The sequence below is a fragment of the Felis catus genome, chromosome C2, assembly GCF_018350175.1.
Source record: "Felis catus isolate Fca126 chromosome C2, F.catus_Fca126_mat1.0, whole genome shotgun sequence".
NCBI lineage: Eukaryota > Metazoa > Chordata > Mammalia > Carnivora > Felidae > Felis > Felis catus.
The window spans coordinates 97,957,033-98,197,137 of NC_058376.1; the positions used below are offsets into that span (position 1 = coordinate 97,957,033).

The 240,105-nt window shown below is 38.3% G+C and overlaps 2 protein-coding genes, 1 non-coding gene and 1 pseudogene across 4 annotated transcripts; 2 read left to right on the top strand and 2 right to left on the bottom strand.

Moving 5' to 3' along the window:
• Positions 1 to 19,304: 19,304 nt before the first annotated feature.
• Positions 19,305 to 159,796, top strand: WDR49 (WD repeat domain 49). Of its 2 annotated transcripts, XM_019810469.3 has the most exons (18): positions 19,307 to 20,019; positions 40,781 to 41,221; positions 46,716 to 46,892; positions 47,716 to 47,890; positions 58,898 to 59,065; positions 61,838 to 61,986; positions 78,897 to 79,130; positions 99,486 to 99,650; positions 103,294 to 103,409; positions 114,605 to 114,735; positions 116,857 to 116,955; positions 118,813 to 118,977; positions 121,023 to 121,210; positions 122,015 to 122,212; positions 126,860 to 127,041; positions 136,049 to 136,158; positions 138,632 to 138,778; positions 158,678 to 159,796. In XM_019810469.3, the coding sequence occupies exons 1-18, from the start codon at positions 19,858 to 19,860 to the stop codon at positions 158,806 to 158,808; spliced, it is 3,138 nt and encodes a 1,045-aa protein (XP_019666028.3). In that variant the 5' UTR covers positions 19,307 to 19,857; the 3' UTR covers positions 158,809 to 159,796. The 2 variants fall into 2 exon arrangements, with proteins under 2 accessions (XP_044893239.1, XP_019666028.3); XM_045037304.1 differs by lacking the exons at positions 138,632 to 138,778; positions 158,678 to 159,796 and adding an exon at positions 137,990 to 138,169 and having other exon boundaries at positions 19,305 to 20,019.
• On the bottom strand, positions 150,716 to 150,822 carry LOC111556504. The gene has a single exon (XR_002735954.2). It is a non-coding gene; the product is annotated as a U6 spliceosomal RNA (small nuclear RNA).
• Positions 159,797 to 164,901: 5,105 nt separating the features above from the next.
• Positions 164,902 to 199,898, top strand: SERPINI2 (serpin family I member 2). Its single transcript, XM_003991936.4, has 9 exons — positions 164,902 to 164,992; positions 167,479 to 167,733; positions 172,983 to 173,213; positions 174,621 to 174,815; positions 174,894 to 175,086; positions 187,316 to 187,413; positions 191,279 to 191,365; positions 194,410 to 194,499; positions 199,636 to 199,898. The coding sequence occupies exons 2-9, from the start codon at positions 167,487 to 167,489 to the stop codon at positions 199,710 to 199,712; spliced, it is 1,218 nt and encodes a 405-aa protein (XP_003991985.1). The 5' UTR covers positions 164,902 to 164,992; positions 167,479 to 167,486; the 3' UTR covers positions 199,713 to 199,898.
• Positions 199,899 to 223,178: 23,280 nt separating this feature from the next.
• Positions 223,179 to 223,757, bottom strand: LOC101100078 (annotated as a pseudogene).
• Positions 223,758 to 240,105: the final 16,348 nt, after the last annotated feature.

Consider the following 240,105-nt stretch of genomic DNA (forward strand, 5'->3'; position numbering starts at 1 on the left):
TTTCAGTGGCTTATAATTCATTACTTACTTTGGTGCTTACATTGTCTTAAATTTGTTCAATGGGAGATCCTTCAGTCTGGCTCCTATGCCCTTGTGGCATCCGTTTTAACTTTTTTTTTTTTTTTTTTTAGCACATTTTCTTAAATAAAAGATGTTCTAGGATCTAGAATTAGCAGTTTCTTCAAGAAACTCCTGGGGAGTGATATTAGACACGTAGGTCTGGTTGCTAGGTGTCATCTCTTTCTAGGCCTGTTCAGACAGATTTAGGAAATGTGCCTATACATACATAAACGTAATATGAATGCACCATGTACATTTCACAGGTACTTCTATACACATCGTGTTTGATTTCAGAAATCATGAGTTCACACCGATAATTTCAGTTCCAGGCCATCCTCAGGGTTCTTTCTTGCTTTCTCCATTCCATATTTCTCTGTCTCTTTTTCTTCAGAATTTGGGCACTCCAAAAAGTTCATTTATTCACTCAGTCAATCCTGTAGTACATCTAAAATAGTACTGAGAATTGTTTTGCCCATGTCACTGTAAAAAACACTTAAAAGCTTGTTTGCAGTTCTCTCCCCACTTGTACTCTGCCCGATAATAAGGATCTATAATTACATTCTGTGTTCATAAATTACTTGGATTAATACTTTTTCCCCTCTCTTACTGTGATTATGTTATTTATTTGAAATAAATCGGATTCATTTGTTTCAGTTTTTTTCCAGGTTTAAGGTTCCCCCAAACACACGCACACGTACTTCATATCCTTGTTGATTTAGTTTTTAAAATATATGGGATATTAGCATGCTTCTAAAAGTTAGAACTATACCAAAGGTATACTGAGAAGTATTACGGTCTCATAGCCCTTCTGCCCCATTCTCCAGCCCCTTCATAGGTATCCAACTTCACTGTGTCCCCCCATGATTCTTTTTATGAAGAAAAGTAAGTATGTTTTCTTACCTCCCCCCACCCCCACCTTTTTTCTTACATTAAAGGTAGCCTGCATATAGAGAGACAAGCCCTTTGGCCCATGATGAACTTTCCTGGCACACAGGACTTGCAGTGCTAAAACTGGGAGGGCTGACAACTCTGTTTACTTGCTCTTTAAATTTTTTTTTGTTTAGTGTTTACTTTTGAGAGAGACAGAGACAGAATGCGAGTGGGTTAGGGGCAGAGTGAGGGAGACACAGAATCTGAAGCAGGCTCCAAGCTCCGAGCCGTCAGCACAAAGCCCGACGCGGGGCTCAAACTCACGAGCTGTGAGATCATAACCTTAGCCGAAGTCGGCTGCTCAACCGACTGAGCCACCCAGGCGCCCCGGTTTACTTGCTCTTTAAAAAACAAAACAAAACAAAAACCGTAGTGATGCATACTGTACATATTATAAAATCCACATATATATCTTGAAAGAATAACTTTGTTGAGGTATAATGTCACAAAATTAACTCATTTTAAAGAGTGGTGCAACCTGACCAAACTTCAGTTTTAGGGACATTTTCATCAGTCCAGTAAACTTTATCATGCCTGGTTACAGTTACTCTATGTTCCCACCACACCCTGCCTTCTCTCCTGTTCCAGGCTACCACTAGCTACTTTCTAGACTTACTAGACTTAACATTTCATATAAATAGAATCCTACACTATTCTCTTTTGAGTCCGGCTTTCTTTTAATTAGTAGAATATTTTTACGTTCAACCATATTGCATATGTCAGCATTTCTATCAGTATTCTTAATGCTAAATAGCATTCCATCCTATGGGCTCATATTTTGTTTATTCTTTTAATAGTTAGTGGACATTTGAGTTGCTTCCTTTTTGGCCCTCATGCACAAGTGCTGCCAAGATCGTTCATGTGCAAGTCTGTTTGTCTTTGGTTTTCATTTCTTTGGGGTAAATACCTGAGACTGGAATTGTTGGGTGTGCGATTAATTTATATTTAACTTTTTAAGAAACCATCATACTGTTTTCTAAGTGGCTATAGTGTTTTACATTCCCACCAGCAATGTATGAGGGTTCCTGTTTCTCCACATCCTTACCGACATTTGTTAATGACTAATTTTTATCACAGATGTCCTTGTAGATACAAAGTGTTATTTCATGTTTAAATTTGCATTTCGCTAATGACAAAGTTGAGCATCTTTTCATTTGCTTATTAGTTATTTCACATATATGCTCTTACAGACTTTGCTTTTTCACTTAGCATGGCCTGAAGTCACTCTATGTAAATTCATAAAGATTATCTTTCTCTTTCTCTCTCTCTCTCTCTTTATCTCTATCTTTCTCTTTGTTGTGGCCTTGCATTCCATTGTGTGAGAGGTACACAGTTTTATCCAATCAATCTGCAGTGCTTGGGCATTCAGGGAGTTGTCAATATTTTGCAAAATTACAGGTAATGTTACAGTGAGTGATCTTACATATTTGTTTTGTTTGAAATATACCTTCAGGGTAGATTCCTAAAAGTGGGATTACTGAGTCAAAGGACATACGCATATGTACTTTTATTACGTATTGCCAAATTCTTTTCATAAAGGTTGTGGTAATTCACATTCTACCAGGAATGTTTGAGACTTTGTTCCCCCAAAACTTCACTAACAATATATTGTCAAGCTTTTGCATTTTTGCCAATCTGATGGGTGAAAAATGGTATCTCATTGTAGCTTTAATTTGCATTTCTCTCACTATGAGTGAACTTAAATATCTTTCGTGTTTAAGCACCATTTTTATATCTTTGTGATTTTGAATTTGCTCATGCATTTTTTTATCATACATTTTTTTTATTATTATTATGTAGACAAATTTAACAATTCCTTCATGAAACCATCTGGGCTTGGTGCTTTTTTTGTGGAGTAATTCTTTGGCAATTTTATTTCTCATATGCAAATTGTTTTTGTAAGCTTTCTTTACAGGAGTCCGTTTGTTAAACCATATTTTTCTAAGAAAGTATTCTCTAGGTTTTCAGATGTATTTCATTTGAAGTAAGTGACATCTTTTATGTTTAATTTTTTTTCTCTGTATCAATAGCTATTTGTTGTTGTTTCTTATTCTGTATATTTGCACTTTCTCTCCTTTATTTTCTTTATTAAACTAGGAAATATTTTGTCTATGTTGTTTTTATTTTTCCAGAACTCTATGCATTAATTTTCTGTGCACTACCTCTTTAATTTTGATTTAAAAAAATTTTTAATTTCTGCTCGTGTATTTATTCCCCCCCACCCCCACCCCCGGGTTTGTTTTACTTTGTTGTTATTTCCCTAGCTCTTTCAGTTGGGAATGTAATTAATTTTTATTTTTTACTGATATAGGTATTTAGTGCTATGAAATTTTCTCTGATCACTGCTTAGAATGTATCCCACAGATTTATTTATTATCATTTTTCAGAAATTCTGTAATTTTTATTTCTATTCCCTATCTTGCCTAAGTTGTTTACTGCAATATCTTAATTTCTAAATGGAAGAGCCTTTTTGGTTGCATTTTTAATTTCTATTTTTATTGCACTGTGATCGGCAAGTATTGTTTGTAATAACTTTATAGTACCTGCTGATGTTTTCTTTGTGCCCTAATATATGATCAAATTTTTGCCTATCCATGTGAATGTTTCATGTATACTTGAGAAGATTGTATGTTCTCTATTATTAGGATGTACTATTCAATATATATACAAAAATTCACCTTATGTCGTTTAGTTCTTGTATATCCCTACTTTTTTTTATTCATTTGGCCTGTCTTGTACTGTGTGTTAAAGTCTCTATTAGTAGTGGTTTCTCTGTTTCTCCTTACATCCCTTGTAGTGTTTTTTTTATATAGGTGATTGCTGTGTTGTTTCACACATAGATATTCATACCTGTTGCATCTTAAATGTGAAATGTGGATTTTAACATTATAAAGTGTTCATTTTGTTTAGTGTAATGCCTTTTGAAATTGTCTTTTGGCCTTGAGTTAAACCCATTCACATTTATCGGTATGACTGTTATGTTTGAACTTACTCTGTCATATAACTTGTTACAATTTGTATGTGCATTATGGTATAATTCATATCTTTTCTACTTGGTGTACTCTCTTTGCTTTGGGAAAAAAAAACTTCCTTTTGGCATTTAGGAAGGTTTCTATTTTGATTCTAGTCATGCCTTTGTTAATATTTTGTAGGATTTGTAATCCCCTGGTTTTTTTTAAACTCTTACTATGTGGGCATCAATTTTGGATCCTATCCTTTAATTCTCACCTATTAGTAAATGGGAGTCATTGTTCTTTTTGTACATTCCCCTTTTTCTCTCCTTTTTAATTGCATTTTTCTACTTTATCAAAACATAGATGGTCTAAATTCTACGATTAAATAGGTGAAATGCTTCTGATGAGTCCTTTTGCCTAAGTATGCTCAACCACCTATTGGTTGCATGAAGCTCATCCTCTAGGTGCTTTGTTTTGTTTTTTATTACACAGTTATATAGTATTACACCATATACTACCATTGTAGTAGTATAGTAGTGTTACATTACACATTTATCTAGTATTCTCTGATTTTTTTGTATGTTCAACATTATTTTCCTTGTAGTGTTGATACTTAAAGGATATCTTGGTTGTGTAAAATATTCTTGGTCAACATTTTCTTTTCTTCAGTTTCTTGAAAATGTAGCTTCACTGTTGTCTTGCTTTATATGTTGCTGTTACACATTTTTTTTTTGTTTATGTTGAAAAGTCTGATATCAGTCTAATTCTCTTGTCTTAATATTATTTCACTTTTGTTTTTGTTTTTAGCCTGGAAACTCTGAGAATTTTCAGAGTCTATTAGTTTTATTAGGATATGTATCAGAGTTGACCATTCCAGGTCGATTTTCCTGGTACCTGATGTGCCCTTTCTGTGTAGATTGAGCTCTTCTTTTATTTCTGGAAAGTTTTCTTGGATTATAATTTTAAACATTAACCTTATTGCATTGTTTTTGTCCTTTGGGACATCAATTAAACATGTGGTGGACCCTCTTTGCCTGTCTTCCATTTCAACTACTTTCTCTGTGTTTTTTTTAAAACTTTCTTTCTTTAATTTTTATTTGCATTTTTCCCCTTGATTTTCTTTAAGATCCTTTATTAAATTTTTATCCAAGTCTGCTTTCTCTTGGGCACCTTGTAATATAATCTTTTGGTATGTATACATATATATTTTTTCTGTTTCTGCATTCAGTCAACTCACATTTCTTTCTCCTTATTTTTGTGCATTTCTGTTCTTAGTACTTGTACTTATGATTCAGTCTCCTTTTTTCATATACCATACATTTATCTGATGATATTTTATTTAGTTGGGGTGTATTGGTACAGTTTTCTTTAGCTTCTTGGTTTCCTCTTTGGAGGGAGTGGGGATTTTCAGTAGCAGAAATGAATTGTGTTGATGTTGGGGAAAGAGAAAACTAGTGCACCTTGTTTCTTTTTTATTATACAAGATACTTAATGTTCTCTTTGTATTTTGTTTCCTTCTCCTGTCTCATTCTTCTCTGGGTGCAATGCTTTACCAAAGCTTCCATTTCCATTCCTGCGTCTTCTGTGCAGCTAATGTTGGGAATCATCCATCATATGCCCACCTGGGTATACCCACCATATACCAAAATTCTGTGTTCAGAATTTTGTCATTTATGTTGTACTTTCTCTTTCTAGGGATGATTTTACTTTTGCTGTTCCTAACTCCTCTCTTTCTACTCCTTTCCACAGAATCTTTTAAACTTCCCCTTACTTGCCCTATTCATTCATAGGCATGCCATCAGCAAAAGAGAAGTGAGAGTCTGTTGGAATTGTTCTTCTCTACTTACAGGTCATTTGACGGTTGCAGTGTTCTCTGTCTGCTAGTAATACTGAAGGTATAAGTCACCTAAGGTCTAACTTACTCTCCTTGTTGAATTTACCATTTTATTTAGGAGGTTGTGGGGATATACAGAATCAGACAGGCACCATTATTCTCCAAACCTGAAGTTTCCTTTCCAGTTTTAAAAATAATTTTGCCAGTTTGTGAAATCCAAAATTCCTGAGACCTATAGATTAAAAGATTGGGTCTTAGAGATAAATCATTCACTCTGTTTTTCATTGGGGCAAATTCAGAAAGCGGTTGGTTCTTTCTTCTCAGTTTTCCCTGTCCCCTTTGCCCATAAGTAGCACTAATAGAAAATAAGCTCTGTTTTTCTCTTTTCCCTAGTCTCGGTATTCTTGCTGTTAACTTGCAGGTTAATTTGGGATACAAATTTCTGTTCTGAGAAAGTTCTAAGTGGCATACTCATGTTGCTAAAATGGAATCCTTGTGGACTTTGAATTATTAAATAATGTGACTAAATTATTAAATAATGTGACTAAATTCAATGATTTTCCAGTCATCCAGTGAACTATGCATACCAGTTGTGATAAAAGATATAATAGTATGCCTTTGGAGTAATACCTAGTGTTTTTAATGATGTCTAAGCCCACTGGCTGCCGCTGCCATAATACAGTACCATAAACTGCATGGTTTAAACAACAAAAATGTGTTTTCTCACATCTGGAGGCTGGAAATCTGAGATTAGGGTGCTGGCACGGTTAGGTTCTGGTGAGAACATTTTTTCTGGCTTGTTTCTTCTTGGCTGCCTTCTTACTGTGTTCTCACATGGCAGAGAGAGAGGAAGAGGGGAATGGGGAAAGGAAGAGGAAGCACCATCTGGTATCTTTTATAAGGGCACTGATCTCATCATGAAGGCCCTACCCTCATGACTTCATCTAAACCTAATTATGTCCTAAAGGTCCCATCTCCAAATACCATCATATTAGGGCTGCAACGTAGGAATTGTGGATGGCACAATTCAGTGTATAGCTTCATTCCAGATACTGCCTGCTTGGAGTATGGAATTCAAGATTTATGTGGCAAGCAAAGTCTGGTACCTACGGTTGAATAGAATAGCATTCTTGGAAACAACAAAACTAAGTTCTACTGTTGATATTATGTGATAAGATGGACACAAGTCCCACAAAGAATTGAGAAAGAAAGCACAGGAAATACCAGTCAAAAGAAATAGTGAATGCTCATTAATGAATTGCTATAAAACAGGGCAACACCACAGAGGAAAACAGTAAAAGATGAAGATGTAATACTAGTATACTAGTTATTCTGGAAAAGGTCCCATGAGGAAAAAAAAACAAACAAAAAACAACTGACTCAGATATAAGGATATAGAAAGTCCTTACTTCCAGGTTGTTACACTTTACTAGAAGACTATTGGTAAAGGGAAATTACATTGTAAGTTTTATTTTCATAAAACTTATGGGTGGAATAACTTCTTCTTACTGGCTGTGTAACCTTACATAAATTATAACTTCCTGAATTTAACTTTCCTCATCTATAAAATTTGGGACACAGATACCCCAAAATATAACCCCCCCCCCCCCCGGCCATTTCTTTTACTCTCTTTTAAGTTTACCTCCGTTGTATTTTGCCCTTGGCTCCCTCTCTGCTTTCTCTCCTCTAGAAGATGATGGTATGGAAGATGGGCAATAGGACTTTATATTAGTTAGATTTATTATAAGGAATTGCCTTATGTCATTATGGTGGCTGGCAAATCCCAAGATCTACAGGGTGAGTTGGCAGGCTAGAGACCCAGGAGAGTCAATGATTTAGTTCCAGGTCAAGTCTGAAGACCTGAGAAGTGGGAGAACTTTGGTGCAGTGCCAGTCTGAGGACAGGGAAAAAACAAAAAACACAAAAAACTGATAACTGAGTTTGAAAGTCATCAGGTAGGACAGAATTCTCTCTTACTTAGGGGACAGTCAGACTTTTTCTTCTGGTCAGGCCTTCAACTGATTTAATGAGGCCCACCCACACGACAGAAGCAATAAATTCTAGGCAATCTATGATTTAAATGTTAATCTCATCCAAAAATACTCACACAAAAGCACCCAAAATAATGTTTGATCAATTAGCTAGGCAATCCCTGATCTACTCAAGGTCACTCTGCAAGGAGGGAGGAAGTCCATGGAGGAAAATGAATTAGGACTACAGGGAAAATATCCTATAGGAGGAATCCAAATATTACCTTATAAATGTTCCAAAATCTTTTACTCAGCATGAATTAAGAGACTTGTTATTGTTTTGTAAAGATGCTAAATAAGAAAGCAAACAGTGCTTCAGAAAAGGCGTCCCTTCACCTGGGCACATTGCCTGGAAAGCTACAAATTAGCAGTAGGACATAATTCCAAAGGAACTTTGAAAAAGAAGAAATTACACAGATTGAATTCTAAACGGAATTGAGATTTCTGTGGTGGTGAAAACAGCTGAATACCGCTCTGCTTCTCCGACTTTCTTGATCGGCATTTGTATCTGACCCTTTTATGATGTTTATGCATTTCCCTTTCCTATTAAGCTTTTTCCAAAATTTGTTTGAGAGTTGTTATGATTTTGGACAGTTTGACATTTATATTCCAAGCAAAAGTGCTAAGCTTTTTCAAGCATGTATACTAAGGTCTTTGAGAAAATAAACCCAGTCATTTGCTACCACTGCAGGGAAAAAGCAGTCATCTTTCTAAATCAAATCGGCTATTCACAAACTTATTTAATACCTCATTGTACTCTAGTAATTATCCTACGGTGTCTGGTTTTGCAAGTATGAATAGGAAGTTATTCTCTGCATACCAGTCTACTCGCTAACATCTATTTTATCCTCTTTTTCCGGTGGTACTCACAAGTGCTAGATGAGGGACCTTGGTTTCCTCCAGATGCCTCTTCTGAAGGAAACTGCCCCACCATGGTCATTGCTGAAGGGAACGGATCTTGGCTATTTCTGTCACTCTTCCTAGCTGTACTGATTGGAACAGGGGCAGCAATTTTGTCCAAGGGCCAAAATTTCTGGTGATGGCCTTTGAGTAGCCAATCCATAGGTGGCTCTGTTCAAACACGATGAGCTGGATCACTTCAGATGTTGCTCCAAATTCTAAACTGTGTAATTCTAAAACTTGATTGGCAGTGGGAGGTTAAGCCAAAGGTATACAGTGAGGCGATAAAGCAAAAGGAACACACATGAGCCAACGTCAGGAGGAAGCAGAAACCATGGGTAAAGGTGAGGTGAAGCAAGTTGACCAGAGGGTAAGTTGTCAGTTTGTAGTGAACGAATGTAGAAATACAAAAAGAAACAGCCGTTGAGTTGCTCAAGTGACATTTAGGTGAACATTCAATTGATTGCTATTGAGATAAAATAATCCAATTCCCAGCCCTTGTTTGGTTCCTGAATGATCTTCATCAAACTTGGCAGTGCTGTAATTCCTTACTTCTGAGTGCCTAATATGTCTCTCTTAATCTGGCTCTCTCTCTCCCCATCCTTCCTCTATATAACAAATCCTCATCACTTGGCTACCTAAGTGAGCTTGTTTTTTATAACCAAAATAGCCTGATCTACATTGCCTCATGGGTAGCTGTATTCGTGGAGTACTGATTATTAAGCACTCATATTTATTTTCCTAATGCTAAAACACTAGATTTATTCTCGTATTTTCCCTATTTCCCCCAATATATGCCCCCCCCCCACTTTCTTTGCTGATAATTTACCACTAAAATGAAGGAAAGGGGAGAAAAAGGAAGTAGACAGTGTAATTAGGCATTCCTCTTCTTTCTGTTGGTCTGCACAGTTACCAGCTAGAAAGCTCCCCTGGCTAATCAGATTTTTCTTGTAATTTAGAAAAGAATGATCCCTAAAATTCTATCTATAACTAGGTAATTGAAAATAGCTAGATTTGTTTTCCATTTTTTCTTTCCTAAGAGGAAAAAGAAGAAGAAGAAGAAGAAGAAGAAGAAGAAGAAGAAGAAGAAAAAGATACTTCTCTGTTCCCAAGTAAAAGGAAAAAAAAAAAAAAAAGAAGAAATAACCTTTACCTATTCCTTTGCTGTCTTTGCGTTCAAAATACAAAAAGGCAGAGAAATCTGGGAAAATGATTTCACACCTAAGGAAACACACTCCAGCATTTATGGCCCGTTCTTGATCAGACATGTCACTTAGCTGGTTCTCAAAAACCTACGTCCAACAATTCCAAAAGCACACTTTAACCTTTTAACCTTGCACATGCACTAGTATTTCCAACAAGACAAATGTTATCTTCCTCATTGTTTATATCTGTTATAGGTTATTAGGTTATAGGTAACAAAACTCTAAGTAACGTTTAAATAAATAGTTGTGTTTTTTTTAACATAAGAAATCTTGAAAAAAAAAAACAGTTGCTGATGTTGGTTAAGGGGCTTAAGTATTAATTTTCTGACATTTTTGTTTTTTCCCTCTGCTATTCCAGTCATCCTGTCAGCATACAGGGCAGGATGAAGAGAAGAGGGAGTACCTTTCCTGTTTTATTTAAAGCAAAAGACTTTCCAAGGTCCCAACAGGCTTCCACGTATGGTTTCATTGTCCAGAACTGTGTCATTATGTCACACGGCCATTTCTGCCTGGAAGGGAATCTGGGAAGGCAAGCTGTCTTTCCTGGTGTTGGGCACAATGTTGTGTATGGAACGGGGTTCTACTAGCAAGGCAGACGCCAGAAGGGGATGTTGGATAGGAAACCCAAATTGCTGGCAAGATAGGAGGAAAATGTTAATGGGTCCTTTAGTAGCCTTTCTGAGCCTCAGAGATGCCTTGGTATTTGACCTTTTGCAAACTTGCTCTCTCCACATTAATTCCAGGAATTATAAGGAGAATCCAACTAAGGAAACTGTTCAATCACCTATGCTTCACTGTTGCAAATGTTTATACTCAATAGCCAATACTATGAGAAACAAGCAATATTATGAGATGCAGACTCCACTGGAGAATGGGCACTGTCATGGGTACCTGGGTGGCCAGGAGGGGTGCTGTGTGACTCCTGGATATAAAAGCTGAACTGACCCCAGAGCCAGTGGCTTCCATGAGGGAGGCTTGTCCTCATAAACTCAGCAGGACATCAGTGGTGCTTCACCTGCTTGAGCTCAAATTCTGAAATTTTCACTGTTAACTTTTAGCTAGAAAACATTTCAAAACTACATTAGCTGTAAGAATAGTGCAATGATATCTATGTATGTGTGTGTTGATAGCTGTTATATAAGATCATTATTATTGAGTATAGCACTGTAGGATAATCCTGTACTTATTTGTTTATCTCACCCTACTAGAGACAGGACCAATTTGGCTTTGTCACTTTATATCACCAGTGCTGAACGCTATGCTTGGCACATAGTATCAATGTACGAAAAGGAACGACTAAGCGAATAAAGAACTACATTTCAATTGTATTCTTTTCAAAGAATCCACTTGCCATTAAGTGTTAAAATCTCCACTGGCAATGTAAGAAGAGTTCCTGGTAGTTCAGGGTTCAGCATCGGTTAAAAAAAAAAAAAAAAAAAAAAAAAGTACTTACTGCCAGTATGAATGCAGTAATACCACCTAGAACATAGCATATTTTCTTTTGGGGGAGAGCCCCTATAGAGCATTCTTATACTTCCCCCTCTCCCCCTTTTTAAAACTAAGTACTGGAGGGGAATTTTACAGATCATGTGATTTAGTCTTCTAATTCTACTCATGAAGATTCTGAAACAAGAGAAGTTGAGTAACTTCCCCAAGTTCATGCAGCTGGTTATTGTCATAAATTTACATCATTTTTTTTTTTTCTCTTAGTTGAGACCTGACTCACTTCTCTAAATGTAGCATCCTGCTTGGTACATTTATCTGCCAGACCATTACCATCTTTGTATTTTCCCAAAAGGGGGCATGAACTCTTCCCTGAGCTAAGTGGCCTCCACCACACCACATGCACGCACACACACACACACACTCACACCTGAGGTGACCATGAACACACATAATCAGCACTCCTATCATCTGCTCAACACATGTGTAACTCCCTGCCTCATTCAAGAGTATATTTGTAAAGCTTGTCTTTAAAGGACCTCATGTTTTTCAGACATTGGCAAAAATGAATCTTGAAAATTACAAAATCAAAATATGTTGAGTAAATTAAGATCCATTTTCTCTGACAGTATTTGGTCTAGGCAATGATTGCAAAACTCCATCTGCATTTTGTAAGATGACTTCTCTGTGAGCACACTTGGAACAGCTTGATTTAGGAGTGTCCTTCCGGTATTAATTTGACTATCCCTGCTCCTGCCACAGAGAAATAGAGCCCCTTGGTCTTTAGGGCTCTTCATCAGAGCACCATGTTTGGGAGCACTGTGTTCTGCGGGAAATATTTATTGAGGCAGTGTTCTCTCTCAGGCTCACAGCTTTCAATCTTTTAAAGTACAGTTTGTCTCAGAACTTTGCTATAAGTTTTGAATTCCTTTTTATTGCCTTCTTCCCCTTTGCTTTCCTAGACAGAATTTCTTAGAGTAAACAAAGGTAAAATGGCAGCATTTTTCATAGTAGTTTGGATTTTTTTGTTTCTTTGTGTGTGTGATCAGTGGAAGATTGGCACAGGAAAAAAGAACATATGAAATATATAATATACACTATGAATATATATGATTCATAATATGAAATATATGATATATTATAATATACATAAAATAATATATATATTATATGACAATTCCTTTTTGTTTGAGCTCCTTTTAATTTATTAAACATTCATTTGGGGCACTGGGGTGGCTCATTCAGTTAAGCATCTGACTTTGGCTCAGGTCACGATCTCATGGTTCATGAGTTCAAGCCCCACATTGGGCTCTCTGCTGACAGCGTGGAGCCCACTTTGGATACTCTCTGCCCACCCCCCCCTGCCCTTCCCCTGCTTGCGTGCTCTCTCTCTCTCTCTCTCTCAAAATTAAATACACATTTAAAGAACACATTCGTTCAATAAATATTTATTTGATGCTTACTATGTGCCAAGCTAGCTAGCTGTGCTAGGTACCTAATAAATATATTATTATAATGATTATATTTACATTTTACATTAGTTTATACACAATATACATAATAAGCATGGTAACATAGGCTGTCTTGTATTTTCACACCTCATTTGAATGTCAAAGCAGGTGTTTGAAGTGGTCATGTAGGAATTATTATCTTCACTTATGACTGTAGAAACTGAAGCCCAAAGAAAATATATGTCCAGAGTTACATGGATATGGTGAAGACTGCATGAAAATCCAGCTTTCCTGACTCTGACCTTGGATCTCTTGTCCCATAGTATTTTATTCCTTTTGGAGGTACTTTTATCTCCACATTTTGCCTCTGCCACCCCAGTTAGTGATCAGTGCCCACCCAAAGCACTGTGGCTGCCCATGGTCCTCCCTTGAGGTAATTTATAGGAGAAGCTCGCAGTCTTACACCCTTACATGTCTCCTCTCTCAATCTCTGTTTCTGTCTCTGTTTTATATGTGTATGTATATGTATATGTACATGTACATGTATATGTATATGTGTATATAGTATCTTGCCTGACACTAAACCACTCAGGGCATTCAGATTGAATTAAAATGCACTTTGCTTCTAGAATAAAGTTTTTAATGGTTTATAAATAAAACATCTAGGGGCGCCTGGGTGGCGCAGTCGGTTAAGCATCCGACTTCAGCCAGGTCACGATCTCGCGGTCGGTGAGTTCGAGCCCCGCGTCCGGCTCTGGGCTGATGGCTCGGAGCCTGGAGCCTGTTTCCGATTCTGTGTCTCCCTCTCTCTCTGCCCCTCCCCCATTCATGCTCTGTCTCTCTCTGTCCCAAAAATAAATAAAAAAACATTGAAAAAAAATTTAAAACATCTAATGCTGGGGATTCAGGCATTCAAATAGTCTAAGAAGGTCATGTTATGACAGACAGTTGTTATACTGCTTTGGTTATGAGAAAAAGTTATTTCTGTTATTATTAAAAATAGATTCAGACAGTACCAGATAGACGAAGTCTTCTTAGAGAAAACTTTGATAGTTGCCACTAGCAATCCTAAGGCAGAAAATGTTTTTCAAAGTGATAACCACCCCCCCCTCCACACACACACAATAGTTACATTTAATAACTAATCTCGAAAAAATTGGTATGCCATTGTTCTCTCTGGGATTAATTTAGATGTAAGAACTTCCTAGAAGCAATGAAAATGATTATAGAATGTCAGCTTCAATACAAAATACCATACTGTGGATAATTTTCCTTCATTCTGTCTTCCAGTTACAATATTCCAATCCCTCCTACCTGGTCTCCCTGAATTTGCAGGGACTTTGCCTTCCTCTGACTATGTACCGATATTAGTGCTAATTCATGTGCAGAATTTATGATTTATATATAGTTTTGACCATATTATCTCATTTTAACCTTAAAACAATTCTGAGATAAACCATATTGCTATCTTTATTTTGAGTTATTACTCAGTTTGCTCAAGATCATAGGGTCTGAAAGTGAGAGAACCAAGACGTGACCCTGGTATTCTGACTCCAAATTCTAAACTCCTTTGACTTCATTACCTAGTATATGCTTTCCATCTCCTCACTTCTTATACCTCTCAGCTTTCAAACTGGATTTCAAATCACCCTGGTGTTTAACAGATTTCTCTGCACATGGCTTTATACTATTGGATACATAAAAGGATCTGGGTTTTCAATTCCAACGTCTCTACTTCTTTGCTGGGTGATCTTAGGTAAGTTATTTAATCCATCTAAGTCCCAGCTTATCCATCTATAAGATGATGACCATAATAGTGCCCATATCAAAGGATACCAAAGTAAATTAAATGAAATAATCGATGTGAAGTGTTAGCAGAGACCATATCATGGTATTATTACGTTATGCAATTTATAAGTTGTGTAAGGTTGGGCAAGATACTTAATCTTGTTCAGTTCCATCATTAAGAAAAAAAGAAATATTAAGTATCTTGCAGGCGTATAATGAGGTTTAAATAAAATAACATTTGTGAAAGTGCCTAACAGTCGTTGGAACTCAATAATTTTTCATTTTCAACCCACTTGCTTTCTGTCTTTCTTCAAAGAGAAAAGTCAATAAATGTTTACTGGATTTCCAGTCACTCCTTTCATGGCAATGATTTTATGACTATGTGTTAGTGGTTCTATACATGGATGCAAGTGTTCGATATCAAGGTGACTTTGATAAACTGCTCTAAAGCTCCTTGTAGAATAAAATGCAGTGTCCTTTGAGAGAGGTAACATAAAGGAATTTGGTAACCTAGTTCAGAGTAATTGCCCAGAAAGTGGCTCCCCAGTGAAAGCTGTGCAGACAGCCAGCCCACATGTACTTTGGGCATGGACGCATTTCAAGGAGAAGGGTTTGTTAAACCAAAGAGGTGCTCAAAAGCGATTAGCTGTTGGAAACACCCATTCAAAGTTGCATAAAAACATTGAACCTGAGAATATTTTTAAGCCGTGATTTTCAATATCCCTTTCATTGGATCCTATGTGTCTACTGAGACAAGAAAAGCACAGTGGTAGAATGCACCTTTTCAAGTGGTAGAAATACTTGTCAATAATTAGAATGTTCTTAATTTTACCTTTCACTTCCACATATTTTTTAATTTGGCTGCCACTGCCAAATTATAAATTTATAACATGCAATTTATTGCAAAATTATATATTTAGTTCTTTTAGGATATCATTATTTTGTGACTTCTCAGTGTTTAAATACTTGAACAGTCTGAGAAATGCTATTATGAAAATACGGTTTTGTTACTATGGACATTGTTCAGCAGATCAAGAGGCAAACATTACATTGCCTAAGATAGGATTAATTTAAAACCAACCTTTTACTATTATTTGTGTCTCTGAGCAACGGTGCGTGTGTCTCATTCATCGTTGCTTTTCTGGCACCTAGAGCAGTGTCTGGGATGGAATAGGGTTGCAACACATTTCCATCTTACACAGAAACTGTATGTATAAAAAATGCTTTGTTGCAAAAGCACTTAACTGGTTTATTCTAGGTGCTTTGAAGATTCAATCTTTTGTTTCCCTCACTCATTTTATTTTTCATGGAATTTTGCTTCTGTTTCTGATTCAGTGTCACCCATTCCCAGGATCCTTCCCTGACATCTCAGAGCTATGGGTGAAGTTCACTTTCTGCCCATCCCATTTTACAAATGAGCACACGTTGCTGTACTGCTGTGTGGCTTATGCGAAGCTCTGTGTTGGCAATGTAAGTCTCGAGCATTAGTGAGGTATCATCCTTGTTCTTAGAGAGTTAATGTAGTAGGAGACAGAGATACACAGGCAACTAATTATACTGCAAGGCAGAAAGAAAAAGTGCTGTGCTTAAAGTATAAACAAAATGCTGTGGTTGCAGAGTGGAAGGAGTAATTAATTCAAACGGGGAGGATCAGGAACAAGGAAGGAAAGAAGCTAATATTTATTGAGGACTTAAAAGTTGCAGAAGGCAAGCCTAGTGCTTTCCCTCAGGCTCTGGCAGGAGGTTGTATTTAAACTGAGCTGTGGGGTGTTTGGCCGCTGGGCCATGTTGGGAAGGCATGGGTTCAAGAAACAAGGATACCAGGAGAAGACACCCTTCTGTTGTTCCCGTGCAACGGGGACTGGGACAGCCTTCACGTGGGATAGTCTGGTGGAAAACTGGGTTGGTAAGGGAAAGCTGGTTTCTGTCAAAATGAGGAGGTGCAGGGAGAATTCTAGGCAAAGATGAAGAATGTCGGTAAGGATAGGCTTCAGTGTGAGGGGAGGGCAAACTAAGGAAGGGGGATTGGAGGAAAGGCAAGGCCCACATGTACACTGGTGGGTATAAATTACGGGCTGGACCGGGGAGTCATGTAAGCACACTTAGGAGAGCGTGTTCGGTGGGGAGAATGATTCAGCCCCAAGGTGCCAAAGGAAGCACAGGCCAGTGGACGCTTCCGCTGGCTCTACCCTTTCATGTGTGAGCGCTCCACGGGGCTGGCGAGTGTTGGCGGGTCCCTACAGGGAAGGGGAGCAGGTGTCCCCTAGCTCACCAGCCTTCTCTGCTGACTCAAACGTCCACTCCTTCTCTCCTGACTCAAACTGTCTTCATCACTGCGCGTTCGCCCACAGAGCCCGGTATTGGAGGCGGCCTGGGGCAGGTTTTCACACAATCATAATTGATTCCCGGCAAGCAAGAAGGTAAATTTCAGCGGAGTCAAGAGGCTAGTTACGGATTTTACAGTGCTGTGGAAGTTTAACCTGAAAATTAACCACACAGTTACAGAGAAGGTTAAAGCCATTTAAGACTTTACGATCAAGAATTATTTCCCACGCCGTAATTTTACCGAACCAAACTGTGTCGATTGATTAACTTCTGCGGTAATTTATTAGCTGCTCGTTATACTTTCCTGTTTTGACTAATGAAAACGTTTAGCGCTGCATCTTGATGGCAGCTAAGTAGGCCAGGCAGTTTGTCTAAGCATAATTAGAGAATTTTGCATTGTTAGCCAGTGGGGTACCTACCTCTCCCGGTGCAGCTTCAGAGAATGGTTTTTCTGTTTCCTCAGCCTTCCCTCATTAGTGTCTCTTCCTGGATAAAGCCCAACTCTCCAGAACATCACTATAAAATATTTTACAAACATTTATGAGACTGATCCAGCTGATCCAAACTATTATTAGTTTTCTAATTAGGATAGCAAAAAGAACTATTTTGTTCCTATTGAGACAGCTTAGGGGAATTTATAATATTAGGGCTTAAAAACATTTTCCTAGCTTAGGTGAAGGTCTAAATCAGGAAAGGCCAACCTGGGGTAAACACGCCCCCCCTTTGCCCTTCTGTGCCCGTGATACACATCTGTAATCTATAATGCCACTCCTTTCCTCTGAGCCTAGATATGACTTCAGAATCTTTCTCAACACAGCACCAGAAACAGCAAGAGGTTGGGATTGGCATGAAAGATGAACTAGCCAGGTAATTGCTCCTACAAGCCTATAAAACTCCCTCAGGTGCAGGGACCAGATCCATTTCAGGACACGACATACAGTAGGTTCTTAATAAATGGTCTTTGGAATGAACAGTGGACAGAGAGCTAGATGAATTAAATGGATGCATGAATGATATTTTTCCCCTCTAAAACTGGTGTAGGAATGCCTTTAGGATGCTTCCTTCTCTGTGTTCTTCAGAATGTACTGTGTATCACCATAGCCTTGTGAACACCAGCTCATAAAAATGATAGAGCTGGAAGAGACCTGAGAAAATACCGAGTGACGACTTTTCAGTTTTGCAAAGGTGAATGAAAGGTGCAGAGAGGACATCCATCTACGGCTCAGTCTCTGAAGCCTGGGAGCCACCCCCCGTATTTCATCCCTTATTATCTCTTGTGGCTTTTGGCATTTTCTTTTTCTCTTCACCTGTAAAGTGGGGAGAGTGATTTTGTCTATCTCGTCTGCTTTGCGGGGTTGTTGTAAAGCTAAGCAAGCAAAAGAATGCAAAATGCTTGGTGTAGTGCCTAGCATATGGTAAATACTCAAAATACTCAAAAATACTTCTTTTTTTCCCCTTTCTTTAATGGTAGCTGAACCAGTGATGATACTGTAAGTGGTTTTATTACAAAGCTTATCATGTGATGCTGTGGTTTCCCCCCTTCTGTTCAATGAATTGATGAACATCCCCATTTTAGATACATAAAACTAAGACAAAGAGAAGATAGGAATGGATTCTTATTAATTAAGAATAAAAGGTTTCCTATATGGAAAACATAAAATTCCAGAATGTCATTCTCTTTGCTTTGGCTAATCTTATTATTTCATAATATATAACATGCTTCATAGAAATATATATTTTTAAAACTTGCTTCTAAATAATAGAGCAGTGAAGTTTAATTAAAAAAGAGGGAGATGAGCAGTGCCTGGGTGGCTCAGTGGGTTAAGCTTCTGACTGCAGTTCAGGTCATGATCTCAAAGTCTGTGGGTTTGAGCCCCATGCTGGGCTCTGTACTGACAGCTCAGAGCCTGGAGCCTGCTTTGGATTCCTTGGTTCCCTCTCTCTCTGCCCCTCCCCCATTCATGCTCTGTCTCTCTTTCTCAAAAATGAATAAACATTAAAAAAATAAAATAAGGGGCGCCTGGGTGGCTCAGTCGGTTAAGCGGCCGACTTCGGCTCAGGTCACAATCTCGTGGTCCCTGAGTTCGAGCCCGGCGTGGGGCTCTGTGCTGGCAGCTCAGAGCCTGGAGCCTGTTTCGGGATTCTGTGTCTCCCTCTCTCTGCCCCTCCCCTGTTCATGCTCTGTCTCTCCCTGTCTCGAAAATTAAAAAAAAATTAAAAAAAAATAAAATAAAAAAGGCGGTAGCTGAATTGTCCTTTAAAAAAAAAAAAACATTTACATCACACATTGAAACCTTGAGGTCAGTAATTAGTTGTGTGGGCGGGGGTGGGGAGCGGGGAGGGTTAGGTAAAGTTGTAGTTGGCTTCACTTTGGTTGCCAGGAAACACACAAAGGCAAGCAGGAACAGATGAAACAAAGAATTGCACATTGCTGGTAAAGTGGCCTTCGGAGGCAAGCCCTCCGTTGGGACAGAAGTCTTGCAGGGGCAAGTCACACAAGAAAATGGAGTTTAAACCCCTGACATGCTAACGGAAGCAAGGTTAGCCAAAGAAGTTCTGAGAAGTTGCTTTTTTAATGCGTTTCAAAGGAGATTTACAAGCTGCGTTGTGTATTGGTTGGTATAAACATGGGGGAAGCTTTATCCATTTTTAATCAAGCCAGATTAAACAGAATATAAGGAGGGGTGTTTTAAAAGGATTCGATTGTAGATTTTGAAAGTAAACTGTGGAATTAAAGACATGTGGGGGTTGAGGGCTTTTACTCCCTACCTTGAACATTTTGGCTTGAACATTTTGTCTCCTAATTGTCTGCCTTGACATGTGCTTTCATTTTGGAATTCTGTTGCTAAATTGGGTTTGTTTTCCAAGGCACCTGTTGAATAATAAAAAAAAAAGTATAGAAATAGTTGAAGGCAGCTGAAAAGAGGTGAAGCCATTATGAGTTACCAGAATGCACTTGAGTTGAACAAGGGGCCACAGCTGGGGTCAAAGAGCCCCAGGGGAACAGGAAGTGTGGCCACAGATGAAGACCACCACCCTGCCCTGCTTGAAAACCAGCTCTGTGTGGGCGACTTTCTCAAAATACAGAGTGCTTTTGAGGTAAGCCTTAATCTTAATTACTGGAGGGTTTAAATTGTTCATGAAGACTAGGATGAAACAGATTTTTCCCTTAAAATTGTTTATGTATTTAATGGTTAAGACCTTCGATGGTTAAGTGTCTGACTTGGGCTCAGATCTAGTGGTTCATGAGTTGGAGCCCCTCGTCTGGCTCTGTGCTGACAGCCTGGAGCCTGCTTTGGAGTCTGTGTCTCCCTTTCTCTCTGCCCCTCCCCTGCTCACACTGTCTCTCTCTCTCAAAAGTAAATAAACATTAAAAACAAACAAACAGGGAATTGAAAAGAACTGATCAGGCTTGGATTTCACGCCAGAGTAACGTTAGTCCTCAGTTCTGTGGGCCAAAAAATATGATTTAGTTCAAAATTGCCGCTGTTGAATATCCTTGCCATCAAGGAAGGATTAATTCTTGGGCAAAATTTTTCTTAGAGATCACCATTGTTTTGGAAACCCAAAGGTTATGGTTGTGAGTGGGGACCAAGGTGACTCCCAGCACAACTGTCCTTAGGAAGTCTGGAAATGCAAATAAGCAGTTTGTAAACATTCTCCCCTGCTTCACTCCAAGTGACTCCATTTTGAGGGGGCACTTAATTGTCCCAGGATCCGTGTGAGCGACAGTCTCCCACTTTTTTGGTAATTATCGGAACAATGCCAATCGAAACAAAATGTAAAAGTTTTCATTTTAATTCTACATATGAAATAGACCTTATGAATTTTAACTATAAATAAATAAGTTCCTTCTCTCTATCTTAGCTAATTAATTTGGAATTCTGCAGCTGTGCATTGTAACCCGCATACATCAAAATGATTTTTAGTTTCTCATGTCAGTACGAAGAAGTGCTCTTTCGTGCTGTGGAATTTAGGTAGACATGAGCCCTCCTCCTTTCTACTTCATTATGTTTGCTAAAATATGTTCTTAGGACTCCAGAAGATCCTCTGAGGGTGCTTGGGAGTATCCACATTAATTTGAGACAGACATGCAATATTTTGGAATACCACCTTGAAATTAATAAAGCATGATGAAATGTAACAATTATATCAGCCTGTAATTGGCATAAATTTTAATCTTCAGCTTTCTCCCCCCAAAAGAGTTGCTAACTACTGGAAAAGTCTGCTGTACCCTGTTTTGCATAACCAGTTAGATTCTACCTATAATGATAAATTAATGTCCCAATTATATCAATCATTTCTTTATAATATAATCCATCATATTTAGTAGGAAAGACATGCTCTGCCCTACACTTTCCTCATTTTAATTGTCATATATTTGCTATTCTTCCAACCCTATTTGCCTGAAAAATTTCAGTGTTGCTCCTGTCCAATGCCCCAAATGGATCTGGCATATTTTGATAGACATAGCAAACATTTTGACAGCTTGAGAACATTCAGAAAAACGTAACTCCAGATCATGACAGCTTTGACTCCGCCATGAACAGAAATATGGTGGTTTGTTCTGCTAGGACACAAAGAATCTGAATTCTAGGGTCTGTTAGGAGAGTCGACATCCTGAAGTTGATGTGTTCAAGCGTGAAACTGCTGCCAAAGGGTGGGAGTGGGTGTTCTCTTCAACCACTGATCAGCCTGGAGTGAAGCCAATGAAACAGGATAATCAGTCTCAAGATTTTTTTTTTTTAACTTTAAATGTTTCAAAGATTGGATCACTTATCTTGAAATTACCAGTTGGAAAAGCAGGTATTACTGAGAGAGAAGAGATTGCAATTGGAGCTTGCATGAACATAGAAAATCTAATGACAGTTTAAAAAAAAAAAAGAAATTGAGCTTTGCATATACACTTTTCAGAGAAAATGAAGTCTGTCCATTTTTCACAGACTCAACAGACACAGAATGGAATAATCCAATGGCAAATGTGCAACAGGACTAAAAGTTAGGCCCTTGAGACCGTCTGATTTCTAAACACAGCATGGATACTGAGAGAAGGATGATACACTTGATAATTTCACTGGAGTTCGGTCCATCTGTCATGAACGTTAGGCCCACAGGCCACAGGTGTAGATTGCTGTAAAAGGACAAATTGCCCTAAGCGTCCTGCAACATGGAACTCTAAAGGTGGTGATTTGTAGTCCAACCATTAAAGACATGCTCTTGGAAATGCGAAGATTCTGTCACTAGGTCTCTTTATCTCCTCTTTTTTTTTGTACACAGATTGCTTATTTGGGGCTGAAGATTTGTCAGATATTAGATAAAGTCCATATCCTTAATTGAAAAATGGGGAGTTGGGTCTTTGAATTGCATACTGAATGTTTCACGTGTATTTCCAAATGAAATATACACACCGTATACATCTTAGTAGTAACATTTAGGAATGAAGCAAGTAATGCTTACATGTATTGTAAAGTGGTATAAATGACTCAGAGTCACTAACTGTAAGCTCTTTTATCAGATTTCTTGGATTTAAATCCCAGTTTTGCCTCTAACAGTATGTCTTTGTGCAAATTACTTAACCCTTTGGGCCTTGGTTTCCTTTATTTCTAACGTGGGGGACAACAGATTTGTGGTGAAGATTAGATAAGCTGTTATCTGAAAAATACTTGGAAGAGTGCTTGACACAGAGTAAGTGCTCAATTAACATGGGTATTATTCAGGGAGTAGACGTTGAATCACATGGCCTCTAACATTCTCCTGATTCTAACTCCTACATTTCCTAAAGGGATTTGAACTTTGAATGACACAACTATGCTTTTACATTCCTTTTAGTTGCTATAGGAAGTGGAAGCAGTGAGTTGCAAAGACAGATTCACATAGAAGTGCACAAAGGCATCATTCTTCACCTCTTATTTCACATTTTATTAGCATTCAAAAGATTTTAACTGATGTCTTGATCCTCATCTTTATTTTTTTAAATTTTATTGTATTTTATTTTAAATCGATCCCCATCTTTAGAACAAAGAAATTACCTGGATAGAAGTACTAGAAATTTCATTTTCTTTCAAGTGATGGTGTCCAAAAAGCCATATATCAACCTGAATGGAATGAAACTTGTATTCTTCAAAGAATTGTAAAATGGTTGTTACTCAAACTTCCCTGTAGCACTTGCAATGCTTAGAGAAATGACATGGTCTCTGGATATTCATATTATTTTGATGTCCACCATATTTTACATTTTCTTAGATACTTCAAAAGCTATAGCTATTATGTAGAAAAAGATGGCTGTGGTTTGATGATTTTAGAGGAATGCAGATAAGTGAAAATTATGGTCCAAGGGAAATGGAATTTTGGAAAAGCCCCACTGAGACCTGTTATATATTGAGGTTCTTCAGAGTCTGGCTATGTAAATTTCTGAGTATTTCTTCCCTTGAATTCTACATTGTTGACCTCTACATGCCAGGACTTTCTGTTCTTCGGTCCTGGATGCCCTGCTGCCTGTTTGGCCTGGGACTGTGGTTTGCCCACCCCTGCTGGACTCACTGGGTTGGGTCCCCACCTACCTCTGACAGCAGCTGTGTCTGTATATCATCTCCTGGAACTTCTGTTCTGGCCAAGGCTGTGGGCCCAGAATGAGGGACTGGCCCTATCCTGTCTATTCCATGCCGCTATTTGCCCCAGCCCTGCTAAATTTTTCGCTTAAATAGCTAGAAATGAAATCTAAACCACATGCAAAAGATGAGCTATTTATGCTCAAAGCATAAAACATTGAGAAAAGCATAGCAAAAATCCTAGTAGAATTTTTAACATCCCCAGAGATGTTCAGGGAGGTTCTCAGAACAAACCTGTCTTGGGGGTAAATGGAATGTGCACAGTACACTTGTGCTAACTTAGTCTCGAAACATCAGAGAAGTTCAGAAGGCAATTCCACAGTTCCTGAAAATTGTGCTTGAGATGTAATAAAACGATTAAATCCACAGAATTTATGTTATCCTTATTCTTGGTCGTCTTTATAAAATTCGCAAGAGTCTGCCTATAGACAGATTCTACAGCTGAGCCTATGAATGATGCTTCCTTGTTCCGACAGGACAAAGCTGAAGGCTCTGAGATCCTGCCAGGCAGTGTAGACTCTAAGGGAATATGGAAAGATGGGTTAGGTCTTTCCTACCTTTGCTTTATTTGTCCTTTTTTTTATTATTATTTTTTTCTTTGTCTTTTTTTTTTTTTTAACATTTATTCATTTTTGAGAGACAAAGAGAGACAGAGCACAAGCAGGGGTGGGGCAGAGAGAGAGGGAGACACAGAATCTGAAGCAGGCTCCAGGCCCTGAGCCGTCAGCACAGAGCCCAACGTGGGGCTCGAACTCACGAACCATGAGATCATGACCTGAGCTGAAGTCAAACACTTAACTGACCGAGCCATCCAGGCACCCCTATTTGTCCTTCTTTCTAATCCATCAAGATTTCTCCCTGTTCCATAAGGCCCCAGTCTTCTCTCAGCCTTTTCATTGCTCATTGTATCTTCACTATTAAGGTCCCCAAGTGGACAGGCCTTTTTGGACATATCTCATGTTCCAGAAGAATTCTTGTCTCTTGCTTCTTTCTTTTCCACTCCAGGCATTGCTATCCTAAACACAAATAAAATCCCCCATCTTTGTTTCATTCCCTTTCCTTACAACTATTAGATTTTGCTTATCTCTGACAAAATAGGAGACAGTTCAGGAAGATCATTAAAAAAAAATATTTAGGTAAAACTGATAGTTAAAAACTCTATATTATGTTATCCAGTAAAGTTCCACATTAGACAATTTATATTTTCATAGCGTGTGCACACTGTAAAATATATAATAGCTCATACACGTTAGAGGTTTATTTCTTGCTCATATAAATTAGAAAGTAGATATCTCTTTTTTTTTTTTTTCCAGCGTTTTTATTTATTTTTGGGACAGAGAGAGACAGAGCATGAACGGGGGAGGGGCAGAGAGAGAGGGAGACACAGAATCGGAAGCAGGCTCCAGGCTCTGAGCCATCAGCCCAGAGCCTGACACGGGGCTCGAACTCACGGACCGCGAGATCGTGACCTGGCTGAAGTCGGACGCTTAACCGACTGCGCCACCCAGGCGCCCCGAGAAAGTAGATATTTCTAATTGGTGGGCAGCTCCAGGTAAGGATTCAGGTGCCCGGGCTCCTTCCATCTCTCACCATTTGTGATTGCCACGCATCAAGCTAGTAGCAGGAGTGAGAGCAAGAAGGGTCACATGTGGAAGGTTTTCATGGATCCCGGACACATCCCAACTGCAAGGGCAGCTGGAACACAGGTTATGTACACAGGTTGTGCCCAGAAAATAGTCTCATCCCCAATCCTTAGAGTTTGATGGTAGAAAAAGTTCTGTCTCTCCTAATAAACCAACATGCTTCCTTTCATAGATTAAGGAGAGTTCATGTGCCTAGCAATGTTTTGTGTTTTGCCTTAATTGCCAGGTTTGAATTTAGTGTTCAATTAATACCACTCTTCTTAATGTAGATTTTTCTGGAACAGCTATCTGCTATTTTCATTATATGACCCCTGTTCTTTTATCTTTGCTTTAACGGTCTAACCACCTATGTACCTTCATTGTAACTGAACTAAAACTCTTTCTGGAAATCAGTGGAGGTGAAAATGATGAATAAAAATTTAATATCTTTCAAGTATGATAAGATTTTATAAAGCACTTCTATAGGCATCATGTTATTTGATCCTCTCACCAGCCTGGAATGTAGGCAGGGTAGACATTTTTATTTCCCATTTACACACAAGAAGAATGAAGCGCAAAAATATTTAACTGAATTACCTTGTGGGGCAGAGCCAGGACCCAGGGACAGATTGTCAACTTTCCAGCCCATTGTATGGCACGGCTCCCACTGGCCACAAGGCAACGCTGTGGGATGTTGTTGTAAGGAACAGGAATCCGATAGGATAAGGACTTGGTTAACAAACCAACCACGTTAAGTTAATAACACATAGGCGCTCAGCCCTCGTAACTTGGGATTAACGTACAATCAGCAAATAATCAATAATCAAATCAATGCAGAGAAAAGGTGGAAGAAAAAAAGGAAAAATAAGAATAATTTAGTACTTTATTATTATTTTTTTCCTTTCTAAAGACATCTTATGGGGCACCTAGGTGGCTCAGTCAGCTAAGCATCTGACTCGAGCCCAGGTCATGATCCCATGGTTCATAGGTTTGAGCCCCACGTTGGGCTCTGTGCTGACAGCTCAGAGCCTGGAGCCTGTTTTGGATTCTGTGTGTGTGTGTGTTTCTCTCTCTGCCCCTCGCCTGCTCACACTCTGTCTCTCTCTCTCTCTCAAAAATAAATAAAGATAAAATAAAATTTAAAAAAATAAATAAAATAAAGGCATCTCAATGGAGGCTTATGAGAAGGTAAACAGGTAAAGCTTAATCTAGAGCTCTGTTATATAGTACGTTGTGCATTCAGCAGCCTCAGTCAATTCATGACCTGCTAAACAAAGGCAGTAGGTCAGAGCATTTCTTACCTCAACTCTCTTAGTGGAATCAAAAACCCCATTTTTGTTGGCAGCAGGAAATCAGTGAAGCTCAGGGGGGGTCTCCCCTACCGCTCACCCAACAGTAAGGTAATAACACAAAGCAAATCCAACACCACTGCAGCTGGTACAATTGGAAATGACTGACATTCTTTGGAGGTTTTGTTTGACTTGCTAGAATTCGTGGTTGAGGCTAGCAAACAATGTCATCACCAAAACAAAAGCAAGTAAAGTTGTTTGTCAACACACATGGAAAAATCGGCCTTCTTAAACGCTGCTGACTTTGTGCCGAATTTTGTGATGAGTTCTAACAGCTTCATGCCCTTTCCCATTTCTCTGTGTGCTTTTGGAGCAGGTGCTTATAAAAATTGATCCGGGTCAGAGAGGGTGGTGAAGAATGCTTTAGGTGAACAAATATTTTAACCTTGAGCTTTGGCCAGGATTGGAGCAGAGAAGGCAACCAAGAAACTTGTTATAAAGGTGAGAGAAAGACAGTACAGTGCCTGTTGCTATTCATTTGTGGTGCATCAACTTAGCCAGACCTGTAGACCAAGGGCACGGCCTACTTTTTAAATTTTCTTGAGAATTAAAAAAGAAAAATAAAACAGGCAACCGAAGGACTATAACGTGTGCCATTACTGCACATTTGTCATTCATTACCAAGTATATTACACTCAGTGATAACACAACCTACCACCCCAGGAAGTCTCTGGATTGTCCCTTGGTGATTTCCAACTTTTTCCCAAGGCTCTGCTTCACACTTCCACAAGCACCTCAGGGTCTTTTCCTCCCTCATCGTGTCTTACCACCATCTCATGGATATATGACCCCCATTAAATCTGGACTCTCTGGGCACTGACCTTCTCTGCTGAGGACTACCAGGGGCACTGTTTTCCTCTACTCCTTCCCCTTCCACGTGTGCACATGTTCTTCTCTAATTCTCTCAACACTTCTGAGGCCAGGTTGCCACATTGCTCCAGACCTGCGTTGTCCAATATGGTGGCCATGAGCCCCAGGTGGTTATTTAAAGTAAAGTGAAAATTAAAAAAAGAAGAATTTAATAAAATGAAAGGTTCAGTTCTTCACAAGCACCAGCCATATTTAAAGTACTCAGTAGCCACAAGTGGTTAATAGCTATCATATTGGATAATTAAGTTTATACAATGTTTTTATCATTGCAGACAGTCCTATTGGGCAATGCTGTTTTGGACCCTTCTCATGGTATCCTACTAATTTGTTCCATTTCCTCGTTTCTGGTTACATTAATATGGCAAAGAGGTTACTCTTTCTGTAAACCTACCCGGAGGTTGAAGAAAATATTTTTCTTCAGAAACTAGAGCCTGGAGGCCAGAAAATAATTTCCTTCACTCTAGTCTCAGACCTATTTTTCTACATTCCTTCCCTGGGATGGTAAAGAATACGTAACATCTATTCCTTTCAGGGGAATCCTTATCTCCTCATCCGATCCCTTTCCACCTCCCCACAGGTAGTTAGTCTAGATTTATGGTTCCAACATATCAGTCACAAAATTATCTAGCACTGTAACATTACCCAAATTATTTAAGTCATGCTGGTCATATTTTAGTTACTTGAATGATTTAACAGTATTGCTATTTTAGGGCCTATCAAATGCTGGTGTCAGCTTGGAATATTCCTGCCCCCTCCCCCACAATTTCCCAGCAAGCTCATACTCATACTTCATATTTACATACTTCTCTCTCGAGAAAGTCTTCTCTCACCATCAAGCCTGGGTTATCACCTTCCGAGGTTTCTGTTCACCTCTTTTTGTAGGTTTCTGTATGTTCTTTTTGTTGTTTTAATTGCATATGCCCTGACTAAGTACAATGCTGTTATTTAAAACCAAGTAGAAGGATCAGGCAGGCAGAGAGAAGTCAGTGCGACATCAATAGATCCCAGAGGGTGGACACTATGGATGCAGATGAGATATCTGGAGAAGAGAGCAGAGTGTCTAAGACAGATCTTAGGGAAATTTTTCAAGGAGGTAGAGAAACTGGAGTGGATACAATAAACAAAGAAGCAAGGTTATTTCCTGGAAGTTGAAAGGAGAGAAGCAAACAGAAAAAGAGAGTATAGCCAGTGAAATACAATTTCATTCATTTTTATGATTCCTATTTAACAGTCCCTTTATTATTAAAACAAAGGTAGGAGGAGAACATTATTCTCATTGTAAAAAGTTGAGTCACACATGAAATTGTCCTCTTACCACGGCCCGCCCTCAGCCACTGCTCTGCCCCAAGTTAACTACTCTTGCGTTGCATCTTTCCAATGTATTTTTTATTCATTTCTGCCCACAAATGCACATCCCCATATCACATATAGTTCTATTCTTCATAACTATGCCTACATATTTTATGCATTCAAGGACAAAATGCCACACAAATAGCTCCTAATCATGTGAAAAGATATTCAAATTCATTAGGAATTTGATTTGAAATGCAAATAAAAAAAGAAGACATCTTTTTTCATTCATCAGCTTGGCAAAGATATATTCCCAATATATACTGTTGGCAAAGAATCAGGGAAATGGGTACTATTATTAAGACTGAATTGTCAAAGCTTTTTTGGTAGGCCGTTTTCCAGAACATATCAAATGTAAAATGTATCCAATGTGTACTTTTTGAATGAGCAATTCCAATTCTATCAGCTATCCTAAATGAATTATGACGTGCATAAAAAAAAAATCTATGTACAAGAATATTCATTGTGATTCATTTTAATATTGTCAGTAAGATGGACTATTTAAAATGGCCCAAATATTTGTCAATAAATGAATAGATAAGGAAATTACAATATACTCCTACCACTCAGCTATTAAAAAGAATAAGGCACGCATATGAAATTGTCAGGATTTACTGTTCAATGGAAAAAGGAAAATTGCAGAACCGTGCAAATCATATTCTAAAATGAAAAATGTGTGTGTTTCAATATGTATTGAGGTCTCAATCACGGAAAAATAGAATCTTACTTGTAACAGGACAAGCATAGCAGATGACTTGTGGGCACCTTATCTATATCGTAATTCAGAGCAAAGATAAATGTCATTAAAATGTCAGCATATCTAATAACCTAAAAATTCCATGGTACTCTCCTAAATATGTGCCTAACAACGCCGAATTTAAGCAATGCTGAATTTAAAAGTGACACCTTTTATAAATACTTCGAGCTTCTACTAAGTAATGTTTCTCCACCAGCTTCCTTTCGCTGAGTTTTAGCATTAAGAGACAGACTGTGGAGACCTATTTTATTGCCTTCATTTTACATGAGAGGAAACAAAAATCTAAAACAAAGGGATTTGTTTTTGTCCAGCTCCATTTGACTTGTGGGCAAAGCCAGAACATTGCTCAGTGTCTTCTGATACCCATTTCCGTCCCTTTTCTCATGGTGGACAACCCTAAACTTCGTTTAGAATTGTTTCGAATTTTCCAACATTATTTTGCATAGTATTTTCCTATAACTTGACCATTGTTTATTACTATGATCTCCTTCTGAAATTTGCTGTTACTGGTAAAACAGATGAGCATCTCTTCTGCAATATGGAAGAGAACGGTAAAAATATTTTCATCCATTATCTCATTCTTGCAACAGGTATTTATTGAATGTCTGCCCTGTGGGATTTGAAAAGCACTTAGACCCTGACCTTCCTTCACAGAAGGGTATATGCCAACAAGTAAACTTGCAGTTGCTCTGTAATCACTCCGTGCTCTGAGGAAAGAACAGAACTGGGAGAGCATATGGCTCACGTTGGGGAAGGGCCTCCTGGAAGGCTTCTTGGAGGAAGTAAAGTCAAAGCCACAATCTGAGGGAAGGGCATCACGCAGGCAGGTAAATGCAGGTTGGGAGGTTAGTTTTCTGGAAAGAGGATATGAAGTGCAGAGTTTGGTTGGGCAGAAGTAGTTGGTACTTTCAGGCATCCATTTACCTGTGTCTTTGTTAGTCACAAAATTTTAATTCTGTCCAGACTCGTGAGCCCTCGAATCATTGATATCATCCTGTAAATGAAAATTAAAACTAAAATTCATTGAAGCAAGCCAAAAAAAAAAAAAAAGGCAATATGAACCTTGGTTGGCAGACTAGTGTCTCCTGTTGTGCTGTTCAGTCTCTCATGAAAGTTGGTAGGTGAACATAGCAGACGATGATTTAAACTGATGCATCTGTTTTGAAATAGCATATCTAATCTTCTGCTCCAGAAGATGTTCACAAGGGTTGACAGCAAACGCTAATACATATTCATAACCAATAGGCTTCGTAACCAAGGGAAATTGAGGCAAGTGCAACAGAATGCAGCATGAGACAGCAGCATGTTAATTTTAAATTTAATTATAGAGATGGAGGAAAGAATGCATTTTGATAGTGTACACTCATTCAGCTGTCATGGAACATTACCCCCAAATCATGCCAAATATTTGACAAGAAGAAATAGTATTTTGGGTGAAATGCTTGATAAAACTAGCAGGTTCTGGAGAAAATGAGACTCTGAAACCGTATTAGAAACTATTTTTCATGTAGAGAAAAAAAAAAGCATTGCAGAATTTTAACGATAGGAAGTAAAAAAAAAAATAAAAAGCTTTCAAACTCAGGAAAGTTTTCTGGTCTATAGAATATTTTCAACATGCGTAAATGCTAAATTCAGTTTGAGGAGCATGCATCTTGTCTTGTTCAAAGCTGATACCGAATGCTTCAAATAGTATTTGGCATGGAGCAGTTGCTTGATAATTATCTGTTGAATATGAATATGAATGAATAAATAAACCTACCCCATGCTACTTTGTCTGATGTACAAGTTCAATATATATTTATTAATGAATAGATCAGTGGATGGATGGATGGATGGATGAATGGAAATATCTGCCTAAGCCAACTCACATTTTGTTTTTGTTTTTGCTTTTAATTTTTTTTAATGTTTATTTATTTTTGAGACAGAGAGAGACAGAGCATGAACAAGGGAGGGGCGGAGAGAGAGGGAGACACAGAATCTGAAGCAGGCTCCAGGCTCTGAGCTGTCAGCACAGAGCCCGACGCGGGGCTCGAACTCACGGACCGTGAGATCATGACCTGAGCCGAAGTAGGACACTTAACCGACCGAGCCACCCAGGCGCCCCATGCCAACTCACATTTTGGCATTAATTCACAGGATTCATTACTCACCAGTGAATGGTGGCAGTGAACTTTGGGTCAGTGACATGTTAACCCACTGCTAGCTTTGACATGGGAGAAAATACCTAGATTTCTGAGGAAATTGGATTGTCAGTCTCTCCATAGTTTTTAACTGGCACTTGTATTCTTACCTCGGGCAAATCCTTATTTACAGAGCAGGGAAAAAAGGGGAAAAAATTTATTTCCCTATTTCATTAAAAAATATTGCTACAGGAAAAAGTTAAGGAAAAAATAAATATAAATAGCATTTCTAAAAGTTGGCAGAATTTAAAAGAAGGAAGCGTCTGCTTTAAAAATGTATTGCTTTGGGGCGCCTGGGTGGCGCAGTCGGTTAAGCGTCCGACTTCAGCCAGGTCACGATCTCGCGGTCCGGGAGTTCGAGCCCCGCGTCAGGCTCTGGGCTGATGGCTCGGAGCCTGGAGCCTGTTTCCGATTCTGTGTCTCCCTCTCTCTCTGCCCCTCCCCCGTTCATGCTCTGTCTCTCTCTGTCCCAAAAATAAATGAAAAATGTTGAAAAAAAAATTAAAAATGTATTGCTTTGTTTTGCCAGCAAGTATGTGAACGTTTAGGCTTATTAGAACTTTTTTTTCAGCAGCCAATTGGTGAGTCTTAAGAGGAATGAGCTCAGTGGGGGTTTTGGGTATAGACAATCTCATACTTTACTGATGGAAATGTAAATTTGTTCAACTTTTTGGAGGAGGATTTGGCAAGATATATCAGATGCTTTAAGAATATTTAAATTCTGACCCAGCAATTATGTTTCCAGGAAATTTCCCTCAGGAAATAATTGGACAAATAAGCAAAGACATATGTGTTGGGATGTTTATTGCAGGACTGTTTATATAAAACAACAAAGCATTGGGAACAATTGAAATTTTTACTACTGTGGGGCCATAAATTGCATATCTTCTCCATAGAATATTGTGCAGCTGTTAAAAATGATGGTAAAGACCAACCTATGTTGCACAAGGCAACCTTCATGATATGCTGTAACGTGGAAAAGCAGCACACAGATACATATATCATGACACCATTTCAGAAATAATACACAGGTATTTCTATTTCTGCCCAGAAGAAAATCTGAGACGTTGATGGCATTATGGAGGATTTTAATTTTGATGTTATTTATATTTTCTATTTTCTATAGTACACATGAACTATTTTGTGCAAAAAAATGATTTTACAAATGTATTGGCACACTTACACGTTACTAATTGAAAGCACATGATCGCTTCTTAATTTAAAGAAAGGCTGTCAAGTTTCTTACAAAGGGTATATTTTTGGAGGTTTGCACTTAGGTTTTAGTGCTTAGTTTTGACATAAGTTATAGTGAAATCCAAATCTTACAAATCTCAAAGGCTGGAGGAAGTTTTACAGAGCTTCTTTTTTTTCGTGCTTCTTTTTTTTTCTTCTTCTTTTTTTTATAAGAATAGCTTATGAGAACTGAGTGTATCTGCAGAAAATGCTTTCTAGGCAAAAGGAAAGGATTTTTCGAATATTCTTTGAAAGGTTTTCAGGCAGACAGGAAGATTTTCTAAATGTCTAAAGTTGTGCCCACTGAGATAATCAAGCAGACATCCTGAGTATGTTAGCTTTTTTGCAAGAAAAGTTGGAAGCAATACTGGGTTGTTTTTGTTTTTGTTTTTGTTTTTGTTTTTTTATTGCTCAATAGTTACATAGACATAGCGAAATAAATTTACAAGCATTATCTTAGAAGAGCTGAATGAGAATATGTTTTCTAATAGAGCAGACATTTTTCACGTTTATTATAAGAGAAGTTTCAAAAATACGGGGGTATTAATTTTTTACCTCAAAAAGAACCAGACAGATGGGGTGCCTGGGTGGCTCAGTTGGTTAAACATCCAACTCTTGCTTTTGGCTCAGGTTATGATCTTGCAGTTGGTGAGATCGAGCCCCTTGTTGGGCTCTGTGCACTGACAGTGAGAGGCCTGCTTGGGATTCTCTTCTCTCCCTCTCTCATCTTCTCTCTGCTCTCCCCCACCCCAGAAAAAAATAGAAGTGAAAGGGTATACTTTCAAAATCTGTTAGGAGTTTTTGTTTGGAAAGTCTATATTCAAATTGGAACAAATGTCTACCAGAAGAAGGTTTTATTAAAGCCATACTTTTTACTAAAGCCAAATTAAATTTTCAACTGAAGGGACTGACAGTTAATTATTTTAGGCTGTATGTTTTATAATGAAATAAAATTTCCTAAATTCTTTATATTTCCCTAGCTATATTAAATATATGCTTGTGAACTTAGGTTGATGTGGATGTGTCTTCAACAATAATAACTTAAAGTTGTAATAAAATTATTTAATGTAAAGAAGGCCTATGTGCAGATTATCTTATTGGACCTTCATACAAACCCTGAGAGATGTTATGACTGACTTGTGGGCCCACAAATTTTAGGTAGTGAATTCAAGCATAATATTCAGATGTTAACTAAATTAGTATTAATTTAGATATATACGTATACTTAAACACATATACATGTATTTTTTTCCCCAAAATGACTCAAAGGTATGTTATTTTGCCACTGAGTACTGAATCTAATACAGATTGAGAGTTTATAGCAACCAAATCATGGTATATGGAAGCTCATTTTTAGATTGAAGGATTATTTTATCTTTCTTCCTGTGGAGTTACCTTCTGCCAAGAAGCCCAGGATAGGAACCTCTGGCTCACCTAAAGTTCATAAAGTAGCAGTTGAAATGGCTCATGACGAGGTACAGGCTACAGTGAGTCACAATGACAAGATGTTGGTCTTGTATGCATGAAATGGTCTTGGGCTCTGGAAACGGGTAGGTAAACTTTACTTTCACTGGGCTCACTTGGAACAGTTTTGTATTTGAGGAAGACCAACTGACACGGTGTATACAGTTGCTATTTCGTATTAAGCCCCAAACTAGCATCTGCTACCCCGATGGCAATGGTCACAGAAACTGAGAACTTCGCATAATCCTGTTAGTAGAGTCTCCTTCACATAATCTTCGGGCCGCTGAGAAGTCTCTTAGAAGCTAATTAGCAACTAGCCCCTCCTGATAGATAGGATCAGTTTACTAAAATTAGTAATTATGTACACCTCCAAATCCTTACACACACACACACACACACACACACACACACACACACACACACACATCAACAAATGAATTTAGCTAAATCCTTAGAGAAGACTCATTGCTGGTGTGAAGTCCTTCTGTTCTTTAAACTATTTAGCAGGGAATTAACATTTCTTGGGTATAAATGTGTTGTACTCACATTAAATGATCCCATGTGGTCTGCATAAAATATCAGCTAAGCCTGGTAACAACCCTAACAGTTAGTTATTATTATCTCTATTTACTTTTCAATGTTTATTTATTTGAGAGCACATGTGTGTGCATGTGTATGAGTGGGGGGGAGGGGCAGAGAGAGAGAGAGAGAGAGAGAGAGAGAGAGAATCTCAAGCAGGCTCCACTCTGTCAGCACAGAGCCAGACACAGGCCTCATTCCCACACACCCATAAGATCATGGCCTGAGCTGAAATCAAGAGTCAGTCACTCAAATGACTGAGCCACCCAGGCACCCCTTATTGTCCCTATTTAGAGGTACAGTAACTGAAGCTAAGGCTTAGACCTCCAATTGCACACCTACACTCTCCCTACCACAGTGTGCGATGAGTATAATATAATGGAATGAGTGAATTAATTCTAGTACCAGAAGATAAGTGGGAACCACTGATAAAATGAGAATTAACTGTGAGGTTGAAGTTAATGCAAATGTGCCTTTAAGTTTATATAAAAGATCACATACTTTCTTGTACATTTAATTTATTAAAGCTGGCATATAATAGAATTAATAAACCACATACTGATCAAAGCATAATGCTTCTTGAAACAAGTTGGGAATTTTTAATAGCAAATTCGTTTTTTTCTTTTTTTTTAATTAAAAAAAATTTAATGTTTATTTTTGAGAGAGAGAGAGAGACAGAACACAAGTGGGAGAGGGACAGAGAGAGAGGAGACACAGAATCCAAAGCAGGCTCCAGGCTCTGAACTGTCAGCACAGAGCCCAACGTGGGGCTTGAACCCATGAACTGTGAGATTATGACCTGAGCCAAAGTCAGACACTTAACAGACTGAGACACCCAGGTGCCCCAATAAAAGCAAATTCCTAAATTTTAACCAAAGGTATGGCAAAAACTGGTTTTATTTTCAAACTTAAATCACTGAACAATAATAGAGCTTCAGGTATATTATATAGTTGCTCTTTTCTGTCAAACTTCATAAATTGGGAGTATTCCTCAAATCTCCCAGTGCAGAGTGACATTATCAATGTGTAGAAAATTATAAAGGTTATTGTGTATGTTACTTTGGGGAAGACAGTTTGTTGTCTTGTTTATGGTCTAGTTGTAATTCCATATTTTAGAATATAAAAAAGACTCATTTTGGTGTTTATCAATCAAAACAGTTTCCTGTTCTTAGAAATAAAAATAAATCACTAACTCATGGGAAGAAAATACTCTGAGATTCAGCTTTAAAATGTTTTAAATGTAACATAATATAATAACATAAATATGCAGCCGATTGATGTCATTATAGAACAGTTTAAAATAAAACTTTTGCTCAACATTGACTTAGCTTTCAGAAACAGTTTGCAGTCTTGGCTCAAGTGGAGTGGTTTTAGGATCAGATTTCTTTCTCCACACTTAAAATCTGGGTCACTGAAAATTTTCCATCTCTCTAAATGTTTGGGGCTAAAAATAATTTAACAAACAAAAGAATGATGGACTTCTGAGTAGTTCAAAGGGATGTATACCAATTATTTCTCAGAAAGTTAATTTAATTAAGTTAAAAGCCTAGACCAAATTCTTGACTTGGTCAAGCCTAGACCAATTCTTGACTACTTAGTTTTTGCTCACATGATACCTCACTTGATTTTTTTTTAAGATGTCATATTTTTAGAGTAGTTTTAGGCTAACAACAAAATTAAGGGGAGGGTACAGAGATTACCTATATACTCCCTACCCTGAAACATGCATAGCCTCCCCCATTATCAACATCCCCAACCAGAGTGGTACATTTGTGACAGTTGATGAACCTACATTGACCTATCAAAATCATCCAAAGTCCATAGTTTACATTAGGATTCACTCTCGGTGTTGTATATTCTGTGGGGTTTGGACAAATGCATAATGATGTATATCCACCATTATGGTATCATTCAGAGTAGTTTCACTGCCCTGAAAATCCTCTATGTTCTGCCCATTCTTCCCTCCCCCACTCCTCCAACCCCTGGCAACCGCTGATTTTTTTACTGTCTCTACAGTTTTGTTTTTTCCAGAATTTGTTGGATTTGGAATCATACAATATGTAACCTTTTTCAGAGTGGCTTTTCTCATTTAGTACTATACATTTCCAGGTCTTTTCATGACGTGATAGCTCGTCTCTTTTTAGCGCTGAATAATATTCTATTCTCCAGACATGCCTCAGTTTATTTATCCATTCACCCATTGAAGGACATCAACTGGGTTGCTTCCAAATATTGGCAATTATGAATAAAGCTACTATAAACATCTGTGCAGTTTTTTGTGTGTGGACATAATTTTCAGTTCATTTGGGTTAAGACCAAGGAGTGTGATTGCTGGATCATATAATAAGAATGTGTTCAGCTTGGTAAGAAACCACCGAACTATCTTCCAAAGTGTCTGTCTGAGTTACATTCCCATCAGAAATGTATGAGAGTTCCTGTTCTAGATCCTTGCCAGCATTTGCTGCTTCAGTGTTCCAGATTTTGGCCATTCGAATAGGGTGTGTAGTGATACCTTGCTGTTTTAATTTTCATTTCCCTGATGACATATGATGTTCTTTTCATATGCTTATTTGCCATCTGTATCTGTATATCTTCTTTTGTGAAGAATTCAGTAAGGTCTTTGGCCCATTTTTAAGTTGGGTTGTTTTCTTATTAAATTTTAAGAATTTTTAAGACATATTTTGGATGAGTTCTCTATCAGATATATCTTTTGAAAATATCTTCTCCAAGTCTATGGCTTTTCTTCTCATTCTTTTCACATTGTATTTCACAGAGCAGAAGTTTTCAATTTTAATGAAGTCTATGAATTCTTTCTTTTATGGATTATGCCTTTGGTGTTGCATCTAAAAAGTCATCTCCAAACTGAAGGTCATATAACTTTATTTCTATGTTATCTTCTAGAGTTTTATAGTTTTGTGTCTTACATTTAGGTCTGCAATCCGTTTTGAGTTAATTTTTCTGAAGGGTGTAAGGTCTGTGTCTAGATTCGTTTTTAATCATGTGGATGTCTGTTTATTCCAGCACCACTTGTTATAAGTATTATCTTTTCTCTATTGTATTGCCTTGGACCTTTTTCAAAGATCTATTGACTATATTTATATGGGTCTATTTCTGAGCTCTCTGTTCCATTGATCTTTTTATCTGTTCTTATGCCAATAACGCACTATTTTGGTACTTACTGTAGCTTTATAGTAAGTCTTGAAGTCAGGTAGAGTTAGTCCTCCAACTTTGTTCTTGTCCTTTAATATTGTGTTAGCTCATCTGGGTATTTGGCTTCTCCATATAAACTTTAGAATCAGGTGGTTGATATCCACAAATAATTTTCTGGGATTTTGATTGGAATTGCAAAGAATCTATAGATTATTTATGGAATAATTGAGATCATAACAATATTGAATCTTCCTATCTTGGATCTTGGAATATCTCCATTTATTTATTTCTTCTTGATTTCATTGATTGGAGATTTGTAGTTTACCTTGTTTAGGTCTTATACATATTTTGTTAGATTTATATTCATTTCATTTTTCTGGTTACTGATATAAATGGTATTGTGTTTTTAATTTCAAATTCCACTTATTTGTTGTTGGTATATAGCAAAGCAATTGACTTTTATATATTTTCCTTGTATCCTGCAGTCTTGCTGTAATGGCTTATTAGTTCTAGGAGTTTATTTGTTGGTTCTTTCAGGTTTTCTACATAGATGATTATGTCATCTGTGAACAAAGATAATTTTATTGATTCTTTTCTAATCTTTAAACCTTTTATTTTCTTTTCTTGTCTTATTGCCTTAGCTAGAACTTTCATTATGATGTTAAAAAGCAATTGTGAGATATCTTGTACCAGATCTTAGTAGGAAAGCTTCCAGTTTCTCACCATTGAGTGTGATGTCAGATGTCCATTTTTTTTTTTTGCAGATATTCTTTAGTAAGTTGAGGAAGTTCCCCTCTATTCTTTGTTTACCTAGAGTTTTTATCATGAATGGCCATTGAATTTTGTCAAATGCTTTTTCTACATGTATTGATATATCAATTAATTTTAAAAACAATTTTATTGTAACTGATATTGCCATATCCACTTTACAGATGGGGAGAGTAAGCCTCAGCACTGAAGTAACTTTCCAGAAGTTCCTACAATTACTGGTGGAATTAGGGTTAAATCTGCAATTACTTGACTTGCTCTGCAATATGCTTCCTCCCAGAGCTTACTATCAATCCTGACTCTTTGACTCTAAGGTAGTAGGAAAAGTAGATTTCTCATCATGAATCTCACCAAACTAAACAACCTATTAAATAGTAAAATATATACTTATTTGAAATATTATTACTTCAAATAATAATAATAATGATATAGTATTATTCTCTTTATTCACAGATTTTGTATTTGTGAGTTTGCCTACTTACTAAAATTTATTTGTAACCCCAAAAATGAATCCTGAAAACACTTTCATGGTCATTCACAGACATGTACAGAGTGGCAAAAGGTTTCTGCCTCCAATGTTCATATTCCAGGATGAGGTCAAACAACATAACACTCTACCTTTTTATTCTAGCACTCACACTGCAAACAAGCGTCCTACTTGAGGTCTACTAATACCAAGTTCATTTTGCATTTTTTGTTTTTGTTGGTTATTTCACTGTTTAAAATGGTCCCCAAGTGTGGTGGTAAGGTTCTGATTAGTGTTCCTAAGTACAAGAAGGCTATGATGTGGGGTCACCTGGGTGGCTCAGTCTGTTAAGCATCTGACTTTGGCTCAGGTCGTAATCTTGCAGTTTGTGGGTTTGAGCCCCGTGTCGGGCTCTGTGCAGACAGCTGAGCCTGGAGCCTGCTTTGGATTCTATGTCTCCCTCTCTCTCTCTCTCTCTCTACCCCTCTCAGCTCATGTTCTCTCTATCAAAAATAAACATTAAGAAGGCTGTGATGTGCCGTATGGAGAAAATACAGGTGTTAGATAAACTTTGTTCTATTGGTCATGAATTAAATATTAGTAAGTTAACTTAATATGCTAAGTTAAGTGTCTTTCAACAGAAACACACAAAACAAATTATGAATTGATCAAGTGATGAAAATATTGTGACCAAAGGGTCATAGAAACATAACTCTGTATTTCGTCTCTGAACTATGGTTCAGTAGCTGCTAATTTAGTATTTGCAAAGACTTTATAGAGCATAAGTGCCACTCATCACAAAAATCAAACATATGTGCTTTTACTGTAATGGTGTACTTGTAATTTCACTGTAATGGTGTATTTACCAAAGTGGACTGCTTGCTTATGGATTAAAGTTTCACTGTGGTATAATTTCACTGGCTGTGCTAAACTCTGTTCATCTATCTTCTGTCAACCACTATACTAGTTTCCTACTGATGTTATAACAAATTAGCACAGACATAGTGGCTCAAGCCACAAGTTTATTATCTTACTTTGGAGGTCAGAAGTCCAAAGTGGGTTCGACAGGGCTAAAATCAGGATGTGTCAGAATTGTCTTCCTTCTGGAGTCTCTAATGGAAACTCTGTTTCACCTTTTCCTGCTGCTGGAGGTGTTTGCCTTCCTTGGAACATAGCCCCACGTTACTCTGACTGCTGCTTCCATCATGATATCAAATCATTGACTCTCCTGCCTCCCTTTTCCAGTTATAAGGACATTGGTTATTGAGAATGTCAGCTTGTAGCCCTGTCAGTTATTTGCTCCCCAGCCCAAATTAACTTAAGTATAGTTATAAAGTAAAAGACAATTTTTTTTTTTAAGCTGGGAAGACTTGCTGATTAGGTCCACATTTGGGTGTGGTATGGTACAATGCCCTAGTACTTACGATGCTTTCACTATCATCTTGTTTTCATTCCTATTTCTAGCCCTCAGAACCATGTCAAACTATTTGCATGTCCAGAGAAGAGTTTATGCAAAGAATGACAGAGATTGTTGGTTGGGGCACAAAGGAAGAATATGGGGAGTTCTTTGACAAAGTGGATGTGGCCCAAGATGGCTTCATTAACTGGGACAAGTTGACTTCATTTATGCTGTTAGCACTTCATGAGAACGATGAACGAGCAAAGGCAACTGTGGTTCCCCAGTGGAAAGACTTTGAACTCCTTCCAACGAAACACAAGGACATCATTCAAAAAGTAATTTTCTTAAAAAGTTCAAGTCGTTATCTGACCATCAGTAAAGAAGGTTTATTAGGAGTCTGGGGAGAGAATTTAAAGCTCCAAGAAACATTTCCCATCACTTCAGATGCCACCAAGCTTAAACACCTGTGGGTGACAAGTATGGTTTCTCTGGAAAATATAAACAAGGTACCAAGTCTTTATAAATAAATTATTGCCTGTAAAAGGGGAAAAATGATAGGATGGGGCTCCTGATCAATATCAAGTATAACACCAGCAGGGACTGAGAGCTTCAGTCCCACTTTGTGCCTCTCATCTGATCTGGAGGGAATGCGAGTAGAGCCAGTGAGCTTCTCAATTTCCCAAACTGTTTTCTTCAGCTCCTTTAAAGGACACAGCTGACAGTGACTCAGATTCTTGGCTCTGTCCCAAATGTGGCCATGCTACATTACTGGCTGGTAAGACGTTTCTGACTCCACAGTTTATGGTAGAATCATGGGTCTATATGAGGCGCTGAGAGGTTATTACAATGCATGGCACAACTCAGTGCAATCACAGGGAACTGCTTATCTGATTTTAACCACTGTTCAATTTCTTAATTCTGATGGGTAGGGCCCACTCAGTACAAATATCCTTATGCAACAGCCTATGAGCAAGATAATGTATTGAAAGGAAAATCAGTGTGTGAGGGAAGGATGAAGATAACTTAAAGAATCCATATTCTTAGTATTTTATATTAAGCAGATGATAAAATTCACTGTGAAAATTTAAAAAAAAATCTTTTAACATTTATTCAGTTTTGAGAGAGAGAGACAGAGCATGAGCAGGGGAGGGGCAGAGAGAGAGGAAGACACAGTATCTGAAGCAGGCTCCAGGCTCTGAGCTGTCAGCACAGAGCCCGACGCAGGGCATGAACCCATGGACTGTGAAATCATGACCTGAGCCGAAGTCGGATGCTTAACCAACTGAGCTACCCAGGTGCCTCTACTATGAAAACTTTTAAATGCACATACAAGCAGAGATAACAGTATTTTTTAAAATTTTTTTTTTTTTAATTTTTTTAAATTTACCTCCAAATTAGTTAGCATATAGTGCAACAATGATTTCAGGAGTAGATGCCTTAGTGCCTCTTATTCATTTATCCCATTCCTCCTCCCCCAACCCCTCCCGTAACCCTCAGTTTGTTCTCCATATTTATGAGTCTCTTCTGTTTTGTCCCCCCTCCCTGTTTTTATGTTATTTTTGTTTCCCTTCCCTTAAGTTCATCTGTTTTGTCTCTTAAAGTCCTCATATGAGTGAAGTCATATGATTTTTGTCTTTCTCTGACTAATTTCACTTAGCATAATACCCTCCAGTTCCATCCACGTAGTTGCAAATGGCAAGATTTCATTCTTTTTGATTGCCGAGTAATACTCCATTGTATATATACCACATCTTTATCCAGTCATCCACCAATGGACATTTGGGCTCTTTTCCATAGTTTGGCTATTGTTGATAGTGCTGCTATAAACATGGGGGTGCATGTGTACCTTTGAAACAGTGTACCTGTATCCCTTGGATAAATGCCTAGTAGTGCAATTGCTGGGTCGTAGGTAGTTCTATTTTTAGTTTTTTGAGGAACCTCCATACTGTTTACCAGAGTGGCTGCACCAGCTTGCATTCCCAGAGATAACAGTATTAAGAACCAATATCTACCCTTGGCCATTTCCAATTCACAGCCAGTCTAGTTAGATCTATATCTCCCCTCTTTGAAATCCAAAACATGCAATTGCTTAATCTGTAAATATTTCATAAAAAATCTCCTTTTTTTTTTTAGCATAACCATGATACCACGATCACATTTAATAACAATTACAATAATTCCTTATTCTCAAATATCCAGTCAAATACACATTTTCTTTTCTTGTAATTTTTTAATAGTTTGTTAATTCCTCATTTGATAGTTTATTTGAATCACGATCTAAATAAGATCCAAACCATTGTGAATTATTGATATGTCTCTTTTGATCTATGTGTTTTTCTCCACCTCTTCTTTATTATTGCATTGTTTTGTTATTGCTATTCTGTTTTTGTAAGAGAAACCGGTGTTTGTTCTTTAAAGTGTCTCAGTCTGGATTTTGCAGACTGTGTTTAGAGGGGGTTGTTTTACATGTCTCCTTGTTCCCCATATTTCCAGTAAATTGGTAGTCAAATCTAAAGCCTTGATCGGTTTCAAGATGGTTTGTTCTGGAATAGGTGTTCCTCAGTCAGGAGGCACAAAATGCCTGGTCTCTCTCTTCTTGGGATGTTGACAGTCATTGCTGATTATTCCTTGATCTATCAATTTATTAGGGGTTGCAAGAGGATGGCATTCTAATTCCATCATTTCTACTTTCTTTATAAGCTGGAATACCTCTATAAAAAGAAATTCCACCTGTCAATTATTTAGTTATAATGTAGTACAAATCATAGAACAAAGGCAGGATGAATGGCTAATTCTTTACTTCTATTTGCCAGTATTCAAAATCCTCTGAAGACGAAAAATGAGCAAAACTATCATTATTGTTATCAATATCATCACAAACTCATGAGTTTAAGCAATTTTATTTGCTTCAGTCCACCGAGTTGCTAACTCATCCTTAAAATTGTACCATCTTTATACACTGGAATGAATACAAGTCAGCTTCTGAGTCTTTTCTGCTATAACTGTGTTAGTCTTTGAAAGCTTCTTTGTTTTCTGGTGTGACAAGCTGTTCCAGGATCATCTTGCATATTTATTATGCCAGAGCCAGAATCCTCCATGTTTCCAAAAACCCAGGGTTTTTGTAAGTGGGAAATAGTAGGCTCTACTGCCTTGAACGTAAAGAAACATCATCATCATTAACTTCCAACGTGATGCACCCTGCTCTATTAATCTTCTCGAGATCACCATGAAGTGGACATTGCTCCTACTTGAAGAATGAGAGACTAGGCAAGGAGAGGTTGTGGAATTTGCCCCAGGTCACACAGAATGCATGTTGTAAGATTTGTATACAGAGGCAGCTTGATTTCAGAACCTGTGTTTCAGAGTCTTTGCTGCCTCTAGAGTGGTAGCTGGACATCATCACATCCAGTCTCTTCTTGCTAAGGATCTGGTGTTAATGTTAACTATATGGGTCACAAGATGGTTCAAGCCCAGATTTTCTTTTATATCTGTGTGCAGCATTCTGTTATTATCATGCAATGTTTATGTTGTTATGTTGTGTAATGATTATGTTGCATTGTTTCTTCTTTCCAGGACTGATAACTAAATCTTAGCCTTTCCTTTGCACTTTTGCAACATAGAAGTTTAAAGAGGGTTGCTTTTTTCTTCTTTCCTCAAAGAGCTTTATTGAGATGTAATTATACAAAATGCACCGCACATACTAAAAATACCCAAGTTGACAGATTTTAATACATTTGTCTACTGTGAAAAATCAACAGTACAATGAAGATAATGAACATAATCATCACGCTCAAAAATGCCCTTGTGCCCTTTTGTAATCTGTCCAACCTCTCCCATCTCCCCTTGTCAGGTAGCCACTGATATGCTGTCACCATACAATAGTTAGCATTTTCTAGATTTGTATATAATTTACATCATATAATGTTTACTCGTTTTGGTCTGACTTCTTGAACTTGGCACGTCATTGGATATATCAGTTTATCTTTTTATTGTTGTATAATATTCCACCATGTGGATATAACATATCCTTACCAACATTTGGTATGATCAGGGTTTTCTTACCCACTTAATTTTGGCCATTTTAATAGGTTTGTATTTGATCTTATTGTGGTTTTAATTCACATTTCCCTAATGACTAATAATATTGAGCTTCTTTTCATATACTGATTTGCTACCTGTATATCCTCTTTGGTGAAATGTCTGTTCAAATCTTTTGCCCATTTTGTTGTTGGTTTTATTTCACTGAGTTTTGAGAGTTCTTTATATATTCTGGATATATACATTTATCAGATGGATGATTTACAAATACTGTCTTACAGCACATGTTTTGTCTTTGTATTTTCCTAACACTGCTTTTGGTAGTATCATTTTCAGATTGTTCATTACTAGGGTATAGAAAAAATAGATTTTTAAAAATGATCTTATATCCTGCAACTACACTGAACTCATTTACTGGTTTTGATCATTTTTTGTTGCTGTTATTCTTTAGGATTTTCTGTGTTTACGATTATGTCATCTACTAACAAAGATAGTCTAACTTCTTCCTTTCCAAACTGGATGCTTTTATTTCTTTTTCTTGCCTAATTTCCCTTTCTGGAAATTGCAGTGTGGTATTGAATAGTAGTGGTGAGAGTGAACATCCTCATCATGTTCCTGATCTTAGGGAGAATACATTCAGTTTTCCACCATTAAGTATGATATCAGTTGTTGGTTCTTTGTATCAAGTTGAAGACGTTTTCTTCTATTCCTGGTTTGTTGAGCATTTTTATCATGAAAATGTGTTAGAATTGGTCAAATGCTTTTTTTGGATATATTGAGAGAATCATATAGATTTTGTCCTTTATTTTATTAATAGAGTGTGTTACGTTGATTGATATTTGTATGTTAAAGTAGGCTTGCTTTCTGGTATAAATATCAGTTGGTCATGGTATGTAATGGTTTTTATATGTTGTTGGATTCTCTTTGCTATTGTTTAGTTGACAATTTTTGCATCTATGTTCATTAGGGTTCTTGATATGTAGTTTTCTTGTATGTTTTTGTGTAGTTTGGTGTTAAGATGGTATTGGCTTCATAAAATGATTTTGGAAAAGTTGCCTCCACTTTATTTATTTATTAATTTTTTTGTTTTTTGAAGAGTTTGAGAAACATTGTTGCTAATTCTTTAAATGTTTGGTTGCATTTATTAGTGAAGCCATCTGGGCCTGGGATTTCTTTGTGACAATGTTTTTGATTACAATTCAATTTTGTTGTTTTACTGATATATTTGCTGAGATTTTCTATTTGGTCTTGAGTTAGTTTAGGTGCTATTTTTGTTTTCAGAAATTTGGAATTTCATCTAGGTCGTCTACTTTGTTGGCATGCCATTGTTTATGATATTGTCTTATAATCTCCTTTTATTTTTAACAGGTCGATAGCAGAATACACTTTTATTTCTGACTTCAGTAATGTGTATTTTCACTCTTTTTTATCTTGGGTTAGTTTAGCTGAAGTTTGGTCAATTTTATTGACAAATGTATTTACACTTTTAAAAATAGTTTTGGGATTTTATCTAACTTGTGAAGGCTACTTACAGAGTTTTTATCAACTGATTTTTGTGAAAGACTCTGCTTGCTTTATAAAGCATAATTTGTAAAGCTTCTGGTATGACTGTGTGATGCTCTAGACCTCTGTTTTTGTCTTTCCTTTGTGATTAATCATCTCGTCTCCCATGGATGGATGAGGTTGGCAGGTGTGTGAAGTGGAGATACAGAGGAAAATATGTTCAAATGCCTTTAACGGGAAGAACTTTTTCTTGGCTAGAGTCCAAAGTTAGAATAAAGTCCACTTGTGCCGCCATGCTGTGCCTCTTTAATACTGTTAGTGACCTGAAGGGAACAGTGTCTGATTTGGGGCTAAGAGTCGCATGTCTCCTTTGTATACTGATTTCACTAAATTCATCAGAAAAAATACTTTCTGTATTTCTGTATTTCTTGAACAAATATTTTCTATATGTTACTTTAGATAGCAGTGGCTTTTACGAGTAAAGAGATTTGTTTCTATGATCTGCTGTCCAAAGGAGAATTTCCTTGTCAATATAAACTCCAAGGCCTGAAGGGAACACCGATTTGTATGGAATATTGGTATGACGTCCTTGATGCCAATGAATCGATTCTTTCTTTTGGGGACATAACTGGAAAGGTAAGCGAGGGAAGGAAAAGTTGAACACTATGGATTTAATCAGCAAACTGTAGCTCAATATAGAAATAGAATACAACGAGTGTGACCTCCTAATTGAGCTACACTACAAATTATAAAGCCACACCTGCTGGGAGTGGAAAAGAAGGATTAGGTCACAGTTCCCTTTCTTGCTTATGAAAAACAGTCTTCATGTGGTTTTCTTGTCTATGTATAGTCTCATTTTCCTTATTTAGAAAGAAAGTGTAATTTTTTTTCACCAAACGATGCTTGATCTCTTAGGTCCCAGTTTTAATAAACATCAAATTTTAAATGCCCAAAATTATCTCTTACAACTCTTTCAAATTAATTATCCTGATTTTCATTTAAAAGCCTCCTCTGTACCAGCTCCCTGGGCAGCTCCTGCATCACTTATCAAAGGGATAGATGCATTAGAGAGGGCAGCACAAAAACCCGGACTTTGGATGCAATAACTCCTCTATCACATTCCACCTATCCGCTAAAAAATTATTATTTGTTGAATGCCCATGAACTCTGAAGTGGTCTAATTTAAACAATTTCATTTCCTAATTGTGAAAGCTTTTCACTCTTTGTGTTTTTAATCACAAGTGTATCATAAAAGCAAATAATGAACTGCCCTTGGTAATTGCTTTACCAACATTATAGTTGTTTTGTCTTTTAGTATGACTGCCTGCATCCTTTAAATAATATTGAGGAAATTCCCATTAATTCAATACCTATTCCTTATTAATCTTAAAGAACATAGATTTTTTTTTCCAACAATGATCCTGCCCATTTTTGTTTTCCTTTCAATATCTCTCTCAAGGTTCAAGCAATTGTTTTCACGATGGCCTTGATTTCCCTGTTTGAGCGTCCTGCTAATGCACATGAAGACGAAGAAGCCACTGTGACTATTAACTGGGCAGAGCTGCTCTCTGGATATCACAAATGTTGCTATATATTACAGCATAATCTTCATCATGGAGATTGGGTCAGGCAAGGTACTGAATTTGAACAGTAATGAAAGAAATGGTCACCTTTGACGTCTACATTTACATTTTTTGTTGAAAATGTTTCCCATAAAATGTTAGTCTCACAACCAATAATTGGTTCTCTGGAAGTTTGGGCCTGGATTGTCAGCTATCTCCTGCACACTAACAGTCCTTTCTTTCCTTCTAAAATTTCATGCAATTAGTTCAGGTGAACTGTGCATTGAAGACATCTCAAGAGAAGGGAAAAAATTATCATAGAATCCATTTAACTTCAACCCAACTCTGATCCTAAAAGTCTCATCTAGGGGCACCGGGGTGGCTCTGTCGGTTAAGCGTCCAACTTCGGCTCAGGTCATGATCTCACGGTTCGTGGGTTCGAGCTCCTCATCCCGCTCTGTGCTGACAGCTCGGAGCCTGGAGCCTGCTTCAGATTCTGTGACTCCCTCTCTCTCTCTCTCTCTCTGCCCCTCCCCTGCTCACACTCTGTCTCTGTCTCTCTCAAAAATAAATAAAAAGTTAAAAAAAATTTTTTTTCTAAGTCTCATCTAGCCACATCCATGGCTGCTTAGTGAAAGAATGTAACAAGTGCCCTCAAAACCACTCCTTTGTTTTCTTCATGTTTCATGAAAGTATATTCTTTTGATTGTCTTCAAAAAGGATCTTCTTTTTTTCCTGTTTGTTGATAGAGTGACTGGGTTCCTCTGACTACAGTACTTGAGTAGTATTTCTCTGTGTGACAGATTATGTCATAAAATAGCATCTATAGAAAGCCAGAAAATTCCTAATACCTTGTCATCAATGAGTTTATTAGTTTCACAGTATATATAACTTATACAAAGTTTGCCTCTGGTCCAGGATCTACATGTGCAATATCTGTTCTGATATCTCTTGGGTCCTAGTATCTACTAGACTATGGTAACTTTCTCACTTTTAAATTGCAACATTAAATTATGCCCATTGAAAGGAATGGAAACTAACAGTCTCTTTGACTATTATCTTATAGGTCTATTCCTAATATACTTTGAAGGAGAGATAGTCAAAATGGACCCAGCTCTTGGCCCTTTTAGTATTTTTACCCTCTTTGGAGTTTAGAAGGTTGCAACTAATTCTTTAATTCATGGTCCACAATAGTAATATCCCACAAGATGGGAACTATAGGTTCTATATTTTTTTCTTCACTATAAATCGTATCACATCTTTGATACCTTCTGCCCATCCTTTAATGCTGGCATGATATTGAATGTGGGAAAGACAGAAGATGATATTTTTTGGTTATCTCCTCTGTGTTGCAGGCACAAAATTGTGTGTTATGTTTGTATAACATGGATATAAGAATCACAGTACTAGAAACTGCAGGGAGCTATTGCAGCTGCTTCCAAACAAGCATGGTAATTGAAATATACTAGACATGCAATGTTACATTAGGTTCAAGTGTACAACATAGTGATTCCACAACTCTGTACCTTACACTGTGTTCACCACAAGCGTAGCTATTATCTGTCACCATACAACCTATTACAATATCACTATATTCCCCACACTGTACCTTTTATTCCTGTGATTTATTCATTCCATAACTGGAATCCTGTGTATCCCACTCCTCTTCATCAGTGTTGCCCATACCTCATCCCCAGCAACCATCAGTTTGCTTTCTGTCTTTATGGATGTTTCTGCTTTTTGTTTATTCATTCATTTTGTTTTCTAGATTCCACATAAAAGTGAAATTATAGGGTATTTGTCTTTCCCTATCTGATTTATTCCACTTATTATAATACCCTCTAGGTCCATCCATGTTGTTGCAAATTGGAAGCTCTCATTGTTTTTTATGGCTGAGTAGTATTCCATTGTGTGTGTGTATGAGTGTGTGTGTGTATATATGTATATGTATACCCGTGTGTGTATGTGTGTGTATGTATATATATATATATATATATATATATATATATATATATGTCACCTCTTTATTTTCCATATCTGGGCTATTCTAAATAATGTTACCATAAACATAGAAGTGCATCTATTTTTTTGAATTAGTGTTTTTGGGTTTGGGGGGTAAATACCTAGTAGTAGAATTACCTGATCATGGTATTTCTATTTTAATTTTTTGAGGAAACTCCATCCTGTTTACCAATTTGTATTCCCACTAACAGTGCATGACGGTTCCTTTTTCTCCACGTCCTCACCAATACTTGTTGTTTCTGGTCTTTTTAATTCTAGCCATTTGATAGGTGTAAGGTGATATCTCATTGTGGTTTTGATTTGTATTTCCCTGATGATTAGTAATGTCAAGCATCGTTTCATGTGTCTGTTTGCATTCTGTGTGTCTTCTTTGGGAAAAAATGTCTATTCATGTCTTCTGCCCATTTTTTAACTGGATTATTTTTGGGGTTTTTTCCTGTATTGAGTTGTATTAGTTCTTTATATATTTTGGATGCTAATCCCTTGTTGGATATATCATTTGAAAATACCTTTTTCCAGTCAGTAGGTTGCCTTTTCATTTTGTTGATGGTTTCCTTTGCTGTGAAAAAGCTTTTTATTTTGGCGTAGGTCCAGTAGTTTATTTTTACAAGCATGTTATTTTAATACATAAAACAAACACCAGATAGACTATAGTAATAAAGTACTAGTTCTTAAAATCTGCTTGTAGTAGGCTTCCTCAAGATTAGTGTATTATTTGAGTTCCATGACCTTAAATTACTATGAATAAATACAGAGAAGTAGCTAAAAGAATTTTGTCATTGAAAAGATTGGGGATATAACAAGTAAAGTTTTCAATTTGATATTATATTTTCTGAATGTGAGTAGTATCTAAATACTCTCTTCACTTTCAGTGAGAGAATGAACAGTTTCCACTCTAGACCCTGTCATAGTTTCATTTAAACCTCTCTAAATTCAACTCTGCTGGTAACTGCTTATAAGCATTTGTCTGTTAAGTTGCAGGACAAGGAGTTTTCTGTAGGTTCAAGTGAAATCATTGCTCATCGTGTTTCCAAAATATCATTCTAATCTTTGGTTCCCTCATCTAGTGACAAAAGAACATGGAAACTTAGTTTAGTATCAACACTGTAATTCATGTTTATGAACTAAGCAATCCAACTTTGGAGTCTGGCCTCTGAATCACTGCAATTAGGAACTGGCTACAAAAACATTTTACATATGAAAGAAATATCAAGGATGTTTACTATCTTATTAGGATTACATATTTCTTAGCTCTGTGAATCAAAACTCATTGTAATTAAGTGATTAATTTTTGGAAAAATAGCCGAAAAAATATATTTACATTAGTCAGTTTGTTTAAATTGTGGACTCAATGTGTCAATCAATCAACAATTATTTATTTGTCTTTTATGTGCTCTAAACTGTTTTAGGCCTTGGAGACTGTAGAAGAAAGATTAATTATAACCCTCAAGAAACTTAGTATAGGAATAAGAATTAAAGACTCATGTAAAATAACTTATTAGAACATTGTACAATGGTACTGAAAATTAGCTACTAAACCACATAAATGAGATATTAACTCCCATAGTAATTCTTTTTTTTTTTTTTCCAACGTTTATTTATTTTGGGGACAGAGAGAGACAGAGCATGAACGGGGGAGGGGCAGAGAGAGAGGGAGACACAGAATCGGAAGCAGGCTCCAGGCTCTGAGCCATCAGCCCAGAGCCCGACGCAGGGCTCAAACTCACGGACCGCGAGATCGTGACCTGGCTGAAGTCGGACGCTTAACCGACTGCGCCACCCAGGCACCCCAACTCCCATAGTAATTCTTAAGCAGCAAACATTATGAGGAAAGCTTCAAGAGTAGTTGGTGGTACTCAAAGGATGGATAGGTGGAGGGAAAAAGAACCCAGAGAACATGAGTAAAGGGAGACAAGCAGACACAATGAAGGGAAGAGAAATGGGCATGAATAGATGAGAGGCTGAGTATTGAGGAAATACAAGTGAGTAGGTCTAATAGGGACATATGTTGGAAATCTTGGCAACTAGCCCTATTTACACTTGATAGAAAATGAAGCAGTGAAGCACTGAAGGTTTTTGAGGATACTTGGAAGACCTAACGCACACAACATTTAGGGATGGTTTCTTTGATAGTTCTGTTTGGCATAGGTTGGAGGACAAAGAAAGACACTGCAATCAGACTGGCTAATTATAAGGCTTTTGATGGTGAGAAAGTGGAAATGATAAAGCAAGCAAGGAAGGAGGGAAATAAGCAACCTTCTGAAACAGGAATCTTTAGGACTTGAGATCTGAAAATTTGAAATGATGAGCCATTTTAGAATGTCCCATAAAGACATCAGTTTCCAGGTAGGGAATGTTCTATTTGCAGATTGCAGATGCCCTGGTCCTACCCAGTGCTCATATTCTTCTCCATTCACGTTCTCAATGTGGACTACCTCTGAAGGATTCCCTTGTTCTGGGATATTCCAGATCCTGCCACCAAAGCAGAGTCTTACTTGCCAGTTTTGACCCCGAAACTTCCCTTACCTTTACCAAACTCCTTATTTTGCTGTTTCTTGTAATTCATATGGACTTTGCCTTACATGATTTTCAGGGTTCTCAATTTGAGATATGCTCCTGGCTTCTTAAAAATCCTGCTTTCAGGGACGCCTGGGTGCCTTGGTCAGTTAAGCGTCCGACTTCGGCTCAGGTCATGATCTCGCGGTCCGTGAGTTCGAGCCCCGCGTCGGGCTCTGGGCTGACAGCTCAGAGCCTGGAGCCTGTTTCAGATTCTGTGTCTCCCTCTCTCTGCCCCTCCCCTGTTCATGCTCTGTCTCTCTCTGTCTCAAAAATAAATAAATGTTAAAAAAAAAATTGAAAAAAAAATCTTGCTTTCAGATGCAGCTCAATCTGTGAAGGAATCCTAAAAATTTCTGTACCTACATCACAACTTTTGTCCTGCCTGTCATAACTCTTTCAAACCAGAGGAAATTTGGATGTATCACATGCAAATCACATGTATACATAAACTGAAAGCTAAACGATCTTCTTAGGGCGTATGATAGGTTTTTTATTCTCCATAGTGTCTACTGTAACACATGGTACCATGTTTTGCCCTATTTTCCCTTTCTCGCTGTTTTTAAGTAACTTACTTGTGATGTGCTTCAGTTTATTGGTGTGTGTGTGTGTGTGTGTGTGTGTGTGTGTGTGTGAGAGAGAGAGAGAGAGAGAGAGAGAGAGAGAGAGAGAGTGTTTACACTGCTTAGAATTCATTGAAATTCTTGGATATATGGGTCTATAGTTTTTATTAAATTTGGAAATTTTTCTATTGTTATTTTTCCCAAAATTGTCTGACCCCTTCCTTTTTTTTTTCTGGGGCTCCCATTATGTGTGTGAAGTATCTTAGATGTTTCATATTATCCTGAAATAAGCTTTTTTTTTTCTGGGGCTCCCATTATATGTGTGAAATATCTTAGATGTTTCATATTATCCTGCAATAAGCTTTATACATGTTTATTCAGTCTTTTTAAAATTTATTTTAAATCACTATGTTTTAGTTTAGTTAGATTTTCTTTCTATGCCTTTGAGTTTCTGTTTCTTTTCTTCTGAGATATTGCAGAAGGTTTCAGAGGATGGGGCTGCCTCTCTGGTTCACATGGGCCAGATCGTCCCAACCTAGCTCTGAAGGGATGATGGCTCTGCGGAGAGTCATGGTGTAGCCACACCCAGAGGAGCCAGCACAGCAGTGGGATCCCCTCAGAGAGCTGCAGCATAGGTGGACAGCAGCACCAAGCCATGGGAGTAGCATGGCCATTCCAGTGGATTTGGAAGGGAGAGCATCAAGCCAAAGAGAATTATTCTTGAGTGTTAAGGTTTCACAGAGTTTTCTTGGTTAGACTTTGTATTTACTTGGTATCTAGTACCCCTTTCTTCTTTCCTATTTCTCCCCTTTGGAATGGGAATGCTTACCATATGCCTGTTCCACCACTTTTTTGGAAGCGCACAACTTGTTTGATTTCTTGAGTTCACAGCTTGGAAAGAAATTTTCCCCAGGATGAATTGTATCCCAAGTTTTTGTGTCTGATTTAGATGAGACTTTGAACTTAGACTTTAGAGTTGATGCTGGAATGAGTTAAGACTTTTGAGACCATTGGGATGTAATTTGCTTTCAAGAAGGACATGGATAGGGGAGGGGCAGAATGTTAGAGACTAAATGTTTGTGTCCATTTCCAAATTCATATGTTGAAATCCTAAGCCCCATATGATGGTATTAGAAAGTAGTGCCTTTTGGGGTGCCTGGGTGACTCAATTGGTTGAGCAATCCACTTCAGCTCAGGTCACGATCTCACCATTCGTGAGTTCAAGCCCCACGTCGGGCTCTGTGCTGACAGCTCAGAGCCTGGAGCCTGCTTCAGATTCTGTGACTTCCTCTCTCTCTGCCCCTCCCCCACTCATGCTCTCTCTCTGTCAGAAATAAATAAACATTAAAAAAAATAAAAAAAAAAAAAAGAAGGTAGTGCCTTTCGGAGGTGGCTAGTATAGCTCTCATGAATAGAATTCATGCTCTTATAAGATACCTCAGAGAGTCTCTCACTTCTTTCCCATGTGAGGATGCAGCAAGAATTTGGCCACCTATGAACCAGGAAATGGGCCCTACCAGACACTGAATCTGTTAGCGCCTTGATCTTGGACTTCCCAGTCTCCAAACTGTGAAAAATAAATTTTTGTTGTTTAAGCTACCTGGTCTGTATATTTCATTATCGCAGCCTGAATAGATTAAGACACTGGATAAATACTACTGAAAAATATTTCAAAAGGAAAGAGAGATACCAAAAGAAATCTTTCTCATTATTAGATTTTTAAAAAATAGGGGGTTATTTATGGTTTAAAAAGTGATTGGGGTAAAAAAGATTGCAAATAGTATATAGTTTAATGCTATGTGAATCAATATTGAGGAAAATGGATAGGGGAGAAGGCAATTTAAAAAGTATATAGAGTCTAGAAAGGTGAAGAGTTTATAACATTTTCTCTTATTTCAAATTTAATATTTCTTAAAAATAATTTTTTTTAGCGTTTATTTATTATTGAGAGACAGAGAGAGACAGAGCATGAGCAGGGGAGGGGCAGAGGGAGACACAGAATCTGAAGCAGGTTCCAGGCTCTGAGCTGTCAGCACAGAGTCGGACACGGGGCTCGAACTCACAAACTGCGAGATCATGACCTGAGCCAAAGTTGGACGCTTAACCGACGGAGCCACCCAGGAGCCCCTCTTATTTCAAATTTTAGATTTGAAGCCCAAAGTACCTGTGAAAGAAGGACCTAATTCAGTCCTAACCAATGAATGAATGCCTGTTCCCAGATTTAGCAGTAGCTATTAGAAGCTTAAATACAACTTTTTTTGTTTATTTGCAGCTCAGTTATTTCAGTATGAGGAGAAGGAAAGAAATACTAAAATAATGAAGCAGGGAGAGGAGGGAAGGAAGGAATAAAAAATAGAACAGTGGGCCTAATAGTGATCCCTGGTCCACAAGACTTAACCTGCCAGGAGCAAGCAACCAACAGTTGCTTTCATTTGATATATAATTTTTTTTTTTTTTTACCCCAGCGACATGAATCGATACTGTTAGAACTCCTCAAGAAATATTTTTTGCTGATTTTATTCTTAGTGTGAGAAGAGAATATACAATTGGGGAAAGAAAGAAATAGATGAGCAAGTATGGTAATAATGTTTCATTGAAGCCAAGGATAAAATATTTATGAAACTGAAACGTCAAAGGAAAAACTTAGAGTCAGACATAAGAGTATTAACTTACTGCTTCAAGATAAGGTTCAGATTTCTATTTTAAAACTTTGAAGGAGAAATATTTTCATCTTGTCTGAGTGGTTCTGTGTCACATTTTAATAGAAAAATAATTACATTCTGAAAATGCTTGTAAAGTACAGAGATTTTATGCAATAGGGGCAAGACATAAATGTCTTAAATCTGAGAGAAGTTTTCCTTTTTTGGTCCCAAGTAATTGTCTCCTCTTATAGACAATATCATTGGAAACCTTGGAAACCATAGACTGGCAGTATAGCTTTTGAAAAAGTGAGCACTAAATTGCCAATAATAAAAAAAGCATTGATTTTTTTTTTTTTTATTACGTTGAAAGGTGTTTTGTCTCCTTTGTTTGGCCATGGCTGGGAGAAGGTACAAAACAGTTTGGACTGATAACAAAATCACTAATTGCTGCACTACTTAATAGAGGTGTGCCAGAGAATTGAGAATACAGCTACCAGGCTACATTTCCTTAGGAAGCCTTTATAATTGATAGAGATGAAGTTTGGAATAAGGGCTACATTTAGTCTCTTGTTGTGCTTTGTTCCACTGCTCTGCATCTAAATCAGTCCAGACAAAAAGAGGGTGCCTTCCTGAGTTAGCCAGAACACCGTGTCCTTCCTATCAGTTCTCTCACTGTGTTTAAAGCTGTCGAAATCAGCTTTGAGCTGGTAGCCTAGGTTTGAAGAGGTCTCTTCCTGCAGCCTGTTTAACAGCGTGATGGGCCTTAAGATCCATTTGTATCATGGGCATGGGTGTCCAATCAGCATTTTGAAAAGTCATTAAATTAATTGCATTATTATTTTTTAATGTGCCCAGCAGTACTGAGGTAGATGCATTTTGATTTTTAAAAACGAAATAAGGTGATTCTTTCTGTCCTTCTTACAATGGTAGCTGGTCAGAATATAGGCGGCCATGTGGTGGTCTCAGAGAAAGGGAGTCAAACTTCAAAATAAGAAATGCAACTGAAAACCAACTCTCGCAAGCAAGAGATCGTCAAAGAAAGTTCAAGATAGGGTGTTTTCCTAAAGCCGTATGATTCCTAAAGTAAAAAAGCTTGGAAAATGATAAGAGTTCTTAGAAATGGCCCCATTTTCTACTTTGCTACAGCTTGTACCTGTTGGCAGAGGATATCAGGTGGCCTCATTCTAGCTTATTTCAACTTCACCTAATGGCATTACTTACTTGGTTTTTAGGGATCACATTCCATTTTCAAATCACTTTCCTCACCTTAACTAATTGCCATTGCACAGGGTCATCCTGACAGCACACCCACGAGAACAGAACAGGGATCAATGGCAGTTCGCTTAAGGCCTTTTTTATGACTAAGTGGCAAAGAGCGGAAGCATGGAAAGTGAACATCTTAATGGACAGACATGATCAAGTTGTCTTTTTTTCCCCCTGAAAATAGTATCTAAAAGCAATTTAAAAAGTATTTTCCTCCACCAATCTTGAAACTCACTGAGAATATTAAAAACAAATCATTTATTTTATCAGCTCACCCCATTCCCTAGCTTGATATTTTAAAAACTTTTCCATCATAACCTATCATTTCCTTTGCTGTCTTCAAGAAGGGAGGAAAACATTCTTATTTATCAGATAATTTGATTTTAAGGAAATGGCTTTACCCTCACCTTTTACTCGGGCATTCTCAGGAGCTCTGGCATTCCACCGTCTAATCAGATACAAGTTATATCTTGGTCTAGAAATAAAGTGTGAATTGTTAAGCCTCCAATATGTAACACTACAGGCCCATAAATGTCACTTGGTAGCCTGCAGATTCAAATCTAAAAGCAGTCCTTCGAATACCAGAGCAGAACGTACTTTTTTATATGTTTTTTCTTTATAGCCTCAAAACTGAAGATGATAGTTCAATGTAATGTGGGAACACAAGACAAAGTAATCTTCTGCACAGAAATACTTTATTTTGATTGTACCATAATGACATCGTGAAATTTCCATGGATTTGAAGATACAGCGTTTGTTATATACTCTAGATCAGATAGTATTGCTTCACTGAGTCAAGTTACAGTAACCCTTAGCATTTTCTGTAAACAAAAGGAATATTTTCAGTGAGGTTGCTTCCTAATGAGAACAGATGTCATCAGACTTAGACTGTTGGTACTTCCTGTAAAGAAGCAGCAGTGGTATAGCGGGTGCTCAGGGACCTTTATTGTCCTGACATTAATTGCTCCCTAGTGAGGTTCACCTTTGTAGAAGCTGATCACTTCTTTTTTTTTAAATTTGTAACGCTTATTTATTTGAAGAGAGAAAGCCCATGCATGCACACGTGCGCACGTACACGCGTGCGCGCGCACACACACACACACACACACACACACACACGAGTGGGTGAGGGGCAGAAAGAGGGAGAGAGAGAATCCCAAGCAGTCTCCATGCTGTCAGCACAGAGCCTCAATGGCACTTGATCTCAGGAACCATGAAATCATGACCTGAGCTGAAATCCAGAGTCACATGCTTAACCGACAGAGCCACCCCAGGAACTGATCCCTTCTTAGGTTTGTTCTCCCTTCCTTCTTCTCTCTTTTCTTTCTCTCTCTTTTTTTCTTTTTTGAAGGAAAGACAGGTGAGAGAAAATGATGGAGAGGAAACAAGGAGGAGATAAGAATACTGTTCCTGGAGGAACAGGCTATTTGTTTTTTGGAGCCTGGGAGTCTGACAGGTCTTCCTGGCAAGAGGCAGCAAGATCCTTGCTTGGGGAATGGGATTTTGTTCCACGGTATCTGGTGCTGTGTCCCTGAGGACATAGGAACAGCCATTTTACCCAAGTCCCTGGCTGTGTTTGTGCCAGACGTTGAGCCCTGTCTAGGTCCAGTCATGACTTAAACGAACCATGGTTCCGGCCCGGTTTGGAGAGCAGCAGAGGGTGTCTAAGCTTCTGTTTGCCTGCTTCAGATCCAGGAGGAAGAACCCAGGAATCTGGCCAATCACTCATCTTAAGACTCCAGAATCCCATATGATTATTGTGATTATGTTGTTTCCTGCCATGTGTGCCAACTTAAAAAAAAATTTTCAAGGTATCTTTAGATTGGGTAAAAGGTCAGAATGCAGACTTTGCTGTAACTTCCCACTGTAAATTCTGTAGTGGAGCGGGGAGGCATTAATGAGGTATTTTCTATGTATTGGGTTGTGTCCTCATAACCTGGGTTTAATTTTTGACTTTAGGTATTAAAACCGTTGAATTTTGCTCATGTTTTATGAGAAACCAACTAAAGATCCATTTCTTTTTTTTTAATCAGTTACTTACAGTGCATCTTTAGATGCTATCATTTCCAGTACAACCAACAATACAAACACTGTGGTGCTGGCTTGGAGAGAGAAATCAAAAAAGCCTCTTAAAATGACATCCTTCAATGTTGCCGAGGGCATTCATGCTTTTGATTACCACTCTCGGCTCAATTTAATTGGTATGTAAAATAAATCATGGTAACTCTGAGGGCCTCATAAATAGTCTGGGATGTGTATTTGTATGCACGGGGCCTCTCCCCCTTCTTGCTTTATTGCCAGAGAGACCAAGTTGAACAGCTCACATTTTATTGCCTGAGAATGTCTGATAATGATGCATTATGATGTGCGGCATGTATGAACTACATTGGGGTGGAAATATGAGAAAGGGCCCCAATGCTTGAATTAGCGTTTTTATTAGAATTTTGGGGGGGATGTGAGATGATACAGAGAAAGAAGATGGTTTTGGTACTGTGTCTGCTATTCTGCCATCTTTCTAACACCACCAAATGCTCAACCTCCTGCTGCTGCTGTTGCGGCTGCTGCTACTACTACCACCACCACCACTGCTGCTACTACTACAGCTACCACTACTACTATTACTACTACCACCACAACTACTACCACCACCACTACTACTACCACTACTACAATTATTACTACCACCACCACACTACTACTACTACAACCACCACCACTACAACTACTACGGCCACTACTACCACCACCACCACCACCACCACTACTACTACTACCACACTACTACCACTACTACTACTACTACAACCACCACCACTACTACAACTACTACCACTACCACCACCACTGCTGCTACTACAGCTACCACTACTACTATTACTACTACCACCACCACTGCTACTACTAGTACTATCATCACTACTAAAACCACTACTACTACTACCGCTACCACTACTACTATTACTACTATCACCACTACTACTACCACCACCACTGCTACTACTACTACTACCACAACTACCACCACCACCACTACTACTACTACTACAACCACCACCACTACAACTACTATGGCCACTACTACCACCACCACCACCACACTACTACTGCTACTACCACACTACTACTATACTACTACTACAACCACCACCACTGCTACTACTACTACCACCACAACTACCACCACCACTACTACCACTACTACTACTACTACAACCACCACCACTACAACTACTACGGCCACTACTACTACTACTACCACCACCACAACTACTACTACCACTACTACTACTACTACTACTACTACAGCCACCACCACTACAACTACTATGGCCACTACTACCACCACCACCACCACCACACTACTATTACTACTACCACAACTACCACCACCACTACTACCACCACCACTACTACTACTACTACTACTACTACTACTACTACAACCACCACCACTACTATAACTACTACCACTACCACCACCACGCTACTAGTACTACAACCACCACCACTGCTACTAGTACCACTACCACTACTACAACCACCACCACCACCACTACTACTGCCACTACTCCAATTACTACTACTACCACTACTATGACTACGACTACTACTACTACTATGGCTGCTGCTGCTGCTTCTATAGCCACAACACACCTACACCAGAACTATGAAATATAGAAGGTTTTCACTGTTCAGAATGCAACCCCCACTGCTTTTTGAACATTTTCAGATTACCCTAGTTTTAGTTTAAAATGAGAGTTATTTTTTTGATATGAAAGAGTATATTTTAGCTGAGGAAATAAGCTATAAAGTTTTGGGCACTAACTATTTAAACTATGTGATGTTTTGAAAGCTGATGATTTCATATGGTATATACATTAGTTCAAACACTATGAGAAAGTGAGGCACTAAAACTTAATAGAGTAGTTGTAGAGAATGGCCATACATGGCCTTTGGAATGGGTCATATTAATAACCCTCATTTAACAATTATCACTCACATAAGAGTATTGGTATCAGCTAGGAGGCTGAGTCTCTAAAATCCCTAATAATCATGGCTGACAATCACAGTAAAAGATACCTTGAATAAAAAAAAAAAAAAAAAAGATACCTTGAATAGAAACTCAGGAATATGCCAATATTCACCTTTCAAAGAGAATTGTAGATCTATCTGATAAGGTTGGGTTAGCGAGTTGAGTTTGGAAGGATGCAAATATCAACTATTTCATTGATTCATCGATTGATTATTTCAACCCTACACACTGTCACTGCTTTGCACCTGGCATAGTGCTGGAAAGAGAACAGTGAATAAGTTCAGCTCTACAGTCGGCCCCAAAGAAGAGAAAAACAAAGAGTGCTCTACTGAGTTTTCACAGACCAGAAACACCACTGTTCCGCATGCTCTTGATGTGCTCCCTGAATAAAACCAATTCATGTTCAAAAATATCTTGTTCTCTCAATAGAGCAGGTCAAAAATATAATTCTGCTGTTTGTGTGCTTGTAAATATTCAATTGTTTATATGGCAGTGGAAATAATTTGTTTCTATATCTTTTTCATTAATTTGGAAACTTTAAATATTGGTTTAGTTCTTTCTTACTCCTGGGATAACTGACTGTAACTTGGTGTATATTCCTAGGCTGTGCTAGCAGTAGAAGGAAAGCATGAGGACTGAGAAGCAGGATTTTGTGGCCTCCTGGCTGGGCCATTGGCTGCCTCCTAAACGGGACTCTCTTGTCCTGTGGCCCCATGAATACTCCTTCCTCACGTCTCCTTCCATTTCCACCATTTCCGGTAATAGAACTCAGGCCCGTTAGTTTGCCATGATCTTCCTTTCTTCCAGGCAGGGTGCATTAGTGCTCAGAAAGCATTTAATAACCTGCAGATGTGCGACATGCACTCATTTCAAAAAGAAAATGTTATGGGTTATTCATGTACTAAAAGCACTTTTTTTTTTTCTTTCTAATTCTGGTTAGCAACTGCTGGCATCAACAATAAAGTTTGCCTTTGGAACCCCTATGTTGTCTCTAAACCGGTTGGTGTCCTCTGGGGTCACTCAGCCAGCGTAATAGCTGTCCAATTCTTTGCTGCAAGAAAACAACTTTTCAGCTTCTCCAAAGATAAAGTAAGCGATATCGTACATTGAGAGTATTTACTTCTGCCTCCTGGGTTCCTCCCTAAATCTATCCTTGGTCCTGAATTCCTCTGGGGGATGGTGTAGATTTTTAAAATATACTGGCTAACTACTATGTCTTTGGAAATCTAAATTAGGAAAAGATATTTATGGTAACTTAAGCATAGTCCTGGGCAACTAGACAAAGTATTTCCTTAAAAAACTTTTCTAAATGATATACTCGTGGATTTAATCTTTATAGCTGCACTCTCAGAAGCTCACATCTGGAGAGTTTCCAAATTTCTCACTAATGCAATAGAAAAAAAAAATAGCGATGGGGAAATGTTGCTTGGTAATTGTAAGATGTGGAATAGGCACAGCTAATTAGCTATTTTTTTTATATTGAAGAAATTCGGTAAATTAGAAATTTAAGTTAACCTGAAGACTATCAAGTTCATTAAGTACATTTCGATTGTGTAAATCAGTCCATTTCCATTTGGTGATGTTGATGGGATATTTTTTAAATGTCAGACAAAAACATGGTACCAGAACCAGGCATCCAGGTTGAATCCTGACCACATTATTTACTACCCATACTCCCCTTAGGAAAATTTCTTAATCTCTAATAATCTTGTCATTTGTTTCTCTGTCAAACTTTCATTTTACGTAATGCCTAATTTATAGATCCAGTTAACATGTGATAGATTTCAAGACACTTGGTTGTGAAGAGAAGGCCACAACCTGAGACTTTCAGCGAATCTGACTTTTTATTTTATTCTAAAGTGATACGTGTATATGTAAAATCTAAACAGAAACTCATCTTCAACTCCTTAGCCTCATCCCACTCACAGGTCCTGCCAAACTTGTATATTTTGCTATAATACCTATTGTGTCAATCTTCTCCCAATTCTGGTTGATTCTACCATCCAAATATGTTTATCAGCCTCTCCTCTCCCTCTCTGCTGCCACTGCTCTTAGTTCAAAATCTCATTTTCTTTTATCCAAAATGTAACAAAGATTTCCTAACATTTCTCCCTACATCCCAATGATCTGACTCCAGTCTACCCTTTATCCTGCTAATGAAGCGGTTTGTAAAAAAACGCTTTTTTAGCACTTCATCTAATCCTCCGTCTAAATATCAACTCCAGAATTCTTAAGCTTTCATACAAAGCCCTCTCCCAGTCTGTCAGCCCCACTTTATTGCCTGCTTTTCTCTTTCATTCATTTAAGGCTTCAGCCATATCCCAGTTGGCTGTTCCCACCCTGCTGCCTCAGGGCTCTGCAGTGTGCTCTTTCTTCTGCCTTTAGTTCCCTCTCCTTGATGATCAATTGACAAAACGTCTTTTCACCCTCAGTCTCAGACTTTCTGGAGTCTTTCGCACAGACTTCGGTGTTTGCTTCTCCACACTCCAGTCGCACCTGTGTGTCTCTTATTGGAAGATGTATCCTGTTGTTTCAAAATTAACTGTTAGTTTGCTTCCTTAAGCTGGGGGCGGTGTCTTTTTGGCTTGTATCCTTGGTATCCCTAGTGTCTGGGACCTTGTAGTGTTTGTTCTGTGGTTATTTGTTGACACCTTGAAGGGAAGACATGTTACTATGAATCTAGAGTACCAAAAAACTCAGACTGAAAACGTTATTGATGTCCTCATCACATTTAATTGTTTTATTTTTTGAGATCTTTGAGCACTTGGATATAACTTCCACTACTGAATTGAACGTAATGTGCTTTGTGTACTCAAAGGTTATACATGTATCTTTTCCTAGATTTTGAGTCCTTAAGAACAAAGGTTATTTGTTGAGTTCGTTTTTTTCTGTTTCCCAGGACATAGCACATATTAATGTACTTAAACACATGTTAAATGGGACATATAAAATAGTATAACTATCAATTAGCCAATGGGATTGATGAGGTTAAGGACTATTATATCTTTTTTGAATTGTGCCAAACACATAGTAACTCGTCCATGAGTTACTATGAATGAGTCTTTATCCATGAATACTCCATGAATCATACTCCATGAATGAGTCTTTATCAAACATAAATACGAAACAAATAACAAGTATTTTATCATTACAGAATTCCAAGAAAGTGTTGAGTGAAAGAAAAAAAAAAACCCATCTTAGAGTGGGTTAGTAAACACTTTATTTGTCTTATTGAAGATTCTACCCTGGGAGACAGGATTTCAGGTTGTTCTGAAGAACTGCTCCAAAGTTTGTCTGTCTGTTTGTTTGTTTATTTATTTATTTATTTATTTATTTATTTATTTATTTATTTTTAATTTTTTCTTAACGTTTATTTTTTTTTAAATTTTTTTTAACGTTTATTTATTTCAGAGACAGAGAGCATGAACGGGGGAGGGGCAGAAAGAGAGGGAGACACAGAATCTGAAGCAGGCTCCAGGCTCTGAGCCATCAGTCCAGAGCCCGACGCGGGGCTCGAACTCACGGACCACGAGATGGTGACCTGAACTGAAGTCGGATGCTTAACCGACTGAGCCACCCAGGTGCCCCAACATTTATTTATTTTTGAGACACAGAGAGACAGAGCATGAGTGGGGGAGGGTCAGAGAGAGAGGGAGACAGAGAATCTGAAACAGGCTTCAGGCTCTGAGCGGTCAGCACAGAGCCCGATGCAGGGCTCGAACCCCCAGACCGCGAGGTCATGACCTGAGCCAAAGTCTGAGGCTTAACCGACTCAGCCACCCAGGCGCCCCCAAAGTTTGTCAATTTATAGGGGATTGTATACAATACGAGGGGAAGGGTATACATGCTCACAAGCAGTTCTCCAAGGTATAATTGCGTGTCACTAGGCAGACTTTGGTTGTAAAAATTAAGGTTTACTGATTTCCACACAGATGTGTGAAAGACCCCTTAGGTCATCTTAATACATTGTGTTTCTATCATATATGATTGTTCAAAAATACTGCCTGCGTGCTTCTGCTTAACTGGTTTTCTGCTTCTTGTTTTTGGTTTCTCCTTGAGATCATTTGAGAGCCAGAGAATGCTGACATCAGTTACCCACTCCGGTTTTAATGCACAAAGGGTTTTATAACTTTAAAAGCGAGTGAAAAAAAAAAAAAGTCGTCAGAGACAATTGATTGTGTATAGGTATCATCAATGTTAAGACTACCTATCCTCTCCCAAAGCTGTTTTATCATTCTATTTTTGCTTTGACTTCTAAACCATTACGTTGTAATAAAGCTTGTCATGCTGTCTTTTACATTAGTCTAAATCCATTTCACTTTGATAAAGGCATAGTAATCTTAGTCTTTACGTCTTTATAACAAACAACAGGGCTTTCTACTACCAGGTTAAGCCTTTGCTTTATTGCTATACAATTCTTTTGGATGTTTTATGGGACTAGGGTAAAGGAACAGGGCAAATGAAAGACAACATCTTTTTTTTTCAAAGAGCCTTTGAATGAATCATATTTTTGTCAATGAGTTAGAGACTTTCAGATCAAAGTAATTTAGATCTAAATAATTTCTTCCAAAAATGATCTGAGACTTCAGGCAGTGGGTTTATTTTATTTTATTTTTTTTTTTGGAAGACTGCTGCAGTACCATTTTCCAGTGATGATTAAATAAATTTATCCCTATAGAATTTGGTAAATTTGGTACCATACTAAATAATAGTCCATTTGCATTTTGCTTTAGACTCCTAAACTTCACTAATGACAGCACCCTGCTGGGGGTCAGTAACTTGGGGATTTGGAGGAGGAATTACCATGGGGAGTAAAAGGATTTTCAAAGCCTAGCAGAGATCTCTCTGCTGGAGGCCAACATTGCAACCCGTGAGCCTGATTAGCCTCTTCTATTGCTCCTAACTCTTCTAGTCTCTTCACCTGATTTGCCCATCAGAATCATATCACTTTGGAACGTAATCCTTCATTTAAGGTTGTGATTTTTCTTGTTTTTTCTTCAAATTTTTATTTAAATTCTAGTTACATATAGTGTAATATTGGCTTCAGGAGTAGAATTTAGTGATTCATCACTTAAAACAGCCAGTGCATAACAGAACAAGTGCCCTCCTTAATACCCATCACCCATTTAGCCCATCCTCCACCCACCTCCCCTCTATCAACCCTCAGTTTGTTCTCAATAGCTAAGACTCTCTTATGGCTTGCTTTCATCTCCCCCCCCCCCCATGTTCATCTGTTTTGTTTTTCTAAATTCAACATATGAGTGAAATCATATGGTATTTGTCTTTCTCTGACTGACTTACTTTGCTTATCATAATACCCTCTAGTTCCATCCACATCACTGTAAATGGCAAGATTTCATTCTTTTTGATGGTTGAGTAATAGTCCATTGTATCTATATACCACATCTTCTTTATCCATTCATCGGTTGATGGGCACATTGGCTCTTTCCATAATTTGGCTATTCCTGATAATGCTGCTGTAAACATTAGGGTGCATGTGCCCCTTCAAATCAGTATTTTTGTATACTTTGGGTAAATACCTAGTATACTAATGCAATTGCTGGTTCATAGTATAGTTCTATTTTTAACTTTTTGAGGAAACTCATACTGTTTTTCACAGCGGCTGCACCAGTTTGCATTGCATTCCCAATAGTATAAGACGGTTCCCCTTTCTCCACATCCTCATCAACACTGGCTGTTTCTTGTGTTGTAAACTTTAGCCATTCTGACAGGTGTGAGGTGGTAGCTTATTGTAGTTTTGAATTGTCATTCCCTGATGGTGAGTGATGTTGAGTATCTTTTCATGTGTTTGTTAGCTATCTGTATGTCTTCTTTGGAAAAAATGTCTACTCATGTCTTCTGCCCATTTCTTCACTGGATTTTTTTGGAGGGGTGTTGAGTTTGATAAGTTCTTTACAGATCTTTGATTCCAACCCTTTATCAGAGATGTAATTTGCAAATATCTTCTCCCATTCCACAGGCTGCCTTTTAGTTTTGTTGATTGTTTCCTTTACTATTTCCTTTGTTCCTTATCTGGATGAAGTCCCAATAGCTCAGTTGTGCTTTTGTTTCCCTTGCCTCCAGAGATGTGTCTGGTAAGAAGTTGCTCAGGCCAACGTCAAAGAGGTTGCTGCCTGTGTTCTCTAGGCTATTGATGGTTTCCTGTGTCACATATTGGTCTTTCATCCATTTTGAATTTATTTTTGTGTATGGTATAAGAAAATTTCATTCTTCTGCATGTTGCTGTCCAGTTTTTCCAACACCATTTGTTGAAGAGAGTGTCTTTGTTAATGGATATTCTTTTCTGCTTTGTCAAAGATTAGTTGGCCATATAGTTGGCCAGAAGTTAGGTCCACTTCTGGATTTTCTGTTCCATTGATGTATGTGTCTGCTTTTGTGCCAGTACCATACCGTTTTCATGATTGCAACTTCATAACATAGCTTGACGTTTGGAATTGTGATGCCTCCAGCTTTCTTTTTCTTTTTCAAGACTGCTGTAATTATTCAGGGTCTTTTGTGATTCCATAAAAATTTTAGGAATGTTTGTTTAAGGTTCTTATTTTTTTCAGACGCTGATTTCTACATTGTAGACCCAAAGTTGATAAGAAAAATACAAAGTGAGACTTTGTGTTATGATTATATCTTACCTGCTTGTCTTCCTTTTCCTTCTGTGTACTCTTCCTCCTCAACTTCCCTCTGTTCATCCAGAAACAAAGCCATTTTCATTTTATTTAAACTACACAGGTAAAGGGGCGCCTGGGTGGCTCAGTCGGTTAAGCATCCGACTTCGGCTCAGGTCATGATCTCATGGTCCGTAAGTTCGAGCCTCACGTCGGGCTCTGTGCTGACAGCTCAGAGCCTGGAGCCTGCTTCAGATTCTGTGTCTCCCTCTCTCTCTGCCCCTCCCCCGTTCATGCTCTGTCTCTTTCTGTCTCAAAAATAAATAAACGTTAAAAAAAAATTAAAAAAAAAACTACACAGGTAAATAGGTTAATGCCCTTCCATAAAAATTATAAATGAGGAAAAATGTAGTGCAAAAATGGATATTCCGTTTGTTTATTTACCCTTCAAATCCATTTCTGTCCCAAGAAACAGCCATTATTAACCCTTGGTGTATATCTTCTCATAATTTTTGTTATACAGTTGGCCCTTAAATAGTGTGGGAGTTAGAGGCACTAACCCCACACATAGCCAAAACTTCATGTGTAACTTTTCACTCCTCAAATACTTAACTACCAGTAGCCTACTACTGTTGACTAGAAGTCTTACTGATAAGTACGTTAATCATAAGTAGTTGATTAACACATATTTTGTATATTTTATGTATTATAGACTGTATTCTTACCACAAAGTAAGGTGGAGAAAAGGCAATGCTAAGGAAACATAAGGAAGAGTAAATACATTTGCAGTACTATACTGAATTTATATTAAAAAAAAATATCACATATAAGTAGGCCTGCAGAGTTCAAGCCCATGTTGTTCAAGGGTTAACTGTATTATATATTATGTATATATAATAATATAATATATTTTATTATGTTATGCTATATTGTATTGTATTATAGTATTATATATACTATCCTGTGTATGAGTACAAATACAAAGTAGTATTTATTATTAGTTTTTATGTAAATGGTATCATACAAGACATATTTTTTCTGCAGCTTGGTTTTCCTTAAATAATAGCTCCTGGAGATCTTTCTGTGTGACTACACAGAGACCTGAATTTTTACTTGCTGCATAGTAATCCATAGTAATAGATAGTCATAACTTTATTATCAAGCACCTGTTGATTGTAAAAGATATTTCTAAGTTTTTACTGTTATAAACAATCTTTTTAAAATTTTTTTCTGTTTATTTTTGAGAGAGAAAGAGAGAGAGAGAGAGAGCATGTGCAAGCATGAGTGAGGGAGGGGCAGAGAAAGAAGGGGACAGAGGATCCAAACTGGGCTGTGTGCTGATAGCCTGATGGGGGGCTCAAACTCACAAACCGGGAGATCATAACCTGAGCCCTGAGATCATGACCTGAGCCAAAGTGAGAAGCTTAACCGACTGAACCACCCAGGTGCCCCAACCTTTATAAACCATCTTACACACACACACACACACACACACACACACACACACACACACACACTTTAAAACACTGTATGTTAATTTCTTTGTGATAAGTTACTAACATAAGTCCCTAGAATGAATGCTCTTGGGTCAACAGAGATGCATTCCTTAAATATTTTTTTTAAATATTGCTGATTTCGGGGTGCCTGGGTGGCTGTTGGTTAAGCATCTGACTTCTGCTCACATCATGATCTCACCAGTCAGAATTTGAGCCCCGCATTTGGCTCTGGGCTGATGGCTCAGAGCCTGGAGCCTGCTTCAGATTCTGTGTCTCCCTCTCTCTCTGCCCCTCCCCCACTCATTCTATTTCTCTCTCTCTCTCTCTCAAAACTAAACATTAAATTTTTTTAAATAATCCTGATTTAGATCTAGAAACATTGTACTTGTCGATATACTCATCAGACGTGTGTAAATATGCCCGTTTCTCCAATCGTGTCAATAATGGATGCTATTAATGTGTTCACTTTTTTGTGTGTGAATCTGATGGACAAAAATCTATGATGAGTTTCTTTTTCAGATTTCTTTTTACTTATTTATTTTCGGGGGGTGTATTACTTGCTCATGCCCTTCATCTTATTAGCTCTTGTCTTTTTCTTATTGATTTGTAGTAGTTTGAAAAATATTTTGATTTTCCTTTAGTATAGATAATGCAATATTTCACTTGCTTCAAGCATATAAGAAATGATTTTCTTTATGGCTCTAGATTTTGTATCTAGCTTAGGAATGTCTTCCACACTTCCTATTTATAAAATATGAAATATCTCCTTTATTTTCTACCAATAGTTTTTCTGTTGTTGAATATATTTTGCATTTACCTTTGCAGTTTATCTAAAGTTTTTTTTCCTACAAATGGATATCCGAATTATTTTTTGAATAATTTGTCTCTCACTAGTTTGAAATGCTATTGCTATCATCATTTGAATTACTGTATGTATATGAATTTGTTTCTGGATGCTTTATTCTTTCTATCAGTCTACTTGTCTTTTCCTACATAATACACTATCTATCCAGCATAACTATTGATACCTGGTAGGTCGTTTTCTACTTCTTCTTTCCCTCTTTCAGTTTTAACTGTCTTCTGCATTTTATCCCTCCAAGTACATTTTAGGATCAATATTCATGTTTCATGAAAAAAAAATACACTAGTATTTGGGTTGAAATGTGATTGAATATGATGATATTCGACATCTGTGAAGTACTGAGAAACCACAGCCTCTATTTCACCATTTATTCATTCTTTTAGCTGTCTTTCAGAAAAATTTCATGCCACGAATCTCTTTCCCATTCCTTGTTCAGGTTTTTTGTACGTATTTTAGCAAGTGTGACCACCTTTAGGAGGTGTGGCCCCTGTCTATATAACCCATTCATTGAGTTTTTTATTTTAATGTAGTTTTTTTCTTCTAAAACATTTTTGTTAACTGTCTGGTAATTTGGGATAGTCTCTTGGTGCTTGCTCATTTTGGGGATTTTGACTTCCAGCTCTTTCATTTCAACGTAATTATTATCTGTCCTTATGTAATAATTCCAGTATCTGGACTTTGAAAGATCTAAATCTGATATTGGCTATTCTGGTGATTCTTTCTCTTGGTGACTTGTTTCCTTTTTATGTTTTGTTATCTTTTATTGTCACCTCATTTGTCACTGTTGCTAAACTCCAGGCATTCTGAGGAACTAAACTGGAGATGCTTTCCTCCAGAAATTTCTATTTGTTTCTGAAGGTGGAAACGAGCAAGGATGCTGCCTGCGGCTACCACGTGCTCCCTTTCTCTTGTCCAGTTTAATTGAACAGTCTTGCCTCGGTGCCTGCACCTAGCGGATGGTCCAGGGCTTAAGCTCCTCGTTGTGGGAGCTTTTCCGTGTTAAGTTTGTTACTTTTTTCCTCTTTTTTCTTTTGGATCTGTGGAGATTGTTCCCACTCCTTGAACACTCAGCAAGGCAGCAGAAATGATGTTCTGTTCAGAACTGTGTTCCTTTGAAGCAGAAAGGCCCCCTACAAAAACCTAGACTGTAATGACACTTGAACCAGAGTTCTCTTGTTCCAGCTGGTTTTCATTTGTTTCCTTCAAAGCTGTGATTAGTATAGATCTCAAGAGAGAAGAAAGAAAGAGAGAGAGAGAGAGAGAGAGAGAGGAAGAAAGAAATTTGAAGTGTTTAAATTTACTTTGTAAAATAGGAATGGTGATCTTTGAAAAGCAAAATTAGAAAAAAATTTTTTTGAAGACTAAGAAAAATTCTGTTATGTGAGTAATGATAAGGGCAAAAAAATCAGTTTAATTGGGATTTTTTTTCAATATCCCAAGTAAACTTTTGTTCTGAAAAAGGGAATCACCTGAAATAAAATGTTGGTATTAGTTAACTGTATTAAACTTGAGTTTATTAAATTTAAATTTATTAAGGCTGAACTAGGACATCAATGAGATTTTTGCAGAATAATTCACAGTGTTAGTTAGAAAGGTTTTGACTTTTTCTAGTTCAGCAACAGAATATACAAACCAACACCTAACAGAAATTTAAGTCTTAGAGCTGTAGATCTTCTCTCATTTTCATTGAAAAGAATGAAAACAAAAAAACAAACAAACAAAAAAAAAACAGAGAAGATAATGGTTATGGTAACAATTTAAAGATGATTAGCTCAAGAGAAGATTTTAATTTCCAGCCAATATTTTGGGTTTGACTTCAGTCCTGGGGGGGAAAAACTGGTAAAAATATTCCTTAAAGGAAACTCTGTTCTATGACTTTATGATAAAACATTATCTGAGGTATTCAGTAGAATACTTTTGCTTGCATATATCATGTCAAACAAAATATCCTTTAAGTGTTCACTGGTGATGCTTTTGTGGATTATCCAGAGGCTTAAATTCTAAATAAATAAGCTTGTTAAAACATAAAGGACTATTCAGGAGACCCAATTCCATCAGGTCCTGTTATGCTATCGTCTGCAAGTAGGTTATCCATTTTTGTGGATTACCCCGGAGAGCTGAGCGGCTGTACTGCTGTCCTCAAAATCCCCTCGTGATACATACTCTCTTTCCCTTTTTCTTGTTTCATTTTATATCTATCCCCTACAGGACTGCAGGAGTTAGTAGCAAATGTTTGATGAAGCCAAACAGGTCTCACTTTGATAGTCACCTGAGTCTGTTTTCTACTTTTCTTTCCCTCACTTTTATATCATTATTGGGAAACTATAAACCTCTTTTGTCTCCTACTTTGAATTAAACTTGGAGGGGCGCCTGGGTGGCTCAGTCGGTTAAGCGTCCGACTCCAGCTCGGGTCATGATCTCACGGTTCCTGAGTTGAAGCTCTGTGTTGGGCTCTGTGCTGACAGCTCAGCCCGGAGCCTGCTTTTGATTCTGTTGTCTCCCTCTCTCTGCCCCTCCCACACTCACGCTTTTTCTCTGTCTCTCAAAAATGAATAAATGTTAAAAAAAAATTAAAAGAAAAACTTGGAGATGTTGCCAGTATATAAATAATGCTGATTTGGTTTTCGAAAGTGCACTAAAAACAGATTCTTTATCTATCTGTACATCTATTCATGCATCCACCCATCCATGAAGTTACCCATTTACAAATCTAATAGAGGACGAAATAACAGTTTTATTTATTTATTTTCATATCTGTTTAGTACAGTTTTACTATGTTTATGTGAAATGATGCTGTCTCTTGCAGGAAGCAGGGAAAAAAAATTCTTCAGCAAAATTAGACTGACAACATGGTGAGGTCCTACATTTCTTTGGTCCAGTCTTCAGAGTGCACCTTCTTAAATCTGTTTGAATTGTTGTTGTTTTGGAATGCACAGATAATAGGCTGAGCAACCTCGGTACATTCTAGACACAATTGAGAGAATTTCAGAGCTGGCAGGGTTCCCTTTAGGAGAAAGGTGAGGAAATGAAAAGGTAACGTTGCATACCTGAACTGCCAACTCGGAGTAGTATTAAAATGAGGGTCTAGGTGTCTGGTCTCAGCCCAGTGACTTCTTGTTCTAATGTATACAAATAACAAAATATTTGCTTTGATAATCCTGCATTATTAAATGGCCAACAGTTGAAACAAGGGGAAGTTTAGGCAGAAAAATATGTCCGCATCGTTACGTAAAAAGCTAAATGTTGTCATGCTATTGAATCATAAGCTCGGGTACTCATTCCTTTTAATATAAAAATGGAGATGAAATATAAAGCTCCCAAACATGCCATTTCAAGGACTAGACTTAGGAAGGCTGAGTGTGGACGGACATCACAAGCTCTCAGCTATCATGATGAAAGCCAGATGTGCAGTTTAAATGAAAATTTGTGGAAAATATAAAATAAAAAAGCATCGATTGTTCAATTGTAAGTTTTAAGCTTAGATGTTTGTCAGTCTATCTATTTTTCCTACTGAGAATGACGAAAACCTCTCTAGGAAATCTGGAATGAAAATTGGGATTAAATATATGTCTTTCTGCACTGTGGCCTAATTCTATCCCTGAAGTCAATTTCAACGTAACAGAGAAGAACCCGGGCTTCTCAAATACTAACTAGATATTTAAGTTACATTTTGTCAAAGAATGTGATTAATAAAACTGAATTAACGTGAGATATTTTTGTGATTAAAAGCATAAAGACTGATGAGGAAAGAAGGGGAATATAGTTATCTGGTTTAAAGCCAAGCCACATAATATTACTGACTAAGCTGAGAGAAAGATTTCTTGTTCAAGGATATTAGCACTGACCTTAAAACCATGTAGAGAAGCAGTCAAGGTAGAATGCAAAAGAAATGCTTGGGAAATTAAAAACGAACAAACAAAAACAAGAAAACAAAACACGAATGCCTGAGCCCCATCCTCAGAGATTCTGATTTAATAGACCTGGCAGAAGGGCCCAAATAGGTCATTTCTAAGGTACCATTGGTGTTTCTAACGTCAAGATTAAGAACCATTTGTATAGAATGTGGTAGCGTAGAAAAACTGGAAAACATGGTATGTGACATGATTTCTAAGAGAATACTAGAACACTGTTTTGTGCAATGATAGTAATACATCAATATTGTTGCTTTGATTCTCAACAGAGAGAAAAAGTAGAGAATTAAAGATGGGTGGGGCGCCTGGGTGGCGCAGTCGGTTAAGCGTCCGACTTCAGCCAGGTCACGATCTCACGGTCCGTGAGTTCGAGCCCCACGTCAGGCTCTGGGCTGATGGCTCAGAGCCTGGAGCCTGTTTCTGATTCTGTGTCTCCCTCTCTCTCTGCCCCTCGCCTGTTCATGCTCTGTCTCTCTCTGTCCCAAAAATAAATAAACGTTGAAAAAAAAATTAAAAAAAAAAAAAAGATGGGAGGGGACTTAAAGGGATCAAGGATCACTAATTAAGAGAGTTAAGGGATCTTCAGAGGAAGAAGAGAAATCAGAACAATAAAATTAATTTTAAGAACAAGTAATGAATATACACATTTTGATAAAAACATATTTCTAGTTTTGACTGCTAATAGCAAGAACTAACCTATCATAGACAAGAGGTTATCGTTCATCAATTTTTAATTTTTCATTTAATTTATGTAACTAAGTGTCAATAAAATATTAAAGGCAATATAAATTACTTGAACAACACAGTGGACAATGATTCTGTGAAAATTATAGTCCATTAATACTGTTGAGTTATTATTAATCTATATTCAACTATGCCCCAGATTATTATCCTGACATGAAGTTAGTTTCTATTTTTTAGAAGGGAGTCTATACTAAACAAGACAGGATTCTGAACAATGAGGGTATAACGATTATAAGCAGTACGAGTGTTTGAGAATGATGGAGATGCGTCTAATCTTGTGGCTTTAACATTCAAAATAAGTTTATCAATTCTGTTTTATTTAGAGCACATTGAAAAATATTTGCAAGTCTTTGTTATTATAGTATTTATATTTTTGAGGATAAATATATTCTGGAGTATTGCCAGAATAGTTTAAATAGAAATAATTTAATAATGTTTAAGAACCAGGATGGTTCTTTAATGAAAAATTCTTGCCACAGAACCAACTTACTTCATAAATATGTATTCTTGGGGTTAGAAGGATTGGTAATGCTGTTTATCTGGCAGGGGTTGACTAGGTCATTTTAAGTTTGTTATAATTGTTGGTAGATGGAGAGATTACCCTATACATGAAGCATAATTATTTCTATAAGATGTTTGAAAAAGTTTCATAAAATGTCATTGTGGATTTTATGAGATTTGCAATTGGGTAAATAACGATGCAGAAGTGAGGCAAGTTTTTATGGGGTTCTATATTCTTGGATTTTATCCTAGCTGATGAACTCCACCAATGAGCTGGATAAATAGTTATTAGCTGAGCCACAATGTTCAACAAATTAAAAAAAAATTACTGAACATCTATTATGTGTCATGGGATATGTGGTCAAATTAGGGAGGAATTGTCAATATAACTGAATTAGGATTCAAAACTATATTGTCATACTTGGAAACTTTTAACAAAAAGTAGGAAAATCCTAGTCTTAGCTTAAAGCATCAGATTTTTGAAGGCAGGATGGTAGACGTCTGGCTTGATTATTTGTTCGTGGGAGTAAGATTTAAGAGTTTTGCACAGAGCCTCAAGGTAAGCAAAATTCCTGATGGAGTGACTTAATCACGATGCAAAAATAAGTGACTTGAAAGCGGTCACAGCGCCTATAACAGTGTAGAACACACCTGAGAGACACTGTCTTAAATTGATAATGTGATAGTTATTGTGTAAGTATATTATTTTAAAGTATCACAACCAGTAGGGCCAGAAAAAAAAAGTTTAGATTGGGAGGAATGAGAAGGGAGAAAGAGCATGTAAGCAATGCCTTTTCATTCAAAGGAGAGGCATTTGATCAATATGTGATATTTGCACACACACACACACACACACACACACACACACACACACACTGCTATTATTTGGTGTCATGGAGAAATCCATGACTCAGGAAGAGTTAAAGAAGGCTGTCTCCAAATAATAAAAATTTAAAAGATAATTTTAAAAAGGCTGTCTCTGAGGAGTAGGGCTTGAGGTTTAGAGGGATGGGGGATGGGCTGCGAATAAAGCCCTCCAGTGCTATTGGATTTCACACCGTCAACATATTCAACTATGGTTTCAAAAGTTGAAAAAATCTGAATGATGATCCTCCCCTGGAGAAAGTGCAAAGACTGAGAGAATCAAGAGGCTGCTATGGATCAGTGAGTTCTGATGTTAAGACGGTTGAAGGAACTGGGATCATTTACCATGGACAAGAAGTGTTAAGAAGAGGCTTATGATAAGAGACTCTTAAAAACTGAGAGCAAACTGAGGGTTGATGGGCGGTGGGAGGGAGGGAAGGGTAGGTGATGGGCATTGAAGAGGGCATCTTTTGGGATGAGCACTGGGTGTTGTATGGAAACCAATTTGACAATAAATTTCATATATTAAAAAATAAAATAAAATAAAATAAAATAAAGTAAAATAAAAAGAAGAGGCTTATGTAGATGTAGGAAAAGAGGGTAGAACCAGAAGGTAGAAGAAGATATCTCTGGGTGAATGTACATAGTAGATACCACAGGGACTTTTAACCTGCAGATTCTGAGTCTATACATATGTTTGGGAGATGCGCATGTCTATACACTCAAAGAAATTATATGAAAGATTCTGTATATATATATGGGCATATGCATTTAGGAGGAGGGGATAGACCATCATTTTGAACAGATTTTATTTTCCCGAAAGATTATATGATTTAAAATAGGTTAAGGGACATCTGGGTGGCTCAGTCACTCAAACCTCTGACTCTCAAGCTCAGCTCAGGTCATGATCTACAGTTCGTGAGTTTGAGCCCCACATCAGGCTCTGTGCAGACGGCTCAGAGCCTGCTTGGGGTTCTGTCTTTCCTCTCTGCCCCTCACCTGTTTGTGCTCTCTCTCTCTCTCTCTCTCTAAAGATAAAATAATGTACTTTAAAAATAAATAAAATAAAATAGATTAAGAACTGGGGTGTCTGGGTGGCTCAGTCAGTTAAGCGTCCAACTCTTGATTTCAGCTCAGGTCATGATCTCATGATTTGTGAGTTCAAGCCCTGCACTGGGCTCTGCACTGACAGTGTAGAGCCTGCTTGGGATTCTCGCTCTCTCCCTCTTTCTCTGTTCTTCCCCCACTTGCGCTCTCTCTCTCTCAAAATAAATAAACTTAAAAAAATAAAAATAAGTTAAGAACTACAGGGTTGCCTGTAAACACTCATTTAAACAGAGACCGTTTTTTATCAATAATTTAGAAATCTTACATCGGATAACACAGACTAGTTTATTTGAAAGAACCCTTTCTGCTCTCAGGTTCCAATATTTACACGATGAAAAAAATAATAAAATACACTTAATAAAAGCATTTATTGAACACTTTTTACATGCTGGTTATCATACTAAATGCTTGACACGGGCTCTGGTTCAATCTTCAGAGCATTGGATGAGTTAGGTACTACCTCAAAACCTCAGACAGACAAATGAACTTGTTAGAGGTCACCGTAGAATAAGAGGCAGAACCAAGATGAGAACTCAAAAAGTCTAACTCTAGAGCTGGCCTGCTCGCATCTTTTGGAGGGACTTTTCACCGTCTTCACTGTGACTCTCCCTCACTGGCCTGCGTTAATGCTGTTCCATGAGTGAGAACAGCAGCGTGTATACCTGCAAAGCTGCTCTTCCTGTTTTCTCCCGTGTTTGTCTCATTCTGTCTGCATGTCATTTTTGTGCCTTGTTTGTCTGTGTTTGAATGAGAATCTGATGTCTGTGGTTTATGTGAACTTGAGTTCACTTAATACCGAGTCTTTTATTTCACACACATACACAATATATATGTATGTATATACTATGTAGGTAATATGCTATACTCTATAGCTATAGAAGAGGTTAATATGTACATATAATGTGTAACAACTATATAAAAAGTGTTGTATATAATATTGCATATAGGAGAGAGAGAGAGACTCTGTATTACTTTTCATTTGCTATTGTAACAAATAACCACAAACTCAGTGGCTTAAAACAACACAGATGCATTTGTGTTCTGTAGGTTAGAATCCCAGCATAGGTCTCACTGGGCTAAAATCAAGGTGTTGGCAGGACTCTTCCTTTTTGGAAGCTCTGGGGGGAATTAGTTTCCTTGCCTTTTCCGGCTTCTTTGGCTCATGGCCCCCTTCCTCCATCTTCAAAACCAGCAATACTGGATGGAGTCCTTCTCATACCCCATCACTCTGATCTCCCTTATGATTACACTGGATTCACCCATAGCATCCAGGGTAATCTCTCCATCTCAAAGCCCTTAATTTATTACACCTGGAAAATCCCTTTTGTCACGCAAAACAACATATTCACACACTCCAGGGATTAGGACATGGGCATTTGGGGGGACTATTATTTTTGCCTACTACAAGCACTTGCTAAATACAACATCCTTCCGGGGATTGAGACAAAACACAATTCTTCCATGCGGAAGATTACAAGTGAGGAGACATTTGGGGCTTTTGGGTGGCTCAGTTGGTGAAGTATCTAACTCTTGATTTTGGCTCAGGTCATGACCACACGGTTGTGAGATTGAGCCCCACATTGGGCTTTGCTCTGGGTGTCGAGTCTGCTTAAGATTCTCTCTCTCTCTCTCTCTCTCTCTCTCTCTCTCTCTCTCTCTCTTCCTGTCTTCCTCTCTTCCTCCCTCCCTCTCCCTCAGCCCCTCCCCCCACTTGAGTGTGCTCTCTCTCACTCTCTCTCATGTCATATGTGCCATATGTTACAGTATAAATAACTGTAACACTGTGGAGGAAACAACTATCTGCCCTGGGTTGAGAGTGAACTAGAAAAGATTTGGGCTAAAAGGCTACAATTATTCTTGACATGTTCATATGACTTTGTCACTTTTTAACCAGGTTTTGAGACTCTGGGATATTCAGCACCAGCTGTCCATCCAGAGGATAGCTTGTTCTTTCTCCAAAAGTCAGGACTTCAGATGTCTCTTCCACTTTGATGAAGCCCACGGACGACTTTTCATCTCATTTAATAACCAGCTCGGACGGTTGGCAATGAAAAGCGAGGCCGGCAAGAGGGTGAAGAGTCACAAGAAAGCAGTCACTTGTGTTCTTTACAATTCAGTCTTGAAGCAGGTAATGATGCTCCTCTGTCACTCTTCTGACACGTCCCCATGTCCAGAGGCTCATTTCCTTAATTCAGTGTAAGGCAACTGAGGACAAATAGAAAAAAAAAAATGTGGGGAAGAAATGATTTAACAGCCATGTGCTTTTCTGCAATAATGTGTGTTCAGGTGGAATTGAAGGGTGATTTCGTGTCCAGCCCGTGACCACAGCAGCACAGATAGAGTTGTAAGGAATTAGGATAGTCCGACTAAAACAAACACAACGTGTAATATAATTGAGCTTCTGTTCGTCGCTCGCTAGTTTGGGTCTTGGTGCCAAATGCCAGTGAACCTGGCTGTAAAGTTCTCTTTTATGAGCACCATCCTCCTGGATCTCCGCGGAAAGTTCTGAAATATGCATGAAATGTAATTAGCAGAGATCCATTTTGCCAGGCATATTTTACACCAGCGGCTCACAGTGGCAGCCCGGAATGTATTCATAATAAAATGATTCAGTTAAATGTGGCGCCACTTGGTATGCAGCGCCAGCGGCGTCTGTCTCCCCGCTACTTTAATGACACTTTGCAGCCTTTGCTTACGGGATCGCCACCTGCATGTCAATGAGGACGCCCTTGCTCCTCTGGAGCAAAGATGCCGCGCAGACCCCAGGCCTTCCGAGAGGACCAGCGTGCGGCGTCGTGGAGGGAGAGGCACCAGGGAAGTTTAGCCTGCTGCAGTGATCACCTCAGGCCTGATGGTAACTGCACAGCAGGAGCGGAGCAGAGAGCTGGTATCCAGCTTGCGGCCAATTAAACAATAACTCCAACCCGTCCTCCCTTCCCCTCCGTAGAAGCTTCTGCGCTCGTGCAGAAATGAGTGGTTCGGTTTTTGTGCAAGGGGTGGAAAGCCCTTTGTTGGTAATGAGTAGTGTGCCGTGTCAGTACTTTAAACACTCTGTTTTCTGGTTATTGTAGGAGATAAAAATCCTTTACAAAACAATCCATTTCGAATTCCATCTGCGGGGAACATTCTCCCGTAAATGTTTTACTGAAGTTTATGAAGGCAGCCAGTTAATTCGGCTCCCTGGTGGCCACTGAGAGATGTTATTTATTTCCAGGAGAACATTTTGCTAATTGAGATCTGCAAAATTAAAAAGCTAGGTCTGTACGTGGATGTGAAGATCTTATGTTGTCTCGCCATTAGATGAGCAATCTCCCAGGCGGAATTCAGGAAACGGGACACGAAGATGAGGAATCTCCCATTTGGGATGTGAAGATAAAGCCAAGATAGCGGAAATATAGGCGAATTGCAGGGAACAATAGAACATGCACATATGGGGTATGAAGCGGGAAGAATCACCGTACGGTTGAGTTGGGTGTTCACACCTCTACTTATTTTTACTGTTAGCAGTGTAAATAATTAAAAGCATTAATATGTATATAAAGCACATAGAACCGACCCTAGCATACGTGTTTCGTAACTATAGCGGCTAGGCTACAGAGAAACACTTTAATGTGGCATTACATTTATAATTATAAACATGTATTGCAGTTAGGAGCAAAGAAAACAAAGTCACCCACAGTCCCATCCCCCAGTGAGAATGTATCATTTCAGAGTAATTAGACCAAGCAAATAAAACAGTTTTGAACAAGTCCAGGTGCCAGGAATGAGGAGTCAGATTCCTACACTCCCGTCTCTTCCTTCCAGTAGCTCGGGGAGATTCAGGTCCAGACCATCTTGGTGTTCACTGCTAAGCAGGGGCCCAATTCAGGATTGAGGGATGGAAGAAGGGGAGGCAGACACATTACTAATTCACACCTTCAAGGTGGAATACGGTAAAACGCAGTAGAGATGAGAGCAAAGTGCTGTGTCCACAGCGGGTGGTCAGTTCTGCCTGGGGCTGGGCTGGGTGACAGAATAGAGCCCTGAAGTCTTAGAGTGGGACTCTCTAAAAGGGGAAGGAAGCAGTTCCAGACAGAAGACACAGCATGAGCTTTCAGAGAGCCTCCCGTACTCACAGGACATTTTTTTTTTTTTTCAACAGGGAGAGGATTTATTCTGGTGTTTGGAGGTACTTAGCAAATGTTGTGGGAGTTGAGGCAGTAAAGGGAGTTTACAGCCAGATTGTGAATGTCATTCACTGAATGTACCACAGCCTGGTCTTGGAAAAATAAAGCATGGACTTGAGTTTAAAACAGCAGTTTTCGGGGTGCCTGGGAGGCTCGGTTGGTCACATGTTCAGCTCTTGGTTTCAGCTCAGGTCATGATCCCAGGATGAGGGAATCGAGCCCTGCATCGGGCTCTGCGTTGAGCTCCATGCTGAGTATGGAGCCTGCTTGGGATTCTTTCTCTCCCCCTCTCTCTGCCCCTCCCTCCCTCCACTAAAATAAAAACGAAAAAATTAAAAAGAAAAACCCAGCAGTTTCACAGTGTGACCTCAGACCCCTGAGGGAGCTCAGATTCTTTCAGAGAATATGCAAGATCAAAACTCTTTGCATCATAGTAGTAGTCTTTCGCGTTTTTCATTATTGTCTCCTGAATGTACACTGGGGTTTTCTAGAGGCTGCGTGAGGGGTGATGACATCATTTCTCTAATGGCTAAAAGAATATAAGCTTTTGTATTCTTGTGTTTTCACAGTTTCTCAGTTTAAATTTCTAATATGGTAAATACATAGTATATTTATCTTTGTCTCTGTCTCCCACATAAACTAAACCTGTTTGGATTCTTCAGTAATTTTTAAGAGCCTTAAGGGATCCCAAGATCACTTTGAGAGAGAGAGAGAGAGAGAGAGAGAGAGAGAGCGCACGCATGGGAGGGGCAGAGAGAGAGAGAGGAGAGAGAGAGAATCCCAAGCAGGCTCCACAATGTCAGGGAAGAGTTAGACAAGGCGCTCGGACCCATGAACTGTAAGATCATGACGTGAACCGAAATCATGCATTGGACACTTAACCAACTGAGCCATCCAGGTGCCCCCAAGATCTAAAGTTTTTAGATCTGCTGAGTTAGATCAGAGTTCAGGGTCCAGCAGATAGCTTAACATGTCTAAGCTTCAGTTGATTGACTCTTAAAAATGTATGTGTCTTGTGGCAAGGGTGTTGGGTGATGGAGGTGCGGAGCATAGATGTGAAATTGGCAACAGCACATATCTTTGCAGCATTGCTTTGCTATAGCCTGCCTCTTAGAAACAGCCAGCTTTATCAAGGCTCCCCCTGCCCCCTATACCTCTCAGGCTAAATGCTGGTGATTTACGACACTACTATTCTTAAACTTCTTGCTATTCCTTAATCTTTGTTTTAACCATGTGCATGTGAAAGCAAGATGTTAGGAGGATTAGAATGGAGGAGGGGATCCTGAATTGGGCTTATCCGGGAACACCACTTTAGGAGAGGTAGTTGTTGATCCTGCCCCTTCTCTCCTCACTTCCTGCTCATAAACATTCATCCCCAGAGCTCCTCTTGGGCCTCTCCGCTCCCAGAATCTGCAGGGACACCCCACACTTACTTACCTCTCCCCTCTCTGAGTGTTGCTGACATTTCTAGTTGTTTCCAGTCAAACGCTTAACTAAACTCCCATTTTTCTCTCCTCCTTTGATTTTGATGTAAGGGGAGGAAGATCCTTCCATTCCACTTCTGTATCTCCCTACAACTCCTTAGACTCTCCCAAGCATCAAATACATCTCAATTGCTAGATTTGGTCACATATCACCCTTTCTCATTCCAGGTTCAAAAGGAATCCAGGCTTTTTCAGTCCACAGGAACTTGTTCTTTGGTTATCTGGTTTGGTGGGGTTTTTTGTTTTTTGTTTTGTTTTGTTTTGGTAGACTTTCTCTTTGTCTGAGTTTAATGAAAACCTCCCTTTCTGTTGTCATTTTAATATGTTGCCGAAGCTTTATTATTATTTCGTTCTCTTTGGACTTCGGCAGAGACCTGACATAATCCCTGTATTAAAGCAACTGGGCACAGCTCTGCGACTTTTCTTTATCCACCTGCCTTTTGGTATCCTTGTACCCTAATCTAAGAAAGTGATGTTATACCCTGCAAAATCTTTTAAAAGAAACCACATGCTTTACCTCACCCGGCAAAGCTTGCCCTCACAGCTCACAGCAGAACAAGTTGGGACAGGATGAAGGAGTCCCTGGAATGCTGAATTTTGAAAGAATCAAAGGAACTCAATATCCCCGAGGCAGTTCTAATGAACTGTCTTTGCACCGAGTTCTTAAATGGAGCTTTTATTAAAAACTCATGAGGTTAGGAAACTTAAAAGAAATGTATTTGTAGGACTCCTATAAACTGGAATAGATAAAATTTCTGAGTGATCACTCTGGCTCTCATCCTAATGATGTGGGTTTATGTTGTTTTTGTAAAATATGGTGATGTTTCAGTTTGTCTTGCATCTAGGACATATTTATAGTCAGACTAGATATTTAGGCATCATTGCATTTAGGCAGGGAACCATATTAACTATTTTTTATTATTTAAATAACTTAGCTTTGTAAAGCACTACATGCTTATTATAAGAAATTAAAACAATGCAGTAAGCTCAAATAAGGAACTAAGTATTGCTGAAATACCATCAATATGTTCTAAATATCTCTATGTGCATAGAATATTTTATATAAATATGGTTCCGTAAGCTTCTTTTTTATTCTATAATATATTGGAATATATTTCCTTGTACCTAAGTGTATGTAGATCTACTAAATCATTTTTAAAAAGCAGCACAGTATCCCTGTGTGTGTATCATAATTTACTGATCCATTTGCCTTGATGAGAATTTTGCTATTATGAACTTTTTTGTGCATAAATATATTCACACTCATGACTTTATTTCTCTAGGGTAAAATCTTAGGAATGAATTCTAGGTTAAAATATATGCATATTAGATAATTTGATACACAAATTGCCTCCCAGAATCTTACCATTTACCCAATCTCGAAGAGTAAGCATATTAATCACATGCATGGTTATGTAAAGAGACATGTCCGCGGCTGCCTGGCTGCCTCCAGCAGGACCCTCGAGATCATTGGTGGGGTTCCCACGTCTCAGCATGGGATGTTGACTTGGAAAATTTGAAGACTAGACCCTCTTCATATTAGCCAGAGTGGTGCTCTTTATCGAGGACCACCTCTTGTACTATCACAGCAAGGCATAATGCCAAATCATTCATTAAAAATGGGGCTGGAGCCTGGGTGGCTCAGTCGGTTAAGCATCCGACTTCAGCTCAGGTCATGATCTTGCGGTTCGTGGGTTTGAGCCCCACATCAGACTCTGTGCTGACAGCTTAGAGCCTGGAGCCTGCTTCTGATTCTGTGTCTCCCTGTTTTTCTGCCCCTCCTCCACTCGTGTTCTGTCTCTCTCTGTGTCTCAAAAATGAATAAACATTAAAAGTTTTTTCTTTTTTTAAATGGGGCTGGACTATAATATTTTTAGTGACAGTGTATCTCTTGTCCTCTCTTCTGCACACCATTTTTTGGGAATTGAGATATTTGAGAATCTAACCAATTCAATTGGTAGTTCCCTTGGTAATTGTAAATCTGAGCAAAGGGAAGTGGACAAGCTTGAGGGAAACTTATCTCCGCCTTACAAGACATTATACCTCTTTAGTGCTTGTATTCAGGTCAAAGCCAATGAGTTTCTCTTTTGGACATAGCTGGATGAACACTGATGAAAACTTTCTCCTTGCCTGCCTTATTTGCTGGACTCCAAGTGACCTTCCTTTTATTGACACGGCTCTTCTTAAGTGGTCAGCTTGAGGCTGTACTTGGTTACATGTCAATCCTGAGGCCATGGGCTCTGGTCACCTGTTGGAGACATGGGGAGTACCCTCATCTTAAGGTTACAACAAATCATATATATACACACATATGCACATATGCATATTTAAATGTCATTAACCTGGAAAGAATAACACATTTCAATGTTACAAAACTCAAAAGGATGTTGATGAAAATTTCAGTGAAAATTTCCTCTTCTCCATCTCTACGCACTCCGTTTCCTTCCCTCAAGGCAACCAGTTTTGACTTTCAGGAACTACCTTTAACCGCTATTCTATTCATACACAAGGAAACATATATACTCACTTTTAAATATGGATAGATTTAATTCTTAATATTTAAGAATTGATGTTATTTTGAATGCTGTTTACACAAACGATAGCATATTGTATGCACAGAAACACTGTTCTGTACATTGATTTTTCACCTAACAATACAGCCTAAAGATCATCTTATCTCATTACCTAGAGTAACGTCTTACTTTGTTACAGTTGCACAGTATTCCATTACATGGTTGTAACAAAGTTTTTTCGTCAGCTTTTACGGACATTTTTTGATTTCAGTATTTTTATATTACAAATAACGTAGTAGTTTTCAACCTTGAACACACAGATTTTAGCACTAGTGAGGAAATATCTGTGGAATAAATTCCTAGAGCTGAAATTATGGAGTCAGAGAGTATTTATGTCAGTGACCTTGATGGATATCGTCAAATAGTCTCCATAAAAGCCACCCTTTCCTCAGCCTCTCTCAACAGTCTCAGCCTTTTTTAAAAAAGAATTTGTTTTTTTGAACAACACTTTCAGGTTCACAGCAAAATTGAGTAGAAAGTACAAAGATACCCCCATATGCCCCCTGTCTTCCCACACTCATACCCTGCCCCACTATCCACACCCACCACTAGAGTGGTACATTTATTGCAAATGATGAACCTATACTGACACATCATTATCACCAAGTGTAACCACAGTTTACATTAGGGCCAATCTTGGTGTAGTACATTCTGAGAGTTTAGACAAATGTATAATCTCATGTATCCACCATTATAGCATACAGCCTTTTCAGATTGGCTTCTATCACTCAGTAATCTGCATTTATGTTTTCTCTATGTATTTCAATGGCTTGAGCGATCTTTTTTTTTTTTTTAATATTGAATGGTATTCCATTGTATAGATGTTCCACCGTTTATTTATCCATTCACTTACTGAAGGACATCTTTTTTTTTTAATTTTTTTTAATTTTTTTTTAACGTTTATTTATTTTTGAGACAGAGAGAGACAGAGCATGAACGGGGGAGGGGCAGAGAGAGAGAGGGAGACACAGAATCTGAAAACAGGCTTCAGGCTCTGAGCAGTCAGCACAGAGCCTGACGCGGGGCTCGAACTCATGGACAGTGAGATTGTGACCTGAGCCGAAGAAGTAGGATGCTTAACCGAATGAACCACCCAGGTGCCCCTTTTTAAATTTTTTTTAATGTTTATTTTTGAGAGAGAGAGAGGAGAGACAGAATGCAAGTGGGGGAGGGGCAGAGAGAGACAGAGACAGAATCTGAAATAGGCTCCAGGCTCTGAGTTGTCAGCACAGAGCCCAACGCAGGGCTCAAACTCACAAACCATGAGATCATGACCTGAGCCCAAGTTGGATGCTTAACTGAGCCACCCTGGCGCCCCTTACTGAAGGACATCTTGACTGCGTCCCTGTATTGGCTATTATGAATAAAGCTTCTGTAAACTTCCATGCATAGGCTTTTGTGTGGTCATAAGTTTTCAACTCCTTTGGGTAAATATCATGAAACATGATTGGGAGCTTGTATGGTAAGAATATGCTTAGTTTTGTGCCTCCCAACATGGCTGTACCAGTTTGCTTTCACACAGGCAATAAGAATGAATGATCTTACTGCTTTACAGCCTCATCAGCATTTGATACTGTCAGTGTTCCAGATTTAAGCCATTCTATTGGAACGTATAGTGTGTACAATAGATGTATAGTATCACATTATTATTTTACCTTGTATTTCCCCAATGCCCTATAATGTGGAACATCTTTTCATATGCTTATTTGCCATTTGTTTATATTGTTTGGTTAGGTGTCTGTTAAGATCTTTGGCCCATTTTTTAATTGGATTGTTTTCTTGTTGAATTTTAAGAGTTTTTGTATATTCTGGGTAACAGTACTTCAACACAAGTGTCTTTTGAAAATAATTTCTCCAAATCTGTGCCTTACCTTTTCATTCTCTTGACAGTGTCTTTTGCAGAGCAGAAATTTTTAAATTTAATGAAGTCCAGCTTATCCGTTTTTGTCTTTCATGGACCATACCTTCAACGTTTTATCTAAGAAGTCATTGCCAAACCCAAGGTCATTTAAATTTTCTCCAATGTGTCTTCTTGGCGTTTTACAGTTTTGTGTTTTATGTTTTTAGGTCTGTGATCCATCGTGTTGGTTTTTGTGAAGGGTGTGAGGTCTGCGTCTAGATTCATCTTCTTACATATGGATGTCCAGTTATTCCTGCACCATTTGTTGGAAAGACTATCCTGTCTCCGTTACACTGCCCTGGTTTCTTTGGCAAAGATCAGTTGACCGCATTTATGTGCATCTATTTTGGGGCTCTTTTTTCTGTTCCATTGATCTAGTTGTCCATTTTTATGCCAGTATTATACTGTGTTGATTATTGAAACTTCATGGTAAATCATGAAGTTGGCAGTGTCAGTCTTCCATTTTTGTTCTTTTCCTATAATATTGTGTTAGCTCACTTGGGTCTTTGGTGTCTTTATGCAAAGTTTAGAATCGGTTTGTCAATATCCACAAAATGACTTGCTGGGATTTTTATTTGCATCGCATGGAATATATTGGTTAAGTTGGGGAGAACTGAGATCTTCACAATATTGAGTTTTCCTATCCATAAAATATGGAATATCTCCATTTAGTTAGTTCTTTGATTTCATTTATCAGAGGTCTGTAGTTTATGTCATATAGATCTTGTTCATTTTTTAAATTATACCTAAGTATTTAATTTCAGTAACTACGAATGTAAATGGCATTGCAGTTTTATTTTCAAATTCTACTTGTCATTGCTGCTTTATAGGAAAATGATTGACTTTTATATATTAACCTTGTATCCTGCTATCTTGCTGTAATCACTTTGGTTCTAGGAGTTTTTTATTTATGCTTTCATATTTTCTACATAGAGGATCATGTCATCTGTTAACCAAGGCAATTTATTCCTTCTTTTCTAATCTTTATACCTTTTATTTCCTTTACTTGTCTTAATGAGTTAGGTAAAGTTTCTAGATGATGCTGAAAAGGAGTGATAAGAGGGGATATGCTTGCCTTGTACCTTAGTATGGAAGCTTCGTGTTTCTCACCCTTAAGTATGATATTAGTTCTATGTTTTTTGCAAGTACTCTATCAAGTGGAGGAAGTTTCCCTCTACTAGTAGTTTACAGATATATATATATATATATATATATATATATATATATATTTTTTTTTTTTTTTTTTTTTTTTTTTTTTTTTTTGATAGAGACAGAGAGAACGAGGGGGAGCAGGGGAAGGGCAGAGGGAGAGGGTGAGAGAGAATCCTAAGCAGGCTCCCCCATCACCATCACAGAGCCTGACAACTGTGAGACCTCAATCTGAGCTGAAATCAAGAGTCAGTCACTTAACCACCTGAGACACCCAAGTACCCCAAGTTTACTGATAAGTTTTATCATGAATAGGTATTGGATTTTGTCAGATGCTTTTTCTGCATCTATTAATATGATCACATGATGTTTCTTCCTATCAATGTGATGGTTTGCATTAATTGATTTTTAAATGCTGAAGCAGCCTTGCATACCTGGGATAAGTATCACTTGGTTATGCTATGTGACTTTTTTTATGCATTGTTGGATTTGATTTGCTATTATTTTGTTAAGTATTGGTGCATCTATGTTTAGACATATTTGTCTGTGGTTTTCTTTTCTGTAATGTCTTTGGTTTTGGTATTTTGTTTGGTTAGGGTGATGCTGGCTTCGTAGAATGAGTCAGGAAGTATTCCCTCTGCTTCTATCCTCTGAACAAGACTATAGTAATTTGGTATCATTTCTTCCTGAAATTTTCATAGAATTCATCAATGAACCCATTCAGCCTGTGCTTTCTGTTTTGGAACATTATGTGCTTTTAACTTTTTTTAAGTTTATTTATTTATTTTGAGAGAGAGAGGCAGGGAGGGGCAGAGAGAGAATCCCAAGCAGGCTCTGCACTAACAGAGCGGAGCCTGATGCAGGGCTAGAACTTCATGAACCATGAGATCATGACATGGTTATGAGTCAAGCGTGGTTAAGAGTCACGCTTAACCAACTGAGCCACCCAGGTGCTCCTGATTTAGAATATTATTAATTATACAGATTCATAGAGGTACATGCACCCCAATGTTCATAGCAACCTTGTCAACGATAGCCAAATGATAGAAAGATTCCAATTGTCCATCGACTGATAAGTGAATAAAGAAGATGTGGTACATATATACAATGGCATATTACTTGGCCATCAAAAATAATGAAATCTTGCCATTTGCAATGACATGGATGGAACTAGAGTGTATTACACTAAGAAATCAGAGAGAGACGAATAAATACCATGCGATTTCAGTCATGTGGAATTTAACAAAATAGATGAACATTTGGGAAGAGGGAAAAAGAGGGAAACAAATCATAAGAGACTCTTAACAATAGAGAACAAACTGAGGATTGATGAAGGGAGGTAGGTAGAGGATGGGCTAGATGGGGGATGGGCATTATTGAGGGCACATATGATGATGAGCACTGAGTGTTGTTTGTAATTGATGAATCACTGAATTCTACTGACACCAATATTGCACTGAGTGTTGACTAACTCGAATTTAAATAATTTTTTTAAAAAGGCACATTATTAACTATTGATTTAATTTTTTTCACTGATATAAGCCTATTTGGACTTCTCTTATGTCTATTTTTTTCTAATATGTCTATTTCTCGTGAGAATTTGGGAAGATTGTGTATTTAAGTTGGCCCATTTTGTCTAGGTTGTCAAATTTGTAGGCATAGAGTTTTTATAGTATGTATTCCTCTATTATCCTTTTAATGTCTATGGGATCTTTAGTGATGTCCCCTCTTTCATTTCTGGTATTTGTGATTTATGTCTTCTCTCTTCTTTTTTTTCTTACTTAGACTAGCTAAAGTCTTATCAGTTTTACTGATCTTTTCAATAAAGGCTTTGGTTTCACTGACTTTATTAATTTTTGGTTTTCAGTTTCATTGATTTCTGCTCTAATTTTAATTTTTTCTTTTCTTCTGCTTACTTTTAATTGCATTAACTTTTCCAATATATGCATAAATTTTCCTCTAAGCATTGCTTTCTCTGCATCCTAAAATTTTTATTTGTGTTTTAATTTAGTTAATATTTTAAAAATTCTCTTGAGAGTTTCTTTGACCTATGTGTTATTTAGAAATGTGCCATTTAATCTCCAAGTATTAAGGGATTTTTCTAGTTACCTTTCTGTTGTTGATTTCTAGTTTAATTTCACTGTGGTCGAAGACCAGACATTGTATGATTTTTATTCTTTTAAATTTGTTTAAGGTGTGTTTTATGTCCCAAAATATGGGGCATATTATTTTGGTGAAAGTTCCATACAAGCTTGAGAAGAATATGTATTTTGTCATTGTTGTATGAGGTAGTTTATTTTATATTTGTATCCACTGGATTGATGATATTGTTGAGTTCAACTATATCATTACTGATTTTCTGCCTGCTGGTTCTGTCCCTTTCTGAAAGAGGAGTGTTGAAATCTTCAACTATAAAAGCGGATTAATGTATTTCTCCTTACAGTTCTACCAGTTTCGCCTCCTGTGGTTTGATGCAGTTTGTTAGAGTCACACACATTAAGGAATGTTATGTGTTCTTGGAGACTTGACCCTTTATTATTATTCTCGTCTTCATCCCTAATAACCTTCTTGCTCTAAAGTCTGCTTTGTCTGAAATTACTATAGCTACTCCCACATCCTTTTCATTTGTGGTAGCATGGCATATCATTCTTTGTCCATTTTACTTTCAATCTGAATGTATTTTTACATTTAAATTGAGTTTCTTTTATACGACATATAGTTGGGTCTTGATTTTTTTTATCCAACCTGACAATCTGGCTTGATTTGTTCATTTAGTGCATTTAGATTCAAAGTGATTATTGATATAGTTGGATAAATAGCTTTCACTTTGTCACTGTTTTCTATTGGTTGCCCTCGTTCTTTGTTCCTGTTTTAATCTTCTGTTCTTTTTCTATGGTTTTAATTGATTCTATTTCCTCTCTTTTTTTTAGCATATCAGTTACATTTTGCTTTTAGCTTTTGAAAAATGGTTGCTCTAGAGTTTTCAATGTACGTTTATAACAGATCCAAGTCCACATTCACATAACACTATATTACTTTACAAGTAGTTTTCATGCCTTATAATAACAAAATAATCTAATTCCTCCCTCTTTCCCCCGTATCACTGTTGTCATTCATTTCCCTTATATATTAGCATATATCTCTATATAATCATGTATGTATACAGAAGCATACATAATTTAGTGCATTGTTGGTATTATTGTTTTGATTGTTAGATCAAATTAAGATCAATTAAGAACAAGAAAAATAAAAGTTTTTATTCTACCTTTACTTATTCTTTCTTTAATGTTTTTCCCTTTTGGTGTAGATCCAGTTTTCTGACTTTATTTTCTTTATCTTTAAAGATCTTCTTTTAACATAGTTTGAAGGTAGGCCTACTGGTAACAAATTCCTTTAGTTTTTGTTTGTTTGAGAAAGTCTACTTCTCCTTTATTTTCAAGGTTATTTTCACGAGATACAGAATTCTAGGTTGGGAGGTTTATTCTCTCAACACTTTAAATATTTCACTTGACTCCCTTCTGGATTGTGTTTTCTAAGGAGAAGTCAAATGTCATTCTTATCTTTATTGTTCCTTTGAAGATAAGTTGTCTTTCTTATCTGGCTTCTCTTAAGATGTTACCTTTGACTTCACTAGGCCTAGGTGTTGCTATTTATTTATTTATTTATTTATTTATTTATTTTTATTTTTCTAGCATTTATTCTGCTTGGTGTCACATGAGCTTCCTGAATCTGTGGCTTGGTACCTGTCATTAATTTGCCAAAATTTTCAGTCATTACTGTTTCAGGTATTTCTTTTGTTCCTTTTTTTTCTTCTCCTACTTGTATTCACATTGTGTGAATATTATACCTTGGGTAGTTGCCCCACAGTTCTTGAATACTGTATTTTGTTTTTGTTTTCAGTCTTTGTCCTCTGCCTTTTCAGTTTTCAAGGTTTCTACTGATATATCCGGAAGCTCAGAGACTCTTTCCTCAGCCACATTTAGTCTGTGAGTAAGCACATGAAAGGCATACTTCCCTCCTGATCTGTAGCACCTCTTTCTGGTTCTTTCTAAGAATTTCCATCTCTCTGCTCATGTTACCCATCTGTTCTCACATGCTACCTTTACCCATTAGAGCCTTTAGCACGTTAATCATAGTTGTTTTAAATTTCCGATCTGATAATTCCAACATCCCTGCTGCCATGTCTGGGTGTGATGCTTGCTCTCTTTCTTCAAACTATTTTTTTTGCCTTTTAGAATGTTTTCTAGTGTTGCAGGATCTTTCACCACAATACCCAGGATTCGTTGTCTCTCCGCTTTGAAGAATTAAGAGGTGGACATAAAATGAGCAGCAGGCAAAAGTTATTAGAGTATAAGATTACAAAGTTAGACTAGTTGGAAAGCTCTTTATAGATAGGGGATATTCAAAAGTGAATGCCCCCCCCCCCAAGACACAAGGGTCTTGTTTTATAAGGTTTTGGTTAGCCCTCCCCTACTCTCCCCTTCACTTCCTCCTTGTTCCTTCTCAGGTTCTACCCTTATTGACTGGATAACTCGAGGTGTTGAGTTGTCCATTCCTGATTGGCTAATTTCCATTGTATGAGGGGTGGCCTATAGCCATACCTAGGTCTTTCCTCCAATTCCTGACGGAAACCTGAGGGACAGTAGGTGGGGGTCTGTTAGTTCTTAAGAGGAACATTGCACCTGAGGGGATTTGCTGTGGTCAGACACTCCCAGCATTGTTCCAAAATATGTGTTTTTCCCCACCCAGGGACCTCAGGCCCTAATCTTTCCCTCTCTGCCTACTGAATCGATCTTCTCCTCTCATATTAATATTTTCTTGATAGTGGGAAATATGGTGAAAGGAACTGCTGTAAATAGGCCTTTAGAAGTGTGGTGGTGAGGTGTGGGGGCGGGGAAGGATTCTATATTCCTAGGATTAGGTGTCAGTCTTTTGTGAGCCTGTGCTTCTGGACATATGTGAGCTTCACATAGGGTTCCCAGTTGTTCCCCACCCTTATATCCCACAGGAAGGCTAGAGCCAGCTAGAATTTGGTATTTTCCTTCCTGAGGCCAGTTAAGTGCTGATAAACCCCCAGCAGGTGAGGCCCTGGTTAAGTAGTTTCCCTCGAGCGCAGACCTTGTTAAGAGGAACAGAATTACTCTAATGTATTTTGAAACCTTTTCTTTGCTTCTGCCCCTGCCAGAAGCAGGAGGGGGTTTTTCTCCAAAATTACAGTAAAAACCTGGTCGATAGCCTCAAAATAAAGCTCATAAAATTGTGGGGCCCCCCCATGACTGGCTCCCCCTGGAATTTTTAGCTCTCAGACTCCTCCACTTAGAGCCTCCAGCAATTCGTCAATTACGGTTCTTGTTTTTCTATCCCAGCACTGTTTCCCGTGGAGTTTCGGTTCACGAGTTCCTGCTCTGCTAAATTGTTATTTTGTCTATTTGCCTGTTGATATCTCCAGTTCTGGGGGATAGCAATTTGCCCTCATTTCTATTATTGATCCGGGAAGGGTTGTTGATTTTTGAATTTTGTTTGGCTTTTTACTTATTGTTAGGGTGGATGACTTCTGAGCAGGCAGAACTGGAACGTTGGAAGTCCAATCTCAACTACTTTTTGAAGTAGTGTTTTCTCAGCTATTTGTTTAGAATGAGGGAAGTGGTGAGGTTTTAGTCAGAGTTCCCAATACTTTGTATTGAGCAAGTGATTTTTAACTTCTTTAAACAAGAGTTTTCTTATCTATAAAATAGGGATTATAATACCTCCCTTGTAGATGTTCTGACAAAGAACAAGGGATATTCCATATAAACACACATGGAACAAAGCAGGAGTAAAAGCTAAGTAAATATTAGCCAAAAAAGAGAAAGTGGTATTTTTCTGTCGCCTAGTTCCTGGGGATGCCTGGTGATTTGGAGTGTTTTGAATGCCTACCTAACGTGGTCACAGCCTGCTGCCCCTCCCCTCACTCACACTGCCTAAGCCTACCTCCTTGCTAGTCCTTGAATGTGCCCAGGGCACTTTACCTCAGGGCCTTTGCATTGCTGTTTCCTTTGCCTGGAACTTTCTTCACTTAGGTATCTGTATGGCTTCCTCCTTTACCTCAGTCATGTCTTTCTTCAAATGATTCTTCAGGGAGGCTTTCTCTGAGCCCCCAGCTTTGCATTCACTCCCAGTGATTTCTTCCTCCTTCTCAGTTTTATTTTTCTCCATAATGCTTATCACCACTAGCCATATATTTTTATTTTATTTTGTTTTCTCATCTGGTTGCGTCTCTTCCTCCACTAAATGTAAGGGCAGGAATTGTTTACTGCTGAATCCCCAACACCTAAATCCCGGGTCTTCCATATTGTAGGGGTTCAGTAAACTCGAGGAATGAATTTGAAAGAGCAAATTACAAGTTACTCTACAAGAGGTAATAAATAAGATTTATAAATGGAGAATGGCTGCCTTAAAATATTTGAATCCTCTTCCGTACCAGGACTTAGATATTATCATTCCCCTCGCCTCACTACTTACAGAGACGTAACTTCTAAGAGATTTGATGCACAATAGAAATAAAGGAGGTAGCCTGCTTTATATTATGGGGCCTCAAACAGGACTGACTGAAAATAGAACTATAAACAGCAATTAAATCAAATGTCCTCATCCCTTGGTAGCCAGCGATATCTGCTGCTGTAATTTTTGATTTCCCTTCCTGCTTAGACCTAGGACTTGGAATGCATGGAGAGACAACTAAAATGCCTACTGCTGTTGGAATATAAGAAGACAATTAAGGGACATGGATACAACCTCGTATCTCCTAGAATTGCCTCATTGGCTGTGACAGCTTCAGATGAGAGAGACAAAAAGACCCATATATTCCTAAATGGTTATTAGCTTGGGTACATAAGGTGGAGAACAACGATTTGCTCCGAAACCCACTTGCGCTGGAGTGAAGTTCTTAGGGTAGTGTCATTTCTGCCCTGCATACTGCCGGGGCCCTGCTGCGTCCTCGTCGGTTGAGGTCTCATCTGATAAGAAGCAGCCAGGAATGAACCAAAAACTTCATGAGATTTGGTATCATCAAAATCCGGCCTGTAAATATGATGCCAATACTTATTCCTGGGCTTTATTACTGAGAAAATCAGCTTGCTAAAAATAAAGTCCTCACCGTCCCGTAGTCAAACACTTCCTTCACCTGCCAAGTGATGTTAAGTGCACTCCTCTCTCACCAAACTTTGAAAGTCTTTTCGCCTGCCTTGCTATTCTTGTATTCTGAGATTGTCATAGTGACAGGAGAGTCTGGTTAATCCTGGTAGGATGTTTGTGACACAGTCAGTCCTTGTTTTTCAGCACATTGTTTTCCTGGGGGTTGCAGACTGCCGTAAAATGAAATCCGACTGGCTGTATACTATTGCCATTATTGATTCTGATTTCATGAAAAATCATTAAATGAGCAGAGAAAGGTGCTGAAAACTGATGAATAGTGTTGGGGCTCAGCCAGGTGGGCAGCGGAGGGAGAGTTTTGCTGCAAGTAGCAAAGTGTGAAAGTTACTAATTCCTCACTGAATGTCTACAGCAGATAAAAGTGGTGTGGTTGCTGATTAGATGCTTTGTGGCGCGGCCGATGCCAGTCTCGGACAAGTAGGCAAGGCTTCTCCTTGAACGTGGTCACATTTTACTTTGCTTTTTTTGTTTTGTGTTGTTTTGTCCTTATCAGGGAATGCCTATCATTTAGTATGGAAATGCCTAACATGTAAGTGGTCAATAAATACTTTTTGAATAGAAATAATAAAACCCTTCATAACCTTTAACCTTTTCTTAAAACGCCATCAAAATTTTCACTCATGCTTGGAAAATTGTATGTTTTCATGGTTTTGTTTTTGATGAATGCAATTGAAATTCGTAGGTAATTACGTGAAAAATTCACAAATCTGATCTAATTTGAAATTTCAATGTACATCTATAATCTGGCTTCTAAAATTGTAATTGTCTGTATTTGCTGTCATGGTTGAAAGAAAGAAAGACATTAAATATTTTTGAACTAGTTTGGATATGAAAAGTGATATCACCTAAAATAGAGAGTCAGACAAATAAAGCTTAACTAGAATAGTAACACTAGTTAACTTTTACAGCTTATTTATCGTATGCCATGCACTATGCTAAATGCTTTATAAATATTACTTTAGTTAAGCCTTTTAAAAATGGTTTGAGGCAGTTACTATGATTCTCCCTGGTTTGTAAGTGAAGGAACTGAAGCTTAGAGAGGTTAAGTAATGAGCCCAAGGTCAAACAATTGACCTCCAAACTCAGGCATCCTAGGTTCAGACCTGGTGCTCTCGACCCCCATGCATATTGCACACAGCAAAGGAACAGAAACACAGTCAGTTAATATCCAGTGGTAATTGAAGAGGTAGGTCACATTGTTTCAAGATTCAGGCCATTTGTCCTAGAAACCATGCTGTTGTTTCAAAACGGTGATGAAATATTTAAGCTACTTTTGATTTCATGAGAGAAAATGTGTAGCATACATATAGTTTTACATCATTTAAGAAGTTGTTTGATTCAGAGTCGCAGTTTGTAATTTCAGGGGAAAAAGGCTGTAAGAGATCATGTGCTCACGATCAGTTCTTTGCTGAGCACAAATGTTGCTAAATGGTGGCCCTTTTTTTTTCCCTGTCTCTTTTCTCCTTTTTACCTCTGAACTGCTGTTTCAGGTGAACATCTCTTGCCTGGACTATGACAGAAGTCCCCAGATGGTCTTCCTACACCCCCAGCTTGTTCTCCACATCGTTGCCAGGAGTACCTTCACAAACCGACCAACAAAATATGCTGTATCACTCTCGCCCTCACCAAGAACAGTGATTGCTGCTGATTTTGACGCATACATTCCACTTGACAGTCTCTTGCAAGCTAAGGCCCCTACCTAGTCATTTATACACATGACTCATTATTCTCTAACATTGTTCTTTTCAAACATTTTAATTGCAGTTTAGCTGGCATACAGTGTCATGTTAGTTTCAGGTGTGCAGTCTAGGGTTTCAACGTTTCCACACATCACCTGGTGCTCATCACGGCAAGTGCACTCCTTAATCTCCATCACCTGTCTCACCCACCCTTCCACCGCTTTCCCCTCTGCTCACCATTGGGCTAGTCTCCCTGGTTAAGATCTCCAGCACAGCTCAGTAGGAATTTCAGTACCAGTCACCAGCTTGCTTCTTCACCTCGTATCCGTATCCCACTGTCTCTCTCCTCCTCTGCGCACTCTGGCTCCATCACACTTCGTATTGCTTCTCATGTGTAGAATACTGTCTAAGTTCTCTCTTCTAACCACACTCTTAGTTATCTGGAATACTATGCTACAATAGAGAAGGCCTGATGATGTGTCTGTCATAGATAGCCCATGATTCAAACCTCATTATGTAGGCTTGGGAATGGTGCTTAGCTGATTAGAATCTCAATTTCGTCCCTAGTAGAATGAGGGCACTAACATTATTTACAGAGTTTTTAGAAAGACTAAGTGAGATACGCAGCGTAAAGGGCTTGGCATCCAATAAATGCATGTTCCTATCTTCATTCCCACATTGACCATCCTCACCTTTTATTCCCCATCCCCCATCCCAGCGAGTGGATTTTGGGTTTTCCTCTCTGTGCCTCTGCAACAACCAGGGGAGAGACCTCTAAACCTGTAGTTTTGTTTGGCATTTGTCTGTGTCTTGTCTGTTCTGTCTACGCCAATAGTGCTCAACCCAGGGTGCACACTTCAGGAACCTGAGAAGCTCTTTAAAAAATGCCCCTTCCTTAGTTCAGTTACAGCAGAGTCTCTGATCTGGTACACAGGCATGGTTTGTAAAGTTCCTCGGGTGATTTTAGTGTTCAAGCCTAGGCTGTAGATTCCTTCAGAGCAGGGATTCATTAGTGATCCCTGCTGCTGTCACGGAGCTGGGCACAGAGTGGACATTCAATGCTTGCCACCAAAACGAATGAATGCATGCATGTGTGATGGCCAGCTCTAGAGGCCTTCTGAATATACATTTGATACATTTTAATAACCTATGTAATTATAAAAATGGGATACTCAAATTGACATATTATTGTCACACTTAACATTTATACCATGGTAATCGATACCTATGAAGACAAAAACATGCCAGAAGTTCTCTCAAAGTCTGCCTGTTACTTCAGGCCCCTTCCTATCTACCGATTTGTGTGTTCAGTGTTGTCCATTTGGTTTTCATTCTTTTGGGTCTCAAAATCATATGGGTGAGATGATTTTTTGAAATGTGTATTTATTTATTTTAGAGAGAGAGAGAGCATGAACACAAGTGGGGGAGGGGCAGAGAAAGAGAGAGAGAGAATCCCAAGCAGGCTCCACACTGTCAGTGCAGAGCCCTCCACAGGGCTCAGACCCATGACCTGTGAGATCATGACCTGAGCCAAAGTTGGACACATAACCTATTGAGCCACCCAGGCGCCCCTAGGTGAGGGGACTCTAACCTCTTAAAGGGTGCCTAAATACCTAGCGCTGAAATTAGCAGGTGGCTTGCCACTATAAAATTTCCCATTGTCAGGCTACTATACGTGGTCCCATCCCTTCTAGCATTTGCTTTGTTGCCTTCCTCTTGGGGTGTATATTGCAGATTTAGATTTAACCCTCCTGTGTTCTTTGTTTTTAGCAAGTCATGAATAATTGTGTTTCGCTGTAGACATATATGCAGCACCTTGAGAAAGAAAGAAAGGGACTAATGGCATTGAAAGTGATAGCTCTAGCATTTTGTTAAAATTAACTCCCCTCCCCCTGATAATGTTGGGTAGCACTTTCTTTTCTGAATGCTGAACAGAAGCTGGTGCATAGTAAAATGCTTCTTTTCATATAGTAAATAGTGTGGGAGCACCGTGACTTAAAATCAGCTTTGTCACTTAAATGCAGAAGATTTTAAAGTTTATTTTCAATAGGACTCGATTTCAGTATGGCCTCTAGACAGTAAGCTGAATGGTGGGTAAAAGAAGTAAAGTCCTATCTTTTCTGGTAAAGAGACTCATGACTGCATTACCTCAGTTCTAGCTCAAGAATTGAAATGTTATCAGCTTAACAAAGAGAAAGTAAGTATGTTACAAATGTGCCTCTAACGATGGCGGTGGGTGGATCTCAGTAGTGAAAATTCACAGATTAGATATTTTTATTGAAATGAAAATGGTGGCTTCTGGGACTATATTTAATTTCTTTACAATGTTATTCTCTCTTAGGTAATCAGCTGTGATGAGGGGTCTACTGTTGCCTTCTGGATGATAGACACTGGGCAGAAAATCAAACAGTTTACTGGTTGCCATGGCAATGCAGAAATCAGCACTATGGCCCTTGATGCAAATGAGACACGGCTTTTGACTGGCAGCACAGATGGGACCGTAAAGGTGAGAACACAGTGATGCTTTCTATCCACATATGAGGAGGCTAAAATACTATGTGAAGAGACACAGCTATAGCTATATTTGTTTCTGCCTTTTTGGCCATGCAAGAGGAAAGACAAGACAAGATTAGAAGAGTTAAATAACCCATACCATCTAATAACAAAGCTGTTAAGGGGGAAAAAAAAGCCTCAGTGGAAAAATGAATAAATGATTTCTCTGAATAAATTATTTAGAATAAAAACACAACTTGGCATACTTATTTCAGAAAGCCTTTCTCCGAGTTCTGGATAGAGGACTACTTTGGGGAATAAGAAGTCTGAATAATTTTCCTATGCTTCAGCTAATGTCCCTAGTTTTCTTCTTAGTTTGTAAAATGAGAAATCAGTGCAACCAAGAAAACTTGTTAAAATGGCACAGATGCAAATTTGGGGGCAAATGAATATTTCAAAATCAACCCATGTTATCATTTGCACGTTTATGTGAAGGCAAGTGAGACGGTGAAGACAGATAGTAGAAAGAACAATCACTATCTTATTTATTATCATCCTAAACCTACAGTATTTAATACTTCCACTTTTATTATTTTATAGCTATTACTAATTTCTCTTGGGAGATGAGAGCTATTATACTTTAAAAAATGATCAAATTTTCATGCAAAGCTTAGATATTTGCTATCTGCAATCATGCCTACCAGTGAATCTTCTCTGCACCCCTCAGCTCTGAGACTAATGACAATCTTTGATTGGAGATGGCTTGTGACACTTTGAGGCAACAGAAGGCAGTTTCCCAGAATAAGCTTTGAATAGTTCTCAACTTCTGTCATAACTGGAATGAGAAGGGTATTAATTAGGTGTATCTTCCATGGTGGGGTGTATGTTGCATGCTGGTAGCCTGCCAAGGGGTTAACGGAAGGTTATCTGGATATGTACGTGGAACATGATGGAAGTTGGGGTTCAGGGGATTCTAGGGTGGCACCTGTCAATGTGAAGGAGGTGCTATGGCAGGCTGCAATGAGAATTTCTGAAAATCAACAGAGCTGGGCCTCTGGGAAGGTTAACAGCATGAGGTTAGGGACTGAGAGCTTGGGCTTAAGTAATCTAGTTTATGGGACTACTGGAAAGGCGTTGGGAAGGTAATGGGACAATTCCAACCCCAATAGTCAAGGTGGAATAAACAAGAACAGCTGAAACTGGAGTATCAGACAGGCTTAGGTAAAAGGAACAAGTGAGTATCTCACTTATTAGTCCCAGGGTATGAGACTGAACTGAGAACTGAAATGAATAGATGAGGTTTCTTTCACCCCTGTCTTGGAATGTAACCAACTACACAGTCCAGAGTAGAGCAGACTTACAAACCTACGGGGTTGCTAAGAGCTTGCAGATAGTCCCAGCTAAAGGACTTAATAGGACTTGGGGACAGTCAGATCTTTGCGATACCTATGTGTGGGTGTTATTTTAGGTGGGCTTGCTAGGAGGCATGTTGAGAGGACAATGAAGTGACATGGGTGAAGAGCACCCTTCAACATTTCAGCTCAAGCCCTGCATCTTAGAAGGCTTAATGTGAATTTAGTAGTATAATCACAGCTTTTGAAAGTACATTTATCTTTATCATAATAACAGAATTCTGAAATTTGGCAACCTCTATGTAGGATGCATAAATCAGAGTTGAGCTGCTCTGGACATATTCTATGAAGAGACAGGAATCAATGGCATTTTCCAATCTCATTTATAATTTAGAATCCAAAACCAGTACCTATGTCATCAAAGATTTAAAAGTATTGCCCTACTTATCACGGTTTTGAAGTGTCTGATTTTTAATTAATTAGTGTTTTGAATAATTAATGTATGCATACAGTAAAACTTGAAATATCAAAGAGTTATACAGTGAAAAGAAAGTCTCTTTCTCACCTCCCTTGTAGCTACCACTGTTAATGGTTTCTCATGCATCCTTCTAGCCCAGGAGCACCATTTGTTTCTCAGTGGCAACCCAGTATATACAAAGTTCCACATTTTGCATATTATCTTGGACCTTGACATTGTTATTAACAATGTAGTTAACTTTTATTGCATACTTACTAACAGCCAGGCACTGTTGTAAGCACTTTATACATATACACCCCTTTACACATGCACACCCCTACACTCCCCACATCTATATATCTATATAGTTGGTATTATTATTATGCCACTTTTACATAGGAGGAAACTAAAGCCCAAGGAGATAAAGCAAATTGCTTAACGTTTCATAGCTGGTTTGGGCAGAGCTTAGAAATATGGAAATGACGTATTCGTCTTAATGGCTGCATTATATGCTACTGTATAGATATTCCATATTCTGATTGTTTAGCCCCTTATTTTTTGTTTTTTGTTTTTAAATTTTTTTTAATGTTTATTCATTTTTGAGAGACAGAGAGAGACAGAGCATGAGCGGGGAAGGGGCAGAGAGAGGGAGACACAGAATCTGAAACAGGCTCCAGGCTCTGAGCTGTCAGCACAGAGCCTGACGCGGGGCTCGAACTCACAGACCGCGAGATCATGACCTGAGCTGAAGTCGGACCCTCAACCGACTGAGCCACCCAGGCGCCTCTGTTTAGTCCCTTGTTAATGAGCAACTGGGTTGATTCAGGTCTTGAGCTTTTATAAACAGTGCCTCAAGAAGAGCCTTCAAGGCTGCCTGGGTGGCTCAGTCAGTTAAGCATCAGACTTCAGTTCAGGTCATGATCTCACGGTCCGTGAGTTTAAGCCCCACATCGGGCTCTCTGCTGTCAGCATGGAGCCTGCTTTGGATCCTCTGTCCCCCTCTCTCTCTGCCCCTCCTCTGCTCATTCTCTCTGTCTAAAAATAAATAAATGAACTTGAAAAAAAAAAATCTTAAAAAAAAAAAAAGAATAGCCTTTAAAACATGTCATTTCACACATCTAAGTGTCTCTGTGAGACAGTTTCCTAGAAGTTGAATTTTTAATTCAAAGGGTATATGCAATTTAATTTTCATACTGCCAGCTTGGTCTTTGTGTTTAGGCACCAGCAATGTTTCATAGCAGGGCTTAGTTTTAACTGCTGGTGATGTTCTGTTGTAAAGTGTCCCCATTGGGCCTGGGTCCTGACCCACTGCCTGAGGAAGTAAACTCAAGAGTTCTTCTCCTCTGTAGGACTGGGTCTGGCATCCACTAACAATAGGACATTTTACTGGGAGCAGATGGGAAACCTATACCTAAGGACTGTATTTCAGGCTCTGTATTAGATGCTTAATCCTCCAAATGTCCCAGAGGAGTAAGCTTCCTGTGTCATAAATGAGGAAACTGAAATTTAGAGCGATTTACTTAGAGAACCATGATCTCGACGCTCCAAAATGTAACTCTAAGTGATTTTGTAGCCTCCCCCTTAAAAATACATACTAACTAATAGCTTTTGAGTCAACCATTATTAGAATAGACGGGTAGGGTTACAAGTAGAATTATAAATATAATGGGTAAATTTAAATGGTGAGAGGATTTTCTTTAATTGTTGCATACCCTAAGTGAATCAACCCTAGTCCAGAATATAAACACAAAAGCTTAAACAAATCTGATTACCCTGTGTCGTTTTACTCACTGAAGAAGACATTTTCTTTTCTTGTCTCAAAGGTGATTTAAAATTTTCTCTTAAAGGTATGGGACTTCAATGGATACTGTCACCACACCCTAAATGTTGGGCAAGAGGGAGCTGTGGATATTTCACAGATTCTGGTTCTTAAGAAGACAATACTGGTTACAGGCTGGGAGAGGTATGAGACGCTTCATGCAAAACCGTGGGAAGGCAGAAGGAGAGTGTTTTTATTTGGATCAAAATCTACAAGATAAGACAACATAGAAACCTTGACTGATTCTGAGTCATTAACTTGCTGGTGACCTTGGTGAATGAAACTGTTTGGATTGACTGAGTGCTTAGGGCTAAAGCATCATAAGATCATGGCATTAGAAGGCTTTCTTCTGGGTTTTGGAATCTTTTTCTTTAACCATTCCAGACAAGGCCCTAATACCCCTTCCTGAGAATTAACTCCAAAAGTTTCCTAAATTTTATAGTCCATAAATTCCTAAAGTAGAAATTATATTCTTTCAACTATCAAGGAAACTCATTTCTTCTTCTCTCGTTACTGATTTTAAATTGCAGCAAGGAGGGAGATAGGCTGCTGAATTGTGTTAGCACTTCCTTCATATCAGGGCAGAGAGGGCTTTCACAGCCTGCTTACTGTTCTCAAAGAGCAATTCTTCCATTTCATTAGAAGGAAAATTACTTTTCTTTCCTTTTCTCCTGAGAGAACTAAGGGATCATAAACAGGACCTTTTCTGTGGCATTGTATAAGCACTAGGAAAATTAAAGTGTGATATTTTCTGAAAAAATATTGTCCATAAATTCAACAGTTCACAAAATATGGCTCTAATGGGTAATTTGGCCCACATTTTCACTATGGAATTTTGATCTTCATGATTTGAAGCCAGGATTAAAATCAGATTTTATACCTAGAAAACTAACGGTATATAGTTGGGGATTTTTATCAATCACATGAAAGGCTTTTTCTTCTAATACAAATGTGCATGTGCAGATGAGAAAACATAATGCCACTTACAGCTTAGTTTTCAGGGGTAGGCTGACTATAAGGAAAGAAAGTATAATCCACGTTACTCCACTCGATATTAAGAATTAATTCAATAATCTTCACCTTTGAAAGACAAGGCTTCTTCACATCTTGGGAACAGTCACGATCCATTAATGACTTATCTCTTAACAGACTTTTGCCTGATTATTCCTTTTGGGTTGTGGCAGTAAATAAGTTTAATTCTCAAATATTATGGTATGGTAGATGTAAAGTATATAGCTGATCCAACTTAAATTTTGAACATAACAAAAAAAATTTAAAATTTATTAAGTGTAAGTCAAAACTTTGGAGGTACTGTTTTCTTAATTATAATTTTTAGATATCCATAGTTAGAAATTTGTATCAAAAGTAAGGTTTCTTTGATTGCTTGTGCAGGTCAGTTTTAAAAGATTAAATGAGTAGAGTCCTCTAAGAGTGGCCTAAAAGAACACCTGGGGTGCCTGGCTGGCTCAGTCCATAGAGCATATGAGTCTTGATATCTGAGTTGTGAGTTCAAGCCCCACACTGGGCATTGAACTTACTTAAAAAAAAAAAAAAGTAGGCACCTGGGTGGCTCAGTCGGTCAAGTGTCTAACTCTTGATTTTGGCTCAGGTCATGATCTCACAGTTCCTGAGATTGAGCCCTATGTCACGCTCTATGCTGACAGTGTGGAGACTGCTTGGGATTCTCTCTCTCTCTCTCTCTCTCTCTCTCTCTCTCTCTCTCTCTCCCCCCTCCACTCTCTCTCTCACCCCCCCCCCCCCGGCCACCCTGCTTGCATGCTTGTGCGTGTGTGCTCTCTCTTACTCTCTCTCAAAAATAAATGAATAAACTTAAAAAAAAAAAAAGACAGAAAGAAAAAGGAACACTTGATGTTCTGATCTCTCTTGGTGGGTTACTTTTTTTTAATCTCAGAGAGGGAGATGTGGACAGACTGAGGTAGGAGGAACAGTTGCCACTCCCTCCATCTTTCCCCAGCTTTTTCATCTTCTGCAAGGTTGTCAAGACTTGGATCCCTTAGTTGGAACTGAAAGTTGAAGGACTGCATTCTCAATTGTGTTATTTCACTTTTATATTGGTAGATTTAAAAGTTTATTTCCTAAGTCAAAGGACTTAGGTTAGGATACATTTTACTGGACTTTGACAGGTTCCTTTATATCAGGAGGTATTTAACAAAGGAGGCAAGTGGACACGTCAACTGTTGGGTTATAGTGGGGGGAGGATGGTCCATTGAGCCAACTCCTTGACAGTTTAGTGATTAGAGAAGAAACAACTGGATGATTGACAGCTTATTAAGCTTTCTCTTTTTTTAACGCTTATTTATTTATTTTGAGAGAGAGAGAGAGAGAGCAAGCAAGTGGTAGAGAGGGGCAGAGGGAGAGAGAGAATCTCAAGCAGACTCCACACTCAGCACAGATCCCAACACAGGGCTCAATCCCATGACCCAGGGATCATGGCCTGAGCCAAAATCAAGACTCAGATGCTCAACCAACTGAGCCACCCAGGCGCCCCATTAAGCTTTCTTTAAACCTAGAGAGAGGCGGCTCGAATTAAGCTGTAGCTTTAATTTTAGGCTCTATCTAACTAAAGAGATTGGTTTATAATCTTGCCCAGGATAGGATAGATATTACCTTTACTGACTGAGGTACCTAAATATGCATCTGATTTATTTTGTTTATAGTGCTTTCTAGCATTAGGCCCTCTGCATGTATTATCTGCCTTAGTCCTGAGCTTCATTTGAAAGGTAGGCAATATTTTGTGTAGATGTCTCAATCTCTATCTTCAGGTTTTAGCTCTCTAAGCTCACTTACCCATTTGCTTTCTGGACACGTCTGACTGCAATCTCAAATTCAACATATTGTAAACTGAATTTATTATTTGTTCCCCTCCTCACAACCTGCTTTGCTCTCGTGGCTTCAGAGCTTTGGTGACCAGCCAGAGACCTGAACATCCACCTTGGTTCTTCCTTCTCACTCAGCTTCACAACCAAGTAGTCTTACCTGTTTTATATTCTAAACATTTCTCAAACCTGTCCCTATTTCAACTACAACTGTATAATTCAGAGCGTCATTTCTACCTGATGAATGTCACAGCCCTTTTCTCTAGTGATACCGCCTTGTTCTTAGGTTCTGCACATTTTAGCTATAATTATTTCTTTCTACAATGCATTCCATCGATGTCACTTCCTTGTTTAACACCTTTCAGAGTGTCTACAAAATAATTTGAAGCCCCCTCTAGCCTGGGCCTATTCTTAGTTTCATTCTTACCCATTCTCACCTCAAATAGGATTGTGCTATCAGGGCACTCCAGGTAAACCATACTTTCCCACACCTCCTTGCCTTTATTCTCTCCCCTTCTCTAGAAATCCTTCCCCAAACACTGTTCATAGGGCTGGCATTTATTCCTGCTTCAGGTCTTTGTTCATTTATCTTCTCCATCGGGACATCTCTTTTTACTCCCAGGGTGGAAATACGCCCCCTATTTGTCTGTGCTGTTTAGCTTCCTATACTTTATTTAACATCGGACTGGATTATAACATATAATGTGTGTGTGTGTGTGTGTGTGTGTGTGTGTGTGTGTGCGCGCACGCGCGTGCCTGCAGTGTCTGGCTCTTAGTAGATGCTCAATGATATGTGTTGAATGACTTAATTAATATTTATTAAGTAGACCGGGAATCTGAGAACTAGAGAGATTAATTATTCGTGGTCACACTCTGAATAAGAAGCAAGCAGGAGAGTTATTCAAATCTATTCTCTCTTCATGATAAACCAGGAATCTAAGTATTACCAGTCCTTTTGTACAAGGGAGAAAATGAGGCTTGAAGAGGTTGGGTAGCCTGGTCAACGTTACAAAGTAGTAGACAGCTGAATTGGAACTCCATGTCAAAGTCCATGCTCTTTCCACCATTCCTGAGTTACAAATGGAGTCATTAAATCCTAGAACAACTATATTCTCTTAAAGAATCTGATTGAATAGGTTGGTTATGTCAGTCAAAGCTAGTGAATCAGTTTTGTGTGTTTGAAGAAACACGTAAAAAACATGTATTATCAAATTAATACTTCAAACTTTTAGCTTACTCTTATTTTTCCTTTTTCCTTCCCACAAATATTTTTAAATGGCACCTTGGTCGAAAGTGCTGAGTTAGTAACTGTGGTGGACTGAATGTGAAGAAGCATGATTCTTGCTCTCAGGGGCATCACATTCTAACTGGGGAGTCAACTCACACAAGGCAGGATATGATAAATGCCATTGTGAAATGGTCCTAAGCAAAACCTGAATTGGAGAGCCTATGTTGGCTATCTAGAAATACATTTGTTAGGGGTGCCTGCCCTGCATGGCTCAGTTGGTTAAGCATCTGACTTCTGCTCAGGTCATGATCTCATGGCTTGTGAGTTTGAGCCCCATGTCGGCCTCTGTGCTGACAGGTCAGAACTTGAAGCCTACTTGAGATTCTCTCTCTGTCCCTTCCCTGCTCATGCTCTGTTTGTCTCTCTCTCTCAAAAATAAATACATATTAAAAAAATTTAGAAATACATTTGTTAATATCAAGAGAATATGTTAAATCTTTTAAAAAGAAGCCCCAAATTCAGAACTTCTAGAAAGTTTCTTACCATTTTAGGCAAAATATATTTAGAGACAAAGTTGTGAGTTGACATAGGGCCAATTAAATAATGCCCGGTTAAATATCCGGTCATATTTACATTGGTGAAATTATATGAATAGATGATCGATTAACTTTGCATTTGCATATAATATTTATAGTTCTGGCAAAATCAAATAATCATAATAGTTCAAGATTTTATCTTGCCCTAAAGTTCTATGATTCTATACTTTTTAAAAATAGACTAAAGCTTTTAGTTTCTCCCACTTTATTTCTTTCCTTCCTGTTAAAGGAAGAACCTCTTGTTTAAGAAGGTTTTATCTCTGTAAAATATCTAGACTCATACAAATATAAAAATAATCTTTTGTACAATTTCAAGTAGTTCTGAAAATATTATTGATAGCATCTTTCACAAAGCTCTGTAAAAGTAGGTGCTCAATAAATAGCTGTTGATATCATTTGATTTAGAAAAGTATTTTTAAGCAAAATTAGATTAGGGATTTGAAGTTCCTCAACAATAAAACTTATCTATCAGGAGATATTAAATTCTTAATAATTGCTTTACTTTGGTACTATACTTCTATGTGACTCAATTGGTTTCTATTATTAGGATGAGAATCAGAATGAAAATTTCCAAAGTTTAACTTGCTCTGAATAACCATGTTGGAAGTCAGGAGGGGGCAGGTATGTTGGACAATCACAAATAGCCCTCAAATCATATTTTGCGATGGTTTTAGTGTCCGAAATTTGACACCACAAATTTTAGGAAAAAGAATAAAAATGAACGGATTTATACCGAACACATTCTGAGATACTTCTTTTAAGCCTAAAAGGCAATGGACTGAACATGGATAGAGTCTTATAATGGGACTAACAACACATGAGCAATTAGCCTCTAGAACAGATAGTTGGTTGTGTTTTTTTGTTCTCTCCATGACAACTTCTACAGGATAAGTTTTGGTAGAAGTTATTTTCCCAGCTCATTCATCCTAAAAGAGGTTTTTGGTGTTTTTTTTTCCTCCAAATATTTTTTTTCTTTTTTGTATTTTTGTGTACTTGTCAGGTAAACTAATTTTGTTCTCACAGAATTGGTCATTATATCTACATTCTGAATGAGAGGTCTGATCGTCTTCACAGATGACACAGTGACTCAGGATCTCAGATGGGTATGGGATGAAACTAGTAAACTCCTTCAATGTCAAAAGAACAAATCTCTCAGACTCCTCAAATGCCTTAAAATTGGCTCATTCTGCACTTCAATTTAACTCCTGGCAAAAGTACAAACTTTAAAAAAAAGCTATCTTTGAAATGGACAAAGTAAGAAATGCAGTGTGGATTCTTAAGGTATTTTAAGGATAACTGTCACTTCAATGGAAAGATTCAGGTTAGGTTTTAAGGGAAAGGTGGCAGCTAATTAGTTTCTCAACATTTTGACACACAAGGTCAAATACCAGAAGGGATAGTTTTTACACCATCTTGGGAAAGGCATTTTGTGCCTTTGGGTTGTACAACCTAAATATATGTAGTTAATATGGGTATCTTGGCAAAAAGACATTTGACATTGACTTTTGACTGAGAGGTAATAGAAGAGATATAGGATTGACTTCTTCCCTCTCGCTCCCATTCTGCTCTCTCCATTCCCAAAAAGTAATCTCTTCAACCAAACTTATCAATAGGTAAAGAAAAAATTAAATATATATGCATGTAAAGCTCTTATGAGATTCACGGCAATTTCAGAACTACAGAGTACCTTATTTATATCTTACCTTGCTAAGCCTCATAGTAATATTATTAAAAGAATATTAGTATTAAAATTATTGATTTTTTTTAAATTTTTTTTTCAACGTTTATTTATTTTTGGGACAAAGAGAGACAGAGCATGAACGGGGGAGGGGCAGAGAGAGAGGGAGACACAGAATCGGAAACAGGCTCCAGGCTCTGAGCCATCTGCCCAGAGCCCGACGCGGGGCTCGAACTCACGGACCGCGAGATCGTGACCTGGCTGAAGTCGGACGCTTAACCGACTGAGCCACCCAGGCGCCCCTATTGATTTTTTTAAAGAAAGAATAATTCATACATCAATTCTGCAAATATTTATTAAATGCCTATTATGTGCTAGGTACTAGTCTAAGCACTGGTGATACAGGAAAGAAAAAAAACCAAAGTCCCCACTCCCCTAGAGCTTATTTCTGGTAGCAGAGACAGTAAGTAAACAGACAAATAAATATAGACCACAATATCACATGATGATAAAGAGAAATGACGTAGGGTGAGGGATGAAAGACTCAACGGAGAGTCTTCTTTATTTTATCTTTTAATTTAAATCAAGTTTTATTATGATTGGAAAACTCCAAGTAAGTAGTGCTACCCACTTCAAATTTTCTTTTATTTATTCAAGTATGTGTAGCATACAGTATTAGATTAGTTTCAGGTGCACAATACAGTGGTTCGACAATTCTATGCATTACTCTGTACTCATCATGGTAAGTATACTCTTGATCCCCTGTACATATTTTACCCATCTGCCCCACCAATTTCTCCTTTGGAAACCACTAGTTTGCTCTCTATATTTAATAGCTTTTTGGGGTTTGTGTCTTTTTTTCCTTGTTCATTTATTTTGTTTCTTAACTTCTACATAGGAATGAAATCATAGGGTATTTGTCTTTCTCTGACTGGCTTATTTCACCTAGCGTTATACCCTCCAGATCCATCCATGTTGTTGCAAATGATAAGATTTCGTTCTTTTTGTGGCTGAGCAATATTTCATTTTATATGTTTATATGTATACATTTTTTATACAGATCTTCTTTATCCATTTATTCATAGATGGACACTTGGATTGCTTCCATATTTTGGCTATTATAAATAATGCTGCAATAAAGATCGGGATGCATATATCTTTTTGAATTAGTGTTCATTTTATTGAGTAAATACCCAGGAGTGGAATTATTGGATCATATGGTAATTCCATTTTTAAGTTTTTGAGGAACTGTCTCCACAGTGGCTGTACCATTTTACATTCTTACCAACAGTGCATGGTGGGGGGAGGAGTCCTTTTTCTCTACATCCTCAGCAACACTGTTCTTTTACATGGTTTTAGCCATTCTGACAAGTGTGAAGTGATATATCATTGTGGTTTTGATGTGCATTTCCTTGATGATCAGTGACCTTTTCAGGTGTCTGTTGGCCATCCTTATGTCTTCTTGGGACAAAAGTCTATTCATATCCTCTGCCCATTTTAACTTGGAATTATTTGCCTTCTTCGTGTTGAGTTGTATAAGTTTTTTAAAATATATTTTGGATATTAACCCTCAAGGAAGAGTGTTTAGAGAGGGTAGTCACAAAAGACTTACTTAAGGAAGTGACATTTGGACAGAGAATTTTCCATTCATTTATTTGACAAATATCTATTGAACACTCAATATGAGTAGGTCACAATGCCTGCTATTGTGGTATTGTAGAGTAAGACAAGATTCCTTGTTTCTGAGAATTTGTAATCTAGCAGGGGAGTATAGCTATATAATATTCATCACATGTTAGAGGTAAAATGTGAACAGTGTAAGATGTGTAAGATGAGATGAGAAGAAGGAAATATTTCTTTCAACTCTAGTTATTAAGGAAGTCTACCAGAACAAGATGAGTCTTAGATAATGAGTATATGGATGGATAGATGTGGGACTGTATGTGAAAGGAAATCCATAGAGGGATGGATGAGCACACCATGAATGAAAACGAAGCAGCTAGAAATGTGAAGGGTGCTTAGAGAACAGTAAAGATATCATTTGTGTTGAACAAGAAAGTGTGCTTCAGGGGCACCTGGGTGGCTCAGTCAGTTAAGCGTCTGACTTCAGGTCAGGTCATGATCTCACGGTTCGTGGGTTTGAGCCTCACGCCGGACCCTATGCTGACAGCTCAGAGCCTAGAGCCTGCTTCGGATTCTGTGTCTCCCACTCTCTCTGCTCCTCCCTGACTTGTGCTCTTTCTCTGTCTCTCAAAAATAAATAAACATTTTTTTTCTTAAATAAGAAAGTGTGCTTCAGAAGCTTAGCCTTTGAATACCTCTAGTAGTTCAAACAGTTCCTGTAATCATGACATTTATTTGAAGCCTTGTATTCTACTTAAAAATTTTTTTTCAATGTTTTATTTATTTTTGAGAGAGAGAGAGAGAGAGAGAGAGAGAGAGAGAGAGAGACAGCACGAGCAGGGGAGGGATGGAGAGAGAGGGAGACACAGAATCTGAAGACAGGCTCCTCTGAGCTGTCAGCACAGAGCCTGACACGGGGCTTGAATCCAGGAATGATGAGATCATGACCTGACCTGAAGTCAGATGCTTAATGGACTGAGCCACCCGGGCGCCCTGGAGCCACCCAGACACCCCTCTACTTTTTAAATCCAGATTAATTTTGCATTCTATTACATAAATTCATTTATCCTTATTTTAAAATAAAAAATATTTCCCCAAACTCTTTTACATAAAATTAACACTTAGGAAGGTGAGCCATATTTATCCTATGGCTCCCAGTAGCTCTGTCAAATATTTAGCTGGACATTCACATTTGACTTTGAATATCAAGGATGCAGGAATAGAAAGAACTAATTCTAAAATTGTAGATTAGACCCAAAAAGTATTGGGCTTTGAATGTAGGCCCACACATTTAAAATTTGCCATGTAGAGAATGGAAAACTAGTAAATTTTTTTTAAAGGGGCATTAGACTTATATTTGACCAGACTGTTCCCTCTGTGTATAGTGCCCTCCTCTTCCAAATACCAGCCATCTGTTATGGTCCAGCTCAAATATGACCCCTCACTCAGTTTTCTGTGCTTTCTATATCTGGACTTCCACAGCAATTGATCAGTACTTCCTTGGCATTTGCCACATTTCACTTTTCATTTTAGTCATTTTTATGCTCATGGCTCTATCCCCTGCAGCACCTGACTATGGACTTCCAGGTGGAAACCAGAAATGCCTGTACAATGAATATATATTAAAAGTCCCCAAATGGAATGATTAATCCAGAAAGGGTAGACTAAAGGCAATGAAATTGGTCAAGTGCCTGTTACAATTATTCAACGATGAGGTTGTGACCACTGAACTAGGAAGCTGTCATTGGTTGTTTAAAATAAAAAGGAATGAGGGGCGCCTGGGTGGCTCAGTGGGTTGAGTGACCCACTTTGGCTCAGGTCATTATCTCACAGCTCGTGAGTTCGAGCCCCGCGTCGGGCTCTGTGCTGACAGCTCGGAGCTTGGAGCCTGCTTCGGATTCTGTGTCTCCCTCTCTCTGTGCCCCTAACCCCCTTGCATTCTGTCTCTGTCTCTCTCAAAAATAAATAAACATTAAAAATTTTTTTTTAAATAAAAAGGAATGAATATGGTGACATCTCACAGAGGTGGAATCTAAGCATTTGATGTGCCTAAGGAAGAGAAACACACAGGAAGCTGGAGTGCTGGTAACTGTTAACCAAAGTAGGGAATTTAGGATCCACACCTGGTGTGGAGGGAAGATGAAAAATTTGGATTTCTTGATATCTTGCTGATGGGAAATTATATGAAATTGTCAGCTGGCAAATGGAGCTTCTCAGCACTGGGAAAAGTTATGAATGTAGATAAATTTTAGAGCCATTTGTAGAGAAGCAAGATTGCAGCTTACAGCGGTATGTGGATTCCCTGCACAAGCCCACTTGGGTAGAGAGAGAGTAACAGAGAAGTGACAGTAAGGAGCATCCATAGTAAAAGAAGGGGAGAAAGAATGGAAGGGGGGATAGAGAATAGGGAATGAAAGATCAGGAAGTCAGGAAGAGAAGTGGGATGTACTAGAAAGAAAAGGATTCTCAGGAGGAGAAAGCCACATCCTTCAGAGTGAGGAGCTGCTGTGATAGAGCAATTGGGAGACCTTTGGAGCGGTAGGAATAGAAGCAGGATTTCGGGTAGGTGAAGAGAGAGTGCGGGTGGAGACCCCAAGCCTGTGTTTGTAAATGCTCATTTGAGATGTGTATGCCTCTAGAAGGAGAGAGACTTAGTACAATCTGGTAGCCAGAACTTAAATCATCAAGTGGAAACAAGGTGGCATTGATGCCTCCACAATTTAATTTTCATGCTCCTCCCTTCTTTACTAGGCACCAGGCATTTCATTTTCTGCCCATCCTGGCCTGTCAAATTCACAGCAGTGCCCCAAGATATTGGCTTTTTTAAAACTATTATTTCTGTTCAAAATGTACCTGTCCAGAGTCCTATTCCCTTGGAGTGACATTTTCTAAGTGGGTTTCACAAATGATAGCTCTTCGAAATGCTATATGAAAAAGGACTCTGTGGTCAGGTAAGTCTGGAAAATGCCACAGGGAATGTTAACATGTTAGCTCTTCTGGAATCTCTAATGAAAAGAAAGCTTACTGATTTTGTTCAAACTACCAAATATTATTTCTTCGCAGACTCATGTCATTTTTTATTGTTACTGTCAAATAAGTCTTTGTGGTTCCATGGTACCCATATGGGGAGATGTTGTTTAGAGTCTTGGTGGTGGATAATTGATCTGATAAATGCATACATGGTTAATGTTAATGACTGTGAAAAGGTAATTAACTTTCTGGTATTAAATATTCATAATATACCAGAGAATTCAAAGAGAAATAAAAAAAAAGTTTAGCATAGGAAGTTCAGGATTATGGATGACAAATGGATGTTGGCTACTCAATGTCTATATCACATTTGGTTTCACAGCTAACTTTTACTTCCTTTTTACTAGGGCTATTACTGTGTTCCGTCTACAAAACTTCAATCAATATTTCATCCAGCCTGAGAAATGGAAAGGTGGAATACAGCACTGTGATGATATCTTGTGTGCTGCATTTTTACCTCCACAAACTCTTGTTACAGGTTAATTGAACCTTCACTTGACAATCGGTGGTTGAAAGTTTGGTTTCTTTTGGCTCAGTCACTTTTAAAAAAGTCTTTTCAGAACTACAAAATGGACAAATTTCTTGAAGAATTGGCCTTTGCCCTTACAGCTACCCTTGGTCCTTATCTCTAGGGCAATATATTAGTGGCTACTAATTAGTGGCTTGAACATCGCTACCTGGCTTTTGATCCTGGTTCTAGCACATACCAATGCATCCTATCGAACATATTATTTAAACTGTAATCATAGCCTTCTCTGGCTAACAATAATCTATCAATATCTTGGTTTAAAGTGAAGACTGAGTAAGATAATCTGTGTAAAGGCTTAATACAGTGCGTGACACACAGTAAGCTTATCAGTAAATGGTTAGCTTTTATTTTTATTATCCTTTTCCCAGAAGCAGCATTAGGGATGATGGGAACGAATCACACTTCTCTGGCACTCAGATATTTCATAATGGGAACATACTAACCCTTTGACACAATGTAGCCTAAGTAATGTTGGTTAAATACCGACCTCACAAAATGTCTACAAATCCAAGCAAGCTCTTAAAAGGTTCCATGGGCATGCTTTGATGTGACAAATGAAAGAGGATCAGAAATCATTGTATCATTTCTGGCCAAAGAAAACAAGTTATAAAAATAGATTGCACCATGAAATTATAGAGTCCATATTTTGACAACCTAATTTTTTTTAATAGAACCCAAAATGTCATCAATTAAGAGGAATGAAAACTTATAATAAAAAAGCCAGGAAGTCTATGACGTGTTACAATATGAGGCTTACAGCTCTGTGTACACTTAAATTTCCACTGTCTTCAGGACTTACCTGATTACTTTCCAGTAGGGCCAACTCTGCAGTTGAATTTGCTTGATAGCTGCTGAAAGTCCATCTCTGCAGGGAGAATGACATAGTGAAATGTGATGGAGACAAATAAGCTATAAGGCTGCGTCTTTGTATTGTGAAAGTATCATAAGAGGCCCTTGTAATTGGTGGGTAGATGATTTCTCCATTCGTTACTGTCCCTTCAGTCCTATGTGAAAATGTTTGGTCAAGCACCTTACAACATAAGCCTTTCAAAATCATAGGAGAAGATGGATATTCCCCCACACAGCTAATCCATGCAAATCCATCATCCTTGGCCAATATTTGAGTTACACAGGTTACCCCTTCCAGAACAATACAGAGTTTAGTATGTATCACTCTCTTTCTCCAAATCCCAAGAAAGACACCATTTGTACATTGCACTCAAACTTGGCTCTTCTGTTCTCCTCTTCACTTGACGTTGACTCTCTGCTCAGTAGGGAGCGCTCCTCACTGAGCCACTAAGAGCAGCAGTCTGGCCATGTATTGCTTCTCCCCAGGACAAGTTTGGTCAGACTGAGTCTCACTATTTGGGCTTTTCTATATTGTCTGCGACGAGCAGTAGGGAAGGACTTTCTATAGGGAAAATTTTAGAATTGGAGAAAGCATTATTAAGAATATAGGAGGGAGGGAAGGAAAAGAAAACATGTGAGCGTGTACACACACACACACACACACACACAAGAAAAGGTGAATAGATGCAGGAAACAGAAACCTAGAATGATTTGATTTGCTTCCTTCACTCAATAAAAAAAGCATAATGATTATTAGGAATTGTACTTATAATATGCTAGGCACTATTCTAAGTACTTTCTGTTTTTCACAACAACCCTATGGAATAAATACAATTTTTAATCCAGTTTTATAGGTGAGGAAATTGTGGCATTAGGTAGAGTTAAATAACTTGCCCACATTTGCACAGCCAGCAGGTGGTAGAACGGGGAATCAAACTCAAGTTGTTTAATTACAAAGCCCTTATTCTGAATGACTGATTACTATAAAATAAAAAGATATGACGGTAATTTCTATCACAGTGAATACACAGGCGTGCTATGAGGAGGGTAAGTTCTAAAGTTTAATCAAAGTACCGGTTATTCACTCGTGTTTCCAAAAATACAGAGTACCTACTATGTGCCAGACTCTGCATAAGGTACTAATGATAATGACTTCTCATTGCGGTTGCTCATATTTTCCAACTTTCTGACAATCTACATTCGCCATCCTGGCTCATACAGGAAGCTATGATGGAGAAATTATTCTGTGGAACAACAACACAGAAGACGCTCACTACGTCCTTCACCCTGATTACCAGAGGCTGCTAAAATCAAAATGGGGTGAGTGCAAGTTTGAAACTAAAATGAGGTGGCTGAATCAAACCACAGTAGGCTTAGCTGTTTATGCATGTACCTGATACAGCTTGCTCCTAAATTATAGACGATTGGCTATAAGCACAAGGGATTAGTGATACCGTTGTCTTGTCAAAGTGACTAAAAAGAACCTTGAGATTTCCTTGGCTTAGCAAATTCTCCATGGCGTGCTGTTTCTTGCCTTTATGCCACATCAGCTTTTCTGAATTACTGACAGCAGGGAGCAGGCCTCTCATTTCCATCTAGTTTAGTTTTTGCCAATAAACCTCACCAAATTGCCTTTGAGTGAAATTTGGTACCCCTCAGTAGGAAAATAGGAACTCGTGTTCACTTGATAGGCTGCTCAGGCTCAGTCTAGAGCTTGTATTAAATATTATGCCACCTGGAAATCTTAAATTATTTCTTGCTTTAGAAACCTGTGAGGAGCATGAGACGGAAGTATATTGTATTTTATGGGAGTTTAGCAGAGCACATGAATATTTTATACTTAAGCAAAATGTCTTGACAATTGCCTTTCACATTTTATTTCAGTTTCCTTAGATACTGAAGATTTTTCCTTAGACTTATTTATTTAGGTAATGAATATGTCATTCCTCACAGCCCGGTGAGGTTCTATTGTCTCAATTGGATAAACTCACAGAGCTGAATGGGACCGTAGGAAAGGACAGGTCATCAGATAAAGCTTTTTGTGTGTGAAAACTGAGGGAGTAATTTGTTAAGAATAAGCCCTTAGGAGATTTAGGGCTTACTTACCTGCAGCCACAAGGCTCTGGCCTGTTTTATGTGCCAAGACCCAAGCACTAGGGTTCATTTGAATCCTCCACGGAGAGGGTGCAGTTCTGCTTTTTCCTCTGCCTGCAGGAGAATGACGTCTTGCTGTTACGGCAAACCTAATTGTGGCTACAATGAGAACCACAGAGAGATAAGAAAAATGGGTAATATCAGACTTCTAAAAGACAGAAGAGGCATTGCGATAGATGTCTTGCTTTGAAATTTTGAAGATATTCCTGTAGAGATTTTTCATAACTATGCACACACTGTTCATAGATTCCGAATATTCCCAGTTCTTAGTGTGGCCTGGAGATGATGTCACATGATAATTAAAGGGCCACTGGGAATGCCCTCTCCAGGTTAATTCCCTAGCAAACAATACTGCTAGGAATGATCATTTAAATATATATTTAAAAAAAAAATTTTTTTAACATTTATTTGTTTTTGAGACAGAGAGAGACAGAGCATGAACAGGGGAGGGGCAGAGAGAGAGGGAGACACAGAATCTGAAACGGGCTCCAGGCTCTGAGCCGTCAGCACAGAGCCCGACGCGGGGCTCGAACTCACTGATCGTGAGATCGTGACCTGAGCCGAAGTCGGCCGCTTAACCGACTGAGCCACCCAGGCGCCCCTCATGTAAATATATTTAAATAGTCATTATAGCTCATGTTCATTACGTTATTCGCAAGATTAATATTAATGATTGATAAGCTGAAAATGTTATGATATTAGAATCACATTTGTCTGGAACCCATCAGGATTTCTAAGATGTTAACAGTGACAACGAAATGAAGCCCCTATTAATTCATATCAAGGGAAAACACATTAAGTGTGTATGTAATATGCAAAACAGAATGGAATCAAATGAGCCTTTCAAGTTGGTGTTGAAGAAGTGCATAGCAGAAGGTTCAAAGGATGTTGACTGGAAGCCTTTTGTGAGACTTGATAGACTCACCAGAGACCGTGAGGGAGGCGGGCCTCTTGTTTTGCATAAGCATCTGTTTGAAGAGCAGATTGTCCTCGTGAAGACACCTAGCTTTGTATCCATCACAGATACAGAGCCTCAGAAGCTTCTCAGTGCTGGGAGGAGCCACTCTGCCTGCCCCAGTGCAAACCAGGCTACCCTGGGACCCTGCTCCTTTGAGACAAACACCACATACAATAATGCTGTTGTGAGGCTTTGCATCCTTGAAGCAAGAAAAAACACTGCAGAGACAGGTAAAATATATATTTCGAGTTTGATCGTACATGGATATATTTGTAAACCGTTGGAAAAGGGAGCAATGAAGACAGTTTATTCCTATCTAGGTCCTATAGAGCTTGACTTTGTGTAGCTAATAATCAGTGCTGGGTCATGGGAGGTCACAGGCCAGAGCAAACAAGGTCAGGGTTCAGGAGGAAGGATCCAGGAGCAGGAACCAGACTACACCCGACGTTTGATTTATACAGTGCTGTATAGGTCAGGAGCAGAGTGGGAAAACTCTGGCAAACAATTAGATATGGGTGGCGATCAGAATTACTGTTCTAGCCATGGCTTAAAGAAGTCTGGTAGGGTAGAGGGTACAGCAAGAAATAGGCTTCAAAGATATGAGCCAAGGCTCAGGTCTACATGTGCCAGAAGGATAGAGTCTGAGACTTTGCTGGCACCTAGTATCAAAATGGGCTCGGAGAAAATAGTAGGAATCTCGGAGATTAGGGCAATAGCAGAATTTGAAATAACTGCTGATCCTAGGTCAAGAGAGCTGCTTGCTTTTTTCTTAATTTTTTTTTTTTTTTTTTTTTTTTGGTAATGCTTTGGGTATCATTACCAGTTAGGCCTACTTTCCAGAATAAGTCAGAGTCCTGATTTTTAGGATAGATTCCAGAGTACTTAGGATAGAGCTGTTGCTGAGCTGTATGCTAAGACTGTTGCCACCATATCACTTACTGTAATTGTTGGATATTATGTAAATGAAATAACCCTTTGCTTAATTTCCACCTTGTTTTCAGTGGCTATGTTAGCATAGCGTTGACACAGCCTGCATCTTCCCCAAATAAAATTCTGCTTTTGAGAATAATGCGTCCTTTTTACCTTTTATCTAAAATTTATCTTTTTTCTTAATATTAGGCAAATACATTTAATAATGTGAGGTATCTAGACATATAGGTATTAGATGTTTGAAAAAAGGAACATATCTGGGCTGTGTTTTCCATATTTTTTTTAATTTATTTTTTTATTTTTTTGTGTGTTTTCCATATTTATTTTCCCATATTCAGTTTGCAACTAGAAAATCTGCATGATTTGCATCTAAAAATTTGCACCATTAAAAAAATCAATAAAGGTATATCCTTATAGAGTTTTAGAAACCTGGCGGAGTATTCAGGATAGACTTTGCAATGGTTAGATTCTAACACTCTCTATTTTCTCGAACTCACTTATAGTCCCAAAATGAACTATTATCCTGAAATTGCTCTCATTTCCTCAACACTAATTCTTCTTAATGTTATCAGTATTCCCAAATTGTTTCCACTGAAGCGGCTACATGCCATTATTTCTACCTTAAACAGATATGATTGTTAATCGGCAGTACATTTGTGAAGTAAATTGAAAGTCATCTACAGATTTATCAAATAATCATAGGAACTTTGCCACAGAAGAATAATTTAGGTAGAGTGCTTCTACAAGGCATATGAAAATAGAAAATGAAAAGGTTAGTTCTAGGCCTATGAACCAAAAGAGTATTCCATAAGGGGTTCTAATGAATTCTTGATGAAAAATGAAAAACAAGCTCATACATAGAATCCTAAGCATGATGCCACATAGAGTAATTAATAACTATGCTGCTCTAACTAAATATATGCATCCAGCTCTGTGCAGGAGGAATGTTCCTTGTTTGGTGTATGTGTCCACTGGGTTATTAAGAAAGATGAGTTTATGTAACTGGAGTATTATAACGTCTTTGTAAATTTATTTGGAGTAACAAATGAAGTCTATCTAGCTTTAAAAACCCAGTTTTATCGAAATAATGAATGGAGGAAAAGGAACTCAATGTAATGGATCATCTTGCCTTTCCTATCTCATTTAATACTCCACCCAAACCAGTAAGGGTACCATAGGATTATGTCCGTTTTATATTTGAGAGAGTGAAAGTGCTGGAAATTGGTATCAGGACTGCCTACCTCTCCAACATCCTTATGCTTCCCACAGGGTGAGCCACTGAAGATATTTTTTCTCTGGTGTTTGTTGTCACATTTTCCTAATTAGGTGTTCTCTTATATGTTAGGAGGAGCTAACCTGGTCTCATGTGGAGGTTCTGGCTATGTCAGGTTCTGGGACACATTTAAGAAGCAACTTCTGGCTGAATTTTTGGCTCATGGTGGAGTTGGATCCATTATTATGTGTACTGATAAGTCAAACCAATACCTTGCCACAGGAGATCTGGATGGACAGTTGAAAATCTGGAATATAGAGGTAAATTGAAAGAATTCTCATGTTTATTATTTTCGATTGCCTTTGACGGCAGACAACTATGAGTTCGGTTTTGTCTGTGTCCTGGGTAAGGGAAGACATGATCAGCCTGAGTATTTTAATGGAAACATTTACATGCTTTAAGCAGAGAAATTTCTTCCATGATGTTTGGGGAAAACTAGGTTTTTCTCAATATTGAAAATCTTCTGCTAATATGTAGTCAAGTCAGTCACCGAATTCAGAAACGCGGTATTGTCAGTTAGGTACTGCAGCATTGTTTGAGCATAAATAATTAGGACGTACCTTATTTGAAATGAGATTGTAAACCTCATTTAGAAAGAGTACTGGCCCTTCATCCAACATTATTGTCCTCTTGAATTGGTTTGGGATTTTTCTGTCACTGATAAACTGCTCAATTTTCTAATAACATTGTAAAATCGTACAATTGCATAAAATTGTACAATTGTACAATACACATCTATATACACATGATAAAGTTCATCTCTATCAAATAACAGACTTCCCTGTTCACTTTTTCTTCTTGTGATTCTTCCCCTCCCCTTCTTCCTTTCTTTCAACGTCTCGAGTTAGGCAAATCGGTTAGAAACTTTTTTTTTTTTGAAACTTAATACCATTTTTCTGAACTCTGTTATCATTAACTATTCTTTTGCATTTGGAGAATAGATTATTATTCCCAAATGTCCTTTTTTTTCATTTCCGTATCAGATGTTTTAAGAAAAAGTGTTATGTCACTGGAAGAATTTAATATTTGGACTTTTTAGAATGCTGGCATTTCTTTTTATTCAGGAGTACTGTCTTAATTCCAGTAAGAGCAAAATCACACAGGCCCCAACTCTGATAAGATCATTCCGACCTCATGAAGCCCGGATAAGTTCCTTAGAGATGTGTAAGCCGGGCGGCCGCCTACTGATTATCTCCTCCTCTGCGGACTGCAGCATTTGTGTGACTGACGTCTTCGGTGCTCCTGTCTGGATCTTTGGTCAGGTAGAAATATTGCTTCTTTGTTATTCTAGTATTTATGTGACATGTAGTATGAACTTGGGCTGATTTCTATTTGAATCTCATCGGCTGTTAATATTCATTAGCCATGAAAGAACTGACTTCCATTTCTAGAGCTGTAGCTCCAGGCGTCTCTTGTCCTGTTTACCAGTAACCATGACAGTTGCATCAAGTGGAAGACTCTGGAGACATGGAAAGATGGTGGCTGTGTACAGCTCAAAATGTTCCAGGATTGCTGAGAAAAGTTTCTCCTCTAAAATAAATGAAGTTCTTCCATTTCAATGCTTAGTAAAAATACAATGTAGAAAAAATGACCATGTTGTTCTTAAACAGATAGAAGACAATGTCAATTAATAATCAAGGTAATAATGAAATATGGAAAATTTTAGAAAAAAACAAACCTTCCTATTCTATGTCTGATTTACTCCTGTCAAAATAACAATAGCGAACATTTGCTGAGTTTTTCCTATGTGAGTGAGGTCTTGTTCTAGGTCTCCCATGAATTATCTCATGTAATTATAATTGCTCATCCAATGAGGGAGGAGCTCTCATGATTCCCATTTTACAAATGGGAAAGCAGGTACAGAGTTTCAATAAATCTCCTGAGCGCACAGAGGCTAATAAGTAGTAGAGTTTGGCTTTTAACTCAAGCTGGCTCATTTCAGAGCTCATGGTTTTAACCTCTTCCTCCTATAAAACTAAGCTCTCATGTATACCTGCCTACTAAGAGAAATGGAAGTTGGGGGGATGGTAGAAAGGAAATATTAATTGTCTCACATTTCTTTTATCTTTTCCATTTATTTTCATGGGAACTCTGTTCCTGTTTTCTTTGTGATTTGGGGTACAAAATTACAGACCTGTTTCTTTTTTTTTAATTTTTTTAAATGTTTATTTATTTTTGACAGAGAGAGAGAGAGAGAGAGAGAGAGAGAGAGAGAGAGACAGAGCATGAGTGGGGGAGGGGCAGAGAGAGAGACACACACACACAGACTCCGAAGCAGGCTCCAGGCTCTGAGCTGTCAGCACAGAGCCCAACGCGGGGCTTGAACTCACAGACCATGAGATCATGACCTGAGCTGAAGTTGGACGCTCAACCGACTGAGCCGCCCAGGCGCCCCAGACCTGTTTCAACCAGTACTATTTTTTTTTAATTTTTTTTTCCACGTTTTTTATTTATTTTTGGGACAGAGAGAGACAGAGCATGAACGGGGGAGGGGCAGAGAGAGAGGGAGACACAGAATCGGAAACAGGCTCCAGGCTCCGAGCCATCAGCCCAGAGCCTGACGCGGGGCTCGAACTCACAGACCGTGAGATCGTGACCTGGCTGAAGTCGGACGCTTAACCGACTGCGCCACCCAGGCGCCCCTTCAACCAGTACTATTGAAGCATGGTGACGTGAGGTCAGGCTGAAACCTTTATTTCTGTCTGGCTCATTGGCTGGGTTCTATCCTGCAGCCCCCATTGCCACTCATGCCGTGAGAACACAGCAACTATCTTCATTCTGGAAGACAAAATATGTTGTTGCTCTGTTTTTGAATCAGTTTGATGATGTCAACCTGTCCCAAAAGAATTTTATCCAACCCTATGGGACACAAAGGGTGATGGTAAATCAGAAAATAATCTGGGATGGTGGGCCCATATTTGGCTGGGTAATATGGGAGCCCCAAGGTAACACTCAAGAGCTATATAGTGTCTTCTGCCCTGTACCCAAGGCAAGTGCTAGACTTTCCCCAGTCAGGAAAAAGAGCATCTGAGTGGGAACTCAAATGGGTATGTGTGTAGGTGTGTGGTAAGTGAGACGGAGGAGCACAGCTGGCATTCTGAGCACAAAATGAGTTGGAAAGATGCTTCTGTAAGTGAGGAAGTTAATGCAGTGCTGAATTGCTGTATGCCATGCCTCATGGGCTCCGGAGAGATGAGGTAGCGGTTAGAACAACAGGTAAAGAAACAAAGCCTCATCAAGTGGCTGATACCTGGAGTGTAGTTCTTTAGATGAGGCTGAAGCAAGAAATAGGCCCATTCTAGGTGTGGGTGCCATATTGTGCCCACCAAACAGAATCTGTGGCTAAATTTTATTTTGGTGAAGAAGCATGTGCTAGTAAAACTGTTCATTTTTATGCCTTTGATTTTTGTCCTTAGCTGTTTTATAAAGTCTTTGTATTTTGAAGGATTTTAGCCTCAAAAAGCCCGTGTAAAAATAGTTCGGTATTTTCCTTATGTTCAAGACAGGAAAAAGAGCCACCAGAGCTGGGATAGTCCTAGAAAGTAAAGGCTGGCAGACTTGGGGACAGCTGGATTTCCTGGTCTCTTCTGCTTGAGTTTTTTTTTTTTTTTTTATCATTGTTGTTTTTGTGTTTTGTTTTGTTTTCCCTTGAGAGCTCACTTTGATCAAGCTGTCTTGAATATAGGTGCCACTAGTCCCAAGGGGAAAGGGTAGGGTGAGAAGAAAAGAGAGGAGGGGGGAAGGGAAGACAATAAATTAGTTGATACCGGAAAATAGCAGTTTTGAATGTCCTTCTCATGGTGAGTAGGAAGAGTCACTCTTTTGGAGAAAGAACAGAAGGATATGGAAGGCAGATGGTAATGCATAGATAAGAAGGAGAAGAGACCCAATTAGTCAACATACTATGATTAGAACAGTTTTTGCTAAACAAACGTGATGTGTACAGTGTCATGACTTTTGTCTTACATTTGAATGTTACATTTGTGTTTCAGTTGAATTAATTCTGGCCTAGCAGTTCTAAAAATAGGAACAAAAACAACAATGTACTTTAATTTCCCACATTAAGACTTAATTTTCCAGTCACATGCAGTCTGATTAAAATATTTAAAATTTAGTGCCAGGTGATTGAATATATATCATGGATGAAGTTATTATTTTCAGAAGTGTAAATAACTTTTATAACGTACCTATGGATCTGTGGTTGGTTTTCAAGTTGGATTTTGGAAAGTAAAGGTGTGGTATGTTTATTTCCAGCACTGGAAAATGGGGTGGGGATGACGTTTTTGTGGAGATACACTTGTCCCAGGTGACTGTCAGATGATTGTATTATCGAAAGAAATTAGGTGTCACATGCATGCCTTCGGTGCCCCTCTTTGCACACTAACGGCAGTGGTATTGGGCAGAATGTGCTCATTGGCACCTCTCCTCCTGGTCCTGTGGGGGCCAGTGAGTTTGGTTGTGACTATTCACCCAGTGTTTAAAATTTGACTTAGTTGCTCATTTTTTTAAGTTTATTTATTTTGAGAGAGAGAGGGAATGTACATGAATGGGGGGGCGGGGCAGAGAGAGAGAGTGAAGGACAGAATCCCAAGCATGGGGCTCAATTTCATAAACTTGTGAGATCATGACCTGAGCTGCAATTAAGAGTCGGATGCTTAACCATCTGAGGCCCCCGGATGCCCAACTTGGTTGCTCATATTTAAACATTAAAGATTTCATACCAGATCCAGATTTCTTGCTTCTCTTGAAAAAGAACATGTCAGTCCCTGAGAGTAACTATAAAATGGGTTCTCTCTAATTCACTGTCGTCCCACTTTTCCCATTGATGATGAGCACTGGGGCTGAACTTCATTTGCTACTTATCACCTTATATGAGGCTTGATTCATTCATTGGCATTATCTTCCCGGCCCCTGTAGCCATTTTACTATACAATATCTGCTGACAAGTTATCAGTTTATAGGCCACACAGATATCCTGGGGATGCCTAATTCCCTCATATCACACATATCATGCATTCCGGTGTATATAATAGGAATTGACATAAGACAAGGAAATTGATTCTGTTTTTCAAATATGAAATAGAATGTCAATGAGAACTTCTGCTAGGTGGAAACGCATTAAGACTTATAGCCAAATTTTGTGAAAACTAGCATGTAACATATTTTCTGGAAGGACATGCTCAATAATTTGATTGGTTTTTGAGATATTTTTAGGAAGATGCAAAGAAAGCAGTTGTATGAAAAATTAACTGGTAATTTTTTGGTAAAAGTTTTGTTTTTCTTTTTGGTAAGCATACATCTTGCTATTCAAGAATTTAAAGTGGGAATGCCAGTTTTTTTGTAGTTCATTATCTTTTCAGAGAATGTTTGTTTCTCACAACACTTAGTCCTGTCTACATTTATTAAGGTTACGTGTAACAAATATCATATGATTTCACTCATATGTGGAATTTAAGAAATAAAACATGAACATAGGAGAAGGGAAGGAAAAAATAAGATAAAAACAGAGAGGAAGGCAAACCATAAGAGACTTAAAACAGAGAACAAACTGAGGGTTGTTGGAGGGGTATTGGGTTGGGGGATGGGCTAACTGGGTGATGGGCATTAAGGAGGGCACTTGTTGGGATGAGCACTGGGTATTATATGCAGGAGATGAATCACTGGGTTCTACTCCTGAAACCAATACTACCTTGTATGTTAACTAGCTTGAATTTAAATAAATAAATTTAAAAAATAAAGTTACATATATATATGCCTCATCTCCCTTATAAAACTGTAATGACTTTGAAGAACCACGCTTCATTAATTTTTTTTGTGTGTGTACCCAGGACTTCAGTTAATAAGTGTAGCACATAAACGTTCAAGAAAAATAAATGTCATAAAAATAAAATAATGGTCTGTTTTTTCAGGAAAAGCACTGGCAAATTGAAAACAGTTTCTCCCTTCCTAAAAGGGATACTCATGTAATGAAAAGTGAGAGTCAAGAAGAAAGCATAAGAGAAATTCCTTTACTTTCTAAGGAGGAATCATGTTTAGACCTACCAGAATGTTCTCTACTTGATAAGAAAAACAATGATGGCTCCACATACAAGTAAGTAGTTTTAAGTGTCACCTGGATGCCAACTGGAGTCTAGATAAGACCTAAGTAAGATTGACCCAAACTTCCTTCTGTTCTACATGGAATAGCCAATGACTGCTTCAAGGATGTGTGTGGTGGGGGGAGAATTTATATTTTCAGGATTATAGCTGGTTTGATTTCTTGTCTCCATTTCTCTTCAGGATCTTCTAGTCTTCTGTTTCTGCTCCATCATCAATCTAATTGTGGAAATTAGCCCTTTTCCCCAAAAACGATACACTGTATGTGTGTATGTATGTACGTACGTATCTATCTCAAAATGTATGTCAGATTTGCTCCTGGATTTGGTAACATGTACAGGGGTTTATATGACAGAGGTTCAAAGAGCTTACCTTTGAGTCTTAGATATGACTCTCCTTTTAACTCTTGCCTTTTCTTCATTTGTTCAGCCTTTTCTTCTCTTCACCCCGCTCTGCTAGATCCCATTCTTACACATTCCTCTTACTCTCTAATGCCAGGGAGTTTTACTGATTTCTTTTGTCTCCTACACTGTTGCTAACCCATGCCCTCATAATTCCATCTTTCAGACTCAAAAACTATTGTTTTTGAAAGGCTGATTTTATTCATTGTATTTTCTTTGATACAGATGAAAGCAAAATTTTTACCATGTGCATATTACCTTTGGGGGGTTTATAGAAAAACTGCACAGAAAGTGTAGAGAGTACATTCTCTACTCCCATCCCACATTAGTGTGGTTTATCTGTTACAACTTATGCACCAATATCGATACTTTATGACTAGTAAGGTACATAGTTTGCATTAAAGAGTTTGGGTGGGAGGTTCTTTAATGACTATTCTCAGGTACCTCTGCATTGCCTATGTCCAAATCAGCGCGTTCTTTGGCCAATCTCTTATGGCCTAGCCCCACTAACTGGGGTTACTTTCGGTAATACATATCCAATGTTTTTCTGTTACAGTCTCTCACAATGGCAGGCCTCCCCACTTGCCCCACTTCTCCCGAGTCAACTTGAGCTTGGCCCATAGGAAGCTCACACCTTGTTGCCACACCCACGGCTCCCTGGCTGCCCCTTCTTTCCTTGTTCACATGGGTTGCTTCAGCCACAGCTTTTTGCCTGTAGACTTTTGCAGGTATTAATGAGCCACTGATCCATTCTGTCTCTCTAATGGTTACCCCAGAGGGCATACACTAGACTTTTTGACTGGTCCATGGGAGGCGAAACTAGAACTGAAGGGGAAGCTTCCCTCCTGCCCCAGGGGAGCTGGACTCAGTGCATACCTACGATGCTCCTCTCTTTCCGGCATCTTTGGTCTATTTATATCCTAGAGTGGTGGCTGGCCTGGGTGTCAGCAGGTTGGTTTCAGAGCTATCTCCTTGTTCTGCCCCAGGAATCTATCACCTCACTCTGGAAGATGAGAATACTTTTTGCCTCTTAACTAATTAATTATTTTGTTTTCAGACGTTTTGGACCTCGGTGGACAGGGAGAGAGAAGGGGAAAAAAAAATCCCCTTAAACATCCCGTTACACTAAATTACACTTTGGTGTTTGTTCTTCCATTTCCTTGAATTATGGTTTGCTGAAATGTCAAGTGGCATTTTACTTTCAGGCAGAAGGATCTTTTCGATTTAGAAATATAGCATGACCAATCCTGTACAATAATAGAATGCTGGGAATAGAAAGATTTTAGACACGATAAAAATGCCCTCACCCAGCCACCCAACACAATTTTACAGATAAGGAAATAAAGTTACCCCAGGGTAACACAGATAGATCATTGTTTCTCTTCCTGTCACACTCCTAGCAGAGTGAAGGCAACTGTTAGAACACATTCTTTTTTAAGAGTATTTCAGCTAATGTTTGAATTTTCTATTCCTATTGACACACTCAATTCTTCTTTCTTCCTTAATTCAAGTTTTCCTTAGAAGTTGTCAGCAGTAAAAAGCAGAGCTACCTCTATTCTACTTCATCTTTTCAAATGACAGTATGTAAAAAATACCCGTGATTTTTAAAATTTCTGCTCTAAGTCAGATGACTTGATTCAAACAAGTTTAAGACTTTATTGTAAGGAGATAGTACAGAATAAAGTCACTTTGGAGCTCTTGAACTAATTGAAAGAAAAGGGCTAAAAACATATCCTCAGAATTGGCAGGTGTCCTTCACTTCTCCCAAGAGCACAACCAGGGATCCTCCATGGAAAACATCCAAGTGCAATGTAATTGGCAACTGGAAAATGTCCTCTGTGGCCTCCATCCAATACTAAAGAGATTGCAGGTTGTATTCTCCTTAAGGGAATATTATTCTGAAGAACATGCCTTATTCCTCAAAAGATGAGTAAACGCAAGGAGGGAATCATGCCAGTTCTTATCCATATGCAAAACTATTTTTTTAAAAATAGATGAGAGAAGTTACGAGAACTAAGGAGAGAAAGAGCACATCCGGTGAGTCCCTAGGCAGGTGGGGGTATGTTCAGATGGAGGGGAAACGGTAAGAAAAATGGAGATGCAAAAAGGAAACGCCAATAGAAAATGGGAGAAGCAGGAAAAATAAAGGGAAAAATCAGGTGCTTTAAAGCTACATTCTCATCTTAACTCCTAAGATCCTGTCTCCAGGAGAAAAATCTTGGCATGTATTATCTTCTGGTTTATGCATAAATAACAGGTTTCCATAACACTTAAGGTATTGTATAATATTATGTGTGAGAAGTAGGTAGGTGGTAAAATGTCATTTTCAATTTAAGTCCTGGGGAGATAAAGATGAATATAGAATTTAAGAGACTAATAGAAATTCCTAATGTTAACAGTTAATGCAGAGACATGGAATCTTTCCTTCCTTAGATTCAGAAAAGAAAGAAAGAAAGAAATGAAAGGATAAAATAGGGAACAAAAACCACAGCAGACATGCATTTTTTCTTAATTAACGCATGTTTGGTTTCTGGACCCACACAGAATATTCTTACCTAGAAAAGTTATAGACAAAATGAAGAATTCAGACAATATGACTTTAGAATATTTCTTTATTACAAAAATAATGCATGTCCTTTAGGAGAAATTTTGGATGTACAAATAAGCACCAAGAAAAAAGATAAAAAATTACCTGTAACAAAACTGTTGCTGGCACTTAGGCATTTCTAGCTCCAGGCATGTAAACAAATAAATAAAGGCACATTTTATGAAACTGGAGACCAGCATACCTAGCTTATAACCTGCTTTATCATTCAAAAAATCCACAGTGAAGGGGCGCTGGGGTGGGTCAGTTGGTTGAGCATCGAACTTCGGCTCAGGTCATGATCTCATGGCTCATGAGTTCGAGCCCCACATCAGGCTCTGTGCTGACAGCTCGGAGTCTGGAGCCTGCTTCGGATTCTGTCTCTCTGCCGTCTCTGCCCCTCCCCTGCTCATGCTCTCTCTCAAATAGGAATAAACATTTTTAAAAAGTTGTTTTAAATAATAAAAAAAAAATCCACAGTGATTACATTTCTGTATGAATTAATAGGAGCGTCCACAGACATCAACATTCGCCATGACTCCCTAGGAACTTATTATCTAGTTTTGTAACCATTTTCTTTTTTTTTTTTTTTTTGAACACTGATTGTTAACAAACTTTAACCAGGGAAACATTTCTTCAAACGCTTTCATGCATACGTGTTAGAATACCCTACTGAATTCATCATTAGAATACATTCTTTGAAATGAAGTTGCTGAGACCAAAGTTGCAAAGGCCTTTGGGTCCTCTTGCTAAATGGCTGTTCTGAGACATGTGGGTTCCTCCAGGAGCAGTGTAGACGGTGTAGAGTAACTGCCGCCTGTGAACCAACACTGCGTGTGGTCATTGTCTTAAACCTGTTGCCGTGAGATCTCATCATTGGTTTAAATTGAATGTTGTGATTATTTGTGAGAGTGAACTTTTTTCCCCACATGTTTATTAACCTTTAATAATTTAATAATGAGTTTGTAAGAGGTATTAGACATCTACTAGACTGATTCCTAACACATCCTTAAGAGAAGCACATCCTGGAGTCTTTCTGAATAATTTCTGTGGGATGCACTCACCATCTTAAAGATGGCTTTCTCTGTTTTTTCAAAGTTTTTTTTTTTTTTTTTGAGATATTGCCTCATGCTGGTCAGAGTGGCTAAAAGGAACAAATCAGGAGACTATAGATGCTGGCGAGGATATGGAGAAATGGGAACCCTCTTGCACTGTTGGTAGGAGTGCAAACTGGGGCAGCCACTGTGGAAAACAGTATGGAGATTCCTCAAAAAAATTAAAAATAGAACTACCCTATGACCCAGCAATAACACTGCTAGGGATCTACCCAAAGGATACAGGAGTGCTGATGTATAGGGGCACTTGTACCCCAATGTTTATAGCAGCACTTTCAACAATAGCCAAATTATGGAAAGAACCCAAATGTCCATCAACTGATGAATGGGTAAAGAAGATGTGGTTTATATACATAATGGAATACTACCTGGCAATGAGAAAGAATGAAAGCTGGCCATTTGCAGCAACATGATGGAACTGGAGGGTATTATGCTAAGTGAAATAAGTCAGTCAGAGAAGGACAGATATCATATGTTTTCACTCATATGTGGATCTTGAGAAACTTTACAGAAGACCATGGGGGAAGGAAAGGGGGGGGGAAGTTACAGAGAGGGAGGGAGGCAAATCATAAGAGACTCTTAAGGACTGGGAACAAATCAAGGGTAGATGGGGGTGGGGGAGAGGGGAAAGTGGGTAATGGGCAGGGAGGAGGGCACTTGTTGGGATGAGCACTGAGTGTTGTATGGAAACCAATTTGACAATAAATTGTATTAAAAAAAAATAAAGTTTTTTTTAAGGTTATTTATTTTGAGAGAGACAGTAAAAGGGGGAAGGGTAGACAGAGAGAGAGGGAGACAGAATCCACAGAGCCCGATGCGGGGCTCGAATCCACAAAACAGATATGACCTGAGCCAAATCCGAGAGCCAGATGCTTAACTGACTGAGCCATCCAGGCACCCCTGGCCTTCTCTGTTTTTGAACCACTCTTTATTATAGAATGATTCTAATGTTAATTCAAATCTATTAATTTGTAAAAAACTCTCTTTCTCCTTGATCTTCATTCTTACTCTAGGGCAACAAAAAGGAAGTCTGCCTTCTACTATTTGATACATTTCACTGGCTCCCATTAAAAAAGTTACTTATGGGGAAAGGGTTAATTATCAGAAACCAGGATAAAAGAATCAGATGGGAAATGAAACAAATTTCCATTAATTTCTCCGTAAATTTCTATGAGACAGAAGGCACACTTAAAATCGATGTTTCTTAGACTTGAGAAAATATAATGATGTTCTAAATTCCTTACTATGGTTAAGAGAGAATTGATATTTAATATTATTTATATGCTGTTGATTACCTAATTATCCTGCCAATTGATCTTATGTGAGAAATTAAATTAGAAAATTTATGGACAGCTGTAAGACAAAATATACAAAACTTTTAAAGCTCATTTGAAATTAGGCCTTATATGACATAAAACACTTGGAGGATTGACAGTCTACTTTTGCCAACAATCTGTGGCAATAACTATCCTTTGCCCATGTATGACAAGTAAAAGTCTACTCAGTTTTAAAATTTTAAGTGATAAAAATACTATGACACCAAATTACAATTTTTGGAAGTGCCACATCTCCTTATTGTTTGTCTTATCATTTGATAGTTCCCAAGAGTATTAGAATTGTCCGTGAGGGGTGCTGGAACTCCTACTCTGAGTGGAAAATATTTTATTATTCTTGTTTAAAGTGACAACAGTCGGTACTTATGGAGCTCCTACCATATTTCAGGCACAGTTCTACTGTCTTTATGTGTTTCACTCATTTAATTGTCACTGTGATCTTTGGCATGGTAACAGTTACAGTGCCCATTTCATGACTAGGAAAGAAGGCAGGAAGACATTAAGTGATCTGCCCAGTGTCCACCCATCAGTAAAAAGGTGAACCAGAGATCCCCAAGCAGGCATTCTGCCTCTAGAGACATTGCACTTAGCCGCCCTTCCATATTGCCTGTCCAAGAAGCATCATGTGTCAAAAAGGAACAGTTATTGGATTCTGAGTCGAGTGATCAAATATTTTATCAAGTACATGCTATGCTAAGCCACAGCTCTAGTTGCTTTCACTTTCCTTCAATGCCTAGTAAGGCTCTTGGAGACTTGTCACATGTCATTCCTTCCTTCCATACCCTGAACCAAGAGACAGGAGATCAGTTAGAGCCTTTCTCATAGAATTGATGGCAAGGCTGCCAGAGCCCCTGGTAGGCGCCCTTTTGGCATCACCATGTAAGACTTTTTTGCAAAGTTTTAACTCTATCCAGGCTTTTTATTGCATTATTCTGCATTTTTGTCTTCTTCCAGTAGGAATATTGGAATTTTGAGAATATTCGTCTCTTTCCAATTTTGTGTTTGCATTTTCATAGTAACCATCCCCCCAAATTCAAATGTCTATGGAAAGGAAGCAGTATGTTGGGCTTTGAACATGACGTAGATTCTGCTGTCTCGTGGTTCATAGAACTGCCCTTTGGTTAGAGCTTTATCACTGTGGCTATGTTTCCTTGGCAGTCAATTCAGTAGTACAATTTGTTGTGAGTCCCAGGAGATTCTCTCCTAGTGTTTGCTGGCCCCTTTCCCTCTGTGGATTAAACTCTTTAGTGGAGATAGACAAAGTGATTTTAGTATCACTGGATGACAGCCAGGAAGCAAATGGCCTAAAAGTGGGAAAGAATTCAGAGTGTTTGGGGAAAACAAAGGTCTGGTATTATCTAGTGCCAAGATAGACCTCCTTACTTCTAGGCCTCCCTCAACATTTTGTACCTCAGTTTGTAACAGTAATACTTTTCTGGGGGGAAAAATATTCCAGACGTGATAACTACAACGTATAACTGCACCACTCTCTACCCTTCCTGTACCCACCACCAACTTCTTATTGTTACAAGTTCTCTTACTGAAAATGACTGTCTCTGGATACTCTCACCATTTCCAAGCCCAGATAGTGGCTAAATAATATTTCCAAGCCCAGATAGTGGCTAAATATCCCTCTTATTCAAGAGGCATAGCACATTTTGAGGGAGCTATTATAGCGTACTTTGGGGCAAATATGCCACCTGCCTTTAGTCTCTTCGATGCCAAGGATTTCCTTTAAAAATCTATAATTTTCAAATAATTTATGTTGATACTTCACCCAATCAGGGAAACAGAGCTTAAATCCCATTGTCACCCCCCCCCCCCCCCCGTTAGCATAGGCTGTGCTTGGAAACTTGCTTCTAGAGTGTAGTATATGAAAAGGAAGAGATAAGTAACTTTATAGGGCAGAAGCTTAGCAAACATAACCTTGGCCAATGATAAGGTTGACATCAGCAGTAATGTCAGCTTGATAGCATGTACCCTTGATAAGATGTAGTGAGAATAGATAGCACTTCATCTCCATTGTCTTCCTCCCCACAACCCATAACCCCAATCTAACCATAGGAAAAACATCAGATCAACACAAATTGAGGGACATTCTACAAAAAAGTCTGACAAGTATTCCTCAAAACTGTCAAGGTCATGAAAAACAAGGGAAGTCTGAGAAACTGCCATAGACCAGAGGAAGCTAAGGAGTCAGAAAGCTAAATATAATGTGATTTCTTGGGATTGAAAAAGGACATTAGGAAAAAAGTAGGAAAATCCTAATAAAATATTGAGTTTGGTTCATAGTAATGTACCAATATTGACTTCTTAATTGTGATAAATGGTAATATAAGATGTTAACAACAGGGAAATTGGGTGAGGGATATACCAGGACTCCGTACTGTCTTCACAACTTTTCTGTAAATCTAAAGTTACTCTAAAATGAAAAGTTTATTTCTGCATAAAAAAGCAATCAATGAATCGCTACTTAAAGCTGTATAAAGAGCACACAATATTAACTTTGAGATACATAGACTCAATTTCACTTGTATTGATATTTTAAACTCTTGAGTTTGGGAAATACCGCCCAAATAGAGCAGAGGATAGATAAGGAAGGAAGTGAACAGTTATTGAGTACTGTTATTTATTAGGCACATCGCTGAACAGCCATCCATCTCCTCTCCTTTAAAACCACAGTAAGAATCTCATTGTGTAGAGCAGGAAATTGAGGCTGAGAGTATAGGAAACATCTCGAGGTTCTGCAGCTACTCAGGAGGCAGCAGAACTGAGAATAAAAGCTAGGGGCTGGGAGGGCAGTAACCATGAGGGCTAACAGACTCAAGGAGAGGAGGTGCAGGGAGAGGGCAGGCCGCAGGGCTCGCAGTAATTGTGCGAAAAATGGGTGTGTTTTCTGACCTGATGCCTCCAAGAGAAGAATAATGATTTTTGGCAACGCAACTTGTCACTATCAAGGTGAAGGTCCACACAGTGGATGCTAACTATATTTGAGACCGTTTCCTGTTTTCTGGCAGGAATTAGGGACAGCTAAATAATGATTACACTCCCTCTGTTTTACTGAGAAAAAAATTTTCCATGCAGTCAAGTTAATCTAAACTTTTCCTATAGATGCATATGATAAGCCTCAAAACTACTGAACTTTTTTTGCATTTTGGATATCATAAGTGACGATTCAGGCCTCCCATTGAGTAAGTTTTTGACACATACCACTGATTAGCCCATATAATTTGTACACAGGGCAAGAATAGTGTGTTTTTCTGTGAAATTTTCTTCTGGATAGTTTTTTCTCTGACCTGCCAGTTGCTATGGAAATCTTTGCTTAACTAGCCTCTTGGCCTTAACTTAGCTCTTACCCTTTTACATCATCACCTGGCTAGCAGACATTTTATTCAAAGATATGGCTTGATTAGTGTTAACAAATATCGCCCCTTAGGTCCACAGGATAAAGATTTTTTTTCTTTTTGTTCTTTTTTTGGTCTAAGTAAGGTATGTATTTAAAGCCTGAAAGTACCTGTTCATCCTTTGTGGTTGCTATTGTATTTCATCATGTGTTATTTTCTTCCAGTGTCAGACCATCAGAAGTCATAAATTTAGGGATAAAATATAAGGAAAGAAATATCTTGAAGAAAAAAACACATAACCTTTACAAGGGAGAATTTATACAAAAATCATCCAGTAAGTAATCACTGTTGACATATTTTTATAGTGTTGTTATTTTATAGATTGGTAGACATACAACAAACAGCTACTCTATGTGCCAGGAATGCTGGTGTTTCTTCATAAAGGTAGGTGAAGTCCTGTGATCTCTATTTAACAAAGGAGAAAAGTGAGGCTCAGACACATCAGAGAGACTGTGACTTGTCCCAGGCTGCACAGCATACAAATGGCTGAAGTGTAAGGTCTAAGCCAGAAGACGCACACACACAAAGTGCCCACTATAGTATCCAAAATAGAGTTGGCACAGAACGCTAATTCTGTCCCCTAAGTATTTAAGAGATGAAAATGAATAAAATATATTTTTGCCCTCAGGAAGCCCAAAGCTATACAGAACAATATTAGTTTGGTATGGGCTAACCAGAAAAAGAATTATTTAAAAAGTAATTGAAACAAGAGTTGTTATCATACTGAAGGGTATTATTTAGAAGTGTAATGAGAATAATTTCGTAAAGCTCCACTATATGAAACTATTTCACTCACTGTGAATCTTATTTCAACTTATGTCCAAGGGATAGACTTTGATAGAGTAAATACGTTGATTTTAGAATTTCTACTGAAGTTTTGTTGCCAAAACGTACATTGTTATTTAATATTAAATGCACATTTATAAACAAATCTACTCCATAGGCTTTTTGTCAGGATTACATGAAGTAATATGTATAAAGCATATTATACATACAACAGTACCTGGCATATTATAGAAACATATACAATTTTATTACTAATGTTAGTCTTATTATTATTGCTATTATGCCTTGGAGCATGACCTTTGGAGTGAAACGTATTTGAGCTTATGGTGAAGGTCTGCCATTTACCAGCTATGTAAATTCCAGGCAAGTTATTACACTATCTTGGGCTGCGATTTCCTCATCTGTCAGAAGGGTGAACTGATACTTTACAGGTTGTAAAGATGTCTCCCTTGGTTCGATATAACACATTGATTCTTAAAGTCTGTTCCCTGTGCAGCAGCATGAACATCACCTGGAACTTACAAATGTACCTTCTGGGCCCCCACCCCTACCCTAGTAAATCAGAAATGGGAGTGATATATACCACCTTATGTTTTAAAAAAATTTTTTTTAAGTTTATTTATTTATTTTGAGAGAAAGAGAGCATGAGCAGGGTGGGGATAGAGAGATCAGCACGGAGACTGACGCAGGACTTGAATCCACGAACTGGAAGATCATGACCTGAGCTGAAATCAAGAGTCGGAAGCTTAACCTACTGAGCCCCTAGCAGCTTATGTTTTTACAAGCTCTCCCGGTGATGGTGATGCCTGGCAAAATTTGAGAACTGCTGACATAGCACATGACTTGTCCTGTTATGCCCAGAATTCGTGATCCCCAAAGACCACCAGGGAGCCGAGTCTGATGCAAAAGCAAAAGAGCCTTTATTCGAGCTAGCTCGAGCTCAATCCGCTACCTGCACCAACGCAGCGGTGAGATACCAGGGAGAGCGAGTTTCAAAAGCACAAAGGTTTTATGGGGGTCTAGGGGCAGTTGGTGAGGTAATGGCTGTGGCCTCAGCCGATTGGCTGGGGAAGGGTCGGAGTCCTGTTACGCAGGTCGCTGGGCGTGTTTTGATCAGGAAGTTTGAATGGGTGAGCGGGAGGTTACTCAAGGGGAGGAGGCTCTGTCTGAGGTTTCTGCAATTTTCCCGGAAAAGGGGTCATGTCGGGGACATAGTCACTCAAGGTGGAGAACACAGATCAAGATGGAGTCGGCCGGCGTAGGCCCGCCCTTTCAGTCCCATAGCAAGTGCTAAATATGTATAACCTCACTTTTCTTAGGTGCTGAACCACCATGATGACAAAAGCACAGTTCCTACCTTTGCAGTGCTAACAATCAAACAAACAGAAGATCACATCTCAAGCGAAGCACTTCCCTTTTATCCTGTGAAGCAAAACGAAAACTTTTCCCATTGTCCAAGACTTTGCTTTAAGGCACAGGAATAAAAGACCTTTCCTTTCTGTCGTCTCATTGTGTGCACCTTAAATACAATGGCACAGCTCTGGTTGACATGTTAGCGAAATTAAAAAGTACCTGCACATTCAAAATTTTAGATACGTTGTTGAACGGTGAAAACAAGATTCCATCCCGCAAAAGATGCAGTTTTCTGGCAGATAAAAGAAACTGGAGCTCTTCCAAAATGGCAGAATACACACTTTCAAGGGAACATAGCAAAAGAGTCCAACTAAAAAAATAAATGAAAGGGGGGCCTCAAGTTCCTTTTGGTCCCTTTGAATACAAGGACCATGGATTCATCGTGAACAGCTGTGTTTGCCGGCATCGCTGATCACTGCAGCTGTACCAGCTGAGTAACAGGAAGGTTACATTTTAAAAAGTTAACTTGGAAATGTGCTAGTTCCTTCTGAGGAATTAATGATACTCTACTTTTTTCCTGCCCTCCCCTAAAACCCACTGTCGTCAAGGTGCATTCAGGTCATTAAGCATCGGAGCCCTGAAAGAGCTGCCTGAAGTGACGAAACCAGCTTTTCTTTGGGACCCGGAGAAATATTTCAGGGAAGAGCCAAAGGAGGAGTGTTCCCAAATTCCAGAGCCTCCATTGCTCTCCGAAAGTAAGTCCTCAGCCACCACACCCCTCCATCATCTGTCCCCATTCAACTCAATCACTTCAAAAAACAAAGTAGGAAAGCGTGGAAGTAACATGTTTGCCTTGTAGGTTGCAGTGAAAGGAAGCGTGGTTTGACTGCTAAGATTTATAGCTTAGCCGTTGATCTGTGCTCTCAAAAAGGGCAGCCAACAGGCTGGAATACATAAAAAGTGTATTTTTATTTTGTCAGTTTTCTGAAGTCAGTATGCCATGAATATGTATTTTGAGTCTGCCACGGATGAGAACCCCCTTCCCCAAATAATCTTCATTTTCAAAACTGATACCAGAGAAAGAGATATCCTAAGACCGCTTTCGAACCGAGTCTTTGACAATCTGGTTTTGTTCTTGGCATGTGGAACACTGTAAATAGAGGCTACTTAAAGTGCATTGTGTTCAAGACTTCCAGCTGCAGTGTTGGGCTAATATCATGAGAGGACAAGAAAGCTCAGCTTAGAAAATATAAGTGAGTAATCTCCGGAGATTCAGAAACAAGATGTGCAAAAGAAGGCTCTGATTTTCAGACTGTTACAGGCTTCCAGGTTCCTAAGGATTTGAAGAAGAGTTTCGGTACAGAAATCCTCCCCGCATAGAGGGGCCTTCCGGGAGTGCAGCCGGCACAACCTGAATCTTAGTGAGGCACTCAGAAAGCATATGGACCCGGCGGGGAACTCATTTAAAATAATTAATGAAGTGCACATTTCCAACTTGTCACAGTCAGATGATCAGAACTATACTCAAACAATCTGAGATCTGTGGTCTCTAAATTTTTCAAATCTTCTGGGATGAGGGTTCAACATCATCCCTGAGAAATAATCACCCTTTAGGAGGGAGGAGGTTTTTGTTGTTGTTGTTGTTGTTGTTGTTGTTGTTGTTGTTGTTGTTTTGTTTTTTATGTCCCCGCTGGAGGAAGTTTAAGCTTCTTGTCTCTGCTTGGTTCCCTATGGAAAAGGAGAGCAGCTGGTCAACATTTTTTTTTTTTTTTTTAATTCTACTTGTAAGCAAGGGACAGCTGTCATTCCTCATTGCCATGGTTTCCAGTCTAATTGTTATCAGCTTCCTTTGCCTTTACTCAGAGTTTTTCTTTTCTAAACTTATAATCATTTATTTGGTCTCATGAGAGTCATCTAACGGCTTCTGCTCATTTCTTTTAAAACCATGAATCCATAAACTTTAGGGCTCTAAATAGCCATTTGTGCATCTGACAGAGCTTTCAATCTATCATCCTGCCTTTTTCCCCCCAGGATGATTCATCTTTTACAAATAAATATGGGGAGCATTTATCTTGTCCTTCTGAGTCACAGACAGATGAGAATCTGAGGAACAGACAGTAAGAAAAGATCCCCAGAGCCAGGACAAAGTGTAAAGACAGTAGAGACATAGAACATGAACACGGGAAGAAACCAAGAGAGAGCGAGGGATCAGAATTGAGGCAAGGGAAATAGAAGACAGAGAGTATGCAGATGCTGGGGGACAAGAAAGTGGGAGAGGGCAGCAGTGAGGGCAGCAAACACCTGTCCTCAGCAATGCGAGGTCCTGTTCCTGTGAGGAACCTTGTACATTCTGCAGCAGGCAGAATTCTCCTATGGGCAGGTGGATGTACGTGTGGGGAGCGGGGGGCGGGGAGGGGGGCGGATAGATGGCTGGATGGACATACCTAAAATACTCTAATAAGTTTTCAAAGAAAATTTTTTCTCCTGGATTTCACAACATAAATTATTTTTCTGTAATTTCCACACAATTTTTTTTAAAGATCTTTTCATCCCTCTTTTTTATTTTCTTCTTCAGCTTTTCATCCTTTGCTCTCTTTTCAGTACTTCCACTTATTTGCCTTCCCTATGAGTGAATTTTTTTTTTTTAAGTTCTATCAACTAAAGGGAGAGGCAGATGCAGACTTTGAGGACAACAGAATGCATGACTTGTGACACCATATTCTGTGGAAGCATCCAGGGTGAAGCCAGATTAACTGTGGGGGCATAGGAAAGAATGCAGAGAGGTGGTCACATCTGAGCTGGGACTTAGGGGAAGCAGGAGTCCAAAGGGTGAAGGAGGAGAAGGGCGAGTCAAGATGAAGGAAACAATGTAAGGAAATTCATCAGGGATGAAGTAGGGCAGAAGTCCACATGATCCTAGGTTGACTGCATTGGGTGACTTCAGATAGTGAGACGTTGAGTTTGATACACATGAGTAGAGTTGAGTTTCGAATGTGTTGAATTTGAGGGGTACCTGGGTGGCTTAGTCAGTTAAGCGTCTGACTTGGGCCCAGGTGATGATCTCGTGGTTTGTGGGTTCGAGTCCTGCATCGGGCTCTGTGCTGACAGCTCAGAGACTGAAGCCTGCTTCAGATTCTGTGTCTTCCTCTCTGCCTGTCCCCCACTCATGCTCTGTCTCTTTCTCTGTCTCTCAAAAACAAATAAACATTAAAAAAAAAAAAGAAGGTGTTGAGTTTAAGCTACTGGTATGCTATTTAGAAATAAAGTTCTTGGGGCACCTAGGTGGCTCAGTTGGTTAAGCATCTGACTTCAGCTTAGGTCATGATCTCGCACTCCGTGAGTTCGAGCCTGGTGTCGGGCTCTGTGCTGACAGCTCAGACAGAGCCTGAAGCCTGTTTCAGATTGTGTCTCCCTCTCTCTCTGCCCCTCCCCTGCTCATGCTCTGTCTCTCTCTGTCTCAAAAATAAATAAAAACATTAACTTTTTTTAAAAATAAAGTTGTTGAGGATGATGGAGGATGTAACATGCTTTGTATAATATTATAGAGTCTTCAACTAGCAGATATAGAGATAATGTTTGTTCATTTGTGTATGTAGCCTTTTCTGTGGTAGGTATTGAATGCCTTCTCTGTGCTGGCCTCTGTGCTAGAGGCTGGAGACAGAGTCAACCTGTAGAGGCCCAGCCTTCAATGATCTTGAAGACTAGTTGTCAAAATAGATAAGGAAACAAATAATTGTGTTTTATACCAAGGACTATGACAGAAATATGCACTGGCCAGTGTGAGACCACATGGAGATTCATAGATGGTTCTTTTTTTTTTTTTTTTTTTTTTTTTGATAAACTTGATTATGTTGAGCTGGATACTAAAAGTCAAGTTGCTATTAGATTAGTCAGGTAGGGAAAAAAAGGGGATGATATTTCTGGCAAAGGAGCAGCACATGCAAATGTAAGGTGGTGGGAGTGACATGGGTTGCTGCGGAAGCTACACATAGTCCCGAATGTCTGGGGGCTACACATAGTCCCAAATGGTTCTAGAAGGAGCATGGCAAGAATTAAGGCTAGATAGGTAAATAGGGCCAGATTCTGGAGTACCTAGTGTGCTGTGCTAAAGACCTTGGCGTTTATTTTATCAGAAACGAGGACCCATTAGAATGTTTCAGTCAAATATTTTGAATTATTCCATTTTATCTCTACTATTAATTCTTCTGTTTTTATATCTCTTCGTATTATTCTTTTAGTGATTACTCAGAAGATTGCAATACTCTTTTCTGTGTCCTTTATCCCTCTTACGATAGCAGGCTCCCACCTGAGATTATATTCCTTCCATCTGAAGAATGTCCTGCAATATTTCTTATAATGTGAGTCTGCTGGGGAGTCATTTTATGTGTCTTAAAAAGGCATTTATTTTATTTTGACTTCAGAAGGATATTTTCACTGGGTTTAAAACTCTAAATACCAGTGATTTTTTAAAATTCTGTTCAGCTCTTTAAAGATAGCATCTCATTGTTTCCTTGCTCCCATAATTCCTGATTAAAATTCAGTTGTTTTTCTTTTTTAATTTTTTTTTTCAACGTTTTTATTTATTTTTTGGGACAGAGAGAGACAGAGCATGAACGGGGGAGGGGCAGAGAGAGAGGCAGACACAGAATCGGAAACAGGCTCCAGGCTCTGAGCCATCAGCCCAGAGCCCGACGCGGGGCTCGAACTCACGGACCACGAGATCGTGACCTGGCTGAAGTCGGACGCTTAACCGACTGCGCCACCCAGGCGCCCCGAAATTCAGTTTTTTAATATGATTGTGGCTCCTGGGGCTACTGAGTGGCTCAGTCGGTTAAGCATCCGACTTCGGCTCAGGTCATGATCTCCTGGTTCGTGAGTTTGAGCCCCGTGTCGGGCTCTGGGCTGACAGCTCAGGGCCTGGAGCCCGCTTCAGATTCTGTGTCTCCCTCTGTCTGCCCCTCTGCTGCTTGCACTCTGTCTCTCGCATTGTCTGAAACATAAATAAACATTAAAAAATTTTTTTCTAATTATGATTGTGGCTCCTTTGAGTGTAATATCTTTTTTTTTTAACCTGGCTTCTTTAAAGATTTTTCTCTTTATCCTCAGTTTTCAGAAGTTTTATCATGATGGATATAAATATGCTTTTCTCACTATATTGCTTGGTGTTGATAGGAACTCTTGAATAAATCTTTCTTCAAGTTTGGACAATTCTCGGCCATTATCTTTTTGATTATAATTTCTTTCCAATTCTCACTCTCCTGTCCTTCTGGGATTGCATTTCTGTACATGTTAGACACTCCTTACATCATAAATGTTTCTTACATTCTTCTCTTCTTTCCATTTGATTTTCCTCTCTGAGCTTTATTTTGGGTATTTTATATTGACTTGTATTTGCATTACTAACCCTGTCCTTCACCAGTCTGCTGTTAAACTCATGTGATCAGGCCCCAATTTCAGATTTTACATACATATATTTTTTAGTTCTTCTCAATTGAAATTATTCACATTTTCATCCATTTTGTCCAAACTTTATCTCTTTTTCTTTAACATATTTATAATAGTAATTTTAAAGTCTGGGCCTGCTAACCTCAATATCTGGATGATCTTGGGGTCTGCTTCTAATGTCTATTTTTTCTTCTTTGTTATTGGTCACATTTTCCTTCTTCTTTGCAAGTCTAGTAATTTTGCATAATTTTAAATTGTATGACAGGAATTATGTGTAAAATATCTATAGATGCTGAAATTAATGTTATTTTCTCCCAGAGGTAGTTGACCCTTTCCTTAATTGGGCAGAGAACATGAAGGGTACATCCTGTTGATTCAGTTACAAATTGAGCTTGGTCAGTGCTTGGTTACAGTCGACTTAGTCTACTTCTGATTTCAAATGTCTGTCTGTTTTAAGCCTCTCCTTTCATTGATATATTGTCTCCTAAGTACTGCAAGATTACAGGACACATTCCTTTCCAGTCCCATCCACAGTCTCCATCACCCTAGCACTTAAAAAATAGCTTATAGGGAACTGACTATTGTGGAATTTCTCTAGATTACAATATGTCAAACCTTAACCCACATTGTCATCAAAACTCGTCTCTTTGTCTATTGACAATCCTGTTTCTTAGCAATGCCCAGATGTGATAAATCCATAAAGAGAAGAAAATATTTGGCAATTTTAGCCCATCTAAGAGGGATTCTACTGCCTCTGGAATTTTAATTTGATAATCTTTGCTTCCGTCGCCCTCTGATAGCTTTGAAAATATTATTTCTGTAATTTACCTGTTTTTGTTGTTCTGTCTGGTGAAATGAAAAGGATGACCTACCACTAGCTATTAAACCTCTTCAGAAAAAAAGATTTCTGCTGAAATGTTTAAAACAGGAAAGTGACACGACCGGGTATGCATTTTACAACGCTTTCTGGAAACTGTAGTAGATGCATTATAATGGAGTTAGACTGCAGGCAGCATATTAGAGCAGTAGGAGCTTATTGTTTGTAGCCAGCTATCTGCTTTTGAATCTTTAGTTTGCCTTTCACTAGTTGGTTATATCTGGATAAATTACACAATCTACCAAGTCTCAGTTTTCACGTGTATAAAATGGGGCTAATCATACCTGATTTTGAAGTGGTGTGGGCTAACTTCAGCACAATGGCTAGCATATATGCTGCATTCATTAAATGGTATCTATTATTATTTTGAAGCCATGGAGATCCTAGAAAGGAAGTAACTAATTTGAGACATGCTAAGGAGATTGAACTTAAAGGTTCAATGACGATAGGTAAGCACATGAATGACTTTCAGATTTCTAGCTTGGATAACTATGTCAGAGAGAGAGAGAGAGAGAGAGAGAGAGAGAGAGAGAGAGAGAGAGACTATTATTGAGAGAGGAAATACAGGAGGAGAAGATGGTTTAGAGTCAGTTTTCAAAATATGTTGTGATGGAGGTGGCTGGGACATGAACCAAAAAAAGCTAATATGTTTCCAAGAAACTGACTATAGTAGGAAAGAAATACAGAGAGGTAGCTGAAAAGCAAGTACAGGCAAGTTTCAGCATTCCTTTTATATTTAAGTTCATTTTCTTTTTCTGGTTGTAGATATAATCATGGGTATTATAGAAAATTGGCTAGTAGGAAGTAAAGAGAACTCTAAAGAACTTGGGAATAGCAGATCTAAAGAACAGCCACCCCCCCCTCAAGCCTGAGATAGACCAAGGAAGATGCCCATCCAAGCTAGGGCTGATACCTAGACCTTGTTTGAGAAGGCTTCTTCGTGTCACTGGATAGCAAGGTGGCAGAGCTGTCGCAGGTAGGACACGGCAAAAATCTCCCAGGGTGGCCATGGGAAACCATCCACGGGGAGGTGCTGCACCTCAGAACTCACTGCAAAGCCACCAAAGGAGTGCAGGGGAGGCTGTTCACAGGGAGGAGTCACAGTGGTGGACCTCTGCTCACCTCTTGGGTTGTTACGGAAAGCCATTCACCGGGTGGTGCCAGATGGGTGGCACTCTGCTGCAAAGCTTACCTGAAGGGTGACAAGGAAAGCTGCTGATTCTGGGCTCTGGAGAAGTCAGCCATGCCTGCATCATAGGAGTCTGGAGGGGCAAAGCCACTGTGGGGCATGGTACTGGGGGAGTCCATACTATAGGAGTCTAGTGCTGGAGAAAGTGCCCTGCAGGAGTATGGTGACAGGAGCACCCACTTGTAAGAGAAATCCACTTCTCCTCCAGTGTCCTGCTGGCATCCCCTCATGATAGGGAGCAACATCACACCAGCTGGCAAAAGAAATATTTATAGGGCTCCAGTCCATTATCACAAAGCAAGCAGTGAAGAGTGGACTTGGAACTGAGGGCAATCCATTGGTAACTGGCCTATTATCATTTTACCTCTGTTTCTGTGCTTTCTCCCCCACGCCTGGCCCTTTACGTTATTTTCTATCTTTTGAAATTACAGTCATCATTCCTATGAAGTTATAAGGTGGTGGTGGCTATGGTTGTCTTTTGGGAGAATTTCCATTTATAAAGGGAATCAAACTTGGGAGACTCGAAGCAATAATGGTCTAAAGGCAAAATTTTGAGCATACATTTGGCTTCAAACCAAGACTCTATCACTTGCTAGCTTTATGACTTTGAACAGGTCAATTAAACTCTCTGTGCCTTAGTTTCTTCAAATGAAAATGGCATCATATTAGTTACCGTCCTCATCATGTTGCTGTGAACAGTAAGTGAAATAATTCAGGTGAAGCCTTTAGCATAGGGCCTGACACCTACTGAGAATTTGATACATGTTCTTTATTGATAATATTGGGTTGTCATTGTCCCGTTGTTATTGCACTAGACATCTCTAAGTCCCTATTTTCTTTATGCAGAATCTGTGTCACGGACTCTCTGGGCCCTACGTGAGCAGTGGCCATGTTATTTAGTTGTTCGTGTTGTTAATATTTCTAGGTGTCCTCTCCCTTGTTCAAATGGTGTTCAAATCATATTCCCAGGGCAGCTTATTCATATGCTGATTTCTAAAATCAACCACTTTACTATAATAGTACCTATTTTTATCACTTTCATTTAAAATTGTTCTTCTTTTCAGGAGGATGCTGCTGAATTAAAAAAAAAAAGTTACAATAAAAGAGCACTTAAAAAGAATCTCAATTACCGACGTATCCCCCCTCCACAATTTCGTTACAATGGTCTGCCTTAAATCTTTGTGCTGCATTTTCCACACACGCCTGCCATCCCCGTAATTACAGTGTGTGGAAGGTTATTTGGCAATTGTATGATGAGGGGCACTTTGCCAGACTTACTATCAATATTCTAAACTACCACTTTGGAACTCGGGACAGTTTTCAAACACTTCATAATCTCCTGGTGACTTTTTTAGTCTTGCCTACTGGGTTTTTAATGTCCTGTTGTATTCTCTTTCTTTCCCTTTCAAGTTGAAACATCTTTCATACTCTCTCTTTAGCTTCCACGCTCTTCCCAGTGGGTTCTCAAACAGCTTGAAACCCCTCTTTGATATGCCTTATTCAAAAACCTAGAAGTGACTTGGAAATGTCTCTGGGTCAGGTTTCACCAATAAATTCCCTAGAACCCATTTATACTGTATCTGTAAAATCTTTAAATTTTTCAACCTAGAGAGGATGCCCCACTGGCGATACCTCAGGTGAATTGTTGTTGTTGTTGTTTTGGCAAAGACAAAATGAACAGGACAATTAAAGAGATGATTTTATTGCAAGCTATTGCATAGGGAGAATATTTGTTAAAAGGAGTGTCTCAAAGGAAAGGAAAGGGGCCTGACCTGTTACAGAGACAGGTTAGTGAATCCCTGAGTCTTACTAGACTTCTGGGGACAGGCACAGAGGGTCTTATCTCGCAGTAGGAGAGCAGAGTCCTCCTTTACCGTTACTTGTCTCCCAAACACAAAATAGTAGAGGAGTTTCTTAACTGTCTCTGCTTTCCGGGAAGGAGTACAGGGCTCAGGTAAAGTTCAATACTGTCAGTCCCTCTCTTTTGTTTAAGAGGAAGGAATAGGGGTGCCTGGGTGGCTCAGTCGGCTGAGCGACTGAACGTCTGACTTCGGCTCAGGTCATGATCTCGCGGTCTATGAGTTCGAGCCCCGCGTCGGGCTCTGTGCTGACAGCTCAGAGCCTAGAGACTGCTTCGGATTCTGTGTCTCCCTCTCTCTCTGCTCCTCCCCCGCTCATGCTCTGTCTCTCTCTCAGAAATAAACAAACATTAAACAAAAAATTAAAAAAAAAAAAAGAGGAAGAAATATCTCTCATCATGGAGCAACCCAGAAGTTGCTCCTAGAGGCACAAAGCATGGTCTCAGAAGTAGTCCCTCAGGGATTCTCATTGGTGTTGCTCCTGCAAAACCAGCTGAACCATATGTTGCGAGTTGGTGACAAAGGTCAGTTGTTCTGGATCCTGAAGAGATCCTGAGAGAAAAGCACAGTGGCAGGCAGTGTAGAGTCTAGATGGGGATTTGGGCTGTCGGGTTTTAGTTCGCAGTTTTAGTCGGGTGTGAGAAGAACTGGGAAAGTTCATTTGGAGTATTGTAGTCAGATACTGAAGGGAACTGGAAAATTTGAAAATCTGTAAGAACTGACAATTTGTGCATGTTAACAGTCTCCAGTCCAATCTGCAGGTAGATTCCAAAACGTGTTTCCAAAGCAGGAGAGGAAGTCAATTAGAACTCTACCAGAGGGGGCGCCTGGGTGGGTCAGTTAAGTGTCCGGCTCTCTTGATTCTGGCTCAGGTCATGATCTCATGATTGTGAGATTAAAACCTGCGTCAGGATCTGTGCTGACAGTACAGAGTCTGCTTGGGATTCTCTCTCTCCTTCTCTCTCTTGCCTCTCTCCTGCTTGTGTGCATGCATGCTATTTCATGATCTCTCTCTCTCCCTCTCTCAAAATAAATAAATAAACATGAAAAAAAAATTCTACCAGATGAGACAGAATTTGTGTATCCATTGGCAGGATAACCTGCAGTTTACAAAGAGGGACAAAATAGCTCAACAGTGGTGAACTCAGCAGCCAGACCCTGACAGCTCGGAAGGGTGTAGTAGAGGCAATGCGTGGTTTTCCATCGCAACACAAAATTCTCTGCATTGTTCTTAAACTATAGGGTGAAAGTATACACACAGGCTTTTAGTAAAATCTAATTTACTATGTTTTTGCTTTAGAATATAATCTTAAATCTAGTACCAATAAAGAAAAAAATCACTGATATTGTGAGAAATTTCTCACTGGAACAAATAATTAAAATACAAAAAGGAAGCATGAAAGCATGTATAGATATATTCAGTTTAAGTAAGAAATGAGAGACCGTTATGTGTGATGCACCTCAGGAAATTTTAAATAACTAAAGAATGGGCATAAAACAGACATCTTAGAAGTGGAATTCCTTCTTATCATTTTATATCTTTATATGATAGCACTAAATTATCTTGAAAGTCAAACACACACACACACACACACGCACACACTCACACACACACCAAAATTTGGGTCCTACAAGATAGACATTGTTAATATGTGAAAAGCATCTGTTAAAAGGTTCAGCAGATACCCCACATATATCATCAGGGAAATACAAAGTGAAACAACAATGCGATACCACTCCTCACCTGTGAGAATGGCCCAAATCTAGAACACTGACACCGCCAGATGCTGACGAGGGCATGGAGCAACAGGAAACTTTATTCATTGCTGGTGGGAATGCAAAATGGTACAGCCACTTTGGAAGACAGTTGGCAGTTTCTTACCAAGGGAAGCATACTCTTACCATTTAATCCAATAATCATGCTCCTTGGTATTTAGCCAAAGGAGGTGAAAACTTACATACACACAAAAGCCTGCACATGAGTGTTTAAAGCAACTTTATTCATAATTGCCCAAACTTGGAGGCAACTAAGATGTTTTTCACTAAGTAAATGTCTAAATAAATTGAGGTACACCCAGATAATCGAATATTATTCAGCACTAAGAAGAAATGAGCTATTAAGCCATGAAAAGACGCGGAGGAATCTTAAATGAATGTTACTAAGTGAAAGAAGCCAATCTGAAAAGGTACATACGATGATTCCAACTACATGACATTCTGGGAAAGGCAAAACTATGGTAAAAAGATGAGTGGTTTCCAGAGAAGGGGAGATAAGACGAATGGGAGCAGAGGGTTTTCTAGGGCAGTGAAAATACTCTGTACAACATTATAGTGAGGGATATAGGTCATTACTCTTTTTTCCAAACCTATATAATGTACACCACAAATAGTGAACCCTTAGGTAAACTATGTACTTTGGGTGATTATGATGAGCCAATATAGATTCATTCTCGGGGAAATATGTACCATTCTGGTGAGTGATGTTGATAAAGGGGGAGACTATTCACGTATGGAGGCAGGGGATATATGGGAAATCTTTGTACCTTCTTTTCAATTTTGTTTTAAACCTAAAACTGCTCTTGGAAAATTGAGACTTTATCCCTATGTAAACTAAAGTTCAAATACATTAAAATCTGAAATAAAAAAAAAAATTGAGTCTTAAAAAAAAAGTTCAACAGGTCCTGGACCACAGTCATTTAAGCATTATATGAAGACTGTTAAAGCATTTAGACCAATCCTCACCACCTTGCCAACAACCTTTTGCTTTGGTACCATATTGTTATTCAATGATGGCTGAAGTTGAATGACAGCGTGGCTATACTGATCTAGAGTCTGTATTCGGGAATTAGAAACTTGGTCAGCAGATAATAGCATGGGCACAACCTGGGATCATGCTAGAAATGTAGCAGCACAGGCCCCAGCTCAGCTCTATTGAATCAGAATCTGCATTTTAACAAGATTTTTGGGTGATTCTCATGCATATCAAAGTTTGAGAAGTAGTTATCTAGAGGACTTAGGATAGGATGCAGGATGTGAATTAGAAGGTTTTCAGAATACTGTATATTCATCAACAAACAACAGCTGGTAATTGCAGTGCTATGTTTAGATCGCCATCAAGTCCTTTCTTGCCAGGATGCCTTTGTGAGCTTTGCCATTATTGCTTGTCTAATATGGTTGGTTGCCAATCAGGGGACAAGGGAAGGATCAGACGATAAAAGATTAACTTTGCTTTATTAGGTTCACTGAATCCTTTCATTTTATTGGAAATGTTTTAATAGCTTCATGACCACCACATCTTTCATTTTCATGACCTTTTTTTTTTTTAAATATGGAACGCTTCATGAATTTGCGTGTCATCCTTGCACAGGGGGCATGCTAATCTTCTCTGTGTCGTTCCAATTTTAGTATATGTGCTGCCGAAGCGAGCACTCATTTTCATGACGTTTAAAACACCTTTTGGGTATCATTATAACAAACCTTGTTGGACAGCCACCTATAAAATGAAGGGGTGAATGCATAAATGTCATATTTTCCCGGATAGGAAATGGTAAATGTAAATGGTTACCCATAACATTAGATATTGATTTTTAAGAGCAGGGGCTGTGGTAAGTGGATGGATACATGGATACATGACATGGAGAACCACCTTTCTCAGGTCTGTAGAATGCAAGAATTCCAAAGTTTGAGAAGTGAGCCCCACCCTTTGCATTCCTGGAGGTATCTTCAATCATTTTTTCATTTATTATAGATATATATATATAATATATATATATAAATTATATATTTTAATATAATATATATTTATTCATTTATTCATTTAAATTTGTTCATTTATTATATATATATATTTATATATATTTTTATATATATATATATATATATATATATATATATATATATACACACACACACACGCACACATTTAATATTTTCCATGTACCAGACACAATGCTGGGTACTATGAATATATGAGGTATAAAGGCAGACAAGATCTTTGCTTTTGTTGACTTTACCACCTAGGGGAAAGACAGACAATAAATAAGTAAATATAAGAAGATAAGATTGGATAACGATATTGTAAGAGGTAAGAGTCATGAAGAAAGCACAATAATGTGATAAGACATGACTAGGGGGCATCAGCAAAGCTTCCTCTGATTTTTTAGCTGAATCCTGAAAGAAAGCACTCCCACTAAATATGAGGGGTAGAACTTTCCAAGGAAATTATCCAGAAGTGTAAAACTATTGAGTTGGGAATAAGGTTGACATGTTCTGGGGGCAGAAAGAAAGTCGCTGTTGCTGGGGTAGTGTGAGAGAGATGGAGACTGGTACAAAATGAGATTGAAGAGGCTAGGGATCCGGTCATGTGGGGCCATGTAGCCTGCACAAGGAATTTGGATTCAGGTGTGAAGGGAAGCCTTTAGAGGCTAATGTACATTAACCATTACGAGCCCTTCTAAACCAACTACTCTTCAAGATTCAGAGTAATTTGTTGAGGGCAAGAAGTGGGAGACTTGAGGTCCCATATAATACCTATTGTATTATTGAGATATTGAGAGTGCTTTAAGATCAGCTATATATTTGAATAAACACACATTTTCTTCACATGGAATATCCCAACAGACTCTAGTCACAAACCATCAGAATCTTGACAAACCAGTCTGTTTGTCTCAATAGGAACACTTGACCCTTCACAATCGTCCTATAGTACACAATGTCCTTTATGGCAAGTGTACCAGTCAGGTTTCAGGGAAGCAGAACCAGCAGGACCATATACTGAAATTTATGACAAGGAATTGGCCTATGGGACTGTGGGGGCTGCTTTGGTTTGAGCAAATCCAAAATGAGTAGGACTGAGTCAGAAAGGGAAGATCATGGGCAGAGTGGGCACAGGTTAAAGCTGTTGTCCACAGGCAGCCAGGAAAGGTGAGTTTGAAACTCCATGGATACAGGAAGAAACTCTTGTCCATTGGTAGAATTATTTCCCTGTCTTTGGGGAGCCCCAGCCTTGCTTTTAAGGCCTTCCAGCTGATTAAATCTGGCTCACCCAGATTATCCTGGATAATCTCTTTTACTTAAAGTCCATTGATTAGGGACTTTTAATTATATCTGCAAAATCCCTTCAGAGAAACACCTAGATTAATGTTTGATTGAATAACTGGGAGCTTTAGCCTTGCCAGTTAATACTTCATGAAAACAAGTTATCACAGCAAGGTTAAAGGCATTCTTTTATAATCTTAAATAAGTTCAATAAATGGTTAATGGTCTCTTAGATACATCACACATTCCATTGCAGACTCCCTCACATCATCATATGAAAACATTGTGCCGTAAACCTAGCAGATGTTGTTACTTTGAATACTAAGATGAATTGATTACCATTATCCATTTAGAAGGTGTTAGGTTAATGACATCATTTTTGCCAAATAAAAGAGTTTGCCAGTGAAGCCAAGAAGTTTTAATAGGCCTCATATGCAAAGACCCTTGTGAGTATTAATAGTTGCTGGAAGTTTTATTGTTCCCGGTTCCAGGAAGCCCCACTTGCAAGCAGGAATCATTTCCGGGTAAGCATTTCTGGTGCGTTGCCTAAAAGAAATCTCAGAATAAAAGGACCCAAATCTACAAAACTTTAATAGTTTGTTGAGATTTATTTTCTCATCCCAAATAAATAGCTGGTTTTATGAATAATTATATATTTGTAACTTTATATTTTTTCTTTAAGAAAGCCCCCCCAACTTGTAAGCTTTGGGCCCAGGAAATGAGGATCCACCCTTGCATATGAATTTTTTATCACCTTTTTTTTTAACTAAACAAAAAATGACTTATTTGGGCAAGATTTTCTCTCAAGGCCCTATCAGTTAGTTATTAGTATAACTGTCCTGAAACCCAGTCAATTATGTAGAAATTCCTCATCTAGTTGAGAGACAAATCTCAATAAAACAGCAAGAGTTTATTTCAAAAGGAAATTTCTGGCTTTCATAGTGGATTTCAGGAGAGCTCTAAGGCATTCAGAATGTCTCATGATTCTCAAATGCTAATCCGCAGGCATACAGGGCAGAATCAATGCCTAATATACAGAAATCCATATATCTTACAATGCTGGCATTAGACAAATTTGTAGCTTTGCTTAAGAGATAGTCCAGGTTTATTCATTTTTGTGCTATTGCTAAAAACCAAAATATACATGGTCAAATATTAGAACATAAGAAAAATTATTCAGTGAGAAATCTCCCTCTCCTCTATCACACTGGTTTGTTCAGATCCTGGTATCACTTATTTCTGGAATCCACTAATATGAGTTTCTTTTTTTTTTTTTTAATTTATTTTAATTTTATTTTTTAAAATTTACATCCAAATTAGTTAGCATATAGTGCAACAATGATTTCAGGAGTAGATTCCTACTGCCCCTTACCCATTTAGCCGCCCCCCCCACACACAACCCCTCCAGTAACCCTCAGTTTGTTCTCCATATTTATGAGTCTCTTCTGTTTTGTCCCCTTCCCTGTTTGTATATTATTTTTGTTTCCCTTCTCTTATGTTCATCTGTTTTGTCTCTTAAAGTCCTCATATGAGTGAAGTCATATGATTTTTGTCTTTCTCTGACTAATTTCACTTAGCATTATACCCTCCAGCTCCACCCACATAGTTGCAAAAGGCAAGATTTCATTCTTTTTGATTGTCAGGTAATACTCCATTGTATATATATACCACATCTTCTTTATCCATTCATCCATCAGTGGACATTGAGGCTCTTTCCATACTTTGGCTATTGTTGATAGTGCTGCTCTAAACATGGGGGTGCATGTGTCCCTTCGAAACAGCACACCTGTATCCCTTGGATAAATGCCTAGCAGTGCAATTGCTGGGTCGTAGGGTAGTTCTATGTTTAGTTTTTTGAGGAACCTCCATACTGTTTTCCAGAGTGGCTGCACCAGCTTGCATTCCCACCAACGGTGCAAAAGAGATCCTCTTTGTCCGCATCCTCGCCAACATCTGTTGTTGCCTGAGTTGTTCATGTTAGCCATTCTGACAGGTGTAAGGTGGTATCTCATTGTGGTTTTGATTTGTATTTCCCTGATGATGAGTGATGTTGAGCATTTTTTCATGTGTCGGTTGGCCATCTGGATGTCTTCTTTGGAGAAGTGTCTATTCATGTCTTTTGCCCATTTTTTCACTGGATTGTTTTTTGGGTGTTGAGTTTGGTAAGTTCTTTATAGATTTTGGATGCTAACCCTTTATCTGATATGTCATTTGCAAATATCTTCTCCCATTCTGTTAGTTGCGTTTTAGTTTTGCTGATTGTTTCCTTTTCTGTGCAGAAGCAATATGAGTTTCAGTGTATCCTTTGAGGGTTTCTGTATGCACTGATGATTTTAGATTTTGACCTCTGCTTTCTCTGGGTTTTGATTTGCCTGGTATTACTTTTCAAATCCTTCTATTTCAAATTTTTGGAGTCACTTCATTTTAGATGTGTGCTGGGTTTTGCTTTTGATCCAGCTAAAAAATAATTTTTATGATCATGAAATTGAGCACATTTAAATTTGTCAATATATTATATATAAAAATATATATTATATATTGTTTGGTTTTATGTTTCTCACACTCTTTTTTATGTCATTCATTGGTTATATGGGTTTTAAAGTTTTCACTGGATCTGTAATTTTTTCTTTGTTTTTATTTGGGGAGGGTATTATACATTCTAGTGGTAACTTTATACTCATAGGTTGGTATAACTCTTCTAGCCCTTCAGTTTTCTAGGACAGTAACCATTACATCCATGTTGACTAATGATACAATGAGCATGTTTCTTCACTCCCCTCTTTCTCTTCTTTTTTTTTTTTAATTTAATATTTATGTATTTTTGAGAGTGAGAGACAGAGTGTGAGCCGGGGAGGAGCAGAGAGAGAGGGAGACATAGAATCTGAAGCAGGCTCCAGGGTCTGAGCTGTCAGCATAGAGCCTGACACGGGGCTCAAACTCACAAACTGTGAGATCATGACCTGAGCTGAAGTCGGACCCTTGACGACTGAGCCACCCAGGTGCCCCTCTACCACCTAATTTTATTCACCAATGTGATCTTTTTTTGTGCTTCTTTTATTTTGTTAAATTTATTTATACTACTATTCCTTGACTTGTTGGTTTAAGTCCTTTGTCTCTTAGCTGTTACTGATTTATCATGAATGAAGCTTCTCCCTAATCATTCCAGTTTTTGTTAAATTGTATCATTTTGCATTGTCAGGCATGTGGCATTTACCGTCTGTTTTGTTATCCTACGCTTCATATTATTTTAATCTCACTTCTACATTTAAAAATATACAGCACTCTCCACTAAGTCTTTTTCTAAATTTTCCTCAGTCATCCATCAGTTTACTTTGTAGTAGTTTTCTCGAAAAGGTCTCTTAGAAACAATAGTCCCCGAATTTCCTGAATGTTGAAAATTTGCATTTTTAGATTTGTTGAAACTTTTGTATTTTTAGATTTGAGGCGCAGCTTGAGTGTGTATAATATCCACACTCCACACGTACTTTCCTTGATTTTCTTGTTGGCGTCGCTCTCTCTTCTGGTATTGATCATTGCTGTGACGATATCTAATGCAAGATACACATTTCTCTCCTTTTAAGCGACTTGATCATTTTGTCTGGCTGCCAAATGATTATCTTTAAAGTCTAATAATTTGACGAAGATGTGCTTCGGTTTGACTTCTGATTCTGTTATTCCTGGTGCCACAGTATGTCCTTCCTGTGTATGTCAGATTGTCTCTAAGGAAAACTTTACACATAATACCTTCAAATATTTGTTCCATTTTGGTGTTCGTTCTGAAGGACTCATCTGATTGTTGTGTTGGTTGAATCTATTTCTTTTTCAGTGTCACTTTCCTCTCTCATTTCTCTTCTTTTCATTTTCACCTTATTATATTTGTTTGTCTCATTTGTAAACTCCATTTCCCATTATGTTACCACACACTTGTGAGTGAAAATCTCACTTGTGAGATTTTTCCTGAGCTCTGCCAGCTCACTTTCCTCACTTCCTGTTGTGACATTTCCGGAGCTCTTTCACTTCTGCTCTGTGATCTTCCTTTACAGAAATAAGTGCTTTTTCGAGTTTTAAAATATAGTGTGTGACAAAGCGCTTAGTAACAATATTTATCTGGCCGGCGTGGCAGCGTATTTCTGGAGGTAGTTTATGTATTGGTTCATTCTTCTCTTTTAAAATTTTTTAATGTTTTTATTTATTTTTGAGATAGAGAGAGAGAAAGAGAGAGAGAGCAAGCGGGGGAGGGGCAGAGAGAGAGGGAGACACAGAATCTGAAGCAGCCTCCAGGCACTGAGCTATCAGCATAGAGACCGACCTGGAGTTCAAACCGTGAGATCATGACCTGAGCCAAAGTCAGACGCTCAACCAACTGAGCCACCCAGGTGCCCCTCTTCTGCCCTTTTTAAAGTTTGTTTTGTTTTGTTTCTAATTTTGCTTATAGTCCTTTGTGTCCACTCTATGCCATTTTTTTAAAATTTCCTTTCTTAATTAGTTTTAATGAGTTGGATTTTTTTAGACCTGAAGTTTGTAGTAGGTCCCTAGGTGAGAGTTTGTGGTGGGGGATTGGAGTGGCCTTCAGTTTTTACAACCGACAGGCAAACTGCTTTTAGGAAAAAACGGCTCACGTGCGTGATTCTTCATGTAGCCCTGCCTCATCTGTTTCTCTGAACCAAACAAGGTGTCGTGGAGGGCTTTTGCTTCCGGTCTTGTTCACCTCTGTTTGCATCCATAGATATAAATGAAAGATAAAGCATTTGCACTGCAGGGTGAGCCCCTCACCTTTAGTCAGTGTCTTTTTGCTAGAACTTTCTGAGATGCTGTGGCTGCTGGCCTTCTTACACTTTCAGACTCATCACCTTATCTCATGTAACAGCTCTTTGGCTGCCCTTGTTCCTATTTTGCAGGCTGCAGGTTACCTCTATCTTTGGGCTTCACTCACGTGGAGTTTGTTTGCCAAATTATTATCTGTGTTCGTTTTTCCTGGTTGTTCTAGTATAATATTCGAGAGAAAATGGGGAAGGATATTGACTTATACAATCATGTTTGTATGGGAAGTGGAGAGGGTTTTTTTTTGTTTTTTGTTTTTTGTTTTTTCCCCCTAGTTCATATATATAAAGATCGCAGTATACGGTGAAGTTGTTCAATGTTTATGTCGTTTATTTCATACTCCTCGGGGTTGCCATTTAAAGTATTCCTTTGTCCCGCTCCAACCTCATTCTCTCTCTCTTTTGAACCTTGGTCACATTGTACTGAATTATTCGGAATTAGCTGAACGGTGGCTCTTGTTTCTCCACACTTTGGTTTGCTTTGTTCTCTCTCGTTGACATTTCCTTTCCCTCTTGCTAACCCTTCCTCACCTCCGTGGCCCTTCTTATCAATTAGAATCCTATCTGGACTTCAAAATCTGCCTCAAATGGTGTCTAATTCTTCAAGCTTTTCCTCTGATCTCTGCATATTGTTACAGTCTCTTTATATGCTTAACCAAAATTTCTGTTGCTCCTATTTTCTCAGAACTGTAACTTATTGTACTTGATATTTTGGTCATTTGGGCACTGTGCCTGCTTTCTACCAGTTGGAAGAAGGCCTGCGACTGAGTCATATCTGTGCCTCATTTATGCCCAAGCATAGGACATTGTGCATAATATACATCCAGTAAGCATTTGTTGAAATGATAGAATTAAGCAAAAGGCCAAAATTATTTTCTCGAACGCATGGCGCAATTTCCTCCTACATCTCACTGATGCATAAGACGGCCACTCATGGGGGATAATTTGGCTCTTTTTTTCTGAAGCCACAGATCCCTGTAGATCAAAGTATCTTATAAGGACGTGATTGCAGAAGAGCTTATTTAGTGGTGCAGACAGTCAAACTGTGTTTTGATTGTTTTCATTGTCTTATTTCAATACAGAATAATCTGTTCTTGGCTTATTATGAGTCTTTGATAGCTGCTAAGTAGATGAAAAAGCAAAAATGGAAAACACAAGCTTCTTTAGTCTTCTACTGAGAGTGGTGGAAATCATCATGATATAAATACATTAATAGAACAAACTCTGTTAAAATTTAGCTTTTTAATTTAAACCAAAGTCAAAGAAATAGCAGGAACTTAAGAGAAAATCCCCCCAGATACACTCTTGGTGTTAGAAACATACAAATTTTCAGATGAATTCAAATGGGAATTTTCTCCCCACTATTTCATTTAATTGGGCCTCTTACCAAGTATAATTTACATGTTATTTTCTTCATCATTTTGTAGCTTTGAACGCTGTATTTGATGAGAAAAACCTGTTCCCCAAAGAAATTCTGGATCGTGAACGAAGAGCCAAGCAATTATATCAAGAAACAAGTAGTGAAGTGAAGATTAAAAGAAATAAGAAGCAATTATAATTGAAACAAAAATAAATATTTCATTGTCACATAAAATATGAATATAAAATGCAGAGAGGAATCAAGAATTCTGTGCCATTCTTTGACTTTATATTTAAAAAAAGATTTTTTAAATGTTTATTTATTTTTGAGAGAGAGATTAACAAAGTGTGAGCAGGGAAGGGGCAGAGAGAGACAGAGACACAGAATCTGAAGCAGACTCCAGGCTCAGAGCTGTCACCGCAGAGCCTGATGCAGGGCTCGAACTCAAACTGTGAGACCATGAGTCAAACCCTCAACCAACTGAGCCATCCAGCTGCCCCTCCTTGACTTTGTATTTAACCTTCAGAAAGTTTCGCCTTCAGACAATGTCTTAGTGCTGCTTTTATCCATCACCTTTCACTTTCTGTGCATTCTTAATAAAAGATAGATTGGACTACAGAGGGGCCAATATTAACTGGTATCATCTATTCCCAAGTGGTTTCATATAAACATGTACATTTTCAGAGCAATGCATTCTAACCAGTTACCCTTCTGGTTGCTTCTATAGGCAAATATTTTTGATCAATTATTATTATAAAAACCTGCCTTGAAGTTAAATATGGAAAGTACTAACACAGTGAATATCTACAAACTTAACTAAGAAAACCATTTCCACGTATTTACATACTTTCTAGTTTTTTGAAAATGATTCTGATAATGCAGTCAGACCATGTCAGTAGCAGCTATTCCTATTAATTCTTACAGACTTATATCCATTCTTCTGTGTACCGATTGAGAAATTACTGCATATGTTCTGCTTCTGTATTTTGTCCTACCATATTATTGAAGAGCATAGCACTACCAAAGAGGTAATAGTCTCAGAAAAAAAAATTGTTTTGAAGAGACTGGGGCTAGGTATAGGACTCACTCTATGTAGAAGCTCAAGTGGGAAATGTTTGGTTCTGAAAAACAATGCCTTGCTTTTTGGATCCATTTTTCTTTATAAATGTCATCATCTACCAGGTAACCAATATTCTTATGCTGCTTTATTTATTGTGTTCTGTAGGAGTAATTAATAAATTCGTTCATATAACTTTAGTTACTACACGTTTGCATTTTAAAGACTTCTTTCAAAACCATTTGTATTTTTTAGAAGAATTTTGTACTAAGACACACAAGTAAAGGAAATAATTAATATATGAGGGGTCTATTCTGTTCAGTAACTGCAAAATTTCATTGCGTGTAAGCCTCACAGTAATCGTATATCTATTATAAGGTTAAAATCTGAGATTTGGATTTGTTAGAAGAATGCCCAATTATCTATGGCAGAGTTGAGGTTGGAGCCGGGGTGTGTTTTACTCCAAAGAGTGTGGTTTTGCACTTCAACTTTCTGTTCACTCTCTTCTTGTTAGTATAAAGTCAGTGGACTGAACTTTAGCAATGGAGTTTCCAGAATCAGTGGAGTAAACGTTTTAGCTGGTGAGGAGGGAGGCAGAAGAAAGGCTTTCAGAAGACACTGCCTATTCCATTTACATTTAAGTGCATCCTGATCAGGCCCTGTGACGTCTATGTATACTGCATTTCCCTCTCCTTGAATGACAACCACATGTGGGAAAGATTTAAAAGAAACATATTTTTGAATGTATCAACCAACAAATGTTGGTGAATGTTATCAGAGTGATAAAGACTCTGGAAACCATGTTCCAGAGAAACAGGTAAAGAAATGGGGAAGTCTGGCATAAGAAAGAAAATTCATGGGACATCTAACCTATTCTCAAATATTTCAAAGCTGCAATGAGGAAAAAGAGTAGAAGTAGAACCAATGGACACAGTTTTAAGGAGGCAGATTCTAGAATTCTTTCCTGATACCTGCTAAAACAGGAAGGGATTTCTCGTCTTCCCTTCCCTTCCCATCTTGGTGGAGAGGAGTTGGCAGCAGGCTGGTTGCATGGCTGTGAAAGGAAGAAGGAGGAGCTGAGAGAAGTCATATGCTCACTGGATCCAAGAGTATGGGACTGGGGAGTGGGAGGAGTGTTTAGGTGGTGGAAAGGCAGAGAGGGTGAGTAGAGGAAATGGCCGGCACAGTTGGGAGGTTGCTTACACTGAGAAAATAAACATTGAGTAAGTAAATGAATAAATTCGTGAATATATTAAGAATGAGAGGCAGGTGTCTCACTTTTATAGAGGTATTTATAAAATTTCAAAGTGGGGAAGCTAGAAAGAACCCTGAGATCATAGATTGGGTCTGAGATTCCAGTGTGAATTCATGGTTTTAGAGAGAGGGAGGGAGGGAGGGAGGGAGGAAGGAAAAAAAGAAGGAAGGAAGGAAAGGGAAAGAAAAAAAGAAAAAGAAGGAAGAAGGAAGGAAGAAATGTTTAAGAGTGATTAAGAAGCTATGTTTGCAGCTTGCTTGCAAATGATTCAGAAAATGCTAATTATAATTGTGTCTACACATACATACACCATATATATATAATGCATGTATATATGACTTTATGTATATATATACATACATACATATATATAATATACATACATATATACATACATACATATATACATACATATATACATACATACATATATATAATATATAATATTATATATAGTATATATTATATATTATATACTATACTATATACTATATACTATATGATATATAATATATAATTATATATATATAATATATATATATATATAGGAGAGAGAGAGAAGGAGGGAAAGATTAGCTATATAGATTGAGCATACATATGTGGTAGAAGGCTAACAATTGGGAAAACAGAGAGAAGGAGAGAGGGAGATGGTAGTTCTTTTCATTACACCAGCAAATTTTCTGTAAATTTGGAAGTATTTCAAAGATTTTTTTTTTTAGATGAAAAAGGTTGCCTTGGGAAAAAAAGATTTTTTGAGATATTCCAGCAGAGGCTGAGTAACTCTCTCACAGGGATATTGCAGAAAATTCTTGCACTGGTCGGGAGGTTTGATTAGATAATCCATCATTTCAAACTTAGAGCATATGATTTATGAATCATAGATTGATGACAGTACAGTGGAGTGAAATTTGAGCCACATTTCTAGAAATTTAGAGGAATATTAAGATGTTAAAGAGAGGAAATATGGGTACCACGTACTTTGTGAAGGCTCTATTTTCCATTCATGCGCCCACCCATCCATCTGTTCATCCATTCATCCACCTATCCAACCAATTATCTAAGATACATACAAGGGAGTGTTTTAGATACCAGGTATATACCTATAAATAGAATACACTTCTCTTACCATCAGGTTCCTGGAGTGAAAGTACATAAAATGCAGTGATTTATTAAGCAAAGATTGAATGAGCCCACTAGTTTTTCTGGTATAAATTGGAAATTCTTTTGCTAGACATCTTTTTCTTTTTCTTTTCTTTTTTTTTTTTTTACCCTTGTAGATGACTTTGTTTGAAACGATTAGTGAAATAGTCTGTTTCATATGGACATACCTTCTCTCTGTAGCCTACCACATGTGTAAGGCAATTGTGCTGTGTTAAAACCCTAATCCCATCTTTAATTAACTTCAGGGGCTCTTCCAGGAAAGGAAAAAGACATTTAGTTATTATGTCTCTTCTATCTTACAGCATCTAATTGTGCTAGGCAGGTAGCAGGGTCTCACCTATAAAATGTTAATAGAACTGAAGACTTTATAAGCTATTTCTGAAATTAACACTTAGATTCAATGATTTAAGATCCATTTTTTCTACAGTGAAAGGAACTTGTCACATTAAAACAGAATGTGCCAGAACTTTCAATAGGCTACTTTGTTTGTAATATGTAGGTTTACACTAAATATAATTTAACCTGTTATCTTTTCAGAACATGTTCCTCTTATCACATGATATACGGAGCAAACTGAGAGAGGAACAAAATGCCTGAAATTAACCCATGCTCAGATAGAATAATTAGCTTTTAAGTTCTATATTAACGAGAACATTTGCTTGTATGTTTTTAAAGTTGGGAATTAAATACAACTTTACTTTTAAAAAGCTACAAAATGCTAAGAAAGATAATGAGATTGAACCTATAACTTCTTGCTATTGTTTTTACTATACACATCCCCAGATTTGTTTATTTATTTTTTTAACGTTTTTTATTTATTTTTGAGACAGAGAGAGACAGAGCATGAACGGGGGAGGGGCAGAGAGAGAGGGAGACACAGAATCGGAAGCAGGCTCCAGGCTCTGAGCCATCAGCCCAGAGCCCGATGCGGGGCTCGAACTCACGGACCGCGAGATCGTGACCTGGCTGAAGTCGGACGCTTAATCGACTGCGCCACCCAGGCGCCCCTCCCCAGATTTATTTTTTACAGTAGAGGAGTGATGGCGCTCAAATTTATACCAAGACACTTTGGCTCTCACTAATGAAATATTATATATATTATATATAATATATACATATTATATATAATATATTATATATATAATATATATTTATACATATATATACATACACATATAATATATATATATTTCAAATATATATATAAATATTTGCTTATGCTCTAGGGGCAAAATAGAGTTGTAGAAGGAACAGATTTATGAAAATATTTAAAAGGCCTGCAGTAATATTTTATGGACAATTGTGGTATCATTATTGTCAACTAAAAGAGCTTAAACCAAGGAGGAGAAATTCTTGGCCATTCTTTTTTACTCCTCAAGAGACAGGAAAATGCACAGTGTGCTTGAACTGCTCTAACATAAGATCCTTACAGAAAGTTTCATTAAGTGATCTTACTAAGACAGAGTGTCTGTCTCTGTCATTGCAAGGAAAGCAATGACCTGTTCCTGGGTAAATCACATTATGATCTGAGTAATATGGAGAAATAATAACTTGGTAACTCAGGGTACTTGTGATGGATGTTTGCTAGTGTCACTACAGGGGTAGAAAAACATTGATTGAATGAGAGTCTTTGGACATTCAGACTTATTGTTTATGAATTACACACTAAAACAAGAAGGATAGAGCTCTTGTGCTGCCTAACTCTGTTTTTGGAAAATTATCTCTAACAGTGTTAAGCTAAAGCTGGAGAGGAGTTCGCTTATGTTAGAGCAAGTGATATTAGAATATAACCCAAGACTTAGAAAACATTAAGAGATGCCTAGATGGACAATTAAGAATTTTAGTGAATTAGGACAGTATGGCCTATAGCAATTATCAGGCTTCCCATGGCTTTCCGTAAACTCTAGCCCTGTCAGGACATTGAAAGAAGTTACTTCTCAGGTATTTACATCCATTTTATCTTGTTTTTATAAAGTTATCAGAAGTGACATTACATTTAGTTATCAATGGTGATTGCATCTGGAACAAATTTTCCATTTCTCTTCTCGGAGGCCACAGATGAATCAGTGTGCTTAATATCTGATTGCCATTGAGGTAATTGATTTGAACTAGAAGAATGAGATCGCAATCTATTCAATTATGAATCCATTTTTTTTTATTAATGAACTACTGGTAGAGAAAATTACGTAAAAGTTTAAAGGCATGTAAAAGTAACACTGATGTGTATTATCAAATTACCTATGTTTAATCGTATTGTCCTCATATGATTTGGTAAATCAATAATCTTAATCTGGTCTTTTGGTTCATCAAGGAGAGTATATTTCTTCAATATCCACCCTTTTTCCTAAGGATTAAAATGAGCCTTGTAACCACAGGAAATTCCTGTGACTATTGTATGATTTGATGAATTGTTGAGAACTTTGTAAATGCAGCAGCAATTTGTCTCTGCATTCTGGACTTGATTTAGCTTTATCCTTTTTCTCACAGGCTTTCTGAAATATTTATGATGGTATACAGTGGTAATCTGATGCAGAAGTCCTGTGAGAAACAAAAAGAACTAATTACTAACCAATTTACAAGCCTTGGCACATTCTTCCAAATTCTGTTTCGACTTACTATAAAAGAAGTGGAATAATGGATTAAGTAATATAAGCTTAATGCTTTGAAAAAATTCTGTTATGGTTTTCTCTCTCACTTCTTGCCTATTGTGTCATTGATCATTAACCGATCATATTAGTCCTTTTATGCAAATGTAGTGAACACCTGCTTTGGGTTTAGAGGAATTAATCATACAGTGTTCAAGATAAGTAAATTTGGCCTTTACTGATCAGGTGTTTTATGTACTAGTGTTTCCCAGCAGGCACATTTCAGTTATAACATCACAGTGAATAATCAGAAGCCAATTTGGGGTAAGTACCTTAAAATTAAATAGCTTTTGAATGCAGTACATATGCGATAATATTGATCATGAGTATTTAATAGAGCAGGGGACTGGCATTTCAATTCACTTTGATAGCAGATCTTATTTAAATTTATCAAATTAACACATTACTTTTATTCTCCTTAAATAATGTCATTATAAATTTGAAGTCCTATAAATTCTTATAGGACTAGTCATTATGTTGTTTAGTTCACCAGTACTTCATGCTTTCTAATGAGATCTAATGAGATAGGATCCAAAACACAATGAGGTTAAGTGAACATTTGAAAACATTTCGTGTGTGTGTGTGTGAGATTATAATTTGTTCAATGCCTAGAAATTTTCTGGGAGAATTAGACGCTCAAATAATATAAAGTTTTTTTTGATGTTTATTTATTTTTGAAGGAGAGAGGGGGAGACAGAGCATGGGGGAGGGAGGGGCAGAGAGAGAGGGAGACCCAGAATCTGAACCTGTATCCAGGCTCCGAGCTGTCAACGCGGGGCTTGAACTCACGAACCGGGAGATCATGACCTGAGCTGAAGTGGGACGCTTAACTGACTGAGCCACCCAAGCACCCCGATGCTCAAATAATATAAATTTTAATTATTAAGATTATTAGTATAATGAGAGGATACCCCTCAGATTCTACCATAAGGAAAAATTTGTATCCTTCGTAGTATTGTTTATTATTGTATTACAAACCAAATACATAAAGATGTACCTAAAGAACTACCACTTGATGACTTAAAAGTACTAATAACATTGTGACTACTTATATATCTACAAACTTCTATTTTTAGTCAGAAATCTTCTGAGATAGTGAATGTATTCGAAAATGGTACATAGGGGCACCTGGGTGGCTCAGTTGGTTAAGCAGTCTGACTCTTGATGTCTGTTCAAGTTATAATCTCATGGTTCATGAGCTCAAGCCCCATTTGGGCTCAGCGCTGACAGCTCAGATCCTGCTTAGGATTCTCTCTCTCCTCTCTCTCTCTCTCCCCTCCTTCCTCTTACATGTGCTCTCTCTCTCTCAAAATGAATAAACATTAAAAAGAAAGAAAATGGTAAACAGAAATTTATTTTTGTGTATAAAACTTTTCTTACTCACTGGCTTTTACTTTTGTTGCACTTCCACTCACAACCTTATGTACTAACTTAATCCTCAATAAACCATTTGATAATATATATTTATATTTGCAATTTACCAACATGCTATTTTTAAACATTTGTTTTAAATTGCATTTTGAAGTCTTTTTCCTTTGCAAATTGTATATCTAAACAAATAGAGTTTAGCTACAAATATTAGAAGGCAATTTGAAGTAGCTACATAATGACTCCACAGATTAGCTTTAGAGAGTATTTGACTATTAGTAATCTTTATATGTAATAGTGACTCTTAACCCACTTATGGGTCATGGTGACCCTTCCAATGGTCTGGAAAAGCACTTTAGAAATATAGTTCTTCATTTTTAAGGGTAACAATACATTGTTCTAGAGGCTTTCATCTTTACCCCCCAATGAACAGTTACTTCCCAGTAACCTATGAAACTAGGAGTTATTAAGAGTTCCTGAAATATAGTTTTTGCAAGGTAAAAATAGCGTTACTAAAATTTATGAGGTTTTGGGGTCAGTATTCCATGAAGTCTAATATTGCAAAACTCATTCTCAAGACGTAATCAGATGGTTGAATTTCCTGTACTTTTAGTGGAGGGCACTTGAATAAGGTGTCATTAGTGTTGTGACTTGGCTAAAGTTTTCAGCTGCAGCTTTCTTACGTGTTGACTTGTCAAATTATTCTTGGTTTCTTAAAAAGTGCTTTTTTCTTTTGTTATTGTTGTAGTGTTACATTTAATTGCATTTCCTTACAGGTTTTCTGAGTTTTTCCTTCCTTTGAAAAAGTACAATGTGAATTTTAGGGTATTTCACCCTCTAGAAGTAGGAGTCCACAAAGTATGAAAATTCATACCATGAAAACTGCCAGATTACTCAAACTGATTTAGAATACATTAACTTTGCACTATTATAGGTTCAAAACCACACTGGAGTGTCTTCATATTTTATTCCATTTCTCTTTTCATCTATAAACCATTTTCGAGTAGTGTGGAGAGAGGATTCCCTTGATAAAGAGTTACAGGTATCTCACTTAAAACCATGGGAAAGATAGGAAAAAGTATCATTTAGCTATTTAGAGATCATATTGCTATTGACGTTGTTCCAGAATTATAATTTCTTCTTTGATTTTAGAAGACTGCCTTATGTTTTGGACTAGTTCTTGAAGGAATATAAAAATGCCATTTGCACATGCTTATTTCTCCTAATAGATGAGGCTTATTCTGCAAACTGGCATGAGAATCTCCTTGTAATAATGTTTGACTTAAGACAAAGAATTCTAATAGGAAGAAGGTTGTCAGTTGAGCTCACTATGGTCACCTCTGGTTATTTTGAAAACTAATAAATTTTAAATTAATGCACAGAAGTCAAAATGGATAAGATCTTGTTGTGGAGTCTACTGTTGATCTGTTCTGGAAGTCAAGCCTCAAGACCCTTGGCTCAAAGAAATATCGAATTTGCAGTGGATCTTTATCAAGCTATTTGTTTATCTCATAAGGACAACATTATATTTTCCCCCCTTGGAACAACGTTGGTTCTTGGGATGGTACAACTGGGAGCGAAAGGAAACGCACAGGAGCAGATAAGACAAACGTTAAAACTTCAGGAAAACTCAACTGGTGAGATTCTTACATATAATTATTAAAAATTTTTTTTAATGTTTATTTATTTTGAGACAGAGGCAGAGCATGAGTGGGGGAGGGGCAGAGAACGAGGGAGACACGGAATCCAAGGCAGGCTCCAGGCTCGGAGCTATCAGTGCAGAGCCCAATGCGGGGCTCAAACTCACAGACCAGGAGATCATGACCTGAGCCGAAGTTGGATGCTTAACCAACTGAGCCACCCAGGTGCCCCATTACATATGATTATTTATGCTGGATAAGATCTGGCCAAATTTATTTTTAAAATTAGAAGTTCAGGGTGACACAACTTAAATCAATGGAAAATGTTATCAAAAGTGTAAAATTATAATAAAATGGAGAATTGTATATAATAATCATTTTAATTGTTTCCCAATGAAAATGTTACCAAAAGAATGTATTATTTTTAATACAGATATAAGGCTGTGAGTGTGACAGTATATTTTCTTCTGGTCTGGTTTAGCCAGATTTAATTAATTGAGATCCTGTTGTGTGCGTGAATGTGTGTATGTATGTGTATGGTTTTCTGTTTGTTTGTTTATATTTCCACTATCATGATGCTATGATCATTTTTCGCATCAGTTTCAGAATATGGTTCTTAATTGTTGCATTTCATGGCCTCTTATGGAACTATCATTACTTACTAACCCCTTCTTCATTAGGTTGTTTCCAGTATTTCTGTTATAAAAATGCTTCAACGAGCATCCTTACCCAGAAATCTTTGTGTGCATCTCTCATTACTTTATTAGCTTTCTAAAGTTAGTTTTCTAAATAAAATGTAACTTTTTCACTTAACTGAGACCAAGAAGAAGTATTAATTGATACATTTAAAAAGCTTGTTTGGTTAATAGTTTTTAAAGAAAATCTGAAAAAAAAATTACATAAACCATCCAAGGCCTTTTGGCGTTTGAAGAGTTGCTGTCTTAGAGTCTCCCAAAGGCCTATCTGAGCTACTGTAGAGCTTTGGTGCTGGTGTCGTTTGAAAGGGCAGTTGTCCCTTTCTCGGGCTATCCTGTGTTCTCGATTTCCATAATAATTTTAATTTTAAACTTCTACATCACTGTCAGATAATATGTCCTAAACATCAGAGCAAATTTCCAGATTTTTCGATTTGGAAATGTAATCACTATAACTATAACCAATTTCAGTATGTTTGCCTTAGAACAGAGCACTTATATTTAGGAATTTGCCTTTCTGTTTTTACAAAGTCTCATTTGCTTCATTTTAAATAAAGGCAATTTTATGTAGAAAAGAAGTTGGTGATAGTGAAGTTAATTGCAAGAATTTTCCTTTGTGAATAATGTAAAATGAAGCCACTGTGTTCCAGATTTAGTCTTGACTGTCTAGATTAATTTCAGCAAATCCCATAAGAGAGTCGCAGAAGCATTTCATCACTTGATACTGCTTTGAAAAGTAAAAATACATTTATAAAGATATGTAAAGTTGACTCTAAGATAAATTAGCAAAATTAGTGCCTCTGAAATCTAAATTACTCTAAATGGGTATATCTTGTAGAGAAACAGAAATGTTAACAACTCTGGATTGTGAATGTGATGCTAATCATAGCAATAATGATGATGACACTCTCAAACATGTATATAGTGTAGCAGACACTTTTTTCTGTGCTTGATATCTGCTCTCCTACTTAATATTTACAGTTACTCTGTGAGGTAGACATAACCCTGCTGTTTAGATGAGGACATGGAAGCAAAGAAAGGTTAAAGTAGCTTGTCCAGAATAAATTCCAAAAATGATTCAGTAAGAGTTCTAGATCAGAAGAGCAATATATTATATTTTCCTTGGGAAAATATAGACGGGCAGTTAAACATTAACATTGTAACACATGTAACAAAATCTATCAAAATTGCTTTCTTTTTTTTTTTTTTTAACTTTTTAAAATCTGTCTTTATTTTTGAGAGAGAGACAGAGTGTGAGCAGGGGAGGAGCAGAGAGAGAGGGAGACACAGAATCTGAAGCAGGCTCCAGGCTCCGAGATATCAGCACAGAGCCCGACGGGGGGCTCAAACTCATGAATCGTGAGATCATGACCTGAGCCGAAGTCGGATGCTCAACTGACTGAGCCACCCAGGCGCCCCTCAAAATTGCTTTCTATTATGCTTTGTGAAGGAGAGAGACACAGGGACACAGTCGGAAGGTTATTGCAAAAGGAAAAGGAAGATGAGCCAGAGAGAGAGAGAAAATATGAAAAAAATAAACTCTGGAGAAAAAAAGGAGGAGAGAATTAAGGAACAAAGAAAAAGGAGACAGAGTTAAGGAAGGGAACAGAGTGGAAGAGAGCAAGGAAATGGAGAAGAGGCCCAGATGGTCTAAAGAAAGAAGAGCAAAGTGGTGTGAAGGGCGGAACAAGGTGTAAGATCAGAAGGTGGTGCCTGGTAGGGCCACCTTGGAACCCAAGAGGAACAGGAAAATCACTAGTAATGATCCTGTCTTCATTGAGCATTTTTACAAATATACCTCATGGATTTCTTTGATTAATACGGATTTTTACTGTTACAGTAAAATATTATCTTGATTATTGAGTCTGCTGGCATCTCATTAAATTTCATGCTCAATATAAATGCCTCCTTGACTCATCTTGGTCCTGGCCCTACCTTCCATTCCCAGTGGTTATCAAAAGTTACTACCTGTCATACTAGGCTGTTTTATGTTAACACCTGGCTTATTCTACAGATGGTCATACAATTCCTGGCATCCTAACCCCACAGGGCTCTCAGTGTCCTCAGTTTTCCTTCTTTCCCCCAATTGTCAAAACTTCTGCTCAGAATTTACCTTTTCTAGTCTACCGAGCATCTGATAATGCTCCGTTTTGCTTTGCCTCTAACATGCTGCTTACTAATCAAAGACTAACTGGGGTGCTTGCTATTCTAAGAGTGTTATGGAAAGAGGGTCAGCTTTGCATTCTGATCCCAGTTCCAAAACCAAATAATCTTGTGATTTGGCACCTCTCCAGTGACTGTACGTCTCTGGATTTTAGATTCCTCACTATAAAAAGAAGAGTTTTAATAAATGATTCATATGGACCTTTTGGCTAAAATAATCTATATCCTATGACTGCCTTTGTTTTCATCTTTAGATCTCTCATATTTCACACACAGTTGGCCTTTGGGCTCTTAATAGCAGGAGAAGTATACATGTACTGAATTTTAGAACATTTTCTGGAGGACTAGTACAATCAAACCAAAAGTTATACTCACCCCATGGCCTATAGGTGTTCTATGACTCTGTTTTAGGAAATGAAATAAATTTATTCTCACTGCTTATTGGGAGCCATGTATACATATTCGTTTTGATCTGTGCTAGAAGAGGTTATTAATCTGAAATTAAATCAAATTTATAAGACAGATAACTTTATATTCTCCTCCAAACTTGTGCTACTTGATGACATTTTTCATTGACTTCTGAGTCCAGTGATTTATCAAAGGGAAACTGACTGTTTGTCACACAGTCTTGGACCTTAAGTACATGACATAAATCTATTTGCTCTGACAAATGAGTTGGAACTATTTTTTCTCCCCCTCCCCTCCCCCCCCATTCCTTTAAAGATGTTCATAAATTACAAACTTCTGAAGATTGGTTTCAAATTCTGCCACTTCATTTCTGACCTTAATTAATTCTTTTGAAAAAACTCACATGCCTTAACTCAGAAAGTCTCTGTAGCCTGCCTTTATTGAGATATTTCCTCAGCTTCAAATAGCAAATGATTGCATCTAAAACCATCGCAGAAACCAGTTAAATAGATTAACTTTCATTCCTTCCTTATGTAAGAATTCTAGGATTGTAAAGACTTAGTGAAATTCTTCTAATCCAACCAAAGGGAAGTAAGTTTTTAGGGCTAAGATTGTTTATATCTGTATCTATATCCCCAGAATGCAGCATCATGGAGTTTGAAACATAATGAAATATACCTCCCAGAGCCTGCGATATGGTTATGTGGGTTGTACCTGCACAGGAGCAGGGGAGGACAAGGAGACAAGTGGGCATGGAAATGCAGGCTCCACTCAGCTAGATGAGATACGAGGCCACTGGGCTGAAACCCTCCTCCTCCCCCACCTGTGAGGGAAGCTGTTCTTATTTATACAAAGATGCCCATTGACTGCTAGCTCTCTGCTAAAATGTGCAGATGCGTGCATCTCCCCTGGCCGCCATCACATTTCAGGTGGACAACTCAAGACAAGTTCTCAATAAAAATTTTCTCTCTTTATTCAGTGGGTATATTCTAGTGATGAATGATTTATATTTTCTTCAATAAAGATTAATTAGGCATACTCAACTTTTAAGTTATGAAAGTGGTATTTTTAGTATGTAACTCAAAATATAACAATGGCCCTGAAAGAAACTTTGATTTGAAATAGAGTTCCTAGACTTAATGATTGAGTTCCAGGAGTAAGCCAGATAGGAATGAAAAACATTATATTTTTGGTAATGGATAGGAAGCCTCTGAACAAAGATCAAACCTGAATTCTCCCATAGGCACATGTATCTTCCCGACAATCCATGGTGGTCAGAATAATCCAACGGCAAATAAATAATAGGCCAACAGTGATTCTTAACTGACTCTACTGGACTCAGTTGACTAGTGGTGATAGTTGGAATGGTTAAGACTGGTACTGTTCATGTAGACGGTCACAGGATATACATTCATGAACCTGAAGAAATAGGCAATTCTGATTCTTGCACATCTCTAGAGATGATTACAGGGATTACCTCATAAATTTCAAAACTTGGACAGGTGCCATTGCTCATCTCTTATGAGAACTTTCTTAAGCTGAAATAAAAGCAATAATGAAAAGGATTGCTCATCACTGTCATACCACCATCAGTATTCATTAGTATTCTCCTTCCATAAATATTGCATGTTATGCAAAGAATGAGGTTCTAAAGATAAATTTCCAACAAGTAAGAATGAGCTAAATTTGACTATAAAAAGGGAATTTCCTTCAGCCTGTTTAAATGCACATTCTTGTTTTTGACACATTTCAAATTTACATGGACATTCTTTTTTTTCCTGTATAAGAACTGAGTTCTTTATAAAATGCATATTGTATGAAGATAAATGCTTAAAATATTTATACTAACTTAGAAAGGATCGTTAGTGTTACCTAAGGGTGCAAAAAATGGTGATATGAATCAACACTTAGAAGTAAAGCTGAAAAGCTGTTGTTTTTATGTTGTTCAATATGTCAGTATACATTATAATTATTTTTTAGGAGAAGAATTTTCTGTGCTGGAGTCATTTTTCTCCGCCATCTCAGAGAAAAGGCAAGAATTTACATTTAATCTTGCCAATGCCCTCTACCTTCAAGAAGGATTCACAGTGAAAGAACAGTATCTCCATAGCAACAAGGAGTTTTTTCAGAGTGCCATAAAACTGGTGGATTTTCAAGATGCAAAGGCTTCTGCAGAGACAATAAGTACCTGGGTAGAAAGCAAAACAGATGGTAAAGTTTCCCATTTTCGTAAAATCATTATTTGCCATTGTATGCATATCCTAAAGTAAAGAATGGTTGAATATTTTCCTGTTAAACTGTGGCTCAGAGGAATCAAACCTCCCATTTTGCTTCCCTGTTATTCAAATTAATACTAAATTGTAAAACTGAGAGAAATTGTCAGCTGCGTTGAAAAGCATACAGATTTTTTTCAGCGACACCTATTTAGAGAATTTTTAATGGAAAACTTTTAATAATAAGTTTTGTTTAAGCATAGGTTTTTAATCTACGGCAGCCGAAGTAATATCTTGGGCCAGGTAAAAATTAGATCTGTCAGCCTCAACTGCCTTCTTTCCCACATATACTGTAAATAATTAACACATCTCAGTTGGATGGGTTAATGTTTAATAATAAATGTGGATAACCCTATCATAAACATGGTAATCTAAACTTTAATCTCAATATAAGCTAGCAAAAATTCCTCAGGGATTATGGAGTGGCAGAGTAGAAAGAACACAAGCTTAAAGTCCTTCAGATCTGAGTTCAAATCCTAACCGGTTCTAAGCTAAGCCCTATCTAAGATGAGGATACTATTAAAATATTTCAGGATTATTAGCAGGTTTGATAATAATGTATGAGAAATAACAAGCATATATCAGGCCTTGATTAACAGTAGTTTGTTTCTTTGTTCATTCATTCTGCTACCAAAAATTATGATGATATATGATGCTACCATATTCTTGATAGGAAGCGTCATTCAGGGAGGCATGGTTCAAAATGTGAGATGGGTGTTCTGAGCAGCGTTCACAGGAAAGTCCCATTGATGGGACACAAAATGAATATCCCTAGACAGCTCCATGGCACTCATTCCTGCTTTTATCTTTTAACTGAAATAGTCACTGGACATAGAAATAGCAGACTGGTTGTTTAGAGGAAGAAAATCATACTAACAACTCCATTCTTGTCCCTTCCCAATGGTCAGTGGCTCTAGCCACAGGAATAGAAGGTTTGAGTGTACCACTGACTTATTAATTCTGATTGACCTGCTGGAGAAACTTGAAATAAAGTTTGAAAATCATCAATAAATATGCAGGAAGGGACATTCCGTTTTCATTCTTTCTGGCTGAAAAACGATTTAGACAAACAAGCTCGCCGAAGAGAGTCCAATAGCAGGTCTGTCCAGGTTTGCCTAAGACAATCTCGTATCTCCGGTTTCCTAGTGAGATCTCATTTGTACCTGTGTCTAAGTGAAATAAGTAACAGTGCTCCTCTTTACTCTGAAAATTGCCAAGGCTAGATGATAAAGCACCCCGTTTATAATGACCTGCAAAAGAAATTTGTGCTTTAATTCTATTTAAGGCATTCCACTGAGTCGCTCTTGCACATCTCTTTCTGCCTCCTCCTGCACCCCCTTCACAGGGAAAATTAAAAACATGTTTTCCGGGGAAGAATTTGGCCCTCTGACTCGGCTCATCCTGGTGAATGCTGTTTATTTCAAGGGCGATTGGAAGCAGAAGTTCACAAAAGAGAACACACAGTTGATGAATTTTACTAAGAAAGATGGTGCAGCAGTCAAAGTTCCAATGATGAAGGCTCTTTTGAGAACAAAATATGGTGAGATGAGAAATCCTGCTTTGAAGCATGATTTGGGGAATTGCCAAGAATATTTAATAGTTTATTTCTCCGTTCCAGGCTATTTTTCTGAATCCTCCGTGAACTACCAGGTTTTGGAATTACCTTACAAAGGTGACGAGTTTAGTTTAATCATCATACTCCCTGCGGAAGATGTGAACATAGAAGAAATGGAAAAGCGCATTACTGCGCATCGAATCCTGAAATGGTTCTCTGAGATGCAAGAAGAGGAAGTGGAAATCAGCCTCCCTAGGTTGGTAACGTTATTTTATTATTCCAGTTCTTAGGTTTTCACTCATGGAGGAATTTGAATAGCTGGCTAAAAGATAACAAATATTTGAAAAGGCTATTGTCGAAAAGAAAAATGCATTTGGAAGTGTAGCTCCACTTTACGGAACCACTGTTCCATAAGCACTGTTTTGCCACGTGGGGGACTGAATTTAAGCACCCAGGATTCTCTGCAATAGATGAAGAGGTGTAAGTGTTCAAGCTAGAACATCAGGATAAAAAGGAATTTTTATTCTTTTTAGTATATAAACGTACCTTTCTCTAATCTCTTAATTGGAATTTTAAATATCTGTCTTCTGTTACATTTAAGGAAGATGAAATCCCCCAACCACTTAAGGTACCACAATTAAAAGATGTGTTACACCAGCTTTGACCACCGGTGCTCCAACAGTCATTGAATTTAAATAGAGTCCTATGGAGAGTTTTAGGTAGTTAATTCAAAATGGAAATTGCAAAGGCTTATCTCAGGAAACAAGAATATAAACACTGATATCTAAATATCATGCTTCTAGCCAACAGGAGAAACTTCAGAGTAAGTTATGCCCAAATAACTCAATTCACATTCTATCTCAACTTTTTAAAAGAGGCAGATGTCTAATAGATGATATTCTGTTCTTTCGTTTCTAAAATTTTGTGCAAACTCATCGAAGCCTGGATGGTCTGTGCACCCCTCTCCCAGGCCTTTTGCCACTTAAATGTCTTGGCTTTGGGGCGCCTGGGTGGCGCAGTCGGTTGAGCGTCCGACTTCAGCCAGGTCACGATCTCACAGTCTGTGAGTTCGAGCCCCGCGTCAGGCTCTGGGCTGATGGCTCGGAGCCTGGAGCCTGTTTCCGATTCTGTGTCTCCCTCTCTCTCTGCCCCTCCCCCATTCATGCTCTGTCTCTCTCTGTCCCAAAAAAAAAAAAAAAAAAAAAAAAAAATGTCTTGGCTTTTCCTGCATTTTCCACTAAGCCGGGGTCCAGTCAGTCATTGTAATCATATTTGCAGATACTATTTTTTAATGCTTTTTGTTATTTTGTCTTTATTCTGCTCTGATTTCTCCCTAATCATCCTCAACCCCAAATCTAGCCCAAAAGCCATTCCTGCTCCCCAACTATTAATTTTGTTAAAGCAAAAGCCCAGGAAGCAGTCCCTTCTGGCATCATTGAGGCTGGAGCTGGGGACTCCTTACTTCTCTTCAAAGAACTTCCTTCTTTATTTTATTTTATTTTTTTTTAAATTTTTTTTCAACGTTTATTTATTTTTGGGACAGAGAGAGACAGAGCATGAACGGGGGAGGGGCAGAGAGAGAGGGAGACACAGAATCGGAAACAGGCTCCAGGCTCCGAGCCATCAGCCCAGAGCCCGACGCGGGGCTCGAACTCCCGGACCGCGAGATCATGACCTGGCTGAAGTCGGACGCTTAACCGACTGCGCCACCCAGGCGCCCCAGAACTTCCTTTTTTAATACTCACGCACACCACACCAAAATTGAACTTCTGTTCCGCAGGCGCTGCTTTATGTTGATTTCTCTTACTCTCAACATAGGTCTCAACTTCCTGTTCCTTAAATAAAACATATCATTAGGCAAATCTGCGTCCCTACCCTTCACCTCAAAATTCGTCTACATCTTTGATAATCTTCTCTTCCCCTACCTTCCTTGTCATCCTGGAGAAAGAGGTACCCTATGCTTTTCTCACCCTTACTCTAGGTTCTTGATCCTAATATTATTTACTATTTCCTTTTTCTTGAAAAATCTTTCTTTCTTTAACCTGTGGAGCACTCCTCACTTCTGTTTATTTTTCTCTCCATTGTTAAATTGTGCTGTTCCCTGACCTACATTTGTTTTTCTTTCTATTCCCAGCTAATACTTACTAGAATTGTTTCTTCAGAATTTTCTTCTTCTTACTCTCTTTTATTTGTCCCTTTTTCTTCATGTCTCTAATATCTGAATTTCTCCCCCAATCTCTCTTCTGATTCCCTAGCATCCCTGTATATTCTCTACCTGGATGTGATTTAGTCTTTCAAAGAGTTTTGGGTGTTTTGTTTTTGTTTGTTTGCTTGTTTTGTTTTGTTTTTGCTCCTATTATGTGTGAAACATTGGAGATAAGGTGATGTGACAGTTTATCTTCTAATAACAGTTTGGGGGATTAACTTATTTATTTTCAAATTTATTTTTCTCTCTCTTTTTCCTTTGGAAAGATCACTGTTTGGGGCCAAAAACACTGAGTTTGAAAATTGTTCATGCCTTGTACTACAGTGGTGTCTTAGGAGAGTCATCAGCTGTCCTGAGTTGTGGTTTTATTAGTATGAAACTGGAATAATGACACTTGTAGCCAAAGTGGCCCCAGCATCATCAGCCTAGTTAACAAATGCCTAGATAATAATGCATAAGTTTCAAACTCAGTTGGCAACAGCAAATACAGGCTTTTTTCAGAATTCCCTTCTCCAACATTTTAGGAATCTTCATAAGAATGTTGCCCAGACAACAATTCCATCCAGGCTACTACATTCTGGACAGCAGACTCTTTGGTCTTATTATCAGCTTCTCCAAACTGGCCACACTCCTCATACAACTTCTCTCATAGTGTGACACAGACTTCTCTTTTGATTCCTCCAAGAAAAACGGTTATGGGTTTGAGTTATGTCCTTCCTGATTCATACGTTGAAGTCTTAACTTCCACTCCCCCCAAAATGTGTGACCTTGTTTGGTGACAGTCTTCACAGAGGTAATCAAGTTAAAGTGAAGTTATTAGGGTGAACCCTAACCCAGCACGGCTGGAGTCCTTATAAAAAGGAGAAATTTGGATAGAGAGATACACAAAGCAGGAAGGCTACATGAAGAGACAGAGGGAGAAGATGGCCATCTACAGGCTGAGGAGAGAGGCCTAGAACAGACTTCTCCCTCATAGTCCTCAGAAAGAACCAAAGCTACCCACACCTTAATTTTAGACCTCTACAATTATGAAACAATAAGTTTCTGTTGTTTAAGCCACCTACTTTGTGGTAATTTGTTGAGGTAGCCCTTGGCAAACTAATACAAGAACAACTTCAATGTTTAGCCAAATTTTACTGACAGCTTTATGTTAACAAAAGAGGCTTCTAAGGTGGAAAGTAATTTAAAAACCAGGTGTCAGGGAAGAGTGTTCTGGAGTCCAAGCCATGTCTTGTAACCAGGGAATCTTCTCCTGTCCATTGCTGACCTTAGCCTACCGCTGTCATGGTACCAGAACCCACCCTCGCCCAGAGTCTTTTTCATCTCCCTCCAACCCAGCAGTTGGAGTCCTCCAACTTTTCCCAGCAGAAAGAAACACAGATTTTCTCCCATCTCTGAGGCCAGATTCCCAGTCATGATCAGAATCGACAACAGCAGATTCTGACCTTCATGAAATACCTTTTCATACCATATAAAATAAATTATACCCTCATCATTTCAAACTTCACTATTTCCATCCCACTGGTTCTATTTGCATAATGGAAATTTCATCATGTTGCTTTTCCCAAACAAATAAACACTTCGTCTTAAACGTGAATGTAGATCTTTGGTGATATGAAAGCAGAAACATTAAATGGCAGTTGTACTCCCTCCCTTTTCTCAAATAAATTCCAGGCACCAAATATTTAAAAAAATTTTTTTTAAAGTTTCAATTATAGTACCTCATTACATAATTATATTCATAACACAAAGTCTGGCAAATAGAAGATGTTAAATAAGTGATGACTATTTTTCTTTCTTTGTTAAGATCACTGCCCAGCCAGTACCAAAGTAGAGAGTCTTCTCTGACTTCTCAGTCTCTCTTATGCCTGTCCCCTCTGTCTGGCAGGCCCTTCTCCATGATATCTACCCAGGAAATTCTCATTCATCCTTCATCTTCCCCTCACAATTAACTCTTCAGTGTACATTTCCCCAACATGCTCACTTAGACTCAACCATCCCTTATCTTTATTTCTAGCACATTTTATACAAATTTGTATTATAACACTTATTACATTACATTTCCATCTCTTGCTCACATTCTTGTGTATCCTATTAAAATGTGAGCTCTGGAACAGGAGATTATGTCTCCGTCATTTTGGTTTCCATAGTCCTTGGAGCATTTCATAGTATATAGTATGTGCTAAATGAATATTGTTGAATTAAATTATATAAATAATTTCAAAGAAACCAGTTCTATGTTATTTCCCTTTATCTAATTGTAAATACCTCAAAAACCAGAATTCAACTTTCCAATTACACTTTAATTCATTCCCTGTGAGGATCCTGTTGAAACTTTCCCATATGTGCAGCATAATGAAAGATAGAACATCAACCATTTTCTTGGAAACCTGTCTAGAGAAATAAAATGAGTGTTTTAAATTCACAATATTGAAAATTTTGTTATTAATTATTCAATCACATTAATACAACATTACATTTAAAATACGTTCACTTTTGGGGCACCCGGGTGCTCAGTCGGTTGAGCGTCCGACTTCAGCTCAGGTCACAATCTCACAGTTTGTGAGTTCAAGCCCCGTGTCGGGCTCTGTGCTGACAGCTCGGAGCTCGGAGCCTGGAGCCTACTTCTGATTCTGTGTCTCCCTCTCTCTCTGCCCCATCCCCACTCATGCTCTCTCTCTGTCTTAAAGATAAAGAAAACATTAAAAAAAAAAATCTTAAATGCATTCACTTTTCACAAAAGGATGAGTCTTCTGATTGATTAAAGGAATGATTTGATTATTTAAGTTCACAAACAATTTTAGTCCATGAGGGCACATTTATTGAATTAAGTTTCCTGAGCACTAAGATCATGGATTGGAAGTTCTGACATACATTTCTCCCAAATGAATAATTTCCTTACAACAAAAAATACCCACTTAAAATCTGTGTTCAGTACAGAGAGGGAAAACCATATAGGCTGAGTAAATACTTTAGGGTGGACTGACAATTTTAGATTTTGTTACTCAGTGCCATGGTTCTTTTGTATCTGGATGAATCCATTATGCTTTCAAATTGGTAACTAAAGACTTTAGTAAAACTGAATAGTTTAATCAGCTGTATTAGTTTCCTAGGGCTGTTGTAACAAATGACCACAAACTAGGTGGCTTAAAACAACAGAAATTCATTCTCTCACAGCTCCGGAGGCTAGACGTCCAAAATCAAGGTGTCAGCAAAGCCACCCTCCCCGAGACTGTGTGGAATCCTTTCTTTTTCTTTCTTTTAAAAAAAAATTTTTTTTTTTACATTTATTTATTTTTGAGAGACAGAGAACAAGTGGGGGAGGGGCAGAGAGAGAAGGAGACACGGATTCCAAAGCAGGCTCTAGGCTGTGAGCTGTCAGCACAGAGCCTGACGCTGGGCTCGAACTCACAAACTGTGAGATCATGACCTGAGCTGAAGTTGGACTCTTAACTGACTGAGCCACCCAGGCGCCCCTGTGTGGAATCCTTTCTTGCCTCTCTGCCCAGTTTCTGGTGGCGATCCAGAATCTTTGGTGTTCCTCTGCTGATAGATGCACCATTCCAATCTTTGCCTCTATTGTCATATGCCATCTCTCTTCACATGGCATTCTCCTTTCTAATAAGGACACTAATCATATTGGATTAAGGGCCTGCTCTATTCCATTAGGACCTTGACCTAACTAATTGTATCTGCAATGACCCTATTTCTAAGTAAGGTCACACTATGAGGTACTGAGAGATAGGACTTTAACATATGAATGGGGGAAGGCACAGTTCAATCAATTACACCAACTATGCTAAGTTCTGTTAATGTAACACAAAATAAAAGCCTCTTTGGTGGCAAAATTTAGTAAATGCCAACAAGAGAAAAATTAATCGTAAGAATGCTTGTATATTAGTAACACTAGGAAGGAACATGTGAATGACTATTTAGATTATAGTTACTATTTAAGAAACATTTCTTTTTCTTTAATGTATGACTAGTTTAGAATCAAGGTCAATAAGATATAGACTAAAAATGCTAGAGTGCTTTCTAGTGTTTATTATTTGTAACATACCAGATATCTAGTTTTAGAATTACCCCATGTTGGATAGCAGCTAAAATAATCATGTTGCTTTGTCTAAATGTATACGGGATCCTGAAAACATGATAGCAGTCAAAATTCCTCAGATTGAAGAGTCTGACACACACTTTCTATATATCAGATCTTCTCTATATAAGAAACATTCTGAGAACATGTTTTTATGATTATGTGTATGGGCAAAAGTGATTATTTATACATGCAAATAAGGTAAATGAAGAAGTAACTTTCACTTATATAGCATTTTAACTTTGTAGGGCATTTAAAGTATTTTTTAAGTTTATTTATTTATTTTGGGAGAGACAGAGACAGTGCAAGCAGGGGAGGGGAAGAGAAAGAGATAGAGAGAGAGAGAGAGAGAGAAAGAGAGAGAGAGAGAGAATGAATGAGAATTCTTAGCAAATTCCACAAAGCCAGTGCAGAGCCCTATGCGGGGCTCAAACTCAGGAAATTGTGAGATCATGACCTGAGCTGAAACCAAGTGTCAGATGCTCAACCAACTAAGCCACTCAGGTGCCCCTAATTTAAAGTATTTTAATACTTAATGTTGTGGTTCTACAGTCTGACTTGGTTACATCTTGCATTTTACAGAGAAGGAAACTGAGTCACTCAAAAAATAAATTGATCAACATCCAACTAAGTGTTGGGAGACAGAATTAGCTCTTATGACTACTGTCTTACAGCCTTATGGTTTTATTGGTTCGCTACTTCCTAGAAATTTTATCTCCTGTTCAAAAGCAGATTGATTGGGACCCCACTATGGACAAGGAACTGGAAAAGATGCAAAGTGATGGACATGTTCCCCACTGATAAGATGGTTACCACTTGGAGTGGGCAAGATTTGTACAAGAAATTTACTAGCAATATACAGCAGTACACAGTAAATATTAAAAGAAAGGTCCAATCAGTAAGCACTAAGGGATTCATGAAAAAGAGAGAGAGAGAGAGAGAGAGAGAGAGAGAGAGAGAGAGAGAGAGAGAGAAAGGGAGCACCAGAAACTGGAGTTATAAAAAAGGGCTTTATGGAAAGGGAAGAACTTGAACTGGGCTTTAAAAGAACTGAGGGGCACCCGGGTGGCTCAGTCAGCTAAATGTCCGACTCTTGACTTTGGCTCAGGTCATGATGTCACAGTTCATGGGTTCGAGCCCTGCATCAGGCTCTGTGCTGTCAGCACAGATTCTCTCCCTCTCTCTCTGACCCACCCTCACTTGCATGCACACTCTCTCTCTGTCCCCCCACCTCAAAATAAATAAACTAAAAAAAAAAAAAGAAGAAGAATCAAGAGGGTTAAGTCCCATATGGAAAGGGGAATTATTGAAAATTTCCAAGTAGGATAGTGGAATGATGAAGGCGGTGTTTTAGAGAGAAGTATGTGGCAGTCACAATGCCTTTGTTCATGCTGGATAATTTGTCTGAACCCTTTCCCTATTTCCCACTGTTATCCCCATGTTTCTGGATAACTCTATTGGTCCTTAAAACCAAGTTTGGGTTTTAGAAAGCTTTTCTGATCTTTCCATTCAAGATAACACATCTTCCCATTTCCCTGCTGGGAAAACTTCTCCGAGTATCTCATGTTTATTGCTGCATAGCAATTATATTAACATTATTATTTCACCTCCCTCACTGGACAATAAACTTGAGGTCAGAGCTATGCATATTTCCTTTCTGTGACCTCAACACAAAGTGTGCATCTGAAAAACAGTAGTTGTTCAATGAACTTTTATTGCTTTAATCTGAAGAGTAGTGGCATTCAAGATGTGTTAGAGAGGGAAAGACTGAAGCCCAAAAGATTAGTTAAGAAACCACTGCAATTATACGTGGCACAAAGTAGTGAGTGTTTAAAGGGCGCAGACTCATTGGGAATAGCAAAGAACTGGTGACGTAGAAAGACATTTGGTGGAGTATTGACTAATGAGATCCGGGTTAAGAAGAAATAGGGGCGCCTGGGTGGTGCAGTCGGTTAAGCGTCTGACTTCAGCCAGGTCACGATCTCGCGGTCCGGGAGTTTGAGCCCCGCGTCGGGCTCTGGGCTGATGGCTCAGAGCCTGGAGCCTGTTTCCGATTCTGTGTCTCCCTCTCTCTCTGCCCCTCCCCCGTTCATGCTCTGTCTCTCTCTGTCCCAAAAATAAATAAACATTGAAAAAAAATTTTTTTTAAATAAAAAAATAAAAAAAAGAAGAAATAGATTGAGGGGCGCCTGGGTGGCGCAGTCGGTTAAGCGTCCGACTTCAGCCGGGTCATGATCTCGCGGTCCGTGAGTTCGAGCCCCGCGTCAGGCTCTGGGCTGATGGCTCAGAACCTGGAGCCTGTTTCCGATTCTGTGTCTCCCTCTCTCTCTGCCCCTCCCCCGTTCATGCTCTGTCTCTCTCTGTCCCAAAAAATAAATAAACGTTGAAAAAAAAAATTAAAAAAAAAAAGAAGAAATAGATTGATTTGAGGTTCTAAGTTTGACTTACCAGGAAAATGAGAAGACTGATTTCTTATTGTTTTGTGGCAGTCCTTAGCTGGGCACCTTGGACTTCTAGAGAGTTCTGTGGTAGACTTCTGAGAGTCCTTGAAGCCCTTGACACTATTAGCAAATGTATGCATGGATCATCATACATCTGTTTTCTTTGGGGGAGGCTTCATAGTTGTCAATGAGTTTTCGGTGTTCTGGGTCTTTAAACTTGTTAAATACTACAGTTCTATTCAAGAGTATAGTAATAACTAAATAACCTCTTTGTGAGAAGTATCATTCTTCAAAAATATTGACTGATGTGGCATCTCACAGTATCTTTAGCAACTGTTGAGACGAGATCATGGCAAATAGAATATAATACTGAAGACCAAGAGCTTTGCCACCTATTCACCGTGTAACTTTAATGAACTTTCCTAAGATGTTTCTTTAAATGTTAAATGGGACAATGATAATACACACCTCACAGAGTTACTTTGCAGGTTACATGAAATCCTGTTTATAATGTTTTTAGTACTCAATATTATCTATTATTATTTTTATTATTATTCTCACTCATTTTAATACATATCAAACATCCCTTGGAGTGCCAACACTGTCCTAGATGCTGCCTCTCTTTACCACATCTCATTTAATCCCCCAAATAAATTTGATAAATATCAATTTTTATATGCACATTACAGATGAGGTACAGACAGGTGAATGCCTTGCCCGTGGTTACACAGCTAATACATGGCAGAGCCAACATTGTGAAAGTCAGAAAACAGGTGTAATGTAGGCAAGCATGAGGGCGAGGACAGAACAGAGCAAGTGTGGGTGATACAATGAGCAGCATGAGCTGTAGAGGGGCAGTGCCCAGGAGATAACACCTTCCACAGGACATGAAGTATGTTCTTACTGGGCTAGAAATCGGTGCCAGCTGTGGCCAGCTTTGGATCTCCAAACAGGTGAATGTGAACTGTATGGGTGAAAGAAAGTGATCTCAGGGTAAATGAGGCTGAATATGAGAATAGAAATGTCATGACTAACTGCAGTAGTGATTACAAAATGTTCGCTTACTTTAACCTTTTGGACACTGATACCAATTGGAATCTTGGCTTTACATTAAACAGTGTCCACATATGTCTTCTATGTGACAGAAGGCATTTTTAGTTCAGTCCTTGAGATTAACGGAGTATTTCATACATAGACACACACAGACACAGACACATAGATACACACACACACACACACACAAATATACTGCAGGTGATTGGTTAGAAAGTGACCAGAAACTGCCATGTACTTATATAATAATCTAGGCCCACTACTGTCCAAGAGTGGGATTTCAAATGTTGAGGATAGGGACCCCAAGGGAGACCCATCCAAGGCTTTGTGTCAACAACCAAGAGTGCTGGGTGTAAAGGGTGAGGAAGGGACAACACCAATCCACACTAGGGCCTGCAGACCAGGGGTGGATCCATCTTAAAATGGAACTGCTAATTTTTTTTCCTTCATTTTCTGCACCTGTTACCTATGTTAAACCGCTTCAAGCCCAGTGCTCCTGCCTGGCAGTAACTGTTGGCTTTTAAGCAAATAGATAATGTTTCCATCTGCTGAAATATTCGTTTCATGATTACTTAATTGTTAATTGTCTATCCAGTCTTTTTGCTGCTGCTTCTTTTTTTTTCTTTAGATGCATCTTTTGACAATTTTAGATGAGGGTCAAGGAAAAGGGGAAATGAACCACACCTAAAATAAATATTACGACTCACAAAATTTGGAAGAGATACATAATGAATGCTGTATCTATATTGATTGAGATTATGACTTCAAATTGTATTTTGATGAGAAGGCAACGTGGGTTAGCACATTAACTTTGATTTGGAATGGACCTGAATTTGAATCCCGGCTCTGTGTCCTATCTTGAACCCGAGCCTGGAAATCCTCCTCCTCTATCCTCCACTTTCTTAATTAATGGGAATACTAACTTTCTCAGGTTTTTGTGAAGATTAAAAACTATAATCTATATTAAGTGTCTAACACAAGGAAGTGCTGCTTCACACCTGGCTCTTCGTGGCTCCAGTAATTATGGCTAATTAGAAATTGGCTGTAGATTATACTTTTATTAAACGGTTGAATGAGTTTCTATTGCTGTAGGTTTCATTGGGCTATATTACAGGTAGGACTGTAGCTTAAATGACTCTCCACTGATAATTAGGCATTATTAAAAGTTGTAATAAGTCTTGCAGTATTCTTGTCATTATCCTAAAACTATTATACTAAAAATAGCCTTTTTTTTAGGTGAAGCAGAACATTTAGTTTCCACCTTTTAGATGCCTAGCCTCCATTTAGTTGTCAAAAAGAACGTGGTAATAAAAACAGGAAAAAAAATGAAGACTTCAAACCCATCATGTTGCCTATTATCTTTCTTAGCTGGAACCGAAAAGAAAGAAGCTGATTTTAAATCACTATTGGTAGAATTTAATGCCCATGTTGTACCCCATACTCAGGGCTCTGAATAAGTTAATATTTTCCAAAAAGTATATAATATTTTACCAAGATGTAATTCAGGCCCGGTAAATTTCTGACATATCATGTTCGTTGTTTTCAAGAATTATAATTAAAAAGACTGCTGAATATTTGGCAACTGAAACAATGATGTAATCGGACTGACTGCTCAAGCTAATTTCTAGCTCCTGGTATGGGCCTACCTATTAGTTAAGCAAGGATTCCAACCTTGACCAGCCTTGTCTGTATCCAAACTGGACAGCACAGGGGCAAATGCCCATCAGTTCACAGACTGAACTCCTCAGGCAGGACTTGCTCTGGAATCTCACTGATGTAAGACATATACAGAACTTCCTGTTTTTTTCTTTCATGAAGTTTCCAACCTGGTTTTAAAAGGCACATCGATGCTTCTGGCATCTATAAAGTCGGTAAGTACTAGCTTTTCTTTTTGCTTCCTTTTTAGTGAAATGGTAAAGTGAGGCTCAGTGTTCTGTTAGCTTGGAATCACAGATCAGCCTGAGAGACTCTTTGAGAGTCTCTGGTTAAGGTCTTCACATCAGGCAAAGTGAGGTTGGAAGACTTGAGTGGAAGCTAGGGTCCTAACTTAGGGCCCTGCATTGGAAGAAGTGGCCAGCAATTTTTTTCCTCCTATAATTTTTATCTTTAATTTCCTTTCTCTGTTTTACCCCTTTCACAGGACCTGTTGGGAAGACATTAGGTGTGTCCATAAAGTGAAGGAAGTCACATCAGCTGTGACAATAGATGGGAAGAACAATAGATTATTAATGCCTCTCTGTACTTCAGTAGCCAACAGTCTTCTCCAAGGGCTGTTGGTTCCTGCTCCCTTTCCACAGTATTTTGGATGTATGCCAGGAGCCATCTTTGATGGTGTGAAAAACAGTATATGTAGTTGCTGGAGGGAAACTTTACATTTCTAGGGAAGGAGCCAAGTAATTGAAAACTTAGAACTCTCACCCTGTTTCATTAGATAATAACAACTTCAAAAAATATAATATTTTCTTCCCCCTTCTCACCAACCATTTATCTGGGAAGCAAGTTATTAGCAACCTCAGAACTCGGGGAGCTCGGGGAAAATGGTATTATATAAGAGAAAATGCAATTGGGATAATGAAAACAAAAGATTTCACATTATATTCTCTTCCAAGTCATCCATTTTATAGAAAACATTTTGGTAGCATAAAGGTGCACGGTTTTTCAAGACTTTTCCTCTTCATTTTTTTTTTAACAGATTTAAAGTCGAACTAAAATTAGACTTCAAAGAAGCTTTGTATTCTTTGAATATAACTGAGATATTTAGTGGTGGCTGTGACCTTTCTGGAATAACAGGTAGTATGATAAGTATGTCTTATGTTATTATGTTAATATGTTTTCCTAGTAATTCTGTTAACTGACTGATCTGAAAGAGCATTCGGCCTCAGAAAACACATGCATGATAACTAAATGTCATAGTCATGTTGAGCCGTCTGTAAACAAGCACTTTATTTTGCATTTAAGTCATTTTCCTTAATGAAAGTCAGAAAGCATTTTGGAATGTTAGCTAAGCCTTCTAACCATGCTTGTAATAAAACTATGTAGGTAAAGTATTACAGGGGCTTTTATGTCAGCCCTGTTTGGATTTCCTTATCAGAATAATGGAAATTACAACGTTGAGTCTCTCATCTAAGCAGAGCTAATAAAACTCTTATAAACCAATTTGCAAATGTTAATTTGGTAATATTGGAGCCCATGAAATAGGCATCCACAAGCTGCTGGGTGATGAACGTAACCTAGAAATTGTGATGAATCTGAAGCTTGCAGTTTCAGCTTAAGACTAACCACACATCCCCGGGGATGGAGATTTTGTGCTAACTCACACCTGGGAAACTGCACATGGCTAAGATGCTCACTCACACAACAAAGCCCAAGACACTCTTTTATTTTTTCTTGTCCTGGCAGTACCTGCTAGTTCAAAAATTACCAGCTAAAAAGAAAAAAAAGTGGACAAAGAGGGCTGATGTGTCCCCATTTTCTTACCTGCTTTTAAATTCAGTCTTCTGTTTTATAAAAAGGGGCCTAACCTTACAAGCTTGTCTGTCTGATGGAGTTTTGTATCATCACATGGAAAGATTGTGTATTCCTATGTAAATTTCTGGGCTTTGGAGAAGTATTCATTAATCTATTCACTCATCAATTATGTGGGTAAATGAACAGAATGAGTGAGCTTTCCTGGTGGAGGAGGTGGGTGGGGTACTCTGGTGACAGATGTTCATTATTACCTTCACACATGATTTAGCTACTTGTTCTCACACTGACAGATAGATCTGACTTCTCTGACAATTTCATCAGCATCAGGAATGAGGCAGTGAACGTTAAATACTGCAACACGATGCTATCTAAGTGTGCCCTGGAACACAGCCACCTTGCCAACCTAAAATAAACCAAGCCATTTGTCAAGCACCTCTTCCTGTTAAACTTCTTTCTGGCCTTCAGAAGCTCACTTGCTGTACCTCAGACATTTAAAACAGCCACTCACCCTGCAAATCCCCAGCAATTTGTGACTTCTATAAAATTTCCTTTCATAGGCAGATTTATCACAAAAATACCTCCAAATGCTATATAAAAGAATTTGTGCAAGAGGAGAACCTTAAATAGAGAAAAACAAATATCCAGTACTTTCTTCTCTTTCTCTCCTGAGTTGCCTATTTGAGTTGCTTTAACTGCTTGGGTTCTGTCTTACTGCCTGAAATAAAATAGCCACTGGCCCTACATCTGGACATTAAGAGAACACTACATTCCCTGCTATCCCTACATATCATTTGTACAATAAACATTCACTAAAAGCTACTGTGAATCAGTCCAACACCAGTGCCTTGGGATATTTACACAAGAGCTACTATCCTATACTCCTGTAATTCACAAGCTTTGGATGAAATGTTTTCAGACAGTTACTTTGGAAACCTTGAGATGAATGTTTGACTTCACACTGTTATTACTTCTTGTGTTACCTTTAGTAAAATATTTAACCTTTCTGAGCCTCAACTTTCTAATTTTTTAAATGAGATAATAAATCCCGGTGGAGGAAAAAAAAAAAAGAAAGAATGGATGTAAATCTCCTCGTTCAACATCTGACACAGAGTAGATGCTCAATAAATGTTAAATACAAAAAAAAAAGTGGGGTAATGGCACATTAATATTTATTTGGATGTTTTCTAGCAAAGCTGTAAAAGGGTTCTCATCCTCTTAATTTGACAAAGACATAGTTGGAATTATCATAGAAAAGGAAAAAAATATTACAAACCTGAGAAATCAGTGAGTTTATAGAGTCCAGATTCCTTATTTGTCCAGATTCCTTATTTGTCTATTATCTGTCAGGTCCCGTTCTTTTCCCAAGATCAGGCCTACTTTGGGGTAAGACAGGATACATGAGTCCAGAGGCCCAGTCTAATAGCCATGGAGTCACTTGATCTGGTACCAGTGCTAAAGTGGGTGAAATTCTCCACTCCATCCCAACATGCTTTTTGTTCTTCACTCTTGCCTTGGTATGGCGCCCTAGGTCCTCTACTCTGGGCGCCATATGTGAATCTTACCTTATTTTAGGTAGTCCTTAGGAAAGAACACGCTTATTTGCCTGACCTTTTAATAGACCATTCTCTTGCATTTCAAGATATGCATGCCCCCTCTTTTCCATCTTATGTGTCTCTGTCACTGGACATGTTCATATCCTTTGATTTATTTGTTTGATAAGTATTTATTGTCTACCAATGACGTCCCAGGCAGTTTTCTAGGGATGCATGAAATGGACAGAGTTCCTCTTCTAGTGAAGTCTACATCTACTGATGAATAATTAACAAGTAATTAGTTAATTAAATAGTGAGGTGATGGATGCTGTGAATTAACTAAAATACCATCATGGAATAAAAGGTGATTAGGTCAGATAAAAGCAGACTTAGGGTGGGAAGGGAATACTGGATTGGGAAGTAACACTTTGGGGGGACCTGAGATCAAGGGAGCCAGTCAAGGAAAATTCTGGAGAAGGGGTATTAGGCAGGAGAGTTAGGGCTAACACCTTGATACCTGACCTTGAGCTGGAGCTACTGGCTGAGGAGAGGAGGGTAGCGAGGTAATCAGGGCCCCAGATGAAGCATCGCAAGCGATTTGGAGTTTATTTTTAGGAAGCCATTTTTTATGCAAATTTCCCTTTGATGACTTCTATATCTTACCTGAGGGGCTCTGCCTTTCCGTAAGCTGTCAGAGCTGGTTACCGTTAATAAGGTATTTCTTCCTGAATCCTTCTAAATCTGGTGGTTTGGGTGGAGTCTGCGTGACCACATCAGCTTTCTCTCCCAAGAGAGATAAAGCTCTCTTTCTCCTTTCTCTTCAAGATTCCAGGCCCATGGTCCTTCCTTTACCTTCTGGCCACAACTGAACCCATGACCATGTTTCCATTGTCTCTCTGGGGGACACTGTCGGATCTAAGTGGTCCTGACACAGCAGGAATGGCTGATGGCTTCTGAACTCGTGGCTTCACTTCCCCATTCTCAAGGAGACTATCCCCACAGGTCACAAGATCAGAAACGCTTCACACACACATCAGTTCCACCAAGGGGAGATGAGGGGCATGTTCTCTCAGCTTGTATCCACACCGGAACAGAATGTTGTAAGACACTATCTTACACTGAGAAATTTGACAGGTTTTAAAGCATAGCTCTGAAGTGATTTTGTAACAGATGACACAAAAGCTCTTTAGACTTTCATAGCCTCACCAGTCTTGAAAGAAAGTAAATTTTGTTTTAAAGTCAGATCAAAACTGAATACAGAATTTGAAAGGCAAGTTGGCTTTGAGGTTGAATACATAGGGTGGGATTAATTTAAATCTGAAAAGCCTTTTTCATCTTGTCTGTAGACCATAGCTAAGGGGGCAAAACCTTCTGTCCATACAAATATTTCACTTAGTGAGATACCTGATTTGAGGCTTATCCTCTTCTGTCTTTTCTTTTGTATCTGGGCTAAATTTGATCTCTCTCTATGGGTCTCCGTATCATTTTTGCAAGAGCCAAACCTAAGCCACCGTCATCTCTAGCAAATTAAGTAACTTGGAGTAAGTTTTTTTTTTCCTATTCTTTGTTCATTTGAAAACGTAATTAACATGGGACCCAATAAGTAATGGCTCTGACATTTTAATCCTTAAATACACTTTTCTATTTTCCAACAGATTCAGCTGAGGTATTTGTTTCCCAAGTCATGCAACACGTTTTTTTTGAGATAAATGAAGATGGGAGCGAAGCTGCGGCATCAACCGGTAGGACAAATGGTTTTGTCGCGAGAAAAGACTCGGGGGAGAATTCGCGACATTAGAGCACTGGCGTTTCTGCATACCCAGATCTCCTGTTTCCCTCCTGCTGTCTAGTATATTATAGGAAGAAAAGAGAAATTGGCTATTTTTGCATCTCTGCAGCCGCAGCTTAATAAAAAAGGGAAGGGAAGGGATTTGGTTAGGAGATGAGGCCCATCTACTGATATTTGCTTATTTGTAAATGGGATTTTACCTGCCAATTAGGAGATAGGACCTGTGGAGGAAACTGTGGGCTGGCTCAACCAAGAAATTCTTATTGTCCAGGAATGCTTACTTTTAAGGGACTGCATTAATTTCATCCTTCTATTACACCAGGCAAGTCCCTACTTTTCTAATATGGTGTTTGTCATTATCTCTATTCCAGTGGCTCTCAAACTTAGCTGCACGTTAGAATCACCTGGAAGCTTTTTAAAATCCTATGCGCAGTCTACCTCCCAAAATAATTAAAGTAGCATCCCTGGAGATGCAGTCCAGACTCTGACATTTTCTTATGTTTCCCTAAGTGGTTTAAATGCGCATCCAAGGTTGAGAACCATTGCTTAACAGTGGCTTCCAGCCACCTGTTACTCCAAGTGTAGTGCATGGACCAGCAACATCAGCATCACTTGGAACTTGTTAGAGATGCAGACCCTGAGGCCCAACCCCAGAACTACTTAATCAAAATCTTTGTTTTCCAAGGTCCCTAGGTGATGTGTGTACACATAACAATTTGAGAACCACTCCTTTTGATGGATTTCCTTGAATTAATGGTCTTTTGAATAATATCTAGGCTGCACACAAGTAATACTCAAAAATCATTGGAGGAAATTTCATTAGAAATGCAAAAGCCACTTTCATGAATGTCTCATAATTCCTGTTTTAATTCCTTAGACTACTCTGATTGTAGTCAATATGTCAAAGACATGCACCCTTTACACCATCTTATTGATAAATTTCTGTACGTTTACATCCATGTCGTTAATTTCTTGGTTAATTTGTAATGCTAGGTAGTGCCAATGGATTTTGATATCTGGGTGGGTCACGCCAGACTCCCACTGCCATTCTGTCATCTCCTGAAGGACTTTGCATCACTGTGCTCAAGGAACGTAGATTGGAAGAGATGGTTTATTTCCATATAGGAGAAATAAATAAGTTGCATTGGATGAAGTTGTTGGCCTATGTAGACAAATTTTCCAGCTGTTTTGACGTAAGAGTCTTTACAGATCATCGCCTGATCCTCTCACTGTATTGGTGAAGAAACAGGCCCACAACGTGAACTGGTTTGCCAACGGTCATACTATTAATTGACAGCAGAGTATGAACTCTAATCAGGTTCCCTGACTTCAAGTTCAGAGCTCTTTCTATCACCCACGGCTTCTAATGTTTAGAGTTCTCTAAGAGGCCATAACGATTACTCGGGGATCAGCAGGCCCCCTGATGTATTACACATCAGAATACGTTTAAATGTGAGCATTTTGACTTTCAGGCATCTGCTCAGTGGATGCTCAAGAACAAAAAAAGCTCAAGCACTCATCCAAATGAGAACGAGAGTGACACTGACTATGCTTTTTTTGTATTCTATCATCAATTCAGACATAATTTGCCTGAATACTTAATTACCTGTATTTGCTGGTAATTTGGGCATCATAACCCTGATATTTCAGGTAGGAGAGTGCCTTGCATTTTGTATTTTGCAATTAATTCTGAAGGGCATCAGAATCAGCCACTTTGTCAGAAGAGTTGTTTTGAGCTGAAGAAAATTGAGAAACAGCACATAAAGAAGAGCTCTCTACTCTCCCCAGATCTGCCGAAAAGCAGGACGTGCGTTTCCTTGTGAAGGTGTCTCTCTTCTCTCCCATATCGGGAGAAGGAGAACAACCTTTACCACAGGACGTGAAAACTGGCACTGAAATCAGTCTGCATAACAAACCTTACTGAATAACCCTCTCATACCATTGATTTCCCCTATGTATTTACCTTCCCACAAGTTATTGCCCCAGAAGCATGCCCCCCTCCTTTTTTTTTTTTTTTTTTTTTTTTTTGGTCTAGTCACTTCTCCACAGTTTGTTAAACAGGTAGATTAGCTCTCAAACCTAACATTTTTGGGAATATTTACTTCTTTTCCGTGAAGCTTCTCTGGGGATATGAAATGAACCATTTTTTCTGTTAATGTCTTTTGTCAGTTTAATTTGCATACCCCAGTCACAGTGTAGAGGATACATTTTTTTTTTCCTTCTCTACCATTATTTTCCAATTCTGATCACTCATGTGGTATTTTTTAATGACTTTTTCATGACTCAGAAAATTGTGTGAAATCATTGCTGTATTGGTAAAGAACACATCTGAATTGAGTGTAGACACAGGAAAAAAAATCCAACCATTTAAATTTACCCACTCTAAATGTTGGCAAATGCTATAATGGAGGCGCCTGATATACATTATTATAGTAAATAATAATTAAAGGCAGCAAATCTCTGTTTCTAATCATATAATAAAAATCCCATACTCATTCACAGTACAAAGCCTAAGAGCTCTGAGCCCACAGAATGATTTTGGAAAAGTTAAAAAAAGAATAAATTTGAATGCAGATGTAATTACCACAAGCCCGAACAACAAAAATAAAGTGCAGACATATCTGGATAGGAATTAAGAGTTAAAACATTATAAGAATAAATCATATAATGTAAATAAAAAGTGAGTGGAAAATTACTGTTTAAAAGAAGAAAATTTTCAGCTGCTTTCACTAAATTGAATCAAGAATCTGGCTTTCTTCTTCATTGAACATAAATGTGAAGTGAGAATAATTCCATGAATAATCCAATATTTGTTCTTCTGCTCTTTGATTTTTAAGTTTATTCTAAATTTCCCTGTATTTTGAAAATGGTTATTTTTCTACACGTTAACTCCTGAAACAAAATGACTTTTCTGTTTACAAAAAAGTATTATGGATATATTTTCTTTACTCATCTTTTAATGTGAACATCTAAATAACTGTTGTCTCTGTTTCATAGGCATGAACATCCCTGTGATCATGAGTCTGGCTCAAAACCAATTTACAGCAAATCGTCCATTTCTGTTTATTGTGAAGAATAGCCCAACAGGTATCTTTTTGAGAATTCTCTGGGACAACTGCTTATGTTAAACAGACCCAGTTCTAGCTGCTATTTAGTTTTTATTTTAAGTTTATTTATTTATTTTGAGACAGAGAGAGAATGTGCCCGAGACAGGGAAAGGCAGAGAAAGAGGGAGAGAGACAATCAGCACAGAGCCTGATATGGGGCTGGATCTCATGAACTGTGAGATCATGCATGACTTGGGCCAAAATTAAGAGTCGAGTAGAGTGCTTAACTGACTGAGCCACCCAGGCGCCCCTAGCTGTTATTTGTAATCTATATATCTGAAATCATTTATTCCTTCAATTTATTAAGTTTATTGCAATTTTTAAATTTATTCCTTCAGTGGCTATTTGTGGAGTGCCTCTTTTATACCAGGTATTTTAAAGGTGACAGGGGCCTAAAAGTGAGAGTAATAGCTGCCAACACAGCTATTAAATATGGTAGCCATTTTAAATCCCCATCTCTAAAGCTAACACCATTCCAGTAGCTTAGATATTTGACAAATAACAACACAGAAGCTCAGAGAGAGGTTATATAATTTGTCTAAGGTCATATAGTTGAAACACAGCAGAGGGAAAATAGCACCTGTTTGTCTCAGAAGGTAACTCTCTGTGATGTTACAACAGGAGTAGAAATTGGGAGTTGCACAGTTGCGAAGGTTTCAGAGGTAGATTCCTAAAGAAGTGACTAGCTATGGGCTCTAAGTGGGAGGGAGAGGTCACATATATGCAAATATATGCAAATACATACAAATCTCCAATGTGGGCTGTTGGTGAAAGATGATGCAGTTATAGTTACAAAAGGTAGAGGTAGTAGTGGATTGGATTGCATTTGACACAATGGTAACAGGTGGAGTATTTGGCCAAGGGCTCTGCACACAATGTCAGTATCCCTAGAGACTGACAGTGTGAACGTGGGTGTCAGAGTGGGCTCAAGTCCCAGCTCTGTTAACTAATAGTTGTAAGACAAGTCAATTAAACCTCCTAAGCCATATTTTCTTCACCTCCAATTTAAACAGAATATTAGTACTCATCTCCTAGAGTGAAGTAAAAGAATATATGAAGCCTGTAACACTATGCCTGACACATAGTGTTCATTATGAATAAATCAATAAATATAAATGAGTGAATGATTGACTACATGAAAGAAGGAAGGAAAATGGAAAAGTTGCTTTTTAAAATTGTTATATGGAAAAGAGACATAGTTAATTTCAGATCTGAATCTGTTAGGTTAGCTCATGATGGTGCTCATGCTATTGACCCCCTAAAGGATATACTAGTGTCTTTTTTTAGGCTCCATGAAACCAATGCTGAGTGACCCTTTCGAAAGTTATATCTTGGAAACAGTGAGGCAGTTTTAGATTTGCTGAGATTGCATTAACACAACTTCAATTCCAGTGGATGGGTCAGTGTTAAAAGATATTCTGAGAATGTCATTTGATCTATACATCTTTAACCTTTGGATAACTCTAATTTCTTACAATTAGTATGTAATTGTTAAGTATGGAGAACAGAAAGAAATGGAGCGGCATTGGACATCAGTGCATAAGGAAATAATTTAGAATAATGATGTTTGACTCTCAGTTTTCTAAGTTGAAGAACAAAGGCCATGTAATTGCTATCTGTTAAGCAGCAATGAAAATTCAAAACCCCAAATAATCCATTTATTTATTTATTTGTGATAATGCTTAACCATCAGACCTTAATGACAATTTCTACTGTTTTGTGATCTTTATTGTAATGAGACTTTCTAAACTAGGGTTACTCCCTTAAAGTATTGTTTGAAATGAATAGCGACTCATTCATCGGAGGCTGTAAATTGTTGCCATATAAAATGTAGATTGGGCTATTATGTTAAGACAATATACATTCAGTGATTTATTTATTTTCCTCTCACAAATGAACTGAGGAAATCATTGAGGTTGATGAAAATGGTGCCTTAGCATAGCATAGTAAACTACTAAGTGGCTTAACACTTTATATAAAATATGTTCATTTGATGATTTCTGAAGTATGAGGGATGGATGATTTTAGATTTAGTGCAAATCAATTTTTATCTAGATTTAATATTTTCTTTCATTCAAACAGTCCTCTTGTGCAAAATACAAACATTATTTGTATTTTTCTATCATGTTCGTCTTATATTTCAGTATATTCACCCGAAGCTCCTATTAAGCCAAACTTGCAGGGAAACGAAGAACACTTTTTCTTCTTTTAGGCTGAGGGTGTAGGCCAATGTTAGAGACTTTCAGAAGAAAATTGTGAAAGATGCTACACGAAATGTGCCATTTCTTAGAGAGTGAATGATGATTCTGAAACTGACAGTACTCCACACACAATAAAAAAATATGTATGTATACATATATATGTACATACATATATATGTATGTATACATATATATATATATATATATATATATATATATATATATATAGTGTGTTTACAATTCTTTCGGGTTTTGTGTTTGAAGAAGCAGACTGAAGGATATCTATTAAGAAATCCTTCTTCTGCCTTTGGTTATGCTATTGTACTTAGTATTGTATTAGGTGGTAAAAGTTGTTTCTATCTGATGGAGATGTATGAATATATTGATTAAATATGGGGGACACCTCTTTGAGAAGGGGGACTGTAGAGAAAAATGGAAACAATAATTTCTGTTTCAGCCTACCTCTAGATCCATTCCTGTTATGTCCGGGAAGAGTTTGCTAATCCATCCAGTTTAGTGGAGAGTAGATAGGTGACTGCATATGGACTCCATTCAAACTGTGGTTCTCCGTGGTCAAAGAAACAGATCAAAAAGGCTAGGACAAATGGCTTTTATGTAATGTCTTCTGCTTCTGAGCATTTAAAATTTTAAACAATTGTCTTCAATTATGAGGTTAGTTTCCATAAAAGTGACTTTAAAAATATCTAAACAATTCCAATAAGCATTTTAATGCCGTAGAGTTATAAAGATACAACCATCATTGCTGATTCCTATTGTCACAAAATCCTGGGAAAGTTATTTATGTGTCTCCATCTATTTGAAAAACAGGAGTATTTGTTTTCTTTTTATTGGAGTTATTTTGAGATTTTTGAGGCAAAGTATTATTGATTATAATCATAAAAAGAAAAAATCTGATGGAGATTATGTCTATTTCTTTTTTTTTAATTTTTTTTTCAACGTTTATTTATTTTTGGGACAGAGAGAGACAGAGCATGAACAGGGGAGGGGCAGAGAGAGAGGGAGACACAGAATCAGAAACAGGCTCCAGGCTCTGAGCCATCAGCCCAGAGCCTGACGCGGGGCTCGAACTCCCGGACCGCGAGATCGTGACCTGGCTGAAGTCGGATGCTTAACCGACTGCGCCACCCAGGCGCCCGAGATTATGTCTATTTCCATGTTATTGGCTCTTCTAAGAGTGACTGTCTTTGGACTGAACACTAGGGTTAATGAAAACTATTATTTCAAATACATTTCAGTATAATTTTCATTAGCTTTAAACTTATGTAAAATTTATTTTATCACTTTTGAAATTCATATTTATTTGTTTTCTTCTCTCTCTCTCTCTCTCTCTCTCTCTATGTAATTTATTTTCAGGTTAGCTAACATACAGTATGTATAGAGTGTGCTCTCGGTTTTGGTGATAGAGTCTCGGGATTCATCACTTACATATAACACCCAGTGCTCATCCCAACAAGTGCCCTCCTCAATGCCCATCACCCATTCCCCCCCTCCTCCCCCCATCAACCCTCAGTTTGTTCTCAGTATCCAAGAGTCTCTTATGATTTGCCTCCCTCTCTGTTTGAAACTATGTTTCCCCTTCCCTTCCCCCATGGTCTTCTTTCAAATTTCTCAAGGTCCACATATGAGTGAAAACATGATCTTTGTCTTTCTCTGACTTATTTTACTTAGCATAATACCCTCCAGTTCCATCCACGTTCTTGCAAATGGCAGGATTTCATTCTTTCTCATTGCCAAGTAGTATTCCATTGTATATATAAACTACATCTTCTTTATCCATTCATCAGTTGATGGGCATTTGGGCTCTTTCCATAATTTGGCTATTGTTGAAAGTACTGCTATAAACATTGGGGTACATGTGCCCCTGTGCATCAGCACACCTGTCTGGATAAATTCCTAGTAGTGCTACTGCAGGATCATAGGGTAGTTCTATTACATATGTCTGTAAGGAACGTAAAAGTCAAGGCAACGCTTGGCACTGATCCATTCAAGCCACTTATCTTACCCTAGTTTATTTTTTTTTATTTTTAATTTTTTTCAACTTTTATTTATTTTTGGGACAGAGAGAGACAGAGCATGAACGGGGGAGGGGCAGAGAGAGAGGGAGACACAGAATCGGAAGCAGGCTCCAGGCTCTGAGCCATCAGCCCAGAGCCTGATGCGGGGCTCGAACTCACAGACTGCGAGATCGTGACCTGGCTGAAGTCGGACGCTTAACCGACTGCGCCACCCAGGCGCCCCAATCTTACCCTAGTTTAAAAGAAAAGTGAATGGGTTTTTGATACATCTTGTATTTCTACTTTGTCCTCTAGTTCTTAGTTCCCTTTCACCTGCAAACACAGAACAGCTGGACTCAGGTGTTTACATGTGTGCTGTGTACAATATCACCCTAGTGAGGATTTGAAAGCACTAGACAATAGAAAATATTGTCTTTTGCAGTAAGTTTTGATTCTGAGCTGAAGGAAGACATCTGAGAAGCTGCACTCTTAACCTTAAAGACTTACGTTACATGTATAAAAAGATGACTGCAAATGCCTTAAATTAAAACCTCCACCATGCTCGTCACCATTTCATTATATTATGTTTGCCTGAGTCTCTATATTTAGAAGAATACCTCTCCGCCACTTTATTTTTGCCTTCCTGTATGAAAAACAGGACTAATGCATTTTCCATGACAAGCTGTTGTCGGTGTTAATTTACTTCATAAATTACCAGAAAATGATTAATACTTATATAATTACATATTTTAGACAAAGGAGAGGGTTTCGCTGTTCGACATGGTCTATTTATCTTATAGATAAATAAAATATTAAATGATTTGTTAAAATATTCAGAAAGACTAATTATTATCAACTTTTTTCTCCAGTAGTTCCTAGGTTTTTTTTTTCTTTTCCTAGACTCAATTTTATTTATGGGAAAGGTGACAAATCCTGACACCCAAAAGATGAAGGCAAGAGATTTGGATTCACTGTGAATGAAAAACACAGCCTCAGAATATAAGATGATTCCTGAAAAATAGTTGATCAGCAAAATAGCATCATCTTGCAAATACTTCCTACACATCTTTTTCTGTTTTAACTGTATCTGTATTAATCTGTACTAATACAGACATGTACTAATGAATAAAGGAAATTATTAATAAATGAAATTGTGCATTTAATGTTTCTGGTCTTTCTGTATGTTTTATAAAGTCTATATGAATCAAAAGTGGAGAACTTACATAAAATGTTAGTGTGTTAGAACAATCTCATCAAATTTCTATCTTAGATATCAAAGTCTCTGTATTCCTCAAAAACTGACCATATGACCTCCAGGCACAGCAGCGTTATCCAGACCATGTAGAAGTAAGGTCAAGAGAGAGAGTGGGCCTGGTGTGTGTCTCTACAGGTGCCATTTAAGGTACAGAGATCTAGTATCTATGACTGTAGATGCACTTTAAGTATTTTGCTAATCTTAATCTTGGTTTTTTTTTCAGTTTTTATTTTAATTCCAGTTAGTTAACATACAGAGTTGTATTAGTTTCAGGTGTTCAAATAGTGATTCAACAATTCCATACATCACCCAGTGCTGGTCATGAGAAATCCACCCCTTAATCCCCATTACATATTTTACTCATCACCTCACTCACCTCCCTTCTGGTCACTATCGGTTTGTTCTCTATAGTTGAGTCTATTTCTTGGTTTGTCTCTCTCTCTATGTGTCTCTTTCTTCCTCTCTTTTAATGAATGGATAAAGATGTGAGATATATCTATACATAAGATAGGTAGATAGATAGATACATAGATAGATAGATATAGATATAGATATAGATATAGATATAGATATAGATGTAGATAGTGGAGGAATATTATTCAGCCATACAAAAAATGAAATCTTGCCATTTGCAATGACATGGATGGATCTAGAGAGTATAATGCCAGGTGAAATGCGTCAGTCAGAGAAAGACAAATACCATATGATTTCACTCACATGTGGAATTTAAGAAACAAATGAGCAAAGAGAAAAATCTTAATTGTAAGTCCATGTATTACATTTACTATTTGCCATTGTTTCAATACCTTTTGGGGGTATATCAATTTTTTTCTTCTGATTTATGCTTTAAACATGTATAAGAAAGTAAAATAATGAGAACTTTTATAAAATTTTCCTATGCATGAAAGTGGCAGCTAAATTAGTGTGATTTAGGGAAGCTGACCTTCCAAGATTTTGTAACACTGAATGACAGATGTATTAGGGCCAAGATTGTAATCTATAAAGATTAAATGCAGAACCCTTTCTCTGCCTACTCTCAAATGTCAGATCCAAATATTCAAAACAATGCTACATTCCAATGATTTACTAGAACAAGTTTCATTGTTTTTCCATTTTGATGTTAATACTGTAAAGTGTCCTTTTGTTTGTTTGTCTAGGCAGCTCTTGGTAGAGAATTTAATGATAATGGCAACCCATTGTTGAGCCTAATCACCTGTTAGGCACCGAAATAGGTATTTTATCTACATTATGTTAAACATACTAAAAACCCTGTGGAATAATGTTACCCATGTTCCAGATGAGAAAATGGAGGCTCCAAGCCAGCATATAAATTAGTCACAGAAATAAAGCAAATAAATATGGTGGCCTTTAAGTATTTCCAAGTTTGAAGACAAGAGTATCTGAACTAGAAGCTTGTGACCATAATCACTGAGTCATATTCCCTTCTACATAAGTCCTTCCAAGTAGTACAGATCTTCCCCCTAAAACATTGTGCTGACTAGTCTCCGAAGTCTAGGTTTCTATCTACAGAAGAATCTAGAACAATACTCAAGACATTATAAAGACAACTTTATAATTAATTATGATTGCGTAAAACTATAACATAATTGCAAGCAATGTTCCTTTTTCTAGACTGTCAACTTGAGCTTACTTAACCTATAGCACAGTAAATGCTAATCTATATGTTAATGATATGCCACAAATTTGTTGCTCATCACGGAGCTGGTTTAAAAATATGCTTCCTCGATTAAGGAAGAAGAGGGTAATAAGCTGTTAGAGGACAGTGGTTGCCTTCAGGTCTGTCCACATTCCTGTTTCCTTTGGATGGTGTGAGCCTTAGGATCCTCTTCCATGTGTAACATGTCAGGTTGCTCTGGAGATTGATCTGTTCTTTCCAGAACTATTAACTGAGTTTCCACCCTGTTCCAGGCACTGCTCTGGGTACCAGGGATATACTAGTGAACAAATCTACCGGGGTCTCTGCCTTCATGGAGCTGACATTTTACTGATGGCAGAAAACAATAACCAGTGAACAAATAAAACAGGGTAAGGAAATAAGGGTTTTATAAATGAGACTATGTAATAAGTTGACTGCCCAAGTTTTAAGTTAAGTAGATATTTTCATAATATGTTTCTAATGTATTTGCTTTTCTTGAATAAGATCTGCCAAATATCTGCCTCAGGTTCCCTCCTATGGAGCCTGATTTTGCACTGTCAAATGTTTTTCTTCACTGATTTCATGCTCTGCATCTGGTAGGTGTTACTTGGGTTTCAAAAGGAGAGCATTTAAGCTCCTTATAGAAGAAGGAGTAGCTTTCTGGTGTGGATTCAAGCTGAAAATCCTCTCTTTCCCCACTTCCAGGTTCAAGAAACATAGTTGCCATAGCACTTTCAAGATTAAAACCTGTAATCTTTACCTTCAGGGAAATTAACTCAGTAGTTATTATAGGTCCATATCACAAAGGTTAGAAATTTCTGGAACATATTTATAAAATATAAATATATATATATTAAATAACATAAGTATGAAATCATTTTCTTTGCCAAGCTATATACAATCTTTAAGATTCACAACAGTCCATAGTCTATGTGGGATAAAAATATTGTCAAATAAATACCCCTTGAAAAAGTCTAATGCATCACATACATATCACATATACATTTTTTTTTTCCTCCTTGAGGCAAAATGGCCATAGTAGTATTTGGGGGGAACTTTGGAATTGGGTTTCTTGACTTCACATAGTTATAATTCATGGTATATTTTAGGGTGAAGAGTATACTATATCGGGCAGTGGGACCTAGGGGTCAAAGACCTGAGATTTCTGTTTTGGGGTGAGATTTATAGAATTTCATAAACTGCGTAATAATGATCTGGAAAACTTGAAATACACAGAAAAATTAGGCAGATTTCATTAGAAGTCAGTGATTTGGACTTCTGGAAATAAGGTATTTTCTCACTGGATAGCCTCAAGACCATTGAGATACACCCAGTGTGCGGCTGACCCCTGAGCTGGGGATCCTGAGACTGACTCCATGCATAGGATGGAAAAGTGGGCCTCCTATAATCTGTTTGTAAAGCAGGTTTTTTGTTGTTGTTTCTGTTGTTGTTGTTGTTGTTGTTGTTGTTGTTTTCCCCCCTGCATTTCTCTTTTTCTGGCTTCATGTGTGATCAACTCTAAATAAAGTCTGAAATTCTAGAGGTCAAAACCTGTTTTTTTTTCTTTCTCTTTTTGATGCTGATGGTATAATATAAAGGAAATGAAAGATGAGACATTTTTCACTTTCTAAAATTGTATTTTTAGCTTGCCACCTACCTCAATTCTCTGGGGCTTCAATGTCCTCACCAGTACTGTGAAGGGTTGGACAAATCTTATTTTAAGTCTTTATTCCAAAGTCCTATGTTTGTAAATCTTAGACTTCTCAGTGAAGACACATTTCTGGAATAATGTCTTTTGATCATCATTGTCCACAAGCGGTTAGAGTTTTCATAAAACAAAAATTCCAGAATGTGCCTCTCACTAGGATCTTGCTCTGTTACCTTGTCCTTAATGTATTTACAGTTGTCTATTTATAGGTTTGAGATTCAATTTTTTTTTCTTAATGTTTTTATTTATTTTTGAGACAGAGAGAGACAGAGCATGAGCAGGGAAGGGGCAGAGAGAGAGGGAGACACAGAATCGGAAGCAGGCTCCAGGCTCTGAGCCATCAGCACAGAGCTCGATGCAGGGCTTGAACTCACAGACTGTGAGATCATGACCTGAGCCGAAGTCAGATGCTCAACCAACTGAGCCACCCAGGCGCCCCAAGATTCAATTTTTAAAAACAGAATACATATAAAACATTTTACTCTTGTGGCAGAGACCTGTATCTGGTGATTTTTTAAAGTCTATTTATTTAGTTTTGAGGGGGAGAGGAGGGGCAGGGAGAGTGAGAGAGAGAGAAACAGAGAATCCCAAGCAGGCTCCCCATTGTCAGTTTGAAGCCCAGTGCAGACTTTGAACTCACGAAACATGAGATCGTGACCTGGGCCAAAATCAAGAGTCGAACATTTAACCGACTGAGGTGCCCTAGTGAAGATTTTTGACCATGACTTCCTTAGTGTAGAGCTATTGCTGGACAGTGGTGGACGAGCTGGGGACCACATTTCATCCATCATTGTATTTATCTGAGTGGGCCCTTGCCATTGGTTCCCACCCATGGAATTTGAGTGGAGGTGAGTGTTTCACTTGTGAGCCCAAATGATTAAGAAGCAAGTGCCCCTCTTTCACTGCTCTCTTTTGTACCATCTAGACCTCAATGCTGAAGATGTCAAGCGCTGACCCTGGGGGCTTTACTTAGGTGACAGAGCCTTTGTTAGCCTGGGTGCCTCTGTTACTGTGTGTTGCAGATCCTCTCTGCTGCCCAAGCAACCAGGAACACCCACTGGTATTGCAATGTGACGTGAACAAGAGTTACAGTCTCACTGACATTGAAGGGGTTGTTAGTGACAATAGTAAGTTAATTTGGTATTTTTAATGGGGTGTTTCCATAACAAGACCCAAAGTATGTGGAACAATTTGAAGTTGATAGCAGCAGCAGCAGCAACACAAACACAGCAGGCTGGAAGGCGGGAAAGTTTGTTAACCTGTGGAAATATTTAGTACAATGGTTGCTTGTAATAACTTCAAAAGTAGACCATGTGTATACTGACCCAACAGCCAGCCAGAGACTACATTCACATCTCTCTTAAACTTGGTAGACTGCTTGGTCTATTCTCAGCATATAGAATATGGGCAGAAATGCCATGTGTTACTTCTTTTTTTTTTTTTTTTTAAACGTTTATTTATTTATTTATTTTTGGGACAGAGAAAGACAGAGCATGAACGGGGGAGGGGCAGAGAGAGAGGGAGACAAAGAATCGGAAACAGGCTCCAGGCTCCGAGCCATCAGCCCAGAGCCCGACGCGGGGCTCGAACTCCCGGACCGCGAGATCGTGACCTGGCTGAAGTCGGATGCTTAACCGACTGCGCCACCCAGGCGCCCCTGCCATGTGTTACTTCTGGTTGCGGTAGTTACAAAGCAAGTTTCTCTCCTTTTCTTTCTCTTCCATCCACTCTGCTGGCTGTATATCAACACTGTATATGACCATGAAAGTCTTATAAGACATCTGGAAGATGGCAGAGGCTCCATCAGCCTGGGTTTCTGAATGATTGCATGGATCACATCTGTCTTATCCTCTGCTGCCAGCACTGACCATGGATTGCCACACTGGACTCTACTGGGAGCAAGAGATACACCATATAGTGTAAGCCATAGGAACTAGGTAACTAGGTATTTCACTCCGTGAAATAATACAACTTTGTTCTTAACACATGTTTTCCATGGATTAGCCCGTGGTGTATGCTTTCTCATCCTGGTGCCTGACACCTGGTAAAGTTCTGGAATGCTATTGCAATTTTCTTAGTTCTGTGAAAGAACTTCAGGATTGATGTTCCAGTGAATTTTGCCATGCAAATTGCTCAGTGTCATAGTAAAAATATATCTTCATCAAAAGAGAGGCAAGGATGTAAAATTCAGAATGGGGTGCTTTGCCGACTGCTACACAGCTGTCTTGAATGAGACCCTTTCCATAATAAAAAAGCAAAAAAGCAGCCTTTAACTTCTAGTTACTGTGTGTGTGTGTGTGTGTGTGTGTGTGGCAGAGGTGGGGAGCTAAAGGTTGAGGGTATCTTCTTTAAAGCTTTGTCCTAAACAGACTTCTGACTGATATAAAAATTATACCTACTTGTAAGGGATGAGGGCACAGGCTTGCGAATGATCTTTAAAAGCATGTTCTCAATGCTTCACAGAAAATGAGAGAAGAAAAGCTGCTCTGAGGAATTCTCCATAGACATTTGTGGAGACCAAAACAGATTTTTCTTTTGGATTATATATGCATATTAAATTTGAAGTATTTGTGTACCATTATTCATATCCTTATGTCCATGAAAGTATACAAAGACAAATTGGGGCCAGTTAAGTTCCTATTTAGTAATTAACTACAGCTTACATTTATAGAGATCTTACTGTCACTGAGAAGTGCATATACGGTATTTTATGCGATCCTCCTATCTCTGTCCCACCCTTTATAAAATGAGAAATTTGGAATCAAAAGGTGAAGAAACTTTGCTCTAGGATACTCATGGAGTATAAATGGTAGAATTAGTACCTGAACTCTGATTCTCTGACTCCAGATCCCACCTCTTAGTCGCTAAGCCAGCAATTCTCATACTTTAACGTGCATCAGATTCACCTGGAGGGCTTGTTAAAACAGACTGGGCTCCACCTCCGAAGCTTCTGATTTGGTAGGTCTTGGTTGGGTCCTAAGGATTTGCATTTCTAACAAGTTTCCAGGTGATTCTGATGCTTCCGCTCAGGAAAGCTACTCTGTGAACCCCTGAAATAAGGTAGACTGCTTCTCTTCTGTGAAGGTTTCTTTGCTAATGTTCAGAATAATCTGATATTCAATAAAACAGTATAGAAGCTACAAAAATACAAGATTCAGTGAAGAAAGAGGCCAATGAGAAAAGATTATATTAAAAATTCAAATAAAAAAGGTAAGTGAGGGGTGCCTGGGTGGCTCAGTTGGTTAAGCATCCAGCTCTTGATTTCAGCTCAGGTCGTGGTCTCACGATTTGTGAGTTCAAGCCCCCCATCAGGCTCTGTATTGACATCGTGGGGCCTGCTTGGGATTCTGTCTCCTTTTCTCTCTGCCCCTCCCCTGCTTGCTCTCTCTCTCTCCGTAACTCTCAAATTAAAAAAAATAAACTTAAAAAAAGTAAGTGAATTATAAAGATGATGTCTCCTTATTGCATTAAGAATAAAGCAAGACTCTGCAGCCAATATTCAAGTCTTCCATAATTTAATCCCACATTTCTAGACTAATCTTTACTCACCTGGTGCTTGGTTATGCAGCACATCTCCAATCTCTCACTTTGGGTGGGTGACTGTTAAATCTGCTTCCTCTACCTGGAAATGTTTTCTTTTTTTTTTTTTTTAATTTTTTTTTTCAACGTTTATTTATTTTTGGAACAGAGAGAGACAGAGCATGAACGGGGGAGGGCAGAGAGAGAGGGAGACACAGAGCCGGAAACAGGCTCCAGGCTCCGAGCCATCAGCCCAGAGCCTGACGCGGGGCTCGAACTCCGGGACCGCGGGATCGTGACCTGGCTGAAGTCGGACGCTTAACCAACTGCGCCACCCAGGCGCCCCTGGAAATGTTTTCTATCCCCTCCTGCAAAATGTCTGTCAAAGGTCTAATTTTGCTTCAAGACCTAGTTCAAGTATTTCCTTTCCTAAAAATGTCATCCACGTTTCTCTCAATTGCTACTTCTTTCCACTAACTCTCCCCTTATATCATAATAGTCCACCATCATGGAACAGCAGGCCCAGGAAGAATGGCATAGTTTTAATTGTACCATAATGGAGTCTTATTCATCTTTATGTTTCCCATAGGACCTAGGACTCTGTTGTATTCTGGCAGTTGCTCAATGAGGAGACCTCGAACTGAAATAAATAAAGAACTTTGTTAGAGCCAACAATTCAGGTATGTTTGCCTTATCAGTCTATATGAGGTCCCCAAAGTTGTAGATGATTGTATACAGTAAGATGTGTTTTAACTGTAATAGTGACAAGAAAAAGTGGCCTAAGATGACAAAAGTTTATTTCTCTTTCAAGTAAAAGAAGTTCGGAGCTTGCCAATTCATGGTTAAGATAGGGGTTCCATGGCTTTATCTCTATGGTATTGTGTCTTAGCTCAGGCTGCTACAACAAAATGTCATACACTGGGCAGGGCGGTGGTTAAACACATTTAATTCTGACAGTTCTGGAGGCTGAGAAATTCACCATCAAGGTGTCTTCTTTGGTAATGTGATTCTGTTCTCTACCGGCTTTTAAGTAATTTTATTAGAACATGCTGTGGTTGTATTTTCACTGTGTTTATCCTGCTTGGGGTTGTTGTCCTTATTGGACCGATCAGCTAAGAGTTAATATCAGATTTGAACATTTTTGGCCATTATTCTTCAAAAACCATTTTCTTTCCTCTCTCCACTTCTGTACTGGAATTACAGGCATGGTAGACTGTATCACATCCCTCCACAGGACACTACAATGTTCACGTTTTTCTGCAGGCACTGGTTTGCATAGTTTCCATTGTAATGTCTTTGAGTTCATTAATCTTTTCTTCCATAGATTCTAATCTTCACTGAGTTCTATCCAGTAAGATTTTTCATTTTAGATATATTTTTTAACTCTAGAAGTTTCATTTAAAAAATATCTTCCATTTTCCTCCTAATTTTATTTAGGTTTAATATTTAATATACTTATTTAAAATCTTGAATGTATTTTCATAGCTGTTTTAAGTCCTTGTCATCTAAATCTATAATCACTGTTGTTTGGAGGTCTGTTTTTTTATTGATTGATTTTCCTTTTACTTATGGATCACATTTTCTGCTTTTTTTTTTTTTTTTTGCATTTGTAGCACTGTGATTGGATGCTGGGCACTGTAATTGTTGTTAGTATGTTGCTGTGATTCTGGATTTTGTTGTCTGACTTTAAAGAGAATTGAATTTTATTTTAACAGTCATAAAATTACTTGTAGGTCAGATTGATCTTTTTGAGATCAAAGACAGAAAATTCAACTAGATACAGATGATAATAACATGAAAGTGGAGAATATGATTTGTATAAAGAAGGGTTCAGTCTTGAAAGAACTTCTGGAAACTGCTGACCAATTGCTTTTTCTGCTGGTTGTTAAAGTCATTATAAATATTTACATATTTAATTCTATATCCTCATTTTCTTTCCTTGTCTTTACCATGCCATCACTTCTTGGAAGAAAGAAGCAAAAATATGCAACTTGGTAGTGAAAGTATAGATACATATTCTCTCCCATTGCCTTGTGCAATGATTTGTTGCAGTTGAGGCAGCCTCATCCTTAACTTGATTTCCTTACTTTCATATCACCTTGAAGGGTTATACACGTGCATCCTGGAGAACAAGGAGATAACTTTAGATATCTTTGTAAATATTGAATTTAGCATGGAGATAATCATTTAAGAATAGATGGAATATGATTAAGTGAGTTCTGCTCTGGTGCCTTTTCAAAAGATTATAAGAAGAACCTTTTATTTGATCAAATTATCTAGAGATTATGGAAGAAAGAATTTAAAAGTTGATGTGTTTGAGCATTCTCAGATATACCAAATCACAGCATATATTCTCAGCATACATTCTCCTCCTTTTAGAGATTTGTAGAATTCTGTGATTTGAATTTGACTAGTATATTTACTTACATACTTATTATACCAGTAGGTTAGGATAAAAATATATCAAAACTAAAAAAATGCTGAAAACATCCATTTCTATATGTAGGTGTTCAAAGGAAAAAGTAATGTTAGTCATCTAAGGCATTTAAGTAAGTCACTTACTAATTTATTCATTCTACCTACATGATGATGAAAAGTTAACAGAGCAGGTTACCATAGGAATTTAAGCTTTTTCAGATTCAATTTAAATTTCCCCAAAGTATTTTATGTGTCAGCAAAATTAAAATAAGAATGAGATTTTCCCTTCAGAAGTTATTGGTATAGGATGCCCCAAATATGTGAATTTGGTTGGTTCAGCTAAAAGCCACAACAAAAAGGTATTTTTTGTTAAAATATTTAGTTGTTTACTTCTTGATTGTTAGGTTAATGTTGCAATTGTATAATTTGTAGCAATACTTCTCCAAGTGGCTGAGACTCTATGAAGTCAAACTATTTTCGTAATAATATCATGAAGCTATTTGCCCATTTCACTCTAAGTCTCTTATGAGTATACAGCAAAGCTTCCATGGGCTATAATATGTATGCCATTGCAACAGATTGAACAAAGAGGCAGGTATAAGGCTATTGATGTCATCAGTTAATAAAGGCATAAAAGAAATATGAAAAATATAAAGACATACTACTCTTCTCTGAAACTCTATTTCAAATTGGAAAATGCAGTTTTTAAAATAAAAATATATTATTTATGTAAATGTGTAATAATTTTATTACTGCCATTTTTAAATGAATTTATTTTTAAGTGCTCAGTTTTATTTCCTAAGATGACAAATATCTAGCTCTTTGGTATGCTAAACGATTAAGTATGGAAAGATTTCTTCAGACCAAAAAGTTTGAGAACCCCTAGTATATATTTATATAGGCCATAATAGCATAAGACAGTTAAGCATTAAACAACAACAACAAAAAATCTAGGTGACTAATGAGAGGGAGATGGGGAAGCATGAGTCTGGGAAAACAGGAGTATATGACACTGTGAAAAAGACACATCACAGTCAGAGATATGGTCACAATGTGGATAACTATTTCAAGTATTACAGTCCCTCCCCAATATTTTTCTCACATCAGAAAAGGAAACAGAATAGCTCTAAAGTCTTTTACATGACAGAACAGATGTACTATAGAGCAGAATATAGCCGTAGGGAGCTGTATCTATGGAGAATCAACGTAAATTAAAAAAACAAAACAAAACAAAAAACCATCCATATGTGTGTGGATATGTGTGTGTGTGTGTGTGTGTGTGTGTGTGTGTGTAGATTGATCTACTATCTATCTATCTATCTATCTATCTATCTATCTCCCCCTCCTGAGAAATTAGAAAATAGAAAATGTTTTTTAACAGAACATGCATTAAGAGAAAAGCAAAACTCATTTCTATTTTCCCAGTGTTTGCAGAGATCTTTGCAAGGTAAATGAGAAATTCATGAAATTCAAGTAATGTTTAGTCAAGGCTCTTTGGCTATAGAAATCTACCATGCTGAAACAGCAAAGGGGATTTATTTGAGAATACAAGGATATTTTGGTTACCCAGGGAGAAACTGCACCCAAGTTTCTGGAGGGACCAGAACACAGAAGTGACCAACATCAAATCTTCAGGACGTTATTAAATTATTCTCCTTCCTTTTAAAACATTATGGTTCCACATCTTTGCTTCTCTCTGGGATCCTAATAAATTCATGTGTCTGTAGATTGGTGTTTGTGCTGTCTCATGCATGTGGTTAAATAGGTCTCACATAAATTCTCATGTTTACAAGCCAAGCCATCATCATTTTAGTCCAATTCCAAATGCTTAGAATAATCTGGTTGGCCCAGTTTAGGTCATATGCTGAGCTCTGCTCAGGATAGTTATTGTCTAGAGTTAGTTACGAGCTGCTGCTCATGAAAGAATGTTAGCTCTCAGAAAAGTGCCTTATAAACTGGACAAACACTGCCTTTCAGCGGAAATGAGATATGTAAATATATCTAGCAGATTTCTACTTATCTCTAGGAAACTTAGTTACCCTACTCAGTATTTCAGCCAATCACTCAGGCAATCACAGTGCCTCATGATTTCAGTACATGATCACCACAATTTTAGTAATTGGTGTAAAGACTCTTTTCACAAATAACATTGTAAGTTGACTGTTTTGATAGAAATCTCCTGGACAGTTTTCCTTATGAAGCTTGAAGCTCTCTAAGCAATTGCTACATTGTAATGAAATTTATTTCCTTGGGCCCCAGACCCTAACCTAAGTTAATCAAAACATATATATATATATATATATATATATATATATATATATAAATGGGTGCAACCTGAGAAAATAACCGTGGATATCCGTAGGTCTGCACTGGAAGCATAGAGCTGGCTTTTAGCCCTAGGATCAATTGCTAAAGTAGTATTCTGTCCAGAATGCTCTCTGTCGGATCATCCCATCACTGTTGGTGATGTTAGAACTACATTCAATCACACTCATAAAATGGAAAGCCTCAAGGCCACCCCTTCCCTGCAGACTGAGTCAGTGGGACATGGACCATCTGGTCTGACATGCAATGATGGACCTCTCCTAGAACAGTCAAAACACGGATCTGTTTTCTTAGTAATACGACCCACTCCCTATGAGTCCTACCTAGAGGGTGCTGAGAAAATGTGATACCCAGCTCTTCTTTGGCCACGTACTCTGTCTTTTATTCCTCTAGCTAATGGGAGAAATTAGAACTAGAATTCAAGGTTGACTGTGTCTGATGAGTACTGTCTCACGTGTGTCTCTATGTAAGTTCCCACTTAATTAAAGGGGAAAAAGTAATTTCTGTAGGTCCACTCTTGGGATTAGAAAGTTAGATCTTAATTAGACTAATTTAGTAAGTAGGGCAATATGATGTGTGCTACAGTTATAGTTCTTTTTATAAACAATTCATTTGAAATCTCCACTCTCAATGCTTATCATGGCTATACCCAGAAATGATTTCTTCTAGTCCTTAACAGATCCTGAGGTCCTAATTTGATGTTCTCAAATTCCCTGCCATCATCTAACATAGCCAACAACTGATGTACTCAAAAGAATACTTACCCAAATGTTGAAATTGGGTGGTGGTATTAGGAAACAGGACCCAACTCCCAGACCTTCTCCTGGCTGGTTGCCTATTGCTGCCCTAGATTCAATATCACCCTTAGAACCAGACAAGAGAGTTTGGGTCCCCTGTATAAACCTCTTCTGTCTATGCTATCTCTCCAAGGAGTCAAAGTCTGCAAAACCAAGGGTTATGCCCATCCAAAGCTCGGGACTCTATCTTCTAAGCCAAGTTCTGGATACCTGAAAGCCCCCAATTCACTTTCTAAACAGCCCAAGCCTACTTCCAACATATATGTAGGGCATTCCTAGAGTCTGTTTTCTCTGGGAAATAATGCACAGCTATAGGGCCCACTCCAAAACCCAAGGAAGGGCCAAAGGACTGGTTTTTGCAGGAACATAGATGGAGCTTAGATTTATAGATTGAGATAAGCATGTAACCAGATCCTTCCTAGGGTGCGGTAGAGGCAGGAATAGAGGAAAAAGGAATGAGTTACCTCCTTTAGGGCACAAGGGACTGGCTCTCCTTATGCTGTCATCTATTGTTACAGAAACCCAGTGAATTCAAGTATTGTAAACTCAAACCTGACCTTTCAGGTTATTATGAAGGTTTATTTATTGCAGTAGGAGAATAGACATATTTTCTTTAAATTATTGGCTTGATTTACAGCTTTATTACTTGGGCATATGGTATGTGGGCCTCCATTTATATTCTTTCCAGGGACTAACAAATGTTAGGGGTCAGCATGCCTAGATTCTTAGGAGTTTCCAGAAAAAATGCAAATCCTTTTTTAAGATATGACTTTTTGCCCTAACTCTAAAGTATTTGTTTGAGAGGCTAAGCTGGACAGGAAGAGACAAAAACGAATTCCTCTGACAACTTAAACTGGAATCAGATTAGGCAGCACAGCCTGTTTATGTCTCTTCCAAGCCCAGAGCTACATTTCTTCTCTTTATAGTCAATCTTCAAATGCAAGGGAAGGTGAATCTAAGGAAATTCCTAAAGAAGGGGAGTGGAAGATAAAGGGTTCACTTTAAGACTCAGAGAACATCAGACTAAAACCATCTCTAGGATTCTTGTATCTGAGACTGACCGTGGGCCCTGAAAGACATTTTCTCTATCTATGGCTATGGTTTCTTAGTGAAGAGACACGGAAAATTACCATCGAGATATTATTTGTATTTCTTGGGCATTTATTAGGTTAAAAAACTATAGGTTGAATATTTTCTTCCATGACTCATATTGCTGTTATAATTAAGTCCAGAACAAAAATCACTTTCAAGAGTTGTCATAGATTGGCACCTAAAATTGGAAGACCTGAGGCTAAGATTATTGCGCACGAGTAGATTGAGAAATATTCTCGAGCAGTGCCCTTTAGAGAACCATGCTTCGGTGAGATCAGCGTGTGCCCAGGTGTGCCCTAACTTATAAACACAGCCTTCAGTGATGCATCAGCCAGAGCCAGGATTGCTGTTTCCCAACATTCAAGTAGCAGCATGAATGCTAAAAATTCAAATTTCTTACTGTCCTTCAACTGGTAAATTAATCCTGCAGTATTTCTTTATTATTATTATTAAGCATCTAGGTATCTCACCATTCATGGAATTTTATGGAACCTAATATGAGAGTACAGTTCAGATGTTAATAAAGTTTGTAATGGCAATATTATTCACCACTGATCTTCTGATCAACTGCCATGTTTTCTGGCAGGTCAAAATGTGGGAACATTAGCCATATGGTCTGTTTTCAAGCTTGATCTTACATCCAGCTATGTGGCAATGTAAGTCCTCATAACGCCTAACCTTTACAGGACTCACCCTGTGTGTAAGCAGGTTAGGTGGCTGCCTTGGACACATGATTTTGGAGGCTGCAAACCCTCCCTATTTCCAATATTTTTAAACATCTACTCTGCACCCACTATTGTACTAAAACGTTTGCTGAATGCTAGAGCTAGGAAGACATAGACTTTGCTTTCCAACTCATTAGTGCTGTGAAAGTAGCAGACGTGGTTGACTTGCCAAGGTTGCGGAACTCTTGTAGGAAAGGTGCTCTTTGTCATTAAGTAACTAGGTCTCTATGCTGCCTGTGTTAAAAATGCAAACATGGAAGATAAAACTCACTGGTCTATTAATATCTATATTAGTTAGGTAAAGGCTAAGCTGCTATTAAAAATGTAGGTCCCAAACATAGTGGCTTTACAAGATCCGTCAGTTCTTAGGACATGTCATTATCTGTATGAGCAAAACTAAATGGCAGATAAGTCCATGTTCTGGCTCGAGGCAAGGGAAAAGAACACGTGTTGGGGACAAGCAATTTTTTTTTAAACCAATGAAGTAGACATTGCACTTACCACTTCCACTCATATTCTCTTGGTGACAACTAAGTCACATCCCAGAGTCAGTTGCAAAGGAGGCTGGAAAATGTAGTCTTAGCTGTGTAGCCACATACCCAGTTTGAACTCGATTACTATAGAAGAATATGAGTATGGATTTTGATAGACAACTAGCAGTCTCTACCACAGAAGCATTCAGAAATGTCAGCATTTTCTGCATAGTCCATTCAATGTAGTAGCTATTGCTTTAGTAAAATCTTGAAGTTATGGGATATAGAGCAGGAATATTTTTAACAGGGAGAGGGTGAATAAGCACTCTGCAGACTACTTGAGACTGATTGTGAGTTGAGCGTGCAGACAAGACTACAGTTGCCTAAGATAAACTTGGAGACACTATGAGGGATCCCCGTGGAACAAAGCAGAGCAGGTAGTAGGACATGGTCAATATTTTCCCAGAGCTGTCTGCCAGCACATCAGTAATGATAATACGCACACATTCACTTTTTGCAAACCATGTTATACCTATACTTGCCTTTCCGATTGGAAAAGTAATATAGGTATGGACATTACTTTTGGGTGTTTCTTTATGTAAAATTGTTTTAGTGTTATCAGAAAAATCATTTTAAATTAATGTATTTACACTTGAGAGATTTCATACTTTTTCCCCCCTTTTTGATATCCTTATTTGGATTTTTTTAAGAAAAATTTAAACTACACAATGAAGATTATAGGCATATATTTATACTTACTCATTAAAGGTTTTTGAAATGCTTGTTGTTTCTGGGATTCGGTAGTTATGTGATGATCTGGCGCCACCCAGCAGACCAAGCAAACATTGACTTTGTTCCCTCTTACAACACAAGGCTGAGAGCGGAGCTAGCAGACAGGAAAGCATTCCTGGTGGTGAACTGAAGCAATTTCCACCAAAACAGCCTGTCTTGCCTCTTCCACTAGGCAGTCAGGCCATTCGGAAACTACTAGGAGAAAACTGATCTTTTGAATTAGATTATTATTATTTCTTTTTTACTATTTTTTTAAGTGTATTTATTTTTAAGAGAGAGACACTGAGTCGGCAGGGGCAGAGAGAGAGAGGGGGACATTGGATCTGAAGCAGGCTCTGTGCCGACAGCAGAGAGCCTGATGTGGGGCTCAAACCCACGAATCGTGAGATCGTGACCTGAGCCGAAGGCAGATGCTTAACTGACTGAGCCACCCAGGTGCCCCAGATTCTTATTTTTTAAATGCCAAATTCTACACCCCAAATTAGAATTTTCCCACCTTTTACAATTTCCATTCCCCCCCCCCCTTCTTTTCAAGAATAAAGTTGGGATTTGGCTCTTTATTGCCATAACTTAGTCCTTCTTTAAGTCCTCCTTAAAGTCTTAAGGAGAAACGTCTTATTTATGGCACTGTAGTTTAGATTTCCCTAATATTTGCCTCTTTTCCACACACCCTTTCAATCTCCTGAGTTCCCTGGAGGGTACCTCCATTGTATAAATTATAAAGAAAAGTGTATTAAAACTTTCTACTCTTTGTTGTGAAAAATAATAAGTAGGCTTTTGCCCAAATTGCCTTTAAGTATCATTGCATTCTTCTTTATAAATGTATCGCTTTTCTAGACCCTTCGCACAGTGCTGTTGATCACAACATAGTATCAAGGGCTAATTATCTCTGAAGATGTCACTTAGGCCAAAAATCAACATAATGCAAAGGAAACTATAATAATCACTCCAGTTGGGAAGAGTTTATTGGCCACTTAAATTGAACAAAGGGCCTGCTCATCTTTCTTATAGCGTGTAGTAGACTTTTTAATTATTGGTGACACCAGTTATTGATTTCAAGTCAGAAGTTCCTATTCAGTGTAAAAGTCAAGGTCCCTGAAAGATTAACTTCTATTAACTTTTTCTTCACCTGCACTTCTCATTCAGTCTTCAATTCAGTACGATCAGGTTTCCATCCCTTTTCTTCATGAAAGTCATTCTGTTAAAGAGTCGGGAGAAATGTTCCATTCTCTAAATACAAGGAATGTGCTTCAGTCTCCACTGTCTTGTAACATTTAGCTCCCCTGAGTACTATCCTCTTTTTGAATTCATGTCTCTCCTTGGTTTTCTTGACATACTTTTTTCTGATGATTATCCCGTCCTTTCCTTCTTTGTCTCCATCACAGTTTCCTCTTCCTCTACCTACTGTTTCTGACACAGAGTTCAAGGGTCTGTATTTGGCCTTATACTTGTGTCTTGGTATCTTTCAACCATTCCACTGACATCAGTCACTGTGACTATCTCTGACTTTAACTATTCAGTTGCCTATGGACATTTCCCACAATGTCTCACAGATAGCAAAAGTATCCAAAGTGAATTCATTGCCTTTCTTGTCAGTTGTGATTCTCTTCCTTACACTATTTTGATGAAAAGCATCCATCCAGTCTCCCAGCAAGAGTCCTTGAAGATTCTAGGAGTCTTCCTATCGCCGCTTCCTACCTGTACCAACCATCCAAGAACTAACTAGTTTCTATGAATGTTAGAAACTAAATACATCTCCAGTTTATTATCTTTTCTCTACCCCACTTCTTTCTTCATGAATTCAGCCCATTATCATCTCTTACTAGGTAACTGTAATAATTACTAATGAACAGTCAATCTCTCTCTCTCTCTCTCTCTCTCTCTCTCTCTCTGCCTCCTTCAAAACTTATTTGACAATTCCATCAGAGCGGAAACTGTAAATCTGATCTTATTATTTCCTTATTATAAAGTTGTTCTATTAATTATTGGCCAAAGGATGTTGAGAAATATCCTATTAAAATTATAAATTCATCCATTTCTTTTTGCAAAAATGTTATAGCCTCCTGTGAATTTGTGTATATTTCTGTAAAGTTGTGCTTCACTTACTTTTAGGCTCCATTGTTGGGAGCATGCACATTTAGACAAATTAGATCTCTTTGATGAGTTGACTTAGTTATCATTATGAAAATCTCTATCTTTGGTAATACTCTTTGTTTTGGAGCCTACATTATCAGATATTAATATAACCATACTAACTCTGCTCTGATTGGGGTTTACATGGTATGTCTTTTTCTATCCTTTTACTTTCAAACGATCCATGTTGCATTTAAAATGCAATTCTTGGGGCGCCTGGGTGGCGCAGTCGGTTAAGCGTCCGACTTCAGCCAGGTCACGATCTCGCGGTCCGTGAGTTCGAGCCCCGCGTCAGGCTCTGGGCTGATGGCTCAGAGCCTGGAGCCTGTTTCCGGTTCTGTGTCTCCCTCTCTCTCTGCCCCTCCCCCGTTCATGCTCTGTCTCTCTCTGTCCCAAAAATAAATAAACGTTGAAAAAAAAATGCAATTCTTGTAGAGAGGCCATTATTAGTATTAGTAATTGCTTTCTTAACTATTACTAATTACTATTAGTAATCATTTTTAATCCCTCTGACATTACCACTTCTTATTTGGCAGGTGTATTCCATTTACATTTAATGTAACTATTGGTATGGTTTTTATTTTTTAACACATTTCTTTACTTTTTAAATGTTTATTTTTAAGAGAGAGAGCATGGGTGGAGGAGGGGCAGAAAGAGAGAGAGACAGAGGATCTGAAACATGCTCTGTGCTGACAACAGCAAGTCCAATGCGGGGCTCGAACTCACTAATCTAAGTCATGAACCCTGAGATCATGACCTGAGCCGAAGTCAGATGCTCAATGGACTGAACCTCCCAGGTGCCCCACTATTGGTATGGTTGCTTAAAGTTTAACATCTTACTTTTATTTTCTATTTGTTTTTCCTATTTTTCCTTTGATCTTACTTTCCTGCTAAATTAATCTAGCATATTTTAGTATTCTAGTTTATCTAACCTGTTGGATTTTTATTTTATCTTGTATTTTTTTAAGTAGTTGCTCTCGGTATACATCTTTAACACATCATATTCTATCTTAAATTAATGTTATTTGGAAGCTCACCAAATTATAATTCCAGTATCCCCATTTGATCATTTTTATAATTCTTATGTATATTACTATTACATCTTACACCCCACAATATGAATGTTGTTTTGCTTTAAGTAGGCAGATGTCTTTCAAAGAAATCAGAGGAGGAAAAATAATTAGAGTCATATTTATCTCCTTATTTATCATTTTTAGCATGCTTCAAGTCTTCCTGCAGATCTGAATTTCCAAATGGTATCATTTTTTTCAATCTGAAGAACAACTTTTAGCATGTCTTGTAGTGCATGTTTTATGGCAACAAATTCTCTCAGCTTTCATTTATTATTTATTTATTTGTCTAAAAATATATGCAATTTACCTTCATTTTTAAAGGCTATTTCTGCTAGACATAGGAGTCTAGGCTGACACTATATTTTGGTTGTTTTCTTTTAGTACCTTAAAGATATCAATCCATTGTGTCTGCCTTGCAGTCCTTCTAATGAGATTGTTATTTCTCCGTGTGTGTTAGACATTTTACTCTGGCTCCTTTTAGAATTTTTCTCTTTACATTTGGCTTTCAGTAGTGTGACAGTGATATGCCTAGGTGAACTTTCTGTGAATTTTTTCTGCTTGCGATTCACTGAACTTCATGGGTTTCTAGTTTATGTGCTTTTAATCATAAGAAAAGACATTTCAGTCATTATTTTGTAAGGTTTTTTTTTTTTTTTCCTGCCCCATTAATTCTTTCCTATCCTTCTGGGACTCCAATTACACATATATTTGACTGCTTGATATTGTTCCATAGGTCAACTAATGCTTCTGTTTGGTGTATTTTTTTGCTTTGCTTTTCTTTTTATGCTTTACTTCTCAGAAAAGTGAGAATTGAGAAATAATACTTTTTTTTTTGAAAAATAATACTTTTTTTTGTTTGTTTGTTTGTTTTGGATCCAGAAACTTTCATTTCTTCTCTCAACTGTTGGCTATAGTGAGGAAATTATTCACATGTCAGCAAGGATTCATTTGACTGGGACTGAGTTGCAGCTCACTTCTGGTCAGCCCAAGCCCCAACATTCAGTTTCCTAAGGAAGGGCTAGTATCTTCGTTCTTACCAGGATTTGATGTGGGATTTCAGGTAACTTCTTTGGTTTCCTCCATTTCAGGCATAGGGAGAATGTGGGAGATGGGACAGATTGGTATGTTTTCTTTCTGTTTTTCAGTCCTGCCTTCACTTGCATCTTTCTTAGTAAATGTGGGAGGGGGAACAGATAACTTGCTGTGTTGAGCAAATCATTATACTTGATAGTTTTTCAGACTCCCAAACTTCCCACCATTGCCAGTAGCTCAGCTGACTTTGTGTCCACCCAGTTAAGTTCTGGATCTCAAGCAGCTGTCTTATCTCCCTTCATCCAGACTACCCAGGACACACTATTCTCTTATGAAGGAATCTTTCTCTGGAAATCAGTTCATCAAGACTTTCATGTTTCCATTGTTCTTTGATAGTCCCACAGAAGTATGGTTTTTGAATTATCTGTATATATATATTTTTTATGTTTCCATGGGAGCTAAGGTTTTCTATGTCATACTTGGAAGCAGAAAGTACCTAGAGAAGTTTCAGGTATTTTTTTTTTAAATTTTTTTTTCAACGTTTATTTATTTTTGGGACAGAGAGAGACAAGCATGAACGGGGGAGGAGCAGAGAGAGAGGGAGACACAGAATCGGAAACAGGCTCCAGGCTCTGAGCCATCAGCCCAGAGCCTGACGCGGGGCTCGAACTCCCGGACCGCGAGATCGTGACCTGGCCGAAGTCGGACGCTTAACCGACTGCGCCACCCAGGTGCCCCTCAGGTATTTTTTTTGAGACTCTACTCAAGTGTTACCTCTTAGAGGTCTTTACTGAACTTCTCTTTTGAAACCAATTTTTCTGTTGTGGCTCCTGTATATCATCCTATACTGTCAGCTGTGATTCTTTAGAATACCTAGTGGTTTATAGGATCTATCCTTCTATACGATAGTAAAATATTTGAGTCCAAGGCCTCATTTTGTTTATCCATTTAATGCCAATAAATAGTGTAGATTCTGCCTTACAATAGACACATAATGCATGTTTGTTGACTATACCATATTTTCATATATATATATATATATATATATATATATATATATATATAACATTATCAAATTGGTTTCCATACAACACCCAATGCTCATCCCAACAGGTGTCCTCCTCAATGCCTATCACCCACTTTCCCCTCTCCCCCACCCCTCATCAACCTTCATTTTGTTCTCAGTCTTTAAGAGTCTCTTATGGTTTCCCTCCTTCCCTCTCTGTAACTTTTTTTTTATTTTTCCCCTTCCCCTCCCCACCTGGTCTTCTATTAAGTTTCTCAGGATCCACATAAGAGTGAAAACATATGATATCTGTCTTTCTCTGCCTAACATTTCACTTAACATAATACTCTCCATTCCATTCACATTGCTACAGATGGCCAGATTTCATTCTTTCTCATTGCCACGTACTATTCCATTGTGTATATAAACCACAATTTCTTTATCCATTCATCAGTTGATGGACATTTAGGCTCTTTCCATAATTTGGCTATTGTTGAAAGTGCTGCTATAAACATTGGGGTACAAGTGCCCCTATGCATCAGCACTCCTGTATCCCTTGGGTAAATTCCTAGCAGTGCCATTGCTGGGTCATAGGGTAGATCTATTTTTAATTTTTTGAGGAACCTCCACAGTGTTTTCCAGAGCGGCTGCACCAGTTTGCATTCCCACCAACAGTGCAAGAGGGTTCCTGTTTCTCCACATCCTCTCCAGCATCTATAGTCTCCTGATTTGTCCATTTTAGCCACTCTGACTGGTGTGAGGTAGTATCTCAGTGTGGGTTTGATTTGTATTTCCCTGATGAGGAGTGACGTTGAGCATCTTTTCATGTGCCTGTTGGCCATCTGGATGTCTTCTTTAGAAAAGTGTCTATTCATGTCTTCTGCCCATTTCTTCACTGGATTATTTGTTTTCGGGTGTGGAGTTTGGTGAGACTATACCATATTTTCAATAGCCTCCCTGATCATGAATATGCTGGAGTTTTCTTGTAGTTGTTCTTGTTGTTGTTTGTTTTGTTGTTGTTTTTCCCATCATAGGAAATTCTCTTCCTTTCCTTTACCTAGGAAACTCCAGTTTATGCTTCAACATCCAGCTCAGTCAATCTCATTTTAGTCAGACTTTCCTGATCTTTAAGAGCACTTACCACATTGTATGGGAATTTTAATTATGTCCCCATCTCCAGCCCTAGAGTGCAAGCTATAGAAGGTACTAAAAGGAAGTAACTTAGTATGGTTGAAAGAACATTGGCTTCATTTTCAGATGGACTGGGGTTAATATGGACCAGGTTTGTCCTTAAAATTTTTGAAATCTTTACCTAATTTCTTAAGTTTTCTGAAACTGCCTATGTACTATGCCTAACACATAATGGCACTCTATAAATGGCAGTTATTATCACTGTGTGATATTAACAAAATATTTGTTGTTACAAAGTATTCACAAAATATTTATTGAGTGACTGAGTGAATAATAGCTGTAGTGATTTAATTAAACTTTCAGCAGCTTTTGCTTTTACTTGGATTATCTCTGTAAACTACTTTTTCTTACGTCTGAGATTTGCTCATTTTCGTCAGTTTAACAATGGCTCTCAATTAACTGTTTCTTTATAGGTTTTGAATGAAGTCAAGTTGGCCTGTAATAATTCCCTGCCTATTTAAGAAAAATTTATTTATGATGTCTCACATTCTCAAATTTTGCTAAAAGTTTGCAATTATCAGATATCTAAAATTAAACCTTCTTTCATGTGCTATCATAGTTCCTTAGACCAAAAAAGAAGGGTTTGTAGTAAATACCAGCCAGTCATGATAATAAATGCTCATTAAATCTTTATACAATTGATATGTACATATTTCATAATAAATTCACTAAGTGTAGAAAATATTTTCTAGTTAATACAACATATATATTACAATTTATGACTTATAATTTTGCTTTCTTTCTGTTTTTTCCCCTCTGTTTCAAGTTTTTATTTAAATTCTAGTTAGTTAATGGGGTGCCTGGGTGGCTCAGTCGGTTGAGCGCCCGACTTCGGCTCAGGTCATGATCTCGCAGTTCCTGAGTTTGAGCCCCACGTTGGGCTCTGTGCTGACAGCTCAGAGACTGGAGGCTGCCTTGGATTCTGTGTCTCCCTCTCTCTCTGCCCCTTCTCCACTCATGCTCTGTCTCTCTCTGTCTCTCTGAAATGTATAAATGTTAAAAAAAATAATATAAATCCTAGTTAGTTAACGTATAAGGTAATATTGGTTTCAGCAGTAGAATTTAGTGATTCATCACTTACATACAACACCCAGGACTCATTACAACAAATGCTCTCCTTAATACCCATCCCCCATCTAGCCCAATTCCCCCAACCTCCCTCCATCAACCCTCAGTTTATTCTCCATAGTTAAGACTTTCTTGTGGTTTGCTTCCCTCTCTCCTGTTTTTCCCCCTTCTCCTATGTTTTCCTCTTCCTCCTTAGACAGAGTGTTGATGATTTCCTCCTTCTTGGCCTGGAGCCACTCTTCACAGCCCTCGTGTGCTTTCATGGTCTTAGATCTGTGGGCCTCAGCCTGGTCATCCAGAAGCACCTTGCAAGCCTTGTCTGCCTTCAGCTTGTGGATGTGTTCCATGAGAATCTGCTTGTTTTTGAACATGTTACCCTTCACTTTCAGGTATGGACTCTGATACATGTGGTGTTCAACCTTAGATTCATGGTATCTTCTGAGCAGGCTGGCCCAGATTCTCATCCTCTTCATCAGGTTACCTTCTGAGGCTTCTGAGCATTGGCAGTGCCTTTTCTTTTAGAAATGCCCATATGCCTGCCCTTCCGGCAGGCCGAAGTGTTTTTCCAGCACTGAGCCCAGGAATGGACGGCTGCAGGCTTCTGGATGACCAGCCCATCTTTGATCAGTTTCCTAATCTGACGATGGGACTTGGCATTGACAATTGCATTGGTATCATTGGGGTCCAACCAGTCCTGCTTTTTGCCCACAGTGGAGGACACTGGAGGCAAGCCTCTTCTGAAGCCTGAGCATACTCATGGGTGCAGCCGCAGTGGCAAAAGGAAAGCTAAGCCACATCTTCTTTATCCATTCATCAATTGATGGACATTTGGGCTCTTTCCATAATTTGGCTATTGTTGATAATGCTGCTACAAACATTGGGGTGCATGTGCCCCTTCAAATCGTATTTTTGCATCCTAGTAGTGCAATTGCTGGGTCATAGGGTATTCTATTTTTAACTTTTTGAGGAACCTTCATACTCTTTTCCAGAGTTGCTGCACCGGTTTGCATTCCCACCAGTAGTGTAAGAGGAGTGCCCTTTCTATGCATCCTTGTTATGGCCTATAATTTTAAAGTTCGTAAAAATCCAGACTGAATATTTTTCTGAAGGATTGGGGACTTTTTATTTCCCACAGTAAAAACATCTTATTGACTATGTTATCCACTTCAGAGAATCTTATTTTTTTATGTTTGTCGTAGACTGACAATAGTATATTTTACATGGCAAGATAAAATTAATTTGCATTTCTCAGTTATAGTCAAGTCACTTCTTCTCGCTGTGATAAAATATTGAAAGGGAAAAAAAAACCCACTAGGACATCCTGACACATGCATACATTTCTGAAACATAAACAAAATGAAGAATTTGAGAATCCACAAATCAGTTTTTCAGTGTAGATATTCGTTATCTGCTCTCTCGCTTGACTGAACAGCTCTACGACTGAACGAGAATTAGAGCTCATTCAGTTTTTTGCCACTTCTTCTAGCACATTCATGAAGCAAAGTGCCAGGATGAAGTGGGCACACGACCAACTTTGTGGATTTGTTTCTCCTCTACATCAGGATGCTACCAGCCCAAATGTGCTTTGTTTCTTTTCTCTGCAACCCTTGTGCTTGATTTTCCTCATCCTCAATTTGCAATTTCCTGAGCCTAAAGTCATTCTCATCTTAAGTGCAACACAGCCTTTTTTCTTTTTTTGCCAGGGCGTTTGAGTTCACTGTTTTGAAAACCACGTAAGATCCAACCCCCCTCCCCACCCCAATACACCCACCACCAAACTCTGCTGACTCAGCAGGGCATTTCTCCTCTTGAAAGGCAAAGCCATTTCTAGGGAAAGTTCTCCTAAAGATGATTTGTTTTTTCTTAGCCTTATAAGTTTTGTCATCGTCTGCATTTCTCTCCGCATAAAAGGCTCCCTCCTGCCTTTCCCTTTTATTTATTGGCTGCTGTACTAACAATAGTTTTCCTGGAAGCAGGGGCATTTCTTTCCTTCTGACTTCTTGCTGGTCAACACAACTCTTCACTTTGACATGTTACATTTGGGAATGAAATATTAATATATGAGACTGGGCAGTGTTTCAAGAAAGATAAAATAAGGAAATAACATATATTTGATAATTTTTTGACATGGAAAATGTGTTGAGTGCGTGCTCACGTGGATCTTGTCATGGCATAGGGAGTAATTTATTTATTTTTAAAACAGCATTATGGGGGTGCCTGGGTAGCTCAGTGGGTTGAGCCTCCGACTCTTGATTTTGGCTCATATCATGATCTCAGGGTCATGGCACCAGGCCCTGTGCCAGACTCTGCTCTGAGCATGGAGCCTACTTAGAATATTCTCTCTCTCGCTCTCCCTCTCCCTCTCTTTCTATCCCCTCTGTCCTTTTCCCCTGCTTGTGCTCTCTCTGTTTCTCCCTAAAATTAAAAAAAAAACAAAGAGCATTATGGACCATCCATATAGCTTTTATGACATGACTTTGTATCTTTGCAAACCTAAGGTAATTCTCTTGCTTATCCAAATGGAATTTAGCAATTCAGTTGGTAGCTGGAAAAACAACAACAAAAAAAAACCTGGAAAATGCAAAGGAATTGGAACCAGGGAACACAAGTGAGAAGTAGAAGGCGGTGATGGAAAGGAGCCAAATTTCTACCACTGAGAATCTTTGTGCTTAACTAATATCTCATCAGTTCTGCAAGCAAGTCGCTGAATTTTTCATGTTTATAAATGAGATACTCAAGGATTTAATGATTAGGAAAGGGGAAAAAAAACGGTAAACAGTGTTGTGCTTACCATGTGAGACTGGGGGACAGTGCCTTTCTCCCTGGTCTTTCTTCTACAATAATAACAACCAGATCTGACATTATTGTGATATTTTATTTAAGTCCTGTGAAAAGCAGAGACAAGTGATGCTGGCTTAAATTTCCTGGAGATATTTGTGATATCTGTTTTTCATCATCCTTTGCTCTTATCAAGCAAAGGGCAAGAAAAATTGTTCATGTAATTTTTTCCGATTAAAATGTTCATCGACAAAAATTTGAACACTTTAGTGTATCAGCATCATTGTGTTTATTTTGAAAGAACTTTGTCATTTGCACACTCTTATTCATAAAGCATAAATATTTATAACATGCCCAGGCATTCATGACTAGTTTCAACAAAGCAGAGCAGAATAAAATGAGCTGTTACTTCTTAATAATAAGTCGAATTGGAGTATAAAAGATAACAAAAATCTCTAGGGTCGTGATCCCAATTTTACCCACTTATTTGAAACTGTATAAGAGTCCATTTGGGGGTGCCTGGGTGGCTCAGTCGGTTAATCATCTTACTTTGGCTTGCGGTCTGTCAAGGTCTCGCAGTCTGTGAGTTGGAGGCCGCGTCAGGCTTTGTGCTGACAGCTCAGAGCCTGGAGCCTGCTTCGGATTCTGTGTCTCCCTCTCTCTCTGCCCCTCTGCAGCTCACACTCTGTCTCTGTCTCTCTCTCAAAAATAAATAAACGTTAAAAAAATAACAGTTCATTTGGATATCATCTTAATATAAAAATAAATATAGGGGTGCCATCTGGGTGGCCCAGTCAGTTACACGTCCGACTTCAGCTCAGGTCACGTTCTCATGGTTCAGAGAGTTCGAGCCCCGCATTGGCTCTGTGATGACAGCTTGGAGCCTGAAGCCTGCTTAGGATTCTGTCTCCTTTTCTGTTTGCCCCTCTCCTGCTCAAGCTCTGTCTCTCTCTCTCTCTCTCTCTCTCTCAAAAATAAATAAATATTAACAAATAAAAACATAAAATATATGAATAAACATATATAAGTAATATTCCTTTGTTGTACACATAAACTATGCTTGAAATGTGATCAAATTAAGATTTTCTTGGAACTTAGTATCATATTTCTTTGAAATTTGGTTTATGGAATATATGAATCAGAATTATCTAGGTCAGGGCTTCTTAAACTATTTGGGAGAAAGGTCTTTTTTATTTTTTATTTTTCTTAACCTGTAGAGGACTGAAATTCTTGTCCTATGCTCTGTGCAATGAGACGAGTCCACTAATTATGGGGGCTTGGATGTTGCAACAATGTCAGATTGTTCATGAAGTTTCTAGTCCCTTATTCTCATTATCAGTACTTCTTTCTTCCAGGAGGATAACAAATAGTTTGGAAACGTGTGCTCATCTTCAAAGCTCGTCATCGAGTAGCACTGAGTTAGCAGGCTCGTGAAAATCTGAATCAGACCCTTGTGAGGTTGATCTTAGGGATCAGCATATCTAACAAGTCCCTAGGTGATATTTATGTAGCCTAAAGTCTAAGACCTTTTGCTTTCAGGTAAATACAAATATCAACATTGCTGTCAATCACAAGCCCATGCAACCTAGTGTTAATTACGGTACTTTATGGGGCAAATCCGTCTGTAACAGGGAATTTACTCCACAGCCAAGCACATGGTCTCCCTACGGTGTCTTTACCGGTAAATGCCCAGGGACTGCATTCATTTTTCATCATCTGAAGACCCCTACCCTGTCCCGTACACACGTTTGGTCTTTTTTCCTGCCTTGACTTTCAAAGGATTGCACCAGATGATTCATCTCTCCTACTTCTGCATTTCTTTGACTTTTTTTTCCTGCTTATTCTGCCCATTTGCCTTGCTCCAAGTTCAGTGTGATTGTTGTTATATACATTTTTAAATGTTTATTTATTTATTTTGACAGAGAGGTAGAGAGCAAGCAGGGGAGGGGCAGAGAGAGAGGGAGACAGAGGATCCCAAGGAAGCTCCACAGCTGTCCGTGCAGAGCTGGACCTGGGGCTTGAACTCAGGAACCATGAGAGCAGGATCTGAGCTGAAATCAAGAGTCTGACGCCTAACCGACAGAGCACTTAGGTTATATTTTTATACATACTTTCTTCCTCAGTGATTTTACTCGTTGTGATGACTTCCTTCTGTCATCTAGATATTATTAACAGTTCCAGTTTTGGTGGTTAAAATTTTTTTTTATGTTTATTTATTTATTTTGAGAGAGAGAAAAAGCACAAGTGGGGTATGGGTAGTGAGAAGGTGAGACAGGATCCCAAGCAGGCTCCACACCATCAGCGCAGAGCCTGATGCGGGGCTCCAGCTCATGAACCGTGAGATCATGACCTGAGCCGAGATCAAGACTTGGGTGCTTAACTGCACCACCCAGGCACTTGCAGGTTTGGTGATTTTTAAAAAAAAAATTTTTTTAACGTTTATTTATTTTTGAGACAGAGAGAGACAGCGCGTGAACAGGGGAGGACAGAGAGAGAGGGAAACACAGGATCTGAAACAGGCTCCAGGCTCCGAGCTGTCAGCACAGAGCCTGACGCAGGGCTCGAACTCACAGACCGTGAGATCGTGACCTGAGCCGAAGTCGGATGCCCAACCGACCGAGCCACCCAGGCACCCCAGTTTGGTGGTTTTAATCCATTGTTTTTTCTACTATTCCACTCTGCCTGTAAGATTATAATCCATGAAACTCTGATCCCATTCATTTCTATCTCTGCCAGTGCTAACAGCCTTTTGACTCATGCCTTGAAAATGGCCACAGAAGCTACATTCTGCACAATTGTGTTTATATGCCATTCAGTCGTACTTCAAAGTGAATGCTGTCCCCTGGAGTTGTGCACCATGGTAATCCCGATTCTCCCAATCACCCTGGCTTATAACCATGCAGCCAGACTTCTTTACATTGTTTACATTGTCATTTATTTCTACATTCAGCAATAGAGCACAGCTGGGAGCGGCTGACACAGAGCCAGGGAAATGCATCCATCAGCAGTCAGTTCTGCACGACAGCACAGAATAGAGAACAAAGATGGATCTGAGGGCAAACAGACCCAGGATCACCATGCCAGGATACCTACATTCAGGAAATGTATTTTTGTGTGGGGTAGCGTGGGATCTATTAAGCAGAAATTTTTCCAGGAGGGGGAGGAGTTCTGAAATCATGCCCTGGCAACTAACTTCCTCTTGAGGGAATCCCTGAGTAAGCTATAAAGAGGTAAAGCAAGACAAAGGAATACCTTATTTTCACTGAGGTTTGGACACCAGCCTTCAAGTAGAACTCTAGGAGGTGGGGGTGAGCCATGCAGAAGGCTCCTTTGATGTCAAGTGAGCCAAACCCTCAAACCAAAGTGGGCCACATGGCTTTCTCTCTTGATTCTACACTTCTGCACGAGCTCTTCCAAATTTGTGACTTAGGATACGTATGGGCAAAAGGGCAAAGTGGGCCAGAATCAAAGAGAGATACAAAGAAGATCAAGAAAGTGTGTGCCCTGATATGAGACAGCTGGCTAATGTTGCCTCTTGAGTGTGGCTCAGGCCAGGCCATAGATCTAGACTTAGCTATCATGTGGTAAAGGAACGATGAGACACGGTAGGGTCGCTGAGTACAGCCCAGCCTGTGCTGAGTGGAAGAGAATGGAAAAGGGGGACCACCCAAAACAACGTGTTGACTTTCAGCCCTTTCAAAACCTCTTACAATGTGACTCAAGTCCATCGTCTACCCTCTAGATTTGGGGAAGGAAGTGCAGTTCTGTCTCTGTGCCAGAGCAAAGGGGGCACAGAGAAAAAGGAGTCATGGTGCCTGCTCTGAGGAGGCTCACACATGTGACTGGAGGAAGCTAACCTGTAATTATTCCTCTTCCCTTCTCCAGTGTCTGTCATGAGCATGGCAGGTGCTTTAAAAATGCTAACATAGGTTGACTGATGTCATAAAAATAAGAAAGTAAAAAGCTTCCTGCTTTTTGATATTTACCAATATGGAAGCACATAGAAGTGTCATGCTAGCCAGACCAAATATTAACCTGGAATTAGACACTTTCATCTTTTAAGTACATCTCTGCAGCATGACTTTGAGCAAAGGCGTCCAGCATGTGGCGTTAATGTATATCATTACAAAACTCACCAATTATAGTGCTTGCTGCTATTTCTTGTATGCGACTTTGTCTTCCCAACTCTTCATTGATTGAAATACCAATAATAGAATTGAAAATGTGAACCTGAGGCACCTGGGTGGCTCAGTTGGTTGAGCAACTGACTCTTGATTTCGGCTCGGGTCATGATCCCAGGGTCCCAGGATCCAGCCCCGTGTTAGACTCTGTGCTGAGTGTGGAGCCTGCTTGAGATTCTCTCTCTTGCTCTCCCTCTACCCCTCCCCTGCACATGTGCATGCTCTCTCTCTCTCTCTCTCAAAAAAATTTTTTTTTTCAAAAAGACAAAAAAAAAAAAAAAAAACGTGAACTTAACCAGTGTTAAAGGATGTTCTCTGAGCGATACTTTCATCATGTAGGAGTTTGGAAAAAAAGTTTCTTAGAAACAGTTTCCCAGGTTTCTTCTGATCATAACAATGTCTTTGCATTTATTATAGAATACAGATTCTCAGGACTCTTGGAGATTCTGAGTCAGTAGATCTGATGCGGGGCACCAGGAAATTGGAGTTTTTAGCAAGTATCCCATGTGAGTTTTATGATCAAGGAACACAATTGTAAGGTGTCTGTCTCTGAAATCTAATATTCTATAATTCTATTGTAATCTCTTGGACCACAATGAACATATCTCTAATGGCTGTATCAGAGTCAGCATTGCACTGAGAACAACGAGGGTGTTCAGTATTGACTTAATCATTGGTGAGCATTTGACAGATTCTCAGCCTTCAATTCATATGCATATTTTTTTCATTATACAAAATTTATTGTCAAATTGGTTTCTATACAACACCCAGTGCTTATCCCAAAAGGTGCCCTCCTCAATACCCATCACCCACCCTCCCCTCCCTCCCACCCCCCATCAACCCTCAGTTTGTTCTCAGTTTTTAAGAGTCTCTTACATATGCACATTTTATAGCCAGTGGCGTTTGGATGGTGACTTGCAGGTGAAAATGGATCATTAGAAACAAGGTTATTGTGATTTTCAAAGCATTTCACATTTCACAATGTCTTTTTATTATGGGCGCTCTTGCAAACCTCATTACAACCTGATAAAGTAGTTAAATTACTATTCCTGATATTTTACAAATGTAAAAGTCCTGAATTTTAAGAACCTCCTCCCTTTTTCCTCAGCTACTGCATATGGAATTAAGATTCAAATTCTTATCTCAGGGTTCTTTAAGATCTTTAAGATCTTCCTATCAGGCTACTCTTCTAACACTGGCAATCTTGCCTGTTCTTGTTGTAAACCCAGCAGAAGAGAATTCACTACTTTATTGATGCATAAAAAGACTAGCATTGGAAGTGAAACCAGCTAGTACCAAAATTGATAACTCTTATTATATACAAAGCATGAGGCCAAAGTGGAATATTCAAGAATGTTATTGCCTCTCAAAAAAAAGGACTTTAGTAATTTCTAATGAGCTCAAGAAAATGCCCATCCAGTCCAATCTATACATCCTCATATGTCATCATTTTCCCACCACAATATTGACCTTCATTCTTCTAAGTGATGTGAGTACATGGTGTACTTTTGAGAGGGTTGGGGAATGAGCCCTAATGAGTTAGCAAGAAATTTTTAAGTCTCCCTTCAGAGGATAAACTCAAATTAGAGGGATAATTGAACATCCATTGCAGGTGCTTGTAAAATGTTCAAATTCTTGAGGTCCACCTCAGACTGACAAAATCAGAATTTCTATGATTGGGTCCTTTATAGGATATTTATGCACCGTTACAGCAGAAATACTGCTGGAAAGAGCTTGACCTGATTATGTGTATAGCGGCAAATCTTTTTTTGAGGAGCTAGTTCCCTAAGTATATGTCAAACTTGTGGCAGCTTTCTGTGGCACCTCTAAGAATAGATCGACACCAATGAAGAAGGTGTTTGTTTGGGGCACATAGCATTTTGTCTCAGAGGAATTAAAATATCAGATACTTTACCTCTCTTATTTTTTTTAATGTTTATTTATTTTGAGAGAGAGAGAGAGAGCACGAGTGGGATAGGGGAATAGAGAGAGGGAGGGAGAGAATACCAAGCAGGCTCTATGCTGTCAACACAGAGCCTGACACAGGGCTCAATCCCATGAATCCTGAGATCATGACCTGAACGGAAATCAAGAGTTGGACGCTCAGTGGACTGAGCCACCTAGGCTTCCCTTACCTCTCTTCTTGATAGCAGAAAAAAACAAACAAACAAAAAGAAACAACAACAACAACAAAAAACCCCATGAGTTTGAGAGATGAAAGGACAGAGCAGCATTTTTTTTTTAACCAAGTTAATTGTTATTTTCTATTTAATCTCATTAGTCTGAATATTTTTGGGGAAATAAGCAACTGTATTCTTTGACAGTATTATTAAATCCTAAATTGTGTCCATTTGTATGTGGCTTGTATTTATACAATCAGAAAAGAAAATAATTCTCAGGTCAGCCATCTCCAAACAATTTCCATTGGAAATAAAATATTTTAAAAATCTACAGATAGCAAGTGTTGTTTGGCCATGTGCTCTATCAGAGCTGGGGGAAAAGTTAAAACGAAAAAGTTGAGAAACCCTGAAATGTTAAGTTATAGTACAACTCCACCTGATGGATATCTGTTGAATTTCACTTGTGTTGAGAAACACTATATATATGAGATGCCATCTGAATTTATATTTGATCACAATTATGTGACAGTTAAATGGTTAGTGATATGGATAGAGAAAGGGCTGGAAGACAAGACATCCAGATATAAACAGCTTTTGATATGTGTAGAAAACTTGCAGTGAAAATATTTTCTATATTTAAAATTTTTTCATATTTTCATCTATATCTCTATATATATATGTAGACTTAACAGTGAAAAAGGTTAGCAAAATACATTTTTTAAAAGTAAGAAACATTTACAAAGTGCCAACAGGCAGTTTTGGGGGGCTGTCTCCATGATAAAAAGGTTATGCTGCTTAGCTCTTGTATCCTGTTTTTAATTGGTTGTGACTTGTAATCCAATAGTTCAATAAAAACAGAAGTGAGATAATTGCATTTTACTTCCACCTTTTCCACTAACTTGGTTTGCTATTATGGGCAAATAATTTAATATCTCTGCTTCGGTTTTCTTCAGTGAAATGAGGACAACCACATTAGCTTTTTTCTAAACTTTAGCATCAAGAATTAATTGAGGCAATGACTGGAAAGAATCGCTAGTACATGAAGAAAATGTTCATTAATATTCTGCGAGATAATATCGTTATTTCCTTGAGCAGTTTAGTAATACTAGCAACATAAAACTTTTTTTGTCAACTAAACCTAAATAAGGAATGACAAAAAATAAAAAATATTTTGGTAAAATCAATAAAAATGAATAAAATAAGTGGAAATGGAGATCTGTTCAACTGAGCATAAAAAAATATTGGATATGCTTCATAAATCAGTTAACCCTAGGTGCTAAAAAATCACATTAGTAGCTTAAATAAGATAGAAGTTAATTTTTTTTAAGTTTATTTATTTTGAGAGAGAGAGGAAGAGAGAGAGAGAGAGAGAGAGAGAGAGAGAGACAGTGTAAGTCATGGAGTGGGGGAGGGGGGGAGAGAGAGAATGAGAATCCCAAGCAGGTTCTGTGCTGCCAGTGCACAGCCTGACATGGGGCTCAAACCCACAAAACCATGAGATCAGGACCAGAGCCAAAACTAGGAGTCAGATGCTTAACCGACTGAGCCACCGAGGCACCCCAGAAGTTAATTTTTTTTGTAAGAGTCTGGAAATGGGCATCCAGACTGGTAGGGGCACTCTCACTAACATTCCCTTGAGCGATAAGAATTTAGTCATAAAGACACATCCAACTTTTAGAGAGGCTTAGAAATGTAATCCCTAAGTGTTTACTATATTATTAGGGAAAGGGGTTAAAAATTTTTTTATGTTTTGTTGTTTTGTTTTAGGCTAACTAGCATTCGGTTCATTATAATTACACTTAGCTTGGTTTCTGGTAACACTTTGTGAAATCATTTCATCATTGTAAGGAAACTATATCCTACATTTACCTCCTCATGATCTCATCCCATCTGATTGCTTTAAATTATACCAAATGTAATTTATATTTCCAGCTTTGATCCTTGATGGAAATATACCAGAATGGTATAGTGAACATCCACTTGGACACCTAACATCTCAAATTTAACATGTTAAGTCAGTTAATGGACCAACATTCACCCAAAATCCAGAAGTTGGATTTCATTTCTCCCCTTCACGTGAAGTCAATCCCTGACATTTCCATTTTGTCTTTCTTCAACTGCTAATAGAAACTCTGAGTTTTAGATAGGCACCTGGCATCCCAGCTACAGACTAGTTTTCCAGCTTCCTTAGCAGTCACATATGGTCACATGACTAAGCCCTGTTTTATGGGATAAAGACTGAAGCCACCCATGTAATTTCCAGATCATGCTCATAAAAGAAGTGATGGCAAATGGAAATCTCATACTTGTACACAAACATTTATAGCAGCTTTACCCATAAGAGACAAAAACTAGACAGAATGAAATGTCCATTAAAAGATGAATGTATAAACGAATTGTGGTACATGTATTCAATAGAATAGTTCTCAGCAACAAAAGGGAATAAACTGCTGATACACACCACAACATGAAAAAATTTCAGAAACATTAGGCCAAGTGACAGAAGCTTTACACAAAAAAAGTACAAACTGCATGTTTGCATTTATACTGAATCCTAGAACAGGAAAAATTATTCCATCCTACTTCCATAGTAGCAGAAAGGTTAATGGTTTTCTGGGAGTATTCACTGCAAAGAGGCAAATAGGAACTGTTTTGAAATGATATATATTTTCCATATCTTGAGTTTATTGGTAGTTATACAGGCAGATTCATTTGTCAAAATTCACTGACCTGTAAACCTAAAATGTGTATAATTTATTGTAGGTACATTATATATGCCCCAATAAAGTTGGGTAAAAGAAAAGATAGCCTTATTTGCAGTAGAAACCAAATGGTAACAATTAAAAATTAATCATGTTGAAAAGAAACAGTTCTCAGAAATAGAAATACAAATGGCCATTAGAAATGCTTAAACTTGGGGCGCCTGGGTGGCGCAGTCGGTTAAGCGTCCGACTTCAGCCAGGTCACGATCACGCGGTCCGTGAGTTCGAGCCCCGCGTCAGGCTCTAGGCTGATGGCTCAGAGCCTGGAGCCTGTTTCCGATTCTGTGTCTCCGTCTCTCTCTGCCCCTCCCCCGTTCATGCTCTGTCTCTCTCTGTCCCAAAAATAAATAAACGTTGAAAAAAAAATGCTTAAACTCACTAGGAGTACATGTAAATTTAATATATGATTTAGACATATCAATTATCGAAAAAACAAAGAGGATTCCAGTTTCTGATCGGGCCTCTAAGAAGCTTTGGAATCGCCATTCATTCCTAACAAGTGAAAAGGTTGAACAAACTGAAAACTCAACAATGCTCCTTAGATCTGTAAGAAAAGTATGCTCACCGGGCAAACCACTGCCTCTAAATTGTAGACACCTATAGGCGAATACAGAATCACAGCTTGCTGGAACAGAAACTTGGGAACCAGTGCCAGGGTAGAGGAACTTGAACTGTGATTGAGGAATTGCTGGAGGTGCAGTTTAACTCAGAGTTAAAAACTCCAGAGAGATGCACTTATTGGAAGGATACCACACTTTTGTGAGCTTTGCCTCCTGAAATTCTACCAGGTTCTCACGGAGAATATTGGATAAACATGCCCTCATGCTTCCAGTAGGGGGAGGGGAATTTTTTTTTTTTTCAAATACATCAAAACATTCTGTTCTAAAGAAGGTCTACCCACAGGGGTTGCACCAGGGTGTCTCAGTTAGTTAAGCATCTGACTCTTGATTTCCACTCAGCTCAGGTCTTGATTTCAGCTCAGGTCATGATCTCATGGCTTGTAAGTTTGAGCCCTGCATCAGGCTCTGTGCTGACAGTGTGGAGCCTGCTTGGGATTCTTTCTCTCCCTCTCTTTCTCTGCCCCTCCCCTGCTCGTATGCACATATTCTCTCTCTCTCTCTCTCTCTCTCTCTCTCTCTCTCTCTCTCTCTCTCAAAATCAATAAATAAATCTGTGTTTTTTTTTAAAGAAAGCCTACCTGCAGGAGAAATTGTTTAACCAAAGTCTAACCTGATGGCATTTTATTAAAACCTAACTGATGGGGGTGAAGGGAAATGCCCAACTTGAGCTGGCTTTAGTCATCCTGTCCCCCTTAAATGGGAAGCAAAACAACTGAGAAACATATGAGAAGTCAAAGTCCAGAGGCACAGGCTCAACAAAGGACTGAAACAATTATAGGACTTGATTGTTTCCCCTCCTTCCACACTTTCTACCACATTACTAAAGGCATTACAACAATTCCTTTTACCTAGTACACTGTGTCCAGCTGTCAAGAAAAAAGATACTAAAAGGCAAAAACAAAACGAAATAAAACATAGTTCTAAGAGACAAAGCAAGTATCAGAACCAGACTCAGATCTGGCAGGCATGTTTTGGCATGATCAGCTTGAGAATTTGAAACAACTATGGTTAATACACTAAAGGCTTTAATGGATAAAGTAGACATCATGCAAGAACAGATGGGCAATGTAAGCAGAGAGATACATATTCTAAGAAAGAACCAAAAAGAAATGCTAGGAATCAGATATGCTGTAGCAGAAATGAAGGATGCCTTTGATGGGATTATTACTGGACTGCATATGGCTGTGGAAAGAATCTCTGAGCATGGGGATATCTCAAAAGAAACCTAAAATTGAAAAACAAAGGGGTAAAATCTGAAAAAAAAAAAAGAACAGAATTTCCAAGTGCTATGGAGGTGCAAGATACATGTAATGGAAATAACAGAGAAGAGAGAAAGGAACAGAAGAAATATTTGAAGCAAGAGTGACTGAGAATTTCCCCAAATTAATGTTAGATACAAAACTACAGATCTATGAAGCTCAGAGAATACCAAGCAGAGTAAATACCAGTAACTATACCTGGGTATATCATTCTCAAATTATAGAAATCAAAAACAAAGAAAAAAACTTAAAACAAGGCAGAGGCAGAAACACCTTACCTAGAAAAAAGCAAAGACAGGAATTAGATTGATTTCTCCTTAGAAACTGCAAGCTAGAAGAGAGTAGAGTTAAATATTATATTTTAAATGCTTATTTGTTTATTTTGAGAAAGCGAGAAGGGGAGAGGCAGAGAGAGAGTGGGAGAGAGAGAATCCCAAGTGGGCTCCACACTCAGTAGGGAGCCCAACGTGGGACTGTCAGAGATCCCATGACCATAAGATTATGACCTGAGCTGAAATCAAGAGTCAGACACCCAACCAAATGAGCCACCCAAGTGTCTAGATTTAAATATTTAAAGCGTTGAGAAAAAAAATCCCACCAACTTAGAATTTTGTATCCTTAAGAATTTACCTACTTGTGATTAGCACTGTTGTTATGTAGTGATGAATCACTAAATTCCTCTTCTGCAACTAAGATTACACTGTATGTTAACTAACTGAAATTTAAATAAAACTTTGAAACTAAAAGAGAGAGAGACAGAGAGGGAGAGAGAAGCCTATGGAAAAACTGTATGCTAAAAAAAAAAAAAAAGGTGGTTACCCAGAATTATCCTTCAAGAAGGAGAAATAAAGAATTTTACAGGCACACAAAAATTGAGGAATTTGTTTCTAGTAGACTTCCCTTGAAATAAATGTTAAAAGTTCTTTAGAGAGGAAGAAAATGATATAGGCAAGAAGCAGATCTATATAAAGAAAAGAGCACTGGAGAAAGAACAAGTGACAGTAAAAGAAAAACTTTTATTTTTCCTTTTCTTATTCTAAATTGAGTTAACAGTTAACAGTTTGTTCAAAATGGTAAGAGTTAACTTTGCAAACTTACAGTACATATATATGCTTATATATGTATAGTATATATGCATATATATATGTGTGTGTATGTGTGTGTGCGCGCTTATATATAAATAAAATGAATGACAGCAATGGTACCATGAAAGTGACAGAAGAATTATGATTATTTTGTTATTATGAGGTACTCACACTCCCCATCAAGTGATACAGTGTTATTTGAAAGTGGACTGGGATGAGTCGTAAATGTATATTACAAGCAGTAGGACAACTACTGAAAACATTAATTTTTTTAATGTTTATTTTTGAGAGAGACAGAGACAGAGCACAAGTAGGGAAGGGCAGAGAGAGAGAGAGAGGGAGACACAGAATCTGAAGCAGGCTCCGGCTCTGAGCTGTCAACACAGAGCCCAACATAGGGCTTGAACTCATAAACTGTGAGATCATGACCTGAGCCAAAGTAGGATGCTGAAACAACTGAGTCACTCAGGAGACCCTAAAAAACATTTTTTTTAAAAAAGGCATAACTGATATGCTAAGAGAGGAGAGACAATGGAATTCTATAAAATGCTCAATTAAAACTACAAAAAGAAAAAGTGGAAGACAAAAATAAGAACAAAGAACAGAGTAACAAATTTTAAGAAGCGCCAGATGTTATAGATATTAACCCAACTATATTAATAATCACTTTGAATTTCTGTGGTCTAAATGTACCAATTAAAAGACAGAGAATGTCAGAGTGGATTGAAAAACAAAACCTGGGGAGAGAGGAAGATGGTGGCAGCAGAGGAGGATGCTAATCTCTCCTTGTCCCACTAACACAACTAGATAACTATCAAATCATCCTAAATATCCTAGAAATTGACCTGAAAACTGACAGAACAAACTCCACAACTAAAGGGAGAGAAGAGGCCACATTGAAGAAGGAGCAGGAGACATAACTGGCTTTTTTTAACATATAAAAGAAGGCAGAGAATTAGACAAAATGTGAAGATGGAGGAATTTATCCCAAATGAAAGACCAAGATAAGGCCACTGCCAGAGATCTAAATAAATAGATATGAGTAACATGACTGATGGATTATTTAAAGCAATAACCATAAGGTTACTCACTGGGCTTGAGAAAAGAATAGAAGACATCAGTGAGACCCTTACCATAGTGATAAAAGAGTTAAAAAAGAATCAGAGATGAAGAGTGCAATAAATGAGATTGGAAACAGGCTTGATGCAATGAACAGCAGACTGGAAGAAGCAGAAGAACAAATTTGTGACCTAAGCCTCTTGCTCTGGGAACCCAAGCTGGTGCAGCCACTCTGAAAAACAGGATGGAGCTTCCTCAAAAAATTAAAAATAGAACTACCCCATGACTCAGCAATTGCCCTACAGTTACTTACCTGAAGAATACAAAAATACTAATTCAAAGAGATACATTCACCCTGATGTTTTATAGCAGCATTATCTACAATATGCAAGTAATGGAAACAGCCCTAGTGTCCATAGGTACATGAATGGATAAAGAAATGTGATGTATATCACAATGGAATATTATTCAGTCATCAAAAATGAAATCTTGCCATTTTCCACAACATGGATGGAACTGGAGAGTATAATGCTAAGTGAAATATGTCAGAGAAAGACGAATACCATATAGTTTCACTCATACGTGTAATTTAAGAAACAAAGCAAATGGGCAAAGGGGAGAAAAAGAGAGAGAGGGAAGTCAAGAAACAGACTCTCAATTATAGAGAACAAACTGATGGCTGCTAGAGGAGAGTTGAGTGGGAGGATAAGTTAAATAGTTGATGGAGATTAAGGAGTCCCATCGCGATGAGCGCCGGTGCCCTATCAAGTGTTACATCACTATATTGTACACCTGAAACTAATATTACACGGTATGTTAACTAACTAGAATTCAAATAAAAACTTAATTTAAAAAATAAAAAAGAAAGACAAAAGCCAACTATATGGTGAGCTGTGCCAACAGCTCAGAGCCTGGAGCCTGCTTTGAATTCTGTCTCCCCTCTCGCTGCCCCCGCCTTTTTGCTTCTCTCTCTCTCTCTTTCTCTCTCTCTCTCTCTCTCTCTCAAAAATGAATAAACATTAGAATTTTTTTAATTAAAAAAATAAATGTAAAGACCCATACAGATTAAAAGTAAAGGGATGGAGAAATATGAAACATGCTAACCTACTCAAAATAAAGCAGGAGTATTAAATTCAGACAAAGCTGACTTCAAAGCAAGGAAAGGTATTAGGAATAAGGAGAAGCATTACATAATGATAAAAGGGTCAATTCTCCAAGAAGATGTAACTCTTAGGCATTTAT

What these genes read in the sequence shown, in the direction of transcription:
- WDR49 (XM_019810469.3), top strand. Translation starts at nt 19,858, where the DNA reads ATGAGTTACCAGAATGCACTTGAGTTGAACAAGGGGCCACAGCTGGGG. An exon ending in ACAATTCAGTCTTGAAGCAG is followed by an intron (nt 79,131 to 99,485) that starts GTAATGATGCTC and finishes ATTCTCTCTTAG; the next exon opens with GTAATCAGCTGTGATGAGGG. An exon ending in AATGATGGCTCCACATACAA is followed by an intron (nt 127,042 to 136,048) that starts GTAAGTAGTTTT and finishes ATTTTCTTCCAG; the next exon opens with TGTCAGACCATCAGAAGTCA.
- SERPINI2 (XM_003991936.4), top strand. Translation starts at nt 167,487, where the DNA reads ATGGATAAGATCTTGTTGTGGAGTCTACTGTTGATCTGTTCTGGAAGT. An exon ending in ACTTCAGGAAAACTCAACTG is followed by an intron (nt 167,734 to 172,982) that starts GTGAGATTCTTA and finishes ATTATTTTTTAG; the next exon opens with GAGAAGAATTTTCTGTGCTG. An exon ending in GTGGAAATCAGCCTCCCTAG is followed by an intron (nt 175,087 to 187,315) that starts GTTGGTAACGTT and finishes TTTTTTTAACAG; the next exon opens with ATTTAAAGTCGAACTAAAAT.